This window comes from Schistocerca americana, chromosome 3 (genome assembly GCF_021461395.2).
Source record: "Schistocerca americana isolate TAMUIC-IGC-003095 chromosome 3, iqSchAmer2.1, whole genome shotgun sequence".
Taxonomy (NCBI): domain Eukaryota; kingdom Metazoa; phylum Arthropoda; class Insecta; order Orthoptera; family Acrididae; genus Schistocerca; species Schistocerca americana.
Genome location: NC_060121.1, coordinates 257,890,748 through 258,179,105, shown reverse-complemented (window position 1 = coordinate 258,179,105; position 288,358 = coordinate 257,890,748). Strand labels below are relative to the sequence as shown.

The window sequence follows — 288,358 nt, the reverse complement described above, 5'->3', positions numbered from 1 at the left end:
ATGATGAACTAAACCCACTCTGCGAGTAAACTGACAGACGCCAAACTGGATAAGTGAGTGAGAGGATGAGGCCCTCTGGTCAGCAGCGACGGCCTAAATACATTCTGTCGAGAGGGCGTTGGCGGCATGTTGCTTGTAGGCATGTCTCTAGCCTCTCTCATGATAGGCACGCTTGATCCAGCGCCTACAAATCGATCTTCGTGCCTCATCTTTGCCGACCAGTGTGCTGGCGACAGCTTACACCAGCACACTTCCTTCTCCTGCATTATTAGACTCATTAACACATTGTGTTGGTTTTGGACACCTAGTTCACTGCTAGTCGCATCCTTCTTCTGTTGATTATTACGTGTCCTTGGACAAGACATACTGTTATATATAAGGTTTTGCCCCACTCCAATTACAGTACTGTCCAAAAATCCTGAATCCTTAAATTCATCCTCCTGTGCCATTTTGTTGTCATCCTGATTCTTATTTATACCACTAAATAGTTCTCATGTTACAGGCATGACGATAATTTGAAGCAGTAGTAGCTTAACAGTCATCACTCAACTTTACAAAAAATGTAATGTACAGTTAGCTCAAAATACAACTTAAAATTTTTTTGTAGCAATGGTAAGGAAAACTACAGTGTTGCTTCTTGCAACATGTGCATACTTCTTGTTGCATTGAACTTCTATGGCCACATAGCATAGAGTGCTCTGCAGTGTTGAAAACTGCTCCATGGTCTTCTTGTGATGTCTAGGTTGTTCAAAATGAAAATTTATTCCCTTTTCCGCTTCACCATTTGTTGAATACCTCAGATTGGTTGTTTTCTACTAGCCATTCAACAATGTATTGTCCCACCTATTGTAGTCTCCTTTATTGACACATAACACTAGGTTCTTAATTTTAACGTCAGAGTTTCAGTTTGTTCTTCACCATATTGTATTTCACTGCAGCTATTTCTGATCATTCATTGCCACTCGCAAAGGGTACCTCATGTGTTCAATATTAGCTGCACAACAATATTGTGTCAAATATACTATACGAAAGTGTACAGTATTATTGGACAATATTTATGACAGTGACAAATCAGTTGGAACTCTGTCTTTGTAGCAAACTTGTCGACAGCTGATGATGTGGAACGTGTATACAAGGTGACCCAAAAAGAATGACCTGATTTTAACTTGTAATAATACTGAGACAAGTGTCACTAGGTAACTGAAACAGCGCTAGATGTAATCGGCAATACCGATTACAATGGTACAAGCTCTTTAAGATACTGACAATGTGAAGTGAGTAGACTTTAGCAATGCTATTCTAGAGAACATGGAAGATGACACTTTTATATAACCGTTGATATTCAGCGATGAGGCAACTTTCCATATTAGTGGTAAGGTTCACCATCATAATGTGCGTATATGTGGGCTCGAAAATCCTCATAAAAGAATTGAACACGAACGTGATTCACCAAAAGTGAATGTTTTTTGTGGTCTTTCGCATAGCAAGGTTTATGGACCCTATTTTTTTAAGGAAGAAACCATAACAGGACAATCATGTTTTGCAATGCTATGGGACTGGTCATTCCCACAACTTGACTCTGACAATTTCCTCTATCAGCAAGATGGAGCACCACCACACTGGCACGACAAAGTGCACAGTTTCCTCAATGCCAACGTGCCTCAATGTTGGATAGGGTATACAGGATTGCGAGACCAGGCTTTACACCCTTGGCCTCCTAGGTCTCCTGACTTAACGCCATGTGATTTCTTCCTGTGGGGATATGTTAAACAATGTGTTTAAGTTCCTCCCTTACCTCGTGTCACTGATGAACTAAAAACAGAATATCAGCTGCTGTAGCTTCAATGACAGAAGATACCTTATGCTCAGTTTGGGATGAATTCGGCTATCGGCTAGATGTCGTCTGTGCAGCCAATGAAGGACATATTGAACATTTATGATGGATTTTTATAAACTTCTGTCTTTTCTGAGTAATTTAGTATGCAATTTGTTGGTGTTAAGCCATTCTTCTAATAAATAATTCTATTTAAATTCGGGTCATTCTTTTTGGGACACCCTGTATATTGTGAATAAGTTGCTTCCCTTGCAAAATACAAGCAGAAATTATGCAGAATGGACTAAATAAATCTGAGAAGCTTCCAGTACACATTTCAGTGGACCAGGAACTCATTCACTCAGCACAGATTTGTAAACCACAACAATAACTAATTACAAATTAAATAAATGCACTGTGTGTTTTATCATGCCATTGTGGTGTTTTCTGTGTATTTCTCTACTGTAACAACTGTTGCTAACGAAATGAAACAATTATTTATTGGTCACTGATTGAAAACTTTAACGATCTTGTGTCCATGGTGTGACAACTGTTGCAAGAAAATACGTACTGGTATATGCTCACTCGACAGCTGACCTATTTTTATTTTTCAGTTCTTAAAACTTCTGCACATAAAAGTGTAAGAACACAGAGAAAGCTGGTAATATGCACACAAACTCGCCACACTCTCGAGACTAGTTGTATGTGTTTTCTCCCTATGGGTGCACACAGGTTAGCTTAGTAGTCAAGGTGCAGCAGGGCCATTATGAACAGAATGTCACATGCTCTTCAACCTTTCTCACATTATTTTACAGAAATTATTTGGTAAAAAATATTAATTTTTGTGGTCCCTACAGCTTTAAACGTCAGTTTCATGATGAAGCCCATCATTTCATTAATGGTCTTAGCTATAATGATATTTTATATTTATGTGAGACACTGCAGGAAATTTGAAAAGTTCATGAAGAAAAATAAGGATCGCTATGATTTTGCATTAGGTGCATACAACATCACACATTCCTGAATTTGAAATTCAGCTAACATATTGAAATTTCTTTACATCTGGCAGGAGTACAGTAGCTGTCTTCAAAAAAATTAGGTTACACTTTTTCATGTAGTGCAGCATCACACATACCAGCAATAAAGACATCCCTTGTATCTCAGAAATGGTTTGACACATATAAACGTGATTTTGGCCCATTATATCGTGCAATAGCAGATATTTTTCCATTGGTTAATCTGCAGAATTTTCTTCTCTGCAGCAATATATGAGTAATTAGAGATATTCCATATTACTGAAGGGTCATCAATAATTTGCGGAATTAGCATTAGTGTGGCTTTTCAGCATCATAAGTGTAGAAATTACACATTTATTTTTATATTGAGGATGTGGTTTTTCATAACTCATTGATCAGTTTGTCCTCAGTTCCTCACTTAAAGAACCACTGACCACTGATTCAGGATGTTTTAGGGTAGAAAGAAAGTACTTTCGTAAGATTCAGTACCAGTTGTTCATTATTAAAATCACACTGGGTTACAGGATTCTGCTGAAACTGCAACAAAATGTAAGTAGATAATTGTATGTGCAACTAAAAGCTTCATCATTGACGACACGTCTCTGAAGAAAAAAAAAGTTAACAAGCCACATGAATATAATTCGCCATTTCTTTTACAGTTTCAATGGTATCCTGAACCCAGTGTATCTTTAATAATGAAAAACTGAAACCTAACAAAGTATTTTTTTCTACATTTCAGTTATCCTTAACATATTAAAATCTATATAAATAACGTACCATCTTTCCATTCCTACCCCTGTAGAGAGTGACGAAGCAAATCTTTAAACTACAAATATCTTTTACTTCATGTCATCAATGTGTCCACAGTTTCAAAGTTATGAAAGCATTTTGTTGCGTCTGTTCTACTCTACAGCATAAATGCAGTGTTGTTCTGTTAGAAATAACAAATTTGATACCTATCTCTTTGTAGATGATATGAATACAAAAACGTAATAGTACGTTATGAACTGATTGAGAATACTCATATGAGAAGATAATTAAGGTGAAGTTCACCACTTCACTCTGAATGGGGATATGAATATAAAGACGGTAGACGATTTGCTGTCATTTATTTTCATATTTCTCAGAACTTAGAAGTGCACAACGAAAATACTTTGGTAAGATTCCATTCCAGTCGTTCGCTGTTAAAATATGAAGGGTTTTGGGATTCCATCAAAACTGCAATAGAATTAACGATTTATTTTTTCCTGAATTGATAACCTTTTCTCATTTGATGAAGATCATCAATTATGAGAAACGTCTACACTCCTCTTGTTGATAGGTTTAATTTCATTTCTTTTGCCAAAACGCTCCATAATTTGTACAAATTCACCTTACGAAGAAAACATGCAGTAGCTATTGCGATAAAATCCTAAAAACAGAGTGTATTATTAAACAAGCAATTGACTGCCACGAGGTCAACAACTTGCAGAAAACCTCATAGCATTGGTTTGCAATACCAGAAAAGATGTAACTGTAATGTTTATTTTCATACTATCAAATTCTCTTTTCACTAGCTATTGATGACTTATAAAATTACAATACTGCACTGAAAAAAAATAAAAATAAAATCTATAAGTTCTACACTGACACCATAGATAAGAAACTTCCACATGTTAACCATATGGTAAAACACTGTGTTGTTGCATGGTGTCATTTGCCAAAATACCATTTCGACATCTCAAATGGTTTATGAGGTATGAGGGATGATATAAACATCTCATTCTGGCCTTATCACTGGCCCACACAATCAGTACTTAGTGCACTGCATAAAATCGATTTACTTGAGATTGCAGATAGATAGCCAAAGCCTCCCAAGTCTAAAGGAAAATTCAATATATTAGCTAAATTCCACAAGCAGCAATGCATGATGTAAAATGTTCCAAATGCAGAACTGTAGTGCTCCTATTTTTCTTTGCAAACTTTTCAAATTTCGTTCTTGGAAAAGTCTTGGTGACTCAAGAAGATACCAGCTAGAATACATCCTGATCGCACAGATTTTAAGATATACCTAGGAGCAGATATAGACATAATTTAGTAATAATGAAGAGTAGGCTGAAATTTAAGAGAGTTGACAGTGAGTATCAATATGTAACTAAAGTAGTGAGAAATGATGATAGGTGGTTTGAAATTTTTGAGGCTGTAGATGTTGTGATAACGAATACTTCAGTAGGTATTTCAGCTGAAAAAGGAATGGACAGTTAAAAAAAAGTAGTTATATAAATTGGACACACAGCTACATATACAAGGAAAAGACTTAGGATTACATAAGAAATACCATACTTCAGTTGATTGGCAAAAGCAGGAAATACAAAAACGTTCAGGAAAATAAAGAAATACAAAATTATAAATGACTTGGGAATCAATAGCATGGAATCTAAAGCCAAATATATGTAGAAATATGTGAAGAAATCTAAAAGGAATTGGTTGTAAGAAGGATGGACTCAGTATACAGAAAAATCAAATCAAATGACTTTCAGTAAAATTAAAAGCAAAGGTGTCCACAATAAAAATGCAAAAGAAATTTCACTGTTGAATGCTTTGTTGAATCACTTGATGACGGATCTGAACTGGCAGTTGATGTTACACAAAAAAAGAAAAAGAAAGAAAGAAATGATTGCAATTTGGAAGGCATAGGGGATGCTGTACTAGAATCTCACAAAGCTATGGAATAGTATTGATCAGACAAGGCAAAAGGGATAGCTAATATATTTTCAGAATTTCTAAAAATATTTGGGAAAGATGATTATTCAAGTTATTGTGTAGAATCTATGGAACTGCAAACAAACCACAGACTTTTAGAACAAAATCATCACAGAGATAGGATGGGCAAATAGATGTGATTGCTATTGCACAAACAGTTCAACTGTTAACACATCCAAACTGCTAATAAGGGTAGTATACAGAAGAATAGAACATGAAACTGAGGATTTGTTGGATGATGATCAGTTGGGCTCTAGAAAAGGTAAGGGTATGAGAGAGGCAGTTTTGACAGTACGCATGATAACAGAAGCAGGAGTCAACTTCAAATAGTTTAATATGATATGCTGATCTGTGAAAAGGATTTCACAACATGATATTGTGCAAGATGTTTGAAATTCTTAGTAAATGAGATATAATCTTTAGGGCAAGATTAGTAATATACAGAATGTCCAAGAACCAAGAAGCAACAATAAGAACAGAAGACCAAGGAAAATGTGCTTGTATTGAAATTGGTGTAAGCAGGGGCAGTGGCAAGGGGGGAGGCTATGGGGGCTATACCCCTCAAATGGAGTATCATATGACACTGGATAGACTTCAGAAATCAGTGAATATATTACTTTAACAGATTCAATCATTTTTTTATAATTATGTAGCAGTGTAGGTTACAACGTATTTCAAACACATTTTAACAAAAGAATACGAGTGGCAAATTGCTTACTATCTAAATCAATTAATGTCTTTAACTTAAAATTGGAGTCTTATTATTTATGAATATACACTGGATGTATAGTAATGTACAAGTACCACTTACAATAATCAGGAAAGCTAAATACGCCGGGTATGCCTACCAACACTTAAATTGCTGACCCCAGACCAAACCTTGGAAATCACTGGACATTTGAGTCAAATAGTATTATTTCCAGGGCACACACATTCTGTTGACACATTTTTACCCTGAACTCCAAAACAGTTACCACAAACTACTTTAAGCAACACCAAATTTTATCAATTTGTAGGTGGAGGACCCCCCACTCTCCTCCCCTTTTGTTAAGTGATATTCCATTGCCCTAACGCCCCCCCCCACGCCACTAGGTCCCCCCCCCCTTGACCAACTTCTAGAACCGCCCCTGGATGTAAGACAGGAATGCAATCTTTCTCCCCTGCTGCTCAACATATACACTGAAAAAGTAATAAATGAAACAAAACAAAGAGTCAATTGGGGTATTAGAGTTCACTGTGGAAATATATCCATAAAGAGATTTGCAAATGACATTGCTATCCTGTACAGAAGATAGGAGGAATTACAGGGCCAGTTGAATGGATTTAATAGTGACAACAAGACTGGAAATGGAGTAAACAAATAAAAAATGAAAGTGATGAGGAGAACTGAAAATGCAATTAGCGTTAAGGTTAATCTCAAAATTAAGGACCATGAAGCAGACAAAGTGTAGGAATTCTGGTACCTTGGAAGTACAAAGCAAAATGGACATAAAAAGCAGATTAGCAAAGGCAAATAGGGGATTCCTGGCAAAGACAAATATACTAATATAAAATGTTCGCCTAAATTTGAGGGAGGAATTTCTAAGAATGTACACCTGGAGCACAGCACCATATGGAAGTGATCATGGACTGTTGGAAAAGCAGGAATGAAGAGAACTGGAACATTTGATATTTTGTGCCAAAAACTGCAGAGAAAGGAAGAAATTTGAATATGACCAACAAATAATTGAGGAAATTGAAAGTAAGTGCTCCATATCCCGGAAGACCTGAAGTCATAGGGGAGTGAAAATATTTCAGTGTGGTTGGTTGTAAATGAGCACAAATACAAGGCACTCTTTCTCAGTCATGGAGTAGTTCTTCTTGGACTTGGAGAGTACTTTGGAGACGTGAGCAACCAATCACTCTTTCATGATTTCCTGGATTTACAATAGAAATGCACCTATACTGTAGTCACTAACATCAGTTTGTAAATCCATCTCAGCATTTTCATTAAGAAATGCAAGGATGGCAAAGATGTCAGCGACTTCTTAATGATATAGAAACTATCTTTCTTGCTCATCTCGCCAAGAAAATTTGGTGCCTCCCTGCAGAAGTTCTTGATGTGGTTATTACTTTTAATTGTAATCTTTTATGGAGCATCTGTAGTAGGAGGACTCCCAAGGAAGCCTCTCACATCATGAAGATGCCTGGAAAATCACTTATGGCTATTATTTTTTCTGGATCGGGATGGACTCCATATTCATTAACTGACTATTATACAGAAAAAAATTTTTCTTTACTTTCTTGCTTAAGTGATTTTTTATTTTTAGTGCATAAATAATTGTATGACTAGTGAATATGTAGTCAATAATAAGAAAAGAACTTAGGGGTTTAATAAGTACAATCACAAAAAAGCTTCAGTTAAACTTCAGAGGACTAGAGTGAGTGAAGGATGATCTTTGTAGAATTAATATTTGCCTTCGCCTTTTGTCTGATATCCTGTTAAGAGCACATATTAATTCAAGTTCCTTTAAGTGAAAATAACCACTCATTTTTTTGTCCAAACATTGTCTTACGGTACTTCAATTGCATTAATGTCACCCTTTATATTTTATTAACATGTTTTGTAGTGAAATGTGAGTGAGTTTTGCTGTATTAACGGTAATAGCGTGCTCGGACGAAGTTTGCTTAGCCATCTTTACGCCATCTTAATGAGATATCTGCTTGTTATTTAATTTACAAAGTCCGCTTTGCTAGTGCAAACAGTATTGATGCACTTGAGATATTCAAAGCTGATACGCTCATGAAAAAAAGACACCGAGTAAGTTATTCCAGAAATGTATAATATTTCGTATGAATTTAAAGATTTCCAGTTCCTCGTCAATTTAACTCACTTATAGTGTCAAAATGTTCTAAGATTTCTATTTTTTGGTCGGCAGCGAGGCACTTCCGTAGATTCAGGCGAAGACCTGTGTCAGGGACACACTTCAGAGCATTTGTCAAACAGCTTGTTTGCTCTTCAAATTTCTTTGTGAGAAGAACAATATTCTCCAGGAAGAAAAGACACATTGTCCATTTAAGATGTCAAAGCAGGTTATCCATCAAGCATTCTAGGGTGCGCAGATAATCAACTGGCGTAACTTTGAAATCATTGAGGCCATCAGGTGATATGAAAGCAATCTTTTCCGTATCAGTCTCGTCAGACTCGACTTTTCAGTAGCCAGTGTGTATAACTGTAACAAGGAAATAAGTATCCAGCGTCACAGAAAATGACGCCCCAGGATCGACTAGTACCTGGAAGGGTTGATAGTTGATGTAGAAATCGAAGAGATTATCTAACAAAATGGTTCAAATGGCTCTGAGCACTATGGGACTTAACATCTGTGGTCATCAGTCCCCTAGAACTTAGAACTACTTAAACCTAACTAACCTAAGGACATCACACACATCCATGCCCGAGGCAGGATTCGAACCTGCGACGGTAGAAGTCGCGTGGTTCCGGACTGAGCGCCTAGAACCGCTGGACCACCGAAGTCGGCTGATTACCTAACATCTTGGCAACTATCGACCATGGAAAATTTTTATCTGTAGCTGCCTTACTTTCATAGATCGACTTGTTTTGCGTTCCTGATGTAAGCATCTGGAACTCTATGTGGCGGCAAGGAAAGTCTGCAGTGTATCAGAAAGCCACGTCGATCATGATGAGCACATTAATCAAGTATGCTTTGGTCATCTGCTGTTGCCTGGCGCTCATAGAAATGCCCCGTTATTTGACATCTTGCGGCACAATAGTTGTCAAAGACTCTTTTTCTTTCTGTGTGTATGCGTTCATGGACTTCCCACCCCCCTCCACACACACGCACACACACACGTCATTGGTTGCTCCTCAACTGTGTTACTGTTTTTGCTCACATCAGCTATGGCCTCTCAGCTGAAACAATGAAATACAGAAACAAAACAATACGATATTTGCAACAATTACTTTTGTCAGTTTCAAAGAAGGATACCAATAAAACAACAATTTGTTTCCGCTATTGTGCAAAGTCAAGAGGGATGTGGGGCCTTCTTGGACTTCCTGCAGGTAACACTACAAAGCCATAATGTTGTTCATATAGTTAATGGAATCTCATATTATGATGCTCTACTGCTGATATTCATTACCATGGTACTCGGCTATTGGCATTTAATATCATGGTACATGACTTTTAAACCATAAGGGCTTTAAACGTAGAAACAGGGGAATCCAATAACTATTCACAAAACACACACTGGAAAATAGTGCATAATATATTTGGTAGTAACAAGAAATATAAAATACTCTATAACAAACTGATAAGACAGTTCGAAAACTATTCAGCCAAAATATGAACCCATCTCAGCAGATTAAATATTCCTAAACCTGGGCTGTAAAATGCACCAAAATACGAGGGTCAGTCAAAAAGTAATGCCTCCTTTTTTTTTTTCTACGTTTAATTGTCAGGAAATTTAAATGCAATTACATAGGTTGAAAACCACAACATTGAGGATCATTTTGTCATTTTTCAATGTAATCTCCGCCCATCTCTACAGTTTTGGTCCATCTTTGAACAAGGGCATGTATCCCAGCACGGTAAAAATCACAGCTCTGCTTCCTAAGCCATTGACGCACGGATGTTTTGACGGCCTCCTCATCTTCAAAATGAATCCCACGATGAGCTTCTTTTAGTGGCCCGAACAGATGGAAGTCTGATGGTGCCAGGTCAGGGCTGTATGGGGGATGAGGCAAAACTTCCCATCCAATTTTGACAATCTCGTCAGAGGTGTGACGACTGGTGTGTGGTCTTGCATTGTCATGCAAAAGAAGAACATCTGCCATTGATTTTGTTGGGCGAACTCGCTGAAGACGTGCTTTAAGTTTGTTGAGGGTTGTGACGTATTGAAAAGAATTTATTGTGCATCCCTGCTCCAAAAAATCAACCAGAATCACACCCTCTGTATCCCAGAAAACTGTTGCCATAACTTTCCCTGCCGATCGCACAGTTTTGAATTTTTTCTTCCTCGGCGAGCTTGTGTGACGCCACTCCATTGACTGCCTCTTTGATTCGGGTTCAAAAAAATGCACCCATGTTTCGTCCCCGGTCACAATTTTTTTGAGAAACTCATCTCCCTCCAAACGGAAGCGCTGCAAGTGTTGGGAGGCTATTGTTTTCCTTGCCTCTTTATTCTGATCGGTTAACATTCTTGGAACCCACCGTGCACAAACTTTTGAGTACCCCAATTGTTTAATAATCGTGATCACACTGCCTTTACTAAGAGAAATAATGCGACACACTTCATCTGCAGTCACCCGACGGTCACCACGAATGATGTCATCAACTTGCTGAATGTTGTGTGGAGTCACTGCACTCACCGGCCTGCCGCTCCGCTTTTCGTCAGTCAACGGTGTTTGCCCTTCAGCTTCCTTACAACGACGAACCCATCGTCTAACAGTGCTGACATCCACTGTCACAACACCATACACCTTCTTCAGTCTTTCATGAATGCGTATGGGCGTTTCACCTTCTGCATTCAAGAATTCAATCACACAACGCTGTCTCAAACGAACATCGATGTCGGCCATCTTACAAACTTCTGCTGTGCTGCCACCCGTTGACACAGAAAGTTACTACTGCAGTGGATTGCAGAAGAAGGTTTGAGAAATGGCGCCAAATTCAAATTTTTCACTTAACTTAATTTCTTTAAGTAGAAAAAAAATGGGAGGCATTACTTTTTGACCGACCCTCGTACAAGGTAAAGCAAAGAAAAGACTTAGAATCAAGGAACACTTTCGGTAATAGGGTCAAACCACATCAAACATTATGTTGTAAAACTAAACCGAAGTTATCACAATACCAGGAAGTGATTTATCTGTAGTCCTAAATACAGAAGTCAGTCTACTTTTGTACATCATCATTTGACTGATCTGTAGTTACAGTTTCTATAGCTCAATGGGAAGTACTGGACATTATCTGCTTAAGTATCAACAAAATTTAATCACAGTCGATTTATTTTGATCCGCCAGTTCATATTGTCAAATATTTTTGTACCTGACTTTTCAGTAAAAGGAATAATTCCCAGAAGGACTCCAAAGATAGAGTAATTAAAGCATCTACAGAGGTATTAAAGCTGTCATTTTTCCTGTGCTCCAGACATGATTTGAATGAAAGGGAACCCTAGCATGTGGTAGTATGCTAAGTATCATCCACCACACAATTCACAGTAGTTTACCAGTAACAAGAAACGATATAAAATACAACTCTATGGTGCATTATGCCACACTGCTTCACACTCAAAGTGCTACTACTTTGTGAAAAATATAGAACTGATACAATCTGCTTTCAGTCAAAAAGATAACATGCATAGACGTTCTGTATCTGCTATTCGGGTAGTAATTCCTCCTTGTATAAATATATTACACAATCAAAAGCCTTAAGTAAGTCAAGATACGTTTCTTATGCTAATAATGTCTGAGTAATTGACTCTAATGCGTTAACCGACAAGGCAATTATAGCTTGTCGAGTTGACAATGGTTTTTCAAATCCAAACATTTAATAACTGAAAATGTTTATCTGTACTAACTGTGCTATTGTGCATTAGCTTCTCGAAAACGTTGGAAAATGCTGACAGCAATGACATGGGTTAATAATTCTTCACTACTATCTTATCTTCATTTTGCTTGACAGCAGGAAATGCTTAAGTCCTTATGGGAAAACATGACTGCAAAGAAATTCGTTTCATAAGTAACATAGAGCAATACAAAATTCAAGTTAACAGTATTTCACTATTTCACTAGTGATTTCGTTTAAGGAATAAGATTTGTTTTTCAGAGAGATGATAGTATTTGCAATGTCTTTTGAAGATGTAATAAGTAGTTGACCTTTATAATACTCGTTTTCGAACACTTTACTTAACAAACTCTCTGCTAAAGAACAATTTAAATCTAAATTATCTGTTTGTGACAGAAAAAATTGTGAGTATCTGTAATCTGGGGGAGCTATCTTCAGAAAACTCACACCCTAGATACACTCCTGGAAATGGACAAAAGAACACATTGACACCGGTGTGTCAGACCCACCATACTTGCTCCGGACACTGCAAGAGCGCTGTACAAGCAATGATCACACGCACGGCACAGCGGACACACCAGGAACCGCGGTGTTGGCCGTCGAATGGCGCTAGCTGCGCAGCATTTGTGCACCGCCGCCGTCAGTGTCAGCCAGTTTGCCGTGGCATACGGAGCTCCATCGCAGTCTTTAACACTGGTAGCATGCCGCGACAGCGTGGACGTGAATCGTATGTGCAGTTGACGGACTTTGAGCGAGGGCGTACAGTGGGCATGCGGGAGGCCGGGTGGACGTACCGCCGAATTGCTCAACACGTGGGGCGTGAGGTCTCCACAGTACATCGATGTTGTCGCCAGTGGTCGGCGGAAGGTGCACGTGCCCGTCGACCTGGGACCGGACCGCAGCGACGCACGGATGCACGCCAAGACCGTAGGATCCTATGCAGTGCCGTAGGGGACCGCACCGCCACTTCCCAGCAAATTAGGGACACTGTTGCTCCTGGGGTATCGGCGAGGACCATTCGCAACCGTCTCCATGAAGCTGGGCTACGGTCCCGCACACCGTTAGGCCGTCTTCCGCTCACGCCCCAACATCGTGCAGCCCGCCTCCAGTGGTGTCGCGACAGGCGTGAATGGAGGGACGAATGGAGACGTGTCGTCTTCAGCGATGAGAGTCGCTTCTGCCTTGGTGCCAATGATGGTCGTATGCGTGTTTGGCGCCGTGCAGGGGAGCGCCACAATCAGGACTGCATACGACCGAGGCACACAGGGCCAACACCCGGCATCATGGTGTGGGGAGCGATCTCCTACACTGGCCGTACACCACTGGTGATCGTCGAGGGGACACTGAATAGTGCACGGTACATCCAAACCGTCATCGAACCCATCGTTCTACCATTCCTAGACCGGCAAGGGAACTTGCTGTTCCAACAGGACAATGCACGTCCGCATGTATCCCGTGCCACCCAACGTGCTCTAGAAGGTGTAAGTCAACTACCCTGGCCAGCAAGATCTCCGGATCTGTCCCCCATTGAGCATGTTTGGGACTGAATGAAGCGTCGTCTCACGCGGTCTGCACGTCCAGCACGAACGCTGGTCCAACTGAGGCGCCAGGTGGAAATGGCATGGCAAGCCGTTCCACAGGACTACATCCAGCATCTCTACGATCGTCTCCATGGGAGAATAGCAGCCTGCATTGCTGCGAAAGGTGGATATACACTGTACTAGTGCCGACATTGTGCATGCTCTGTTGCCTGTGTCTATGTGCCTGTGGTTCTGTCAGTGTGATCATGTGATGTATCTGACCTCAGGAATGTGTCAATAAAGTTTCCCCTTCCTGGGACAATGAATTCACGGTGTTCTTATTTCAATTTCCAGGAGTGTATTATGAAGTGTGTTAGTCAAACCTAATTTGGGGAACACTTGGTTACATCTATAAATAATTTAACAACAAAAAAATAGTTTATTCTTCATGTTTCCATTCACCAACGAACTACAGAATCACTTTTTACATGGAAGCACGACTCTTCGCTCATGTTGCCTCTAAACATTCATCTTGAATTCTTCGTCCAATTAAGATCTGATTGATGTCCTGGTCTGGCACTTACTAATGTCACAGCCATTTGAATTACTGAGTAAATCCAGGGAGGTAGCAGTGAGATGCTGGACTCACTTATGGGAGGAAGTTCAGATCCTGGTATGGCCACCAAGACAAATGTTTTCTGTTATTTTCTTAACCCACTTAATGCAAATCCTGAGATGGTTCCTCTGCAAAGGATATGGTTGATTTCGTTCCCCAACCTTCCCCAATGCAAGGTTGGGCTCTTTCTCTAAAACCTTATTGTTCCTTCCATTTTAGCTGTGGGCGCGAGCTGAGCTTAGTGAGGACAACCACATACTGTAGAAAAAGTAGTGCCAGAGCAGCCATTGTTTGCCCTTGAAGGTGTAGCTTCCTGTTAGTGCTTTGGAGTCGACAATTACCAAGAGGGGAGGCGTCTGTGAAATAAACAGTAAAGTAAAACACATTGAACATTATTTTTGCTATACAACAACGTTATCTTGCCGTCTCCTGGACATTAGACTGTGTACTAGCTACAGACATCACCGGGTATATTGGCCTTTGTCAATGCAGAAAATCGCTAAAGGGCTTTAGATAAACGTTTCCAATTAACATTAACTACAAACTGAAGGTATTGTTAACAATGAAAATGGCAGAGCTACAGAAGATATGTTTCCTTTAACATCTTTCTGGAATTGTATTTCGACGGGATATTATTCACTTCAGTGCATATCAAAGACGTCTTTACTCCAAAATGGTATAACATTTCGACTATTAAACATGTTACAATTCCACTGGACAAGAACAGTTATGTGAATGCCATTTTTCTTAGATTAGATCATAATATATTTTACTTTGAAGCCCTCCTATGATGTACAGAATGTCCATTTCAGTGTATAACACTTGAATCATACGGTATAAAGGCGTTTCTGACTGAAGCTCCATATATTAATTTTTATTTCAGTTTTGCATTGATGTAATGTGATATGGTTATGACAGAAATTATGTACGCTGATTTTTATTGCATTTTTTAAAAGTTTGTGATTAAGGACAAGTTAGTTCTACGTAAACCAGGTCTGTATCTCAGATTATGAAGCACGTAATTTTTTGTAGTTTCTGAAAACAAAAGTGATAAGGGCCATCGTCAGAGAAAGCTTACAGAAAACTACGTCGTTAGTAGACGTGCAGCATTTTAATAATGCTTCGCTCTTTTTGATCAATGGTGTGACACAACGAATAAAAAGAATTATTAAAAAACTTGGGTAGCTCTTAATCAATACCAGATAATTAAATCTATTTCAACTCGCAATTGTGCTAAAATGCCACTCTGCACATATTAGAGTAATAGTAATCGTAAGAAACTAATCTTAGTTCCTCAAAATAAGAACGTATTGTTTACCTCTTATAGTAGTGAAATTGGCATTATTCAGTCCGGAGTTCATTTTTCGTAGACATTTTCAAACCCAAAGCCATCACAATGCAGAAACATTATATTATTCTCGCTGTGCAGCTGATGATGTCTACAGAATATCTTTTCCAGTATGAAGAGAAAACTTTTATTGGTCACTGATTCAATTGAATCATGTCCGAGACCGAGACACAGAAATTTGTTATCGATCTGTGTATAACAAAACAAATGCTGAAAATAGAGATAACTTCAACTCTGTTTAAGAAAGACTCTGGAAATATATTGCAAGTGACTTTATATTCTAATGTGATGGTCACAAACTTCTATGTATAGCAGATATACAACTGAAATTGTTTGAAGCGCAAGATTAAGTTAATATTGTTATTCCTTCAGTTTTATTCGAAATAATGGAATGCTGAAAAATATGAGATTCTTAAATATACAGATCTTGTAATTTGCACAAAAGTACGGTTTTCTGACTAAAAAAATTTTCAGTGAATCGAATGTTTAATCGAATTCTCGATAAAATAGCGGTTGGTGTGGAATCGGTCTGTGAATGTGAATGAAGTCTGCTGAAGTCTGTTCTACTACAGCAAAATTTGCGTTGATGTCAGAAATAGAGCAACTACTTACAAAATAAACACTGTCACAAATTGTGTAACCGAAAAATGAAAATGTAGTCCTTTGGGTTAGTGTTATATTAAGGGCAAACACAATATATGATATAAAGACGTTTCGGATTTGTTACCAGAAACCAGCAGATATGATGACATAAGATAGGGAAAGAGTCAATGCTCTAGAATACATATAATACATGGAACTGAAACAACTAAAATTGCAGAATTTCAAACTGAAAATCATCAGATCACGAGATTTGTAATGTGTGATTCATTCACATTTTGCTGTAACGAAATGTCAATACAGTCCTTCAATGATAGTAATAATAACTCAACTGTGGTACAGAAAAGTTCCTATCAACAAAAAAATGACCGATCAGACACTTTGTTTCTGCGTAGCACTAGTAATATGTAGATGAGTTTCCTTTATCACATCATGTTTCTGTCAGTTCTGAAGGCTTTCACACACCGCATAGAAGCCTCGTTAATAGATATAATAAATCATTCTTATATAGGTTCCTTGTGCAAGGGATTCACAAAACAGGATCATGTGATGGTAGTGGGTGGAGTTTGAAACAGTATTGATAGGGATCAGGACTACAGCATTGAGTGTGACCTGGTGAAAATAGCCTCAGCAACGACCCATACCAATGTTGGGCTGGTGCCTGCTTTAGTGCGGCATGATCAGCCCCAGTTGAACCGCTCTGTCAGGAGGGTAAATATGGAGTTGGATCAGTTGTGTAGGGTGGCCACTCTGTCAGACATTGGATTGGTTCCTGTCAAGGCTATTGATAGGGGGGATTTCATAAGACATGGCCTTCATCTCAATAGGAAAGGGAAGGGTAAACTGGCAGGGTTGTTAGCGAAATCCATAAGAGGGGGCACTAGTACTCATGGATGTACCTCTTTTTTAGGATAGTATCAGTGTCCAATGAGAAGTTCAGGCAGGCAGGTGCTTAAGAGATCCAAAACTCACAAAATTCTCACAACAGGAAAGTAAATAATAATGTTACCATATTTAACCAAAATATTGGTGGATTAAAGAAAAAAGTAGATTCTCAGAAAAGTAAAATAAAAAATAATGTTACCATTTTTCACCAAAATATTCCGGGATTGAAGAGTAAAGTAGATGAGTTCCTGGTTTGTTTAGGTGACATTGAATCTAATAATGTAATAGATATACTATGCCTGTCTGAGCATCACATTGTGTCTGATATGGAAAACTAGCGGCACATATGAGTAGAGAGAATAAGGTGGGAGGAGGAGTTGCCACATATGTCAAAAGTTATCACTGTGTAGAAAGAGTAGATACAAAAAAGTTTTGTCTAGAGCAACATACAGAAGCATGTGTCTATCAACTTAAACTGAAGGATGGCTATTTATAACTGTAACAGTATATAGGCCCCTTCAGGAAACTTTCATTTATTCCTGGAAAACTTGGATGCCTTGTTGTGCTATCTGTCAAATAGGGGAAAGCAAACTATTATTTGTGGGGAATTCAATGTTGACTCATTGAAAGAGTGTAATAGGAAGAATGACCTGGAAGTCTTGCTCGGTTCTTTCAATTTGACATCTGTCATTAATTTTCCAACTCGGGTAGTAAAGGACAGCAGCACATTGATAGATAACACTTTTATAGACCAAGATAAGTTTAAAAACATAAATTCTTGTCCTGTTGAGAATGGTCTTTCTGATCATGTTGCTCAGCTAGTTACAGTATATGACATAGCTCCATTCAATAATTCAAAACTACCCTCCAAAGTTGTGCGTTCAATTAATGACTCAACAATTAGAAATTTCAGAGAAAATCTTCAGCAGTTAGACTGGGATGAGGTGTACAAGGAACCCGATGCTAATTTAAAATATAACTTATTTCATGATACACTTGTAAGAGAATTTGAAAACTGTTTCCCCAAGAAAGTAGCTAAATCTAATTATAAGAAACTATGAAAAAAACCTTCGCTTACTAAAGGAATAGAAATATCTTGTAACCACAAAAAGGAACTGTATCTAACAACAAGAAAGAGTAATGACCCAGAAACACCCAAATATTATAAAAACTACTGTGCTACATTAAGAAAGGTTATTAAAAAGTCCAGAAGCATGTGCATCATGTCTGAGATTAAAACCTCTGATAACAAAATCAAAACAATTTGGAATATTACTACAAGGGAGACAGGACAACCAAGAGTACAGGATGACGGCATCACCATCAAAGCGAATGGAAACTTGATAAACAACAAGCCGGAAGTGGAAAACATTTTGAATAATCATTTTTTAAATGTTGTAGAGAAAATAGGATCTAAATGTTCATTAGAAGAAGCAAGGCAGTTAATGGAAGAGGCCTTACCCACACCATTTGATACAATTGAAATTCCACCCACCTCTCCATCTGAAATTAGGAAGATAATAAACTCTCTCAAGAATAAAAGCTCACATGGGATTGTTAGCATTTCCAGCAGGATAATAAAAGCTTGTTCCCAAGAAATAAGTGGGATTCTTAGCCACATATGTAATAGCTTTCTGAAGCAGGGTATTTTCCCAGATAAACTGAAGTATGCCATTGTTATACCACTGCATAAAAAGGGGATATGTCTGATGTCAACAACTACCGCCCAATCTCTCTTCTGACTGCCTTATCCAAAATTCTTGAAAAAGTAATGCATTGTAGAGTAGCTTCACACCTTTGTAAAAATCAAGTTTTAACAAAATGTCAGTTTGGTTTCCAGAAGGGTTTTTCAACGGAAAATGCTATATATACTCTCACTAATGAAATATTAAATGCTCTGAGTCACCTGAAGTCACCCGTTGGGATTTTTTGTGATCTATCAAAGACTTTTGATTGTGTAAATCATGGAATACTTCTAGATAAGCTCAAGTACTGTGGTACGAATGGGACAGTGCTCAAATGGTTTAAATCATACCTAACTGGAAGAGTGCAGAAAGTTGAAATAAACAGCTCACATAATATGCAAAAAACTGGTGATTTCTCAAACTGGGGAACAATCAAGACTGGGGTGCCGCAAGGTTCGGTCTTGGGTCCTCTGCTGTTCTTAATATATAGTAATGACTTGCCATTCTATATTCACGAAGATGCAAAGCTGGTACTTTTTGCTGATGATACAAGTATAGCTATCACACCCGACAGACAAGAATTAACTGGTGAAATTGTAAACAATGTTGTTCAGAAAATCGTTAAGTGGTTCTCTGCAAATGGGCTTGCATTAAACTTTGACAAAACACAGTATAATCAGTTCCACACAGTAAATGGAATGACCCCATTAATAAATATAGACTTCGATCAGAAATCGGTAGCTAAGGTAGAATATTCAAAATTTCTAGGTGTATGCGTTGATGAGGGGTTGAACTGGAAAAAACACACTGAAGATCTGCTGAAACATTTGAGTTCAGCTACTTATGCTATTAGGGTCATTGCAAATTTTGGCGATATACATCTGAATAAATTAGCTTGCCACACCTATTTTCATTCTCTGCTTTCGTATGCCATCATATTCTGGGGTAACTCATCATTGAGGAAAAGCGTGTTCATTGCACAAAAGCGTGTAATCAGAATAATTGCTGGAGCTCATTCAAGATCATCCTGCAGACACTTATTTAAAGAGCTAGAAATCTTCACTGTAGACTCACAATTTACATATTCACTTATGTAATTTGTTATTAACAATCCGAACAAATTCAAAAGTAATAGCAGTGTACATGACTACAACACTAGGAGAAAGGATGATCTTCACTACTCAAGGTTAAATCTAACTTTGGCTCAGAAGGTGGTAAATTATGCTGCCACAAAAGTCTTTGGTCACTTACCTAATAGCATCAAAAGTCTGACAGATAGCCATATAACATTTAAAAGGAAATTAAAAGAATTTCTTAATGGCAACTTCTTCTACTCATTAGATGAATTTTTGGATATAGTAAGTGGGTAATTTCCCAACTCCCCCCCCCCCCCCCCCCCCAAAAAAAATAAAAAAATAAATATTGAGTGTCATGTAATATATTGTCTAATTTAATATCTTGTATAGACACCTTTTATTAACCTGACACGTTCCACATCATTACGAAGTGTCGTATTCATGATCTATGGAACAAGTACTAATCTAATCTAATCTCTAATCTAGTTTAGCTATTTTTCCAGAGTACCTAAAGCAAGCAGTAATTCTACCCTTGTTAAGAGTGGTAATTCAGAAAGTAATGAAAACAACAGGCCTTTTTCAGTACTGTCTTTATTCTAAAAAAATGATCAAATCAGTCAAGCTGGAGGTATAAATACAATCTTTTTAAAACGAAGCACAGTTTGGTTTCCAAAGCCAGCGAAGTACAATATCGGCCATTACAGTGTTCACTTGAATCTCTTGACATGGAAGAGTATTTATTTATTTAGCTGCTTATGATGTACATCAATGGAGTAAGTCCAAGTACATATTTGCATTTTCAGTTTTCCAATAAAATACATTACTTTTACTGATTCTAACTATAGTGTTGCTAAGATAACTAACAAATTTTAGCCACAACATTTCTGAAAATTAACATCATAGTTACAAAGTCTTAGATACTGTAAACTGAAGAGATTTTATGAGGCATACATAAGCTATGTACCTAAATTACAGAACATTTAATTACAATAATTCTATGCTATGGGTCCATCATTTTATATATACAGTATAATACAGTCACATAGCACATACATATGTTACAGGATAGGTCTTTTCTTAGATTTGTCCGTGGCTTTTGGCACTGTTCATCATGAAATACTACTAACTAAGCTAGAAGCACTAGACAGAAGAATAACAGTGAACAAGTGGTTCCAGTCTTATGTGAGAAATAGAGTGCAAAAGATAGAGATAGTTCACACATCTCCCAATGATAAATTTTTAGTAAAACAATTGTTAGACAAGAAACATACAAATATAATTATTCCTCAGGATAGCATATTGGGTCCAATTCAGTTCTTAACATATATCAGTAGTCTTCCAGAGAGAATAAGACATGAGGAAAAAGTTCTCTTTGCAGCTGACAGCAACATTATAGTCACTGATGAAATACAAGAACTCCTATTTGAGGAAACAAATGAAACCCTTAAGGATGTTTATGACTGGGAAGTATCTAATAAATTAACATTGAAGATTCAAAAAACACAGTTTGCACTTCAGCAAAAAGAGTGGAAACAGCTCTGTCACATTAAGCATAGTTGATAAATCTATAGATTGTGTAACAGACACAAAGATACTGGCAAAGAGAATGTCTTCACCATGTTATGTTCATAAGGTTTTAGCAGCAGTTTGTAACAGCCAGAGTCTTGAGCTCACATACTATGCATATGCGCACTCAGTTCTTAACTATGGGAATCTTTTCTGGGTTTGAGGGTGTTATAATCTTTAATCACTAATAAATTGCGTGGCTATACAAACGTAGAAACAATAGCTGGTTACATGCTACCAGTTCCGTATCGGTCATTCGACTGCCGTGCCGCGACATGCGGCCGGTGCCGTTCGTAGCTAGGTGGCGCTCCCGTGCTCAGCCGAGTTGCGGAGCGCCTCTATCGCCGTTTGCGCGTACTGACGTGGCGGCACTCTTAAATGTCGTGGCACTGTCACAACAGAGGGCATAAAATATGGACACAGTTTTTTAACTGCAGAGTATGGCCATAGGAAAATAGCTAATTGTGGTAGTTGGACTCATTGTTACGAGCTGTTTGAGACAACTCCACATCCTTACTATACCAGTTGAGTATAACTGCCAATATGCCATGCATATTATGGAAAACATTACTAGGTATTTCACTAACAGTTCTATGGATAAGTATGGAACAAAGTCAGTATGGATTTTTATCAAGGAAAAACAAACAAAAATCCAAACCAGCATTTTCCATCAGGGAATAAAATTGTATAATATACAATCACGAGCAAACGAAATCGGAACACCTACCCAATATTGTATAGGACCTCTGCAAGTATACAGAACTGCCGCAACACAACATGGCATGAACTCGAATAATGTCTGAAGTAGTGCTGAAGGGAATTGACACCATGAATCCTGCAGAGCTGTCCATAAATCCATAAGAGTACGAGGGAGTTGAGAACTCTTCTGAACAGCACGTTGCAAGGCATCTCAGATAAGCTCAACAATTTACATGTCTGGGGAGTTTGGTGGCCAGCAGAAGCGTTTAACTCAGAAGTGTGTTCCTGGAGCAACTCTGTAACAACTCTGGATATGTGGGGTGTCGCATTGTCCTGCTGGAATTGTCCAAATCTGCCGGAATGCACAGTGGACATGAATGGATGCAGGGCATCACACAGGATGCTTACGTACATGTCACCAGTCAGAGTCATATCTAGGCATATCAGGTGTCCCATATCACTCAGACTGCACATGCCCCACACCATTACAGAGCCTCCACCAGCTTGAATAGTCCCCCGCTGCCATGCAGGGTCCATGGATCCATGAGGTTGTCACCATACCCATACACGTCCATCTGCTCGATACAACTTGAAACGAGATTCGACTGACGAGGCAACATGTTTCCAGTCATTGACAGTCCTATGTTGGCACTGACGGACCCAGGAAAGGCATAATGCTTTGTGTTGTGCAGTCATCAAGGGTATATGAATGGGCCTTCAGCTCCGAAAGCTCATATCAAGATATTTCGTTGAATGGTTGATGTTGATGGCCCAGCATTGAAATCTGCAGCAATTTGCAGAAGAGTTGCATTTCTGTCACATTGAATGATTCTCTTCAGTCATCGTTGGTCCCGTTCTTGCAGGATCTTTTTCCGGTCACAGTGATGTCGGAGATTTGATGTTTTACCGGATTCCTGATATGCATAATACACTCGTGAAATGGTCGTATGGGTTAATCCCCACTTCACCATTGCTTTGGAGATGCTGTGTCCCATTGCTCATGTGCTGACTATAGAACCACATTGAAACTCACTTAAATCTTTATAAACTGCCGTTGTAGCAGCAGTATCCAATCTGACAACTACGCCAGACACTTGTTGTCTTATAAAGGCGTTGCCAACCGCAGCAATGTATTCTACCAGTTTGCATACCTCTGTATTTGAAGACGCCTACCTATACCAGTTTCTTTGGTGCGTCAGTGTATTTCCAAAGGAAATGAGATGTTGTCTTATCTGCCTGCTAGTCGTTTCCTCTGCACACCGGGCAGGACGTGCAGGCAGCCGCCTTGCCTGGAGGACATGGGTAATTGGCTGTCATAAACACCATGACACTTCCTTGTACAGCCCGGGCTGTTTACCATAGAGTTAAGCGTCGCCTCCATAGAGTTTGGGGACGCCAACAATAATAAATAAGGACACTACTTCCAAATTTAAAGCAACTTCCGCGAAAATCAAAAACACTAGACACCAATGGTAAAATTAGGCCCTCTTGGAGGGTATAGTGACTATCTTCAAATTGATAGCTCGTTGCCGTATGTCAGCTCGAGACATCATCGCAGCACTTTACAATGCTAACAGCATCAAGGGCGAAAAGATGGAAATATAACATTTTATTGTCATGATATTGTATTGACATCTTACTGGTCAGTGAAACACACCTGTGGGATGGTGAACACTTCTGTCTACGTAACATGGTCACTCAGATGAGGAGGTGGCACCACAGTCTTCATTCGCAACTCTTTTCCCACCATCACGATAATCTTTCTCAGCTAATCAGTATTGAAGCCACTGTGGTGACCACCTCGACCAATGTGGGCTCAATAAAGTTCATTGCAGTCTACCATTGGACACCACATTCATCAGCAGCAATGATTCAATATCAGACATCCTCTCTGGCATTCCCACAAGACGAAATCCAAAGTGTACATTCTACTGGATCTGGCTGATGAACTGTTTTTTGGAATTCACACCCCTTTCCAGAAATGTTTCAGTGTACTTTGATCTGACCACTGCCAATGGTTTAACCTTGGACAGTCACCCTGTCGTGGTCCAATTCCAAGAGTCGGCATCCCAATAATCACCAAAGTCACTAAAGTGATGGACTGGGATGAATACTTCAGAAACCTCACTAATACAGTTAATTGCATCTTGCACCTTCGAATAGCAGAAGACATCACCACTGCAATCGACTATCTGACATGGAAACTGCAATCAGCTAGAGAAAAGCAATTATTAAAACTATATTCCCCACCCACCTGAGGAAGGATCTGCTACCTCTCCTCCAGGAACTACAACACAAGAAAAATCGATACAGGGGATGATGGAAAATGCATCAAAGCCCGAACGACAGACGATGAATGCTTCACCTCAAGTGAGAACTGAGAACTCGACTCGCTGAACAGAAGAGGAAACAATGGGACGACAAGATGGATGTTTTCCACGTATGCAATAACTAGGAGTGGCTACTAGTCAAAGCTGTTAGGTCACACAGGCAACCTAAATGAGCTCTGACTTTGGTATACTGTCCACAGTATGATCCTTTGCAATTGGCAAAAATGTTTGTGGACATATTTGAGAGGCAGAATACACTGGCAGAGCATGACCTGGATATAGATGAGTGGCTCGTAGAAAGTGACATGGCACCGTAGGATTTCCAGCAATGACTAGTCATCAATCGGCTACCGCTCGCCATGCCAACGGAATTTAGAAAGATTATCAAAAACCTGAAAGGTTATCGGCTCCTGGTGTTTACAAAATAATGAATGACCATCTCAAGATCATAACTTCAGAAGCCACTAGTGCTTCTTGTGCTCATTACCAGAGGATACCTTCAACATCATTTCTTCCCATCACAATGGAAGAAGGTGAACCACAATTGGCCAGGAACAACCAATGTACAGAAAACTACAGGCCAATTAGTCTCTTAATTTACCATGAGCAAGACACTCAAAACAGTACTTCACCAAAGAATCTTAGAACCATTACTGTTGATGGAGCCATAAAGCAGGTGCAGTTAGGTTTCCAAAAGAAGCTTTCAGCTGAGACGCAGGTGCTCCATGTGGTTGAACACATCACCTTCCACTTCAACACCTCGAGATTGGCTGCTGCTGTCTTCCTTAATTGGGAGAAGGCATAGATAAGATCTGGCATACTAAACTCATCCAGAAGGTACCTAATTAGACTACAATACCAGATTATTACATCCATCTCATCAGTGTCTTCCTCCAAGATCGAACAATCTACATTACTATCAAAGAGAAACATTTGAGTCTTAAGATCTTATCCGGCAGCCTCCCACAAACATCAGTTTTGTGCCAAAGCTGTTTAATATTTACATCAGCGACCTTCACTTGCAGAGAGGAATGCGCCTCATATAATGTGTGGATGACCCCCCCCCCCCCCCCATTTTTCACAACCAACAGGCAACACTTTTTCCTTAACCAGAACTTGCACCTACGAGCAAAGCTACAACTCTAGGAGACAACAGTCGTCCTGGACCTCTTCTATGGCAGCATCACGTAGAGAATTGGCTCGGCCTCATAACTTAAAGCGTTGCAGATTATTCAGAACAGGCTTCTCCGCTGGATTCTAATAGTAATAGATGGCAAATCATCGAGTAAAACTGAAGTGATATCAGGTGTTCCCCAGGGAAGCGTCCTGGGACCTCTGCTGTTCCTGATCTATATAAATGACCTGGGTGACAATCTGAGCAGTTCTCTTAGGTTGTTCGCAGATGATGCTGTAATTTACCGTCTAATAAGGTCATCCGAAGACCAGTATCAGTTGCAAAGCGATTTAGAAAAGATCGCTGTATAGTGTGGCAGGTGGCAGTTGACACTAAATAACGAAAAGTGTGAGATGATCCACATGAGTTCCAAAAGAAATCCGTTGGAATTCAATTACTCGATAAATAGCACAATTCTCAATGCTGTCAATTCAACTAAGTACCTGGGTGTAAAAATTACGAACAACTTCAGTTGGAAAGACCACATCGATAATATTGTGGGGAAGGCGAGCCAAAGGTTGCGTTTCATTGGCAAGACACTTAGAAGATGCAACAAGTCCACTAAAGAGAAAGCTTACACTACACTTGTTCGTCCTCTGTTAGAATATTGCTGCGCGGTGTGGGATCCTTACCAGGTGGGATTGACAGAGGACATCGAAAGGGTGCAAAAAAGAGCAGCTCATTTTGTATTATCATGTAATAGTGGAGAGAGTGTGGCAGATATGATACGCGAGTTGGGATGGAAGTCATTAAAGCAAAGACGCTTTTCGTCGCACCGAGATCTATTTACGAAATTTCAGTCACCAACTTTCTCTTCCGAATGCGAAAATATTTTGTTGAGCCCAACCTACATAGGTAGGAATGATCATCAAAATAAAATAAGAGAAATCATAGCTCGAACAGAAAGGTTTAGGTGTTCGTATTTCCCGCGCGCTGTTCGGGAGTGGAATGGGAGGGAGATAGCACGATTGTGGTTCGATGAACCCTCTACTAAGCACTTAAATGTGAATTGCAGAGTAATCATGTAGATGTAGATGTAGATTCTCAGCCCCCCTTCCTCCCTGGCAGACCCCGGGAAAAGATATGAGGCATGCATGGATGCCATGAATACAGTGAAAGAACATGCCTGGAAAGAAGCAACAAGCTCTTTCTTAAAATCAATCACTTACACATCAGCCACAGTTGCACAATCTAGGGACTTCCCACACACAGACAAATCACATGTTTATATTTGCCAACAAACCTTAAACGTAAACGTCAGACTTTAATCGGGAAGATCAAGTGACGTGACACACATGAAGATTAGCTAAGGGCTCCAGTTCCCAGGCACATGTTTTCCTATTGCTAACTGTATTGTTGATCATTCCAATTCCCTGGACAGTCAGTACTGGAGATGGGTGGCCTCACCCCCTCCCCCTGTATGTCTCTGAGATAACAGACCATCTCTTTTTAAGGGGGGAGGGATGTTGTATCTGTCTGGTAGTCATTTTTTCCATCTACCAGAGAGTCTGTGTGGGCATCCAAACCACCAGGAAGACGTGTGAAAATGGCTATCATAAACATGGTGATATTTATGGAGATATTTTCTTGTATGGTCTGTGCTGTTTGTCACGGAGCTACACATGCCTTTGCGGCATCTGGGGGTGCAGACCTCACTGACAGGTGTGTACCTGTCACAGCAGAGAGTGCTATCAACAGGACACTATTTTTCTGTGCCACGTCACTTGCCTTCACAATACCATGTGGACATCCATCCACACTGACTTTTTAGGTCACTGGCAGATTATGCAAAATCAGTTACACCCCACACCTCAAGTCAGCAGTACCAGCGGTTCCGTCTGGCTGCATCAGCAGTCCAGTCCCAGTGTTATATGCTGACAGTACCACCATTTCCATCTCAGTGCTCCAAGTCTGCAGATCCAGCCCAGTTTGTACTGGTTTGCACCAGCAGCATGTCAACTGCCACAAATTGGCAGTATCGTCTCAGTAACATCCCAGGTTTTTATGCTGTCACCTACTACAACTCTGAGATTTGTCATGTAGCCATCGCAGACAATGTCACAGGAGAGATATTTCTGTTGTACATATTTTTGCAGATACTCATCTAAGGACATTATAATTGAGTTCCATTTTGTTAATAAAGTTATTCTTTTAAAGTGTCTTCAATCACTCCTCAGAACAAGGACATTTCATGTAGATTACTAAAATACATCTGTTTGAAAAGTCAGTTAAAATATTCTTCATAAGTAATGCATACTGCACAATTAAAGATTACTCACAGGGCTCAGACTAGTGAGTACTAATGAAAGGTGATTACTACAATATCCTGTCACATTTTGATTACTACAATATCCTGTCACATTTCAGTATATGATCACAGTTTACTGATTTCACAAGGAAATCATGTGTCGAGATGTAAAATTCACAATAGTGATGTCATGTCATTCTCCTGGGTTCAGAATCTCATTCATCATGGGGTGATACTGACTCAGTTTTTCAAGTAGACTGAGAAGCATAGCTATGTGTGGGCACAGAATCTGTTTCTGTACTGATTGGAATTGGTGCAATGGGCACAGCAACATCTGCACAGTCCAGGAGTCTCCAGCAGGTGTCCTCAGCATGTTTGGCAATGAAGAACAGAACTGTGTTTTATATTATGAGTTACCTGAAAGACTGTGTGTAAATTAATATCATTGCACAAAGGGGACCAACCAAATGGGGCACTGTAGCTGTTAAGTCACTGGCATCATATCTCATATCTCATTGGTCTATCAGGGTATTCAATGCCTTCTGTCATTAGAAAAGGTGTACTTGTGAGCTCACATTACATGCCTCCAATTAGTTACTGTTTAGGGTCTGTGTTGTTGAACCCACTGAAGAAATGCAGCTTTATGTGGCACAGTGAGCATTGGCCTTTTGTGAGGTACTGGAGTCCCAGTAACCATTGCATGCAGTTTCCTGCACAATGTTCTGTCAGCAGTGGTTGACAATGACCTGCCATCATTGACAGCAACAAGCCTGTTGGGCCTGAAGCCCATCGTCACTGACAAAGTGTTATAGTTGCCACCAACCCATGCTGATTAAGAACTTTTTATGAACACTGTTCTTACACCATGTTACATGGCTGCAAGTGGTACCCCATTCCTTGTAGACACACTCAACAGTCCATGCTGATACGCCAACAAATTGGCTAACTCCATTCATGGTGTGGCTATGGGCACTTCAAAACATGACAGCTTCTTTCTGACATTCAAACTATCATAATGTGCTGATTCTATACAAACAGCTGGCACATACAAACCATTTCATGACCGTAACTTGCATTTCATGACCACCTGGTATCAGTTCCATAACATTTACAGCAACCCAATGTGAGCAGTGTAGTGTGTTTGTGCTGACTAATGATCAGTCAGTGTCTGTATCAGAATTTTATTAAACTGTGACTCAAGATGAATTCACTGAAAAGATATTCATTGGAAGTTAAGTCTTCTTCATTTCCTTGCCTTTGTCCTGCATCAGTAAAGAGTCGACATTGCTATTAACGGATTTCGCATGGTCAGTTTAAGGTGGTGGCGAGATGTTCTTCCTGTCACCACCCCATAATCCCAACTGTCTGCATGTAGTGTTATTTGTGTTAAAGCAAGCAGAAGTTTTCAAAATGATTGTGATTAGTGTAAGTGGAGCAGGACTTGAGTACCAGCCTGGTATTCACCTAGTGGAATTTGGGAAACTGTCTAAAAACCAATCAAATTGTTCAAATGGCTCTAAGCACTATGGGACTTAACATCTGAGGTCATCTGTCCCCTAGACTTAGAACTACTTAAACCTAACTAACCTAAGAACATCACACACAACCATGCCTGAGGCAGGATTCGAACTTGCGACTGTAGCAGCAGCAGCACGGTTCTGGACTGAAGAGCCTAGAACCGTTCAGTCACAGCAGCCAGCCAAAAATCAATCCATCTAGGCCAGCACACCAACCCTTGTTGTTAATCCAGTGGCTGGATTTGATCTGGTGCCAGCATTCCTCCCCTCTGGAAGTGGCACTTTAACAACATGGCTATCTGAGTGGGTGTTCATTAGAAGTTGTGTGTTTTTACTTAAAGTGTGTGAGGACCTCACGATTGATAATGTAAGTGTGAGATAATAAGGCTCTTTGATAGAGGCTGAGCCCCTTGTGGAGAGGATATCTTTGATGTTTTCAGTCATCAGTTGTTTGCCCGAAGAGTCATAGAATAATTTTTGGGAGATTTTTAGTCTATTATAAGGTCTTATATTTTTATGCTGTAGTAGTAATATGAACCTGTTAAAAGAAAAAGAGAAGTAGTTTATGTTACCAAACAGTGTTAACAAATTTAATGTGGAACAGACATTCTGTTTTTCTTTGTTACGTATCTACGAACTCCAATGTGTTCGTGGTCATCGAGTCTTCTGATATTGGGTTACATGTAAGATTATAATCCAAAACAAAAGGAACAATATTAAATTCAAACTAAGGGAACAAAATGAGTTGTTTAGCTGGTGAAGGATTACACTAAAGAAAACTGAAGACAAAAATGGTATGCTAATCTTGATTGTAGAAAGAGATTGTCTAAGGAGAGATAAGAAAGTAAATATAGTAATGCATGAGGGGAAGACCAAGCAACACTGTTTACAGTTCATGTAACAAAAATATCATATTCATGTAAATTTTATTTTATTGTACAGGCACAAATTTGCCAATGAGCAACTAGAAGCTGCTGATCCAGATACTGCACCATCATTAGTATCAAGGAGAGTGTGCAACTACACACATCAAAAAAAGTTTTGCATCACCTCGGTTCCAAAAGTTCCAGAACCTGTACAGAAAATTGGAACAGAGATCAACATAAACATCATTTCCACTCTTTTTATTGCTCTTGAAAGCCACACATTGTGTGTTTTACCATCCCATATTGAGACCATCAGAGGTGGTGGTCCAGACTGCTGTACACACCGGTACCTCTAATACTGAGTAGCACGTCCTCTTGCATTGATGAATGCCTGTATTCATCATGGCATACTATCCACAAGTTCATCAAGGCACTGTTGGTCCAGATTATCCCACTCCTCAACAGGAATTCAGTGTAGATCTCTCAGAGTAGCTGGTGGGTCACATCATCCATAAACAGCCATTTTCAATCTATCCCAGACATGTTTGATAGGGTTCATGTCTGGAGAACATGCTGGCCCCTCTAGTTGAGCAATGTCATTATCCTGAAGGAAATCATTCACAAGATGTGCATGATGGGGGGCACAAATTGGCGTCTGTGAAGATGAATGCCTCGCCAATATGCAGCCGATATGGTTGCACTATCGGTCGGGGTATGGCATTCACGTATCATAAAGCCATTATGGCACTTTCCATGACCACCAGCAGTGTACATCAGCCCCACATAATGCCACCCCAAAACAGCAGCAAACCTCCACTTTGCTGCACTCACTGGACAGTGGGTCTAAGATGTTCAGCCTGACCAGATTGCCTCCAAACATTTCTCTGATGATTTTCTGGTTGAAGGCATATGCAACACTCATCAGTGAAGATAACATGATGCCAATCCTGAGCAGTCCATTAGGAATGTTGTTGGGCCCATCTGTACCAAGCTGCATGGTGTCGTGGTTGCAAAGATGGACCTCGCCATGGACGTAGGGAGTGAAGTTGCACATCACGCAGCCTGTTGCACACAGTTTGAGTCCTAACACGATGTCCTATGGCTGCACAAAAAACATTACTCAACATAGAGGCATTGCTATCAGGGTTCCTCCAAGCCATAGTCTGCAGGAAGTGGTCATCCACTGCAGTAGTAGCCCTTGAGCGGGGCATGTCATCGACAGTTCCTGTCTCTCTGTATCTCCTCCATGTCTGAACAACATCACTTTGGTTCCCTCCAAGACACCTGGGCAGTTCCATTGTTGAGAGCCCTTCCTGGCACAAAGTAACAATGCGGACATAATTGAACATTTGAAATTACAAATTATTTGCGCAATTAAAATTTCTGTTATTAATTACACAGTCCTGTACTGTTTATTATGTTTATTTCTGGATTCATTTATGAAATAATAATCGAAATTAATAATGTAATGAAAATGAGTAAGAAATCATTTGTTAAGAAAAATTGTAAATCCTTTGGAATATTGATATTTCTGCAGAGTGTGGGAGTTGTAAGCTTGCATCTGATGTGATATGTGATAGGACATATTTGCATATAGTAGGTGTGAACAATGTAATTTTGGCTTTGTTAATGTGAAAAATCAAAGTACTGTATGTTACACTAATATGTATCATGGAAATAACTGACCGGTGATCTCAGAAATTTCTCTATCCACTTCTTTTGATAATCCTCTGCCCATGCTAGCTATCTGTGGTTACAAATGGCTTGGGAAAATTACTTTTAATGGATAACTAAGTGAATTAAATTCATCATCTCTTCAACAAAAATGTGTGCAGCCCTGAGCCTACTACTATTGAACTCATAATTGTATAAGCAATCCCAATCGGTGATTGGAGCAGCAGTGTTAATTTTATTTTACTCTATCTCCTGGTAAAGGGGCTGGCTGGAAGCTATGGAGACTTTGACATGTGCTCTAAACATCTTCTGAAAGTCTGTTACACAGCCATTATGTCCCCACCTCTTTATATAACAATTTAAGGTTACTATTATTATGATAAGCTTCTCTTAGATTCATTCTGGTCTCTGTAGGACAATAACATAGTTGCTATATACCATTCCTTAGATTATCAGGAGTCAATAATTACCACTATTTTTACAAGGCAGTAATAGATGTAAAAACATATTGAGTGTCATGTAATATTTTGTCTAATGTAACATCTTGTATAGACACCTTTTATTAACCTGTCACGTTCCACATCATTACGAAGTGTCGTATTTATGATCTATGGAACAATTACTAATCTAATCTAATCTAATCTAATCTAACCTTCACCTGCAGGAGCTGTTCTCCAACAACTGGGATGATGAAGTCTGCTCAGAGGGTGTAGGCAATGACACACACACAGTCACAATGACTAGGGGTACCCAAAACAGAATTAAGCATGAGTTTGCACACAATTCAAGTTCCAATGGGATACAATAACGCAGTACTCAGGATAAATACAGATTAGCAGAGTCATTAATAGCTTGGAATGATGACATAATCACGTAGCACAAGGACGAAAATCAGTGTGTGAAATCAGAAATGTATACATCTTGTTATACAGTCTATACACAATTTATGATTACAAACATAAATGTCTTTCACACTATTTGCTGGTTGCTCATTTGCTAATTGTTCAAACTAACCTGTGTACATAGAAACCTAGAAGATTCATTTACAATTGATAAAAAAATGCATACTGAGTGTTGAGATATGAAAATTCATTGAAATGTATGACTACTAACCTAACAGTGCTTAACTTTATCAGACTCTGATATTTATTTACAACATGGTTTATAGGAAATACTCCTGAACTTTTTAAGATTTCACATTTCTGTGTTAAATGTAATAAACCATCAAACAAGATTTAAAGTTACATAATGTACAGGGAAGTTAATTCTTCTACTTGAGAAAACATACATTTATGTGGAATAACATTGTCCACAGCAATGACTTCTTTTATAAACAAATAGTTCCTTGAAATTTATATAAATACAATAATTTTGCATATAAGATAATTTCTTGGCTAACAATTTACAAATTTCAGTCATAAGACTGATGTAGTTGACAGTTTCTTGAGTACATTACCCAGCACCTATGATCTTTTGAAAGTTGACTGGACCAACAAGGGTGCAGCCATGCAGTAGTGTGGGAATGGATTCACCCACATCTTTCAGTTTCCTCCCTATATTTCTCATCACACACTCCAGTGGATAGGTAACTTCCTGCCTGGCCTTCACATCAAATATTGAAACATTGTTTTATCTACTAAGTATGCTGTTTGATACCTCCCTCACATCACATAGTATATGTTTTGCCTATCTGTATCGAAAAAAATAAGTATTCAGGGCTTACACCAGAACAGATTAAAAAGAGTTCACACATATGGTACATTAATAAGCAGCGCTAAATGCAATGAAAAAAGATGAACTAGTAAGGTAATATACGCATATATACTAAAGATCTCTCAAAGTAACATTCACTTGGAAATTAGAACATTAAAAGAAATTATGTACACAGACAAGATAAGTTGGACTGCACTGATGCAGCATCTATAAATGTCTACAAAATGAGGTGAGGACCATAGTCCACAGTGTACTGACGTAAGAATTCTGTGTTTAACATACACATATGTTTGGCCTGCACATATGAAATATCAAGATACTATTCCTAATGTTTACAGTACACATGAATAAAATGAGTCTTCACTCAATTTATCACAACATACATGACCTTACTCAAAAGAGTTCCTCACAATTAAATCAAATCACTTTCTGCAGAAAGCGGCATGTCACATTTCAATACTGTAAAAGGGTCTACCCATTTAGTCACATGGCATATATGTTTCAAAATCTAAAGCAAAAATCTATTACATAACTGAGTTATGTAGTTGTATGAACCTGCAAATATAGTGTGGCATAGACCTAGACTCAGTCAATAGATAAGACAGAACTTTAGAAATCACATCATCTTACATACTACATTCCTGAAAAAGGAGAAAGAAAAATAATTAAATCATGGAAAATGCAGGATGGAATGTAACAATATTACAAAAAAGAAAGCCACTCACCATATAGCGGAGATACTGAGTCGCAGGTAGACACAACAAAAAGACTGTCACAGATAAATCTTGTGGCCATTAAGGCCTTCGTCAACAATAGACGACAGACACACACACTTGTGTGAGTGGCATCTTTCCATTAAAAAAAAAAAATTAGATACTTATGGATAATGTCTATATGCTTTCAGTTCAGTGATATTGCATAATCCCAACAACTTCTTAGAGTTAGGACACACAAGTCTGTATGCATTAGGATGTGTATTTTCAAGAATTTCAAATGGTCCCATACAAATATTAAAGAATTTCTTTGTCTCACATGTCACCAATTTAGATTTCTCTTTGGCTTTCACAAACACTCTTGCAGTGATAGAATTTTACGTGGTGGAAACTCAACATTCTCAAAAATAAAATTGGCTGGTCTGCAATTAAATATGACTTCAAATCATGGAAAACCCATTGAAGAGTGTTGTATGCTGTTCATAATATCCTCAAAATCAGTGACATAATGTATCCAACTGGTATGATTCTTACTACAATGTGTTCTAAATAGTCTTCCAATTTCTCTCATATGTCTTTCTGCAGGATTACTTGACAGATGGTACACAGAAGGTAGAATATGCCTTATTTTTGAATATCAAATAAAGTCTTTTCAAGCTTGTGATGTAAACTGAGAACCACAGTCAGATAAAATTGTTTTAGGAATACCCACCTGATGAAAATATGTGTTTTCAAACTTAGAAATAGTTTGCTTACTGATGGCATTCTTAAGAGTAAACAGACTTATGAACTTCAAAAATACATCAACCACCACAAAAACATAACAAAATCCATCCTTAGACTTAGGCAAAGGTCCGTAGACGTGCACAGAAATGAGGTCTAGGTTACTATTAGGCAGTACATTTTGCATTTGAACTCTACTTGTTTGGTTGCTTACCTTCACTCTTTGACATCTTTCACATCTGGCATTCTTCCTCTTGGCTCTCCTTCCAGTTTTATAAAAATAGATGTTTCCCTGAATCTTCTGTGTATGTTTGATTGATCCACAAGGACCAAAACTCTCATGTGTAAAAGTAATTAAAGTATAAATATATTGTTCTGGACAACATAGTTTCCAATCATCTGAGTCAGTCTTATGTCTCCTGAATAAAATACCATTGTGTACCTTATAATATTGTTCAGTCTTTTCTCCTCCTTTCTTACCCAGCATGCTCTTAACCAATTTTCAATTTTGATACCCTTAATGTATCTGATTTCATAATTGAACTGTTGTAAAAACAAGGCCTGATGGGTAATTCTGTTATGGTACAGCTTTCACTCCTGGATATAACATAATGCTTTGTGATTAGTATAGATGATGACTTTGTGCACTAGTATATAATTTTTAAACTTGTTGAATGTCCAATGGACAGCCAAAAGTTCTTTCTCAGTTACTGTGTATGTCTTTTCATGCTTCTGCAATACTCTTCTAGCAAATGCAAGTGATATATGTTCAATAACACTTTCAGCTTCAACCTCCTGGAATAAATGAGCACCCAAACCAACATCATACTGTCTGTCATAACACAAAAAGGAAGAGTAAATCCAGTCTGAACAACAGCTGGCTTTGACACAAATCTCCTTTGATCCCATCAAAAGCACAGGACATTCCAGATTCCAATCCCAAACAGTATTCTTCTTCAAAAGTTCACACAAGTATGAAGCATTCAAAGCTTGGCTGCTACAAAATTTTCTATAGACTCCAGTTAAACCAAAAAATAATTTAAGCTGTTTTTTGTTGCAAAGAGCAGGAAAATTGGCAGTAGCATCAATTTTTTTTTTATCAGGTGCAATTCCTTTCTCGGATGTAACATGTCCTAAAAATTTTACTTCTTCCACACCAAATTTACACTTACCTATTTTCATACTCGTACCTCCTGATTCCAGTTTTGAAAACACATCTCTTAACAGATGCAAATGTTGTTCCCAAGTCTTTTCAGTAACCAAAAAATCATTGACATACATAATTAATTTTGAACTCACTTCACTTCCAGAGACAGAATCCAGAGCTCTCATGAATTCAGGTACACATACATTTAGCCAAAATGGCACCATACAGTACTGAAAACACTTACCTCCATACAAAAATGTAGTATACTTTCTAGAATTAATTTCAATTGGAATCTGGTGAAATCCAGGAGTCAAGTCCAAACTACTCATGAATTTTACATAATAAAATTTGTGTAACAGCTGTCCATGTTCTCAGGATGGTCATTCTGTCTGATAAGAAACTTATTAGTATGTCTAGAGTAAAAAAACAATTATAACTCCACCACTTCTTGTATTCGCCACAACCAAAGGATTATTGTAAGCACTCCTACTTCTCTGAGTTACTCCCCATGTTTCCATTTTCTGAATTTCTTTCTCTACATCTTTCCTTTTTGAAAATGGTATGCTATATGGCTTGAGAGAGAAAGGTTGTTGATTTCTAAGGTAAAGTATCCACTGATAGCCTTTCACTTTCCCTGGTTTTTCACTGAACACATTTTAAACTCCAATAACGAATTCCTAAGTTGTTCATTTTGTTGGTCATTAAGAGTTTTAGCTTTCTTCTCCTTAGAATCTACTACACTTCCAAAATCCTGATCCTCAGTCTCATAAAAAATTATATCATCATAAAACATCTCGTACTCATGTTGGTTCACAACGTTTTGCAAATAGTTTCAACTTTTCCCTCAGTTTAAAATATAGAAATTAGGTTTCACATAAGTATTACTTTTAGATTCCCAAATAAATAATTCTTTAGCATTCCACCCAAAACAAGCCTCAACTTTCACCATCCAGTCCATACTGAGAATTATATTTTCTCCCAGACTAGGGATCACTAAGCATCCATGTTCAAAGGTCGTGTCTTCTATACTAAAAGTACCTGTGATTTTACCAATTTGCCAATTTGCTCCTCTTATCTTTACACCTACAATGGGCATTTCCACAAAATTCTTACTATACTTGACCTTATGTCTAAATTGTTCAGGTATACCACAAATTTGGCTACCTGTATCAATCAAATAGTTGCCTTCCCACTGATAAATCTTAATTTTAATGTGAAGACACAAAAAATCTGAATCATTCTCTCTGTTGTCAGACACTTCATGCAAAAGATCACTTTCAATTTCATCAAATGCTCCGTCCTCACTGTCTTCACAAGGTTTTATTAACTAAACAGGTGTCATAATATTACTTTGATTACTCATGTTGTCAGGTAAAGGTTGAACACAGTGAATAGATTCCATGGCACAACTAACATCACTTGTTACAGAAGGAACACAAAGTTTTTGATCTAAAACGGTTACATTAGTTTGCATATTGTTTTCTAAATTTAAAATTTTTTTGTACAATTTGGCAACATTTTGTTGGGTGGTAGCTCCCAACTCACACAGTTTTTCTGCTACAGCCTTCTGTTCAACTCTGACATCATCAAAATTCTTTAATTGTTTCACTGACTCAGCTGCAAACTCGTCTTCTAAAACAATAAATTTATTTTCTAAAACATCAACTTTTTCATTCACACTTTTTAACCCCTCTGACAACCCATTTTTTAACTCTGAAACTTGATTACTAATTTGACTTATTTGATCTTCTATTCTGTCCATTTTACTATTGTTTTCAGTTTTCAAGTCATTTAATTGTTCTTGTAGCGAAGTAAATTTGCTTTCATTATCTATTCTTATTTCAGTCAACTGATCATTAACTGCACTAAATTTGATATTGTTATCTGTCTTAATTTCTTCTAGTTTTGCCAAAATTAACTGCAAAACATCAGTCTACAATTCTACTTGGCTCAAACACGTGATGACTGGATCGTGCAGCTTTCATTTCTACCTCACTTTTGATTTCGCTCCTATTCATTTTGTTAACAAGCATACGATCCTCAAACAAATTAACTCCACAAATAGTGTGTACTTATCTTTCCTTTTTGATGTCCCTGGTTGTAGTTGTAAAGTCCTCCTCACTTTCATTAGATCAAATCCATCACTATTGGTAGTGCATTGTTGCTGTTGGTATAAAGATCCTTTGCTGGGCAGCCCACAATTTTTCTTCATGTGATCAAATATTTATTCATACATAAATTTCAAAACTCAATGAAATAAAATAATTTCTGCAACAAAGAAAACTTCATTATGAGTCAATTAATCCCGGACGATGTACACACTTGTAATCTCCCTCCTCCTTCATTCTTCAATCTATTGTTCACATTAAGCAATGTGCAGTCCAAATAATTAATGAGCAAAGTCTTCTGTGAAGATTTGAGGGGAGCAAAGATTATAATGAACTTTCAAGTTTACTTAGCTTGTCATGTTGAGATGAATGCTGTTCTTCTTGCCTATGGGTCTGATTCTTGAAGCTGCAAATCTAACATCAGGTCCTCCCAGCTGATCTGAAATAAATAAATTTGAAGATTGTTGTTGCAGAATTTTTTTATGTAAATATATTTTCCACTGATTTTCTCACATTTTAGTACAAGGTGTAAACTTTGCTTCCACCGTTTTCCGATAGGTGACGACAACGGTAAGTAGTGATCAAAAGAAACAGATCACAGACATCAGGCAGTTAGCGTGGACCTGGTCAACATAACCTCATTCAAATATTAGTCGACTTGTGTCTGCATCATAAAGTTGTTCTTGATTGAAATTGTCAGTTCACGAGCCTAATTCTTGTCATTTGCGGGAGGTGTTACTGCTTTGTTTCAATATGAAGAAAGCAGCGGATGAGTCTCATTGAATGCTCTCAAGTACATGTGGTAAGAATGCTATTAATGAAAGAACATGTTGTGAGCGGTTTCAATGCTTCAAGAACGGTGATTTTAATGTCATAGACCAGCAAGAGAGAATGTTTTCGAAGATGCAGAATAGGAGACATTTCTGAGTGAAGACTCACGTCAAACTCAAGAATAATTTGCACAGTTAGTAGGAGTGACATGGCAAGCCATTTCAAAATGTCTCAAGGCTATGGGCATGATTCAGAAAGAAGGAACTTGGGTCCCATGTGAGCTGAAACCAAGAGATATTGAACAATGTTTGTGTGTTTGTGAACAGTTGCTTCAGAGGCAAAAATGGAAGGGATATCTGCATTACTTTGTGACCCAGGACGAAAAATGGGTTCATTATGATAACCCTAAATGCAAAAAATCTTGGGGATATCCTGGCCATGCTTCCATGTCAACAGCCAAACCAAATATTCATGTTTCCAAGATCATGCTCTGCATTTGGTGGGACCAGCTCGGCGTCGTGTACTATGAGGTGTTAAAACCAAGTGAAACAATCACAGGTGCTCATTATTGAATGCAATTAATGTGTTTGAGCAGAGCATTAAAAGACAAATGGCCGCAATATGGCAAGAGGCACAATAAAGTGATTTTGCAGCACAACAACGCTCGACCCCACGTTGCAAAAGAGGTCAAAACGTACTTGGAAATGTTAAAATGGGAAGTCCTACCCCACCCGCCATATTCTCCAGACATTGCTCCCTCTTACTATCACCTGTTTAGATCAATGGTGCATGGCCTGGCTGACCAGCACTTCCAGTCTCATGAAGGAGTCACAAATTGGATCGATTCGTGGATCGCTTCAAAAGATGAACAATGTTTTTGATGTGCGATTTGTACTGCCTGAAAGATGTGATAAAGGAGTGGCCAGTGCTGGAAAATAATTTGAATGATACATGTGTAACCAATTTGTTTCATTAAAGCCTCAAATGTTGGGTAAAAAATGGCGGAAGCAAAGTTGTACACCTTGTTTATCATACAGTACCGTATTTTGATTTTTCACATTAACAAAGCCAAAATTACATTGTTCACACCTATTATACACAAATATATCTGATCACATCAGAAGAAAGCTTACAACTCCCACACTCTGCAGAAATAACAATATTCCATAGGATTTACAATTTTTATTGACAAATGAATTCTTACTCATTTTCATTACATTATTAATGTCGATTTTTATTTCATAAATGAATTCAGAAATAAACATAGTAAACAGTGTAGGATTGTGTAATTAACAACAGAAATTTTAAGTGTGCAAATAATTTATAATTTCAAATGTTTCTAAAAAGAAATTTAACTGTACATTCAGAAATAGGACTTATTGATTATAGCATTGAAACTAAAGTATTTTATAAAGTAGTTCCTTTTCATAAATTTTCACTTGAAATATAACATACTATGTATGAAATTATACGAAAGTTTTCAGAAACGCAACTGTGATAATTCTGATCTGTCCAAAATTTGAAAAATAATGCTGCTATTGACAACCACTGTCGAGGAAAAGTAATGCTGGAGGAGAATGTCCCATTTAATCTTCCTACCTGTTTAAGGGATCTGGCATTCCGTGCTTCAATCCACAGAATGCCAGTTTTGTTTCTCCTGGTAACAATATCCTCCTGAGTAATCCCCACCTAGAGATCCGAATAAGAGACTATTTCACCTGTCGATTATTTTACCCTAGAGGATGCCATTATCATTTAACCATACAGTAGAGCTGCTTGCCCTCAGGAAAAATGATGGCTGTAGTTTCCCTTGCTTTCAACTATTTGCAGTACCAGCATAGCAAGGCCATTTTGGTTTATGTTAGAAGGCCAGATTGGTCAATCATCAAGACTGTTCCCCTTGTGACTACTGAAAAGGCTGCTGCCCCCCTTCAGGAACCATACATTTGTCTTCACTTATCAAAAGATGTGGATGATTTAAGTGTAAAATTGTGTACTGACTTAATGACAAAGACTGAGCAGAAATTGTAGGCAATTTGCAACTCACATTCTAATGCATTTCAAGCTCACCATGACAAAACCTCAACCCACATAGAAACTCAGGCTATAGATTCTATGCACTAAGGAGAGGCTGATTACAGGATTCATTCAGAGAATGATGAGGTCTTAACTAACCTTAATGCTAAATTGAGTATGGTGGATGAGCAGATAGTAACTCTCACCATTCAGCTTGATGGCCGGGAAACCATCCCACAATCACTGAACAAACATGCCAGGGAGACAAACAATGGAATTTCCGGCCCTACTGAGCTGTTGTGTGCTGTCAGAACAGTATAGGAATCTAGAGTGGGTATAGATAACAAGTTGGCCATGCATTGGTTAGGATTAGGTGAAAACCTAACAAGCATGTTAAGTTCTAAAATTTCAAATGTCATCGCTGACTGGTGAAGTATTGCCACTGTTACTGAAGCCACTTGCAGTTTCCATTGCTCAGGAAGGCTCTCCATTGGTGGGAGTGGCTTGTCTCAAGTAGTGGGTCCTCACTCACTCACTGTAGGAGCAACTGCTTTGTGGTCCAAGTCTCTGTGGCCTGTGCTGCCTGTGGTATTTTTGAACCTGGCCTCCCCTTATGTTGTAGTCTCAGAGGCATAGCAAAAACAGAGTATTTTGCACCAACAGGAGAGGTAAAGCAAAGGAAAGACTAAACATCGAAAGACTCAGAGGCATCAGATTTGGAAAACAGATTTATGGAAAAATGGGAAAAGAATGGATAACAGAAAACATGTTAAAAAAAAAAAAAAAAAACGGAAGAGCGGAGAAAGTGGAAAAATGTAGAAACTGAATAAGGGAAAAAGAGGTACAGGAAACTGAATAATGAATTAAGAAGAGAAACTGAAGAAGCAAGAGAAAAATGGGTGAAACAGAAATGTGACAAACTAGAAAAAAAGGAGAAAGAGGGAAAGTATGAAATGTTGTATAGTCTGGCTAGTGAGATAGTTTTTGAATGTAAAAGAGAGAGGAATAACGTGGCAATAGAAAGAATGGATGGTACTCTAGCAGAAGAACCACAGGAGGTTTTGAACAGATGGCAAGAATATATTGAATGTCTGTATAAGGGGGATGAAATACAAAACAAAATTAAGGTTGAAGAGGAGCAATATGTGCCGGGAGATCGAAAGGGATTCATCATCTTGGAAGCAGAAGTAGAAAAGGTGCTGAAGGAGATGAAGAATAGGAAGGCATGTGGAATTGATGATTTGCCAGCAGAGCTGTTGAAGAGACTGGGGAACAAGTCAAGAAAAGAAGTAATCTACCTCTGTAATGAGATATATGACAAAGGAGAATGGTCTGAGGACTTCCCTGCAACAGTTATGATACCAATAGAGAAAAAGAGGAACACTAGAAAACATGAAGAGCCTAGGACCATCAGTCTAATTTCTCATGCAGCTAAAGTGTTGCTGAGTGTTGAATAGCAGGCTATATGGCAAGCTGCATAGAGGTATTGCAGAGGATCAGTTCAGATTTAGAAGAGAAAAAGAAACAAGAGATGCTATTAGCCTGTTAAGAACTACAGGAGAAAGGTATATGGAAAAAGGTAGAGAAATCTTTGCTGTTTTTATAAATTTAGAAAAGGCTTTTGACAGAGTTCAGTGGAACAAGCTGATGGATATTTTGAAGAGGACAGGAGTAGATTGGAAAGAGAGACAACTGATGCAGAATGTATGTTTACACCAGAAAGTAAGGACAAGGATTGGAACTGAAATGTCACAAGGAATCAACATTGGACAAGGTTGTTGCCTTTCCCCACTGTTGTTTACCGAACGAGGTGGCACAGTTGTTAGCACACTGGACTCGCATTTGGGAGGACAACGGTTCAATCCCATGTCTGGCCATCCTGATTTAGGTTTTCTGTGATTTTCCTAAATCACTTCAGGCAAATACTGGGATGGTTCTTTTGAAAGGTCACAGCTGACTTCCTTCTCCATCCTTCCCTAATCTGATGAGACTGATGACCTTGCAGTTTGGTCTCCCCCCCCCCCCCCCCCCCCAAATCAACCACAACCCCACTGTTGTTTAATGCATACTTTGAAGAGATTATTGTGAAAGGCTTAGATGGGAAAAGAGGAATATGTATAGGTGGAAAGAGAATAGAATGTATCAGATTTGCTGATGACATGGTATTAGTGGCAGAAAGTGAGCGTACAGTGAATAACATGCTGAGGGATCTGAATGAAGCTTGTGTGGAATAAGGGATGCAAATAAACACAGCAAAAACAAAGAGTATGGTCATCTGTACAAGACACAGACTGTCCAATATTAAAATACGACCAGCTACCATTAGCCAAGTAAGTGCATTTAAATATCTTGGAAGCACAATAGCTGAAGACTTGAGATGTCACCAGGAGGTGAAAACTCGAATTGCCATAGTGAAGGAGGCATTCAACAGAAAGAATAGACTATTATGTGGCAAACTGGATAAAGGTCTAAGGTAAAGGATTGGCAAATGCTTTGTCTGGAGTGTGACACTATATCCCAGCTAGCACTCAAGCTTATTTCAAGGTGGATATTGAGTTTAGGTTCAGTTGAAAATTCAAGATTGAAAAATCAACCTGTTACACAGGGTGGATATTGAGTTTAGGTTCAGTTGAAAATTCAAGATTGAAAAATCAACCTGTTACACTGTTTACATCAAGCTGTAAAAATTTAGCTTGAATTAAAATAATTTTCCCAAGCTTGAAATAAACTGTAATTTCCCTGGAAGGCTGTACAGCAGATGCGCGTGCAGCATAGCTTCCATAGATGTCCACAGGAAGCGCCACAAGCGTTTATAAGCCTTGCACTGACTCTGCTAGGTTTACGGCCATTTTACCTTTGTGACACGCATTAATGATTGTTGACTGTTGTGAAGTTTGCTTTATACTGGAAAATAGTTCGGTAATTGTGTGGCGTCTTGTGCCTTACTGCTACACCGGGTCTGAATAGGATATATAGTGTATTACAGGTATGTTGGTGCATTTTTCTCTAGTGGTACGTTAATATTACAAATGTTAAATACTATTACGTAACATAAAGAAATATCATATTCTTTTACGTAGAAAAATTGAGCCTGGATGAAAGTGAAATGGATTACCAGCTAAGAATACATATTACAAGTTGTTCAGCAAAAAGAGATCATTTTAAATTAGCTCTCTAGTACGTGGCACCAATAAATTAAAACTTAATGTTATTTTTAAAATCTCGCCTTCTTATATATATCGCCCTATTACATTTGTTTACTTGTAAGTACTCGCGTGTGTCACACCATGAATGAATAATTGTGAAGTGCGAGAAGTTTCTTTGTGAATACAAATAGTAATGACATGGTGAACGGGAAAAAGTACATCAAGAACCAGTCACTACATAGGTGTCAGTCTTTTATATTTACATAGCTTTGACTGCTCTTCAATTGCGGTAATATGAAATTTCTTCCGTTAGTATGACACTCTTGCACAAAGTAAACATGCTCAAAAAATTCAAGTCAAAGAAGTCTTAAAGTTGGGGCAACAGTAAAATCAGAGTTGCAATCTGTTATTACGCCATCAGTCTTGAGAGATTTTGTTGAAGCTGTTAATTCTTTCTGTGGTGATGGACACAAAATTTCTTGTGACTCATGCTTGGCAAAAGTTAAGCATATTCATAATAAGCGTAACATTACTTTTCATATTTAGGTTGATCAGTTTCAACTTTTTACATTTGTTATGTGATTCTTGAGTTTCTCCCAGCGTATTTGATAATCAAAATATCCACGGGTGTACTGCCGGTCTACAGTGTTGCTGGACACTGTAGACCGGCAGTACACCCGTGGATATTTTGATTTTTACATTTGTTATGTTTAGGTGTGGCTAATATTTTCTTTTACCTGTTACAGGATCATTATACCAGCAGAAGTCAGCGATATTTGATCCTGCTCTGGTCTGTGTGCTGGGGCCGGAGGGGCGTCAGAATAATTAAATTTTGAAATAAAACAATTTTAAACACTTTGAAAATAAAAATTTTTAAACATAAATGTCTTGATAATTTTTTCACACCATTTCCATTCTGATATTTATTTAATTATTTAGGTTCAATAAATTCAGATTAATAATTATATAGCTTAAAACAAGCTGTAAATACCAGGCTGTATTCCACGTGTGTAGATACAGCTGGAGCCAAACTTGATAAGTCAAGCTTGAAATATAGCTTGAACTCTGCCAACTTTGATGTTTGTTTCAAGCTTGAATCCAACTAACAGGCCTGAATATTCCAGCTTTGATCAAGCTTATATACTTGAACTTTACATCTGGAAACAAGTTTGAAACCAGCTTACTATGCTATCTGGGATGGGGCAGAAACATGGATACTGAGACGAGAGGATGAAAAAAGGTTAGAAGCATTTGAGATGTGGGTGTGGAGGAGAATGGAGAGGATAAGTTGGATGGAAAGAGTGAGTAATGAAAGAGTATTAGAAAGGGATGGTGAGAGAAGATGTCTGCTGAAGATTATAAGAGAAAGGAAAAAGAACTGGTATGGACATTCATTCAGAAGGGAGTGCTTGCTAGCAGATGCTTTGGAAGTATCGGTTTCTGGGAGACGACTGAGAGGAAGATGGAGATACAAGATGACAGATGACATAAAAGGAAGAGGAAATTATGCAGACCTGAAGAGGATGGCAGAAGACCTGACAGCCTGGAGAACTACCATATGAAAACCTGCCTTTTGGCAGAACACTGATGATGATGATGGCACACCGGCAGAGCAGGTTGCAACTGTTCTGTTCAACATGAATAGTCAATATTCCATCAGTGTCATGAACAATTTTCTACTTTGGCCCCCAGTCTTGTCTGTTCTTCCCTTCCACTGGGAAAGATTCATCAATGAAAATTGACTGCCTGGCCATTACAAGGTAAGTGTTATGGTGACGCAAGTTGGGAATCCCAGGGGAGGGAAACAAAAGTGGTATGATTGGACACACACCTTGCCGTATAAACCAGAAGAGACTGAGTAGCCAGTGGCAAAGGATTTAGAAGACTAAGCAGCGGCAGATGAAAGATTTCTTAGAGAAACAGAGAAGCTGATCAGGAGTTCTGCCACATGAAACACTATAAAGGGGTAGAGTATATTCCACAGTTTGAAGAATCGTGAACATCCTTGTGATTCCCTGGCCAAGCTAAGACTAAACAAGTCCATAATCATGCCAGTAAGAAGCAGGTTGAGATTACACTCTTCCCCTACTACTTACTTGGAAACAAAACTAACAATACTAAGTGGCAGAGGTCTTAGGCGATCACTCATACATAGCTGTAGACTTCAATAATTGCATTGAGATGGGACACAAACCATTGGAAATTTCAAGCTGTTTAGTAGTTAAGTTCTTCCCATTGTGTACACTGAAATACTAGCCTTTCCCCATGGCTTTGCCTGTGTATGGATTCAACACATATATTGAACATACCTCCTCCAACCTCTCTTTGTGTCCACCTCTTCCTCCCTCTGTCTGTCCACCTAATTCTACCACATTTCTCTGTCTATATCCTCCTCCTCACTCTCCCTGTCTCTTCATCTCTTCCTCCCACTCTCCCTGTCCATTTCCTCCACCTCCTCTCTCTGACCATACCTTCTTTCCCCTCACTCTGAGCGTATCTTCCTTCCACTCTCCATTTCTACCTACCTCTCTTTCTTTTCCACTTGCCTACTACCCTTCCACACATTCCAACTGCCTTATGTATCTCCCCCTCCTCCCCTCTCTGTCTATCCATTTCCTCCTCCCCCTCACTTTCTCCATCCCCTCCCCTATCCACCTCAGTCTGTTCCCAGCAGTGCTCATCAGCACATGTAGCCCCTGCAATACAGTTCAGTAAAGCAGGCCAATCCTTCAACATTCCTGTCACACAGAGAAGCCTACATGTTGGGGCCTGGAGAACCGGTTGTTGCGCCTGATTTGTAGGCTGCCCTGCAAAGCGGGTTGATTTGACAAGCTGATACTGTTTCTGTACAACATACTTGTCATCCATATTCTTCCCATATCTCTGCTCCCATTGGAGCTAGGAAGTTACAAAACCCATAGTGCTGATACTTGTGAGGCCTGGTGTTTCTTTGCCAAGTTTGGTTGAAAGCAGTCCAGGGGTTTGGGAGGAGAGCCCAGACATACACATCTACATTCTGCTGTCTTTAAATAACAGATGTGCATAATTACAAGTTGTTGCAAGGTAACTAATAAGACCAGCTGATCCTGCACCATAGCATGATTACCAGTATAAGCTGTCAACTTAAGTTTTCTCATCATTGTAGTATGAATATTGTGTTTATTTAAGATGTAAGTCAGTAAACTGTTGTGCAGTCACTAGTTCACTGGTGGTTCCATTAGGTGAAGCAAGAGAGAAGAATTAAGAGAATACCTCTTAAACAATGAGGGGTCAAAAGAGATGAGTAGGACATGTGTCAGAGAAAAAGAGACTGTACCGGAAGAATCGATGTGTGTTTCTGAATGAAAGTGGCTACTGGCAGGGTGGAAATAACAAGAGAGAGCTGCTCCTCATGTGGCAGAACACACCCAACAGGTGGCTGCTGTATGTGACCTGGTGTAACCAGTGCACTGATGAACACCCCACCCCCCCCAGCTTAATTTCTTGCCAACAGTAGATGGGATCAAGATGAGATCTATGATTCTATCATCCTCTGTCAAGTACACTAACTCTGCTTGATTCAGTTAACCAGTGGACTGCAAACAGACAATTAAACACAGTTTTCTGACTCACACTGAGAGAACAACTGAGTAAGGAAGAGTTGTGCACCGAATAACATCAGTTACATACGAGGGTAATCCCAAGTTTATTTCTACAATGGTTTACATCAGTCTACAGCTTGAACATTTAGCTATTTTTTTGACATAATCACCATTTCTGTCAATGCATTTTTGTAGACGCTGTGGCAGTTTTTGTATGCCCATGTCATACCAGCTCGCCGCCATGCTGTTCAGAAAGTTATGAACCTCTTCTTTCATCTAATCATCAGAGCTGAATCGCTGGGACCACAATTAATGCTGACAGGTACTGTGAGACTCTGGAAAAACTCAAACGGGCAATTCAGAACCGGTGAAGAGGAATGTTGAGCAAGGGCATACACATTCTACATGACAACACTCGCCCACACATTTCTCGGCAAACTGGTGCTCTCCTGCAACAGTTTCAGTGGAACATAATCACCCACCCACCCTATAGTCCTGACTTGGTGCCCAGTGACTATCACCTGTTCCCTAGGTTAAAAGAACATTTGGCCGGAAAGCGATTCAGCTCCGCCGACGAAGTGAAAGAAGAGGTTCATAACTTTCTGAACAGCATGTCGACGAGCTAGTATGACTCGAGCATACAAAAACTACCTCAGCATCTACAAAAATGCATTGACAGAAATGGTGATTATGTTGAGAAATAGCTAAATGTTCAAGCTGTAAACTGATGCAAACCATTGTAGAAATAAACAGGTCTGTGTACTTATAAAAAAATAGGAGACCTTACTTTTGGGATTACCCTCATCCTTGGAACAGAGCAGAGAAGGCCAGTGAAACAACAAACTGAAGGAGGATGAACTACAGTCACTGGTAAGGGCATGAAAGTGAACCAGAATGAGTGAAGAAAAGGGTAGAAAGAAGAGGCTTAAGAGATGGTAATGGGGAAACCAGAAGCCATCATGGTTTGCAGAAAGATATGACCAGATGTTAAGAGGAGAAACAAGATTAAACATCAGTTATTAAAATGTAGTGATGATGATTTATGGTGGAGAGCGCTAAGCAGGTAGGTCATCAGTGTAAAATGTAGTAATGATTAAATCAGAGATCTACAACAGCCCTGTAGATGGTGTCCATTCCTCTCTTCCACTTCAGTCAGCAAACCTCAGACTTACAGGAGAGAATAATTTGGGGAGAAAGGAAAGGCAAACAATTATTCTCCAAAAGGCATTCTGTCTGCTTGCTAGCTACCACTTAAATAGCATAGTTTTAAAAAGTAACATTCATTTGTAAACATGAGGAAGACAGAATGGAGCAACAGTAGAAAGAAAACTGAATGTTGGTTTTCAAGAAGAAAAAAAACCCTGAAAAGTAGTATAAATACTGAAAGTATTAAATTTAAAGTGGTAGTCTCAGGAAGCTAAAATTATCTGTATATATGACACCAAATGGAAAGAGAGCAAGAAGTTTGAGTTTTTCTGAACAGCACCACTGAGGAAGAAAGGCAGCCATGAAATTTGGAATGCCAAGGAGAGTTTCTTAATTGTACTACAATTATTGTAATGTCAATTGTTTTGAATGTATGTAGATTAAAAACCTGAGTCGCAGATAGGCACAACCAAACAACTCTCACAATTCAAGCTTTCAGCCATTAAGTCCTTCGTCAACACCACACACACACACACACACACACACACACACACACACACACACAACTGCAGTCTCAGGTTTCAGTTGCCTGAGACTCCAGGTGTGTGTGTGAGATGCATTTGTGTGTGTGTGTGTGTGTGTGTGTGTGTGTGTGTGTGTGTGTGTGTGTGTTTGTGTGTTTAGTGTTGACGAAGGTCTTAATGACCAAAAGCTCTAATTGTGAGAGTCTTCTGGTTGTGTCTATTTGCGACTCAGCATCTCTGCTATATGGTGAGTAGTAACTTTCATTCTCATAATTGTTACATTCCATCCTGAATTTTCCATTGTTTGATAAATTAAAAACCTGGAGCTTGAGGTAATCTGCTTACAACTGAGCTGCCACAGCCTGTTTGCTGCTAGCAGTCTGCATCGAGGAGACTCAACTATAGTGATAGAGGTGGTGGACTGCTAACAACAGTTTAGAGTGGCAACAGCTGAGTATGAGGCAGATAGAGCCTGGTAGTCTCTAGACTGGTATCAGAGGTGCTGGAGCATTGTTGCAGTGTACAAGGGTCTGAACAAGACTGAAAGGCAAGGCCCACCGTAGCCAGCTGACTGTTGATGCAGCTACTGCCTGACATCCTTCCCAGCCCCCCCCCCCCCCCCCCCCCCACACACACACACATACACATGCCCCCACTCCCCCACTTACATAACCCTACGTCTCCCCTCCCCCCTTGCTCTAGCTGAGACTACAGGCTCCAATGTCTACCACTGACAAATGGAGTGAAAGGGAAACAGTGTTTACATCAGTGGTATAGGTGACTAATAAATCCTTTCCTGTTGCTAAAAAATTACAGAGATTTTGTCTCCATTTCTTTTATTTTTAAGTGTTATGTTACAAATCAATTTGTACTATGAAGCACATAAGGGTTGCACATGAACATACATTCTGTCTTATCAATGTTCAGTGGGAATAACACTTGGCCTTTTCTTGATGTTTTTTATTAAATTTTTGTCATATTATTTTCATGATAGAGTGAATTGCTTGTATTTTTTATTTTTTACTGAAAGAAATTCCAAGCAGTCAGCATTCCAAAGACATATTTGTCGTTTTTCCTTTTTATGTAAGAACCCTTTGCACTGAGGCAATATCAGACTCAAATTCTGTTCTAATATCATTAAAATGTTTCTGTATAATTGTTGTTTCTTGAGTGTGTATATTAAGTGTAGATATGTTCATTAGTTGTTTCCAAATTTGGTTGATGGGTACGAGGAAATTTTATTTCCCCCCAGGATAGCTGTCCATCTCCTTGGAACCTTTAGAGGGGGCAGGATGTAGCACAGAGATCTTCCCAACATTTTTGACACATGTGTCAAAGTCTCCATAGCTGTCCAGCCCTGTTCTTTTACAAAGACAGAGAGTAAAATAAAGTTAAAACTGCAGCTCCAATCATAGATTCGGATTGATTATATAACTGTGAGTTCAGTGGTAGTAGGTTTGGGGTTGCAAACACTATTCTTAAAAAGACAATGAATTTAATTCACTTAACTATACCTTGAAAGTAATTTTCTCAAGACTTTTGTAACAACAGATAGCTTTCCTCAGCAGAGGAGTATCAAATGAAGGGGATGGAGAAATTTCTGGTATCACCAATCAATTATTTTATAAATTCCTCAAAGTGGCGTACAACTGCCCAAGTTCCAGCACTTGTGTGTTTAAAAAATCCAAGAGAAGAAACAGTCACTAGTCTTCCCAGCATCCAGATGCCTGATGCCACCCCAGTAACACCAAGCTGTGCTTGGGCAGGCCTGACAGCCTGTCAGTTGAGAGCAGCCCAAGTGACTGTCAGAACTCCCGCCCCTATTCAATTTGGCAGCAGGGACCTTTTGCTGTCATAGGAAGCATACAGTGAGGACCTGAGGTTACAAAATTACTAAGAGATGCCCTCTTGGTCTCAGTTCATAGCACTATTTGATAGGCTTCACAGCAGTAACTGCTATTTTGCAATTCATGTGTTCGTTTCCACCAACGTAGAAGCACCCATGTACAGTTATGTTCAGATTTTATTAGTATGCAGTAGAACACTGATAAGAAAGCTGGTCATGTTTAAGATATAGATATTCAGTTTAAACCATAAGAGATCAGCCTCATGGTTTTATCAATGTTAAATCAGTAGTCATTGTTGTGCTTGCCCTATCTGTGTGTTTGCAACATGTTTCTACTCAGGTTCTTTCCTTAATTTCTGATTTGAAACCCAGAGTTCATCTTTATTAAACTGCACAAAGTCTTTCTGTAGCGGCTGGTATAATTATCATTATCTTTTTCGAATTTTATGTATTTTCATGTACTTGTGGCTTGGCCCACATCTAGCCTGCAGATCACATGTGTAATCCAGATTTATGAACTGGCTAATTACCATGTATTTGAATTGATACTGCTTCTCATTTCCATTTGTTTACAATAATATATCTACTTTTCCTTTGGCTGTCTTTTATTGGTCTATAGTCTCCCTCTGTACCCTTCACTACTAAATTAATCTCAATCAGCAACCAAAGTCCCTGCAGTACGAGAAGAAGAACCCAATGCCATCAACTGTCCAGAGAGCAGAGACCATCAGGTGAGGTCCTTCTACTGTGACAGTAGGAAAGACTCTGACAGTCAGAACTCATTTATTTCTTCCAATTCAAATCCTCAAAAACCAAGAATAAGCAAGCTACAGCTGTTTAGAGTTATGAGAGGTGTATGGAAGGAAACAACAGCTCCAGAAGATTGGAAGAAGGGAATAACTGTATCCATTTTCAAGAAAGGAAGCTGAAATGATTTTAAAACTATAGCACCAATAATTTGGATGCTACTGTGCAAAGATTTTTGAGAATATAAAGGTGAAATGAATCCAGAGAACAGTAGAAAAGCAGCTGAGATAAGAACATATGACGCTGCATACCTTGTCTCTTGGAGACATAAAAATTTAGAATAAAATATGTTATCAGTCACTTTGAGGGAGAATCAACCAAACTGAGTGTAATAAATCCCAGAAATGATAAAAACTGGTGTTTCAAGAGACCCATTGTTTTTGTTGTTGTTGAGGTCTCAGCCAAAAGACTGGTTCAATGTGGCCACCAAACTACTTTACATTGTACAAGGCTCTTTATCTCACATAGCTACTGATAAATGAACCAGTTTACTTTCACTGACCCTTGATACGTACAATTTTTGCCAGCACACACTTGTGCCCATTACTAATTTCATCTTTAGATGTGACAATTATCTGCAAGTAGTTTCATCATAAACTACAAATACTAGTTACATGCATTCTGATTACCATGAAAAATGGTATGAAATATGCCAAAACTGTCATTTGTTGAGACATTTTACATGAATTTTCTTTATGTGTAGTATGCATGTAACTTGTTACAGATTATGATGAAATTATTTATGAATAATTTTCACGTATGAAGATGGCAGTTAACATGCTGAAACCAGTAATATGAATGTTTATAGTAATGTGTGGTGATATTGACAAAACAAATCATTATCTGAACCTTAAATTTATATGCAGTGTTAACAAATTTCTCTTTTATATAAATGCTTTTGAGGCTATTGTCAGTCTCCATTTCATATCACCTTTACTTCTGTCACTATGATTTATTTACCTGCCAAATAGCAAATAGATGTAACCCTATCTCACTCTCCTCTCTCCTACTGCCTCCCATTCATGCCCTTTAACTCCTGTAACTGCAGTCTAGCTTCTAAGCAAGCTGTAAACAACAGTGATTTGTTCCACACATTTTCTCTCTGTTATCTTCAGAATTTCAAAAAGTATATCAGCATGGCTAAGGCAATATCTTTCTGAACAAGTTACATTTGCATGTTTTGGAGCAAGTGAGCCAAAATAGTACGTTAAATATAAACACTTGTGTATCATGAACATTAAACATTTATTAAAAAATCCAGAGCACAGAAGAAGTTACTCTGCAAGCCCTTAAGAGTAGTTAAGAGCTAGAATAGTGCTAATCAAGGTCTGTCTCCATTTTCAAGGAAGTTCTTACGTTGTTCTTTCACAGAAAGTAAAAAAAAAAGCAACAAGGAGAAAATAATCAATTACCAATGATGAACAAGAGTGCCTTTGGCAGCTGGAATGCAAACTCTTTGACAGTTGTTAGATGTGAACTCAGTAGCTGAGCATCATGATTGCTACATGAGCCATCTAATGAGAAGTGGAACATTGGCCAAAAATGCAGAAAAATGTGGAGCAAGTGTTTCATTCAGGTTGTAAGTCTGCTTCGGATGGTTGGTGTAGGTGGCTCTTCTGGAAACATGTATGCAGGTTTAACTCTGTGGACTGAGACAGTAGCAGCTTTACCATTTAATAGTATATTCAGAGTACATGCTCCTCTTTTTTACAACTTGATGTAGGCCTGTGTACAGAGATTGTAGTGATGATTGGACACTGCCTTTACATAATATGAAATGCACGCATGTTTGCAAATCATAATGCTTGTAGGTATGCGTCCTTCCATGTCTAAGCTACAAATTTAGCTACACAGTTAGAGAAAAGGAAACACACACATTCATCCACACAACCAAGAACAGCTCACAGACACATGACTGCTATCTCAGGCAGCTCATGTGTGCACGAGGTGTGCTTGCTTGTGTGAACGAATGTGCATGTCTCCTTTTCTGAAGAAAGTTTTGGTCAGAAAGTAAATGTGTAACTGTCTTTTCATTGTGCCTGTCTGCAACTCAGTGTGTCCTCTTTACAGTGAGATGCAATCTATTTTTTCCTTAGATTGTTGATATTCCAACATGGAGCTCTTGTTATTATAGTAGGGTAAATTATATAAATTTGATAATGTCAGGAAAAGTAATAACTGCCATACAAAAACAGATACCACACTTCACAGGTGACTCTGGGTAGCTCACTGCATTAGCTATGTGAAGACTTCAGGACTGTTTTTGTGCACATATTAATTTAGCTCACTTAAGAATTTAATCGCTTATTAATCATCAAAAATAACTATGCTATAGGATGACAGAATTAATTTAGTTATAGGTTTAGAAGTAGACAATCCTTAGGTAAGGCCCAATTAATTAACCTGGCTAGATTAGATGTGTAGTACATTTAATTAAAAGTAAACTATGTAGAACACCATAGTTTTAAGTACATTAGTGGCAAGAGCAGGAAACATCCTATAAGATACATACCGCACATGCCTGCTAACCATTAGAATTAGGAAATTTTCTTTGTGCTTACATGGATCACAAAGTCATTAAGATACTTCTCATAGTATTACACAAATAAGGTCAAAGCATGTTGTTAAGGTTTGCAGCATGATATATGAATGAATACTGTAAGCCAATAAAATTAGTTTGTAGCTATTTTACATAAAGTTTAGGTTGTTAAGAAGCAGTGTCTCAGAAGTGTGTAAGGGGTGGCATTATGTAATTCTGGGCTTGAAGTTCTTGATGTGGTTATGCCTTTTAATTGTAATCTTTTATGGAGCATCTGTAGTAGGAGGACTTTCCAAGGGAGCCTCTCACCTCATGAAGATGCCTGTAAAATTACTTACGGCTATTATTTTTTTCTGGATGGGCATGGACTCCATATTCGTGAACTGACTATTATAGAGACAAATTATTTTTTCTTTACTTTCTTGTTTAAATGATTTTTTATTTTTAAAGCATAAATAACATAACCTGTGATGGTTTGGGATGTGTCCCTGTGTGGTTGTTTTTAGACACTGTTTTTGGACAGCCCTGAGGCCATTTAATTTTTCAATTTTTGAGTGGATGTCAGTTCACTGTACAGTCAAACAGGAACTTGGAAATATTCTGCAAATATTTGAAACATTGAACTTTAACTTCATTAACTACTGGATATTATTATGATGGGGATTTGAGTTAACTTTGTAAATTATTCAGAAGTTGAGAACTTTAAGGCAAGATTGCTGAATTTCAATTAACATAATTCAAATTTAGAATTTTGAATACTTTTGAGTTATGGTGTAATGATTTAAATCATACTTGCTTATGTTTCCTTCAAACTTAGTGCCACATGACCCTTGTCCATAGAGTGAAAGATACTGAGAAATGGTAATCTGAACCTGCATTACAAATAAATAAACATCATTTAAAAATACAACTACATAGCCATATAGCCAGCATTTCAGATAACAAGAAGTAGTGTGTGGCAGAGGATATTCCCTTTATACCAGTTATTATGCCTCTTCCCATTTCAATCACATATAGAGGCCAGGAAAGATAACTGTTTGTGTGCCTCTGCGTGAACTGTAATTAATCATACATAGGAATAAAAAAATGCAGACAACAAACAAAGACACACTAACACACACAGTTCACACATAAATTCATGGCATACATCTCTCTCTCTCTCTCTCTCTCTCTCTCTCTCTCTCTCTCTTCTCCAACCCTCTCCCCCTAACATACAGACACAAAAATTTTGATTCATGCAAGGTTTCCACAAAGTTTCCCTTCATTGTGAGGCAATTCAAGAGCTGGTAGCCCTCTTCAATTTATTCCCAATTGGGAACCTCTCAGTCCCACTACCAGGTTGCCAGCGATTTGGCTGTAAAGAACCAAGAGAGTATAATGGTCCAGATCTCAAAGAGCTTGCTCCGCAGGCAGATAGTACTTTCAGAGACATACCACGGCAGTGTGTGCTCACCACCTCAGATGGATGATAAGCCACATTTGATCACAGATTGTCTCCCCACCTGGAGAACATTAGTACTGTAAAGACTGCGATAGCAAAGCTATCATGGGCTCATGTCTGAGATTCTCTCTAGTATACATGTAGATATGAAGCTGGGAACTCTAAGTTATGTGGGTTGTGCAGTGGACATGAATAGTATGTGCAGCAGTTGGTGCAATTATAACATCTGTGGACAGCAAACTTACAATGGCAGTCGTGCATTCTTCACTGCATTTCAGCCAACAGTGACGGAACAGCATGACTTCAGCTGCAGTGGGCAACTATGGATTTGTGAAGGATGGCAGTCATAACATGAAAGATAAGTACAAGTAGCGCTGCAATTGGTACAGTGTGTTGTATATTTGATGCACAAGATGTGGTGAGTAGGATGGTGATGTGTGTCAGTTAGTTTAACTAAGTGATTTTCTGTGGTGGAAGCTTGGTACGTTGTTGAATGGTTTCTATAGCCTGGTCCTCTTGCAAGACTGGGTGATGGCATCAATAGTCATTCAGGAGCAGTTTTCCTTTCTGTATTTGGTAGTGTTCAGAGCCTTGGCTTGTAGAAAGGATGACAGTACATAGCAGTATTGGCTGTGCTTGTTAAATTGCAGAAGAGTCATATGCAAGGAACAAGGTACAAGAGAAGAGAGTAACAACACAATGGAGTGTGAGTGTCTCTCTAGAAGAGAGAGATAGGTTCATAAGATAGAGATTTAGTGCAATAACAAATGAGTGCTACAATTTATTTATTTTCTTTTCTCGTCGAGGATATTTCATTTTCCAAAAGCAAACATATGCTGTGTGGAGGAAACCAGATAATAAGGCCAGAGGAGTTGGGGGATGGGAGGAAGGTTGTCAAATTGAGCAAAATTTTTAAAAAGACTATAGGTTGATAGTGCGCCATTGTGGAGCTATGGCCTTAAACAACGGATGAAAGTTTGTGAATTAAACTATCTTGCCCCAGCCAATAACTGTTACACTGAAGGTTGCAGTTAATGGTTACATTAGCTGAAGATAATAACTTCAGCTGAGCACTCACAGCTAGGCAAACTTTAAGTTCCTATCAACAGTTGCTTACACTGGACAAGGATTTGCTGTGATTTTCATGATTAAATCAGCTACATTAATGATGCTGTAATGCCATTATTTTGTGAAGATGATAAGCTATATTGGAGAAACAGCATTGTAGTAAGACAGCTGATGTGTGGTACTGCAAGGTGCAATATTGCTAATAGTGAAATCTAGAGAGCACATTTCCTAATTTTTGTTTATGAACAAAGAGCATGAATGAACTTTTATTCTAGCAAGTACAATAGACCAGTGAGTGTGAACAAAGGCAATGGTGAACACAGAAATTAAATGTTAAAAGCTCTATTTTTTCTCAAATCATTTGTTTACACACACACACACACACACACACACACACACAAAAAAAAAAAAAAAAAAAAAAAAAAAAAAAAAAAAAAAAAAAAAAAAAAAAACCTCAAAATTCCTGACCCCAACGTCTCCAGGAAGTTGACATTATTGGAGAAATTATTGGTGCACCTTCCTATAAATTCCAGGCATGTTGCAAATGATTGCTTTGTTGTTGTTGTGGTCTTCAGTCCTGAGACTGGGTTGATGCAGCTCTCCATGCTACTCTATCCTGTGCAAGCTGCTTCATCTCCCAGTACGTACTGCAGCCTACATCCTTCTGAATCTGCTTAGTGTATTCATCTCTTGGTCTCCCTCTATGATTTTGACCCTCCAATACAGAGTTGGTGATCCCTTGATGCCTCACAACATGTTCTACCAACCGATCCCTTCTTCTAGTCAAGTGTTCCTATGGCCTCAAAAATTCTTCCAACTGGTTCTTCACTGTTGATTGGTGTCTAATAGATATGGTACTCGATAGACCCCTATATAAAAAGACCAGTGGCGCTAAACTGGGCAATGCTGGAGACTACTCTTGGGAACCATTACATCCAATCCAACTGTGTCTGAACATTTTATTCAAATGTTTCATGACCGTGTGAGTGGAATGCATCAGAGCACCATCCTGCTGGAATGAAATCCTTCGGCATATGCAGAGAGGAACATCTTCCAACAGTATGGGCAATCCTCTTGCAAAAATTGTAAATAATTGTTTCCATTTAAATGGGTAGATAGTGTGAAAGATCCAGTCAAGTTGTCATTAACAATTCCTGCCCACATTTCATTGAAATCTTTCTTGATGTCCATATTCTTGAATGTAATGTAGAAAAAACATCCACCCAGTGTTGTCACTAGTTTTATTTGACAGAACTGTTGGCTCCACTTCTGAATTGTAATTATTTTGCAATATCCTGCCAATAAGGTGCAACTTCCTGGCTGGCGTAGAAGTGGGAGCCATACTTCCAGTGCAGATGCAGGGGTTTCAAGAGTGCTTATTGTGCAAGCTCATTCTGGCTTGAGCCTCCACACAGGCAATGGCATTGAATGGACACCAAACTGCATTATAGGAGGTGTCATTTACATTGTTCCAGGATAACTGTGAACAGGCCGAGCGAGGTGGCGCAGTGGTTAGCACACTGGACTCGCATTCGGGAGGACGACGGTTCAATCCCACGTCCGGGCATCCTGATTTACCTTTTCCGTGATTTCCCTACATCGCTCCAGGCAAATGCCGGGATGGTTCCTCTGAAAGGGCACGGCCGACTTCCTTCCCTAATCCGATGAGACCGATGACCTCGCTGTTTGGTCTCTTCCCCCCAAAAACCAACCAACCAACTGTGAACAAAGTAAGCAAAGATGTTGACTTGAAATGTGGAGTGATCAGTAGTTTGATCAAGGAGAAGTTAAAAGATGTAAAACGAACTTCCCAGATGGACATGATGTTGGGTCCCTTTATTTTTGTTGGCATTAAATTGAATTTCAGTATCAACAATGCTGGTTCATTCTTGCATGGCAGTGGTTAGATTACTGTTGCACTGGTGAGAACATCTGACCCGAAAAAGCCAAGCCTTGAGCCATTTGATGGGAGAGATGTTATAAGACAAGGCATATTGCTCAACTGGGCAACAACAGCTTTGGAAGACCTGCTTATTTATCAAATAAGGCAACATCTTTGCATACGAGAAGCAGAAGGAAGGTGTCTTCTTCAGAAGGCATTTATATTTGGATGAAAGGAGGAGTATGTGAAAGGTTTTGAATTAATTGAAAGAAAGTTGCTACTTACCATATAGTGGAGATGCTGAGTCACAGATAGGCACAACAAAAAGACTTTCACAAGTCTTTTTGTTGTGCCTATCTGTGACTCAGTATCTCCGCTATATGGTGAGTAGCAACTTTCCTTCTCATAATATTGTTACATTCCGTCCTGGATTTTCCAATGTTTAATTTTGAATTAATTGGTGATTTTGTTGCCGATGTGTGATAGTTGTGGACCTTAAATACCACTGGCTTAGTAAAAATAGCCTCATTCATAAACAGTAGGGGAAATTCACTTTGTTGAGGTGTGTGCAGTCTTAATCCCCAGGCACAAAAGTTTGCTCACCTTGGTAATGTTCTACATTCAAAGCTTGGATCTTTTTTGCATTGTAATGATGTAAACTGTTTTCCTCTGCAACATTCCAAACAAGTTGATGAGCGACATTGATTTTGTGAGCTATTGCTCTGGTGCTGTCTGAAGATATTGCTTCACAACACTGGAGTGTCTCTTCATAATGTTCCAGAATCCTGTGTCAGCCTTTTTGGGTGCAACAATGACCATTTCCATCAAGCCTTGTGTTGAAATGTTCAGCATACCATCTTGTTGCACTCACAATACTGCATACCACTGCTCTGTAAGATATGTGAATGTTAGCTAGGTCATTGTTTGGGTATCTGTTTGTGGTGACTCCAGCACTGTTTGGCACACAGCAACAGGTGCAGCAGAGGAACCACAATCACAGCAGCAGCTTAGTTGGACAAAATTGTACTGCTAGACACACCTTCGCTCACTGGACAAACTTCCACACAGCTGTCACTTTCGTTTTATGCCTGTAGCTCCACAATGCTGGATTTTTAACCTATGGGTATTGGGAAAATTTTGCTTGATGATGTCTGCTACCTTGAACTGACATTATTGCCTGATAGTTTATGTCCAGCCTGTATATTAAGGGTAATGTCTTTGATGAAAGAGCATGTGGACATCACTTAATGACACAGTCACATTTCTGTGAATGTTTTGGTATTATTCATGTTGATGCCTAATTTCAGGTTGGTCTCCACACATTCTAGATGTAGGAAATGAATAAAAGACAACTGACTATATCAAAATTGTTACTATGTATTTATTTATTTCTGTCTTGTTTGATTGTACACTATTTTGGTTGTTATTCGACTTGATGTTGGTGAACAATAAGTCTTAGTTGAAATAGCCAACTGAGGAAATGGGTAGAGGTAGTGTCAGGTGTCTGCTATTCTAGATGTTATTTCACGTAGATTTATGGTTGATGCAATAAGATTATAGTAGTTTGTATATACTATGAATATAGGAGACATGCAGTTGGTTTCTAATGCAGTTATAACACACACACTATAGAAATATTACAGAGTATAAGCCTGTATATGATGATTCTGATCTGATGTTAGCAGAGATTTAGTGGTGCTAATTTCCTTGCCATTTTACAGTGTTACAAGAGAAGAAAAGTGGGGTATTGTGAGTTTAAAAAATACTGGGTACACTTGGTGGTCCTGCATAAGAGTGCAAGCCCCACAGGAAGCTGGTGACAGAGTGGTCAGAGAGGCCAAGCAGCTAACTGCTGCAAAGAGGTGAGTAAGTCCTACAAGAAGCCTTTGGAATTGCCACCTAACTGCCATAGTGTGTGTCCATAATAGCTGATTTGGTTTAGCAGCCAAAGCTGGCGAGCCACATTTGACCATGCATTGTCCCATCAGCTGGAGGACTGTAAAAATCTGCGTAGAGTCACAGCATGTCCAAACAAGATAGCACCTTTCTACTATTCTGTCATATCTCCACATTGACCAATTTTACTGTGCTCTCTCTCTCTCTCTCTCTCTCTCTCTCTCTCTCTCTCTCTCTCTGTTGTGTGGCTAGGGTCTCCAGTCGGGTAGACCGTTCGCCGGGTGCAAGTCTTTCGATTTCATGCTATTTCAGTGACTTGCGCATTGATGGGGATGAAATGATGATGATTAGGACAACACAACACCCAGTCTCTGACCAGAGAAAATCTCTGACCCAGCCAGGAATCGAACCCGGACCCTTAGGATTCACGTTCTGATGCACTGACCACTCAGCTAGCGGGGGCAGACTCTTACTGTGCTGATGTAGTACAACCAACAGACACACACACAAATCAGTTCATTGTCATGACTTACACCAGATGTAGAGTGTCACATCACTGCCTTGGGGCACCATCTACAAGAATCAAAGCAGCCAGTGCACCCTTTTAAAATAGTGATAAGATTTTGACCATTGAGTTTATATTACAAAGAACAATATTAGTCCTTGTGCTCAAGTTTTTTCTGAAATAAAGACAGAATACTGTATCTGTTCATGATTGTCACTGATAAGCTAAACACCAACTCAAACATCAGTCTTTGAAATGGGAAGCAATTGCAGAATGGTGAAAGTATGTGTGTCTTCTAATTTTGTAATTGCAGAATGGTGAAAGTACGTGTGTCTTCTGATTTTTCCTGAAATGTTGCTATTTATGCAGGTCATTCACAATGCCTCTTTCCGTCACAGTCTATCACTCAGCATTTCCTCCCATTGCAGTCCTCTTCAATTTACATAATCCTTTGCCTGGTCCCTCTATCTTGTAACTGGTCTTCTTCCAGATTCTGCCCATTCTAGAGCTTCTCTTGATAGTCTTTCTCTTCCCATTCTTTTAACATGGCCAAATCATTTCAGCCTATTTCTCTCCATAGTTTCTTATAGTGAACTGATCTGAGCCCCATTTCATTTCTTATTCTGTCCCTTCTTGTCTTACCCAGGATCCCTCATAGGAAGTGCATCTATGTCACTTGTATTTTACTTGGATGTTCCTTTGTCCAGGTCAAAAATTATGGTCTGTAAATCAAAATTAGTAATAAATTTGTAATAATTCGTATATCACAATCTTTGCTTTGGCAGGAATTTTCCAATTCCTAATTGTGTCTGATACACAATAATAAAATTTTGAGAAATTTTCTATCTTTTCCGAAGTTTATTCCTTGATGTTTCCTTTCCTGTGTAAATCATGATATTTACAGACTTGACAAATAATGTGCATAGATTTGAATAATGTGTTATAAGGTAACTGTAAGTCAGATTCCTATTGTAATCATTAAGAGATTAAAAGAACTTAGCATATAAAGTAGGTACATTTGGATGACAAGGAGTAAAACGGCTGTGACTAGCATTTTTGTGCTAATTGTCAATAAGGTAAATAAAACTTGGCACATGAGATGAAAAAATTTGAATGATGTGTAGTAGTTTGCTGAAATTGGTATCTAAGAGAATTTGGAATAGTTATCTCAAATACCTGCTTTGCTCAGCTAGGGGAGTGATATGCAGTGTTTCAAATACTACTAACATTGCACAAGTAACAACAGGTGTGTGTGTGTTATTTCAATGTGTTTATGGTAATTTTACTTTGTCATGTTCACAGAAACATGTTTCTTTTTTTTTTGTTTCATGTGGAGCCAATGGTAATAGTGACAACATGGTATCAACTCCCCCATTATACATGGGCCATCACAGTGCCAGTCATCATGATTTATATACAGTCAGTGACCACAAAAAGATGGCAACCAGATTGTGAAGACGATCTCTGTTATTTAACATTAAAAAATAACTGAAACAACGGCCATTGAACTCAAACTATGTGAAAATATAAAGAAACAGCTTATATTTGTCTTATTTCAGAGTTCATTGTAGGATATTTTAATGAAGAAACAGTCACTCTCTGTATCAGAACTTCATTAACTACGGTCAAGAAGAATTAACTGAAAAGAACATAACTGGAAGTTGATCATTTTTATTTTAAGAGAATGTTGTTTACTAGCAATCCAAATCTGAAAGTAATTGTCAGTCAGCTGCAAGCAAGCTAAAGTGAACAGAAATTTGCATGAAAATTAGTGAAAATCATTGTACTCGTAGATTACAATCTGAGTTTATAATATAACTGTGAGCAGGAAACATTTACTTGGGGAGATGTAGAATAATGCTCTAGGAAATAATTTGTCTACTGGGAATATACTCTATCTTTGATATTTTGCTAGTAATGTGAAGCTACATAAAAAAGTATTTTATTTTACCAAGTAGTCTTAATGAATTTAGTGTAGAAGAGCTACATTATGGTGTTTCTTCATTCCATATGGACAAAAGCTAATGCAGGCAGTCAGGGAACTTTTGATATTGAATTGTGCTTCATGTACGAGTGCAAGAAAAAAGGGTTAATACTGAACTGAAATTAAGAAAACATGATAACCTTATGGAACACAGTATAAGTAATCATGGTAATTTTACTAACAACTGCTGCGCTCATTTAAAGAAACAATACAAGCTTTTTAAATTCTACATGACTGTGATACAATAACTTTGTAGGACTCCACAGTCTGCAATAGTGGTCCATGTTATCAAACAACTGGTGGTAGAGTTGTGTGCTTATTCAGTGTCTGAAATTCTTGGCTTGACAACTTGAAATGAGGAAACATCATATTTGGAAAACATCCTACAGATTACGCCCTCAGGCAGACATGCAAGGAATTTTCAAAAAATTCGTACAGGTTAGTAGGTATTAGTCAACAATCTCTGAGTACACAGTATCTACACTCCTGGAAATGGAAAAAAGAACACATTGACACTGGTGTGTCAGACCCACCATACTTGCTCCGGACACTGCGAGAGGGCTGTACAAGCAATGATCACACGCACGGCACAGCGGACACACCAGGAACCGCGGTGTTGGCCGTCGAATGGCGCTAGCTGCGCAGCATTTGTGCACCGCCGCCGTCAGTGTCAGCCAGTTTGCCGTGGCTTACGGAGCTCCATCGCAGTCTTTAACACTGGTAGCATGCCGCGACAGCGTGGACGTGAACCGTATGTGCAGTTGACGGACTTTGAGCGAGGGCGTATAGTGGGCATGCGGGAGGCCGGGTGTACGTACCGCCGAATTGCTCAGCACGTGGGGCGTGAGGTCTCCACAGTACATCGATGTTGTCGCCAGTGGTCGGCGGAAGGTGCACGTGCCCGTCGACCTGGGACCGGACCGCAGCGACGCACGGATGCACGCCAAGACCGTAGGATCCTACGCAGTGCCGTAGGGGACCGCACCGCCACTTCCCAGCAAATCAGGGACACTGTTGCTCCTGGGGTATCAGCGAGGACCATTCGCAACCATCTCCATGAAGCTGGGCTACGGTCCCGCACACCGTTAGGCCGTCTTCCGCTCACGCCCCAACATCGTGCAGCCCGCCTCCAGTGGTGTCGCGACAGGCGTGAATGGAGGGACGAATGGAGACGTGTCGTCTTCAGCGATGAGAGTCACTTCTGCCTTGGTGCCAATGATTGTCGTATGCGTGTTTGGCGCCGTGCAGGTGAGCGCCACAATCAGGACTGCATACGACCGAGGCACACAGGGCCAACACCCGGCATCATGGTGTGGGGAGCGATCTCCTACACTGGCCGTACACCACTGGTGATCGTCGAGGGGACACTGAATAGTGCACGGTACATCCAAACCGTCATCGAACCCATCGTTCTACCATTCCTAGACCGGCAAGGGAACTTGCTGTTCCAACAGGACAATGCACATTCGCATGTATCCCGTGCCACCCAACGTGCTCTAGAAGGTGTAAGTCAACTACCCTGGCCAGCAAGATCTCTGGATCTGTCCCCCATTGAGCATGTTTGGGACTGGATGGAGCGTCGTCTCACGCGGTCTGCACGTCCAGCACGAAAGCTGGTCCAACTGAGGCGCCAGGTGGAAATGGCATGGCAAGCCGTTCCACAGGACTACATCCAGCATCTCTACGATCGTCTCCATGGGAGAATAGCAGCCTGCATTGCTGCGAAAGGTGGATATACACTGTACTAGTGCCGACATTGTGCATGCTCTGTTGCCTGTGTCTATGTGCCTGTGGTTCTGTCAGTGTGATCACGTGATGTATCTGACCCCAGGAATGTGTCAATAAAGTTTCCCCTTCCTGGGACAATGAATTCACGGTGTTCTTATTTCAATTTCCAGGAGTGTATATGATAAAGAATCTTTGATTTGATGAATGAAAATAGCATAGGCCTATATTTCCAGTAATTGTATGGCCATATAACTGTCTTATATGTGGACTTAAGTAATGTACTGTGAAGGTCATTGAAAGTTTTTGAGACTTCCTGGTTTGCCAGACACTGTTTAATTTTTGAGGAAGGTAAGGGCACTCATTGTCACTAAGTTGTCCAGGTACCAGCTTGCTCAGCTTCTTTCTTATTTATTTGCCTTTCTTTCTTTTACAGGTTTATTTACGGTACTAGTTACACCTCTGTGCTAAGCAGATTCTGATGACAGTTACAAATGGGCATTAACTGGATGTATCTAGGCACCATGTGAGTGACACTTTTTTTTATTATTTTGCTTTTTAAATAATTTTACAAGATTTAAATTTCACTGTAGCTCATGTGATTTGTGTATTCAGTCTAAATGAGTTAATGTTTCTGGTAGATTCTGTACAGTAGGCTAAGTTGAGTTGGCTTCTTACACTAAATTCATATGAATGTTATTAAACCTCCCAATGGGGATTTCCTTAAACAGAATCCAATTTCATTACTCTCAGACTGTGTCACTGGCAGCTTGATACATACATATACTTCTGAACAAGATATACGTTTCCCCTGTCCAATACCCCATGATTAAAAAAAAATTAGGTCTTGATACATTAATATTGTGTGATTGTTGTTAACTGAATGAGACAGGTATTGTATCTGAATCACATACATTATTATGCATTTGGTAAAATTGAAACAAGAAAAATATGCACATATGAATTAGGTTTTATTTTGCATGTGACTAGAAAACAAGTACAAAAGACAAAATCAAACGACAATAACAGAATTTTCAAGAGTACTTTACATAAAAAGTAACATTATCAGCTTATTAACAAATATTAATTGTAAATCTTCATAGCAAAGAATGGAACTGAAGATTTTCATTGCTTTCCCCCTTAAAGGAGTTGTTTATTCTTTATATAATTCATTTTTTTAAAAAAGATTAAATTATACACTGTGAATATTTCTTCACACATAAAATAATTTTTTTCCTTATTAAAACCACAAAGTGACCACACATCAGGAATACATAATCACTCTAGAAGGCATGCATTTCATGTGACTGCCTACAAATAAAACATAAATAATATGACCATGCAGTCAGTTTTGATACCACACAATTCCAATCTACTGTTTTATTAGCTGTTTCCCATTCCCTCAATTCTGAAATAACAAGAATTTTTACATTTTCTAAAAGAGTTGTCAGGAAAGAATTTGAATCTTGATATTTACAGCATGATTCATCTAATTGAGATGTTTCTTTCACAGCAAGTTTCTGTGCAAGTAATGTAACAACACTGCAAACATTGACATGTACCAATTTTACTACATTATACAGTGTGTAAAAAATTCAGAATAAAATATTTTGAGACAATACAATAACAGTTATGGAAAAAGAGAAGATACAGTTTTGTACAGGAGAGGTGTGGTGATGGTGATGACAGCAGTGGCCATGTGATTGTGCGTGTGGGGGGGGGGAATGGAAATGTTGACAGACTTTACACTGTACATTGCAGACTGTAAGAATAATGTGACATTTTCTACATAATGCAAAATCCATAATGTTCCATCTACGATAGATTAATGAGTAATGGTGCCCTTCTATTGTTACCTCTGAATAATAAGATTACAACTGTTCTGTCTTAGAGACAATGTTGTAACAAAAGTACCTTGACAACACTGTTATATTATTAACAAGTGTTCTGTACTCCAGATGTGTGTTCAACGCATATAACAGTTAGTACAAAGAGTATTGAGAACAGAACATTATCAATAATGGATAGTGTTAAGCTCAATCCACAACTAAGTTTAAATTTATCCCCAACAGTAAACATTTTCTAATAAACACTTTAATGTGCAATACCATAAAGAAAAACTGTTCACAGTTGCTATCGCAAAGTGGTGATCCTTAATTGCCATTGAACAAGAATAGTACAAGTGACTGAACCAAATCACAAATGATAGATGGTATGAGACACAAAATACTGTGAACATTATATAAAAACAAATATAAAAATAAAATTCATATACCAGCTTTGCCACATTTTTTTAGTAAAAGTTTATCACATATAGCTTCTCCACTGTCAATTTCACTACTGTTTCCATCAAAATTAATATTCTGAAGCTCCTTCGATGTTGCTGAACAGAATAAATAGACTTAGTTCCTGTACCTGCATATCATTACTTCAGAAACACTTAAACAAGATTCTGTGATTGTCTCTCCCTCTCACACACCATATATACATCGAATAAACATACAGGAATGTACTTATTTGGTGTCAACAACAAACAGAGAAAAATATTTGAATCACATTTTCATATTCAGAGGTTGGAATAATTTCAAAATATATATGACACTGTAACTTTTATACTTATGTACACATTAACAGTATTACATGTGCTTACTGTTTTAATGAGAAACATGCCCATCAATGAAAAAAGAATACAAAAAGAAATTTTTAAAAAAGAGGTCAATAAGAAGCCACAACATTTCTAAAATGATGTAAAAGAAGAATCCTAATCATTTCACAAATGCATTAATTATACAACAGAACGATAATATTAGCTGCCACTATCTTAGCTTCACACAGAAACCAACTAAATCAACTAGGAAAACGAGAAACTAAGATGACACTGTAATCACTCTTGGATATTACAGCAACATGAAAACTTTCTGTTGTGGACTAGGTATTTTCCATGCTGGGCACCAGTATAAAAAAGTTTCAATAGTATTAGCAAAGCAGCAGACCTGACACTGGAAAGCACAGAAGGTAGACTAGCCACACAAAGCATGGAATAATGAAGAAACTATAATGTTTTAATGTGGGTATTTTTCTCTGTACAAATCAATATTACAATTTCCATTTTACATTTTTTGCAAATCAATATGATCTCTCTCCTTGTAAGGTTTCATTAGTTCTGGCAAGTCATTATGTTAAAAAAGTGACTTCATATTACATAAAAGAAAAAATTATTTACATGGAGAATGAAATCAAGCATGTAGGGTAAAAACAACAAAAAGTAGGAACATTTTAACAAGAAGTAGAGCAAATCTTCAGCTGTATAAACAGTGGTCATAAAGTTAGGACTGGAATAGCAATCAGTGGTCCAAATCATGTCATAAACTTGAAATTTTATTTTCATTTAATATAATAAGACAAGGAGTAGTAAATGTACAGTTTGAGATTTTAACATACATGGGACATTCAATAAGTACAACAACACATTTTTTCTTGGCCAGTTTTGGTTGAAAAAATGTGCAACTTGTGGTGCACTGTGGAAATTCCTGGTTAAGCCCCTATTGTTTCATGAATTTCTGACAGTTGGCAGAACTATATGCAGCCTTCAGAATGGCATCCGTATGGAGGTGTATTCCCAGCAGAGAGCTGTCATTGAATTTATTTTGGTGGGAAATCAGAGCATCACAGATAATCACAGGCACTTAGAGAATGTCTACTGAGACTCAGGAGTGAATGAAAGCATGGTAAGTTATTAGGTGAAGCATCTGTAATCATTGTAACAAGGTCACACAAATGTGTACGATCTCCTGCGCTGTCCGACAGCACACAGCTGTGACTGCTGCAATGTTGGAATGTGCGAACAGTCTCATTCGAGATTGTCAACAGATCACAATCAAATACCTCATCGCTCAAGTGGACATCTTTGCTGGTGATGCCGACTCACTCATCCACCAGCGGGGGTACTTGAAGGTGAGTGCGCCCACTGGGTTCATCATTGCCTAACAGAAAAGAGCAAAGGAGGACCAACTGTGGGGAATTGCTTGCATGTTATGAAACTGATCATGACATTTTTCACATGTGATGAAACATGGGTTCATCAATTCACACCAGAAATAAAATGGCATTCCACAGAATGGCACCACACCATTTTCCTCTGAAGAAGAAGTTCAAAACTTCACCCTCAGCTGGTAAAGCCACAGCAACAATCTACTGGGACTGTGCAAGGGTTATTCTGTTTGATTACCTCCATAACGGTGTAACAATCAGCTCTGAATTGTACTGTACTACCCTCAAAAAACTGAAGAAACAACTTTAGTGCGTTCATCAGCACAAAAATGCAAACCACCTCCTCCTTCTCTATAACAACACAAGGTCTCACATACGTCTGCACATCCAAGAAGAGCTCACGAAACTTCACTGGACTGCTCTTCCTAATCCACCCCACAGCTTGGATCTCGCACTTTCCGACTTCCATCTGTTTGGCCCAATGAAGGATGCACTCCATAGGAAGCAGTATGTGGATGATGGGGAGATGTCCACCAGTAGAGTGATGCCATGCAGGCATAAAAGGCATACAGGCCGTACTGGTAAGGTGGCATAATGATGTCACATTGAACAGAGATTATGTTGAAATATGGGGTTTTGTAGCTAAAGGAGTGGGTAATAATAGGATTTATTGGAATCCTGAATAAAACCAACCTGCTTTCAGAAAAAAAGGTGTTATTGAACTACTTATTGAATGAGCCTTATATTTTGTTTTGGGACAGATGTAATAAGCCGTCCAGGAATTATACCAACATGTGATATGCTAACTGAAAAAACACACATATCAATATTATATGTAGGTAGATGGGAACTATGATGTGAATTATAATTTTCAACACCAAGTGTGACTGAGAACAAACATAAATGTGGATGTCATGACAGTTCTCTGATAATAAATGTAGTGAGCGATCTGTCTGCTTCCAGTGTGTTGGGAAACATGATAAAAATCATAATGCTACTAGTGTGCTTCTTTACTGTTCATGTTTAGACAATTAGGACCACATATTCCTTTCTATCGTCACACATGTAGAGATTAACTGATTTGGTTGACTAAAATCTTTGAAACGAAGACCTAAGGAAACCATTCTAAACTATTTATGCCACTTAATATAACATGTTTCTTCTTTGAATGTCAGTAGCACAGTTGAAAATATATAGTCATTATATGATCTACACATTACACAAATTATGGGAAATATGGACACAACTCTGAGAATATCAGGCAACTTACTTTAAATATGCAGCCGAACAGAATGAGTACTACCATACCGAACAGAACTACAATACATTCCATTTCTCAATCAGCCGCTTCTTTCTCAAATTTTTTCTCAATATTTCATTTATCTCTTTGAAAATTAATAGTTCTCAGTAAGTAAGACAAAGATTGTATTTTTAAGGAAAAGAATAACACTATAATTTTTTTAAAAGAGTAGAGTAACACACAAAAATACTAAAGCAAGCACAGAAGTAACAGATATAAATATCAAATGAAACGTGTGTAAAATACGATAAATATACCAAAACAGGCATTAAATTTTGAGTTGTGTGTGTGTGTGTGTGTGTGTGTGAGTGTGAGTGAGTGAGAGAGTGAGAGAGAGAGAGAGAGAGAGAGAGAGAGAGAGAGAGAGAGAGAGAGAGAGAGAGAGGAGGCGAGGGGGGGGGGAGGGAGGGAGGGAGGAGGAGGGTGAGAGGGATTAAGCAGTCAACTATAAAGAATATTAATCAATAACAGATTTAAAATGCATCCAATGCCCACTACTAGATACCCAGTTAATACTAACACACAAATTAACTGGACCGAACAGTTCAGGGACGAACAAGAGCACAGTAGCTCTACAGAACTCACTACAGAATACAATTATAATCACAACTGTTATGATCACTATCACATTCATGGCCCCCTGTAGTCAACCTGCTCTTACACTACAAGTTGTATTGTTACAAGAGGACAGGTACATTGTTTCTGCTAAAAAAAATTCTGTGAAGTGGAAACTTGGTTCTAAATTATTTTTAGGTCAAAAATATGATTTAGAAGAGCCACTTGTAGCCATTGGGCTACAACTGAAGTCATGTAAAACCATACTCTAGCAGGCACTAGGTAAATTTCACTTAGGGTAAGATCATATGTGCACCTGTTTCTTCCATCTGGTTACAAGTAAGAGTAATTTTAAGAATTTAACAACAAATATTATATTTTAACATTAGCTTCATGACTTATGAAAATAACTTTCTTTCATATATTCACTATAAGGTACACAGCAGCACACTCCAAATGGCCATGAAATTTGGTTTTTTGTATTTATTATACTGAAAGTGGAATAATGGAGCACAGACATTTATCCCACTATCTATTTTATATGGAAAGAGGACACGAGTAATACAGGGACCAAACTCAATCATTTCATGGATAAAATGTTTTTGATGGTGCTGAGCCACAGTCATGCAGTATTTTTGGAAGGAATAAACCACCATTTGACTGTATAGCACTGTATTGTTCTTCTTTACTTTCTAGAGCTTGACTTCTTTTGCATTACTGAGTACAATACTAAAAGTTCTTAGACCATTAACATATCATACCTGATTAAGCCAATCCAAAGCATATAACACTACTAGCCTAGTCTTGTTTGCCTGTTATGGACTGACTTTACTGGATATGACATGTTACTCATCCAAGAATTTTTAGTATAGTACTCAATAACAGCACAAAAGACAAAATCTAGATAGTACAGAAGAAAAATACAGTGCTATACAGTCTAATGGCAGTTTGTTCTTTCAAAAAAAAGCATTTCATGGGACCTTTTACTGCAAATTTTCATTTAATATATGACATGAGAGACAGTGAAACTACTGAAAAATCAGTATTAGTGTAGAACATGACAAAAATAATTAAATGATAATGACAATTTTCAATACAGATTAAAGACATATTAGTAAAGTTTTCTGACAATTCATCAGTTTCAGAGTGGTCGAGGCATACATAATATGGAATTCAACTGTCACTTGATTGAGTAATGATTCTGACTGGACTGAAGTTAATTACCCTCATTACAGTCTATTCTGCAGTTTTCACTGGATGTATCTAAAGCAAAAAGTTGCAGTTAACTTCAGCATAGTAACCATGACATTTCCGACACTCAGTAGCTGTACCCTACATTATAAGAATTCTATAAAACTGTGTGCAGTAGTAATGTTAATAGAAGTTCACAAGGGAAATTCAGAAATGATATGATAGTTTATCAAGTTAATTACTTGGAATGTATAAGAGTATAACAAATATATTTTATTACATTTTCAAAGCAGAGGAATGTTTCCTGTGAAGTAGAATATAGAATATGTAGTAATCTTTGCTCATAGCAAAGAAGCGTAATATTTGGACTTGTTTTGAAGGGGACGGATGTTGTCACAAAACACATGACATTTAAATGTAATTTCACTTCATTTCTATCTCTTGTTCTTAAAAAAAATCAAAGGCACATATTTCCAAATGGTCCTGTATTTCTTAAATGTGCAATTCTTTGTAGCTTTGCTACAAATAAAATGTGTTTTATAAAATTAATAGCATTACCACACTTGGTGCATCTCCCAGAGTGTCATGAATAAATAAATAAATAAATAAATCAATAAATATTAAAAACATAAAAGGTACAACATAGTATTTCCAAATAAATGACTCACATTTCTTAAATATAAATAGTTCAGCACAGCCTCAATTGTAACATAAGACTTTGTACTTCTCAAATTCCCCAAATATAGAAATATATATGTATATATGTGTACTAGCCTTGCATTTTGTCACAACCACATACTTTCTTTTAAACCCTTACTGTACATATGCCATATAAATACAATTGAGGAGTAATATATTAAACTTTATTGTGCAAAGGGTTGTATAGATATAGAATATACATTTATGTAAATAATGCACTATAAATATTTCTACTATATGTGGAATGTTAAGCTCAGATGAATAAATTGGGAAATGAACTACAATTGAATTATTAAATGAATCTTAACAATAATGCACTGTGTTCCCAAAAAGCAACCAACAGTTTTAATATTAAACTGTGGGTATGAATATGTACTGTAGAGGGTGGCACATTTTTTTTATACAGACAATCAACAACTTCGGTGTAATGAAGTATGCAGAGTATATTTGCATAAGAGCTGAAGAATTAAACATTGCTTAGGGGTTATCTAACTGAATAACATGAATGAAGATTACACAGTACTAAACTGATGTATATGTATAAGCCTAAAACTTTTATTAAAAAATTAACTTGTAGATGAAAAAGCCACAGGAAGTAAGGCTTTGCAATGACTGGTAATCAGAAAAGGAATTTTTGAGAGGAGGGATTATGGGGGAGGGGGTAGAGAAATTCATTTAATAAAGGATGATAAGTTTATGGACGGTAAAAGATGTGGAATATTCAATCATCCTACCACTCAGTCATTACAATACCATATTCGTCATTTATTAAGAGTCAATGTTTGCCCTCTCCCTCTCCTGAAAATGTTAACAGCAGGACTTCAGAGTATGAGGAGCAAATGTATGATTCAAGTAAAATCAATAACAACTATAACTTTCACATTAACAACAAGACAAAATATGCCACTCTCTATGTATCAGATACATATGTGGTTGACCTCATTGATGTGTCTTACTGAGTAAATGAGAATTAAATTCATAAACATTTGAACACTGTTCCCCACAGATATTACATTTCCATGGATTGCTGTCAGAATGACAGCCTTTATGAAGGAAATATAATGTCTGATCAGGAAAAGCAATGCCACAAAATACACACTGAAGGGCCGATGACGGAGTGCCAATTCCTGTGCCGCGCCGAAGAGGTGCTGGGCGCCATACTGTTGATGCTGCAGAGTCTGGTGGTTGATCTGTACCAGTCGATGTAATTGTACCATTCACTGTTCCCAACCCAGACCCCTGTCGAAGCCCAAACGGCAATGAAGCTGTGCTCTCAGGATGTGGAGAAGGTGCAAGAGGCCGACTACAGCGAGGTTGGCTTCCTGGCCGTGCTGTTGTTACTGTTATTTTCCGCTTGAGATCATCTCGCAACAGTGATTTAAGTGGAGATACCTGTTATAAAAGAATTCAAAGAGAATAAGTAAATGATGGCCTACAAAAAATAAAAGTGAATTACTAATAATGAAACATTTTTAGATGAAACAGAGACCAAAGATGAAAAAAAATTTCTGAATGATAATAATCTGCTGCATTAGACATAATTAGCAAAATTAAAATATCCTTTTACTTTGCATTCATCACGGCAACACGCCCTCTGGCTGTATAGCCATTCTCAAACGATGTGTAACATAATACAGCAAATGGACAAAACCATAGTTAAGGCATTTTTCCCTCCTTTACTACAATTTTAGAATTTTTTTTCCCTCAATACTTAGGCACAAGAGTAACTAATCCTGGAAGTATTCCTGAGTATCCAATCAACCAAACACCTTTTATAGTCATTTTAAGTCGTCTACCTCTGCGCTATTATGAGAGCCAATTGAGTTAATCCTTTACCATGGAGCTTTCATTACACTTTCATTACACTTGGTGTATTGGCTGCAATAAGTAGAAGGTTAATTTATAAGACTGGTATTGTACCTGGATAATCCAAAGAAGCATGACATATGGTGCAGAACAGTGAGCAGTGGTGGCATGGTAATAGACTAGAATATTGTATAGGGTGAGTGAGTGACAGAATACCACTTTGAGGATGGGGGTAATATTTTGGGTAAGAATCCCTCATCTCACAGCATAAAAAATGCAGTCAAAGACCTGGTAGAGTCAAGAAAGGCGTATACAAGATTTGAGAGGTAAGTGAGAGGGACTAAGGAGGCCTGAAGTGGCAGGGGTATAATGAGGATAAATTATGAACTCAACACTGAGGATATGGAGGGTAAGAGAGAGAGAGAGAGAGAGAGAGAGAGAGAGAGAGAGAGAGAGAGAGAGAGAGAGAGAGAGACTAGGGAGAGGACAGTGCAACACCAGGACAGAGAGGAATGGAACAGAATATGGCAGGAGTGGAAAGTGTGAGGGCAATGGCTTGGAAAGGAGATAGCTAAGATGGGAATTAGTGGTATTGAAGACCAGGGGGATTGCCAGAATGAAGGATGTTCTGGAAGGAGACAGTTTCCACCTGCACATTTAAAAGGAGTTAATGCAGAAGGAGAAGGGATAAGGATACTGAACCAGTTGTTGAAGTGATTGAATTTCAACATGTACAGCATATTCCAGCCAGTTAATTATTACATTTGCTCAGATGTTTCCTGGTATTGCAGCAAAATTGGTATGTGACATAATTTCTTTCATAAATGTCCCTACTGCTACATATCTGTCATTCACCTAAAGGGATCGGCAACCCCTCAGACACTGATGCATCATGGGTTTGCATATGTACAAGGCATTGCCTCCCTGGACTGTGTTGATCACAAAAAGAACCACAGACAGTAGGACAAGTGACACCAGAGGTCCACTGTGCCATGGACCTAAGTTCTTTGCATACCAACTACATAGGACGACGCAAGACAACATGTTGACAGTTCACTTCACTGGAGCTCTGGGCCAATTCATGTGCTGGCTCTTAGTAGCCCATAAGTCAGAGCCTGATCAGAAACCACCACAGTGGGGCCTTGTTTTTCCAGTGATATCTTGAGATGTACCTGTCAGCCAACTATGCCGAATGCTAAACCACCATCATTAGCGGTTAGCCATGGCATAGTGTTCACACCCCACTATGTTTATTCACTGTGTGTTCCAGCCATATGCCTGTTAGTGTACAGGAAAATGTATTATTTTTTAATTGAGAAGGGTTTTCCTTTGTTATTAAATATCTCTACTGTGGTTTTAATAAACCCTTGTTCTTGTTTTCCTGTACCTTATTATTTCTTATTAAGCATCTCTTGATGGGAGACACAGCACCTACATCAACTGGAGAGGAAATACATATTCCTCGAATATAGTAGGAAGTAATGGAAAAGATATGTGTTGCACCTGCAGTTCCGTTTTTCAGGGCCCGGCTGGTACTGGGAGTAATGGTTGGTGAGTGATCGGCAATGATGACAGGTTTGTTGGTAAGCTGGATGGGCATAATATCATTTGTCTATAAAGACTCTGGCAAGGTTATCAGCATATCTGGATAACTGCTGCTTATGACTTTAGAAAATTGCTGAGACACAACCACATAATCACACAGTATTTCATGGTTATAGAGATTGAGACCTTTGTCAGTGGAAAGAGTAACAAAGACAGAATTGGGTTTTAGGTCATATTTAATTTTCTATTTCATGGATGTGATACTGGACTCATTGAGAAGGTATTTTGGAAAAGAAAATGAATGGGAGAGGAATTCCTGGAAGGTTACCGGATTTGTATGTGTGTCTTGTGAGAAGGGTTAGGGGGGTGGGTGGGGGTGCACAAGGACGAATGATGGAGGAGGGTCATGGCTGGAGGGAGAATTGATAAATACAAGTTTCAATGTGTCCTCTGGCTAGTGTAGTAAACTAGCAAACAAGTAAAGGTACGCAAGTCCGTGACAAGTTCAGCATAGACAGACCTGGGATCACAGCTGAGAGTTGGGCCTTTTGAGAGGAATGAGACTTCTGCAGGGGTCAAGCATTTAAAGGGAAGGTTGACAATGTTGCTGTGAGCCAGAAGCAGGTGTTCCAGAGCAGTGTGTTTATGGAGCAAGAAGGAAGTTCCTGTGGATGTGGGATAAGAGCAGATGGGTAAGGCAGGGTCTAGGAGCTAGGATTGGTGGAAGGCTTTGATGGGAGTGGTGGTTCTTCGGGAGCTACTGCTACTCAAAGATGGGGGTAAGATTTATATAACATTTGTTGTATTCCATGGATCTGGGGCATGAAAAGAAGTCATGTACATACATTTTATTTAAGTGCAATACAATACGGACAGATTTCTGAGATGCAGAAACAAGTTAAAATGTACATTTTATTTAAGTGTAATAAAATGAGATGATTTAAAATTATGAATTAGTGATAATATCAATAACCTAAACTAATAATTCTGGAAATTTCAGTGGAGATACTCTTCACTGAAGCAGGAGTAACTGCGCAACAGAAAGTATTTTGATTCCACCTTAACCACCATTACACTTACGAGATTTATTATCCCCCTGTAGGTTGTTGAATGTGTGTGTGTATCCTTATGTCTGACTCCTTTCTGTATTAACTTTAAAGTCTAGAAGTCTTTGTAGGTTGTTGTTATTGGTCCCAATATTATATTCATACTTCACTCTTCACACTATTTTTTGAGGAAAGAGGAACAGAATTTTACTCCCAAAGTATTTACATTCTACTAGAACTTTCATACAAAATTATATGTATTGTAGATGTTCTGCCAGATGTTCTATAACTAATACCAGACACAGATGAAGAATCTAATCACCACGTAGCGGCAGAACACACACATAAAAGGTTATAATTAGGCAAGCTTTCAGAGACAGTGGCTCCTCCTTCAGGCAGAAAGATTGAAAGGGAAAGAAGAGGGGTGAAGCAAAAGGAATTTCCTGGCAATTACCACTCATTTCTGGAAACTGCATTTTGTTTATTGCCAATCCTCACTCACATTGTACATTCTTCCTGCTGCACAGTCTCCAATATTCTCTGCTTCTTCAATAATTTTAAGTTTAGCTGTGTATGAGCAATAATGAGAGCTTGTAGCCATAACAACTACTTTACATACTGTTAATACTTTACTTCTAATGTGCTACTGACGCATCACAGAACTGGGGCCACGACATCACTATCGTATAATGGGATTTGTTGTTGGAGGTGGAGCAGTAACATCCTTATTATAATTAATCTGCACACCCCAGTTTTCATCCTTGAATTCGGCGGAAAAAAAGTGCAGATTATTCAAATTTATATGCTAGTCTAATCCTGTCTATGTGTTCTCTAAGGGAGTGATACTTATATATATTCCTAAATTCATCACTTAAAGTTTCTTCTAGAAACTTTCCAAGTAGGTTTTCGTGGGAAAGTTTGCATCTACCTACAACCATCAGCCAGTTCAGTTCTTTCAGCATCTTCTGGCACCCTCCCATGGGTTGAACAGACCTGTGACCATTCAGGCTGCCTTTCTTTGTATCCATTCTGTATCCCCTGTTAGTCCTATTTAATACAGATCCCACAATATTCCAGGTTTGGTTGTACAAGTGTTTGGTATGCAGTTTCCTTTGCAGTCTGACTGAACTTTCCTAGAACTCTACCAATGAAGTGCAGTTTCCATCTGCTTTATCCATGATTGACATTAAGTGATCATTCCATTCATATCCCTACAAATTGTTACACCCACGTACTTGTATAAGTTGACCAATTCCACCTCTGACTAACTGATATTATAGTCATAGGACAGCATGTGTTTTTTTATGAAGTGCAAATTTTTACATGTCCAAACATTTAAAGCAAGTTGAAAATATTTGCACCAATCAGAAACCTTATCAAAATCTTACTGAACATTTGTGCAGCTTGTTTCAGACTGTACTTCTTCACAGATAACTGCATCATTTGTGAAAAGTCTGAGGTTAATACCAATATTGTCCACAAGATAATTAATACACTACAGAATAGCAAGAGTTCCAACACATTTCCCTGGGGCACACCTGAAGTTGCTTCTTCATCATTTGATGACTCTCCACCCCAGATAACTTACTGCGCCCTCCCAACCAAAATATCTTCAATTCAGTCACAAATTTATCTACCCTATATAATCACACTGTTGATAATAAATGCTTTTCAGAAATTGAGAAATACTGCATCTACTTGACTGCCTTGATCCATGGCTTTCAGTATATCATGTGAGAAAAATATGACTTGGGTTTCCCACAGTTGAGATTTTTAAAATCCATGTTGGAAGGCATGAAGGAAGTCTCTCTGGTTAATATACTCCTTTACTGTATAGAGGTGGTTGACCACAAAATCCTTCATGGTTGATATGAAATTGCTTCTGTCAGTTATTATTTTTGTGGATTTGGGTAATGCATTATGGAGTTTGATGTCAGGATGGAGTATGCCTTTTTGTAATAGTGCTCTATTTGGCTGTTGTTCATGTACATCATTTACGTGACTTGTGTGTTAGCTATGTACAGATTAATTACATGTGGCATGTGGACTGTTACCGTTAAATTTTTCTTTCATAATAATTACATTTTCCAGTACATAATTACACAGAAGTGGTAGTATTTAATTTTTTGAAATAGCTGCCTGCATGATGATCTTTAGTCTACTCATTCCATTAATCTAATAATCATTTTCTATAATCTAAACGATTTCAGTCTTGGGTACTGAGTGTACCATTTATTTAATGTGTTACCTTTATGAGCTTTTTTATTTCCTGGAGGTATGAATTAATCCAGTTATGTGCTGCTCCCCTAATACCACAATTCAGAATCTTACTAAGAAATTTATCATTATTGCTAGTACTGAAGGATTTTGATTAAGTTTAGGAATGTGCTCAAGGGACGTTCCTGCCTATCTAGGCCCTGTAGCATTTCATTTAGAAAAGAAAAGATCTCTGTTTTGGTAAACTATTTTTTTTGTCCTAAAACCATATTGTGATTCTCTTTTATTTTATACTTTTTTAAAAACCAGAAAGTCTTTTATAAATTGTTCAAAATATAGACAGTAGCAGTATTCTAGCAAAAGCCTCCTTCTCTAATACTTTGGAAAAGACCGGAAAAACCAAAGTGGACCGGCAGCTAAAGTGATTTGTTTATCTTCAGTTTGACAGGTATTGTCAACACAGCGTATTTAAGTTTGTTTCAAATTATATCCTAAGACATTGGCCTTCAGGCAGTCCTATAAGTCAGCACAAGATCTTGGACCCTGCTAGAAATACCGCCACAACCAGCAGAGCTGTTTCTTTTCTCTGATCTGATGAATTTTGTGATGTCCTTAGTGGTTGCATTTTTGAAATGTATGTCTGTAGGTGGTGCATGCAGTGTCAACTGAAGTAAATCTACTGAATATGTATTTGAATATTTCTTAGTGGGGAGAATGTTTGCTGTATTGTATTTGGTAACCAAAGGTTTTACTGTGTCATCGGTTCTGTCACAGCTGTTTTCTGAGGACTCAGTTTCATTTGCATCACTATTTTGGTTTAATAATATCCCAAATTACTTTTTGTTTTATTTTTGGAGTGTCTCATTTTTTGAGTATAGTGCATGTATGTCAATTTTTCAATAACACACTGGAGGATTTGGCAATACCTGTGGTAGTTGTGTATTTCAATTCTTGACTACAGCTTGTCCTTTGTATTAGGAACAGCTCCCTTTTCTCAACACATGATACTTTAATCCCAGGAGGTGTTCATATCCTGTCCTCATTTCTGGGGTTAGTTTTAGAATTAAATTAAGTTTTAGAGTTAAATTTTCCATCTATAATGTCTGTTTTATAAACCCCTTCCAAATGTTCTTCCCATATTTTCTGTCTAAATATTGTGATTGAGTTATCATTTGTGATTCTATGATCAGGATGTAACAGATCAGTATATTTTACTGTCAACATTTGACCAACATGGTCAGATAAACCATGGACTACTGCTTTTATATCCAAATTGTGGTGCAGTACATAAAAAGAAAATGACAATGGCTGCTGCACTACATCCTTAAGTCATTGTAGGGAACTTTGTTGTGGTACATAATCCATAGCTGGATCTCAATAAGTCCAGTCAGCCTTGCTCAGAACTATCTGACAAGATCAATATTAAAGTCTCCCCAACAATGATTCTCCAGCTCAGTCTGCCTGAGCTCATTTTAACAGTCTCTAGCTGCTTTACAAACAAAGTATTTCCTGTTGGCAGCTATTAAAATTTGAGTATTACTATTGTGACAGCATTTAGGGAGCTGTTGAAAATAATACTCATTAACATGCTGATTTAGAGTGACCTCCATGGCTTCCATAGTAGGCACCTCAGTTATTTAGAGGATTCTTTAATGCCTTCCCCAGAGCTACATCAGTGTGGCCATTCCATTTTAAATTGATCCTGACAGTTACTGCTAGATGATTGACAGTTGTGGCTGATTCTAGTAACTCATTGCTGACTGTGTATTCAAATGACATTGGGTCTTTCTGCCTACAGATATGAATGATAGGGGAAATATTTAACAAAGATACTGCAAACAGCAAAGAACAAAAAAATAGAAAATTTAAACTGGGACAAGACAGTTATTAGAAAGGAAGAAGGTGACAGTTTCAGGCAAAGGGTAAAGGGATCATACTAGAATATGCTGAATTAAAGATACCTTGTTATCAATGAAAATTAGTCTATCAAAACAACTAAAAACTGTAACAAAGCTGGTAGCTTCCTTCCAGTTGTTACGTCTTTCTTCCCCCCCTCCCCGCCGAAGTAAATATTATTTTTTTTTAAATTTCATGATATTTTCAATTCTGTCATTTATATGGCATGTTCCCAGTATCTAAAGATTTTGAAGATTGTCTCAGGGTTTGTCCAACATAACTTTATTGTTTATTACATTCTTTTGATTTTCAGAAGTTAATGAGCTAGTTAGTCTGCCACAACAACTGTGTTATTTACAAAATGTCAGTAATTTCAAATCTCATTGTCACTGTTTTTCTGCAAACATGTACACAATTACTAACTTCTTGATAAAATATATGAAAAAGCTATATAAATAACTAAAGCATTCATACAATCAGTCATGAAAATATGTTAGCAACATATTTCACAGTAAGTGTGATCCCTAGTTAACACATCGTTAGTGAAATAGAATCCCATATTTAGGCAAACTAACCAATGTAATTCAACAGATATTATTGTATTATCCAAAAGTCCTTCTGAAAAAGAATCGCCCTCTACTATTCAGTTACTCAGAAATGCAAATCTTTAATTGTAGCATACAAAAATCCTGTAAACAACAGCAGCTAACTCCAGTTTTAATTATTGTAAATTTATAAAAAGCATATGTTGGAAGCCATTTTTAGTCAATCTGTGTTGAGTTTAGAAGCAGTAATACCTGTGTTTGCTGACATTTCAAATGATTAATTGATCAGTGAATGTGTAATTAATTTCATGGACTATGTTAATCATCCAAAAATACTTAATACAAACTGTGACAATAGGACCAGGCTATGACCAGCATTAATTACTGTCCACATCGTGTTCATACCTATTTGAAGGTTGGATCTAAGGGCAGTGATGTAAGAATTTTGATTAGTGATTTGTTCACCGCACTTGAACTTTTGTGAATAGTTACTTCAGTATTACATTACTGCATGCGAACAACCACATTATAGAGCACCAACCAAGTGTAATCAGTGGCTATCTGTTTATCCATGCATAATTTAAATAGAAGAAACTCAATTAGGCCATAAACAATAGGTTATCCAACATCTAAGTGCAAGTAAAGTGTTTGAACTGTAGACTACATCACTAACAACAGCCTACTTTCAACATCCATTTTTCAGTCAGATTCAATGGAGGTGGAACTAACAATGGCATATTTGTACAGAGGATAAAACAGGAACTTATGTTGATTAAACGCCACATTTTTCCAATTCATGGGAAACAACACAATAATTAACAATGAAAAGTATTCAATGATTCAGATCATCGGCGGCTACACCTCACAAAACCCTAGACTTCTTGTGCGGTTCAGTTTTATTGATATCTTCATGAAGTGGCCTCAAGGCCAAGTCACCCTATCCTCATTCCTCCATAGCCTCAGCATCTTCTTCCCCATCCATTTCACCTGGCTTCAGCCCAGCATACCATCTTCCTGGCATTGACCTTCACCTCTTTGACGGCTCCATCTGTACCTCTGTCCATATTAAGTCCATTAACTGTCATCTGCATTTTGACAGCTGTCCCCTTTCTCCACCACAAAATGCTACCCCTGAGCACCTGTGGAGTGATGAGAATTGCTTGCCCAACAGGCTGAATGTCTCACAAAAACTTTCACAGACAGGCACTACCCCACAAGCCTAATCAGCAAACTTTTCTGATGCCATATCCTTATACACCCCTAACGCTCCCACAACCCTCAAGAACCAGCTGCAAGGGAGTACCTCCCTCATCATCCCAGACTGAAGCAACTGAACAAGTCCTTCTCCAGGGTTTCGACTATCTACTATCATGCCCAGAAATCAAGAACATCCTGTCCATGACCCTTACCACTCCTCGTAAACTGGTATTCTACGACCCAAACAACATCCCTATCCCACTCTCACTCCCAATGCATTGCCAAAGGAGTAAAGTACATGTGGAAGAACCAGGTGCAAGAATTCCCCAGTTCATCCCCCCCCCCCCCCCCCCCCCATCCTACTTCAGTTCTGCCCCCCACATCCTACTTCAGTTCTGCCACAAGTTTATCCTGTCCGATCATAGGCAAGGAAGTCTGTGGGAGCAGCCATGTCATATACCAGCTCTCCTACAATTTCTGTACAGCATTTTGTGTGAGCATGACCACCGACTAGCTGTCCACCACTACACTGTGGCCAAGAGCAGAGTTGACCAACCAGTGGTGAAACACACTGCTGAGCACAACATGCTAGAACTCAATGGCTGCTTCACAACCTGAGCCATCTGTTTCCTACTCCTCGGCACCAGGTTTCTGAACTCCGCAGATGGGAGTTATCCTTGAAACATATTCCTTGCTCCCGTAATCCTTCTGTCTTCAATCTCCACTAACCCCCTGGACCCGCACCCTCTACCCAACAGTTTCTGACTCCTCTGTTGTGTCATCACCTCCAAATTTACATCATCATTTTCGTGGAGTGCACAAAAATCATCAGCCTCGGTGTACATGCACCTGCTGCCTCTCCCTGCCACATTGCTATCCTGCACACTTGCTGCCTCCTTCTGAACCACTAGCTTCCCCTGCCTAAACCCTCTTCCCGCTGCCTTCTCTCTCTCTGTCTGCCCTGTTTGACATAACCCCTTACTCCAGTCCACCAGCCAAACTGCAGTCCCAGCAAAATCAGCGCAATGTAGCTGCACAGGTGTGTGTGTGTGTGTGTGTGTGTGTGTGTGTGTGTGTGTGTGTGTGAGAGAGAGAGAGGGGGCGCATGCGCGCACTCAAATCACACTATAGGATTCGTCCAAAAGCTAGCAAAGTTTGCATTCTTCTTTGTGTGCCCGTCAACTACTCAATGCTCCCACTATTTGGAGAATTAGTTACAACAGCATGATAAAAGAAACTACCTACAAGCTAAGTATTTTAGAAACATTCAATTAAGGTTGAATATTCAAATGAATGAAATGTATGAATTATCAGCTAATGCTTGGCCTGAGGAAACACCAAATTAACAATTATGCAACAAATTGTTTAACATGAATTTTCAATCTCTTCATGGCACCAGAAAAGTATTCTTTTGGAACTGTCTCGGGTTTGTAAGTCATAGTCATGTGAGTGTACCCGATCAAATCAAGTCTTGAACACTTTGGCTTGCATCATTTTTGGCAACAGGAAATAGTCCATATGTGACAAAAAGTAGTGGAGAAGGTGAATGGTGTAATGTTGATTTTCAGCAAGGAATTACCTACTGATTCAACAAAAGAACCAGGCATGAAACCTTTCCCTCAGTGGAATCAAATTAACAAGTATTTTACAGAAAGGATAGATTGCTACTCATCACATAGAGGAGGCACTGAGCCGCAGATTGGTACAATAAGAAATAGTGCTAGAAATGCTCAGCTTTCAGACTATGTCCTTTATCAGATGTAGAAATAAAAACACACACTGCCAGTGTTGTACCCAGGCTGTAAAGCGTCTCTGCAACCGTGTCTGTGGTGAGCATCAATCTAGCTGGGGTTGGTAGTAAAGGTATGGATGAGGTGTGGGACAGGGAGTGGGATGGATAGCAGGGAAGAGGCATGTGAGAGTGTGCAGGAATATGGTGAGGACAAGATAGGGCTGCTAGATGCAGTATCAGGAGGCTGTGCCATGGACATTGGGAGGCTGGGAGAGTGGAGCAGTAGATGGTTGTTGGAGGTGTAGGGGACCAAACAGCGAGGTCATCAGTCCCTTGTTTCAAATATACTCCATTCTGCTAACGAGACATCTCAGAAAAGTCAGAACAATAAAACGGAAAAAGGGAAAAACGTAAAAGGGCAGTCACGTTGTCATTGGTAAAAACAAATGAGGGAAGTTGGCAAGAGAAACGAACCCACCACTATGCTGATGCAGCATAAGCAAGACCACCTGTGACTTAAAAGGTACAACTGCTATAATGCAGAAAGTACGTATGGGAATAGAAAGACTAGCCAAGCCTTAAAAAGAAGGGGTAAAAACAGAGTAAAAGGGGAAGAAAAGAGGATTCCAGTCAGGGAGGTGAACCGGGAATCTCTGAACACTGCCTACAGTGGGAGAAACCCAAACACGCACCGCCCTGCCCCAACACCAGAGAGAGATTAAAAACTTTAAAACTGAGAATAAAAACCACTCTCCCGGAGGAAACCGAGAACCAGAGAGACCATCCGCGAATCGTCAGCCAACATCAAAGGTAAAGTGTGGGGGAGTCTGTACTTAACACGCAGAGCTAAAAGAAGGGGGCATTCAACCAAAATGTGGGCCACTGACTGGAAGGCTCCACAACCACAAAGCGGGGGTGGCTCATCACGCAAAAGAAAACCATGGGTCAGCCTGGTATGGCCAATGCGGAGACGACACAGTGTAGTCGAGTCCTTTCGGGAGAGGCGAAAGGAAGAACGCCATGGGCCCGGTGTCACCTTAATTGCACGAAGTTTATTAGACAGTGGAGTAGCCTCCCAAGAATTGGCCCATGACTGTACGAAGTGGGATTTGATGTGAAGCCGTAAATCCACTGCAGGAGGGGTTACGGAAAACGGGGGGTAAGTAACTGCTCCCCCAGCCAAACGATCAGCGAGCTCATTACCCGGGATACCCACATGGCCAGGGACCCAAAGGAAGGCAATAGAACAAGCAGCACGGTGAATATCAGCGAGATGGTCATGGATGGCAGAGACCAATGGATGGCGCGAAAAACACCGGTCAATAGCAAGAAGGCCACTCATCGAGTCCGTACATAACAGAACGCGATTGTGTTGGGATTGTTTAATAAAGGTAAGGGCCCGGGAAATTGCCATCAATTCCGCAGTAAACACCCCACATGTAGGTGGCAGCAGATGATTTTCCGTTCCAACAGAGGACGTGAAGGCATACCCAGCATGATCAACAGATTTAGAGCCATCAGTGTAAAAAACAACAGCATCCCGATACTCCCATAAAATTTGGCGGAAAAAGGTACGGAACACCACCGGGGCGATGGAATCTTTCGGTCCGCGGCGGAGATCCATCCGAAGTCGAGGCCGAGGAACTAACCAAGGAGGGGTGGAGGGGAGGGAGCGAGGAAGACAGGACAAAGAAGGAAGCTGAAAATGACGGTAAAGAGACGCAAGGCGCAGTCCAACCGGTAAACCCGCCCGAGGGCGGGAGTCGGGTGGGCGACGTCCATGGTCTGGGAACAGGATAGAATAGGAAGGGTGAGTGGGAGAAGAACGGATAGTGAGGGCATAAGACACCAGAAGCTGGGACCGCCGAACAGAAAGGGGGGGGATCCCAGCTTCAACCAGGAGACTATCAACAGGGCTAGTAGGGAAGGCACCGGTGGCCAAACGGATACCACGATGGTGGACTGGATCCAGCACGTGCAGTGTGGAAGGAGCAGCTGAACCATAAACTTGACAACCATAGTCCAAACGAGACAGAACGAGAGCACGATAAAGACGGAGGAGGAGGGAATGGTCCGCACCCCAAGAGGAGTGGGCAAGGAAGCGAAGGACATTGAGTTTACGGAAACATCCTACCTTCAGGAGTCTGATATGGGGCAGCCAAGTGAGCTTGTTGTCGAAAAGAAGACCCAGGAAACGAAACTGTGGGACCACAGGCAATCGTTGTGCGTCGAGATAGAGCTCTGGATCAGGGTGGACCGTAGTACGGCGACAGAAGTGGACCACCCGCGATTTTAAAGGAGAGAATTGAAACCCGTGTGAGTGGGTCCATGCAGAGGCACGCCGTATAGCCACCTGGAGCTGCCGTTCTGTAGATGCCATCGAGGAGGAACTAACCCAAATGCAGAAATCATCCACATACAGGGCAGGAGCGACCAAGGGACCGACAGAGGCCACAAGTCCATCGATAGCAATGAGGAAAAGAAGGACACTCAAGACAGAACCCTGTGGGATGCCCGTCTCCTGGGTCCGTGGAGAACTAAAAGCAGTACCAACTCGAACTCTAAATGACCGATGGAGCAGGAACTGGCGGATAAAAATCGGGAGTGGGCCCCGAAGACCCCACTGATGAAGGGTTAGTAAGATGTGATGGCGCCAGGCCGTGTCATAGGCCTTGCGAAGGTCAAAAAACACTGCAACCAAATGGCGGCGCTGGGAAAAAGCCTGCCGAACTGCGGATTCCAAGTGAAGTAAATGATCGATTGGAGATCGTCCCTCTCGAAAGCCACACTGGTAAGGGGACAATAGATCCCGAGATTCGAGGACCCAAGTGAGCCGACGGGCTACCATCCGTTCAAGTAACTTACAAACAACATTGGTCAAACTAATTGGCCGATAGCTGTCAACAGATAGGGGGTTCTTACCAGGCTTAAGGACAGGAACCACAATGCTATCCCTCCACTGAGAAGGGAAGTCACCCTGGAGCCAGATACGGTTAAACACCTGAAGAAGATGTTGCCGTTGTGGAGCACTGAGATGTTGAAGCAGTTGGTTATGAATGGAATCTGGGCCAGGGGCCGTATCATGAGAAGAAGATAGAGCAGAAAGAAATTCCCATTCAGTAAAAGGTTCGTTGTAAGATTCTGGCTCACAAGTGGTGAAACATAAGATGAGAGCTTCAGCCTGCTGTTTTTGATGAAGGAAAGCAGCTGGATAGGAGGCTGACGCTGATGCCACTGCAAAATGGGTCGCAAGATGTTCTGCGAGAACTAATGGGTCCGTACAAATGCCATCTGGGAGGTGAAGGCTTGGGAGGGTGGACTGCCGATGGCAACCTTGGAGAGAGCGAAGTGTAGCCCATACCCGTGACAGAGGGACAGTGGAACCAAGGGAAGAAACGAATCGTTCCCAACATATCCGCTTGCTCTGTTTGATTAAATAACGGGCTTTAGCGCGAAGGCGTTTAAAGGTAGTAAGGCTGGCTACGGATGGGTGCCTCTTGAAGTGTTGCAAAGCTCGACGGCGATCACGGATGGCAATGGCAATGGCCGTACTCCACCACGGGACTTGCCGGCGACGAAATCGTCCAGGTGAGCGCGGGACAGCAAGGTTAGCAGCGCGAACAATCGCGTCAGACACGTCACGTAGGACGTCATCAATACAACCCGACAAAGAGGGAGAAAACTCGACCTGTGCAGTGTATAGAGGCCAATCGGCGCGGTGGAAAGACCAACGAGGTAACCTGTCCATCGGGGAGCGGGAAGGGAGCGTGATAATCAACGGGAAATGGTCACCATCACAAAGGTCGTCGTGTGGCGACCATTGTAATGAAGGGAGGAGAGAGGGAGAAGAAAGAGAAAGATCAATGGCAGAAAAGGTACCATGACCAGCACTAAAATGAGTAGGGGAGCCATCATTAAGAAGGCAACAGGTCGTGGTCTGCAATAAATTGGTCTATAAGAAGACCTCGTCGAGATGGAAGAGCACTGCCCCACAAAGGATGATGAGCATTAAAATCCCCAAGGAGGAGGAAGGGAGGAGGAAGTTGCTGAAGAAGGGTGGTTAAGGCAGCAGGTGTGAGTGTCCTGTCAGGAGGGAGATAAAGATTGCAAACTGTGACTGCAGGGTCTAAGTGGACCCTAACAGCAACCGCTTCCAATGTACTTTGGAGAGGAATCCACGTGCTAGCAATGTCTGTACGGACCAACGTACAAACGCCACCAGAAGCCCGCAAGGGTCCGACCCGATTTCGACAGAAAACACGGAACCCACGGAGGGTCGGTGAGTGAGCATCAGTAAAATGAGATTCCTGGAGAACCACACAAGCTGCAGAGTAGGACGAAAGAAGGGATTTCAATTCCGGAAGGTGACGATAGTAGCCATTACAATTCCATTGGAGAACCACAGAATGATGGGTTAAATGAGGGCGGAACACGCTAAAACCAGTCATACCGCCGGGTCCCCACCCATCACCGACAAGGAGGGGGCGACATCCACGAACGACAGGTCAGAATCCGGTTGTGAAGTCGGGGAAGGGACCTCCGGTGACACCAGAGGCTCTTTGTCCCGGGACTTATGTTTCTTCTTCTTTTCAGGCTGAGAACGAGGAGGGCTGTGTGGCATAAAGGAGCCAGCTGCAGCAATATCAGGAACAGAGAGAGACCGGGTGACCTGCGGGCCCACAGCCCGCGGCTCTCGCGGTCGCCGCGCGGCAGCAGACCTTTGACCTGGAAGGTGCCGGGAAGGGGCATCTCTGGAGAGGCGCCCTTGACCGGCAGACGCCCAAGGAGTGGGACACTTCTCCGGCTGGGGAGGGGGAGCAGTGCCCAGAGGAGAAGGTGTGGGAGCCGCAGGGGAGGGGGGGAGGAGAGGGGTCCGGGATGGGGGTAAGGAAGGGGGAGGAAGGGGTGAAGATGTAACCAAGGCGTAACTAGATGTCATGGACACAGGGTGCAGTCGTGCATATTTCTTACGGGCCTCTGTGTAGCTTAAACGATCGAGGGACTTATACTCCTGTATCTTTTTTTCTTTCTTATATACTGGGGAATCTGGTGAACGTGGAGAATGACTACCATGACAATTTACACATACAGGAGGGGGAACACAGGGACTCCCCTCATGGAGTGGACGTCCACAGTCACCACAGAGAGGGTCCTGAGAACAGCGAGAAGACATGTGGCCAAAACGCAAGCACTTAAAACACCTCATAGGAGGTGGGATGTACGGCTTCACATCGCAACGATACACCATAATCTTAACTTTCTCAGGAAGGGTATCCCCTTCAAAGGCCAGGATAAAGGCACCAGTATCAATACGATTATCTTTAGGACCCTTCTGAACACGGCGAACAAAGTGAACACCCCGCCGTCCGAGATTGTCCCGAAGTTCCTCATCAGTTTGAAGGATGAGGTCCCTGTGAAAAATCACACCTTGTACCATATTTAGAGACTGGTGAGGGGTAATGGACACAGGAATTGTGCCAAGATGGGTACAGGCACAAAGGGCCGCAGATTGGGCAGCTGAAGCGGTTTTTATCAGCAACGAACCCGACCGCATCTTGCTCAGGGAGTCCACTTCGCCGAACTTGTCTTCAATGTGTTCCACAAAGAATAAAGGCTTGACACTGGTGAAAGTATCCCCATCAGTCCTGGTGCAAACTAGATAACGGGGGAAAGGTTTTGCGCCTAGACGACGGGCCTGACCCTCTTCCCAGGGGGTAGCCATGGAAGGGAAGGCCGAAGGGGCAAGAGAAGCAGCACTTGAGGAATCAGTACCACGCAGAGAGACGGCCGCAGAAGAACGGCCAGAGTTTTGGACCCGTATGCGTTTCATCTGCATAGCGTCCGCCCTGATACCACCCACTCCGATCAGGGGCTCTCCTCACGGGTGCCACCCAGCCACAGCAAGGGCCGTCTGGCACGGCGGCCATTGCCGGGAGTTCCGATGCTCCAGGATGACAAGCAACCACTCCAAGGCATGCATGAGGAGGTCACAGCTCAGGTATCAGAAGTGTGATCCCTGTGTGTTCAGGGGGCTCAACCAAAAGGGTACATAGCGACCCCACCACACGGGCTGGCTACCGTGCTGGCTATGCACCCTAGCATCAAACAACGACGTGAAAGAAAAGGTCGAATGTACTAGGAGGGCGCACGTCGGAGACACTAGGTAAGGTGCTCTTCCCCAAATGGCTCACACTACGGAGGAGAAATTTTGTAATGGAGGTCAAACCCCAGAGGGGGACCAAGGAATGCCAAAAGGAGGAGACGATTACGCAACAAAGCCGGAGTGTAAAACCAACAGAACCAAGAGGATAGCGGGGCCAACGTAAACAAGGACACCAATAGAGGGAGAGGAGAGGGCGAGGGGAAAGGAGCATGGAGGGGAAAGGAGGGGAAGAGAAAGGAAATGCAGCCCGGGAGAGAAAGAAGGCTGCAATGGCTCGGGGCCCCGTGCTCGCCACGCACGTATCCAAAAAAGAGTTGTGGACCCCCTGGGGGATGGAGCAGTAGAGAGGGGGAAATGACTAAGCACATGTGTTGAGATAGAAGATATGTGTAGTGTATGTATAGTGCTAGAGTAGGAACATGGAAGAGGATAGGCAAGCAGAGGACAGGGACTAGTAAAGTTTGAGGCCAGGGCTATGGGAATGAAGGATATGTTGCAGGGACAGTTGCCACTGCACAATTCACAAAAGCTGGATACAATGCAGTTGGCATGGGAGGTGAAGTAGTTGTTAAAATGAAGCTCGTCGTGTTGGGTGGCATGCTCAGCAATTGGAAGGACGAGATGTCCTTTGGCCATAGTTTGGCAGTGTAAATTTTTGTGGACAGACAGCTTGTTAACAGTCATGCGCTCATAGGCTGTGGCACATTGTACATCACACTGCTGCTTTCACACGTGGCCCTGCCATTTCCGTAGAAGGAGATGCCTGTTACAGTAGTGGAGTACATGGTAGTGGGAGGATGTAAAGGACGGGCCTTGCATCTACGTTTATTGCAGGGATGTAAGCCAAGAGGCACGGGCTTGGAAGAAGGGGTGGAGTAGAGTTGGACAAGGATAATGCATAGGTTGAGGGGGCAGTGGAACACGACTCAGAGAGGGGTGGGTAGGATAGTGGGGAAGATATTTTTCAATGCAGGGAAAGATGACAGGGAGTCGAAACCCCGGAGGAGAAAGTGATACAGTTCCTCCATTCCCTGGTGGTACTAGGTTGCAAGAGGAGTGCTGCTTTGTGGCTAGAGAGTGGTATGTGCAGGATGGTAGGTGACTTTGACTTGGAAGACAAGGCACAGGAGATCAGCTTCTGGGCAAGGCTGGGAGGATAATTTCAATCTATGAAGGCCCAGTGAGACCCTTGGCATATTTGGAGAGGGGCTACTCACAACAGCTGGTGGAATGACCTTGGGTGGCAAGGCTGTGTGGAAGGGGCTACTTGGTGTGAAATGGGTGGCAGCTGTCAAAGTGGAGATATTGTTGGTGGTTGGAGGTTTTATGTGGATGGGCGTACCGATGTAGCCATCCTTAAGGTGTAGGTTGACATTGAGGAAGCAGCTTGTATGGACTGAGGAGGGCTTGGTGAAGTAAACAGGGAAGACAGTGTTTAGGCTCTGTGGGAATGTGGATAGGGTGTCATCACCCTTAGTACAGATCATGAAGGTGTCATCAATGAATCTGAACTAGGTGAGAGGTTTAGCATTCTGGATGGTTAGGAAGGATTCCTCTAGATGGCTCATGAATAAGTTATTATAGGCTGGTGCAATGTAGGCCCCCACTGCTGTACCATGGATTTTTTTGTAGGTGAGACTTCAAAGGAGAATTAATTGTGTGTGGGGATATAGTTGGTCAAGGTGACCAAGAAAGAGGTTGTATGTTTGTGGTCAATCAGGCAATGAAAAAGGTAGTTTTCAGTAACAACAAGACTATGGGCGCAGGGGATGTTAGTGTAGAGGGAGGTGCTATCAACAAAGGTGAGCAGGGTGCTGGATGGTGAAGGAACATGAATTGTGAAGAGTTGGTGAAGGAAATGGTTGGTGTCCTTTACATAGGAGGGTAGGTTACAGGCAAGAGGATGAAGGTGATGGTCTGCCAGGGCAGAGATTCTCTCTATGCGAGCACTGTAATTAGCCACAATAGGGCGTCCAGGGTGGTTGGGTTTATGTATTTTGAGAAGCATGTAGAAGATGGGAGTGCGGTGAGTGGTGGGGGGTGATGAGGGAGGTTCTGGGATGAGGTCTTGAGATGAGTCTAAGGACTTGAGGAGGGAATGCAGATTGTGCTGGATTCCTGAGATGGGGTCACTATGGTAGGGCTTGTATATGGACAAATCTGACAGGAGTCCCTTTGCTAGGTAATCCTTGTGGTTCATAACCACAGTTGTGGAGCCTTTGTCGACAGACAGGATTATAAGTTCAGGATCAGTTTTTAGGTGGTGGGTTACAGTTATTTCTATGGATGTTGGGTTGGATTCCATACTGAGGGATTTGGGGGATGACGAGGAGTTCAGTGTTGAGGTTAGGAAATTGTGGCAAGTTAACAGGGGATGGTATAGGGGCAGTGGGGGCAGGGAGGTGGATCACAGTTAAATTGAAGACTAAATTGAGTCAGGCAGGGCAAAACATTGATTTTGGATTGAGTATAATGGGTAGGGCTCGTGGTGAGAAAGCATTTCCACTGTGGGGACCACAATAAGGAGAGAAGGTCTTTAACAAGCCCAGCATGAGGACTGATTTTTCTGTGGTAGGCCTACTCAGGGTTTTGGCGCCAGGTTCATGACTGCTGCAAGTCTGCTTAGGTTCTGGATTCTGCAGGGTAGTGGGAGGGAGTTTCTGAGTGTGTGGTAGATGTAATATGTCTGCAAGGCAGGGTTTGTCAGCTATGAAGGGTTGTGGGAGAGGTCTGATGGGTTCTTGTAGTGGCAGTGGATAGTAGTAAAAGGTGTGAGTATGAGATGAACAGATTGGATAGTTCTATGAGGTAGCATTGTGCATGTTGCTCTAGTTCTTGGAATGCAAGGGTTTCAATCGGGGAGACAGGATGCAGGAATTTGGGATTACAGAGTATGAGAATTTTATGAACAGAAAGGTTGGTTGGTTTGGGGAAGGAGACCAGACAGCATGGTCATCGGTCTCATCGGATTAGGGAAGGATTGGGAAGGAAGTCGGCTGTGCCCTTTCAGAGGAACCGTCCCGGCATTTGCCTGGAGTGATTTAGGGAAAGCACGGAAAACCTAAATCAGGATGGCCGGATGCGGGATTGAACCGTCGCCTCCCGAATGCGAGTCCAGTGTCTAACCACTGCACCACCCCGCTCGGTATGAACAGAAAGGAGGTAGTGTAGGACTGATATGGTTTTGCAAGACTAGTTTAATGAGGACTATGGGCTGATGAAATTCAAATAGAGGTCACTTGTAGAGGGAGGGGACGCAGCTAGTGGTAAGGCCATTTGAAGGCATTCCATGAGCTACAAAATGCCGGAACAATATATGGGACTGGGTTCTGGTTAGGGGTAGGAAGACATTTCTGTATTGGTGCAGATGGAAGGTGCAAGGACACATAATGGGAAAAAAAGTAAAAAATACATAACATCACCTCAAACACATGGGAAAGTCACAAAAAGGACAAAATGGATGAACTATAGTGAAAGAAGATGAAACCTGATTAAGTAGGACCTTTAGTGAAAACCAAAAGTGAAACAATAAATAAAAAGTTGGTAATTTAATGGGGTGCAGGTTAGTGGGTGGATATATGTGAAGACAGGGGGCAGCTGGTATAATTGGATAACTGGATTAGGCAGTACAGGAAAAAACATGAAAATACCTGAGGGTGAATGGAGGTAGTGGGATTAATTTGTAGGGCCAAGGATAATTACACTGGCAGGAAGAATGTGGAACACAATGGGTAGTACCTACAATCTATGGGGCATGTAGCCCTGTGTTGTGCATCCTCAAGACAGTTGACACAGGATGACTTGAAAGTCAGAGCTTCACAGGCAGCGTTTTAAGCAGTGGATAGCATGTTCAGTTTGAAAGATGGCAGCAAAGCACAGGAAAATAGGGAGAGAAAAGGACAGGTACAGAGTAACGTAATGTGATACAGAACAGTAACAAAGAGAACAGCACTGGGTTCAGGATAGAAGGCAAACTGTTAGGCAAAATCAAACAATGGGAAGTTTAGAATGAACTTTCCATTGTTTAACAAGTATTTTCATACTTCCTGATAGAATTTATTATTACTGTTCTACCTGGACACCCGTTCAGCTCCATTTTTGAAATTGCAGCTTTTCCAGTCATGGAGTTGCTACATTAGCCTATTCATAACTCTAACATTTTACATGAGGACCATAGATAAAATACGAAGTCTAGTCACAAGTAATAATTGTGTCTAAGAATTTCTCCTCATAGTCAATCACGAATAACAAGTACTGATTATGAGACTGAACTGTTCATTTGCTCCTGTATTAGGGCATTTGGAACATGGCTTGCACTCAGTTTCTTACTGTCTTCTTATAAGATCCACAAAACCACTGGGTTGGGGATGTTTAGCATTTCTCTTACCTCTGATTTTTCTGATCCAAGTTCTCATTGGCTGACCACTTTGTTCATCATCCCTCACTGTCTTCTGACTGTCACAAAACATTTGTGCCATTTAGTAACAGTTACCCTATGTAGTACCAACACACTGAACACTGTCTGAATCAGTTCAACTCTTTTTTTGTTGAAAGCTCAACTTTGCAGCAACAGTCTATTGCTAAATCTAATGTTTGTCTTCCTTATCCATCTCAAAGTCACACACATACACAAACCAGGTTATACAAGACATCCACATGTCTATCAATATGGCTGTTCGAAATGGTGCAAGCTACAAAGTTCAAAAGTTGTGTGATAAATAAGGTTAACAGGAAGGCTACAAAGAAATCAGTGGTGGGAAATTATCGAGAGCACTGTGTACAGTCATCAGGAGTAGTGCAAGAAACTACCCAAAGTATGATTTCCACTTCACGACAGTGCACATACAATCGGTTTTCCTGAACATTGTGAAAAAAAAAAGTATATATATATTTTAAACTTTGAATGAGGAATCATTGTGCAAACCAATTGAGTGATTTACATAACATATAGCATGCATGTGACTGAAATGTTTAAATGCTAGAACTGAAAGCATTGGAGTTTACCTTTACAAGACTTGGAATGCCAGTTGAAGATGCAGACTGGAAGTGCACCTGCCCATCAGGTGTTGTTGTGCTTAGATTGACAGGCAGTGGCCCAGGATCAGCAGCTGACACTGGCTCTTGCTTGATGGGAATAAGTGAAATGGAAGGTGCCACAGCCACACTTTCTGCATCTTTTCCATTATGACTACTGGATGGTGCATTGGAGTTGGAGTCTGCTGAATGTGGTGATCCAGGACATGGGCAGTCTCCATTAAGATGCTGGGATGATGATTGACTTTCAGAGACAGACTGGGACAAAGGCTGCTCACACTGCAAGAATAAATTCAGTTTTTGATATGTCATTATTGTTTGAGGTGGAAATAGGACAGAAAGTCATATACTCTCACAACATAAAAAGCACTGAACAAATCAGACAAAGAAATCATAAATCACATTAATATCTTTTGAATTTATTATTGCCACAACAAAAATAACTAAGGCCATCTTTTCCATTATAGCTATATTATCAAAAAGGGGAACACATTCTGAAAATAATTACAATCAACACACTTAAGCAAATAATTCTGCACTTGATGTATAATTAGAATTGCTTTCCAGGTTAAGCAATAAAAATATTATGTAGACTTGTCACAAAATATCCTGGAATGCTCACATTTACAAATCAGCACATGTTCTATTTCAACGTCAGTTATGGCTAATGATAAATGTTAGTTTCCAGTAAAATGTGATATACATGATTTCCATCTGATCTCTGAATCACAGTCTATGTTACAAAACAAATTCCTTAACTTGGCACATAAATTTTCAATAAGCTGCCCACATGCGTACACCAGGAATTATGAAACTGCAAAAACTCCAAAATAAAATATAACTGTATACTTATTAGACACCTCTTCTACACATTACGAATATCTGCAAAACCACATTAACATTTCAGGAAACAATATTCATTGGGGACTAACCTCCACTCACACAATAGACAATAAATGATACATTTCAGCAGTATATGATGCAGATCTATTCACAAAGTAATTGTTAAGATTGTAATACATCTACATCTGCATCTACATACATACTCTTCAAGCCACTATATGGTGCCTGGCACAACTATTCATTTTCTTTTCTGTCCCAGCCATAAACAAAGCAAAGGAAATATGACCATCTATATGCCTCCATACTAGCCCTAGTCTCTCTAATCTTATCTTCACTGTCTTTATGTGGAATGTACACTGGTGGCAGTAAAACTGTTCTGCAGTTAGCCTCAAATGCCAGCTCTCTAAATTTTCTCAATAGTGCTCCTTGAAAAGAACATCGCCTTCCCTCCAGATATTTCCATCTGTGTTCCCGAAACATCTCTGTGATACTTACTGTTGTTCAAACCTACTGGTAAAAAAATCTAGCAGCCTGCCTCTGAATTACTTCAATGTCTTCCTTTAATCCTACCCGATGCAGCTCCCAAACACTTGAACAGTACTCAATGTGAGATGCTAATTTGCAGCTATTTCAGATATAAATAAATGTGAAGACTGCAAGATAATTACATATTATTAAACAAATACAGAATAATATATTTTTGTCCAATAATCAATATAAGTTGCCAATTTTGCCAAGACACGATAAGAAAAACTTGCAATTTCACCCTTGGCATTTGTTTTCAAATTTCACCTGAAAATGTTAATGATGATGTTGAATGTGCCAGCATCACTGACCAACTGTAGTTGGTTTGTGTTTCCATGTGTGTGAAGAAACAGTAGTGTTGTGATTGTACATACTTTTAAACAGCGATCAGTCTTGTTCCTTTAGTAGAAGTAACTTCTGGAGTGCCACTGGAAAGTGTGATGGACCCTCACTGTTCATGTTGTAAATCAGCATGGCAGACAATATTAACACTATACTTAGACTTGTTGCAGATAATGCAGTTATCCATAAAGAAGTACAAAATATTACACAGATTGGCAACATGCTTTAAATATTCAGAAATGTAAAAGTGGACACTTCACAAAACAGAAAAACATAGTATAACAACAGTATCACTGAGTCACAACTGGAATCAGTCAACTCATGAAATGTCTGGGAATAACAATTTGTGCTGATATAAAACGGAATGTTCACATAGGCTCAATAGCAAGTGAAGTATGTGGCAAATTTTGGTTCATTGGTAGGATACTGGAAAACTGTAGTTATTCTACAAAGCAGATTGCTTACAAAACACATGTGCAACCCACCTTAGAATATTGCTCAAATGTGAGAGGGACCATAACAAATATGACAAACACAGGATACTGAATGTATACAAAGAAGAGTATAATGGAATTGATAAAAAACTGAACTAGGAAACACTAGAAGACAGATGTTGACTATCCTCCAAAACTCTACTTACAAAGTTTCAAGAACGAATATTCATTAAGGAATCTAGACATATACTACAGTCCCCTACATATCCCTCTGAAAGATACTACAAAGACAAGACTAGACTAAGTACAGAGCACACAGAGGCATTTAAACACTTATTCTTCCTGCACTCCATGTGTAAATGGAACAGGAAGAAACCTTTATATGTGGAGCAATTGTTAGTACCCTCTGCCATGCACTTCACAGTGGGACGTGGATGTAAATTTGCACACAGTTCAAAGGCAGGCCATTAAATTTTATACCACAAGATGCATTTGACATCAAGGAAAATAGCACACCTGGATACTGATAATTAAATGTGTTTAACTTTTGAATGAAGCCTGGTAAATCAGACCCACGAATCTGACACAATAATCGTGGTCACTACTTCCAACGTTGATGACAATTCTATAGGTTCAGTTCCACAAAAAATGCAGCCTAATAATCCCATACAGAAAGAGGCAGCTACTGACATTTTACAAGCATGTCACATCAAATCTTATGAATGGTGATCTGAAAAAAAAGTAGCTACAATGGTCTGAGAAAAGTGATTGTTAATGAGATTGTGACTGCTTTTTCCAAAAGTCAGGTATATGACCCAATTTTCTTCAAAGAAAGAACTATTATGGAACACATGTACTTGGATACTGGTTAAATCCACAACCAATGCTAGAGTAGGACAAGAGTTCATTTTCCAAAAAAAAAAGGTGACCCATTACACTGATATAAGAATGTCCAGGAACATTTAAACATACTGCTGTAAGCACAATCGATTAGTTACACATCTGCCACAGACACCTTCTGCACATGACCTTTCCAGCCACTAATTTATTTAAGGTGTGGTTTATTCCCCTGGAGTTACATCCCTTCACATCTAGTCAGGAAGTCAGGTGCATTACTACAACCACTGACAACAACACACTAAAACACTGTAAGAGAAATTCCTATTCTGATGGATATCAGCATTGTTATTGCATGATATTTCAAAAACTTGACTCATTATCTTCAACAGGTGCTACCTAAGACTGCTAGTTGAGCGGAATAGATCCAGTGTTTGTACCTACGCTCTTCCTCCTTCCATCATTTGTTCCCGGTATTCCCTCTTTGGTCCAGAGTGCCTGTCTGTGGGCTAGCACTCTCGTTTTCAGTTTGCAGCTAGTTCCAGATGTTCTCTCTGCAGTCTGCTACCACTAGAAACATTTTTAGGCATTCCCTCTGTAGTTTGATGTGCAAGGCCAAGCGCTGGTATTTCATCTTCAGTCCCATGCACACATCTGTACAATGGCTTTCCATTTTTGATCTGGTGTAATTCTATGTATTCCCTTTGCAATCCACTTCTACTAGAAGCATCCTGCAACATTCCATCTTTGGTCCAATATGCCTGCTGCTTATCTGGAGTTTCCTTCCCATGTCCACATCCTCATTCTCCATTTTGTGGAGTTCTGCTGCTGCTACTGGTGTCCCATTGCATTTTCAGAAACTCCAGTGCAGGATTCCAGGCTCTACTGAGTCGATACCCAGTGCCCTGATTCAGAAATTTTCCATCACCTTTATCTCTATAGTGTCTCATACAACAATGTCTCAGTATCTGGTGGCCTGTGCCAGAACCCTCATTTAATTATCGTTCATGGAATGGTTGAACAGACAATGCTCAGCAATGATTGGTTGGTTGGTTGGTTTAAAAGAGGGGGAAGGGACCAAACTGCTAGGTCATCAGTCCCTTGTTCCAAATAAAACAATGCCACAAGGGTGAGAATAAAACAAGCGAGACTGACAAAACAAAATGGAGAGAATGGAAAAACCACAAGAACGACGGAATGGCAACAAATACTTAAATGGACAAAAGGGGAGAAGAAAACCACAGAAACACAAGAAACAGGTAGAAGAGATTAAAATGAGAAAACAGATTACCATGGCTGGCTGACCGCGAGAATAAAAAGGAGAAGCCAGCCCACTCTGTAACACATTAAAACCTCCACACTAAAAGCACTATGATGAAGGACACAGAGGGAGAAAGGACATGTGCTAAAACTTAGATCAAATGATAAACCAACCCTCATGAATAAAACATAAAACTAAATCAGCCGTTGAGGTGTTGTCAGATAAAATTAGCGGCAACGAGTCCAGTAACCGAAGATTCCGTTGCAGGGCAGTCAAAGTTGGATAGTGCACCAGAATATGGGACACTGTCAACTGGGCGCAGAATCGACACTGAGGTGGGTCTTCACGGCACAGGAGGTAGCCATGGGTCACCAAAGTGTGGCCGACAGAGAATCACAGAGTCACTGCGAGAGGTACGCATGGAGGACTGCCACACATTCATAGTCTCCCTAATGGCACACAGTTTGTTGTGCGTACTGAGACTATGCCATTCCGTCTCCCAAAGTTGAAAAGCCTGGCGGCATAAAAACGAATGCAGGTCAGTTATTGGAATGCCGATCTCTATAAGTGGTTTCTGTGTAGCCTGTTTGGCAAGCCTGTCAGCAAGTTAGTTGCCTGGGATTCCGACATGTTCTGGGGTCCACACAAACACCACTGAATGACTGGACCATTCCAGGGCATAGAAGGATTCCATGAACGGATGTGCTCAAGAGCACGAGATATAGCCACCATCTGTGCAATGAAAACACTGCAGCCATTGGGCAAGGAATGCTGTTCACTATGTTCTCCAAGGACATACGCGAAGCTGACATGACCACCAGCCATCGAGCCATCGGTGTAAACCACTTCATGGCCTCGGTACATGTCAAGAATTGAGAGGAAGTGACAGCGAAGAGCCGCGGGGTAAACTCAGCTCTTTGGGCCATGTGAAAGGTCCAGGCAAAGCTGCGGCCTAGGTGTACATTATGGAGGTGTATGTGAATGGACCTTGAGTACAGGTGGTAAAGGCAAGGACTCCAGTTCAGATAGAAGGGATTGGACGCAAACTGCAATTGGAAGCCCTGACCTGGATTGCCGATGCGGGAGATGAACCGTCATGGGTGGGAAAAGGAGATGGTAATTTGGAAGCACAGGAGAACTATGAAAGAATGAAATGTAACTGGCGAGCAGTTGCACACGCCTGACCTGCAATGGAGGGACTCCAGCCTCTGTCAGGATGCTGGTCACTGGACTCGTGCTAAAAGCTCCCGTCCCTAGTCAAATGCCACAGTGGTGCACTGGGTTTAATAAACGCAATGCTGGGGGCACTGCTGAACCATAAACCAGACTCCCATAGTCAAGATAGGATTCAACAAGGGCTCTGAAGAGCTGCAGCAGCGTAGAGCAATATGCACCCCAGTTGGTGTTGCTCAGGCAGCGGAGGGCATTGAGGTGCTGCCAGCACTTCCGCTTAAGCTGACGAAGGTGAGAAAGCCAAGTCAATCGGACATCAAAAACCAGTCCTAAAAATTGATATGTCTCCACTATAGTGAGGGGATCGTCAGTAAGGTAAAGTTCTGGTTCTGGATGAACGGTAAGATGCCGACAGAAGTGCATAACACACGACTCTGGGGCCGAAAACTGGAAGCCGTGGGCTAGAGCCCATGACTGCACCTTGTGGATGGTTCCCTGTAGGCACCGCTCAGCAACACCAGTACTGGTGGAGCAGTACAAAATGCAGAAGTCATCTGCATACATAGAAGATGAGACAGAGGGCCCTACAGCTGCTGCTAGACCATTAATGGCCACTAAAAAAAGAGATACACTCAATACAGAGCCCTGCGGGACCCCATTCTCCTGAATATGAGAGGAACTATGGGAGGCACCAACTTGGACATGGAAAGTATGAAGCAACAGGAAATTCTGGATAAAAATTGGGAGTGGGCCTCTGAGACCCCACTCATATAATGTGGTAAGGATATGATGTCGCCAGGTGGAGTCATATGCTTTTCATAAATCAAAAAGATGGCAACAAGGTGTTGGCATCTGGAAAAGGCTGTTTGGTTGGCAGACTCGAGGGACACAAGATTATCAGTGGTAGAGTGACCCACATGGAAACTGCCCTGGCATGGAGCCAGTAGGCCACATGACTCCAGGACCCAACCCAACCGCCGGTACACTATATGTTCCAGCAGCTTACAAAGCTATCCACATCAAGCGGGTTTCTGACAGGTTTGCGCACTGGTATGATAGTGCTCTCCCACCTGTGTGATGGAAAGATGCCATCGCACCAGATCCAGTTGAAGATCACGAGGACATTTCGCATATAGTCAGACGAGAGATGTTTAATCATCTGATTGTGGATATGATCTGGCCCAGGAGCTGTGTCGTGGCAATGTGAAAGAGCACTGAGGAACTCCCAATCTGTAAATGGGGCATTGTAGGGTGCACTGTGGCATCTACCGAACGAGAGAACTTTCCTTTCCACACGCTGCTTGAGAGTGCGAAAGGTGGGGTAATACTCCGACGCAGAGGCGCAAGCATGGTGCTCAGCAAAGTGCTCAGCAATCACCTTTGTGTCGGTAGATAACACGTCATTTATGTTAACTCCGGGAACACCTGTTGGGGTCTGGTACCCAAAAACTCATTTGATCTTTGCCCAGATTTGGAAGGTGACGTATGGCACCCAATGGTCGAGACATATCTCTCCCAACACTCCTGTTTCCATCTTTTGATAAGCTGGTGAATGCGGGCACAGAGCCATATAAGGCTATGAGGCACTCCAGGGAAGAGTGCCGCTTATGCTGCTGTAGAGCTCGCTGACGCTCCTTAACTGCCTCAGCGACTTCTGGCGACCACCAAGGCACTGTCTTTTGCCAGAGCACCCTAAAGAACAATAGATCGCGTTTTCTGCCACCAAAATGATTGTTGTAGTTACCTGCACAACCACCACATCGATGTTATCATGTGGTGGAGATTCAACGGTGGCAGCAGAGGTGAAAGCGTCCCGGTCTGCCTTGTTTAAAGCCCATCTGCATACTGAGGTGTCTGTGGGCCTGACGCCGGGGCAGTGACAGGAAGATGGGGAAGTAGTCACTACTACACAGGTCTTCATGTGCTCTCCAGTGGATAGGTAGGAGAAGGCCAGGACTGCAAACCAAGAGATCAATGGCCAACAATGTGCCATGTGCGACACTGAAATGTGTGTGGGCACCTGTATTTAAGAGGCAGAGGTCGACTTGCGACAGTAAATTGCTGACATCTCTGCCTCAGCCAGTAAGCACGGTGCCACCCCACAAGGAGTTATGAGCGTTAAAATCTCCCAAAAGTAGGAAAGGTTTAGGGAGTTGATCAATCAGTGCAGCCATTGCGTTCAGGGGTACTGCACCATCTGGAGGAAGATATACTTTGCAGACAATTATTTCCTGCGTCATCCTTATCCTGACAGCCACAGCTCCCAGAGGGGTTTGAATGGGTACCGGTTCACTGCATACTGAGTTCAGGACATAGACACAAACTCCACCTGACACTCCATTATAGTCACTACGGTTCTTGTAGTATCCCCTACAGCCACGAAGGGCAGCAGTCTGCATTTCTGGGAACCGGTTTCCTGAAGAGCAATGCAGAAAGCAGGTATAAAGCTTAAGAGTCGCCATAGCTCAGCCAGGTGGTGGAAAAAACCGCTACAGTTCCACTGGAGGATGACGTTATCGTGATGATGGGAAGGCATGAAGTGCGCAAGGAGGCAGGTTAGGCCTCAGGGTCACCTGGTGCCTCCGACTGAGTATTTGTAGCCATTTCTATGGTGGATGAGGCATCAGTGAGATCCAGGTCCGCAGGGGACACTTAACATCTCCATCACATCCTCAGATGCAGAACTGATAGGGAGTGGTGGTGTTAGGGCAACCAGAGGGTCCTGTTTCTTAGCAGACTTCTCCTTAGTTTGCTTGCTCTCTCACTTCTCTTTAGGGGCTTGCTCGGAAGATTTCCCTGAAGCAGCTTCAGGCACAGAGGAAGACCGTGAAGCTCTTCGTCCAGCAGCTTTTGGCTCCTTGAGCCATAGGCGAGTGTCCGCCGTGGCATTAGTGGAGACCTTGGGAGAGAGGGCCCCAGGGGACCCCTTCCACACGAGAGGAGCCAGAGGAAGCTGTTGCTCCACCGGCAGGGGGGAGGGGACCAATGTCCCCTGTGTTTGGGGAGGGCCTTGCTCCAAAAGTAGGTGCTTTGGGAACAACGGAGGAAGATTTGCTCCCTACCATCAAGGTGGTGTACGTATTCTGGTGGCATGGAGGGCCCACTGTTCATGGCACAGAGTGAGGAACCACTGGCACTTGGGACAGTGATGGTGACGTAGCTGCAGCATATGTCGATGTCAACCAAATGGGGTGTGATCTTTCAAATTTACGTTCAGCCTCTGTGTAAGTCAACCAGTCCAGGGTCTTGTACTCCATGATTTTCTGCTCCTTTTGGAATACTAGGCAGTCTGGCAAGCAGGGGGAGTGGTGCTCTCCACAGTTGATGCAAGTGGGAGGAGGTGCACATGGAGTATCTGGATGCAGTGAATGTCCGCAGTCTCAAAATGTGGTGCTGGAAGTGCAGCGGGTAGTCATGTGCCCAAACTTCCAGCACTTGAAGCACAGCATAGGGGGAGGGACATATGGTTTAATGCCACAGTGGTAAACCATCACCTTGAACTTTTCAGGCAATGAATCACCCTCAAAGGCCAAGATGAAGGCACTGGTAGCAACCCTGTTGTCTTTCGGTCCCCTGTAAAAGCACCAAATGAAATGAACACCCCGCCATTCTAAAGTGGCACGGGGCTTGTCGTCAGACTGCAAGAGGAGATCGTGATGGAAAATAATCCCTTGGATCATGTTGAGGCTTTTATGGGGATTGATGGAAACAGGAATATCACCTAGCTTGTCACAGATAAGTAATTCTCAGGATTGGGCTGGGAATGCTGTCTGAATCAAGACGGCACTGTTTCGCATTTTGGACAGCGCTGTCACTTCTCCAAACTTATCCTCAAGGTGTTCAGAGAGGCTTCATAGGTAGAAAGGAGTCCCCATCAGTTCTGCTACAGACTAAAAACAGAGGCGAATATGGCTCTCTCCATTCTGTAGCCCTACGTTTCTCTCATGCCGTAGCGAGGAAGGGAAACGATTTAGGGTCACACCTGTTGGCATTGTATTCGGTCTTGCCCTTCTTAGAGACTTGCTGGTGACTGTATGACACCAGCAAGAGACGACTTAGTTCGCTTCATTGTGGGTCATCTGCCCTGATGCCACCCACTCCGATCAGGGGCTCTCCCCATGGGTGCTACCCAGCCACAGCAAAGGCCGACTGACATGATGGCCATTGATGGGAGTCTTGATGCCCCAGGAAGACAGGCATCTACTCCTTGGCATACACGGGGAGTTTACAGCTCAGGCATCAGCAGTGTGATCCCTGTGTTGTCCGGGGGCAACCACCAAATGGGTACATGATGGCCCCACCACAACGGACTGGCTGCCGTGATGGATATTGGGTGCAGAGAAATCCAATACTGTCATGGGGGTGAAAGAGGACAGGAGACAATGGAAGAAGATGACATATCCCGAACAGTGTCCTCGCCCAAATAGTTGAATCGCAGGTGGAAATGCAAAGCCATGACAAGAGATTCAGGAGATCAAATCTAACAGCACTATGGATAATTTGTGCACGATGTAAGGCGTCCTTCTCCATATGGCCCACACTTCTCTAGAATTTTGAAAGTGGCAGGTCAAACCATAGAATAGGACCTGAACTCATAGGTCTGAAAAGTGAGAGACTCCTTTTAGTGGTCTCTTACGACAGGCAGGAATACCTCGGGCCTATTCTAACACCCGGACCTGCAGGCGGTGCTCAGCAATGGCTGATTTAGTTACCTGTCTTAGTCGGGTGTGCCTCTGAAGTTCTTTGCATCTGATGTCCACTGTCCTAGTTGTTTGGTCAATGTACAACATGCTACACTGGCAAGGTATATTACAAATTCCTGGTTTTCATTGTCACAGGTCATTTTTCATGGTTCCCATTAGTCCTCTTTTGGTAGGTAAACAGAATATACACTTGATGATGTACTTCCAGAGAATCCTGCTGATTTTGGGAGAAACAGATTCCACATATGGCAGGCACACCACAGTCTTTGTCACATCTTGCTATTCTTCTAGGTCGTGCGGCAGAGTGGCTGTGTATCCATTCTTACGGAACACTGATCACAGATGCTCTTTTTCTACTGCCAAACTATCTGAGTCTGACAAGGTGTGTGCCCTGTGGACCAATGTCTTCATGAACATGAACTTCCGCACTGGGTGATGACAGCTGCTGGCTTGCAGGCATAAATCAGTGTGTGTAGGTTTGCAATACACACTGTGGTCATCTGAGCATTTGCCCCCCTTTTAACAAGTGTATACATAAATGGCAACTGCCCATCCTTTTCCAGTTATGTGCTGAACTTAATAATTGGTTGACATGAATGCACATGTTCCAGGAAGTCACTGATCTTATCTCCACCATGAGGAGCACCCAGCAGATCTCCGGTGAGTTTCTTCTGCCACATTTGGTGGAAGGGCATTGACTACTTGCTCCACCGCACTGAATGAAACCTGAAATGGGCACATTTCTAGGGGCCACTAAGAAGCTGAGACCCCTGCTGTGTACCTTTAGAGTAGTGTCAGCAAACTTATTGCCACTTATGTTAATCACAGAGTGAGTGTTCTTCATCTGCTGTGTTTTTCCATTCATGCAGTCAAACATTGCAGACTGGCATGCTGTGACATTCTTCTTGGTATACACCAATAGAGACCAGGAGGCACTGTCTACCCAGTCTCAATCTTGAGCTGCTAAGGTGGCTGCCATATAAAGGTGAAGGTGTAAAAACTCCCTAGCTACCACGTCTACCCTGTGGTGCATACCTCGCAAGTGCCATGTTTGCCTGACATTTTATCTCGTTCACCATTCTGGAGTAAATGAGATGCTTAATTCTGGTGAAAACTGGTGCTACATCACCATCTTGACATCTCAGCAGTAAAGTGAGAGAACTCAGCATCCTCCCTTTCCTCTGTTAAAGCTTGTCCAGCTTCTCGGTATTTTGGTACATCTTGTGCCTGTAGAACCTCTTGATGTAATTCATCAGACTTTCCCAGTGATCAATGACATCTCAAGTCTCAGGTATGCTCTCGGATTTCAGCATCATTCCTCTATATTTTAACACCATGACTAGTCACATCTTCATCAGATGCTACCCTAGACTGCTCGTCGATTGGAACAGCTCCAGCATTTAGACCCATGCTCTTCCACATTCTCCATTATCGGTTCCAGGCTTTCCATCTGCGGTCCATTTCTGCTACCATCACATCAACTCAAGAGCAACAAACAAGATAAAATGTCAGGCGAGTACGGCACTTGTGAGAGAGGGGATCTGGGATTCGTGCCACAACCTAGACCAAAGTGAGCTTTTATACCTTCACCTGTACGTGGAGACCTCCTAAGTTGAAGACTGGGACTGGGTAGAGAGTGTCCTCCTGGTCTCTAGTGGAGTAAGTGAAGTAAGAAAACATAGCATCTACATCTAGATCTGCAAGATACTCTGCAAGCCACCGTAGTGTGTGCGGCAGAAGGTACCCTATACCACTACTAGTCATTTTCTTTCCTGTTCCACTCGCAAATAGTGGGAGGGAAAAATTAATGCCCATATGCTTCAGAATGAGCTCTAATTTCTCATATCTTACTTTCATGGTCCTTATACACAATGTATGTTGGCAGCAGTAGAATTGTTCGGGAGTCAGCCTCAAATACTGGTTCTCTAAATTTTCCCAATAGTGTTTCTCAAAAAGAACCTCGCCTTCCCTCCACGGATTTGCATTTGAGTTCCTGAAGCATTCCATAACACTTACACGTGTTGTTCGAACCTACCAGTAACAAATATGGCAGCCCGCCTCTCAAGCTGTTCAAAGTCTTCCTTCAATCTGACCTGGTACGGATCCCAAACACTTGAGCAGTACTCAAGAGCAGGTCACACCAGTGCCCTATATGCCATCTCCTTTAAAGGTGAACCACTCTTTCCTAAAATTCTCCCAATAAACCAAAGTCAACCATTCACCTCCCCTACCACAGTTCTCACATGCTTGTTTCATCTCATATCGCTCTGCAACATTATATTTAAAAGACTTGACTGTGTCAAGCAGGACACTAGTAATACCATATCCGAACATTACAGGTTTGATCTTCCTACTCATGTTTACACATTTAGGGCTAGCTGCCATTCATCACACCAATTAGAAATTTTGTCTAAGCTGTCTTGTATCTTCCTACAGTCACTCTTTCCTGTTCCACTCACAAATAGTGGGAGGGAAAAATTAATGCCCATATGCCTCAGAATGAGCCCTAATTTCTCATATCTTACTTTCATGTACATCTTACTGTACGCCACACATCATCAGCAAACAGCCACAGACAGATTGCTGCCTATCCTGTCCGCCAAATCATTTATGTGTATAGAGAACAGCAGCAATCCTATTACGCTCCCCTGGGGCACGCATGATGATACCCTTGCCTCTGATGAACACTTGCCTTCAAGGACAACATACTGGGTTCTATTATTTAAGAAGTCATTGAGCCACTCACATATCTGTGAACTTCTCGGTAAGTCCACCTTTTTAGAGATGGTTGCATGACTTGGCTGTTCAATAGAGGATGTCAAACTGAGCACCTTTCAGCCATCAAATTTCCAACCTTATTGTATTTGGCAACCAGTTTCAGTGTTTTACTATGCCATTTTAAGGCCCCTGACCAATGTTTAGGAAGAATCTACCTCAGTTGCGATCAAAACAGGCACCAGCGATACTGGTATTAGTAGATACTTGCTAAAGTGATTGCCTTAACTATCACCTGCTGACTTAGGCAATGTGTCAAATGCTTTCCAAAAATCTAGAAATAAAGAGTCTGCCTGTTGCCCTTCATCCATAGTGTGCAATATATCACGCGAGGAAAGGGCAAGCTGAGTTTTGCATGAGTGATGCTTTCTAAAACCGGGCTGATTCGTGAGCATAAGATTCTCCGTCTCAAGAAAATTTATTATATTTGAATTGAGAATATGTTCAAGGATTCTGCAGCAAGCAGAAGCTAGGGATATTGGTCTGTAATTATGTGGGTCCGTTCTTTTACTCTTCTCATATACTGGAGTCACCTGTGTCTTTTTCCAGTTGCTTGGGACATTGTAGTGGGTGAGAGATTCACAATAAATGCAAGTTAGGTAAGGGCCAATGCCATAAAGTACTCTTTGTAAAATTGAATTGGGATTTCATTCAGACCTGGTAATTTATTTACTTTCAAATCTTTCAGTTGTTTCTTATTACTATGCCATCCACATGGGAGTTTGTCCTATGGTCAAGTGATGGTATGTTTGTACGATTCTCCAGTGTGAACAATTTCTTGAATGTAAAATTTAAAACTTTGGTTTTCATTTTGCTATCTTCTACTGCCACACCAGACTGGTCAACAAGGGACTGAATGGAAACCTTAGATCTGCTTAGCGATTTTACATAATACCACAATTTCCTTGGATTCTCTGCCAGATCTTTTGCTAAGGTGTGACAGTGGTAGATATTGTATGTTTTGGGCACAGCTCTGTTCATAGATGTCTGAATTTCTGCTACCCTTTACTTGTTGTCATTTCTGCATTCCCTTTTGAACCAAGAGTGCAATAGCCTCTGCTTACTCAGGATCCTCCAAATTTTGTTATTAAACCATGGTGGGTCTTTTCCAACCTTTATCCACTTACTAGGCTCATAATTCTTCAGACCACAATTTCCTTTATCCACTTACTAGGCTCATAACTCTTCAGACTAAGATTTACAATCTGCTTAAACTTTGTCCATCTTACTGTAACTAAGTGATGCCAGTTCCCTGTCTAAGTGAGATACTAATAACTGCTTATCTGCTCTATCTAGCAAAACACTCTGCTAGCCTTCTTGACTGATTTATTAACTTTGCAATGACTCCAAATGTACCCATTTCGGGTTACATCAGTTCATTGGAGCAAGTAGCCAACATATTTCCACCAAATATGGCAGAAAAAAATTTGCTGGGAAACCTGCAGGTACTTACTAGAACAAAGCCCCCAGAAAATACATCTCAAGTGAAGAGTGATGGCACTCAAGAGGCTCTGGGAAGACAGCGGCATCATAATGTTGCCAGCACACAAAGGGAACTCTACAGTCATTTTGCAGCAGGCTCATTATGATGAGAAAATGCATCAACTTCTGGATGACCCTGCTTACAGACTTTTGTCATGTGACCCAATGGACAAAGTGGACAAGAAGACCAGAGCTCTCTTGAAGGAAATCTGTGTGCCTGACAAGGTGACTAAACAATTATGAATGGGATTCTCAGTTCCATCTAGACTATAATGGCAGCTGAAAGTACACAAAGAAAGCATGCCAACACACCCAAATGCCAGCAACATTGGTGCATCAATGTATCCAACAGCCAAGTTTTTGAAGAAACTGTATTCCCGCATGTAGAGAAGAGTATTCACCACATCCACAACTTGGCAGACTCCTTGGAATATCTCAAGCAACTACATATCACAAAATCTGATATAGTAGTCAGCACTGATGTGGTATCCCTGTTCACTAGGATGCCACAGAAAGACTCATTTTAAGTGACTGCAGAGAAATTTGGTGATGCTTTGTTGGATCTCTTCAGACGTACAGTGAAATCAATTTATTTTCTTATGGGAGGCAAATATTACGAGCAAACAGAAGGTGTAGCCATGGGCATCTCTCTGTTTCCAGTGGTTGCCAGTATGTCCATGGAGAGATCTAAAAAGGCAGCATTAGAAATAGCTAGATAAAACCCATACGCTCCTTTGGGTATGTGGATGATATCTTTGTGATCTGACCTCATGGTGGGCATAGGATCAATGAGTTTCTGGAACATCAGAACTCGTGCCAACCAAATGTTAAGTTCACCATATGCGAATGGATGGCCTGTTGCCATTCCTGAACATATTTGTCAGAAGGAAGGCAGATGGCTCAGCTGACCACATTGTGAATGACAAACCTACATACACTGATTTATGCCTGCAAACCAGCAGCTGTCATCACCAAGTGCAGAAGTTCAGGTTTCTGAAGACATTGGTCCACAGAGCACACACCTTGTCAGACCCTGACAGTTTGGCAGTGATTAGTGTTCTGTAAGAATGGATACACAGCCAAACAAATTCAGAAGACCTTCCAACCAGCCCCTCTGCCACATGATCTGGAACAATAGCAAGATGTGAAAAAGACCGTGATGTACCTGCCCTATGCAGAATCTATTTCTGCCAAAATCAGCAGGATTCTCAGACATCACAACATCAAGTGTCTGTTCTGTTCACCTACCAAAATAAGAGGACTACTGAGTGATGTGAAAAATGACCTGCAACAATGAAAACCAGGCATTTATAATATACCTTACCAGTAGCATGTGATACATTGGCCAAACAACTAGGACAGTGGACATCAGATGAAAGAAAATCAGACTAACACAGACAAAAAAACCAGCCATTGCCATCGCTGTCTAGAACTCAATTATTCCATGAATTGTGATGAAATGAGCATTCTGGCAGATACTGGGTCAGTGTTATAACAGAGCCTATAGAGATAAAGTCGACAGAAAACCTATTGAATTGGGACACTGGATCCCAAATCAGTAGAGCATGGGATCCTGCACTGGAGTTGCTGAAAATAAAATGGCACAGCAGTAGCAGAACTCTACCAAAAGAAGAACTGAAGATGTGGCCTTGGGAAATGAGCCCAGATAGAGAACCAGGAAAATCAGACCAAAGATGGAACGTTGCACGGTGCTACTAGTGAGAGCAGACTGCAAAGGAAACACTTAGAACTGCACTGAACCAAAAATAGAACGCCATTGTGCAGACAGAAGCACAGGATCGAAGATGAAACACCAGCGCTCAGTGTGGCACACCAAACCAAAGAGGAAAAACCTTAGAACATTTCTAGCAGGAGTGGACAGCAGTGGGAACAGCTAGAACTGTAGCGGACTGAAAATGGAGCACCAGTCCACAGACAGGCACTTTGGTCTGAAGAGTAAACACCTGAGAATGCTGCTACTGGGAACAGACTGCAGACAGAACACCTGGAACTGACAATGGAAGGGGAAGAGTGAAGGTACAACTACTGTTTCACTTGATGAACAATCTGAAGCAGCACCTGATGAAGGTAAGGAATCATGTTATCGAAATATCACGCAAGAATTACGCTGATATCCAGCAGAATACCCAACACCTCAAGATGTTAACAGATTGCCCAGAAAGTCTCCAGAATTACAGAGTCAGAGAGAGGGATGAGAATGAGATAATTATATGGACATATGGCGTACTACACAAAAGTAAAAAGAAGTCAATGGAGATGAAAATGTAGTTGTAATCATATTTTCTAACCACTACTAAAAATTCTGAAGTTTTATTGCAGAATATTAACTGAAACTGCCTTGTTGTTGTTGTTGTGGTCTTCAGTCCAGAGACTGGTTTGATGCAGCTCTCCATGCTACTTTATCCTGTGCAAGCTTCTTTATCTCCCAGTACCTACCGCAACCTACATCCTTCTCAATCTGCTTAGTGTATTCATCTCTTGGTCTCCCTCTACAATTTTTACCCTCCATGATGCCCTCCAATACTAAATTGGTGATCCCTTGATGCCTCAGAACATGTCCTACCAATCGATCCCTTCTTCTAATCAAGTTGTGCCACAAATTCTTCTTTTCCCCAATTCTATTCAGTACTTCCTCATTAATTACAGGATCCACCCATCTAATCTTCAGCATTTTTCTGTAGCACCACATTTCAAAAGCTTCTATTCTCTTCTTGTCTAAACTATTCATTGTACATGTTTCACTTCCATACATGGCTACATTCCATACAAATACTTTCAGAAAAGACTTCCTGACACTTAAATCTCTTCTCGATGTTAACAAACTTCTCTTCGTCAGAAAAGCATTCCTTGCCATTACCAGTCTACATTTTATATCCTCTCTACTTTGACCATCATCAGTTATTTTGCTCCCCAAACAACAAAACTCATTTACTACTTTAAGTGTCTCATTTACTAATCTAATTCCCTCAGTATCACCTAATTTAATTCAACTACATTCCATTATCCTTGTTTTGCTTTTGTTGATTTTCATCTTATATCCTCCTTTCAAGACACTGTCCATTCCATTCAACTACTCTTCCAGATCCTTTGCTGTCTCTGACAGAATTACAATGTCATCGGCAAACCTCCAAGTTTTTATTTCTTCTCCATGGATTTTAATTCCTACTCCAAACTTTTCTTTTATTTCCTTTCCTGCTTGCTCAATATATAGATTGAATAAAATCGGGGACAGGCTACAACCCTGTCTCACTCCCTTCCCAACCACTGGTTCCCTTTCATGCCTCTTCACTCTTACAACTGCCATCTGGTTTCTGTACAAATTGTAAATGCTTGCCAGAAGTCATCTGAAAGGGTATATAACATTTTAACTGAAGAGAATATAATAGAGGGAAACATTCAATGATATGAATATAATAGAGGGAAACATTCCCGCTCCTGGGATTGGAATGACTCCTTACCCTCTCCCTTAAAACCCCTCTCCTTCCCTCTTTCCTGATGAAGCAACCGTTGGTTGCGAAAGCTTGAATTTTCTGTGTATGTTTGTGTTTGTTTGTGTGTCTATCAACCTCCCAGCGCTTTCGTTTGGTAAGTCACATCATCTTTGTTTTTAGATATATTTTAACTGAAGAATTAGAAATGAAAAAATTATCTGCAAGATGGGTACCACGACTCTTGATGCTGAATCAAAAATGCATGAGAATGGACATATCAGAACAATGTTTGGCCCATTTTAGGAGAAACGAACAAGATTTTCTGTGCCAGTTTGTGACCACAGACGAAGCCTGGGTGCACTACTATACCCAAGAGACAAAATAAGAGTCAAAGCAGTGAAAACATGCTGATTCTCCGACACAAAATAAAGCAAAGACAATTCCTTCAGCGGGAAAGGCAAGGCATCAGCGTTCTGGAATGTGAAGAGGATTCTGTTTGTAGATTATCTCCCCACTCAGCAAACAATTACTGGAGATACTATGCTAACCTGCTGGACAAATTGCAATAAAAGATATATGAAAAAAGGCCTGGTTTAGCAAGGAAGAAAGTAATCTTCCATAAAGACAATGTGCATCCACACACATGTGCCATCGCCATGGCAAAATTACATGAACTAAGGTATGAACTGTTGTCAAATTCACCTTATTCACCTGATATGGCTCTGTCAGACTTCCATCTCTTTCCAAAACTGAAAATGTTTCTTGGTGGACAAAGATGCACTTAAAACGAAGAACTGATAGCTGGAGTTAGCACCTATTTTGCAGGCCTGGAGGAAATTCATTTTTGAGATGGGATCAAGGCACTGGAACATCGTTGGACCAAGTGCATTAATCTACAAGGAGTCTCATTGAAAAATAAAAAAGGTTTCAGTGATGTAGGTACTTTCTTTCTATTTCATTCCAAGAACTTTTCAAACCACCCTCGTACAACATAATTGTGGAAATATGAATATGTCACAAGATAACTGAAATGTTTTAAATCACAAAATTTAAGTGTTTGATAGTGCATCCATTTTCAAAATGTCATGAAATATCAATAGCAATGTCCAGACTGTATAAATGTAAGTGAAGATGCATAAAAAATTCTTCATTCTGTCTCACAGCTTCATCATTCACAGTTATTCCTCCTCATGGTTTCAAAAACATTTTTATTTGTTTGAAGATAATACACAGTTGGAAGGAATAAGATTTCAGGTTACTTCCAGACTCTGAGAAGTTCTGTTTTTCCCTCTAGAAATAATAACACGTGTTACAAAGTGGGAATAAAAATTTTAAAGATTTGTGAAACTCAGGCAGTAAATATAAATATCTTACCATTAGATACTGTGGTGTCTATTCCATGAAACACAAATTGAAAAAAAGAAAGAAGTTAAAATTGTTGAAGAAGGACACACTGCTTGCAGTCAAATGTTACTTTAAAGAATATATTAAAAAAAAGAAAAAAAATCAAAGAAAGCTGCAGCTACACTACTTACATCAGCTATATATTTTGCCTAATATGGCAACATTGCAAAAGTTTGATAATAATGATTCTCCCAGTAAAGTGGTGCAGAAAATAGAAGAAAACAACACCAAAACAGCATAAATAAGCAATTTCACATCAAAGTGCTACGAAAAGTTATATTTCATAGTATTTCTGATTGAGCTTAATAATTTGCATTGAAATTTTTCATACGTACTTGGCTAGGTGAAAATGGAGTTGGTGCATCAGCCATTGATATCTCAACATGTGGTGTCAGAAAATGCATTGGTGGAGTAGCATTGTCAATGGATCTGGCACCAACTGAATCTCCACTGTCACTGTAAGTAGCAGCCACACTAACACCACATGTCATCTCCATAGGAGAGCAGTGGCCAGCTTGCATGACAGATGAAGCACCTGCCGTTCCTGGCCCTGGGTTGTCGAGATCTATACCATGCCTGAAACAAAATTATTCCAAGAAATTGAAAAGTAGAAAATCTACTGAAAGAGCAGTACATGTGTTCCATGATGTACACAGAATTAAGGATGCACTGGGCCCAAAAAACACAGTTTCTTACTGCTTATTCATCTTAAACATGAAATATAGGATCCCATGGACAAAAACAGGATAATAATTGAAAGAAAAGTTTAAACTTTGCAAATCTTAGGTTTCTGTTCCTGAAATGTGAGCGACCTGTGTTAATATTATGTTAATATTTTCAGACATAAAGCATGCAACTAAAAACTGTGAAAGATAGTGGTAATATAGAGTTCAGCTAATTTAAAATTAGTTTCCTTCCATTGTAACATCTTAAATTCTTCAGCAACAAAAAAAATTTTTTTTGAAAATATAAGTAATTGGATAGTCAGAAAATCTACTCACCACACAGTGGCACGGAAACCCACAAATAAAATTTATCACAGTTTGCTAGCTTTTGGAGCCAGTGGCTCCTTCTTCTGGCAGAAGGATTGAAGAGGAAAGAATAGAGGAAATAGGGCAGAGTTAGGAAAAGTCGCCCAGAACCTCTTGTCAGGGGAGACTTGCTGGAAGGGATGAGAAGGAAAGACTTATTGTTTGGTACTGCACCAGAAGAGATTTGAAAACCTGAGACCTTAAAGGAGGAAAACAGAGTAATATGCAATACAGACATTGCTGCTAAAACATTGTGCACGAGCTAATAAGAACAAAAAGCTATGTATGTATGTGATAGAAGTGGGAGGGGAACAGTGAAAAATTGAAAATGAATTATATAGGAAACTAAAATGGAGTGAAGAAAGGAATAATTGCTGTGAAGAAATTCTGAGAGCACAGAAATTAACGCAAATTAATGGCAGGTGGGTGGCGAGAACCAAGGACATGTTGTAGTGCCAGTTCTCATCTACAGAGCTCTGAGGAACTGGTGCCTGGGGGAAGAATCCAGATGGCATGTGTAGTGAAACAGGCACTGAGGTCTTGACTGTCATGTTGTAGAGCGTGCTCTGCAATAGGATATTGTGTGTTGCCAGTATTGACTCTCTGCCTATGCCTGTTCATCCTAACTGACAACTTGAGGCAGTCATGCCAACGTAAAAAGCTGAACAGTGTTTACATAAAAGGTGGTATATAACATGTGTCGTTTATATACTATCAAAGGGAGAGCCACCTGTGAAACGACACGTCATATACCATCTGTTATGTAAACAATGTTTGGCCCTTTATATCGGCATGACTACCACCAAGTTATCAGTTGGGATGAACAGGCACAGGCAGAGAGTGTATACTGGCAACATACAATACGCTGTGACAGAAGACCATGCTCTACAACATAACAGTCTTGACCACAGTGCCTTCCCCCCCCCCCCCCCCCCCTCCCGACATCAGTTTCACAGAACTCCACAGGTGGGAACTGGCACTGGCACTACAACATGTTCTTGGTTCTCACCATCCATCTGGCCTTAATTATGTTAATTTCTTTGGTCTCAGCATTTCTTCACAGCAGTTATTCCTTTCTTCATTCCATTTTAGTTTTTTATGTCTTTCATTTTCTGACCTGTCTATTTTTTGCTGTCCCCCTCCAACCTCTATCACATACAATGCACTTCACTTTTCTTTGTTATTAACTCTTGCACAAGGTTTTGGCAGTAATCTCCGTCTTGCAAATTACCCTACCTTCCACCTTTAAGCTCTCAGGTTCTCAAATCTCATCTGGTGTGGTCCTCAACAATGAGCCTTTTCTTCTCATCCCAACTGGTAAGTCCCCCCTGGGGGTTCTGGGTGATTTTTCCGAACTTTACCCGTCATTTTCCTTCATCCCTCTTCCTTCCCCTTCAACCCATCTGCAGACAGCCATTGGCTCTGAAAGCTAGCAAACTGTAATACCTTTTATTTGTGTGTTGTCCTGCGATCTTAAATTGTTTGTGTGATTTGTGGTGTTGTTAATGTATCTGTTGTAGGAAACACAAAGAGATGGTACTTTGTGAATACGTTGATACTATAAACAACAAAGACACAAACCACTTTCTCTATCATCTTTCCACAGTTCTTATCACATTACTACCTATTTCCTTGTTTGCCTTTGTCAACAGAACTTCTAATATACACTATGCATGTGCTCATGTCACAGTCAAACAGTACCTTTTCCACTGTCAATGTCACTCCAAACTTGTTGTCTCATTATTATTACATGTGACTGACAACATTTTCATTTACTACTACTACTACTACTACTACTACTACTTGTGAGTGTAAGATATACAAACAAATAATATGGCAGTCACAGTCCTGCCATTCACTACTACTACTTCTGAGTGTAAGATATACAAACAAATAATATGGCAGTCACAGTCCTGCCATAACATGCCTCACTATGCACCTTCAGCCAGCCTGTTCAAGGAACACTCATTTCCACTCATCCACAATCTCAGGCCCTGATCTGGTTGAGATTCATTGATGACACTTTCATAATATGGATTCAGGGTCAAAATCCATTTCCCCACAGCCCCGAAGCCTATTCTGCTATCCATTTTACTTGATACTCTTTGAATCAGTGAACAGTCTTTCACTTGATGTTGAGCTGAACATCTCTGATGGCCCCACAAAAACTTCCATTCATATATTTCTCACCAACAATAAAGAGTGCACTGCCAAGGGCACATTTTTGTGTGTGTTCAGGGTAAGCTTCATATGCTCTGAAGAATGTAACTTCAAAAAGTGCTACAAAGTCCAATTTTATGAGCCTATTTGCTGCTCAACACCATCATATATAAAATCAGATATGTAAAAGCTGTGGATTACTCAGAAAATATCCAACCCGACATGGGAAAAAAGAAAATACAGAAATGCACAGAATAATAAATGAAACAGCACAATAAATTATAACAACTTCTGCATTGAGGTCTGTGTAAATTGGAGGATGTCGGTTGGTAGCCACTCAGCATACAATGGTAGAAGGAAGAAGAAAGGAAGATTGTGGCTTGACTTCCTGCTGACAATGATGTCACTAGACAAGGAGCACAATCTTTGACAGTTTCATTGTTTGTGAAGGAAAACGGCTGTGCCCTTTCAAAGGAACCATTGTGGGATTTGCCTTGAGCAAGTTAGAAAAATCATAGAAAACCTAAATCAGAATGGTCACATGTTGATTAGAACCATCATCCTCCTGAAAACGAGTCCAGTGTGCTAATCACCGTGTCACCTTGGTCAGTATGCAAAGCCAAACAAAGTGTATTAATGCTTTATTGTACTATTATATGATATTCAGAATTTTGATTTGTTTTTCAGTGTGTCTGCCAATAAAGAAATCTTGCAAACTTATTGTAAGAATGAATATTAATAAAAGATGGGAAAACTTTGGGCACTGACAGTATTTCCATTAGCTATTTTAATGACTTTGGAATTCTGGTAGCTTCATTTTAGTTCTGTTCCTCAGCAGTCTGAGGAAAGACAGTTCAATCAGCATATTTTTCCAGAAAATAAACCTTGATTCTGAAATGTACCCATCTACTTCTACATTTTTTAAACCTTTATCTCTAGATTTTTTTTGCATATTTTTTAACTTCATATACAAATACAGAAATAGGCACCTTCTTTCGAGTGAACACAAAGATAAGTATAAACCTGCATATAATTTTGAACCAAAATTTGTGAGAGAAGTTACTTCTGTTCACTTGACACAAGGCGAAACTATTTCAGGATTGTACTTGTATAAAGTCAGTAATTCTCATTTTTTAAGAAAAAGGAACACTATTTTCCAATGCCTTTTGAAAAATAAAAATATTTTTCTCTAAGATCTTCACCAGCCTTTTAGCATACACTGCTGGACAGGGACATCTCTGAAGCTTTCTCATGGATTGAAATCTTGTTTACATGCATCCGTGTTGTATCTTCGTGTTTTCTAACGTCATTTAAACCTTTGATTAGATCACCATCTTGCTCTTCCTATCGCTTGAAATCAAGCAAAGAACTATTTTAGCCCACCTATCATTCATTCTGCTATCTACATATGCCACCCACATCTGTTTCATTTTCATCAGTGATAATTACATGTTCTACTCCACTGTGCTCCTTGGTTATACTACTGGAGTTCCTGTCTCTTCTGACAACTATCATGCATGTCTTCACTGCTTGGTGAGAAATCCTCAGTTTTTGAGTGGTTTTGCCATTCAAAATCTATGTCTCATGACCTTAAATCAAAACTGGTTATATAAACTGACAAAATTTTCATTTCAGGCATTCCACAACCTTATTTATGAAAACTATCGAATTTATCAAAAGCACTTCCAGTCTATTTTTATTCATCTGTTGAAATTCTTTTTCTGTCTTTCCAGTCACTCTTTTTAACTGCGCTAAAAATTAAAACTCATGGATTATTTCTACAACTTTGCTGTTAATCTGTACTATTTTCTTTTCACTATGTTAATTACACATTATTTCAGTCTTATTATAACTGATTTACAAATCTATTTTCAAACTTTCTCTATTAAGTTATGACAATACTTGTTGAAGGATATATACACTGGAATAAAACAAAACAAGTCATCAGAATACTGAAGCTGACTCAGGTAAGTATGTCTTCTTTTCCACACTTCATGTTCTGAAAACTTCCTCCATGGCTGTTAAGAATAGTTTTCGTGATATTGAATCTCTCTGTCTGAGTAATATTTTGCAAGCTTTTCTCATGCGTTTCATCTAAATACTGGTTGATAGCACTAGTTACAAACATCTGGCACAATTTGGCAGTATGTGGAAGAACCATTTTACTAAATCTTTATGTAGATAATAAATAAGTGTCTTTACAGGTACTATCCTCTTACTAAACTATGGAAAATCCAAGATGGAATACTGACAACATTATGGAAAGGATAGATTGTTACTCAGTATATTGTAGAGATGTTGATTTGCAGTTAGGCTCAACAAGAACACTGTCAAATAAGTAAGCTTTTGGCAATTTGACTGTGTTTTTCATGTGCCTATCTGCAACTCAACATCTCCGCTGTGTGATGAATAGCAATTTGTCCTTTACATAATACTGTTAGTCCCCTTACTAAGTGATTTATGTGAAGAACAGTTAGTATCACATTAAAACTGATATCTCTTTGAAGGGTGAGCATCATTGTAACCTACCACATAAGTAGACACTTTGAAAGGACTATGGTCACTGTTTTACCACTCAAGGGTGGTAGTTCTCTCAACTAACCACTTAATTGATGACTATGTTTCACTAGACAGCAAGAGAACCACAGTGCAGTATTTCTGCCATGTATTTATGACATGAACTGACACTTCATGCATTGTTGGTGTTTGTAATGGAAGTGTTGTGCATTTCTCTCTGTCTCTCTTCTTTATCAGGCTATTTTTGGTAAGTAATTGTTTATATTCATGTGATGACTTTCCATAAATCTACAAGTATATTACTTTTTATTCAAATCAAGTTTTCTACACTTCAAAGGTGGATTTCTGTGTGGTTAGTTGCTTAACCACTGCCCTTCACCATCCAGTTTGACTTGCCAAAAAGAATAATGGAGGAAGGATGTTACCGAATATTATTTGATGAAATTCCTGCTGGTGACGACAGTGATGAAAGTGATGACAATGTTCTGACATTCATTACAGATTGTGTAAGTTCTAGTCTTGTTTACAGCCATGTGTTGAGCAGCAGTGATTTTGAGGATAACAGTGAAAGTGATGAGAAAACTGAAAACAATGCGGTGCTGCTCACTATTCCATCAACAGTCATGATAAACTGGAGCCAAGAAACCAGTGTTGACAAAGTGTCTTTATGTATTGGACAAGCTGGTGTGGTTGCAGAAATAAAGAACAAACTGAACATAAAGCCAGTTGACTTATATTGTGAGTTTTTTGATGAAACACTAGTATTTCAAACCAATTTTGCATGCAACGCAGACAAGCATATCTTTTATCCCCACCAATGAACATGAAATAACTTTTATCGGAACAAATCTTTACATGGGACTCACTAAGAAACAGAGCTACAGAGATTACTGGAGCACTGATTCACACTTTCATGAAAGTCATACGTTGAACCTAATGCCAGCAAAAGGATTTAATTGCTTACTGAGTACCTCAATGATAATTCTGTGGCTCCCGACAGAAACAGTTAGAATCACGACAAACTATATCTGTTGCTAGATAATTTGAACAGAAATTTCAACACTGCTATACCACTTGATGATACAATGGCTAAATTCAAAGGCAGATCATCTCTCAAACAGTACATCAGACACAACCCTATAAACAGAGGATGCAGAGTGTGGAAGTTATGGGACGAATCATCATACATTTGATATTTGATATTTATACAGGCAAAGTTTCACAGTGTCCAGTAGAAGGCTTAGGATTGAAAGGGGTTAACCTAACCAGTGATCTTCAAGAAAAGAATCATATTATTTTTACGGACAATTATTTTACATCATATGATCTGTTCAAGAATCTAAAGTACAATGGTCTGTACACTTGTGGAACAATAAATCCCAGAAGGAAATTGAAAGAGGGGAATTCAATTACAGAATATGCAATGATGGAGTAGTTATCTTCTATAGGTGGAAAGACAAAAGAGCAGTCAACATGACTTCTACGTCATGCACCATCAGACATGTCCACAGTAACTCATAGGCTGAAAGATGGAACAATAACCAATATCATTTGCCCTTTTATATTGAAAGATTACAATTCCAGTATGAACTAGGTGGATAATTTTGATTGACAGAAGTGAGACCATTGTACAGACAGAAAAAGCAAGAAATGATGGATGAGATTTTTCCTTCACTGTTTAGATGGCTTTGTGACAAATGCATTTATTATACACAAGGAGACTGAAATGGAGCAGTACTGCAATAAAGGGTTTTGTCGAGAGGTGCAGAAAAGTTTGTTGGCTAAAAATATAGTTTCAGTGTTGCTGCTTCATTCTCTATTTATAAAAGTAATGTATCATCTCAGATCAAGGCACACAACCCATACGTCCACAAAAGTATTCACCAAAAAATCAGTAAACATCAGCCCATTAACTCATTATATAGAAGACATGAAGTTTTCAGTTGAAGAAAAATCATGGTTAGAATCCTAAGGATGTGTTCAGTGCACAAAGTACCTTGCACCTGAGAGCAGGCAAGAATTGTTTCAAGAGACATTACGAAAATTAAAATAAAGCTACGCCAATATTGAACCGCCAAGTATCAAACTTGTATCTGTAGTGGCATCATGATTAGCTGCTGTGACTACATTTGATGTTAATATTTTGTTGTAGTTAAGGTGAATTTTTCGAAACCTACTATAGAAAACATATCACAATAATAAAACTAAAGTGTTACAAGTTGATAAAATTTGAAACGTGTAAATTACTGCATGCTTCTCTAGAGTAAATTTTTATGGCATTTACCTGCCTGTCAAAGAGATATGTGATTCATGTTTGCTACTGTATAATGTTATATGGGAGACCAGGAACAAGCTTTTGAAAAGGGTAATCATAAAATCTATAGCCCAATGAACATTGTACTTCTATATACACTACGGCATTAACGGGGTACTAGCAGTGAAACACTGAGAATGGAACATTTATATTAAGTGCAACTCGATCATCTTGTGGTTAAGCGAAAATCTACGGACCCAAATCTCTGGGCTCGAATCATGATCAGTCCTACGATTTTTGTCTGTGACTTCTTTCACATCTGACAGTGTTTGTTAATCTGAAACATGACAAGTTGTAATGTAGTTTGGAGACCACCTGTAGGTTGCCTTATAACTGGGTGGGTCAGTCAGTTTCAGGTCGGAGAAAGGCAATGGCATATTACCTCTAACAGGATCATATCTAAATGAAAACTTCTTGATTTTCAAGCCACATCGTTTTGAATAAAACTTTCAAGCTTCCAATGGCTATCTCTACCATCGTCATCAGGAGTAAAATATCACTGACTGCTGGGGCTGGCACCATTTTCTGCTTATATAGGCACAACTGCAGCAGCTGGCACCAATCAGAGAGGGCCAAAATGATGCATGTACGAAAGGCAAGCAGTGCAACACACAGCAAAACCTGTCTGCTGTGGTACCAGTGATGTTATGTGGCAGAAGGGGCTGGCTCCACATCTGAAACTGCTGCTCTCGCCTCCGTACAAGCACCAAGCATCTATATCTAGCAAAGCACTAAGATCTTTGAACTGTTCTTTGGGTTGGTGACAGTTGTGCCTTTATTGTTATGGTCTGCAGCCCAAAGACTGGTTTGATGCAGCTCTCCTCGCACCTCTATCTCTTCATCTCCAAATAACTACTGCAAACTACCTCCTGATTTGTTTACTGTCTTCATCTCTTGGTCTTCTCCAAAACTTTTTACCCTCCAATACTAAGCAGGTGATCCCTTGATGTCTCAAATGTGTCCTATCAACTGATCCCTTCTTTTAGTCAAGTTGTGACACAAATATCTTTTCTCCCCAATTCTATTAAGTAGCTCATCATTAGTTACGTGATTTGCCCATCTAATCTTCAGCATTCTGCAGCATCACGTTTCAAGAGCTTCCATTCTCTTCTTGTCTAAACTGTTTAATGTCCATGTTCACTTCCATACATGGCTACACTCCAGACAAATACCTTCAGAAAAACTTTCCTAACACTTAAATCTATATTCAACGTAAATTAAATTTCTCTTCTTCAGAAAAGCTTTTCACACCATTGCCAGTCTACATTTTATATCCTCTCTACTTCAACCACCATTAGTTATTTTACCTTTATACACTTCTTCGCCACAAATACGAAGGGACCTAGGAAAATAAGCTACACATTATTATGGCAGGCCAAATAGCTCTTATTGAATGCTGCCCTATATTTCAAAGAGTCACAGATACATGACACTATTTTTAACATAGTTGTCAAGTCTCTGTAAACAACAGTGAGAACATTCTATCAATCATTCAGTTCATTGGCAATAGAAATCCACTCCTTGGTCATGAAGCCATTCAAGAACCACTGTGGATGTTCTTACAGATGCCGAAATATGAAAACTGCAGGGAACACGATCTGGACTGCATGCAGATTAGTGTCACCCACGTCCCTACAGCATCAGTGAAATTCTTGGCACAATTTCACTACAGCTGGATACAGCACTGCATTTGATCTATATACAGTCAGAATTTCACTGTGACTCTGTGTGCAATTTAGATGTTTTGCCCAAAAGTATCATACTGTCTCACAAATTTTAACTTTGGAGTATGTTTTCAATTGCCACACCATTTCGCTCCAACACTGTGATGCACCTATTATCTGTATTGCTGCAGAACTGTGTCAGCAGGAACTCCACAACAAAGCAGCACTCTTCTTCCACAAAGGGTCTCAGTGTGGGATGGTATGTGTGATTTACTTCCTGAAGTCCCTATGTATTAAAAAAATTACATGTGCAATATGGCATTCGTTGAGATACATGTAGTTATTATTATTATTATTATTATTATTATTATTTATTATTATCAATAATTCCTGCTTAAGGAGAGTGCTAAAATATAATGAATTTTCATGACCTTTTTTTCCGGCTCTCTCTTCTTTTTCCCCAAAAACTTCTCATATATTAACTGCTATTCATCTCTTCAGTCCACTTCTTTCCTGTTTCTTTGTAGCTTCTTTTCCTCCCCCTCATTGGTCACCGGGTCAAATTTTTGGTTTCTGATTTTTTTTCTCTGTATTTTTTCCTGTCCAACATGTCTTACGTGAAGATGTTTAGTTTCCCAAAGTCTATCATGGTTTCATTTACCCAGTTGGTTTTCAGTGTATTAGTCATCACTACGTTAAAATTTTTTTGGTCAGTCTTCTTCAGTCATCCTATGTATGTGTCTGCAGAACTTTGCTGATGTTGCTTGTAATCATCTCTGTCTGTTTGTACTGTTCTGTTGTTGATCCCTTTATTCAGATCCCCTGTTTCTGAACTAGCACATGGATCTTTCTCAGTATTTTCCTCTTTTGTTTTTCTATCTTCTTGATTTTCATTCTTCTCTTGATTGCTGTTATTTCTCAGGCATACATAGCCTTTGAAAGACTACTTTATTATAATGTCTTAATTTGGCATTGACAGAGATACTTAATTTGCCTTCTGTAGCTTTGTGATTCTGTCTTCATTGGATGTTGACTTCAGTCCTGTTTTTTGTATAATCTCTGCCAGGCATTTGAAACTTCCAACTTGCATTATCTTTCTGTGCTTAATTTGCAGTGGGTGTCTCAAGAGCTTATTTGGTTTCTTTTCTGTTATTTGTTATGACAACTATATCATCAGTGAAGTTGATGGTTCTTTCCTTGTGTCTCCCAGTTTTTACCTCATTGACTCTTTCACCCCATGTCTTCATTATTTTCTCTAAAACTGAGTTACACAGAATGGGTGACAGGCCATTGCCCTGTCTCACTCCTGTCTTGATTCAGAATGACTCCGAGATCTGTTCTATGAATTTCACTTTGGATGTTGAATACATTAAGGTTTCTTGGATTAGCTTTCTGTCTTGGTTTCCAACTTCATTTGTTCCTGTGTGTTGAAGAGCTATGGAGCTATGGGCCTTTTTGAAGTCAACGACTATTACTGTGGTGTTAATACTGTTCTCGGGCATCACATCTGTTCACTGCATTATCTTCCCTTTCTGAACCCTTCTTGGTATTCTCCTATCTGTGGATCCACCTCATGCGATAGCCAATTTAACGGATCTTAACATAATTTTGTATATAAAATTTAGTTGTGGAATTCCTCTGTAGTTACTGTGGTCCATTTTGTCTTCTTTCTTGTGGAAGGTGTGTACGAGGGCTGTCTTCCATTTTCTAGTACTTTTCCTGTTCCCTACATGTTTTCAATGGTTCTGTGTATTTTGGGTGTAATGTTTTCATGGTCTAATTTTCAGATTTCTGGAATATATCTATCGGCTCCAGGTGTTCTATTATTTTGCAATAATTTTATTATGTGCACAGTTCCTTCATACATTGGAGATTTGGAAAATAGGTTAGATTCTTGCTTTTTGAACGTTAGTCTCTGTGTTAGTTCATCACAGTTGAGTAGTGTTTCAAAGTACTGAGCCAATATCACACAGTTCTTTTCAAGTTTATCCCCATTGTTCCATCTTGTCTCTTGATGCATAAACTCAATGATTGATATCCCATCATATTTTCTCTGAATGTTCTGTAAAAAATGTGTGTGTTGCTTCTGTTTCAGTCATCATCTATTTTCTTATTTTTGTAACCTCTATTTTTCCTCTATGGCTTATTTTTGAAGAGGTCTTTGATATCTTGTTAATTTTTTCCCGTTTTTTGGTTGTTTTTATGGTTGTAAATTTTTTCTAGATTTGTATTCTGTCTTCTATGGCTCTACAGCATGTCATATTCCACGATCTGTGTTCATTTGTCCCAGTTTTATCAATTATTTCTTTTTTCTGGAAGTTCTGTCCAGTCATTACTATTGATATTTTAATGTTTCTGTTATTTCTTTCTTGTTAATTGTCAATATTCTGAGTCTGTTCTGAAAACTCTGTTGGTTCTCTTTATTTGTCTGCTGAGTATAAGTCTTGCTTTAATGTGAAATAGGTTCTTTCGTTTTATTCAATAAATGATGTATATGACTATCCCACGTGCAGTAGCAAACCTGGCATGTCTGGTTGTATGCATGCTTGTCATTGCTGTACCTCAGTCCGTAACATAATATTGTACGATTGTAATGTGTCTCCAGTTATACTGGGTCGTATGTGGAAGTCTGCTTTTATCACAAAACAGTGTAGCCTTTTAGGCTTATTTCTATATTTGAACTGTAATATACTCTTATATATTATTCCGACGTGTTAACACTCTTTCTTTTACTCACATATGACAGTTTCACTTACATACTTTATTCATTTCATCCATTTGTTCCATAGGTAACAACAAGAAGAAGAACCTTCAGAGGTACGGAATGAGTCAAGGTAGACATTAACAAGGGACAGCAATATTATGGAAACTTAATGCTATTCAAATACACATCATCTAAAATTAACCGACTAAATTAGTAAGAACACTGCTACTTTGAAAAAAGCTGCTGCCTCCCCAGTTTTACTATAAAGCTGCTGACATTTGCCATTAGTACCTTCATATTTACTTAACTGGCTTAGCACTTACTGCTTCACGTGTGTAGACTGTATAGTCTGCACACATTTTTCTTTTTAGTTTTCCTTCATTCGAAGGTTTACATTGTTCACAAATTGGAACACCAACTAACCTCTTTACACTAATAAAGGGCATGGAAGCATGGTCTTTTCCAAATGTACTTCTGACCAAAAAGCAATTCTGGTAGCTGGAGTTCAAGGCTTTTGCTAATTACGTCTTTTGCATTCTTTTGGTAATATTTCGATAGAAACTTTCATCCCCTAACATACATTTCTTTATAGCTGACCAAGAGATGAAGTAAAACAATAGAAACTCAAGGTTGGAATAACAACAATGTAGGAAAAAACAGATTGTTCTTGTTGTAAAGATGACACATTAAGCTGTATACAGGCACAATTACAAAGACCTTACACAAAAGCTTTTGGCAACAGCCTTCTTCAGAAAAAGAAACACACACCACTCACTCACACAAGGAAGCACACTTCACATACACATGACTGCCACTCTGCCAATTCTGGTCCAAGCCGCCGAGTTGGCGATCCTGTGTGAATGAAAAGTGCTTGCTTGTGTAAATGAATGGTGTGTGTGTGTCTTTTTCTGATGAAGGCTGTGGCTGAAAGCTTATGTGTATGTGTCTTTTAATTGTGACTTTCTGCAATTTAACATGTCATCTTTACAGTAAGTAGAAATCTACCTTTACCTATACTGTCGAGAAGTCGAATGCCAATTTTCATAGCTTTAAAAATTTTTTAATATAATAAAAAATTTTCTTAAAAATTTTCATCCCCTATTTCACCCCCTTAGGGGCCAAATTCCCAAAAACAGTGAAACATGTATTATTTTATTTCTAACAGAGAGGTGAAATATAAATTTTCATAGCTTTAGCTTTCAAAATGCTTTTATAATGAAATCCATACCAATATTATAAATGTGAATGTAACTGTCTGTTACATTTTCACAATTACACTGCTAAACCGATTTTGATAAAATTTGGTATGGAGGTAGTTTGAATGCTGAGGAATAACAGTGTAACACAAAGTATTTATTGATTTGAAAAATATAACACAAAATATGGAACAACAATTACTCTTTGGCTTTTGAAAACGTTTTTATTGTTTGATATATTCTACATGATAGGACTCAACGTAATGAATACAATGTGCAAAACCTCTATGTGTTTAGTCCATATCTCCTTACTAATATCAGTGACAAACCCATCACATTTTAGCTGCTGAGTGATACGCATTTCTTATAACTTCTTTGTTGCATTCAAATTTGTATGACTAGCTCACGGTCATGTAGTTAGTGTTGCTGTTTCTCAATCAAGTGTTCCCAGGTTCAATTACCACATGCATCCCCCCCCCCTGCTCACATCTCAATGTGGGCATTGTCGTCATTTTAGCATCATCAATGTGTGAGTCTCTGAAGTAGCGTCAAATAAAAAGACTTGCACCTAGCTCCTGAACATCTCTACTGGGATCTCTTTCCAATAAAGCCGTATGCACATTTCATTTCATTTTAATAATGCACAACAGCAGCCATGGGTAACAACTGGAACACAATGCTTGTATAATCCTCAACATTTTTAATCCATGTCAATCTGTACTTCCACACAAATATTATAAATTCAAAACTAACTCTGCTATGTTCCCACAACTAAACCACCGAACCGATATCCATGAAATATTGCGTGAGACAGCATGAACAATGATGAAGAAGATAGGCTAGTTTAAAAAATGTGCAGTACAAGATCTTTATAGATTTGAAAAATATTACACGAATTAAGGAAAAATATTTACTCTTTGAAAAAGCTACGTACTCTTGTGCTACGTAGTATGATTCAGTGTAATCAATACAATGTTTATTCAATTCTCAACATGTTTAATCCATACTTGGAAACTAATACCAGTGTTATTAATTTTGAAAGTAACTCATTTCATGACACTACTGCCGAACCGAGTCTGATGGTATTTGGTATGGAGATAGCCTAAGCCCTGAGGAAGAGCACAGGCTACTTTAGAGGTTGTATCTTTTTCAGTATTACTAATATTTTTCAATGTGGTGTAGGAGAATGGCATGCAAATGGTGCTGACGCAATGGACGACGACTCTTTGTGTCTATAGCTTATTCCATGACAGTGCAAATCCAATGTTATTGTGCACGTGGTTTATGGTACTGACTTTCTACACCACCTGGCATAGGTTGAGAATTTTTGTGGAGATATGAGAATAAAGTCAGATGGTAAGCCCAGGAACCATATTTAAAACTATTACTACAAGCATTGTAAATGTAAGTCGGATTTAGTACATAGTTTTAAGAGAGTGCAAGCTGCGAAAGTTACTCAAATCCAACAAACATCAAAGCATTCTCATGTCCACCGGAACTTCAATGCAGAGCGTCAGGTGACCTTAAGTGCTACAGAGACATTACAACACTTACAAGCCCACTGCATTTTAGATGCTGAACATCATCGGTCTCTTAAGGTTCCAAGATGCTCGAAGACTCACATGATGGATCATTTAAAGTTTGTACGACAAACAGAGAGTCGTACCTTTACATGTGGTATGTGGGAGGCTTTTGTTGAGGCAGCACGTGATTATGATTTATTAACTGACTATATTAATCATACATTAGTCATCGTAGTGGGTGGATAAAAGATGTAGGCACCATAATGCATTAAAATGGAAGGGAGATAAGGCTGGTATGTGTTGCTCTGGTGGCGAACTCTCACATCTACTACAAGGCGAGCCAGAGAAACCCCTAAAAGCTTTACTTCTGCACAGACGTAATAAATAAAGGGATTTTTAAAATATAATTAGAAAATATAATGCATGCTTTCAGATCCACCACGCAGCAAAATAATAGAAACACACTCAGTATGAATCTACACACCAGCACTGCATACATTTTTTAAAAAAATATGTCTCCAAACCACTATATACACAGACATCTTGTAAAATGACTAGCTTACTTTCTCATCATCACTCATCATAACAAAGCTAGTGATATGGGAACAAAGCAGCAGATGACAGCTAGTAATTTCATAAAATTTTAATCCCCTATTTAACTCCCTTAGGTGTTGAATTCCCAAAAACATTGAAAAAAGTATTTTTCCAATTTCTAACTGAGAAGTCAAATACTAATTTCCATAGAAGTAGCTTTAAAAATGCTTTGGTAGTTCTTTATTAATGATTTATTTTCAAAAAAATCTTATACCCTTTAGGGATAGAATTTCCAAAAATGCTGAAACACATTTTTTTTTTAAATTTCTGACTGAGAAAGCAAACACCAATTTTCATAGTTCTAGCTTCAAAACTGCCTTAACAGCGAATCAGTCAGTCAGTCGGTCGGAACACTGCCTTTTATACATACAGATTACAATGGTATTTTTCAAAGAAAATGTTTTTCCACATCTACATATAGTGAGTGCTATTTACAGAATATTACTGCTTGTCATGCAGCTTTATAACAAACATAACTACTTGCCATGCAGCTAACAGAACTTTCCAATCCCTGATCTATATATTCAGATAACTTGTAGAAAGATCAGCTAATAAGGTATGTTTTAACCTTGTTTTTAATTGGTAAGAACTCCCAATTTCATGCTTTGTGTTAGATGGGAGCTTGTTGAATATTTCTCCAACAGAGTACATAACTCCACTCTGAATCTTGGACAATGAGGCAAAGTCTATATCAAAATTATTTTTGTCCTGTATTGTGAATGCGTAAATCACAGTTCAGGTTAGACTGATTTTTATCATCAAGGGGGAAAAAAATTTGGAAGTGAGTGTAAAAGGCTTCTGCAAGAGAATACGTTTATCTATTGTACACAATATTAATAGTGCTTGCTTCTTCTGAATAAACACTTCACTTGCTTTAGGTGTATTGCCTGAGAAGATAATTCAGTGCTACAACGGAAAGTGAAAAGATGCAAAATAAGCAACACTCTTGTCTTAACATCAACACAATTAGAGATGCTTCTGAGAACACAATACTCTGAAAACAGCTTCTTGATTAGTTTATATACGTGTTGACTCCATTGTAACTTGTTATCTAACTGGATGCTAAGCTTTTGCACGTTGTGTTTCACTTTACCCTACAGTAATCACAAGAATTACATGTCTTGTGATAACTTCAAGTTGAACAAATATATTTCAAGGAAGACGCAATACATGAAAGTCACAGATCAAGTAAACAGAGTAAGATGTGTGTACACTTTAAAAGTCAAATCATAACCGAGTCCAAGTCTAGCTTCCGCTGGCTGGCTGGCCGCTTAGGTGGTGCAGCTGCTGCATGGCTGACAGACAGCACCCCACGTAGAGGACGCGCGTAACTGCGCGGCGGCACTTTGAAAGATCGGTGAGTCACAACATATCTAATCCACTTATATAAATTTAAAACAATGAAAATCAGGTGATGCTGACGTTTTGAGCCTTAGTGCAGTTTAAGATGAGTAGCTGGCGAATGCCCTCAGATTAGTACAAGCACCCTTCATGTGATTGTGTCGTGTGAGTTCAGTGAAGTCAATGATCTACCACTATAACCCACATAACCTTTTATGTATTTCTGACACACAGCATTTCTTCTGTGTGCCTTATTACACTATCTTTGGTAGAAATATATGTATATATGATATTGACTTATTATTGTTCTAGAATGTATATAAATGTAAAATAATCATATCATTTCTTAAAATTTTTTAAAAAATGAGGATGTAAGAGAACAAGTTCCAATCCTAGCATGACTGGAGGAAACTGCTCCAAGTTCTAAAGATGAAGAGGATGTTCTTGAAGATCAGAACCATCATTGCAAGTCTGAACAATAAAAAGAAGTCCCAGGGTGGCATCTGAAAACAGTGAACAAAAACTACATTGCTGTTGAATGCCGAGGCCAGCTTATCGACCTGTCTCTGGTGGGGTGAAAACACTTGCCCATGGAAGATTGGAATATAAAATGTTGGCAAGATTTATCTTTTATCTTTGGGGACAAAACACTTACTGTTGTCAAAAATAAGTTTTTCTTTCCATTTCTCTGGTAGGAAGCCAGCCATTGACTTCTAGAATGAGACAGAAGATCTCTGTGGAATGTTGCTATGTCTGTGAAACAGCACGCATAGAAGTACTTGAAAGATGTGCAATTCGTGTCAGAAAACCATTTGCCCCAATATTTTAAATTCCTCCATATGTCTTGTACAGGGAATCATGATTAGATTAATATATTTCACACTATCTTTCTTTTTATCTCAGTCACAGAAAAAGGTGTGAGTTTAGTTAAAATTAGAACTATAATAATTTTGCTGATTTTTCAAAAATGTGACTCAGAGAAAAACTTTTTCAAAAAGTGATTATGTAATGTTTTAGATGAGAAAGTGGCATACTCACGTAGCCCATGTGATCACTGACGTTTCTTTTTAGAGCATGACCACTGCAGGGTTAATGTATTATCATTAATGGCTACTCTGTCAAAAAATTAGTGCGGGTCTGAAGATGCACAGTACAAGTCTTTGTGAGAATAAGACTTGAACTATTAGCTGTGGACCAATTATATGCATGTTCAGCTATCATTTGAGTTTCTCTGCCAATGTTAAGTTTCTTATTTCGCCATGTGATGCACAATATAAAAGATTGTGTTCTTTTCTATTATGTCTCTCTATATTATTTTAGGTTTGGATGGTCATTATGGGCCAAAGAAATTGCCTTTTTTATGAGTAACTGCAAATAAAAAGACAATATGATTTATATTCCTAGATCACTGTGTCTACTCCATGACTATGTTGCAACTTTTGATACCAGGAGATACTGCTGCCCTGCCAAAATTGTCAAAATGGCACTACAACACTGCATTTTGCTGTTATGATGTTCTGTAACTTTGGGGACCAAACTACTATAAAATCTGCTGGTTGCAGCCTGCTGTCAATGAAGACATAGAAAATGGAAAACTAAATAAAAATGAGTGCTTAAATATTATATATAGCATTAAGTAAATGAGGTGGGGTCATACAAATTGATGCTTGCACTTGCTTTTAGATTATGCAGTTTCTTTTTATACTAAGCTCTGGGAACACATAAATTGATTTTTACAGTTTTATTAGCGCTATAATGTGGAAGATATGTCCACAAATGGAATGCAGGGGAATTAGCTGATTATCCCTCTGCATTCCACACAAAGTACAATAAACATGCTGCTGAGGAGACTCATCATATTTCAAATTTTATTTTCATGTTCAATACATCTTTCTCCAAAAGAAACTTTCCAAATCATCTGACATATTAGGCTGGTGCATAAGTTCATTGTGTTTTTGTTCAACATGTTGGTATTCCTATTACTATGAATTTATTTATCGTTTGTAATTTTTTTATTTCTAGTTTACTGTTGCTGTTTCACTTTACATATTGTCATTTTGTCATTTGGAGGTAAGTGAATGGAGTTGTGGAAACTAGAAAATGAAGTGCCAAGTGGAGATATCAGAACATTTCCGACATATTCTTCTGTTTCAGTTCAATAGAGGGGTGACAGCAATGGAGGCAGTCAGAAACATTTGTGCCAAGTATGACGATAATGCCAATGGATAGAGCACAGCAAGAAAATGGTTTTCTGTTTTAAGGAGGACCTTTTTGACCTTCGTGACTCTCCACATTCAGAAAGACCTTTGGGGTTTGATAAAGATGGTTTAAACACATTAATTCACAATGCTCCACATTAGTGTACTTGAATTCACAAATGTGATGAACTATGATCATTCCACCATAGGGTGCATGGATACAGCACGCTACATGACAAAATCACAAAAATCAGCGGATGACCATATAGGCTATATGCATCTGTGCTTGCTTGTCATTAATTGGTTCATGAACAGCACCCACCATTTCCATCCTGTATTTTTAGTGGTGATGAAAAACAGTGTCTTTATGCTAATGTAAGGCAAAAAAAAGGAACAGTTAAGCTCAAACAAAGCAGCAACTCCCCATATAAAGACCACTGCACATCCACAATAGATAATGGTATGTATCTGGTGGAAGACCTAATGCATCCACAAAAGACAACATTATGTATCTGGTGGGACAGAAATTGTATGGTGTAGTACTACAAATTGCTTCCCAATGTGCAACCATCACTTGCTTCCCAATGTGTAACCATCACTGCTGACATTTACTGTCAACAACTGAGAAGTCTTGCAGCTGCAATCCAAGAACAAAGACCAGGAAGACAGCACGAAGTGATGCTACTCCACAAAAACGCTCGCCTGCATTCAGCTAGACTGACAAAAAACACCAAACAGTTGGGATGGGAAGTCATTCTGCACCCTCCTTATTCACCTGATCTTGCACCCTCAGATTTTCAACTTTTCTGCTCCCTATTGAACAACCTTCAAGGAATTTCCACTCCAGATGAAAATGCACTCCGAACATGAGTTCTTTACCTCAAAACTAAATGATTTCTACAGTTGCGGAATCGAAAAGTTACCCCAGTGTCGGCAGACTGTGTGAGTAGTGAAGGAGACTACACTATTGATGAGTAAATTCTCTGTTATGTGTATCTGTTGTGTTTATTAAACTTATGGAAAAATACTACGTACTTATGCAGCAACCTAATATTTATTAGAGTACAGTTTCTAGAATATGTTTGTACTGGGGGGGGGGGGGGGGGGGGGGAATTACTACATAATATATACAACATTATTACAAAACCTATGGTGAATATAAATTCAGACTGGGCAGACAGATTATAGCTCACATTTAAGATTAAAGACTCCACATTAAAGGCAAATGGTTTTATTTCATTTAAATGACAATATAACATAGTTAACTGTGATAAGAATCTATATTCTATCACTCAAATAGAGTGCATTAGATCAACATATCCAAAAATTACATGCCACATGCAAAGCATAACACCTTAACTGTATATATATTTTTTTCATTGTTCAAACCGGGACAAACCTGAGATAAGACTCAACTTTTCGAAGATAATCACCTTCTTGTACACCAGAAGAAGACTGACTGACTCTTTTATACTGGTGTTCAAGACTGCCATTGGTTGGTTGACATCCGCTTGCTTTTCTAACTTCTGTTGGCAAAGTGATGTCACCTGGATGGCGAGATTCGCATGCGCAAATATGGGAATCGCCAATGAGGCAGTTAAGTGCCACCAAGCAATGATTAATTTCTACCACTTCTTTAATTGTAACATCCTAATATGTCTATGCATGAGAGAGGATCTTCATATTCTCCAAGTTAACCTTACACACTTCCATAAGGCTGTGTTTCATTATTGCTGATTTTTCAGGATTTCTATACTTGATGTACCATCTATGTTCAGTGCAATGCAGAGCAATGATACACACTGTCTGCCCCACATTCACATAGCTTATTGTAGACACCAAATAATCTCAGATCGGGCTGTCTTTCACTGGGTGCAACAAGACTATAAATTTCCCAAGTAGATTGGAATAATGGTCTAATACCATATTTACCTACCATGCACCCAGTCTTGCTAGAGCTCACTCCACAGAATGGAATGAGTATTACAGGTTTGTCTTCTGAATGTGTTTGCACCAACATTTACCAGGGAATGCACCAATAATTTGATGTGCTTTTTATAGGTTTTCCTGAACACATTCTTAAGATCATAAAACTCTTATGATGTTTTAATTCAGATCCCGGGTGATCATGATCTGGAAATAGCTGTGGTCTGTGTAATAAGACGCTCAGAACAGAATTTTTGAGCTGGATGATGAAAAGTCTGCTTATTTAAATAAATATCTGTATATGTCAAATTTCTGTACAGGGACTGACCTAATTGTCCACCCAATTTCCACTGAACAAACATGACCAAGCACTTGCTTTTCATTCACATCTCCATAGTAAACCTAATTTTTGAATGTGTGGAATTCATGTGGTCAGATTAATCTGCACGAATCACAGACAGAACACCAAATACACAAATTTTGAAAAACCAGTGATAATGGAAGACAGCCTTACAGACAATTCTCTTCCATGCTTTGACTTACAGAGACTCTGCAACACAGAAGAGGTAGAAATTCACGTGTGCACCAATAATTTTAAAACAAGCAGAGGTTGCAATCTGAGTGGTGCCTGGAAATGAACACTTGAGACAGAATCTCTTCAAAGAAATAAAGCCAAAAAAATTAATTCTTACGGATATAGGTGATGCTGGGGATGATTTCCATTCCCCTTCCACCCCTCTGTCACAAACCAGTTGGAGAAAGGGTCCATTACTGCCTCACAGCTGAGTTACCTCATTTGTGCATGTGAATCCCGTCCTCCAGGTGACATGCCTCCATCAATAGTAGTCAAAACACCTAATGATGTCAAGTGACCAACATCAAGCTTGAACACCCATAAAAAGGAGGCAGACTTACTGCTGGCAGTCAGTCATCTCCTGATGTACAAGATGGTGATTACCTTCAGAAGGTCATGTTTTAACTTAAATATGATGGGGTCTGAACACTGCAAAAATTTTATACATGGATGCTGCCATGAAAAACTTCAATGTCATATCACCTTAACACTACCTGATGTCTAAAATGAATGTCCACTTTGCAGTACAGAGTTCACTATATAGAAAATTTCTGAGAGACTAAAACTGTATGTCTGACTGCAGATCAAATCCAAACCCAGGCATTAAAGAATAACTCTCTTACTAACTTAGCTATCTACACACACATGAAAGCTACAATATGTCAATACCTCCCTCCTGTCTTGTAGGATAAGTACTTTAAGATAATATATATGATGGAGAACTGTTTATCACAACCAGTGGAATGTCCTCACAATAAATGTCTCATTCTACAGCAGAGCATATTCTGTACCGAAGCACACTGACAGAGTTGAACTGTGCATTGGGCTCAGCTGGAAAATGCATTGCTGATGAAATGTTAGGGTCTAGGTCTAAGTCCTGGTTTGGCACACAAATTTAGTCTTCCAGAAAGTTTTGAGAATGGTGAACAACAAAATTGTAATTAATAGCTGGGCCATTTTCTACACTTATATGCTATATCTAAAGAATTTAAAAAGAGTAAACATAACAACTCACTGGATAGTTGAGATAACGAGTTGTCAATAGGCACATAAACAATACTGAGAACACCGCTAGCTTTAAGATGAACTCTCTTTTGGAGCTAAAGAGTACACATACATGTGCACACGTACACCTGCTCAGCTGCCACTGCAGTTTGATTGGGTTGATGGGTTGTGCTCGGTTGGTGTGGATGAGGAGAATTAATAAGTTTGGTTGGGAAAGGGTGGCTGACGGTTATAAAGGAGAGGCAGCAGATGCACAGGATAGGAATGTGACACCTGGAATCACATTCTTATCACAGGCAGGGGAAGCTGTGCCCAGTACACAATGATGTAGAGGGGTGGATTAAGAGGGGGAGATAGAACAGAGACAGAGAGACATGGTGGGGAAGAGATATGAGTGCAGGAAGAGAGAAGTTAGTGCTACGGGGAAGGAGCTCAGGAGTGTGGGGGATGTGTCGGTTCAGGGGCTAGTGGAGACTGAGGTCAGGGAAACTATGGGACTGAAGAATGCATTACAAAGACAGCTCTCTTGTAAATAAGATAAGCTGGTTTTGGGAAGAAGGATCCAGATGAAACAGGTTTGGAAGCAGCCATTGAAATCAAGCAAGTTATGCTCAGCAGCATGTTCAGCTGCTAACTCTGCTCTTGGCCAAAGTTCAGTAGTGGCCATACATTTAAGTGGACAGCTGGTTGGTGGTCATGCTCACATACAATTTTGTGCAGAAATACAGCATAGCTGGTATGTAATACAACTGCCTGTCTCCAATAGGATAGGGAAGCCTGTGGAGGTGCTGCAGTATGATGTGCTGGTTGGGTGATCGAACAGGTCTTGCACCTGTGTTTCCGCAGGTCTATAACCCTTGTGGCAATGGGTTGGGAGTATGTGTGACATATGGATGGACTAGGATTTTGTGCAGATGGGTGGAAGGCAGGATACCTGCTGGTAGGGTGAGAATGATTATAGGGAGGACGTTCCTCATTCCCAGGCACGATAGTCAGAGGTGGCAGCACAAGGCATGCTTATATTTAACCACAGAATTTCCATTTCATATCCTGTATTGATAGACATACTTTGTAAACCACTGTGAAGGGTGTGCAAGAGAGTACTTCCTCCGGAATCACATATTACGGCCTCTTCCTCTTCGATTTGCATATGGAATCCAGGAAGAATTAGTACTTACATGTCTCCTTGCATACTGTAATTAGTCTAATCTCATCTTTGCAGCGCCCAAGAGAGTTATTTGTTTTGAGCTATATTATATTCCTAGGTTCTTCACATAATATGGGTTCTTGAAACTTTTCCAGCATTTCTGTGACACTCTCCTGTGACTATTTGTGATGTCTTTCTTTGTATACATTCATCATCCTCTAGTCCTGTTTGGTACAGGTCTCACACACTTGAGCAATATCCTAAGACGACACATACAAGTGATTTGTAAGCTGTCTCCTTTTTACACCAACAGAATTTTCCCACTATCTTGGCAATGAATCTAAGTCTGTTGCAGTCATCCCCCCCCCCCCCCCCCCCCCCAAGAAAACATCATTAAATCATAATGCAGTACTGCCAAATGCTGTAGTTGCTTGTTCTAATCCTGGTGATGGACGATATTTTTGTCACCAAAATTTTGCCAATAAGGGGAGAAAGTATTGAGTTATCAATCACTTCACTGTATGGCACCATTGTGAGTCAAATAGTAAGCTTCCCGTAAGTGCCTTATGAAAAGCTATACAGTGGTTCCTGTAAAAATGCATAAGATATTTCAGATTTTAAACTACATATTGCATTAATTTAAGCAAACTCCTTGTCACTTTTCAAGCACAGTAAGCTAGGAGACAACGCAACATGTTTCATTTCACACACAACCACAAAAACATAAGTACTCATCACGGCCATCCATGTAGCATGTTACAGAGTTAGCACATAATACACAACAATGAAACATGTTTCATTTCACACACAACCATAAAAAACGCATGTACGCATCACAGCAGTTCATGCAGCATGTTACAGAGCAGGCACATCATACACACAAAAGCCTAACCAACAAATGAACATAAGAATCCTGCATTACTAAGAGTTAAAAAATGAGTACAGCAGAGTATTTCTTTTCTCTTCACACAGAGTAAGATCATAAAGAAATGATTGTACATTATGAAGCACACCTTTAATTACTATTTCTGTGGTCCTTGTGTGAATAGAACTCCTTAGTACCTCCTATTCTAAAGTTCTCAAGCCAAAAAGTGCAATTTCTGAATGCTTGTGAAATTCTGATCCATTTGTGTCTTCTGCAAGAAGTATGTGTGAAAATGACTGTATCAGGGAAAACAAATAGGGTGGATTTCCTTATTTGGCTGTGTTCTTTTTGTGTTATTTGGATTGTTTAATGATGTTTTCTTTTTTTAAATCTTTTTATTTGGCATTTTTTTCGTAAGTACGTTGTTAAAACATTTTTTTTTTTTTTAATTATGATCATAGTGACATATGTTTAATGGAATTGTAGTTTTATTTTTGTTGTTTAGGTTGACTGAAATTAATGATACAAGACAACATAAATAAAATTATATTATTTGGTTTGTTTGTGAATACTGTCTATTCCTAGTTATTCAGCACTGTGGAGTCGATTTTATCAGTGTAGGTAATGTGTAGCTAATTATATCTGCCCTATTTTGTAAACAAATTGTTACTTCTCGGGCATCAATCATGTGTCTTTGGTCGTTATGGCAGACTTCATTTCAGCTATGTAGGTCAAGCAAACTGACTGATACCACAAGTATTATATACTTACTTTTTTGTTTTGCTGTCAGAGATCTGTTAGCTGTATAGGTTAAGTGAAATTATTGGTACTAGCATTTGCAGTGTTCTCTCTGCAAATATCACTGTGATTTTCACTGGTAAGTAGCATGGAGTTTGTTTTAGCTATATAGGTCAAGTGAATTTATTAGTACCAACAGTTATGTTGCTGTTTCATCATTAGCTGGTATCGCGAAATTCAGTTTACCTATAGACATTAAGTGAAGACGATCATACCAATTTTTTGATCTTTCTGTATTGAGACGATCATGGAATTTTGTTTGGTTTTTGACTTCAGTTCCTATGTGAGGGGAGTGGCAACATTTGTATGGTATGTCCCTACGCAAAACCCCCAGTTTCCCATGAGTATCCTGTTAGTTGGATATTTGTTTTAAGATTATTTTGAATACATTTTCTATTATGCTTCTCTTATGGTTGTTTGAATGACATAATGATCGCCATACTGCATGTAAATAAGATGTTTGTATGTGGCAATTGGTAATGTCACAAGTCAAACACAAAGGCCACTATTGAATGTTTCCATATTTCATTTGTACTGGTATATGTAAAGTAGTTGTTAATGTTTCTGGAGGAATATTACACCTGCAATTTAATTTGCTATCAAGGAAGCAAGTAACAAAGTTCTAGGACATTTTATGACACTTATGTAGAAAAATTACAAAAATGTAAACTGTGGTGACCAAAGTCTAAAACAGCTGCATCATTTTTCACACATCAGTACAGTAAACTAGCTTAGAATACTCTCATTTGACACAAGCAAAACAGAAATTAATTCTAAGTTGAGGACAGGGCTAAAATTATGTTGAACCCCCTCACCCCCCCCCCCCCCCATCCACGACACGACCCGAAAGCTTGGTTGTTGTAACAGAGTGACAGATTGATCTATAGTACAGCCTGAGGTCTAGATTGGGTAGGAAGGTGACAATTTGGTTGCGAGTTGGCGAAGTCAACAAACGTCAAAGCAGAAAATCTGATTGTGATAAAAAAATTGACTGAGAGCAAAACTAATGTTTACATCCATGCCATAATGAAAAATGCAAGGGGAGTCCAATAGATAACTTTTACCGAGAATTGACCACGAAGAATTACATGTATTGTATTGACTAACGAATACCAGCTGTTTAAAATATCATTGCACCTTCAGTAAGCCTTTTTAATAAAAATGAATGAGTATATTTATCTGTAACTGAGACCACTTAAATTGTAACCATTATTAAGATCTAAGACACACATATATTTCCACTAACATAACATATACCAAAATACTCATTGAAGACATATAGCCTCTATTATGTATTTCAGGTAGGTTTTTGAATTTACCACACTTTTATTATTTATAATGAAAAGCACATTAAATTTTGGAAAGAGTGTTAAATTTGGCACAAAATAGACCTTACGCTATGCTACAGATCAATATGTTACTACATCATTTATTTTGCATTCACTTGCATTGGATTTACCTACTCAAATCCAGGTTGTCACTTTTAAATCCAACTTATGAGACTGTGGGCTAAATTACAGATCAATACAGGTCAACCTGTCAGCACAAGCAAGATTTCAGTGGAACATTGTCAGCAAAACATAACCAGTCAAAAATGAAAAAAAAAAACATTTAATGCTTCCATTGCATAGTGAGTTATGGTTCATCTCCACACTTTTTCTCTATCTCCCATTCATGGCTTCTTATCATCAAACTAATATCTAAGGTCAATATATAATCTTCTTACTCATTAGTAGCACCATGTAAAAAAAAGTGAGCTATTGTTGCATTTATAATAAACCTGACACACTGGAAGCAAAATAATAATTGACAGTAAAATCACTACCTGTTGAAGAAATGAACACGTAAACTCTTCATTGAGCCAGCTCGATAACTGCACAGTGGACAGGACTTGATCATGTCATGCTGTCCAACATGTTCATTTTGAAAATGTGCTCGCATTGCAATCTGACGCTGGAAACCTCTGTTGCAAATGGGGCAATGATAAGGTAATGTTTTTGTATGGGTTGTAAAATGCTCTGCCAGGTGGTCCTTGCGGAAAAATCTCTTTTGGCAGACACGACATTCATAAGGCTTTACTCCTGTGTGTCGCATTTTATGCCGTCTCATGTTTGCACCATTAGAAAACTTCATATTGCACACATCACATTGAAACAATTTTCGGTCATGACTCCTGTCTGCTGCTGATGACTCACCCTCATTTACAGAGCAGCTGGACAAATGAGTTAAAAATGCAGAGCGACTAAGTGTTTCATAGTTATCACAACGGTCACACCTGTGTATTGGAATGGCTCCATCACTAGAGTCATAGTTGGTGTTAAGGGCTCCTTCATTGCCACCTGATGCTACAGGGCTTCCTTGACCTCCAGACTGATCTGCTTCATTCTCTTGATCACATCCATCTTCATTGCTGTGTGCACTTTCAGGCTGTGTACCTGAATCTACTTCATTTTCAGGAGTGCCATCGGTTGAGCTGCGATCTGGCTCTGCCATCCTCCAACTCCTCACCGCACCCTGTGAATTGAATTTCTACAATTAGTTACCTATGACAACAAATTTTCACTAATATAAAAAAACAGGAAACCACATATGACAAAAAATATTCGAAAATGTTACATGTTCTTAATCATAAGAGTAATCTAAACAGAACTGTACCTGAATAATAACCTAATTTCATCACTGTGCACTTTAAAATATATAGCACATCTAGTTCAATTGTCATTTGACTCAAGGGCTATTTTCACAATCTGAATTGTTAGTTACAGCATGTCAAATACGAATTTCGCGAGATTTCAATTCTGAATTCGTTCTTTTCGGAGAAATAAGGTCACATAAGGTACGGATTCCCCTTCCAGATTACAAACAGGTGGGGAATTGGTTGCCTCAACTACAAGTCAATGTACTCACAACAAGGTTATGCAATGCCACTCGAAACGACATTTAGCAATCGGTGTTGAATTGTAATACTTACATATCCGCTCAAGATTGGAAGTCTTCAGCCCAGTCATTTATTTCGACGTATGTCTCCTTAGAATCCAGCAGCTTTGCTGTCCAAATAAATACATTGACCTACCGGAATTAGGAAGAGTTATTGGTCGTGCATTTCCGCTCCACATTTTAAGTCACTGTGTTTCTAATGATGCTGTTCACTTCCAATGTTTGCAAACAACATCATTTTGCACGAAGTGGCGAAGTTACTAATTTCGGTCATAGTCTCATCTTAAAATGACAGTTGAACGTCAGGATAAGAATTTCATGCGTGACAGGTTAGGCGCGCATCGCGTGAGGTGCGGTAAAATGAGAAATAATTTGTCGAATTCCGAACTGCTAACTTATTATGAGGAAGAATCGGAAAAGCTACGAGTGTTTGCAAGAAACCGCGGATTAGATGACGGGAACATAAATAAAATCGTCCATAAATCACTACATGGTTATGTTTACAAGAACGTCGATTGTAGTGAAAAACAGTCCTTGTTAAATACTTTTATTAGAAAGTATTCTGCTCTTCTGTCATTATTAAAACTTTTATTTGTACTAGTGTTTATAGTAACTGGTGTATTTATCGCCCAGCTTTATCAAAAATCTGCTGTCAATTTCATTATCCGAAATGTTCAAGAGCTTATATATCCTGCAATGAAAGTTCTTCGTTTCGTTAGCCTTCCTTTGGTGACAAACTTCCCATCAATATCCGGTAAGAACATCAGAATGAAAACTGTTACTTTATTCGACGCTTAAGCACTGGGTGTTATTACAACCATCCTCTGGTTTTTGACACCTATTTTTGGCAGTCTTCTCTAGACTTCTCCTTGCATTAGCCATTTTGAGGGTTTTTCGTGCAATTATTCATCCAGAAATTGACTATATCTCTATTGTGATACATTACGAATTTGCTACCCAAATCGTTTTCCGTTTTGTGGAGCATTGGTTGAACCAGTCCTCTGACATCTTAATGTAGAATTTTCTGCGATCTACTTTATAATAATTTAAATGGAATAACAGGTTGCATTGTTCAAAAACTTCATGTCTGATTTCCTGCTTCAGTGGTGTGTATTAGGGGGAGTCAACCTCTTTTTACCTACTGCCCACTTTTGTATCGCTGTTACTAGTAAAATTTTCTAATCACCCACCAGTTCCACAGTAATGATTTATGAAATAGGGAAGTAACATAAAATTATAAAATGTATGAAGCAGATTACAGCAGGTTAAGCATATAATAATAATTACTTACCAAATGCTTTAAGTAAAAATTTTATGAAAATCTAATGAAAATGTTTTTAAAACCTGTTCCACCCACCATGCAAGCTGTAATACCCACTAGTGGGTGGTAGGGATGAGGTTGACTACCACTGGTCTAAATGAAACCTAGTTTTGGAGTGATGTATAGCCATTCCACTTCAGAGGTTGCAATGGAACACTCACTCCCTGTCGTCTGAATTCTGCATCACAGCACGAAGTAGACGTCGGTGCCCATTTAAATTCATCTCTCATCTGAGAAAGTTGGGATTTTGCTTAGAAATTAGTGCTTTATTATTTTTATTCATTAAAAACTAAGTATAATTATTTTGACTTTAGCTCAACAATTTTGTGATGAAAGGGTATTATATAATTTTTTTCATAAGTCATAATTTGGCATAATAGCTGTACACTACTTCTGTAATGAATAATTAAGTTACATGTTTCGGTCAAACAACAGATCGTTCCCAGGCATTAAGAATGACATTAATCACAGGCCACATGTCTGTGTGTCTAAAATGATAATTTGCTTTGAAATCATGATTATCCACATGCTGTATCCGAATTATAAAATGTAGCAAAACAACAGAATATTCATGAGGCAACGTGTTTCCAAGGTGAGGCACCTCACCACCATTCCCCAAATCCATCAATATGGGAGCCAACCTCACACCTATAGGAAGAACCACAATCCACCTCCTGAAAGTTAATGCCAATCTTATAATCCTACCTGCCAACAAAGGCTCCACAACTGTGGTTATGACCCACAGGGACTGCCTGGTGGAAAGACTCTGCCAGATGTTAGAAAAGTTCACATACAAGCCCTGCCTAGTGATCCATTCTACAAAAACAGCAGGATCTCCAGTTCCTCTTCAAATCCTTAGGCCCATCCCAGAACCTCTCTCTCTCTCTCTCTCTCTCTCTCTCTCTCCCCCCCCCCCCCCCCTCTCCCCCACCCCTGCCCTCTCCATCTCCCTCTCCCTCATCACTCTCTGCACCCCTACCTTTTACATGCTTCCTAAAGTTTATAAACCCAACCACCCAAGATGCCCATTGTAGATGGTGATTGTGCTCCTCACAGAGAGAACCTCCGCCCTTGTGAACCAACACCTTCGGGCTATTACTCATGACATAATCTCCTATACAGGGTGTCTCAGGTGCAATGGTCAATATTCAGGAATATGCCAGCAACAATCATCTGAAGCAAGATACTTCATTTTTCCCTATTCTGACTGGTTTTTGAGGTAGAACACATTTAATGCACATTGTTATTTATTTTCTATATTATTCAATACAGAGAAATGATTTTAAAGCGTAATTATACATGCCCATTTCATAGAGAAATCCCAAATGAGTGTAATGCAATATTTTTTATCTATATGTTGGGACAGTAAAACACAGAGAATAACCATCTGCTGCACAGTAGTAGTAGTAGTAGTAGTCAGCACAGGGCAGGGTGTTACTGCTGCTGCTGGAGTACTGGTTATTCTTTATGTTTTACTGTCCCTGCTAATACATACTGATAAAACAAATGTCACACTACACTAATGTGGGACTACTCTTTCAAATGGGCAAGTAAAATTCTACTTCAAAAATGTTTTTTGTGTATTAAGTAATACAGGAAATAAATAAGGATGTACAGTAAATGTGTTCTTTCTCGGAAACTGTTTGAAATAGGGCATATGCCCACATTAAAGTTTTTTTGCTTCAAAGGATTGTTCCAGTCAAAAAAGAAATAAACCATATCTTCCACCAGCTCTCCACTATTTCTGTTCCTGCGCCACTCCTGGCCTATACATCACTGCTGCTGCCCCTTGTCTCTACATTAACATCCCCAATGCCCATTGCCTTGCCACTATTGAACACCCAACAGATTTCACACTTGTGACCTCCTTCCTGGTCACCATGATCAACTATATGCTCACCTATTTATTACTTCTTGTTTGAAGGTATCACCTACAAACCAATCCATGGTAGATCAATGGGCATCACAAGTCATCATCATCCTCTGCTAACCTATTGATGGGCCATTTAGAGGAACCCTTCCAGCCAACCAGAATCCCAAACCCCTCACCTACTTCAGATTCATTGTCGGTATCTTCATTACTTGGTCTGAGGGTGAGGATGCCCTATCCACATTGCTCCAGAACCTCAATATCTTCTCCCCCATTCATTCCACCTGGTCCTTTTCAGCCCAACAAGCCACCTTCAACAATGTCGAGCATCACCTCAAGGATTGCTATACCAGTACCTCCATTCACATCAAACCTATTAATCACCAACAGTACCTCCACTTTGACAGCCGCCACAGATTCCACACCAAGAAGCTTCTTCCATAGAGCCGTACACCCTTGGTCATTGCATCAGTAGTGATGAGGAGCCCCTCTCAAAATATGCCAAGCATCTTACTGAGGCCTTCATAGACCGAAATTAGCATTGTCCAGAATCATACCTTTCACCTTGTTTACCAGTCACTTACCATGCCCCGCCCGACTGCAAAGAAGCACTCTTCTCGTAATTCAGTATCACCTAGGGCTGGAGCAACTGAATCACATGCTCTCCAAAGGCTTCAGCTCCCTCTCATCCTGCCCTGAAATGAGAAATATCCTCCCCACCCCTCCTACATTGGTTTTCATCGCTCACCCAAAACTTCTCCCAAACAGGCCTCAGAAGGCCTAGCGATATCAACTACCATATTGTCGTCCTTTGCCCAAAAGGTGTCATCAGATGCTGGTTTGGCGGGGCACGAGGGTAGCATACTGCTGTCTTGCCCGTTATCAGTTTTCAGGACCTGGAGCCACTACTTCTTAATCAAGTAGTTCCTCAGTTGGCATCACAAGGGCTAGTGCATTCCACTTGCCAACAGAGCATGGCAGACCCAGATGGTCACCCATTGAAGTGCTAGCCACATCCGATGGTGCTTAACTTCAGTCAGTTGAAGAGAACAGGTGGATCCACCATGGCAAGGCCATTTGTTCCTTTCCATCCACACTATGCAACGTCCTTGCCCATCCCTACTCCATCCCTTCTCCCAACCCATTGCCTCGTGGCTCATATGCCTACAATAGACCCAGATGTAAGACCTGCCCTATACATTGTCCCGCTACCATCTACTCCAGACCTGTCAATGGCATCTCGTATGCTGTTAAAGACAGGGCCACCTGTGAAAGCAGCCATATGATCTACCAACTTAGCTGCAACCTTTGTGCCAAATTCTATGTGGGCATGACAACTAATAAGTTGTCTGTACGCATAAGTGGACCATCCACTTGCTGAACATGCCATCACTTTAATGATTGATTCACAGCCTGAGGCATCTGATTTCTTCCCCCTGACACCAGCTGTTCTAAACTGCACAAGTTAGAACTCTCCTTGCAAAGTATCCTTTATTCCTGTGACCCCCCTCCCTCTCCTCCCCTCTCCTCAAACTTTTCACTAGTCCCTGACCTCCACCTGCCTGTCCCCTTCCATGATCCCACTCCAATACTACACGTGCCTTCTATCCTTCCAGTCCACCTACATAATCCTTTACCATTCTCTACTTCTCTCCTATCCCTCCCACCACCACCCCCACCTACACCACTGCCTTCAGATGCTGCACTTTGCAGCCCTTCCATGACCCCATCATGTGCCACTTGCATGCTCTTACAGGCAACACAGCATCTTCCCTCACTTGTACCAGGCTATCCCCTTCCCCCTCCATGCTCTATGCCTCTTCTGTATCCCGGCTACCCAACTCAGCTAGATTGCATCTCACATCAGACACAGTCGCAGTCAGTCCTTAGCACACGGAGACTGTATCCATGGTTGTGCGAGTTGTTGTTGTGTGAATGTAAGTAAGTTTTCTGCTTCAGAAAAAGGATTTTGTTTGAAAACTGAAATATTGTAGCATTCTTTTTTATTGTGGCTGTCTGCGACTCGACTCCCTCCTCTGTGCAGGGAGCAGCAATCTGTCGTTTCCATATTGTTGTCTGTTGTTTTCCTGCTTTTTCAAATTTTGATATAGCAGTAACAGTGAATTCGATGCAAATGATCAAATTGGGATCCATAACCTGTAATTAATGGTTCAAGAAGAATATTCTGTAGTAACTGTCAGCTTTGACTAGTGATGTAATGTCAATGGTTGCTGTGACATTGCCTTTTGGTGCATATTTTCAGTTTGGTGGTTAGCTGGCGAAGCTAACTAATGTGAAAGTAATAAAAATGTTTCTTGTGAGTGATTGATCTGTGCTTAGTGCAAGGTCTAGGTTAGGTTAGAAGGTGGCAATTTGGTTGTGAGTTGGCAATGCCCATAAATTTGAAGGAGGGGGGGGGGGGGGACTACTGGATGTGGTGATAGGCATACCTGCACCTTAGCTCGAGGTCTGTGTTAGTGTGTGGGATGACTCTGTGGTTGTGAGTTTGCAAAGCCTACAAATGTGAAAGCAAAAACTTGTAGGTTAACCCATTCGAAAAAAGTTGCCACAGATATGACAGTGTAGTGTTAACAATGTTTGCCACATGTTTCCTATGTCACCGGTGTAAACTGGCAAATATTATTGAATATTCCTCATTATTGTAATTAATGTCGTTCTTAATTCCTGAGGGCTGTCTGTTGTTGATAGTGTTTCCAGGAAGAAGTGGCATAAATCTTTTGTGCTGAAACATGACATTTGAAAATTATTTGAAAGCTGTAAATCATTTTTCCCTCAAACTAATGTAAAAATGCATTAATGACTTATTGATTCATTCATATTTACATTGTATTTGTACATTCCATTACTGAAAAAGAACCTTCAGGATTTTGGAGTGGGTCACAGTGTAAATTAACACATCAGACACTAGTTTAGTCAGTCATATTATCAACAAGGCATTAATCCCTGTGATTTTCCTACATAGCTTAAGGCAAATGGCCCCTTTTGAAGGGGCACAGTTGATTTCCATCCATATGCATTTTAAATTCTCCGATGATGGTAATCAGAAAATTTGTAAGAGGAGTAATCCTTATACATGCTTTTAAGTTTCTTTAATTTGTTGGAGTTCTCAGTTTCGTGCCTTATATTTTAAAGGTAGGTTGCTTACTCCTTAATGATTTCTGTTGCTGATAGAACACATCATGTTTCAATTATTCTGTGATTTGAACAATAATAATAAAAGCCTCCTAAATAATTTTCATGTGTGCTCTTCATTAGTTTTCTCATAGGAGTTATGTACTTTGCTGCAAACATACACACAAAAGCTCTCCTCTTATGTAAAGCAAGAAACTGGGACTCGCAGCCATTCCAAAAGAAAATTAAAAATAAATACCTCACACCCATATCATCTGCAAATTATCTGATTATCTAGATTCAGGGTTTGAAAATTCCTGTTAGCTATGGGACAAGTTACAGTGTTCTTCGTAAAGGTACATAATATGATTTAGTGTATCATAAATGGACCTTTGCTGTTAAAGGAATAGGCAACTATTTTCTTAGTATACTTCCAGCGTAATGAAGTAAATACTAAGCTGCAAATAGAAGATAAACAGAAACTATTTAATGTAACAGAGGAAGCAGCAGTGTTTTTCAAAGTAGTGGCAGTTTTCCTAATTTCCTAGGTTACATTTTGCTGCCATAAGGACAAATAGTATTAAGAAGTCTAGTGATTGTTTATAGTTGATGCAGTGTACAGATTAAATTCTTACAAATTTCTTATTATTTTTTTAAATGTATACCGTAACTCGTTCAGCATCCCTAGTGAGGGTAGTTGTAGTTATTTATTTGCCCAAGGGTCATTTTGCAGCGCTACAGGGTTTATCAACTTAATACAAGTAAATATATGTTGTAACTTGGACACACAACCCAACCAAGAATGTTAGTTCAACTTTATTAGAATGTGGCATGCACACCAATCACCATAACATACACTGAACACAATAAGATAACGGAAATATACACAAGCAGTAATAACATGACAACAGAGTGCGAGTGTACTGCAGCAGGGTTTAAATGGGCACTCGTCCATGGCGGGCAATATCGGATATTGACAGTACTGCTCTTTCGCAGTGCACTCTTGCAGATGACAACACATTGCTAATGCACATAGCTTTCAAGTCTGTGCACATTACTTCATTCCTCTTTCCTTGCGGAACAGCTCAGATTCGTGAGACGTCCATGGCATCTTCCTCCATGAGGCTGTGACTGAGATGACGTGCTGATACTGGGGCATGGGGCATATGGGCGGAAGTGCTTGGGGCATGGCCCGCGTCGTAGTCCATCTTCTCGTGTCAACCCATATGGTAGGATGGGTGACGTCAGTGTGAGCTCCATGTCCACATCAGGTCCAGGGCCTGATGGTGGTGGTGGTGCCCCTGCAATTGGTGGGTGAGGTGGAGGAGACAGCTCTGGTGTGAACGGCAGCTGCATCGGTATTGGTACCATTATTGGAGAAACTGCACCAAGTTCATCCACTGGTGATGGGGACTCCTCATAAGTCATGGCAGGAACACAGCCACATCAGGTGATCTGTCAAGTGACACAGATGGGCGTGGTAATGTCAGTGTCTCAGCCGGGGTTGTCTGGTCATCCACACACGTGTAACTGTTCGTAATGACAAGATCCCAAATGGAGAGCCAAGGAAACCACTACCTGGGAGCTGAATAGTCCATGTCAAGGAGTAGAATACCATCAATGACAGAGAAACAATGCTGAAACATATTTATGGAGGGGTTGAATGCCTGTGATGGAGGTGCCTCAGGCCAGCCATTTTGTACGCAGTGTATCACTTTCTGTAAAATCATATTGATAGCACAAGCCTGCACGATCCGAGCACTAGTGATTGGAAAACCATCGACAGTTTGTTGAACGCATTCATTAACATGGAAATGGAGTAACTGCTCCTGATAAAAAACTGGGTCCATACTGACTGGAAGATGGGAGAGCGCTTCAGCATTCACATGTTTAGCCATGGGGTGGAAGTGAATCTCATAGTTGTACCAAGAGAGGAATAGTGCCCAACTTTGAAGGTGATGTGTTTCTATGTCTGGAAATGACACTGAGGGGTTAAACAGTGAAACTAACAGCTTGTGATTCGTGAGGAGAAGTAATTTTACATGATAAAGAAAAACATGTAACTTCTTTATGGCATAAACAATAGCGAGGGCTTTTTTCTGTATTTGTGAATATCTAGGCTGAACCAAATTAAGTTTTTTTGATGCACATGCAGTATGCCGTTCAGAGCCATCAGAATATTTGTGAGCTAACACCGCCCCCAGCCCATGCTGGATGCATCTGTTGCTAACACTAAATGGTGACCCTGTCGGTACGTTATGAGGCAAGGTGTAGATTGAGCATTGACAGAAACTTTCAAATCACCACAAAAGCGTAACTGTTCTGATGGCTTGTTGACAATAACTAAGGGAGTAAGCCATTCATTGGATACAATTGGTTGGACAAACCCGGAAGCTGTGAGGCGGTCATGCTCCACCTTAACTAGTTCACAAAGTGCCATAGGTACCGGGCAGGCTTGAAAGAAAGGGGGTCTAGCTAACTGAATTTCAGTTGAGAGAACACCATTTCACATCCCTGTGACCAGTGGAAAGATGTCCCCTTATGCAGCAAGGCATATAATGGTTGTGCAAGTGATGCCGCTCCCGGAAAAGAAACATGATAATAAGCAATCTTACCTAAAAAGAACCTGCAGTTCCTTGACTGACTTAGAACATGGAAGAGCCACAATGGCAGAGACAGTCTGATGAAGGGGTTTGATACCAGCACTAGAGATCTTGAAACCAAGATAAACAATAATAGGCCGAAAGAAGAAGCACTTTTCCAAATTGTATTTTAACCCGGCGAACTGTAACAATGAAAAGAGCATATGAAAGTTGTTGAGATGTTCAGCAGTGGAGGAAGTAGAGGCCACAATATCATCAGGATAGTTGGCACAGCCAGTTACAGACTTCGTGAGTTGTTCGAGAAACCATTGAAAAACCGCCAGGGCACTGGCCACGCCAAATGGTATTGATGCAGGCCAAAAGGCATGTTAACGACCAAGAGTCATTGAGAGTCAGAATCAACAGCAAGCTGCAAATATGCATGGGAAAGGTCACTCTTGTAAAAATACTGACCACCAGTGAGTTTAACAAAACATTCACCAGGGCATGGCAAGGGATACGTGTCAATGATAGACTGAGCTTTGACAGAAACTTGAAATCACCGCAAAAGTTAGACCAAATGGCTTCTTGACAATGACTTAGGGGGTAGCCCATTCACTGGATACGATTGGTTGGACAAACCTGGAGGCCATGAGGCGGTTGAGCTCTGCCTTAACTTGTTCACAGAGTGCCATAGGCACTGGACAAGCCCAAAAAAAAGGGGGTCTTGCTGAAGGTTTCATGGTGATGTGGGCTTGGAAATTATAAGCACAACCCAAATCTGCAGAAAACAGGGCAGAAAATTCAGAGCATAAAGAGTCGAGTTGTGGATAAGGCACTTGATCTGAGACATGATTAACTTCATCAGAAATAGTAACCCCGAAAAGGTTAATGGTATCCAAACCAAACAAATTTTCAGTGGGTGCTTTGTTCACCACCAGAAAAGTCAGCAGATGAACCACAGATTTATATGTGACTGAGGCTGAGCAGTTACCTAATATCAGAATGCTTTGTTTATTGTAGGTGACTAATGTACGTGACACTGGTGCTTAAGGGGGAGAACTCAAGTCTGTGTACGTTTGCAAGTTGACTAATTACATGGCAGCACAAGTGTCGACTTGCATGTGCAAAACCTTCTGATAAACCTTGACACCAACAAAAAGCTTATTGGGTGCAACAGAGATTGCTGATACACAATTGATATCCATGTCAGCATCTGCAATAGGCTGTTGGAAATAGGATGATCCATCCTATCGTGAGTGACAAAACACGAAAGATTAGTGGGAAATGTGGAGCACTTATGTTGTCATTCATTACCAGGCTAGCTGTTCTGCTGCTGCAACTGTGACTTCCTCAGTGAGGTGGGCCAGATGCCGTGAAGTTTACCTCATGCATGGACTGCCACCACCATATCATCCCCCTGTGAACCATCCGCCAAACGGCGGGGGAAAGCGTGTTGAACTTCTGCAACCTCATGCCATGATTCAGTTAGAGTACCTGCAGCCCTCAAAACCTGAAACGATTGGGCTATAGTCATATAGTCAGAACATTGAAGAGGGGGGGAGGTTTCACATTGAAGAGCCTGCTCACGGACCTTACATTTGGGGCCAACGAAATGATTGCACCACAAACCATTTGACCAGCATACAACTCCTTATGTACATAATTGACGAAGTGACAATGACAGCTTAACCCATAAAGCTCTGCTGCCTAAGTCTATAGAAATGTTCTGGTTTCTTGCAGCACCAATAGAACTCAACTCGAGTGGCAATGATGTGTGTCCATTTAAAGTCGTATTTTGAAAGAAGGTTGCACATGGTATCAAAAGAGAGTGAAGATGGATCCTTTAGGGAGGGCCAGTTGGTAAAGAAGTTGATGCATGCGAGGTGATAACGAAGACAAAAAGAAAACACAGCATATGGTAACGTCAGTCAATCCAAACACATGAAAATGCTGCTGCAACTGTTTTTTGTAGGTTTCCCATTCTCCAACAGACTCATCGTAAGCTGGAAATGGCTGGGGTAAATGACTGAGGTAGCGACAGACAAAACAGGAGGTACTAGGGGTGACATAGCAGGCGATGTAGATTGAGATGGACTTGAAAAGCCAAAACTGAGGCAAGCATTTGCAATACTTGTGTTTGATTGTGTTGCGCTGTGGCAAATGCTTCCTGCTGTTGACTGAGATGCTGCAGCGCCACCATAAGAACCCCTTGTTGATTAACCAGCTGATGTAAAAACTCACTGGTAGCACCATCAGACATTGTAGACACAACAGAGGACAAACCCTAGACTGAGAACCATGTGAAGAACAATTCCACACTCGTTGTCACTTGTGTTGTAATATGGACACCCAATACAACCAAGACTGTTAGTACAACTTTGTTAGACTATGGCATATATGCCAACCACCATAACATACACTGACATACAATAAGTTAGGGCAAATGTATGCAAGCAGTTATAACATGATAACTGAGCACAAGCAAAGTGCAGCAGGGTTTAAATAGGCACTCAAGCATTGCTCTTTCATGGCGCACTATTGCAGATGTACATAATAACCTGTTTGTCCAGCTTTGGAATGAAATACATGACTCATTCTGCAAATCAGGGAACGCAAAGGTGATGTAAATCATGTAAATACAGTAGAACCCCTATTTAACATTTTTCTAGGGACCAGAATTTTTTAACCTTAAATGGGGGTTTACCTTAAATCGAGGTTTTGATCAAAAGCAAACATTTTCCAGATCTCTTTGCTTGTATTGACACTAATTGTAACAACACACATAATTTACTCAATAACAACAATAAAACGAGGAGATACCTATCCTACACACTATACTGTAATTACAACTTTTTTGTAACACTAATACAGTAGTCAAAGATAGTAGTTTCCCAGCACACTACAAAATTAAAACATCCACAAAATACATACACAATTACAGTAATACAATAAATCAAGTTACTTTTCCTATATACAACACATATTTACACAACTCTCACTGTGCCTACTTGTAAACAAAAATGGTAGTCTGACTTTCCCTATATACAACACATATTTACACGACTTTCACTGTGCCTACTAGTAATAAAAAATGGTACTCTGCTTTTTCGCGCTGTTGGATTTTAAGTTCATAATGTCCATCTCCAATTGATTTGACTATAACAGGGTTGCCCACTTTAAATGCTGTGACAAATCTCTGGACAATGTCTATGCTGGCAATAGCTTGACTGAATGATGGTGTTTGCATTTCTTCATCCCTAACATCATCATCTTCTTTGATATCTTCATCATTCTGCTTTACTTCATTTTTGCAGATTTACTCAACATCTCGGATGCATGTAGTGATGGCATCATCATCACAAGCTACAAATTCATCAAATGTAATGGGTAAATTTTTAGATACCTGCACCCAATCATGCATGTCCACTACTGCTTCGACACCATCTTTGTCATGAGTGCTCATTTCGTTAAATCCAGCCTTATGAAAGCAATTTGAGATGGTTTCCTTAGTTACCATTTTCCAAGCTCCTGTGAGCATATGCATTGCTTGCAGGATGTTCAATTTAAGCACTTCATTCCTATCAATAAAGGCAAGTGCCTTAAGGACAAGAGCTTTCCGATACTTGCTTTTCAGGCTATGAATAATCCCTAGATCCATGGGCTGGAGTATGCTAGTGCAATTTGCAGGAAAGAAATGCACTTTCACATTCCTAAGTCTGTTGGCTGATCAGGACACTTGTCCATAAAGAGAACAACCTTCCTGTTTCTAGCATCCATTCGTGCATCAAAAGCTTGCAAGAACTTTTTGAACAAGTCCGCAGTCATCCTAGCACTTTTGTTGCTATAATACTCACATGGCAGTGTAGCACTGTTCTTAAAGCAACGTGGTTTATGGAACTTTCCAATCACTATGGGATCCAGCATGTTGCTGCCATCTGCGATGCTGCATAAGAGAATAGTAATTCTCTGCTTGCCCATTCTTCCTCCATGACATGATTTTCCCGTAACACTTAAGGTTTTAGAGAGCATGAGTTGGTAAAACAGGCCTGTTTCATCCACATTGTACACATCCCAAATTCCGAAACCTTCCAAGAGGGCTGGCAGCACCTCTTCTTTCCAGTGTTCAACACTTTAATCACTAACTGCAGCACTCTCTCCACATACTACCCTGCAAGTTATCCCATAGCGTTTTTTGAACCTATCCAGCCAACCATTTGAAGCTTCGAATTCTGTTAGCCCAAGTTTCCCAGATATCATAGATGCTTTCATTTTTGTCAATGCCCCATCGATTGGTAAATTTTCAGCATGTGCTCCATTGAACCACTCCATTAGCTCCAATTCCATTTCTTCTAACGGCCACTTTTTAACATTTTTTCCCTGCTTTGCTTTTGAACTGCACTGTTTCTTGATCCAGAATCTTCCCCTTATTCTTCTATATTCCTGACAATGAAAACTGGTTAAGTCCCAGGCATCGAGCCATTTCACTTACGGGCGCATTTGCGTTTCTCTCCACTTCCCGAATCAAGTTCACTTCCTCCGCAGCAAATAGAGTTTTTCTTCTTGCTGCCGTAGTCAACTTCACTACAACAACGAATGTGGGTGAGCAAACTGATATACAGCTGGATTCTCCACGCAACACACAACAATACATGAACTGATGCAAACTTGTGTAAACTGACGCTATACTCTAATGCTACTACGAACGTACGAACTCGGACAGAGCTCGGAAGCGTGCAAGCATGCAAAGCGGTTTGTGTGTTAGCACGCTGTACATTGTTGGTCTTCGGCCGCGGTCGGCTAAGTTTGAGCTTCCTCATGCATGTAGCGAGGAATCGACATGGAAGATGATTGATTGTATCCAATATAAATGCTGGAGTTCATAGGTTCTTAAAGCCCGTATTACATGATGCTTGCATTTGGAGGCAAACCCTATGGAAGTTCTGAAAAATCCCACTAGAAGCTGCCGCAAGTACTGTAGTTACTGTATTTACCCGATTGCAAACTGACCTCGAATGCAAGCCGCACCCCGGAAATGAGACTCGGAAAAAAAGAAAAAAAAGTAAATAAATTTTACCTCGCTCGAACAGTCCACAGGTATACTGCCGGTTCATAGTGTCCAACGGGCAAAATATTTTGGCGATCAGACATGTTGCCATCGTCAGGTGCACTGACAAACTGAGCTCCTGAGGGTGGGCGGCCAAATTAAATCCCCTCCCCCCACCGTCTACGCCCCCGCGCCGGTGCCGCCCGCCCTCAGGAACTCAGCGCACCTGACGATGGCGACATGTCTGATCACCGAAATATTGTGCCCGTTGGACACTATGAACCGGCAGTATACACGTGGACTGTTAGAGCAACAAATACGCCGGGAGAAACTGAAGAATCACAAATTTTACCTCGATTTCAAGCCACACTTAAAAGTGAAAGGTATGGCTCATCATTGCAAATCACTGACAACAGTGAAAATTCACGATATCTATTGAAATACAGTATTCCGGATCTACATGCACGTGAGCAGTGACGTTGCAGGTGAGCTCACTGCACTACATACCGGACACAGTTGTGATTTTTCATGTTTCATTATTAACACTAGCGACTCCTTGTCGCTACTTTCGTTCAAAGCATCATCCTTTGTGCCATCAAACACATTAGAAATACAGTATTTTTTAAATGCGTGACAAACAGTTTCACTTGGGAGACATTTCCAAGATTGACTAATGCACACGCACACTTGAGACAAGCTTGCACACTTAACATGTCCTGTAGGCGTTAATTGCCTATCTTCATTCATTAGGCACTGTGCATACATATTTTTTTGCTTGTCCATAAAAGGTTTGTTTAAACAAACATCTAATGGATGCAGAATGGACATCATCCATTCTGGAATTACAACTAAGTCCGTTTTACCCTCTAATTTTTTTTCACAGGTGGTGTACAGTGACCTGCGTACGAATCTAACACAAGCATACGTGTCAAACCTAGCAAGGTACCAGGACGAAATTGCCAGACAGGTCTGATCCACTCTAAAACCATGTCCTCTGTGAACCAGCCAATTTCATTAACACATACAATAAAATCTTTAGGAAACACTTCGGACTTTGGTTAAGTCTTCCATGTGAAATGAATGGTGTCAGTTTATGGCCATTGGCTGTACAAGCCAGCATGAATTTCCGGTGCGCAGTTTGATGATGTAGCACTGAATGCGACAATTTTTTCCCCATATTTTTCAGACCCAATTGTGGCTCCCTTTAAAATCTTGGATTTTCTGACATGCTTTTACTTGAATTATTTCTGCAGTTACAGGTTAGCACTGTCACTGCTTCCTCACAAAATCATTCACTGTGACTTCCAGCTCATAATGGCGGCCACATTTTGGTCCATAAAATGCTTTTCTGTTACTGGAACAAGCTGAAAGTTGTTACTTTTGCTGTCTCCATGTCTTACTGAAGTTCAAAAGCAGACTGAAACAAACGTTTTTGTAAGCACTGCTCTCCTTAGCTGGTGTTGTCAAAATGTAAAGCCATGCTTGTCAAGTTTCTTCAAAACGTCCATTTTGATGGTGTATATGTAAAGAGTTTTCTTAATTGCTATGAATATTTGAAAAATTGCTAAATTCGCCCATGATAAAAAATACATTAACATTCATTACTCGAAAGTAACACAACAGCTTCTGTGGCGACTTCTAGTGGCAGAAAGTAGCAATAAAGGCTGCAAGCGCGTATGGTGGCAACTAGCGGCATTTTTTGGAACTTCTTAGGCTTTGCACCTGAAACTGCAGGCGGTTTTTTGGATTCCAAAAACCGGAAAAAAAGTGGGGCTTGCTTTTGGGCTACAAAAGCCACTATTGTATTGTTTTCAATATTTAATATTCCTAATGCTAAATGCGGGTTTTGTCGTAATGTGAGTTATGTTAAATCGAATATACAATTGCCTTGCAGTTATGGAATAATTTTCGAGACCTGAAATTTCTTCCATTAAATGCGGGTTTACGTTAAAATGTGGTCATGCAAAATCAGGGTTATACTGTAATGGGCTACTGATTAGCGCACATGGTGATGGCGTCTGATAGCGACCCAGATGAGTTCCATAGGATGTACATCAGGTGAATTTGGTCTCTGAGACATCAGCATGAGTACACTATAATGCTCTTCAAACCACTGTAGCATGGTTGTGGCTCTGAGAATCAGACAATTATACTGCTGAAAGATGACATTGCCATCGGGGAAGACATCAAGCATGAAGGGATGCAAGGCGTTTGCAGCAGTCAGCGTGTCTTCGACTGCTACCACACGTCCCATGCAAGTGCAGGAGAATGTCTCCCACAGCATAATACTGCTCCCACCAGCCTGTGTTCATGGCACACTGCCTGTTTTGAGCCAGCATTCATCTAGGTGATGATGTTTGTGTAGACAACCATCAACTTAGTATAGCAAAAATGTGATTCACCTGAAGAGCCGACATGTGTGTGTGAATGTACTACACCCATGTTATTAATGATATGAGGAAAGGACAGACCACGAGCTATGCCCTTGGTGAAGAGCCCATTCTAGAATTGGTCCAAAGTGGATTAGGAAATCCAGAGAAAACCTAAATCAGAATGGGTGGACAAGAGCATAAACCTCCATCCTCCTTAATCAAGTACCTTAACAAGTGCACTACTCCATTTGGTTATTCCCAATGTGCAATGCTCTTATGTTTGTACATACTTGAATCAAGTTATATAACAATAACGATACACTGTTCATTTAGTCTCTGACACTTATCACTGTACACAGTTTACATCTGTGTGATTGCAGTCTTTCTCGGCATATTCCACTGATGAATTCTTCATGGGTTATCAGCCGAGTGGTGGCGTTGTCTTATCGCAACGTTTCAATGAGTTTCATACCCATCATCTTCTGGCGAAGTGTCGGGATGCTGTGTTCATCTCGCCAGAAGATGGTGGGTACGAAACTCATTGAAACATTGTGACAAGACAACGCCACCACTCGGCTTATAACCCAAGAAGAATTCATCAGTATACATCTGTGCAAGTGGTTTTATGCCCACAATGATGTTTACATGGCTATTTTACATCTTTGTCTTTTCTTGTTTGCTTATCTGAAAAACTGAATCAGCATCCCCCTATGGTGACTCAAATATTGAGCAGAGAAACATAATGAAGCATCAGTACATGTAAAAACATTACACCGTGGATGCATTTCATAATATGACAGAAGAATTTTACTTGTCATCCTACTCTGCGTTTCCTAAGTAATACTCTGTGGTATGCATTAGCCAAGATGTAAGCCTTGACTGCCTTTTGAAGTGAATGTATTTTGGTTATCTCTTTCAACTCCTTGTGCGAGTTATTACATAACTTTATTGCCTGATAGAAAATGCTTTTACAAGTTTTTCACATGTTTTTCCTTGGTAAATGTAAGTCCAACTAACTTTTGTTTCATGATACTGTATATAATTATTTGTGACATACTTGCTAATGTTCTTCCTGATATGTAAATAGACTGGCAGCTGAACTCTCTTGCCAAATCATTGGTGTCCAGCTTTTTTTAAATATTTCCTTACAGTGAGCCTGACTGGTACTTTTAATTTTTATTATTATTATTATTATTATTATCATTACCTGCATTTTGAAAATCATGCCTATGCGTTGTGCATTTGATTCTCAGAAAAGACTCCCATATCTAAGAACTGCGAACCTGTAAGTGGAAAACCCTCGACCACACGACGTTCTGCCTCATCAATGTGGAAACAGAGTAGTTCATCTCGATCAAAAACTGGGTCAGGGCCCATCGGCAAACGCGACAACGCGTCAGTGTTGGCATGCTGGGCCGTGGGGTGATAGTGAATCTCATAGTGAAAACGAGACAAGTATAAGGCCCAACATTGCAGGCGGTGAGCTGCCTTATCCGGAAGCGACGCCGATGGGCTGAACAGAGAGATCAGCGGCTTGTGGTCGGTGATGAGGTGAAACGTAGAACCATACAAAAAAACGCTGAACTTTTTTAGAGCATAAATGATAGCGAGCGCCTCCTTTTCGATTTGAGAATAACGCCGTTGCGCATCGTTGAGGGTCTTGGAAGCATAGGCGATGGGTCGTTCCGACCCATCCTCATACCGATGGGCGAGAACAGCCCCTAGGCCATACTGGGACACGTCAGTCGCCAGAACCAAGTGCTGACCCAGACGGAATGTGGCAAGACAAGACGCCGACTGCAAATAAGCCTTCAGGCGGACAAAAGCCTGCTCACACTCGTGCGACCAACAGAAAGGAACGTTTTTGCGTAACAGCTGATGCAGAGGATGAGCTACCGCCGCCGCGGATGGAATGAATTTGTGATAATAAGCAATCTTGCCTAGAAACGCCTGAAGTTCTTTTACTGTAGACGGCCAGGGTAAAGCGGTAATGGCCGCAACATGCTGACGTAGAGGACGGGACAAGTGGAAACCAAGATACACGATGGAGGGTTGGAAGAACTGTGACTTGTCCAGATTGCACTTCAACCCAGCCAAACGCAGAACCCGAAACAGTGAATGCAAATTGCGAAGGTGCTCCTCAGTGGAGGCCCCCGTGACAACAATGTCATCCAGATAGTTTATGCAGCCGGGAACGGAAGCCGTGAGCTGTTCCAAAAACCGCTGAAAAATGGCCGGCGCGCTAGCGACGCCAAACGGTAACCGCTGGTACTGATACAACCCACAAGGAGTGTTGATGAGCGAGCTTGGTAAATAACTCCTCAGGACGGGGAAGAGGATAAGTGTCAATGAGGCTCTGAGCGTCGCAGACTCCCGTTTGGTTTAGAAACCACCACGATTGGCGATGCCCATTCGCTGGAGGTAACAGGAAGGAGAATCCCAGAAGCTGTTAATCTGTCTATCTCAGCCTTGACAGGTACACACAACGCCACCGGAATAGGGCGTGCCTGGAAAAACTTAGAGCGAGCTGTAGGTTTAGGAGTAATGTGGGCTTCAAAATCCTTGGCACGACCCAGACCAGCAGAGAACACGGATGAGAATTCAGAACACAATCCATCCAGCTGTTGATATGGAATATCCTCAGATATGAGGTGCGCATCATCATCAATGGAGAACCCGAACAACTGGAAAGCATCATAACCGAACAGGTTTTCAGTCCCCGCATGATCCACCACATAAAACGTGAGGGGCCGAACAACAGACTTGTAGGCAGTGGAAGCATCAAACTGCCCAACGATAGGAATTTTCTGTTTATTATAAGTTCTCAGATTTCGCGTAACTGGAGACAAGGGAGGGGAGCCCAACGCCAAATACGTGCGAGAATTAATGAGAGTTACTGCAGAGCCAGTGTCCACTTGCATGCGAATGTTGTTATCCAGAACACGAACAGTAACAAACAACTTATTTGTTTGAGAAAGCACACAGTTAACATCCATGTCCGATGCCTCGTCCTCGTCGACAGGAACTTTAGGAGACTGACACACAGAAGCAATGTGGCCTTTTTTCCTACATGAATTACACGTGGCCCAACGTTTTGGACATGCGGCCCTGTCATGCTGTACGAAACAACGTGGACAAGAAGGAAATGCAGAACGAACCTGCTTCTGTGGTTGCTGTTTTCGCTGCGAGCGTGGCGGCCCAACGCGACGTTGTTGACACAAGTGAACCGCCGCCACATCGTTGGTCCCCTGGGAAACAGGCAAATTGTCCATGTCGAAAGTGGTCTGTATAGTGCCTACATCACACCACGCTTCTATTTGCACACCAGCAGCGTGAGACACTTCAAAAAATTGAGCGATGCTTAGAACTTCCGACAACGACGGGTTTGGCAGTTGTAAGGCACATTGCCAAACTTCTTTATCAGGAGCTAGCCGTAGAATAGCATCCCTAACCATTGAATCAGCATAAGACTCATGATGAGTGTCCATGACAAACTGACATTTCCTACTCAGGCCGTGTAGTTCCGCCGCCCAAGCCCGGTAAGATTGATGGGGCTGTTTACGACACCGGTAGAACGCCACGCGGGCGGCAATGACGTGGGTGTTTTTTTGGTAATAGTTAGACAATAAGTCACACATTTCTTGGAAGGATAGAGAGGCAGGTTCCCGCAGCGGGGCTAACTTAGATAGCAGCTGATAGATCCGTGGGGAAATCCAAGATAGAAATAACGACTTACACATAGGAGCGTCGACAACGCCGAAAGCCAAGAAGTGTTGCCGCAAACGCTTCTCATAATCCTCCCAGTCTTCAGCGGCCTCGTCGTAAGGAGGGAACAGAGGCGGAAAAGAGGAAGACAGACGATGAGTAAGCGACGTCGACAATGCCTGAATAGCAGCTGTCAGCTGTATTTGCTGTTCAATGAGCGCTTGCATAAGCTGTTCCATGTCTGCCCTGACACGAACACACAAATCCACAACGCAGGAACAAAAATATCCCATCCTCATCGCCAAAAAGTGCTATAACCTTTAATCACTAATAAATTGCGTGGGTATACAAACGTGGAAACAATAGCTGGTTACATGCTACCAATTCCGTATCGGTCATTCGACTGCTGTGCTCTGACATGCGGCCGGCGCCGTTCGTAGCTAGGTGGCGCTCCCGCGCTCAGCCGAGTTGCGGAGTGCCTCTATCGCCGTTTGCACGTACTGACGTGGCGGCACTCTTAAATGTCGTGGCACTGTCACAACAAAAACATGTTTCAAAATTCTGCAACTGACCGACATCAGAGATATAAGCCTATAGCTTTGTTGGTCTGTTTGATGATCCTTCTTGAAAATGGGAATGACCTTTGCTTTTTTCCAATCATCAGGAACACTCAGCTCCTCCAGAGACCTACGGCACACTGCTGGTAGAAGAGGGGCAAGTTCTTTCACATACTCTATGCAGAATCATACTGTATCTTGTCAGATTCAATGGCCCTCTGTTGAGTGATTTCAGTTGCTTTTCTATCTCATGGTCACTTATTTCCATATTGGCCATTTTGTTTCTTATGATTAAAAGGAGTCACTACAGTGTGATCTTCCTCTGTGAAACAGTTTTGGAAAATGCATTTAGTATTTTTGGCCTTTTCTGTGTCATTCTCCATTTCAGTGCCATCACAGTTCACAGAGTGTCCGGCAAGACAGCTTCGATCTGTTTGTGGATTTAACATAAAACAAAAATTTCTTAGGATTTTCTGTCAAGTTTGTAGAAAGAACAAAACTTTTAAATACATTGAACACTACACACATGGCTAATTTTGGCTTTGTTTGATTTTTGTTTGTCTGTGAGGCTTCGGCTAATTTAAATTTGCAATGAAGCACTCTTTGCTTTCGTAGCAGTTTTCTAACACAGCTGTTGAACCACAGCTGGTCTTTTCCATCAGTCACACCTTTTCCCCACACATACCTGTCTAAAGTGTATTGTACATTGCTCTTGCACTTTGTTCATTGATACTCAACATTGTTAGTAGTGGAAATGTTATTTTCATGCTGACTGCTCACGTACTCTGAAATTTGTTTCTTGTCACTTTTGCTAAGCAAAAAGAGCTTCCTGCATTTCTTTGTATTCTTATTCACAGCTGTATTCAGTGATGCTGTAACAACCTTATGATCAATGATTCTCTGTTCTATGCAGAGTTGAATAGTTTATGTTTTTTGCTTGTCTCCAGCGGGTCTCAGGTGTTATCTTCATGAATTGGGTCTTTGATTAATTACTGAAGATAAAATACTTAGAACAATTTTACATGCTTCCCTATTCCTACTACCCATTTTAATCAGTTGAGTCTCCCAGTCTATAGCTGGTAAGTTAAAATCTCTGCCTAAAACTATAACAGAACCAGTAAATTTATGCAAAATATTCTCCAAGTTCCCCCTCAACTGTTTCACCGCTACTGCTGCTGATGCAGGGGGTATATAAAAGCATTCAGTGAACATGTTTGGTCCACCTTTAACACTTGTCTTCACCCATATTATTTTACATTCAGAATCTGTACTAATCTTACTAGATATTATTGTATTTCTTATGGCTGTAGAAACGCGTCCACCAACAACGTTCAACCTTTCTTTGCAAGGTACATTCCAGTCAGAATTTAGATTTTCGTTGCTGTTCATTTATGATTTGAGCCAGCTTTCTGTCCCTAGTACTATGTGGGCATTGTTGCCATTTATAAGCAATGCCCCTTGTATAATTGTGTAATTTACAGTTCATTTTAAATTTATTTGTGCATTAGCAAAATGTCAGCAATTTTTGAAACTGATGACAAGAGTTCATAACAATATGACCAGTGTCACATCCTTTGTAGTTTTGAATGGTATTGTGGTAAAATTATAACATTTTCTGTCTTATGCATCTAATTTAAAGAAGACCCACCAAGTGTGAAAGAGAATCATTAGAAGCTTGTGTAAGACTGATTCAGTAATGTTCAGGAAAGTAAGAAAAAGAGTATAAGCTAATCTATCTGTATCTTCATACTGTATTGAGTACTAAGAACTAAAAGGAACTACAGGTTATCAGATATTTATGAGGGATTATATACAGCAAAATACATAAAACCAAGTAGGTACAGGTATTTTCGCAAAAGAAACTGAAATTTCACCTTAAGTAGTCTGCTATATGAGACTACTAATGAATGCAGACTGAAAACTAATAGCAGATCTAGACTTAACATCTTAAATTCATTTACTACGGGTTGACAGTAATTGTCATCTGTACTATAATTCTTGGACAAGCCAACTCCACAAGCTGTCCCTTTTAATGAAATTACCATGATAGTGGGTCAGTTACTACTCAGCATCCCCATGTGGTCTTTCAGTGTCTTCTTGTAAATGTGATGATCTTGTATAAGATAGAAGCTGGATTCAGATCCATGTCTGGTCATACAAATATAGGCTTTTGCATGGTTTCATTAAATTATTTGTGTTAATGCTTGGATAGTAACATAAATCCAAAGACTATATTTTCCCCATCTTTGTCAAAGATGGTGAGACATTGTCCTTAGTAGCAGTGCCAGACTCCAGTGCCTGCAATATTGAGCAATACATAAAAAAAATACAGTTGTGACTCATTCTTCTGTGACAGCAGTTGTTTATTATGCTTGGTATAAGTACACTGCAACATGATATGTGATGTAACATATAACTTTGGTAAAGTGATGTGTTACCCATCGTCTTATGATCGCATCAGTGAAAGGTTTTCTTATTAGTTAATTTGTTTAGAATTGTAAATTGTTCGGAAGTTGTGTCATTTGTGCACATACATGGCTCCTGATGAGCGCCACATCTTTTCCCAAGGTGGGACGACAATGGCAGTTATGCTACATGTTTGCAGCACCTGTTGGGCAGTTATTCAGTGAAGCAATGTCCCAACTCAGAGAAGTGAGACACCACCATGACAGTGATATGTCACGGAAGGGAGATGAAGCTTAGCTAGTAAATGGCTCAGAGCTGTAATTTGTGTATGTCATATGGGTTTATTGCAGTGGCAGATTGTTGTATACGCTGTGTTAATAAACAGAATAAGGGAAAGCGACCCACTCACATATAGTGGATCAATGCTCGGAGCGCAGAAACACATAACAGATAACAGCATTCACACTAGCTTTTGAGTACCAGCTCTATTTTTAGCAAAAACACAAACACTCAGACACAAATGCAACCACACAGATACCCAAATGCACATTTTGTGGCCTTTACCTCATTCCAGTTAATTTTTCTCTTCAACTGTCAGAGGCTGGGGCTAATATATACAGGATGTGACAGCTGTTAATTCTACATTTGAAGTACTATGGGAAGGCACACAGTATGTGATTGAAATAAATAATTTGATTAATCATTGTTTCAAATAGGCAGACTGTGTTTCTGTTTTTTAACTTCTTCCATTGTACTGCTCGAAAATGATCAAAACAGTATGTTGTGTCAATTACTTCCAGTCAGTTGGCTGGCTGACAGGGATTCAGAGGCAGTAACGATGGAAAAATTATCAAGAGCCACATTGAGAAAGTAGTTGGTCAATACGTTATATGAAGAACTATTGTGGTATTCATATGGAGTAAAGCAGAAAGATAACTGAAGACTTAAACTAATTTGAAAATCTTAGCACTCTGTTTTTATTCAGGAATTAATAGATTTCCACATGTATATGCTGTAATTTTCTTTTGCTGTCTGACATTAACTTGTATTATTGACTATAATACTTTCTCATTTTGTCTATTTGTCTGCATATATTTTTCCATCTTGTCTTCAGCTCTTACTCAGTGAAACACTATTTTCAAAGCTCTGTTAATGTTTCCATTTAAGTCTGGTCTTTTCTATGTGCATAATTTGTGTTTGTATTGTGCTTGTTACCATAACTTATGAGAATCTGTCTATAATATGTTAACCTCACAAAAAATGGGCCCCTCTTATTCTGGAAGCTGAGTGACCTGTGCTTTCTGTTTACCCTTCTGCCACCTATCCCTCTTGCTTCCCCGAGGAAGGGGGTAATACTTCCACAAGCTAGGATAGTGTTGTGTATTTTTATAGTTTTATCAGCAGTACCATAAATTGTGGCTACTTGAGCCACTTTTCAACTTTTAAACAAAAAGTATTTACTTTAGAGAGCAACTGATTGAGTCAAAATTTGGATCTATTGCTCTGTATTTACATGTAATAAAAACGTTCTGAAACATGTTCATCAGAAACTGTAATCTGAAAACATGACAGCTATAGTTACCTTGTGATGTGGGGTAACAAAGGCCATTAGTTAGAAATCAATCTTCAATTCAAGTTAGTTGGGATTATGGTGACAAAGTCCATTCACTATGCTAAATTAGACATACCAATTGCTTGAAATACACATTATGGTAAAAAATTTAAAACAATTACAGTTTTATACTTTTCATATCAGGTTTATTATAAAGAAATCACAAGACTTTCATTGCAATGTTGGCTTTTCAAACTTCATTCTTTAGGTGCAGAAGGGAATGTATAACACCCCGTATGAACTTTTTATAGACTGCACAACATTTACAATATTTGAGATGTGGACATCCATCTCAGTATCCACAATTGGGAACACACAATTGTTTTCCAATGATTTGGTGCTTTTCCACAAAGAAATTCATGCCTGTACTGTCTTCCCAAGGTTTATTTATGTTATTGCAATAGCCTATTACATTTTTGATACTTCTGTCTTTTCATCAAAGGTAATTGTGAACCATGACACAGTCACAAGACTTAAGATCATTTGTTTGCACTTTTGTTTCCTTTGGCACAACAGGAATTTCTTTTCACTTAGTTTGTGCATTAAAGTCAGCAATAGGAGAATCACTCACAATTAGAATTGAATCAGAATCTTGCTGTGAGAACTCCCCATTGTTGTCACTTGATACGGAAGTACTGGCATTTTTCATGCTCATTCTCGTGAAGTGACTGTTTTAGGCACAATGTCCTTTCAAAGTGTCTAGACCTTCAGTGGCTCTTTCAGCTAGTATATCCCATAGCTTCCTTTTGTTCTGTATTCTTACAGACTGGATATCTTACTTTTAAAAATATTTTTATTAGGTTGCTTTCTTGTCTGTTCAGAACAAATTTTGCGATTGATTTTAAAACTAATTTCCTGATGAGCTATAAACTTGAAACTTTCAACATATATCAGAACTGGATGACAATGAAATATTAACTTGCTTTTGTGTCTGATATGTAGCAGAGCGTACTTCATTTTTCTGTCTGTGTGTCTGTCTGTCTGTTCGTTTGGTACAAAATTAGGAACTGAGTTTAAAATCACTTCTTGATGAGCTAGAGACTTGAAACTCAGAAATGGTTGACAATGCAATGTTAACTCACTTTGTTGACTGATGTGTGGCAGAGAGTACACTATTTTTCTGTCTGTCTGGTACAGATTTTGCAATTGATTTCACACTAACTTCCTCATGAGCTACGGAACTGGATGGCAATGGTATATTAACTTGCTTTATTGCCTGATGTGTTGTGCAGGGTACTTCTTGTAGCACTGCTGTTTCCCCCTTTTCCTGTTCCATTCGTGAATGTTCCACAGTAATAAAGATTGCTGGTAAGCCTCTGTGTAAGATTAAATCTCTCTGACTTTTACTTTCAAGGTCTTTTTGTGAAATATATAAGGGACGTTCAAAAAGAAATGAGCCGGAGTCAAAGTTGCAGAAACCAGTACCTGTATTGACCCTGGTTGTTGAGACACTTGTCCCACTGTGACACAAGGTGGCTGTCTCATAAAATTCCTGGGGCTGCGATGTTAACCAGTTCTGCATGTACAGCTGGACGTCGTTGTCTGAGGTGAATTGTTTGCCCCTATGCTGACATTCTTCTTTGACCAAGGTGGCCCCCTTCTGATTTACTTCCTGCAGCACGGGACAACAGTGAATGCCGAGCATTACTCACAAACCTCGATCACCCTTTTCCAAGCGAATCAAAATGACTAGGCAATCTCACCTGTGGGGTCATTCTGCTCCACGACAATGAAAAGCCTCATATGGCCAACATTGTCACGGCACTCCTGCAGAAATTCAAATGGGAGGTTCTCGGCCACCCTCCATACAGTCTGGACCTCACCTGTGATTACGCCATTTTTGGTCCCCTTAAAAAGGCTCTGAGGGGCAAAAAATTCATCTCGGACGATGTCCAGCTATACGTGCGAAACTGGTTAACATCGCAGCCTGGGAATTGTACGAGACAGCCATTCACCGCCTTGTGTCACAGTGGGACAAGTGTCTCAACAGCCATGGTCAATACTTCTAAGATACTGGTACTGGTTTTTGTAATTATGCCTCTGGCTCATTTCTTTTTTAATGCCCCTTATACATAGGAGGAAGCAATATATTGATTGACTCAGATGAAGAGAAATTGAAATAAGCCTGAAATTTACCACAAGTCTTTGTTCTAATCTCATTAAAAATTTTGAAGTTGATTGAAAAATATCACATACGCAAAACTAAAAAGCAGGAAATAATTATTTAAATAAAAACTTTTTACTATAACATTTTTCAAGCAGACTAAAATGTATAACATAATTTTTCCTAGCCCCCATACAGATTCCTAACTCCATATATGTAGTCCTGAAAATTTGTGCTTGTGAATATTTAATAGCTATAGCAATACTTGTAAAATTTAAAATGGGAAATGTGAAGTGCATGCAGTAGATAACAGTAAAGAGTACAGAGAATAGCTGTCATTAACAAAAAATTTAGTACCTTAGGTGAACTATGAACTTTTCATCTAATCAATATCCATCATATTTATCCCATGTTTTTCATTTTAAATTTTACAAGTATTGTCATAGCTATTAAAAATTCACAAACACAAATTTTAAGGACTATCTTAATGGGTTAGAAATCTGCATGAGGCTAGGAAAAATTATTTTATACTTTTGAGTCAGTTTTCAAAATGTGTTCTAGCAAAAAGCTTTTTATTTAAATTGTTATCTGTCCTCATGAAGAAAATCTTTAAATGAGGGACTAGAATAATTGATGATCACAGGATAGATATGTACCCAGTAGAATAGTTCATAATGGGAAGGACCCTCCATGGTATACAGTCACTGTAAATAAACTTCTAAAGAAACAGATATTACTGCATCATAGGTGTAAAACAAAGAGTATGGCTATTAGATAGAGAAATGTTGAAGATAACACATTTGGCTGTCAAGAGAACAATGTGTGAAGTCTTCAGTGACTACCATAGCAGACTACTGTCGAATGATTTTTCACAAAACCCAAATAAATTCTGGTCATATGTGAAGGCTGTTAATGGTGCCAAAGTTAGTGTCCAGTACCTAGTGAAAGAGACAGGAACTGAAATTGAGGGTAGAGAAGCAAAAGCTGAAATGCTTAACTCCATTTTCAAATGTTCCTTTACAAAGGAAAACCCAGGAGAAGTGCCAAATTTTAATCCTCGTACCACTGAAAAGATGAGTGAAATAAGTATTAGCGTCAGAGATATTGAGAAACAGCCAAAATTGTTAAAATTGAACAAAGTTCCAGGGCCCGATGGAGTTCCTATCAGATTCTATACTGAATTTGTGACAGAGTTAGCATTTCTACTAACTATAATCTGTTCTAGATAATCGTGCCCTGTTCTTGGAAAAAAGCACAAGTCACGCCCGTCTACAAGAAGGATAATAGAAGTGACCCACAAAACTACTGTTCGATATCCATGAAATTGATTTGTTGTAGAATCTTAGAACATATTCTTAGCTCAAACATAATGAGTTACCTTAAATACAATGAACTCCTTCGTGCCAACCAGCATATATCCTAAAAACATCAATCATGTGAAACCTAACTTGCACTTTTCTCACATGACGTATTGAAAGTTTTCGATCAAAGCAGTCAGGTAGATGCAGTATTTCTTGATTTCCAAAAAGCATTTGACTCAGTACCACACCTATGCTTATTGTCAAAAGTACGATTATATGGGCTACCAAACAAAATTTGTGACTGGACTGAGAACTTTTTGATAGGGAGGGCACAGCATGTTACCTCAGATGGGAAGTCATCATCAGACATGGAAATAACTTTGCGTGTGCCCGAGGGAAGTGTGTCGGGACCCTTACTGTTCATGCTGTATATTAATGACATTGCAGGCAATATTAACAGCAACCTCAGACTTTTGAAGATGATGCAGTTATCTGTAATGAAGTACTGTGTGAAAGGAGCTGCATAAATATTCAGTCAGATTTTGATAAGACTTCAAAGTGTTGCAAAGATTGGCAGTTTGTTTTAAATGTTCAAAAATGTAAAAGTGTGCATTTCACAAAATGAAAAAATGGAGTATCCTGTGACTGTAACATCCATGAGTCATTGTTGGAATCGGCCAACTCATACAAATACCTGGTACTGTGTAGGGATATGAAATGGAATGATCACATAGGCTCAGTTATGAGTTAAGCAGGTGGTAGACTTTGGTTTATTGGTGGAATACTGGGGAAATGCAATCAGTCTACAAAGGAGATTGCTTACAAATCACTCATGTGCTCATTTCTAGAATATTGCTCAAATGTGTGGGACCTGTACCAAATATGAGTAACAAGAGATACTGAATGTATACAGAGAAAGTCAGTACAAATGGTGACGTTTGTGTGATCCATGGAAGAGTGTCACAGAGATACTGAAGAAACTGAATGGGCAGATTCTTGAAGATAAATGTAAACTATCTTGAGATAGTCTACTAACGAAGTTTCAAGAACTGGCTTTAAATTAGGACTCTAGGAATATACTGCAACCCCCTATGTGTCGCTGACATAGGGATCATGAGGATAAGTTTAGAATAATTACAGTATGCGCAGAGCCATTCAAACAGTCGTTCTTCCCGTGCACCATATGTGAATGGAACAGGGAAAAACCCTAATAACTGGTACAATGGGACATACTGTCTGCCATGCACTTCATTGTAGTTTGCAGAGTATAGATGTACTGTAGATGTAGAAACTGTAAATTAGGACGTTACTGCTCTTTCTTCACTTTCTTTGCAAGCAGAAAAGAATGTGTTCGTACATTCTATTATTTCATCACTACAGCAAAGTAGTTTCATGTTCTTTTGAAAATAAGATGAATCTGTAGTCCTTATTAAACTTTTGTTCAGATTACTACCAGTTTGAGATCATTAAGTTTATTTGTCAAAGACTGCATTTTTCTCAAGGAAAGAAGTGTGTATATACATTTTGATAGTAAGCAATGAAAACCTTGTAACTCCATTTTGTTTAATTTTGCAATTGAAGCAAAAACGGTTTCTTAAAAAGTAATATAAAGTGATACAGGAAGTTGCTATATGTGTAACTGTATAACAGAAGTGTAATTATTGATAGATTAGAGAAATCCGTGCACTTTGAAATCTTTTATCCATGCACTTTCAAAGATTTCTTTGATCATAGCGTTACTGGTTACTGGAATTACAAGTTTTAGTTTTCACAGATAGGTGGAGTTATGAGATATTCATTTCCTACCATCAACATATTATTAATTTACACCATTCAACACTTTTTTTCAGCTTGGTATGATGAAATTTGCTTGATTGAAAATCCATATTTCCAAGCATCAGACATGTACTGTTGGCCATGTGAAGAAGTTAGAAGTGTTCTGGATCTTTCAGAAACAGCTGAGCCAGTGAAACAACTTCCACATGCAGGATTTCCATTTATTGTTAAGGTATTAAACACATTATGTTAGGTATATGTGTGAAATTAGCAATGATTTGAAATGTGTAATGCAGGTTCACCATATTTCTTCACAGGGAAAGTCACCAAAAGTAACCCTTTCAGATGTCCAGATAATGTATTTTTTCAACAAGCATATTTTTGATAGAGACGCTTCAAGGGTTATGAGCAACAACAAGTCATGGAATACAATAGAAGAACTAGTATATCACAATCTCTCAGAAAATCCAACATATTTAAGAGATGGACATATTACATGGTAACAGCACTAGATTATTTAGTGAGTGGTTCTCTAATTCATTATCATTGCAATTATCCAAACAGTTTTGTTTTGAGAATTGAAAGTTCCTAACAAAATATGTAAAGAGCATAGGGACAGATCATTTACACAAAAAAAAGAAAAAAAATGTGTAGTATGTATAGTAAACGACAGCTCTAAAGTGCATACTTTAAAAGATATGAGAACTTGTTTGTCTTTGATACTATGAAACACATCTCTTCTACTGCAAGCTCTTTGCTTTTCATATTTTTGAAGGAGGCAGTACAGACCAAAACAAGAGAAAAGTCTGGTAATTACTGGCTCTTAAATACATATCTTAACCCTTTAACTGCTCTGGATGTGTTAACGCCCACACCTTTGTACCTGTCCCTGTGTGGTCTGAACGAGTTTACGCGTGCCACCAGTCCTTCTACCTGGTACTCTGAATGTGTCTACTGGTGGCACGCCTAAGCACATTCAGACCACACAGGGACAGGTACAAAGGCACGCGCGTTAACACGTCCAGAGCAGTTACAGGGTTAAGAGCTGTGAGCACTTGTTCAGTAGAAGAGATGTGTTTCACACTAGTGAAGATGAACAAGTGCTAATAGCCCTTAAAGGATGCATCTAAGAGCCCATGTTTACTAGACATTTTGTACTTTTATTTTTTATTTTATTTATCTACAAATTCTATAGATCCTGTTATGTGTATGAAGCTTGGATGTAGAACGATACTTATTCCTCTCTCTCTCTCTCTCTCTCTCTCTCTCTCTCTCTCTCTCTCTCTCTGTGTGTGTGTGTGTGTGTGTGTGTGTGTGTGTGTGTGTGTGTGTTGAAAGGACCATTTACTAGTCATGTTTAAGATAGATTCAAGTGACAAATAGGCATCTTAATTGTGAAGATGATGGTTTATTAGTTCTCCATTTCTTCATACAAATAGATATAAAAAATTAGCACATAATTTTTGAATGTTTCTAGACTGACAGTATATGATGTTTGTATTTTAGAGCTACATCAAGTGTAATTTGTTAATTTTTCAAAGTAGCTAAACTTTTAAAAATTAATTTAGCATTTTTCCAAAATATCTGCTGTTTTTCTTGATCATCATATTCATCTACATGCTGGTGACGTATACACTTCTGTTTAAATTAACTGCACCAAATAAGCAACAATACCTTCACTTCAAAATCAACATTATCCTTTGACTTCCTGTACCATCAGTCTGTTCTGACACACACCGTTTCAGTAATTATAGTCTTTGGTCTTATAAATGATTTTGCATCTCAAGGCTACACCTACGATCTTGTATATAAGCATATCTCTTGACTTGTTGTGGTTCACACTGGTGAATCACATAATGCCTGCCTGTCATGGAATATCTTCCAAGATCAGACAGTCTATTAACAGCTGCCATGCTGGAGCTTCGTGTGTTATGAGTATGATTAAATTACGTAAATTCGTTGATACTTCCTTAAATCATTCCCAGAATAGAGATCGACACTAAAATCCTCCCTGTAACTTTTCACACCCTTTTCACCCATGCAACCTGTGACACCCATATTTGTGTCACCTTGAATCCTTCCATCCCTTTTTTTTCCTTTCCCTGGATTTTATTCATGTAAATGAGCATTTTTCACAGCTATGTACACACTGCTAGAAATACCTATCCCAACATCAGTACTGGCAAATAATCCATTATCAATGATAGGGCAAGCTGTAACCACATATATGATCTCCCTGTGCATATATGTTGTGCAATAAGTTTTATTTTTAGGTATGTCAGTTAGTCAGTCAGAAAGAATGGCCCCAGAATGACTTTATATGCTGGAAGTAACCAGTATTATGTTGCAAATCATGTTGTCGGATGTAATGGCAGGAACATGGTCAACCAGATCCCCCCACATGCCTGGTTTTAATTTACGACAGTCTCCCTATTCCTGATTTCCTTTCAGATGTGCTCTTCTCCTTTCCTTAGCATTCTGCACTACCATTTTTGTTGTAATGGCAACTGGATCGGTCGGGGGGTAGTAGTGATGGAAACGCGGCGGCACCTGCGGAGTGGCCCGCGAACAAAAACACAACAGGAGAGGACGGACACAACCAACGGAGGACCTTACAACAGAACAAGAACAGACAACAGAGTAACGAACCAAACAAGACAACCACGTCCACTGGAATAGAAACATGAAGTCAATATGCTTTCTGAGACTATATGTCCTGAGATGAAACACAATGTCAGACTGCTGGCTGAGCGCGAGGCAAGCGCTTAAGTATGCTGTCGGGGGCACCGCTATTCGCCACTGGGACCACGTGTTCCACTGTGGCGCCCTCACACTAAAAGCGGGCCAGGAGGCACACGCCGCCACAGCTTACGGCGCGATGCTGCAGAGACCTCTATGGGTCTTCGACGTCCATGACGTCTGGCGCGGATTCAAATTCCGCGGAGCGCAGTACCAGAATTTTCTTTCTACCGTTTTCTGTGTGCACATGGCAGTGACACTTTATGGAATAGACTCTATGAGACTTAGAATTGGAAAGCTACCCTGATTAATAATTTCTCAACCAATTCTCCAAAGTGTGCATATCTTGATGGTATCCTAGATGTGCTCATTTGGATTGATGTTAGACGACTTGGGAGACAACAGAAGCACCATCATGTATGTGGAATGTTCCTCAAACCATTCCAACTCTATTAAGGAATGAAAGGGCGATGCAATGTCTTGCTGTAGCAACAGGTAGCATGTGGGCTGCTGGAGGCAAACAGATGGATCTCCAAGGCATGTTTGGAAAGTAAGTACCATTTTACTGCCACTGGAGCACTATTGTCGCAGTTCTGCACATTCACATTTGTCTCTGTTTCATTGTCTTTTCACTGATGCCATTAAAGCCAGATTGTAGTGTATTTACAGTTGTTAGTGATCATTCAAAATGTTGAAGACAATCTCTGAGCCTCCCTACTGTGAATAGCATTCTGTAATACAGTTTCTGAACACAAAGGAAATCAAGCCAGCTGAAAGTCATCATTAACTTATAGAGATTTATGGTGAAACTGGCAAAAAAGTGGGTGAGACAGTTCAGTGCTGGATGGACCAGTGGTCACGATTAAGCATGGAGTGGGCAGCCTTCTGTTGCCAATGATGGTTTATTGAGAAAGTGAATGAGAAAATTGGTGAAAACATATGGTTCACAATAATAATACTCTGTGATGAGTTTTTGCCAATGTCAAAAACTGTTTTGGATGAGATTGTCACAAATCACTTAAATTTTCACAAATTCCTGTTGGATTCCGAAAATGGTTTCAGATGTCCACAAAATGAAGAGGCTTGGCAGTGCTTTGACATTATTGCCCTATACAATGATGAGAAAGATGAATTCTTGAACAGAATTGTGACCAGTGATGAAACTTGGATTTGTCACATCACTCCAGAACCAAAACAACTGTTGATGGAGTGATGGCACTCATGAGGCCCCAAGAAACAAAAATTCAAAACAATGTTCACAGCACAAAAAGTCATGTGCACTGTGTTCTTGGACAGCCGGGAGATTCTGCTTGTTGAGGTCCTTTCCAGAGGTGAAACTGTCAGTGCAGTATGATACTGTGAAATATTGAGAAAACTTTGGTGTGCAATTTAAAACAAAAGGTGTGAAATGCCCAGTGAAGGCATTGTGTTGTTTCATGACAACACACATCCCCATCCTGTGGTGTTATTCAAAACCTTATTCAGCAACTCATTTGGGAGCAGTTTGATTACCCACGATACAGTGCTGATCTTGCACCATGTGACAACCACTTGTTCTTGAACTTTAAGCATGATTTTGGAGGAAGGTGCTTTGGCAGTGATGATGACACAAAAAACAGTGTTCAGCAGTGGCTGTCTTCACTAGCAGCATCTTTCTATGAAGAGGGAAGAGAAAAGCTGGTGTCCTGCTATGACAAATATCTGAACATTGGTGGCAACTATGTAGAAAAATACACTCCTGGAAATTGAAATAAGAACACCGTGAATTCATTGTCCCAGGAAGGGGAAACTTTATTGACACATTCCTGGGGTCAGATACATCACATGATCACACTACCAGAACCACAGGCACATAGACACAGGCAACAGAGCATGCACAATGTCGGCACTAGTACAGTGTATATCCACCTTTCGCAGCAATGCAGGCTGCTATTCTCCCATGGAGACGATCGTAGAGATGCTGGATGTAGTCCTGTGGAACGGCTTGCCATGCCATTTCCACCTGGCGCCTCAGTTGGACCAGCGTTCGTGCTGGACGTGCAGACCGCGTGAGACGACGCTTCATCCAGTGCCAAACATGCTCAATGGGGGACAGATCCGGAGATCTTGCTGGCCAGGGTAGTTGACTTACACCTTCTAGAGCACGTTGGGTGGCACGGAGTACATGCGGACGTGCATTGTCCTGTTGCAACAGCAAGTTCCCTTGCCGGTCTAGGAATGGTAGAACGATGGGTTCGATGACGGTTTGGATGTACCGTGCACTATTCAGTGTCCCCTCGACGATCACCAGTGGTGTACGGCCAGTGTAGGAGATCGCTCCCCACACCATGATGCCGGGTGTTGGCCCTGTGTGCCTCGGTCATATGCAGTCCTGATTGTGGCGCTCACCTGCACGGCGCCAAACACGCATACGACCATCATTGGCACCAAGGCAGAAGCGACTCTCATCGCTGAAGACGACACGTCTCCATTCGTCCCTCCATTCACGCCTGTCGCGACACCACTGGAGGCGGGCTGTACGATGTTGGGGCGTGAGCGGAAGACGGCCTAACGGTGTGCGGGACCATAGCCCAGCTTCATGGAGACGGTTGCGAATGGTCCTCGCCGATACCCCAGGAGCAACAGTGTCCCTAATTTGCTGGGAAGTGGCGGTGCGGTCCCCTACGGCACTGCGTAGGATCCTACGGTCTTGGCGTGCATCCGTGCGTCGCTGCGGTCCGGTCCCAGGTCGACGGGCACGTGCACCTTCCGCCGACCACTGGCGACAACATCGATGTACTGTGGAGACCTCACGCCCCACATGTTGAGCAATTCGGCGGTACGTCCACCCGGCCTCCCGCATGCCCACTATACGCCCTCGCTCAAAGTCCGTCAACTGCACATACGGTTCACGTCCACGCTGTCGCGGCATGCTACCAGTGTTAAAGACTGCGATGGAGCTCCATATGCCACGGCAAACTGGCTGACACTGACGGCGGCGGTGCACAAATGCTGCGCAGCTAGCGCCATTCGACGGCCAACACCGCGGTTCCTGGTGTGTCCGCTGTGCCGTGCGTGTGATCATTGCTTGTACAGCCCTCTCGCAGTGTCCGGAGCAAGTATGGTGGGTCTGACACACCGGTGTCAATGTGTTCTTTTTTCCATTTCCAGGAGTGTAGTTTAAGGAATGCTCTTTCTTGTAAAAATAAATATTGGTGTGAAAAAAAATGTTTTTGTGTGTTTTGTTTCTGAAACATTACTTGCTTGTTGGAACTGTCACGTACATGATTGTTCAGTAGGTTTCTCTACTGTTTGCCAGTTAGAGATGACAGGAGAAATACCAGGAGGCATGTTTGATCAAACGAAAATATCACCTAAACAAAATGCTTCCACCATCTGCCTGAAAGGTGTCAGTTTCCAAGCAAGTTGCAGTTACTCAATTGGTTTTTCACATACTTCTGCCTTCCGTTGATGTGAACCTATGAGTGCCATAACTCATTAGTCCAGATGTCCTTTCTCCATACTTCAAACTTCCAATGGCTGTGTCCTGCTCTCATGCTAATTCTGTGCCCCGTTACATGCAATGAACAGAGCTACCCACATGGGCCAGAAGCTTGTATACCTCATAGCGAGGAGATAGTTCAGATGGTACAGTTAATAATCAAGTGTTGTCATCCAGCATTGAATTGTTGACTGATTTGTTGTACTGTGGCCCTGGTATCTGTTGACAGTGGCTACTATCATCAACATATTTTTAGCCATGACAGTTGACTCTGGTGTTGGCAGTTTCCCCACAGCAATATATTTACAGTGCACACTTGACACAATGGCATCAGGAATTTCCAATGCCTGCACAACCTTTGATATAGGGTGTCCTTAGTATCATGCCCATGGTGAAACTTTTTAATACCAGTTGAAAAATGCCCCTGTAGGAGCACAAAAAAAGAATCTGTCCCTCTTTAAAAGATTTTGACAGAAAAGTGGGAGGCGTGTGATTTAGACTCTTTGGACTGTGTGTCAGTTCCATGTTTACATTATATTACCGTTGTGTCCAAGAAATGTAACTGTTAAGATCTGATAGCAGTAACGTACACTATAACCCACGTACTGTAAGGTAGGACAGATTTCATAAACTATCATATTGACATACACATAGTTATAATCAGATTTTAAATATCCACATGATTGTGTGCTTCATAGATGAACATTGATTTGAATGTTATGAACAATTTACGATTAATGCTCATCATTGATGTTGAGATACATAATATGTAAGCAAACTAATGTTTTTACCATTATGTGTGGAGTTGTTTGGTTTAGACATTGATGTGAATACAGTTGTTTGTTGTCCTCTGTATCGGATGCCACTGTCGGGGGCATCTACATTAAATACTGGTTTTGCTACTAGTCGCTTTAAATGCCACTCAGGTGTTTACAAGACATTCTTTAACAAACATTTCAGGAATGTTATTGTCCACAAAGTATTGCCTCACAAATGCTGCTTTATGATAGGTTGCATTGCCATACTGATACAATCATTATCTCTGAACTGTCCTCTACTGTATGCTGTACACAGTGTTGTAAAATGTGTTCACATCCTTCTGTATTTAGCATTTTCTTAAGTGTAATAAGTGGACCACACCCTAACCACAAAAGCACCCCCATGCCGTAACACCACCTCATCCGTACTTCACTGTCGATCCTACACATGATGGCAGGTAACATTTTCCAGGCATCCACATCACCCAAACCCTTAAATTGGGTCACCACTGGGTGTAGTGTGACCTGTCACTCTCACTTCTTTCCAGTCATCCACTGTCCTGTGGTGTCACTCTTTACATCACCTCAAGTATTACTTAGCATTGACTATAGAAATGCAAGCACATACAAGGAACTGCTTGGCCATTGTAGTTGTCTGCATTGCTGACAGCATTTTGGAACTCAGTGGTGATTCCCTTTTTCCTGATTTCATGAAATTTTCTTAGAACTACTCACCACAATGTTCTCCTGTCCCTGTCTGTCAGTGAATGAGGTCTGCATAGTCGTGGTTTAGCTCTGATTGTTCCTTCGCATTTCCACTTCACGTTCAGATTACCAACAGTTGACTTAGGCAACTTTAGAAGGCTTGAAATGTCCTTGATGGACTTATTCAGGTGACATCCAATGATTAGTCCATTTTCAAAATAATTATGTTCTCCTAACCAACCCATTTTGTTGATACTGGTTTTCTACTGTCAACACAATACTCTGCAGCTTCTTTTGCACTGGCAGGTCTGCCTCTGGTGACACCTAGTGCTCAATACCACATTATCTAGGAGTGTCGGGGTACTTTTGATAGGTCAATGTATTGTCATTACTTGTGCTGTGTGACAGTGACATATCTATTTGGTAGGTGTCTTTTATTTTACTCTTAATTAGTTACCGAAATATACACATACCACTCTCTGCTTGGAGCACTATCAAATGAATAATGTTTGTGCATTCTCAGTTTCTGTAGCTTGTTGGAATGCTAATCCACTACTTCATTTTAACCACTTGAAAACTTATACTTTACTTAAAAGTTTGGTTTAAATGTTTCAGGCTGGTATATCGAAACTCATGGTTGTAATTTATTTCACATAGCTTAAAAAAAATCATTTCAGGAGAATCAACCGTCTTGAACCTGCCAGAATAATTAGAAGCCTGTTCAAGAGACCACATTTCTTTCCAAATACTGTCAATGTTGAAAGGTTCATTCTGATTGATGAAGCTAATTCTCCACCATATTATCAGGTACAATAAAAATATTTTAAGCCAAAACATGGTTTTGGTTCATTAACACATAGGTTTGAAATATTATCATTCAAGTTATTCTCTGCACATTTAGCCACTGCCCGAAGGTTACAGAGTGTTTCTCATGCAAACCTGTGGAGAAAGATTAATCATTCTGGAGCCAGTTCCAGGCTGCAACAACAACTGTTCTCGTGTCTCAGTCTTACTGCAATCATCTGACATTTGTAAGTACTTTCATGAATTTATTTGTAGGGCATTCTTATTGATTCATGTTTACATTGCCACTCTTTATGGAAAACCGTTATTTTATTTTGTGTCACAGCATTTTTAAAATACTGTTGTTAGTATACTGGCCAGCTCTTGGACTTTCAGAACTCAAAAAAGGTATAGAGAAACTGTTTGTTGTAGAAAGCTACTACTGGTATTTCTTTTTTGGTTATATAAAATCCAAGTACAAGAGTCATGCCAAAAATTTCGATCCTAATTAATTATCATGAATCTATTCAACAGTTAGGTGCATCATATTTTTTTGCAACATACTAGCTACTAAACTGTTAATTTTTAATTTTTTTATTCTCTGTAACATTTTTCCATGAGCATTAATTAGTAAAGTTCATTATAATATAACCAGAATGAAAAATGCTACTATCATAGCACAAAAAAAGGGCAAATCTGTCCTGAGAAGATCTAGGGATATAAAGAATGGAACTAGCTTTTTGACTTATGTGGCAGCTTCAAAGACATTTACGTCAAAACATCTTGACATGTTCACAAGTTTTTACTTGTTACTATTAGTACCCATGTCATATCATAAAATACATCGTGTGAGGTAAAGTAATATGATACATGATGTCATGTCATATAACATGACATGTGTGGCATCATGTCATCCAACATGGCATTTGTCATGTCATGAAATATGATACAGTGGGTCATTTAAGTTCAGAATGCATGCATCCCGACTCTGGGATACATTCTATTGAAGACACATCCATCTCTCTAGAAGCACATAAATTTGTGTCAATATGTTCTTATACGTCTCACCATACATGTAAAAGTGGATGGATCCAAGAGAGCTCTTGGTGCTGGGGAAGTGGGGTTAACTCATAAAAAAAGTGTGAAATTGTCAAGATGTTTTAGCTTAAATGTCTCTGAAGCTGCCACATAAGTCGAAAAGCAAGTTCCCTTATTGTATGTTCCTAACTCTATTCAGGACACATTTGTCTTTTTTCTGCTACAATAGGAGCATTTTTCACTCTGGTTTCCACTTTTATTGTATCATAATTTTGACATTAGGTGACTGTTGTCTTTTGAACTACATTGTTTCTATTGTGACAACAGATGAAGTTTTCACAAAACAATATGACCATTAATTACTTGCATTTGTTCACCTTCTCAAAAAATTTGAACTGATTCACACAATTTTGAAAAAAGAAGTGGCATGCATTGAAAATCCATAAAAGCTATGTTTTTTGCTTGTAAATTCTGAATGAGTCTAAATTTTTGAAAGTGAGTTTTCAATTTTACATGAGAATTCGTTTTTTATTTATTTTATTGGACTCTTTCCATCTATTCATTTGACCTAAGAATGACTTTTACGTATTACATTTAGCTTGAGTTTAAACCATTGTAGCTCAGCAATAGATAAAGATTATTGTATAAAAATAAAATTCATGTTAACTCTCTCCATTTATCTATCTTTTTGCAAGGTTTGAACTGAGTTGTAAAGTTTAAAGTATAGAAATGCAGGCTTCAAAAACTATCCAGAAGAGCATGCTTGTTTGTTTGTCTTTCTTTCTTTCTTTCTTTCTTTTCCTTTCCTTCCTTCCTTCCTTTAAATCTTGGTTAATGTACTGTAAGATAGATGTTCAAAGAGTAGTGGCAGCTGCCGAGTCGAGAGGAAGCGCAGCAGCAGCAGCACTTGTCTGATAAGCAGTAAATTAAATTAGTCTTTTGGTTTTTTTTTTTTTTTTTTTTTTTTTTCTTTTTTTTCATGTGCTTCTGCAAAGAAGTAAACTATACGTGTGTAAGACAAGTGGTTAGAAAATTGATCATAGTTTTTGTTTTTGCGTAAGTCTTGTGAATATCCTGGTGCAGGGTGGCTTCCTATTGTTAATTTTCCCATCCCCAGAAACTCCGTCATGCCACAAAGTCATAATTTTGTGCTAGTAGACAGCATATAGTTTAGATCAGTACATTTAAATTTGAATATTTATCTTGTGCAGTAACTTTTCAGTAAACAGGATTTCTAATAATAGGTATCTGTAAATACATCAGCTCCAGTAGAGAAATTCGTTTCTGTTTAATAGGTTGCGGTGAGAAATCTACACAGCAACTCCAAGTGTTACTTTATTCTCCTTTTAATGTTACTTTATTCTCCTTGGGTATATTCTGTATACATTTCAAATTCAGTGGCACCATTTGAGACCTTATATCTATTTTATACACAGTACAATATTGCTAGGGACTGTGCTTGTTGTGAGCAGACACAAAGGAGAGTTGGCTGCTGTACATAAACAGCTGGAAGCTGCATTGGCTACTGTCGACAAGCTTCTAGCTAGTGCTCAAAGTTGCAGTGACGTCAGGGCACCAGTGATGAGATCTGCGACACCTTTGGTGCCACTGGAGTCCCCTGGTGATCCAGATGTTGCTGTGGCTTCTGGTATGCAACATCTGACCAGTCCATCCTCACTCCAGAGTGGGTGGCAAACAGTGGTGGGTTCACGTGTCACTGAGAGGAAAGCGAAAGAGGGAGCAGACTGTGCGGCTGGCTCCCTACATCTTTGCAACAGGTAAAAGATGCTACCCAGTGTTGATGATAACTCTGAGCCAGCGTGGGATGCCTCTCCTGTTAGGCCAGTGGTCAGTTTTCCTGCCCACTCCAGACAAGTTCAGAGGGTGGGCATGCTTGTCATTGGGAGCTCCAATGTTAGGCGGGTGATGGAGCCCCTCAGGGAGATAGCAGGCAAGGTGGGAGAGAATTCCAGTGTGCAGTCAGTATGTTTGCTGGGAGGTCTCATCCATGAAGTGGAGGAGGCCCTGCCAGTGGCTATCGAGCACACTAAATGCAACTAGCTGCGTGTAGTGGCACATGTCAACACAAATGATGCCTACTGCTTGGGTTCTGAGACCATCCTCAGCTCCTTTTGGCGGCTGGCTGATTTAGTGAAGGCAACTAGAATGCACGTAGGGTGCAGGCTAAGCTGTCTAGTTGTAGCATCATAACCCAGGCTTGATAGCAGTCCACTGGTTTGGAGCAGAGTGGAAGATCTAAACCAGAAGCTCAGACAACTCTGCGAAGATATCGGATGTGAATTTCTCGACTTCTGCTATCAGGTGCAGAATTGCAGGGTTCCCCTTAATAGGTTAGGCATGTACTACATGGAGGAAGCAGCTACTGCGGTAATGGAGTACGTGTAGCATGCACATGGGGCTTTTGTAGGTAGGAGAACCCGTCCCTTGGGATCAAAGAAAATTTGCCTGTCAAATCAGCCACAGTGACCTCAGAGAAACTTGGTGTTCACCAATCAGAGATAGCAAAGATTAATATGCTTTTAGATGGTCCCAGAATTAGTATTGCTTGCTGAAGGTTATGATGCACAGATAGTATTGGGAACAGAAAGCTGTTTGAAACCAGATGTCAATGACAATGAAATCCTAAGTTCAGGTTGGAATGTTTATCGTACGGATAGGTTAGTCGCCAATGGTGGCAGCATGTTTATTACAGTAAAAAAAGTCAATAAAATCTAGTGAGGTTATCATGCATTCTGAATGTGAATTAATCTGGGTGAAATTGAGTGTCAAAGAACAGTCAAAAATGGTGATCATCGGATGCTTTTATAGCCCACCTGGGTCAGTATCAGTAGTTGTAGAGTGCTTCAGACAGAACTTGCGGAATATCATCAATAATTCTCCTGATCATGGCGTTGTAATAGGGGTGACTTCTAGACGTCTACTTACCAGGTATACATTGGGAGTGTTACGCCATCAAAACTGGTGCCAGAGATAGGGATTCGTGTGGCATTGTTCTGGATGTCTTGTCCGAAAATTACCTTGAGCAGATAGGTAGAGAACAAACTCATGAGGGTAATGTCTTAGACATCCTGGCAACAAACAGACCTGAACTTTTCAAATCAGTTAATGTAGAGGAAGGTATCAGTGATCATAAGACTGTGACAGCTTCTGTGACGATGGGTCCTATAAGGGTGACAGGATACAAATTTCAGAATGTCCCAGCAGTCAGCATGAAATATTCAGTGATGAGGACGAAGATGTGGAAAACAAATGGAAAAAAATTCAAAGGTATCAGTCAATGTGCCCTAGACAAGTATGTTCCAAGTAATATCTTAAGGGTTGGGAATGATCCACCTTGGTTTAATAGCTGTGTTAGAAAAGCGCTATGTAAAAAAAAGAGGACTTCATCTCTGATTCAAGAGAAATAAAAACATAGCTGACAAACAAAAGCTGAACAAAGCAAAAATGAGCACAAGGAGAGCAATGAGAGAAGTGTTCAATGATTTTGAAAGTAAGATGATGTTAACTGACCTGAGTAAAAACCCTAACAGATTTTAGTCATATGTAAAATCAGCAAGTGGGTCAAAATCATCTATTGATTCTCTCAGTGACCACATTGGCACTGAAATGGAAAGTAACTGAGAGAAGGCCAAAATACTGAATTTGGTCCTCCAATGCTGTTTCACCGTGGAAGATCGTGACACTGTCCCTCCTTTCAATCATTTTATGAATGTTGAAATGGCAGATATTGAGATAACTGATCACAGAATTGAAAAGCAGCTACAATTGCCTTGTAGTGGAAAGATGTCAGGACCAGATGAAATACCTATATGATTCTATAAAGATTATGCGAAAGAACTTACTCCTCTTCTAGAAGTAATTTATCGTATATCGCTTGAGCAGTGAAAGGTACCTAATGACTGGAATGAGTATACAAATGGCCACTGGTTGAGACTAAACCAGATACTTTTTACCTGATGTTCCTAGCTCAAATACAAAAATGCATTACGCCCCCCCCCTCCCCCCCCTTCCACTTCTGTGCGTGACCTTTCAGACGTATTTGTTATGGCACTTCCATCCTGTAAGGGTAACTGAACAACATTATTATTAATAACAATATATTTGCAGAATACATTAGTTTCAAAATGGTAATAATCGGCAGGAAATGGAATTAGCCAACTGATCTTGAAGAATGCTGCCCAACACACTGAAATGGGATGTAGCAACCCTTTCATTTGACAACAGAAGCCACGGAAAAGTATTTTTGTTCTTAGGGAACAAGAAAGAATTCTCAGAATGGGAGGTCTGTTTAATGGGGTGGCATGGATACTTAGCAGTTATGCAAAGGAAAAGCCAGCGCGTGCACATCCAAAGAGCAGAGATCTCTCCTCTCTCTCTCCCTCTCTTTCTCTCTCTCTCTCTCTCTCTCTCTCTCTCTCTCTCTCTCTCTCTCTCTCTCTCTCTCTCCATCTTTTTCTGTAGTTTGGTTCAAATACCCATCTTCTGGTCATCTAGGTATAGTTTTCTCTCAGTTAATGAAGATAAATGCTGGAATAGATCCTTCAGAAAGGACACATCTTATTTCCTTCCCCATCCTTTCCTATTCTAGCTTCAGTGACATCCAGTGATTTCATTGTTAGTGAGATTTTATACAGTAATATTAATTTATTTCCTAAGCTGTGCACACAATATTTTAAACTGTGGTCTAGAAGGAAAACCCAAGAACTGGAGGATGACAACAATATAGCTAATTAGATGTTTCATAAATTACATACACAAGAAACATTATAATGCAGAATGTGTTATTGTAATTATAGTTGTCTGTTACAAACATTCTATTATGATTGTAACACAGGTACATGCTAGCTGTAAATTGGCAAGTACTTGACCACTCAGTTATATTCAGAACTTGATTGTGGTAACAGAAGCAACTACACTCACCTTTGTAACCAGGGGTAACATGCAGGCACTCAGACCAGAGGTAGCCAGTTAGAATCCTAGTAATGAAATAAATTTTCATCACTAGTCTTTGGCCAAGAAGGGGCAAGGGAGGTCGTGATGTAAAGTTTTTAATTACTCAGCAAATTTTGAATGTCTAGGTTTAATTTGCGAACCTCTCTGAAGTGGCTGGATTGAAGGCATTTAACATCGTTGATGCTGTTCTGACAAGTAGACTGAAATGTTAAGCTAAGTGCCCCCACCTCACCCCACCATAACTCTTCTTTGGTGCTCTTTGTGGAGAAGAGTGTTATGTGCCATTTCTGAGATTCACCCCCTTCCCCTTTTAATTCCATGCCCAATTTGAACACACAAGTCAATGCTGCACTGCACCTAGCACAGTAATCTGCACTAAACAGTTGCTTTTTGTATTGTAGTTGGGAAGGCTATGAAATCAATAAAATATTAACCATAGGCTTGGGATTTGCAGTTAAGACACTTGCTGCAGGCTTGGGAATTAGAACAAAGTGACCCACCCATACCTCCACTTATATGACCATCAGATATGGCTCCTTGGTGATGGGGATGTCAAGTTTCAAAACCTAGCGGTGGCAAATCCCCTGTGGAGCAACACAGATTTATTTTCCATCCATACAATGACTTAAATCTCGACTCTTGAAAGCACTGTGGTAGGCATTATTCTTTGTTGTTTAAAGACTACCCCCAGCATCCTCATGAAACAAACTACCAATCCTTGTAGAAAAAAATGAGCTCTTTGAGATGGTTCTACATCTACATGTATACCTTTGTACATACCCTGCAAACCACTGTGAAGTGTATAGTAGAGTGTACTAAGCATGGTACCACATCTTACGGTTTCTTACCTTTCCAAATATGTATGAAGTACAGGCAGGTTGACTGCTTAAATGCCTCTGTGCACATTGTAATTAAACTAATTTTGTATTCATGGTCCATGCAGGAGCGATGCATAGGGGAATGAAGACTTTCTCTAGGTACTTCAATTAATATTGGCCTCAAAAATTTTTAAGTTGGCTTTCATGGTATAATTGGCATCTATCTTCAAGCATCTGCCAATTCAGGTGTATCAAGATTGCCATTACACTCTCTTGTGAGTCAAATAAATCTCTCGTCATTTGTGTCGCCCTGCTTTGTATAAGTTCAGTGTCAACTGTTAGTCAGATTTGGCATGGGTCCCACACACTTGATGTTCTAAGATGGAATGCACAAGTTTTTTTTTAAGCAGTCTCTTTTGTAGACTGATTGCACTTTTTCAGTATCCTGCAAGTGAACCAAACAGCCATCTGCCTTTACCAACAACAGAGCATACAAATTATTACATACAGGCATTTGTATGAATCAACTGATTCCGGTTGTGGTTCACTGATGTCACAGCCAAGGATATTTCTATTCTGCATTTTGTGAAATACACAATTTTACATTTCTAAACATTTAAAATGAGTTGCCACTTTGAAATCTTAATAAGATCTGATTGGATATTAATCTGCAAAAAGTCTGAGATTACCATTAATATTGTCTTCATAGGTCATTAATATAACTGGCATGACAAAAGTCATGGGACACTTCCTAATATCATATCAGACCTCCTTTTGCCAGGCATAGTGCAACAACTCAATGTGGCATGGACACAACATGTCATTGGAAGTGCCTGCAGAAATATTGAGCACTGCAGCCTCTATAGCTGTCCATAATTTTGAAAGCATTATCAATACAGGATTTTGTGCATGAACTGACCTCTTGATTATGTCACATAAATGTTTTATGGTATTCATGTCGGGCAACCTGGGTGGCCAAATCTTTTGCTTGAACTGTCCAGAATGTTCTTCAAACCAATTGCAAACAATTGTAGCCCAGTGACATGGTGCAATGTCAGCCACAAAAATTCCATCGTTGTTTGGGAACATGAAGTCCATGAATGAATGGCTGCAAATGATATCTAAGTAGCTGAACATCCAGAGTACCCAGCCCATTCCATGCAAACACAGCCCACACCATTATGGAGCCACCACCAGCTTGCACAGTGCCTCATTGACAACTTGGATCCATGGCTTCGTGGGGTCTATGCCACACTCGAACCCTAACATCAGCTCTCACCAACAGAAATCGAGAGTCGTCTGGCCAGGCCATCATTTACCAGTCATCTAGGGTCTAATCGATATATAGTCACGAGCACAGGAGAGGTGCTGCAGACAATGACATGCTGTTAGCAAAGGCACTCATGACAATCATCTGGTGCCATAGTCCATTAATGTAAAACTGTCCTAATGGATGTGTTACTCATACATTCCACATTGATTTCTATGGTTATTTCATGCAGTGTTCCTTGTCTTTTATCACTGACAACTCTATGCAAACGCCATTGCTCTCAGTCATTAAGTGAAGTCCATTGACCACTGTGTTGTCTATGGTGAGAGGTAATGTGTGAAATGTGGTAGTCTCACCATGCTCTTGACACTGTGATTGCAGAATATTGAATCCCATAATGATCTCTAAAGAGGAATGCCCTATGTGTCTAGCTCCAACTACCATTCCATGTTCAGAGTCTGTTAATTCCCCTCGTGTGGCCATAATCACACCGGAAACCTTTTCACATAAATCACCTGATTACAAATGACAGCTTCGCCAATTTGTAACGAAGCATGCTGGGATAATTTTTACTCTCCCCCTTGTTTTGCCATCTGCCTCCTTAAAATTTGTTTTTTTCTTTTAACTAATTACCATTAACATATGTGAATAGAATCTGTATTTTCATAAAGAGAAAGGTTGGCCCTTAGTTTTAAAGAATATAACACCAGATCTAATTTTGTGCTTAGTTTATGTATGTAATTGATTCTATAATTTATTTCGACTATTACTATTTAGTATCTTTCATTAAGGGTGAAATCAGTAATTGTTTCATAACTTAAATTCTATTGTTGATGTATAAACAAATATAAATTCTGTACTAATTATAAACATTTGGAGGAACAACTACTAGTAATCTTAAAGTATCTATTTGTCTCTATTCGAAAACATGTTAGCAAAGCCAGCACTTAATTAATTCCAAAGTAATTAACAGTTTTGTCAAAAGTATTGTTTACATAATGATATTTGTTAATTTCACAATTTAAACAAATAATTCGCCTTAACTCTCATACCTACTATTGTGAAGATATATAAGGGACTGATTTTTGGTCCCGAGACAGTCAGTCCACGACCAAGTTTCAGATGAGAAACCTGTGTCAGTTAGAACAATAACAATGCTTTAACTTAACTGTGAAATAAGTGTTACACAATTAGGCCATGTGTTAAAACAATGACGGTGTCTGCTCCATACATACGTTTCTATTCTTCAAGAACTGTGAACTTTGTGGGTAGGTTTTTACTGCTCGTAGATGTTCAACAGGAAACTATTGTAGCACTATGTAGATGTTCACCTGCAGACTATTAATGAGGCTTATCGAAAGTTAAACAATAGTGCCCTGGCCATATTAAATGTGTATATGGGGTGGTGTAAACAGTGAAATTAAAGTACTGTGAAATTCAACTGTGCACCACATTATTTACAGTATTCAGTGTCGGAATTAAAAACCCCATTTTTCAGCAAGCATAGTAACGCAGTACGTCGACACCAAGGACAACAAGTGAAGTTAAACAAAGCAGGCAAGCACCATTACAAATTCACTGCCCTTTTCACACCTTGTGCACACAACATTACTGTCATCTGTACACTGATCAGCCAGAATATTTGACCACTGCCCTACGGTCAATATAAACCCATTCAGGTGATTGCAGTGTCACCTGGCGAAGAATGACTGCTAGTTAGACACATACATGGTGCATGTAGCATCAGCAAGCGTGCTGTCCATGTGTAGAGTGGCGAAGGTGCACGATCTATCCTAGTTTGATTGAGGGCAGATTGTGATGGCCCAGAGACTTGGCACAAGCATTCCTGAAACTGTACGACTTTGTGGGTGTTTGAGGATTGCTGTAGTGAGTGTCTTCAATGTGTGACGAAACCAAGGTAAAATCACCTCCAGATGCCATGAGGTTGGGCAGCCACCCCTCATTACAGATGTCGGACACTGTAGGCTGGGCAGACTGGTAAAACAGAACAGATAGTGAACTGTGGTGGAACTAACATCGGACTTTAATGCTAGATAGAGTACAAGTCTGTTTGAATATACAGTGCACACGAAACACTCCTCATGTTGGGCCTCCGCAGCCAATGACTCATGCATGTGCCAATGTTAATGCTATGACACTGTCAACGATAACTGAAATGAGTACATGATCATTGGCACCGAATGTTGGCATAGTGGCAGAGCATTGCATTGTCTAATGAATCCTGATACCTTCTTCACCCTGCCAATGGGATGGCATGAACCTTGTCTCACAGGGGAACAGCTCCTTGACACCTGTACTGTGGGATGAAGACAAGCTGGTGGCAGTTCCATCATGCTCTATGGAACATTTATGTGGGCATCCATTGGTCCACTGGTGTTCATGCAAGGCACCATGATGGCCAAGGAGTATTATACACTGGTTTCAGACCATGTACACCCTTTCATAATGATCACATTTCCTGACTGCAGTGACATTTTTCAGCAACATAATGCACCATGTCACAAGAGCAGGAGTGTGATGGAGTGGTTTGAGAAACACTGTGGCAAGTTCCTATTGATGTGCTGCCACCCCCCCCCCCCCCCCCCCCCCTCTCCAACTCTCCATAGCTGAACCCGATTGAACAGATATGGGATGTGATTGAATGTGGCATCAGAGCTCGTCACCCCCTTCCCGAAATTTACGGGAATTAGGTGACTTGTCTGTGCAGATATGGTGCCAACTCTGACCAGCATCCTACAAAGGCCTCATTGCTTTCATGTCATGATGCGTTGCCACTGTTATCTGTGCCCAAGGCAAACACAGCGGGTATTAGGTAGGTGGTCATCAGTGCATATGTGCACGGCACCCTCCTATGACTTTTGTCACCTTAGTGTACAATAAGAACAATAAGGCTCCCAACATACATCCCTGGAGCACACCTGAACTTACTTCTAATTCTGTTGGTGACTCTTCAGCCAAGATAAAATCCTCATTCCAGTCACAAATTTTGTTTTGTGTGCCAGACAATCATACTTTTATTAATAATTGTTGGTACAGTACTGAGTCAAATGCTTCTTGAAAGTCAAGAAGTCCATCAGATTTTTTTTGATCAACAGCTTTCAGGGTGTCACGTAAGGAAAATGCGGGCTGGGTTTCACATGATCAATGCTTTTGGGATCTGTGCTGATTAGCATAGAGGAGGTCATTCTGTTTGCTGACTACATCATTATGTGTTACGACGAGTAAATGTAATGCATATATTTTCAGGTTTTTTTCAGCTGTACTACTGTGCTTTACAAGCACAACTGTTTTTAAAGCCAGCTACATTATACATCTTAAAATCAACATAGCCACATTTATGTGAGAGTTGATACCGTAATCAATAATGTAAGAGCAAACAACCACCATATGCCCTCTTGAGGCAGTTTGTTAACATTTTCAGGAAAAATTCACTTGTTACTTCTAGATAAAACAAATAGTCCATAAATCCCTAATACTATTGTAATTGTTTTTAAGTACATGAAGTAATTCTTGTCCATGGGTTTCCAAAGTGGACCAAGCATAATCAAATGTCAGACAAATCATAATGTGCAGTCAGTAACAGCATTAAATACATAGTGTTAAATACAAATATTAACAATAAGAAACATAATTCACCATTGATGCAACTTGCCATGGTAGAAACGTAAACCTTAGTATCAGACGTAAAATGAATTAAACTTGTAACTAACCACATCTAATGATACACAAACCTAGGTAATATCAGATACAAGCTGACAAAAAATGTAAAAATAGGACCTTGTATTCATCACGTAAATATCTCATTAATAGTTATTTGCAAAACACACATCAGTCAAATTCTTTTAATTAAATAATTTGTCTATTTGTAATTGTTGTGGCTTAGTATAAGAACAGTTGGTACATTGTGGTAACAAAATAGTTTGCCAAGAATGACAGTCCATTTCACCTGAATGAAAAAGAAAGTGCAGTACTTCATAATAATATGAACAAGTGGAAACGCAGAACTGGTACACTGCCCGAAGAGAGAAATAAAGGACAACCAAGGGAACTGGATGATAGAGTAAAATGAAAGACCCCCAGAGAAAATAAACTAGTGTATTGTTTCATAGTCGGCCAATGGAATAAGCACTAGAATTTTGAGAGACTGTCACACACAGCTATCATAGCATGAAGAACCAAGCTCACTATAATAGACTGCAAAGACCACTAATGTCCATTTTCTGGACACATACGAGTGATATCCAGAAAGTAGGTTTACAAGATTTTTTACACGAGCACAAATACATAGCTTTCAGTGGAGCATACAGGAACAGTAGCATAGGTATTACATCATTTTTCCACGTGATGAGTATTTACTTGAATGTGTTTTGTCAACCATGGGATGAGTTTTCTAATAACTGTGTCGTATATGTCTCCTGTCAACTCTGTAACCACATCTCCACTTTGATTTTCACCTCCTTGTGACCAGAGAAGGGTGTTCCACCCACATATTCCTTCCATGTAGGAAATAAGTGATGCTTGATAGGCACGAGATCGGGACTGTGAGAATAGTGATAAAAGATTCCAATGAATAAGGTTAGCAACACTTGTGTTGCTCATGTTACGTGTGGCCCAGAATGCAGACTCCCTTCTTCAGCATTCCAGGGTGTTCTTTCTGTATGGCTCTGCACAGCTTCTTGCAGTTCTAACAATATCATGCAGAGAAGAGCGTTTCCTTTCTTGGCATGAATTTGACAAGCAGAACCCCTTTTGTGTCCCAGAAAATGATTGCATTGACTTTTTGAGCTGATTTCTAAGTTTTGAATTTTGTTGTTGAAGGGGAATGAGTGTGGTGTCACTGCATTTATTGTCACTTGTTCTTTGAGGTATGGTGGTAAACCCACATTTCATCCCCTGTCACAGTGGAGTCAAGGAAAGTCTCTCTGTCACTCACAAAATGATCAAGAAACTATTGTGCAACCTTGACCCTGTTGAGTTTGTGTTCTGCAGTAAGCATCTTTGGAACCTGTCATGTACACAACTTGCTACTTCATCCTAGTCGATCACTCACAGTTTCATGAACAATGTTTTGAGAAATTTCAGGACACAGTTTGTGCAGCTCATCAATGATCATACAGCAATCAGAACAAATATATTCTTTTAGTTTTTGCACTGGTTCATCAGTAACCATGGAAGGGCAGCCACTTATCTCTTCATCACAAATTTCTTACACAAGTGAAATTCTGTACCCATTCTGTCACACATTGTTATGACATAATTTCCTTCCCATACACTGACACGATTTTGCAATGAATTGCGGTGCCACTCATGCTCTTGCCATTCAGGTAGCATATCACAGTGCACACTTTGCACTTGGCAGAAGATGGAATGAGAACACTCATCTTCAACCATTTCCACATCAAGAGTCAGGATGCTACTGATGACCATTACAACTCATTCACTTGTTGTGCTAAAATACACAATAGTGGTACCAACTGTGAAAAACTCAATTCCCTGGCATAGCTACAGGCTTCATAACCTTAGTTTCCAGATATTCCCCATAGAAAACAAGTTGATTGTATTTGTACATATATTCTCATAGAAACATATTGGTATATATTTATAAGAAAAGTATTCATACGAAAAGATCTTGATGAAAACTCAAACCAAGCAGTAGATGTAGAAATCGAGATACGGTGATTCATAGGGAACAAAACACAATATTCATGTTTAAAGTACAGTACAATTCAATGATATGCTTGACATTAATAAAGATTTTAACTAATATTAACAGTGAAGAATCAAAAATGGTAACAACTGCATTCTATAGTAAGTGAGATACAGAGATGCACATCTTTACAAACAACTACTATTAAATATTTTGCACAGCGTGACATATATGTGTAAATTTCTATAATGAGAATCTTCTTCTCTGTAGTGGCATAAAAATATGTGTATATTGTAGCATAAACTTTGAATTGCAGAATATAGTAATATGCAAATGAAATAATAATTAACTTTGACTGGCTATAGTGACAGTTTTGTTCTGTGGATGATAATGTAACACCATTTCACTCACATAATAAGATGAAAAGAAGGATGGCATTAGTAGAATAAGAAAATTGTAACAGATGGATAGGGTAGATAATAGAAAATCTGAGAAAAGGAAAATAGAACTACCCAACTTGGGGTTCTGAGCTTGCCAGGCACATAACACTGAGGGTTTCATGTAAATTTTCATTAACATTTACTATATTCCAGACAAAACACTGTTACATTTCAGTGATAAAGCCAACTCATCTTAATGCATATGCGATTTCCTGTTGGAAAGACTACAGTTCGTAGTAATTGATGGAACCTCATTGAGTAAAACAGTGATAATATCTAGCATTTGCCAAGGAAGTATTATAGGCTCTCTGCTGTTTCTAATATATGTAAATGATTTAGGAGTCAATCTGAGTAGGCTTCTTAGATTGGTTTGCAGATGGTGCTGTTATGTACTGTCTAGTAAAGTCATCAGAAGAGCAAACCCAATTCAAATGATTTAGACAGGATATCTATATAGTGCAAAATGTCACAATTGACTCTAAATAGCGAAAAGTGTGAGGTCGTCCGTATGAATACTAAAAGGAATTATTTAGATTTTGTTTATGCAATACGTCACATATATTTAAAGACTGTAAATTCAACCAAATACCTAGGAATCACAATTATGAACAATTTAAACTGTAACAGTCATGTAGATAATGTTGTGGGGAAGGCAAACCAAAGACTGCATTTTAATGGTAGAACACTTAAAAGATGCAACAGGTCTACTATTAAAGAGACTACTTGCACTATGTTTGTCCATCCTCTGCTAGAGTATTATTTTCCAATATGGATTCATACCAGATTGGATTGATGGAGGACAGCAGAAAAGTACAAAGAACAGGAGCTCATTATGTATTATCACAAAATAGGGAAGAGGGTATCATGGATACAATATATGAGTTGGGATGGCAATCATTAAAACAAAGGCTTGTTTTTGTTGCAGCAAGTACTTTTCAAAAAATTTCAATCTCCGATGTTCTTCTCCAAATGCAAAAATATTTTGTTGACACCCACCTACATATGGAGAAATGATCATTGTAATAAAAAAAAAGAGAAATAAGATCTCACACAAAAAGATTTAAGTGTTCACTTTTCCTGTGCACTGTTAGTGTGTGGAATGGTAGAGAAATAGTGTGAAAGTGGTTCAAGGAACACACTGCCAGGCACTTAGATGTGAATTGCAGAGGAGTCACGTAGTTGTAGATGCAATAGGATTTACATTTTTCTGTTTTTTATTATTTTGTGAATAGCTAACATTTTCCAGTAAAGAACTTTTTCCTTGACTCAGGGCTTAATGAATTATTTTTATTTTTCTGCTTGTATGAAGTGATATTTACAAGCCCAAAAAGTTTTCTGAATTTTGGATAAATTAACCAGTATGCATTGGGATGTGGATTTTATAGAATTTCAAAACGACCAACACATATGTCCAAAATGTTCAGTTCAACAATTAAAAGTTTAAAACTACTATATAAATCGCCAGTTTTCAATTGTATCATTTGATTTTACTATGATATCTTCTTTTTTGTTTTTCCCTTGTTTTCTCATGGTTTCTTTTACAATTGCCTCACTTCTTGTGGAGACATAGTTTTGCATGGCAGAAACTCTGTTAGTTCAGAAATAATAGTTGCTGTTTTTTTTATGGAAAACAATTTCAGCAGGTGAAAGTCTGATAGAAGTATGCTGTAGACTATTCGTAATGTTTTTGGAATCTTTCACACGTTCATGCGAGGTGTGTCCAGAAAGTAAGTATCATTTCAACTGTGTGCCCAACCGAGACTCGAACTCGGGACCTTTGCCTTTCGCGGGCAAGTGCTCTACCATCTGAGCTACCGAAGCACGAATCACGCCCGGTCCTCACAGCTTCACTTCTGCCAGTATCTCGTCTCCTACCTTCCAAACTTTACAGAAGCTCTCCAGCTTTACAGAAGCCCCAGGCTGTGGCTAAGCCATGTCTCCGCAGTATCCTTTCTTTCAGGAGTGCTAGTTCTGCAAGGTTCGCAGGAGAGCTTCTGTAAAGTTTGAAAGGTAGGAGACGAGATACTGGCAGGAGTGAAACTGTGAGGACCGGGCGTGAGTCGTGCTTCGGTAGCTCAGATGGTAGAGCACTTGCCCGCGAAAGGCAAAGGTCCCGAGTTCGAGTCTCGGTCGGGCACACAGTTTTAATCTGCCAGGAAGTTTCATATCAGCGCACACTCCGCTGCAGAGTGAAAATCTCATTCTGGAAGTAACATTTTGTTTTACCGCCACCACAGTAGTAGTGTCGCAGTTCCACTTTCGGCTCTCTGGTTCATTGTCTTTCCACTGATGCCATTACATCTGGATTGTGTTGTGTTTAGATTTATTAGTGATTGTTCAAGATGTTTAAGACAATCTCTGAGCCCACCCACTGTGAAGTGCGTTCTGTAATACAGTTTTTGAATGCAATGACTGTTAAGCCAGTTCAACAACAACTTGTACAGATTTATGGTGAAAATGTAATGCCTAATGGGATGGTGGGAAAGTGGGTGAGATGGACGAACCATTGTTCATGATGAAGCATGAATAGGGTGGCCTTCTATTGTCAATGATGGTTTGGTTAAGAAAGTGATGATAAACTTCATGAAAACATTTGGCTCACAATAAGAATGGTTTGTGATGAGTTTCCGCAAATTTAAAAAACTGTTTTGCTTGAGATTTCTATGAAGAGGGCATAGGAAAGTTGGTTTCCCTCTATGACAAATGTCGGAACACTTGTAGAAAAATTGTTTAAGAAATGCTCTTTCTTGTTTAATAAAATTTTGGTTTGAAAAAATGTTTATATGGGCTTTTTCCAAAATGATCCTTACTTTGCAGATATGCCTCATACCATATGGGATGCTCATTGTTATAGTAAGTATGACACTAGTGACCAATCTCACACATATACGTCTCTGCTGGATTGGATAATGAGTATTAGAAATTAGAAAATATCTAATACCTGACTTTTCTACAAGAGATTTCCAATTCTTAGACAAAAAGTGTGACTGATTGTCTGTTAAGATAACTTTTAGCTTGTAGGCATGTTTAAAAGAATCCTCTTCAGTTTCTGAGAGTACATTTTTGCTCGTAGCTTTTCTAATGATATAAATTAATAAATTTAGAGAATACATCTACTGTAGCAAAAATATAACACTGGCCTCCTTTGCTTTTCAGAAATGTTCCATAGAAAACAGTGGCAACTGAATCTAATGGTTTATAAGGAATAATGTTTTGTATTTGTCATTCGCATGTCATATTATTTACTTTAACCCACTGATACTTGTTGCGGGTTGATAACTCTTTCCTTATTTTGTTAGCAACATTATAAAAATTATTGTTTTCTTATAACTTTAATATGTCATTGTAAACATCACACTGAGTGAACTCTCATGTACATATTTAATCAATATTTCTCCTCCATCCTCTGGTAATAAACTTTCCAGTTGTTTGAATCTGTGTCAGTTCTTTCAGTGTGAATAATGATTTGAGCTACTCCTAATTTTGTTGCACATACATCAAAAATTTATTTAATTTTGTACATTTTAATATACCCCATTTTAAGCTCCTTTTCTTCATCTTTGTTGAAAGTTTCCAGAATTCCTCCTCATAGTAGCCCAGATAAGCATTTGCAACAATGTTGTCAGGTCCCTTAATATATTTGATTTCATATTCAAACCATTGCAAGTACTTCATCCATCTAGTTATCTTTTATGATAACTGAACGCTTGAAGATAACTTAAAGCCTTATGGTCTGAGTAGACTATTACCTTATATCTAACGATTTAGTTTTTGAATTGGATGAATGCTTCACCAACAATTCTTTTTCAGTACCTGTGTAAGATTTTTCATGTCTTAAAAGCGTCTTGCCTGCAAATGTAGTTGTACAAAGTATAATTTTTCCATCTACTTGCTTTTCCTGATCCCACCCCACAATTACTGTGGTCACTGTGTAAACAAAATGGTAAAGTAAAATCAAGTCCATGTAATAAATTCTGGTCATTTAAATCGTTCTTTTTTTTTTTCTCTTTTTTTTCTTCCCCCCCCCCCCCCCCCCCCCCCCCTCTCCAAAAGCTTCTTGACACACCTTATTCTGTAGCAAAACAGTGTTCTTTTTTAATAGATTACTGAGACATGGTGCATCTAAACTTTGTCCATTTATAAAATTTCTATGAGGAACGCATAATCCAAAGAAAGGTGTTTTAACTGCTTTCCATTTCTGGGGGCTGTAAACTATTTAGTAGATTTTATTCTTTCTGAATCCACCAAAATTCCTTCTTTTTTAGTAATTAAATGCCATAAAATTTTTGTGAGGTTGCTGCATTTTCCACTTCTCCAGCTTCAGTGTAATTCTACCTTGTCTACGTTTTCCACATACCTGTGTCAAAAGTTCAATATGTTCTTCCCAAATTTGTCTGTTAATCAGAATATCATTTACGTACACTGTCATTCAGATATGAGTTCCTGTCCAAGAACATGATCTAATGCTCTAATAAATTCTGCTGTTGATGAGTTCAAACCAGATGGTACCACACAATATTAATAATGCCTACTTCCTTAAAGAAAGGCAGTGTATTTACTGGACTCAGGTGCAGCTGGAAACTGATCGAAACCTGATGTTAAATCTAAATTTGACTGAGAATTAATGCTTTAATATTTGTCTAATAATTCAGTCTTTTATAGTTGTCAGTTCAGTCAGGTGGCATGATTCAAATAAACCACTTAGCAGAATGTATATTAAAGACATTCGTGCAGAATTGTTGGGAGCAAAATAGGTTTGGACATGGTGAGCAAGGTAGCTGCTATCATCTTTTGTGAAACGCAGAAACTTTTACAATATTTTTAGAGGCAAGGTATTCAGAATGTAAATGTGTTCAGCAGAACTGAAGTTTTCAACAACTTCTAAATTTGTTATAATACCAGAGAAGGAAAGTTGCTACTCACCATATAGCGGAGATACTGAGTCATGATGGGCACAATAAAAACATTCACACAATTAAAGCTTTTGGCCATTAAGGGCTTTGTCAGCAGTAGACACACACACACACACACACACACACAGATATATATATATATATATATATATATATATATATATATATATATATATATATATATAAAAAACAAAGATGAGGTGACTTACCGAACAAAAGCGCTGGCAGGTCGATAGACACACAAACAAACACAAACATACACACAAAATTCAAGCTTTCGCAACAAACTGTTGCCTCATCAGGAAAGAGGGAAGGAGAGGGGAAGACGAAAGGAAGTGGGTTTTAAAGGAGAGGGTAAGGAGTCATTCCAATCCCGGGAGCGGAAAGACTTACCTTAGGGGGAAAAAAGGACAGGTATACACTCGCACACACGCACATATCCATCCACACATACAGACACAAGCAGACATATTTAAAGACAAAGAGTTTGGCCCAAACTCTTTGTCTTTAAATATGTCTGCTTGTGTCTGTATGTGTGGATGGATATGTGCGTGTGTGCGAGTGTATACCTGTCCTTTTTTCCCCCTAAGGTAAGTCTTTCCGCTCCCGGGATTGGAATGACTCCTTACCCTCTCCTTTAAAACCCACTTCCTTTCGTCTTCCCCTCTCCTTCCCTCTTTCCTGAAGAGGCAACAGTTTGTTGCGAAAGCTTGAATTTTGTGTGTATGTTTGTGTTTGTTTGTGTGTCTATCGACCTGCCAGCGCTTTTGTTCGGTAAGTCCCCTCATCTTTGTTTTTATATATAATTTTTCCCACGTGGAATGTTTCCTTCCATTATATAAAAAAAACGCAACTTGCACACATGTCTGCAGTCTCAGAGAGCTGAAAGCTTAAAGCTTTAATTGTGTGAATCTTTTTATTGTGACTATCATGACTCAGCATCTCCACTATATGGTGAGTAGCAACTTTCCTTCTCTGGTATTGTTACATTACATCCTGGATTTTCTAAATTTGTTATCCATTTCTAACATCTTCCAACTGATGCATATTGTACAGCCATTTTGATAAGATCAGTCTGTATATAAAAAGAGAACAGTAACTGGAGGTAACAGAAATGACAGTAGTGTGCTTTCATCACAGTAGACCTTTGTGAGGTGTACTGTGTTCTGACTGTATTCTGTTCTCTCATTATAGTATTTCATATCAGAGCAGCATGCTTCTTGTACCAATTCCCACTTACAAAAATTGTGAAAAGTGATTGAGTGCTAATAATCTGTTAATAGTAATGGATGCAAGTTTTCTTTATATTAGTGTGTGTCTGAAACACTTTCATCTGATTTTTATATGTGCTTCTTTTTACAGTGTATTACAACAGTTGGTTTTACAGAGCCAAGAGCATGCCGGTCACCAACACCTCTAGCATCAGTATAACGTATGTTGGTTCCTACTAATATTATGTGGTGAACTTTACTTAGCATAAAGGAAAATGTCATGTTTAGTATGATGGATCTGCACCAACGAATACCAAAGAAACTATTTTTATAGCAGCTAATAGTTTGTGAAGTAAGGAATATTTATATGATTTTTGTCATTTTTTAACTTTTTATAATAAATATGACTGATTTCATTGTGTTACAAATAAAAAAAACAGGATTTAAAAAATAAATTGTAATGATTTATATACAATATATTTGATTATTATTTGCATCAGCTGCAATAAATTCAGCTGCACAAAACAAGAACTCAGTAAACAATTAAAAACTGAGTGCTATATGGGGAATACTCAAGTTTCAGTTTTTACCCACTTATCATCTGATATGCAATAAAGATGCTATTGTGATAAATACTTTTTGATGCTGAACATAATAAGACAAACAAAACACAATGTATTTGAAATGGAACATAAGGTAAATGCTATTGAGATACAGAGGGGAAACTGAACACAGCATCACCAAATAGTTTGTCGAGAGCTACAGCACCGTACAAGTTCTGCACATGACATGGTATAGTTATGTGTTGGTTCAGAGTGAGAAACTCTGTGAAGCGAAGTTGTGATGCATGCTGTCACAGTGCCCTGATAGATCAGGGTAAGCTATAAAATTGTTGTTTTAGTTTACTGATATTGTACGATGTTGGATCATTTTTGTTTGGAGGTCACAGCTAACATTAACTGCAAGTTCAGTTTTGCTGCTGTTCTGCTCTATTTACATGCATGATTTTTTTAATTTTCATATCACTGCTTGCCAAAAATCTTCTCTAATTAAAATTCTTGAAAGTTTTACTGGCACTTTTGGTTCCACTTCCAGTGTCTAACTAACTAAATAACTAGACAACATACTGACACAAAATAAGCAAAGTATTGACCTGAGAATTTTTCTTTATGTGATTAGCCCACCATATGGGGGTAGTGAAGAGTCAGACGAAAAATCATTTTTACTGCACAGACCATGACAAGGTGCCCTAGACTGCACAGCTACCCCGTGTGGCACAGATTTGTTAATTCATATACTGGCCACCAGAGGCTCTGTCTTGGCTCGTTTATCATAGGAAAAAAAACTTTCATTTACTTATTAAGCTTTCACCTGTACACAGGATACAGGTTCCTAGTAGGTATTTTTTCCAAATTTCATATCCTTGAAAACTTTATCCATAGTGAATTTAATGTTTCTTTATAAAGTAAACCATATAAGCAGGCTGATTTAAAAATTTGTCAACATAATCTGTAAAAGTGGGCTACTTGAGCCCATTGTTTTTCTCATATAAGTTGGGCTCAATGCAAAACTACATTGCTATCTGCAAAATATAGTTTATTAAAGGCTTCTATATTAATTACAACAAAGTATATGTGTGTTTTCTTCGGATATGAAAAGAAGGTGCCTACCAATTACAAAAGACTACCTGGCAGCAGGAAGTATGCTAACTGCTCTGATGAAAAACTGCAAATTTGTCAGCGTAAAAACTAAACAGATGAGCCAATGATCCAAGAACAAGCTAAGATTCATTACAAGATTAGATGAGGTACAATCAAAAGATAGCTTAAGAATAAAAAGATGAAGTGTAAAAAGTGCTTTTCATTGGAAGAAGAACCATGTTTTGAAAGTCATCTTATAAAAATATATGATCGTGGGTTTCCATGTAGTGAACTGGACTTAGGGTTCACAATAAAATCTTATTTAGGAAGGCAAGGAAGAACTGTGAGGTGTTTCAAAAACAATCTGCCAGGAAGAAATTTGATGAAATCTTTTTTGAAAGGATATCCACAGTTGTCTGTTAGCCTCTCAAGCAATATGAAAACAGCTGCTTGTTGTAATTCACAATATAAGAAAAACATAAGATAGCACTTCCAGAATAAGTACAGATACAATGAATGGCATAGCCTCATGGCAAGACTGATGCAGTACAGCTCCATCTAGCATAGTAGATAGCACAATGAGTGAGAGCAGACTAAGGACGATGGCCGTGCAGTGATTTCACATGTTGACAATGTGTCAAGGTGATGTTGGGAGATGTCTGCACAGACATCATGAGCACCCACTCGGCCATGGTGTCTCCCGCTGGTGGCCATGCTTTGCAGTTATGGACATGGAGCGACTGTCATATCATGTGTGCTAGTCATGCAACAGCTGATGATGGAAACATTGGCTGGTGCTTGATATCTAGGTGGTAATTCAGTGGGCTATCACACCCCTTCTTCCAAGGGGAGTGGCAAACTGCATCTTGGTAAGTTGACCCCAACTTGGCTGGGCACCTGGACACTGCTTTGAACCAGGCTGACATCGTCAGAGGCATCAGATGGCACTCCGGTTCTACCAGCTCCCAATTGGCATGGACAGGAGCATATGACCAGAATGTCCACACCAAGCGGCACTGTCAGAGTCTTGGTGCCCCCACCACTGGTAGTGGAGGTCCTCCCCCCCACTCCTTCACCCTCCCCCCTCTCCCTCACCCCAATGTCAATGTCCGCATTGGGTCCTGACATGGAAGTTGGGGACGGGGATGGGTACTGCAGCCTCATCTTCTTCTATCTCAGGCAGCCTATAATCAAAGGGAGATGAGGGCATGACCAGGATTGTCGAACAGTGCTGAGAACCAAAGGGCAAGAACAGCTAAGGAGGGGAGATATTGGGAGGTCTGGCAGAAGAGAAACAAAAGGTGGAGATCAGTAGCTTTTGATCCATAATATGGTGAAACTTTGTCCTGTATAAGAATACATACATAGAATTTCTTCAGCATGTGGCCTCTCCTTTTTATTCGTGGATACCTGTTCTGTGTGGCATTGAACAAATGCAATTGGATATTCAGAGCCCTCTGTATCTCTGTGTGCCAAGATGACACCAAGGCCCAGTTTAGAGACATTTGATTCCACCACTAGGTTTTGCGCAGTTGATATGTGGTGAGACTTGGTGGCAATAGGACGGTCTGCTTCAGGCTGTTGAATGCCAGTTTGTGTGCTTTCAACAGCACAAAAGGAACACCCTTGTTCTGCAGGTTGTTGAACAGGTGCGCAATCAGTGCCAGGTTATGAATAAATATTCCATAATACTTTATTTTTTCCAAGAAGGACTGGAGCTCCTTTAAACCTGTGGGGCGAGGAAGCATGATGACACCTTCAACCAGCTTCTGCGTGGGCTTAATACCTTTGCGAGAGATGATATGTCCTAGATACTCCACCAACAGTTGAAAAATAGAGATTTTTTTGACATTGCATTTGATACGTGGAGACTGGAGGGTATGGAACAGCTGCCACAAGTTTCCTCAGTGTTCTTTCACTTTGGCCTTGTCACCAGCCCACAACATCATGCAGTAGCTGCTTGAGAAACCTTTGAAAGATCACTGGGACACTGGCCACCCCAAAAACTAAGCATTTGAAATGATATAATTCATGCAGTGAGTCTACTACCAGGACATTCCTTATCCAGGGGTTGTTGTAAGCAAGCTTCAGAGAAGGCCTTCAAAAAATACTGGCCTCCCGTGAGTGCAGAGAAAAGCTCGTTTGGTTTTGAATGGCATATGTATTGATTTCTTACTGGTAATTGACCATAATCTTAAAGTCTCCATAAAGGACAGTTTCCCTGATGGTTTTTTTTTACAGTAATCAAAGGTGTTGGCCACTCACTTGCAGGCACAGGTTCAATGATGTCCCAGGCTGTCTATCTAGCTCATTCTTAATGGCATCCCACGGTGCGAGCGACACAGCTCTTGCATAGAAGAAGCGAGGGTGCGCTGATTTCTTTAATGTAACGTGCACCATAAAGTTCTTTGCTTGTCCTGAAGCCCAGAGAAAATGTCAGGGTACTCATAAGGATTTCCAATTCCTTAAACAGTATTTCTTCTGAGACCAGGTGGACTGAGTCATGGATGACAAATCCAAAAGTGGAAAAAGCATCAAGGCTGAATAGAGCCTTTGTATCCATGCTGTGAACCACAAGGAAGGTGAGGTGATTGACAACTTTTTGTGTGTTGTCCTCTGAGTGGAAAGTGTTGTCTGTTTGTACATAACCAAGGGGCAAGTGATTGAAGGGCTGGCACTCCCAGCTGGAGATGCATTTGAGAGTTTAACAGAGCTGCAGAGGCACTGGTGTCAACTTGTAACTCAATTTGTTTATTGCGCAAAGTGAGCATGATGAACAGTTTCTTAGGTGACACCACTGTGGAATGAGACTCCGATGAAATTACATTAATATCCATTAGTTCCTGTCAAGGCAAGTGTTTTTTTTTCTTTTTCTTTTTTTCTTCCTTTGTTCAGAGCATAACATACAGACACGAGGTATCCTTCTTTCTGGTGTGAATCGCACTGTGGCCACCTGTTGGGATAGCCTTCTCTGACATGTTCAAAAACAGTCAAGATATGATGGAAACAAGCTCCTGTTGGTGAAGGGGGAAGGGGGGCTCCAAGACTTCTCACCTTGTTTGCAAGATGGAGCCAGAGTGTGGTGGTATTTGTGCTTTACTGTTGCCACATTTGCTATGTTTCCCAGGTCTCACACAAAGGCTACCACCTTGCCCTCAAATTCTAATTGACGGCCCACAGCCTGGGAAACTTCAGAGGATTTGATCCATTTTAAAATGCCCCCCAAAGCAGGGTCCTTGAATTGTAGAGCTTTCTAATGCACCTTATCCAGAGCCATCCAAATGATTGCATCCTAATCACCACCCCTGTATACAATACCATATTTACTAGAGTCACAAAATGAGGTTTTCTGCTGTGTCCCTGCAATTCAGCCACTTGTGTGCAGTGTGACTGATTTGGCTGTCTACAACACTGATAAAATTCCACATGGGATGAAATGACATGGCAGTGTTGATAGAAGTAGGTAGTTAATTTTGTCAAAGGACAGGTGTGCCAGTTCCATGAAGGGGCTGAGTTTGCATAAAAGTTGGTACATACTGGGTGAGCTCTGCGACAGGAACAGTGATTTTACCACGACTAGGCCCGTTATGAGGAATGCGGCAAAGTGCAGTTGGAGGCGCTTCTCGTATGCTTTCTACTATTCCACCATCTAGTTATAATGTGGGAATGATGGCACATTTGTAGCTGATGGCCAGGAGAATGATGCGTACAAAGAGGCTTCTTGATGTTTATGTCCCTCTAACTGCTGTTGCAGAAATTGCTGTAGCACAACTTCCATCGACATACCTGATAAAGCAGTCTGTTGCACAAGGTCCATGGATAAGTAACAAACATGAAAAATTCCCACCATTGTCTCCAATTACGTTGCAGCTAACAACATAAGAGTGAGAGCAGGCTAAGAACAGTCAGCGGATGGTAATCACGTATGTAGATGGTGTGTCACAGTTGGCACTGGGAATTGCCTGTGCAGCCATTGTGCACAGTTGCTTGGCTGCGGTTTCTTATCCCTGGTGACCATGCTTTGCAATAGTGGATGTGGAGTGACTGTCTCATCATGTGTGCCAGTTGTGTGCCGACGGCTGACATCAGAGAAGTCGGCTAGTGCTCTATGTTGTGCTGGTAGCCCAATGGGTTATCATACTGCTGTAGATTAAAAACTCATAATTGTCTCTACCAAAAACCTTAAAATGTACTTGAAGACATTCTGCACAAAACATCTTTAATTACTATGGAATGAATCTGTGTAATGACCCTGGGAAGGAAACAATCACATGGAGAGAGGCTGTAAATATCCAGAAAGGGTCATAAATTTCACAAAATGTAGCATAAGTATCATGTTTTGCTGAAATACTGCCAGAACTGCACTTCCCCATTTATTATGTATAAGGCTGGAAACATCTGTAACACCTGGACAGAAAGTGGAGCAAAATACAATTATGAGTGGGTTAGCCTAGTTGCTTTTGAGGAGTGGTTTATGTGTCAACTGCTATTTTTCACAATAAAAAGAGATGAGAAGAAGTTTGTGATACATAATCTTGGTGCTCATTTATATCTCAGTGTAATAAAATTTTGTCTGCTTAGTTCCAAGCTCGATCCACTTGACCCAGCCCGACATCACTTACTTCAGGTATATAAAAATGAAATGGTGAGATGTTATTAGTGGATGGAAAGTGTTGTGGATTGGCAAGACAGCCAACCCACTATGAGAGGAAGTCGAAAGGCACGCATTTTAGCTCATGCAGGCTGGCGTGAGGTCTGGAACAAGTCAAGGAAATGAGACTAGCAAAAAACGTACGTAGCTGCTGGAATACTTAACTTTAATCCATAATTGGTGAACATCGCTCTTGACGGTACATGTTTTACAGTATCAATAGTAACTGGTAATGGCGCCTTGCTAGGTCGTAGCAAATGACGTAGCTGAAGGCTATGCTAACTATCGTCTCGGCAAATGAGAGCGTAATTTGTCAGTGAACCATCGCTAGCAAAGTCGGCTGTACAACTGGGGCGAGTGCTAGGAAGTCTCTCTAGACCTGCCGTGTGGCGGCGCTCGGTCTGCAATCACTGATAGTGGCGACACGCGGGTCCGACGTATACTAACGGACCGCGGCCGATTTAAAGGCTACCACCTAGCAAGTGTGGTGTCTGGCGGTGACACCACAGAAAGAGTGTGATGAAGACAAACAACAAATTTTGCTATCAAAAAATCAGTTCCTGATCATGTTAAACATTGTTTTAGAAGGAATGGATCCAAATGTTGCTAGACTTTGAAATCTGGTTTCAATAAAGCATGCATATGCCCTGTTGACACAATTGAAATTCTCAAGAGGTTAACTAAATAAGATAGACGTTTGAACTTAGACACAATAGTAGAAGCTTTCTTGGAGAAATTACAGTGAGTTTGTCAAGTCTCACTCCACCAGAAGCAAAAAATTGCAAGTTCCTGGTGGGAAGAGTATTTGTGTGGCAAATCTACAGGGTCTGAGAGTAATACTGAAGATTCTTCTGACTCTTGCCCCGGGCCTAAGCCATCAAGATCTGAAAATAAGAACCAAAATAAATGTTCTGAAGTTCAAAAACCAGATGGAAAGGCTGAACTAGGATGCAAATAATGCTATCTCTGTACATAAAAGGCAGTACCCCAACTGATTGACTTAGTCACTGACTCGTCATCACCCAGCCCAAGCCACTAAAGGTAGAAACTTGAAATTTGCAGAGGATGTTAATCTTATAGTTTTTAAGCATTGTTTAAGGAGGGATTTACTGAAATTCCATCCCTAAGGGAGTGACATAGAGGATGAAAGATTTTTTAAAAATTATGTCACTATTAAGGTAATTTTGAGGCTAGATCTATGAAAATTGATATTTCTTTTCTTGGTCAAAAATAAAGAAATAAGTGTTTCAACACTTTTGGAAATTCAATCCCTATGTGGTGAAATAGTGTTTGAAATTTCTTTTTGAAAATAAAGAACTACTAAAGTATTTTTAAAGCTGCATCTATGAAATTGGTATTTGACTTCTCAGTTCCATATAAAAAATATGCACTTCAATACGTTTGGAAATTCAATTTGTAAGTGAGTGAAATAAGGTATGGAATGTTTTATGAAAGCATTTTTAAAGCTAAATCTATTAAAATTTGAATTGATTTCTTAGTTAGAAATAACAAAAAAAAAAAAAAAATTCATTTCACTGTTTTTTGGAAATTCAACCCTTAAGGAGAGTGGGTGAAATGTTTTATGAAAATACTTATTATGAAAGCGTTTTTAAACCTAAATCTGTCAAAATCTGGATTTTGGATTCTCAGTTAAAAATAAAAAAAAGGTATTTTCACTGGTTTTGGAAATTCAACCACAAACGGGATGAAAGATTTTTATGGAAATATTTCATTAAACAAGCATTTTTAAGCTAAGTCTATGAAAATTAGTATTGGTTTCCAGGGTAGAAATTAAAAAAAAAAAATGCGTTTCACTGTTTTTAGAAATTCAACCCCGAAGGGGATAAAATAGGGCCATCATCACCCATCCAAAATACTAAGGATAGAAAGTTGAAAAATTTGAGGATGATGTTGATCTCATAGTGTATGCATTATTTAAGAAGGCATTGTTTGAAGTTCCACTCCTAAAGGGGGAAATAGGGGATGAAAAGTTTTATGAAATTATTTCATTATGAAAGCATTGTCATAGGTATAGCTATAAAAATTTGTATTTGGCTTCTCTGTTAGAGTTTAAAAAAAGAAAATTTTCACTGTTTTGGAAATTTAACACTCAAGAGGGTGAAATAGGGGATGGAAATTTTTAAGAAAATATTTCGCTACGTTAAAAGAAGCTAAATATATGAAAACTGGTATTTCACTCCTCTGTTAGATATAAACAAATATATGTTAGGGGATGAAAGTTTCTATCAAACTATGATTAACAGAGGCCTTGGACTCCAACTACCAAAATTGCTTTCTGGTGAGAAGTACATTTGGAAAAGACAGTGCTCCTATGGCCTTAATTAGCATGAAAAGTTTAGAAGGTGCTGCACTTTGTTAAAAAGGTAAAAATTCAATTAAATAAAAACAAAAAAAAAAATACAAAAAAACAAAAAATCTGTGCAGACCATGCAGTCTACGCAAGTGAAGCAGGGGGCGCTAAGCTACTCACCTTATACAGCCCTGATAAAGAATGTAACAGCCATGGAGAGTGATCACTGTTTCTTGAAAATCCACCAGAAATAAAAATCTGTAGCAAGAAGACTTCATCAGCTCCACATAAAAGCCACATCAACTAAAAAGACAACCATCTAGACCATGCGAGACTAGCTGTAGGAACCTGCGTGTAAAAAGGAATGACAACATTTACCCATGACACGTCTTCCAAAGCTTCCTAATAGAAGATGATGGTGCTCTAATCAAATACATGGAGTGTACCAGTAAAACCTGGAAATGGCCAACATCGAAAGATATTTTGTTCTATAAATGGAAAGACAGTGTTGCCAGAATAAAATTTCTAATACTTGTGAATAGAGGTATTTTCACAATCAGTTTGAAGCACAAGATATATATGCTTAAAATTTGTTTCATTCTTGAAAATTTGTTCCATGTTTCTGTGACAATATTTGTTGTGTATGATATGGTAACCTAAAATCTTGACATAAAAACCTGTGTTAACAATGCTTTGTAAAATATTTTCTCAATCATTTTCCATCAATATTGTTTTACTTATGTTTTAATCAGATGTATTGCACCTTTGACCCTTTCAACATTGTCTTACAGCATGTGAGTGTGATTTTGTGGGACAATATGAGTTTGGTGGTTGATACTGGAGTGACTGTCGTTTTGTAGCTTTACTCCTCACTGTCTGATAACATCTTAAGCCATTTTATCCACATTCATATTTTTAAATATTTGTAAGGAAAAACTAGTCACTCACTGGAATGAAATAATTCTTTTTCATGACTCTCCATTCACTCAGAAAATAAGTAAAGGGAAGGAGCATTGCCTTTTTAATTCAGGTCACTAAACCTGTATTTTTATCTGATTTGGTCCTATGTTGAAAGAACATAGAAAGAGGGGTAATAATTTTGTGTTATGTCCCTAGTAATTTTGAGATATAAAAGTTTTAAATACAAAATTACAAATAGCACAACAAAATCGTACATATTTTTTATCTAGTGGAAAAATTTTAAGACAGAGACTGATTCCTTTTATATTTTGATATTTTCATCGGAAAAAGTACGATATGAGAATTATAGCATAACAGTAATTAGAGTGTTTCTGCAGTCATCATTTACACTCAGTATTACCATATATGAACCCAAAAAGGAAAAATTAATCAACATTGTGATTTATAAATAAAATGTGATCCATTTTAGTCAATGTGAGTCTGTTTCTCTTCTCATTGCATATTTGTCCTGTTTTTTTGTAAATATTCATTCATAGGGCACTAATGTTGCTTTGATACGTAACACTTTTAGAACCAATTGATACAGCATTGGCCACAGCAGTTTTCTTGTTTCCCACCAGTTTAAGGGATCACTGCTTCTTAACAAATATCCCTCCACTAAATGTTTGTCCAAGTCGACAACTGACGCACTTTCCGGGTCATGACTTGCTTGAAGCTGACCAATAGATCCATCAGACTCCTCCCAGGTTGAAGAAGTCTTGCGCATGACAGTGGTGACTGGTTGAGAAATGAGCTGTGTTTTTTCTTATTGAACAACCAACGCTTTAATTTCTGCATCAGCCTTCATATAGCAATCCTGAAATGTTTTGTCTGCTGAGAATCCTTGCCTTTTAAACCAGGGATCCAGTAACATTGCCTGACCAATCAATTCATTCCTGGAGATAAACTGAAAGCACTCTGATAACTGTTGATGGAAATTACAAAGCAATGACTCTATTTCTTGAGCACAGTTTTTATTTTTGTCTTTAAAAGATTTCAATTGGTGTTCCATTAATTTAGGCAAGATTTTCATTTCTGAATGTGAGACTGTTTTCGCTGAGGACTCCTGTTTCGTTACCTCATCGAAAACTTATAAAATCTGTAAAGCCTGTTGTATTACCTCCCAGTCTGTGTCTTTTACATTGAAGGTGATCAATTTTCCACCTAAAATAGCGAAACAAGAAGTTATGGGATCCTTATTTAAAGTAAACCTTTGCAACATTTCATAAGTAGAGTTCCATGTGGTTAGGACCTCTTGTTTCAGTTTCAGTCGGTCATTTTTTAAATTTTCTGTATATCAGTAAGTTTGCTTGAAACAAAGGGTCTCCCCTTAAAAAATATAACTCTTTTCACCTTGTAAGTGGTTTTATGTATGGATTTCTGAAATGTGTGTTGCAAAGTGAGATTTAAAGAATGTACAAAGCACAAGTTATGTGGAAGTTTGAGAAGCATGGCAATTAATTTAATATTTGAGACATTGTTGGTTATTGTGGAAGTGATTTTAAAACTGATATTGTATTTGGCAATAACAGATTTTACCCAGTTTGAGATGTTTTCTGCAGTGTGTCTGTCTTCGAATTGTGAGCATTGTAAAATGTATACCTTCAGTTCAGTCTTCTCATCTACGAAACGTGCAGCGAGAGCTTAGGAATTAATGTTATTAATACACTCGTCAATGCATCAGCCTTAAGGTGAAATGCCTTTGAGGTGGCCTAATCATTTTTAATTTTATCGAATAACTCTTGATGCAAACTAGGAATTAGTTAATTGGATAGATAAAAAATCTACTTGCCAAGCGGTGGCAGTACGCACACCTAAAAGACTGTTGTAATTAGCAAGCTTTCAGAGCCAATGGGTTCTTCTTCAGCCAGAAGGGTTGAAGGGGAAGGAAGAAGGGTGAAGGAAAAGGCCTGGAGAGGTATAGAAAAAGGGGTAGATCTTGGGAAAGTCACTCAGAACTGCGGGTCAGGGGAGACTTACTGTATGGGATGAGAAGGAAATAGGAATTAGAGTGTTTAACAACATTTTTCGACTGGGTAAATCAAGACTTGGGCATATAGAATGATTGTATTCTCTGCAAGTCATTTTTAAAAGCTGTACATCCAATGCCATACTTTTATTTAATGTGAGTGGCATTATAGTATTAAATCATTTACGTATTAATTGTTGTAAATTACAAGCAATTGGGATAAGGGTGTCACAAAAGGAAATAAATCAGGACTTGGTCGAGAACCTGATGACACTTATGGCCTGAATACAGCCTTTAATTTGCCTTTCTGAGAGGATACCTTCACCCAAGGTGGAAGCAGACATCAGTGAGAACAGTTCAGGAGAATTGATTTCTCACAATTCTGCATTGATTGATGGCAATCTTGATCAGCTTCCTGCCCCACATTGTTCCAGAGGTATTGTAGGATGTTTCAGTTTTAGTTGTCCCTTCAGGTTTGATAATGAGCCAGAAGCCATGGAAATTATCTCCTGACAGTAGCAGCATTTTCATTTTGTTTCCATTTTGGTAAAATTGTACTGTACATCGCTTGTAATTCTTCTAGTTGTAGGCAGTGTGGTTGACATATTGCTGTGCAGTACTGAAAAGTACGCAGGAAAAATTAAAATATTTAGTATTAAGATAGACATTTTAAATTGTATTAACTTAAAGTGAAAACAAATATACATGCAGCACACTCTATAATCAGAAGTTTTAGAGTGGGATGTAGGACATTATGGTCTACGAAACCTGGACCTACAATCGTGAAGTTTGTATCATATACAAAAAGGTCTGAAACAGTAATAATGATTAAGAAACTCACGAAGACAGACTGACAATATGTGAGGATTTCGCTGCTGAAAGATAAAAATTTTGAATAATGTTATGTCCGAACTTGGGCTACATAGCATGTGAACAAGAGATGGCAGCTTAATGGTATGGATAAAGGCTGGAAGAAAGCTGTGCAAATGAACTATAAAGCATGTTGTGCTTTATGAGCTACGACCCTATCTACTATGCAGCCACAGGTTCTACCAGTGTGTCTGTATCGTTATTTTAGAACATAGCTGGCCATCACTTTCAACTCACTTCAATGAATTCCACCACATATTGCAGAATGTCGAAATCTAAGTCTTTCTTCTAATGAACGTGGTCACTTGGGTCAGCCAAGCATGCTCTCCAGTTCTGTAAATATAGACTCCATTGTCCTAAGACACCATAGAAATAACAGATGAGTAGCGACATACAAACATTTTGACTTATTACAACCCGTGCTACTCACATCCAATAGTAATGAAGAAAAAGAAGTCAAATATATGTTCGTAAATATCAAATCCCGTAACAAAATTTGCCTAATCTGTGCCCTCTGCAGACCTGAGAAAGTAGACAGGATAGCCTGTTTCAAAACGGACATTTCAAAATTCGATTACACTTAGGAGCATACAAGTAATGCTAGTAACACACAAATATTCTGCCCCTTCACTTTGATACTCTCATGTGTAGTTTCTTCTTCAAATGTAACAGTATTTCAGCTAAGACCTAACCGTAATGCAGCCTGTAGTCACACTCTCATACTCATTAGCAACAAAAACCTCAAGCAAAGAAATTCATGCCTGGAATCATATACATGATTTACACTCTAAAATATTCAAGGAATAAATTGTAGCTGATAAAATACAGAGACTTTAAGCCTATCAGTGTACCTGAATTTCCATTGGAGGTGCAAGAGATAATTTGGGAGACAACTTCCATTCCATTTCTGGACTTGAAAGACAAACTCCATGGATTTGCTACCAAACTAATTTAATTACACAATAAATATGCTCCCCCCAAGACCAGAAACCTGAAGAGAGAACCTTGGCTAACGGAAGAGCAAAAGTAGTTCACGAATCTTGGAGACACTGCACATTGGACTTACAAAAGACCTCCTACCATTGAAAGAAAAGTTAATTACAAGCAAAAAGCAAACAGAGTTGATGAATCTGAAGAGAAACAATAACTAAGGCAAATACATTAAAACATAAAGACCAGATGCCCTGTGGAAAAGCTTGTGTGATCTAGATAAGTAGAGGCAAAGTAGAAGCTGCAGCTGATCCCTTTGTCCCAACCACAGAAATAAACCAGTACTTAACTGTGGTGTGGCTACAGTCGCCCGAGACCGCAGTCATATGTATGAGTTGCGTTTGCATGTGTGTGTGTGTGTGTGTGTGTGTGTGTGTGTGTGTGTGTGTGTGATCTATTTTTGACGAAGGCCTTACAGGCCGAAAGCTTTGTGTGCCTATCTGCGACTCAGCATCTCCACTATATGGTGAGTGGAAACTTTCCTTTTGGTAATATTGTTATATTCCATCCTGAATTTTCCATTGTTTGATTTAAATGTGTTCCGTGTCAGAAACACTTTGGAACTGGGCATATGTCCACATTTAGTTTTTTTGCTTCCAATGATCATTCTTGTCATATCTTTGAATGTTGACCATTTCTTCTGAGACAACCTGTATACATGGACTATCATGTGTGTTACAATAATTATACGTTACACATACAAATATTTTTAGAAAAAGCTGAACATGGATGAAGAGGTGCTCATTCAGGAAAGTGAGTTGCAAGCTGTATCATTGTGCCAAGAGTGCAGAGAAAAAAGTAAAGCCTCAAGTCGCTGTGTGATCTGCACTGTGCGATCTCATCTGTGAGACTGGTGGTGAGCAGCGAGCTATCTTGCAATCCGATCTGTAGAAGTGGAGGGTAGAAGTGAGCTAGTGACCTACCTTATGATCCAGTTCCTGTGAATGGTGGGGAGCAGTGAGCTACCTTGTGACCCAATCCCAGAGAGTGGTGGGGAGCAGTGAGCTAGTGGACAGCCTACAATCCAACTGCTGAGAGTGGTGGGAGTGCTGAGCTATTGGGAGGCGAGTGAAGCCTGGCTTGCCTTGCAATATGCTTGTACTGCACGGTGGCTGAAGACTGCAGCTTATATGATTACTGACAACACATTCTGAATGTGATGATAGGGCAAAAGAGAAGAAATAATAACTCACTCAATAATGTTTAAACACTCATTGAGCTTCTGAAATTTGAGGTTTTCTTTTCAAATGAAGCTTGGAAACATGATGCTGGAAGTGTTCTCACCATTAATGTATAATTCTAAAGCGGCAGTTAAACATAAGCTTCGGTAGCTGCATGGTCAATGTGGCAGCTTGTCAAGTGAAGGGAGCTGGGTTTCTTAGCCAGGTCAAAGATTTTTTTTCCACACAGTTACTGGGTCTTCTGCTTATCTTCGTACCATCGTGATTAGGATTACAATTGAGAAAGTTGAATGAGTACAGCCTGGCAGCCAATAAATTGGAAAAAAATAATGGAGCTTTATTTTCTGTTGTTTTCACGGATGAGAAAAGCTTTACATATTAACAAGGTAGCAAATCCACATGTGCACAGTATAACACATTTTTTGTAGCTTGGGAAACGTTTTCTTAAGGAAGTGGCATTGGGTGCCATTGCAGCAGCCTACCGCAGAATTTTCATTCTGCTTTTACAGCCCACCAGAAACACATTTTGAAATCATATGAGCTACCATTCATTTTTTCTGAATCACTCATTACCCACTCCTTAGAAGGATCTGGATGTTTGAATCAATTCAGGGGTAGACTGCCCATCTCTAAAAAAAAAAAAAAAACACACACACACACACACACACACACATTATTTAAAACAGTCATGGTTGTCTTATTTTGTAACCTTAAGATGTGTCTTGATACAAAACTTCAATTCCACTTCTGCAAAACTCTAGTAATGACATCATATAACACCTTAAGCTATTCCTGAATTTGTTCTTTACTGTGCAACTGGTGTCAACCAAGGACCATTATGCAGCACAGATTCTTGTTAAGATTAAGAGTTACACACAGTGTTAAAAATATTAATTATAAATGATGTTTAATCATGCAGAGATACACTGAAGAGCCAAAGAAACTGGTACACCTGCCTAATAATGTGTAGGCTCCCCTCTAGCATGCAGAATTGCCGCAACATGACATGGCATGGACTCGACTAATGTCTGAAGTAGTGCTGGAGGGAACTGACACCATGAATCCTGCAAGACTGTCCATAAATCCGTAAGAGTTCGAGGGGGTGGATATCTCTTCTGAACTGCGTGTTGCAAGGCATCCCAGATATGCTCAATAATGTTAATGTATGGGGAGTTTGGTGGCCAGTGGAAGTGTTTAAACTGAAAAGTGTGTTCCTGGAGTCAGTCTGTATCAATTCTAGACGTGGGGTGTCGCATTGTCTTGCTGGAATTGCCCAAGTCCGTCAGAATGCACAATGGATATAAATGGATGCAGATGATCAGCCAGGATGCTTATGTATGTGCCACCTGCCAGAGTCCTATTTAGACATGTCAGGGGGCCCTTATAGCTACAGCTACACATGCCCGACACCATTACAGAGTCTCCACCACCTTGAACAGTCCCCTCCTGACATGCAGAGTCCATGGAGTCATGAGGTTGTCTCCATACCCATACACTCCACATCCATTTGCTCAGTACAATTTGAAATGAGACTCGTCCGACCAGGCAACATGTTTCCTGTCATCAACAGTTCAATGTCGGTGTTGACAGACCCAGGCAAGGCGTAAAGCTTTGTGTTGTGCAGTCATAGGGTACACAAGTGGGCCTGCGGCACTGAAAGCCCATATTGATGACGTTTCATTGAGTGGTTTGCATGCTGACTCTTGTTGATGGCCCAGCAATCTGCAGAAGGCTTGCAATTCTGTCATGTTGGAACGATTCTCTTCAGTCATCATTGGTCCCGTTCGTGTAGGATTTTTTTCTGGCCACTGCGACATCAGCAATTTGGTGTTTTACTGGATTCTTGATATTCACGGTACACTCGTGAAATGGTCGTACAGGAAAATCCTCACTTCATTGCTACCTCAGAGATACTGTGTCCCATCGCTCGTGTGCTGACTATAACTCCACTTTCAAACTCACTTAAATCTTGATAACCTGTCATTTTAGCAGCAGTAACTGATCTAACAACTGCACCAGACACTTGTCTTATATAAGCATTATGGAATGCAGTGCCATCTTCTGCCTGTTTACATATTTCTGTATTTGAATACACGTGCCTATACCAGTTTCTTTGGTGCTTCAGTGTAGATGCTTAGGGTGTCAATTTTTTGATGTATGTATGTAACTCTTGGTGTTAACTAAGGTCTATATTTGACTGAAACTAGTTGCACAATAAAGAATAAATTGAACAGCAGCTTAAGGTGTCATTTCTACAATTCATAATAATTGTGGAACACAATCAACAAAAATTATTTTGTTCAAAACTATGAAATCATTAGGATGAAAAAGTGGGCTGAAGTGACCCAAAATAAGTGTAACATGAACCCAAAGTAAATTAATTTCATATGTGAAAATAGTAAGTAATAAGAATTGTTTCCTGGGAAATGTTGTGTAACTTTGGCCATATACAGGGTGTTTCAAAAATGACCGGTATATTTGAAACGGCAATAAAAACTAAACGAGCAGCGATAGAAATACACCGTTTGTTGCAATATGCTTGGGACAACAGTACATTTTCAGGCGGACAAACTTTCGAAATTACAGTAGTTACAATTTTCAACAACAGATGGCGCTGCATGTGATGTGAAAGATATAGAAGACAACGCAGTCTGTGGGTGCGCCATTCTGTACGTTGTCTTTCTGCTGTAAGCGTGTGCTGTTCACAACGTGCAAGTGTGCTGTAGACAACATGGTTTATTCCTTAGAACAGAGGATTTTTCTGGTGTTGGAATTCCACCGCTTAGAACACAGTGTTGTTGCAACAAGACGAAGTTTTCAACGGAGGTTTAATGTAACCAAAGGACCGAAAAGCGATACAATAAAGGATCTGTTTGAAAAATTTCAACGGACTGGGAACATGACGGATGAACGTGCTGGAAAGGTAGGGCGACCGCGTACGGCAACCACAGAGGGCAATGCGCAGCTAGTGCAGCAGGTGATCCAACAGCGGCCTCGGGTTTCCGTTCGCCGTGTTGCAGCTGCGGTCCAAATGACGCCAACGTCCACGTATCGTCTCATGCGCCAGAGTTTACACCTCTATCCATACAAAATTCAAACGCGGCAACCCCTCAGTGCCGCTACCATTGCTGCACGAGAGACATTCGCTAACGATATAGTGCACAGGATTGATGACGGCGATATGCATGTGGGCAGCATTTGGTTTACTGACGAAGCTTATTTTTACCTGGACGGCTTCGTCAATAAACAGAACTGGCGCATATGGGTAACCGAAAAGCCCCATGTTGCAGTCCCATCGTCCCTGCATCCTCAAAAAGTACTGGTCTGGGCCGCCATTTCTTCCAAAGGAATCATTGGCCCATTTTTCAGATCTAAAACGATTACTGCATCACGCTATCTGGACATTCTTTGTGAATTTGTGGTGGTACAAACTGCCTTAGACGACACTGCGAACACCTCGTGGTTTATGCAAGATGGTGCCCGGCCACATCGCACGGCCGACGTCTGTAATTTCCTGAATGAATATTTCGATGATCGTGTGATTGCTTTGGGCTATCCGAAACATACAGGAGGCGGCGTGGATTGGCCTCCCTATTCGCCAGACATGAACCCCTGTGACTTCTTTCTGTGGGGACACTTGAAAGACCAGGTGTACCGCCAGAATCCAGAAACAATTGAACAGCTGAAGCAGTACATCTCATCTGCATGTGAAGCCATTCTGCCAGACACGTTGTCAAAGGTTTCGGGTAATTTCATTCAGAGACTACGCCATATTATTGCTACACATGGTGGATATGTGGAAAATATCGTACTATAGAGTTTCCCAGACCGCAGCGCCATCTGTTGTTGAAAATTGTAACTACTGTAATTTCGAAAGTTTGTCCGCCTGAAAATGTACTGTTGTCCCAAGCATATTGCAACAAACGGTGTATTTCTATCGCTGCTCGTTTAGTTTTTATTGCTGTTTCAAATATACCGGTCATTTTTGAAACACCCTGTAAAAAGAACAGTGAAAATAAAGTTTTGGGCTTGAGTGGGTTTATTTTAGGGTTGCACATTTTTTTGTTACATTGCAACATATAATTTGTGTTGTTAGTCATTCGTAACATGCTATTTATGTCAGTATAAAGGAAAGAAACTCAAATATGTGAAAGGAGCTCTGGTTTACAGTCACACAAGAACTGTAGCCCTAATGAACTGCAAGGGCCCCTACTCAACAGTATGTACATCTTTTAAAAAAAAAAAAAAAAAAAAAAAAAAAAAAAAAAAAAAAAAAAAAAAAAAAAAAAACAACCAATTCCAGTAATTTAGACACTAGCTTGGAAGTAGAACTGACTGTTGCCCATTGGTCCAAGTGTTGACTTGTACAGACAGTCTCAAAATTGTTTAAAAATTATTGGCGACCCACATTAAAAAGTGAAATGTGTTATATTCTATATTTTTAAAGAGAGAATGCCACACACTCATTATGACTACGCCACGTAGTAAAAGAAAGCCTCATCTATGTTGTGCTAACCAGTGGAAATTGGAAACTTAACACTGTGACATTTGGTGGCAGAGAATGAGCACATTGCTGTATTTGAATGGTTTAAACATTAGAATATTCAAAAATACTTTACAGAAATGCACTGGAACAGCTCAGGCAAATCTATTCTAAAATGAGAAAGGCTGAACTTAAAGATTAATGCAAAGAATGTAAAAAAAGATCTCAAAAACAGCTTTGATATAGATTATCTCTAACTTTAGAACAAACAAGTCTGATTGTTTGGCTGTTTCACTTAGCAGCTCACACCTCTGGAGTGTGGTTATATCACCGAACAATTACTGTGAGAGCTTGTTAACAAAATAAGCAAGCAATATTGGTCACTATTTTGTGACACACTTTCCATTGCATATATTACTTATGTAAGGCTATTGGGTTACCAGGCAGGAGGTGGCATACCATGGTATTTCAACACTGTCACTTGGTTGGAAATCTGAAAATTTACATAATGTAATCTGTGATATAATAAAAAAGAACTAAGGAAAAACCAGAATCAGAAACACTAGAAATAAACTTTTTCAAGAACAAAATACCTAATTTATAAGGCTTTCAAGACTGGGAAAGTAATAAATCAGGAACAACATGGTCAGAAGATAGAAAGAGACAATATGGGGAGAAGATGAATATCTACTGGAAATACAGGAAACAAAAAAGTAAGAAGAATAACTGAAGTTGTTACCTGATCCTAGTCGATCAGTACATAATAAAAAGAAGAAGCTGAATTATGACAACTGCATTCTTCAAGCATTAAAAAGTACACTGTTTCATTATAATGATCTATTATTTCAAGTTTTGCAAAATCATGTGTATAATTCTAAACAATAATATTGTGTTCACTTCAAAAACTTCTAATATTTAATGTTCCCCATAAAAACTGGGCAGTGCAGCTGCAAGACCTCTCTCAGCAGTGTGTGCTACACGCATGAACTACTGATTGATGGGAAGTACCTGCTGCTATGCTCTTCACAATGATTTTCAGAGTATATTTGTAGACAGACGTTAATATTTGCAAAATGTGTCACACATTGGCAAATGTAAATAGCTTGCCTGACTGATTTTCTGCTGTACATGGTCGAGAAAACTGAATTAACTTGTATAGCATTGCCTTACAGCAGCTGAATATAAGCTTCTGATAGTGGTATGTAGTAAATGTCTTTTGAGAAATAGTTTCTATATACAGCATGCACCAATTTCATTAGAAATTTTGGGTTCAAGTGAGGACATTGCGGTGTAGCTGTTGCTTCAAATGTGGGTTGTTATGTGTAACAGTAGTTTGACTATGTACTTCCCACACTGATCTTCTGGACTTCTGTAACCATAGCTGTATTTAGTACTTTCAATTCAAAAAAATGCTATTTCTTCTATAGCACATTTCAGGAATTAACTTTACACATAAATTGTAAATTAACATTTGATATATTTTCCTATCCTTCAATACACTGACAACTCTTAATTTTTGTGTGTTAATGCTTCAGATTACGAGATCATTCTCCTTCTTGATAGTCCATTTAGCTTCTTTTACAACAAATTTATTGTTATAACATTTCTTGGGAAGTCTGCACATCTTGTGGGCAGGATGATGAGCCACGGAACGCTTATTGCCATATCCAAGCAGGTATTTCCTCTTGCAAAGTCGCTGCAACGATCTTCACCTACTGAAGGTGCATGTCATCCCTCAAATAAAACCTACACACAGTATCTGAATATTTATATTAAACACAATATTTTACATTGTTATTTTCTTACTATATAAATTACTCTTGCTGCAAGTGTCAGAGGCTTGTGGTCTTGTTAATGTCACTGACTCTCAACCACAGGGCCCCAGGTTAGATTCCTGGCCAGTTCAAGGATTTTCTCTGCTCAAGATGGGTGTTGTGCTGTACTCATCATCATTGGCATACAAATAACCAAAGTGGCACCAATGCCATACACATATTTTATTTTCCTTGTTGCAAGTATCACAGGTAAGAAGACGTAAGGATATATAGTGCACGCAAAATGCCATGGCCGCTAGATGCGCAGTCGGCTGGTGAAGTGCAGGGAGAGGAGCAGTGGTGGGTATCGTTCAGAGCACTGTAGGGGAAATGCCGAGTACTGGAGGGGGAGTGCCATCTAATCTGAAGCCTATGCCATTTTTTTGTACGCCCACACTTGCATACTGACCACTGAAAATGATCTACTGTCACCTCGATAGTATCTAAAAGGAATTCTGCCAAAAATGGATTTATTTTTGCCTGGCTTGTTAACCATTTGCAACTTTCACATAAGTATCATGAGTGGTGAATTTTGAGTAAAAACTACACCTTTGTCTGGTTGCCATGTCAAAATTTGCTTCTTTTGCCACAACACAGATGAGTTTACACTGTCTCGCCTCACTAACATGTTTTGCAGACACAATTGCGAGAGAATTCTGAAACAGTGGTTTATTAAGTTCATTAAGTAAGGAACTGAAGAAAAGTAAAGTCAGTAGCTTATGGAAAAGCACATCCTCAGTACAAAAAAAGTATAATGTCTTCACACATCTTGTTCCAAAACCCATAGCATTTCTCTTTTTAACAGCTATCAGTGGCCTTCAAAATTAAATCCTTTCACTAACAAATCTGTAGTTATTGGAATAACACAGTTGATAATGAAGTTTTACATAATAATGATGTGGTAAAATACTCTGTGTGCTATCATTTGCCAAAATCTCATTTGGATATCTGAAACTGTTATTGAAACATGAAAAATGTTGTAGATATTTCATTCTGGCTTTAGCACTGGCACAACACGATCGCAAGTGAGTGCGCTACGTCAGATCAATTTTTTTGAGATTGGTGACAGATACACCTCCACTTAAGACTAAAGAAAAATTCAGAATGTTAGCTAAATTTCATGTGCAAAACATATTATGTAACATGCACCAAACGCAAAATCAAAGCAAGCTCTATTTTTCATTGGACACTTCTCCGAATCTCGCGAAATGTCATACTTTCATGTAAATACAACAATAACTACGACCATTAACGAAATGATGGGCACATCATCATGAAGCTGGCATATAAAGCCATAAGCACAGCAAAAATTAAATTTTTTACCGAATAGTTTCTGTAAAATCGTCTGAGAAAGATTGCAGGGAGTGCATCTCGGTTGTCATCGCTGACTGGCCAAAAGATGAGAAACACTTACCGGCTTCTGCTTCTGAACAAACAAATGAACTCATGCAGCACTTTGGATGAAAACTGGTCATTGTGCATCGGCCATGGTATCCTGTATGAGCTATATATCATTCTCTTGTGATTGTATAGAGTGTGTAACTAAATTGTGGAACTGAACACAGCTTTGTGTCATCCACTTGTTACTACATCTGCATGTAACACAACTCTTTGGCTCAAAACATTGTTTCCCTTGCAAAGATTCCTTGGAAGAATCTCTCCAGCTTGGTGCTGAGCTCACTTCTTCAGACACTCTCTGTGTTGTAAATGTTCTGACTAGCAACACAAGAAAATACACAGCTATCGAAGAGGTACAATTTATTGGGTTATGAAGTGATATCTACAAGAATACAGTGAAAGTAGTTTACATGCCTGAAACAAATTTAACAACTAAGGAGCTGGAAAGATGCTATCCATGTTGTGTTACTGGTGTAGTGCTCTGCACGCATAGTGGACTTGGCGACTGAGCTGTTGCATCGGTTAGCTGCAGGCATCCCATCACAATGTTGGTGTGCAGTATGCTCATTGTAGTGGCCTGACTTACATCCGTTGTGGACAGTAGATGTAGTAAAAAGTGGGTACTGAACTACTACTTCCTTGCAAGGAGAAAGAGAGGCGTTGCTGTTCATGACACTGTGACTGAAGAGACATCCATGACGGTACAGGCTCAGCAGCTAAAGGCACAATAAGTTCTCGACCTGCCCGGACCGGTGCGTACAGACTAAAGTGGGTGAGACGAGGTCACCCCAGCTGCGTCCGGACCCCAGGGCGACTGGTGGGTAGGACTGGCAATAGGGGGATGGGAGCCATTTGGATGTCTTGAGTCCACAATGAGGAGCACTGGTACAGGCAGTGACAATGGTGGACCGGAGAGGAGAGGCTCTGGCGATGGAGCCCCATATTCTGTTCCTGCTGATGACAGGTAGCAAATCCGCCATTGGTGCTGATGAAGCCCCAACCTCTGGGGAAGGCAGGCACAAGGTGGACTGCTTGACCCTTGGAACCAGGGCCAAGAAAGAATGAGGCTGCAGGCCCATGATCTGAAGAGGGGCCCTGAAAGCCATCCTGGAATGCAACTGGTTGCAGAGGCATGCCACAAGCTGATCTTTGGTGCTAGTCATGAAGAGGCAGCAACCACACTGGCAATGGACGATGACAGGAATCCATGAGGGTATCGAGCAAATGCCTTAGTCTAGTCTGGTGTGCTGTGTTTGAATGTCACCTGGCACTGCTGGTGAGGGGGCTGCTTGGAAGCAAGAGGCTGAGAAGCGTCTGTGGCTGATGGCCATGCAGAAGCTCACCAGGAACCTGTTCAGAAGAGATCTGCATCCCCTCATACTCTTATGGATTTATGGACAGCCCTGCAGGATTCATGGTGTCAATTCTCTTCAGCAGTACTTCAGACATTAGTTGAGTCCATGCCATGCCATGTTGTGGCATTTCTGCATGCTCACAGGGGCCCAACACGATATTAGGCAGGTGTACCAGTTTCTTTTGCTCTTCAGTATATAATCAAAGAACTGTATTTCATGTGTAAATTTCCATTGCTTTTTAGATCAATAGTGCACTTATATTTTGATGTAGTCTCTATTCATATCAATGAATGTTGTTCACTGTTTTTCCAGTTATTAGATTCCAGCACTGAAGTACGATCCTGAAAGGTCTGCGGAATATCCACCTACAGTATCTATAATCTCTTCAATGGGTTGAATATATTTCCCAGTCAAAAGTTTCTTTAGCTCTTCCAAATGAGATAGATACTACTTGTATATCAGATGTTCCGTTTCCCCATTGCCAATGCACTTCAGTCAAGGTCAGCCATGACATGCAAGTGAGCGCGATATGCTGCAAGTGTGTAAGCCGAAGCTTGGCCTGCCTCACCACTACTTGGCTTCCTTAGGTCCGTCTCAACTTTGATCGGAACAATTTGACAGTTCATGTAGCAATTTCTTTTTTTCCCAAGCATATGTTGCAGTATTTTTCAAAGGTCCAGCTCTATTTATTCCTTGCTATTTTAAAGGAAATTTAAAAGTAAAGTGTTTGTTGTAATGGAATGTTTACTCAAAAAGAGCCATGTTAGCGACCTGTCATCATAAGCCTTCAAAAATGAGTGGAAATTACAATTCTTTTCGAAAGAGAAGAACAGTGTTTGTTATGCATCTGCATAACCACTGGATACTGCAAATTTGCCACACAATTCACAAGGAATTTAAAGATATTACAGGTGATGAAAGAACAAACAAGTTGGCAGACCAAAAAAGATAAAGTGTTGCTTAGTGGGCTAATCCCAAAATAAGTAACCCAAGAAAATTACTGTGTTTATGCCATTTGTATACAGGTATGAATATGCTTGTAGAAAACCAATCTGTTTACAATTCCATTGTTTCTTATTTTTAGCTGGCAACCAACAGTAGTCGTCCATCATAAAAAGCAAGCTACAAAACAGCACTCAGAATTGACAGCTCAATAAGCCTTCCAGCAATGGTGAGTTCATTAAAGAGGGCATTGTTGGGGCAGCTGAACTTCTGGTATCCTGGCCCGACAAGCTTGAAAGCCTGGCAGAACGCATGGACCTACATGATAGCCACTAGGCGACACTTCTAAAATTTGCGAGTGCTGCTGTCATTGCCTTAATATAGGCAGGGCACACCCCACGCCCCAGCCTATTGGCACTTGCGAAGGGTCCCAGATCTCAGTCATGTTCAAACCGCATTCTTGTATTGTTCATTGTACTCATTATTGTTTCATTCCTAATATTGCTACATCTAGGCTCTCGAGTTGGTTTACTTTCGGGACTTGTCATTCTGCCCTGTTGCCTTCATTATTCGTCCCTCATTGTTGTTGTCTTTCCATGTTTATCTGTGACTCATCACCGATGCACTCAGCTGGTTGGTCAGTGTCTCCTGGTTGTGTCCAATTGCAGTTACTATAATTGGCGATGAGGATTAACAGTGTCATGGATGTGAAACTCATGTAATTGGGAACAGAAACTCCTGCAGCAGTTCAAACAGCAGCTGCAGCAGCAAACCAGCTTGTTATGTCAGGAAATTCAGCTTTTGTCAAAATGCTTGTAGGTTCAGGTTTCACACCTTGTCCAGGCTGTTGTCATTTTCCGGGTGGGGGGCCACCCTTGCTTTCCTGCATTCAACAACACCATAGAAGATTGGTCATGTATCTGTAGCAGCTGACTGGCACGTTGCTGTTTTTCGGATTTCTCATGTCACTCTCCGGTGGTTGCTCGTCCTTTCTCGGACCCCCTTAGGAGACATTTTTCTTACTGAAGAAGTTTGCTCCCCTCTCAGATCTGGTTCCACTAACATTCAAGGAGATGTGTTCATTGTTGTCGAACTATAATTCACAATGATTCCATGTGGTCATGTCACGTTTTGAATTCCATCAATACTACAAGCAACTGGGTCAGTCATATCATTTGCAAGGACTGTGTAGACATTGATTTCACTTGTGCAAATCTGTCTTGCAAAATGTCAAATGTGGTTTCCTGGATTTGAGATTTGGTGGTCCAATTGGCCCCCAATCCTGAAGTGTGCATTGCAGCCTTCAGACTGGACAATCCTTTTTTGGGTCATATTTTGAAAATTGTGCACTCTTTTGAGATCACACAGGCAGCAAATGGAAGCCTCCAGGTAGCAGCGGTTCAACCACCAGCAAGGTGTTGGAGTTCTCCAAAATTCTTTTGCTACTGGTGGTGTCATGATACATCTCTTTTGGACATCCGCGGTTTCTGAGCAGCCAGTCACACCATGTCAGTACAAGCAGTGTGGTCTTCCAGCTTGTCCTGAATGTTTCATTATGCACCAATGTGCAGATTGCTGGACACACTGCAACTGTTGTGGGAAGGATGGGCATCTTCGAACAGTCTGCCATTGAGCATTGGGACACTCAAACCCCACTCCACACTCGCATCAAGGGATGGTGCTTGAACCCCAGGCCATTCTTCCCTGGGACAATCTTCCACCACCAAGTTGTTTATTGATCTCACAATTACACATCAGTGTGTTCATTTCCATGTTGACAGAGGGGCAATGGTTCCCCTGGTGAACTTCCAACATATGCTTTTCTGGGTTATCCAGCACCAGCCTGCTGTCCCAGTGGAGGTTGCACATGGTTTCCCCCTCTGAGATCATTTTACAGCTAGCAGCATACAAGAAGGTTACAGAGTCGATAACACATTTTGTTGGCGATAGTCACTTGGCTGGCAACATTATTGGCCTGGATGCCTTCTTGCCATTTGATTTCTCTATCATGGATGAAGTCCAGGTGGTCTCGGACACAGTTCCCTTCCAGAAACTTGACGACTTTAGTGCCTCTTTCATGTCTCTGTTCGAACCTGGCCTGGGGTGTGCGACCAATCCCTCGAGGCATCCAGATGCAGTACCCTGTTTTTATTGGGCATGTGCACTTTGGGTCTCTCTGTAGATGGCCTTTAAGCAGGAACTGGGGTAATTGAACCTGTCAGAACAAGTGCTTGGGCCCCTGGTAATGGTTAAGAAACCAAATGGCTCCTTCCGATTCTATGGAGATTTTAGGTTAACAGTCTTTGCCCAGGCACACGTGAAAACCTACCCCATACCACGTCCGGAGGACCTCCTCATAAATTTTTTCAGTGGTGAGTATTTTTGTAAGACAGAGCCTACTGATGCTTATTTTCAGATCCAGTACATGAGGAATTGCAGTGCATTAGGGTCATCAGTACACCCTTTGGCTTGTATAAATACAAATGTTTGCCCTTCAGGATCTCTACTGCTCCAGCAATCTTCCAGAGATACCTGGAACACTTAATTATGTCTATCGCAGCTTGTACCAATTAGCTGGATGACTTAATAGTTATAGGTGCTATATGCCAGGACCACCTGCACAACCTCTGCACACTCTTCGCTACATTGTGTGATGCAGGGCTCAAGTGCTGGCTACACAAATGTCAGTTTTCTCAACAATGATGGGGTTAATCTCACTGAGCACAAAGTTTTAGCTGTTGGCACTCTCCCATATCCCCAAAACCTACAGGAGCTGCAGGCTTTTTTGGGAAATGGAAGAAGGGCATTTAGTTGCAGTGGTCAACTGCCTGTGTGCATGCTTTCACACAGCTGAAGCACAAATTACACTCGGCACCCTGCCTTACGCCCTTTCCTCCATCTCGTCCCCTTGTTTTGTCTGCTGATGCTTCCCTCCATGGCACTGGTGCACTGTAATGATGATGTACTGCAACCATCGTCTGCATATCCAAGACACTGATGTCCACTCAAAGAAAATACATACATATCATCTGATCCAATAAGAAAGTCCCACACACTCAGCTTCCAGAATTAATGGCTCAAAGGATCCAGGGTTGGGCTCTTTCCCTTAGTTCCTACAAGTACACAATTAAATACAAGCCTACTGTGCAACACACAAATGCAGATGTGTGACACATCTACCCTCAAGTCCAGACTCAGCATTTGACCAACAGGATATCTCCTGTTTCCACACTGACCCAATGCACCTTAGATGGGTTTTCCCATTACTGCTGCTCGCATTGGTGCAGACAAGCACCGCGACACTATATTAAGGGTGTCACACATAATGTGCTACATGGGTGGCCCACTTACTTTTCAAAATCTGTTGAGCCAGAACTCTGGGTCCAGGCTCTGGGGTTGCCTCTCTCATCATGTCTCTGATGTTTTCTTGCTGAATGCAGAGGCATATCCCCACTATGTTGTCATCCCGACTACCTTACGCCATCATGCCTTGGAACTACTCCACTGTGGGCATTGTATGTCACAGATGAAAGCCAGGTGATATGCCTGCTGACTAAGACTAAACAAAGATGTGGAGGCCATGGTGCACACCTGTTCTGCTTGTGCCCAACATCAGGCTGCTCCACTTCAGTCTTTCACTCCCTGGCCCACTCCTCGTCACCCCTGGGAATGCAATCATTTGGACTTTGCTGGTTCCTTTCTGTGCTCTATGTGGCTCATTATTGTGGATGCTTATTCCAACTACACATATGTGGTTTGGATGGCATCCACCACTACAGCAACAACACTTACCCAGATTCTTGTCATTGAAGGAGATTCCATGTACCCTCATGTCAGGCAAGAGGCCCCAGTTCGTGGTGATGGTCTTTGAACAGCTCCGTAATGCCAGTGGCCTCAAACCCCCCCATTCACCCATCTTCCAATGGCAAAGCGGAGTTGATGATGTGAACATTTAAACAACAAATACTGAAAACAGTGGGTACATCCGCCACTGCAGCAGTACTCACAATGTTCCTGAGCACTTATAGGACCAGTCTATGACCACAGCCCTGGAGAGCTCCTCCATAGGCAATAGCTGAGTGCTCCCCTCCATCTACTGGCACCACACCCCTCAGAACACCCGACTGCTGAGGAAACAAAGACCGTTGTACTCTTGGTTCAAGAGAAAATACACAAATGATGACTGGCAAAAGTTAATAGAAATTCATGCATCTGTAGAAAGATCGATGTTCAAAGCTTACAACAACTACCACCGTCACAAAATTAGCGATAGATCTTGCCGAGGACCCAAGAAAATTCTGGTCCTATGTAAAATTGCTAACTGGGTCTAAGGTCTCTATCCAATCCCTCGTTGACCAGTCTGGTGTGGCAGCGGAAGATAGCAAAGCAAATCCGAAGTTTTAAGTTTTTAATTTAAGAAATCATTCAGTCAGGAGAATCTTACAAACATATCATTGTTTCACCATCACACAAACTCCCATATGGATGGCAGTAATAAGCATCACTGGTGTACTGAAACAGATGAAATAGTCGAAAGCTTATAAGTCACCAGGTCGTGATGCAATACCAATTCAGTTTTGGACCCTTACTAAGCTTGCATTTATCACAAATCTATCACCCAGTGTAAAGCCCCAAGTGACTGGGCAAAAGCACAGGTGACTCCTGTATATAAGAAGGATAAAAGAATGGACCCACAATTTGCAGACCAATATCTTTAACATTGGTTTCCTGCACAACCTCTCAATGTATTCTCAGTTTGAATATAATAAATTTCCTTGAGAGAGAAGAGCTTCTGTCCACAAATTAGCATGGTTTTAGAGAGTATGTGAAACTCAGCTGACCCTGTTTTGACGAGATTCTGTGAACCATGGATTATGGGTAACAAACCAATTCCATATTCCTAGATTTCTGTAAAGCTTTGACATGGTGCCATATTGCCACCTCTCAATGAGGGTATAAGCATACAGAATTGGTGCCCAGGTATGTGAGTGGCTTGAAGACTTCCTAAGTAACACAGCCCCGTATGTTGTCCCCAGTGGCGAGTGTTCTTCGGAGACAAGGGTATCATCAGGAGTGCCCCAGGCAAGTGTGATAGGACTGCTGTTATTTTCTATATACATAAATGATCTGGCAGACAGGGTAAGCAGAAGTCTGCAGATGTTTGCTGATGATGCTGTGGTGTATGGGAAGGTGTCCTTGTTGAGTTACTGTAGGGGGATACAAGATGACATAGACAAAATTTCTTGTTGTACAATGAGTGACAGCTAACTCAAAATGTAGAAAAATGTAAGTTAATGCAGATGAGTAGGAAAAATAAACCAATACTATTCAAATACAATGTTAGTAGTATGCTGCTTGACACAGTCATGTTGATTAAATATCAAAGCAGAATGTTGCAAAGCAATATTAAATGGAATGAGCATGTATGGACTATGGTATGGAAGGCAAATGATCGACTTCAGTTTATTTGGAGAATTTTAGGAAAATGTGATCCATCTGTAATGGAGATCGCTTATAGGATAATAATGCAACCCATTCTTGAATACTGCTCAGGTGTTTCAATGGCCACCATGTTGAATTAAACAATGACATTTAAGCAATTCAGAAGCAGGCTGCTAGATTTGTACCTGGTAGGGTCAATCAATGTGTGAATATTACAGAGATGCTCCATGAACCCAAATGTGAATACCTAGAGGGAAAGTGAAGTTCTTTTCAAGGAGCACTATTGAGAAAATTTAGAGAACCAACATTTGAGGCCGACTGCAAAATGATTCTACTGCCGCCAATGTACATTTCGCATAAAGATCGTGAAGATAAGATGAAAGAGATTAAGGCTTGTATAGAGGCATACAGATAGTTGTTTTTCCCTTGTTCTGTTTGTGTGTGGAACAGAAAATGAAATGACTAGTAGTGGGACAGGGTACCCTTCACTGTGCATCCTATGCTGGCTTGTGGAGTGTGTATGTAGATGTTGATCCAGCATACTGGATAACACTCCCCAGGTTCAGCAGTCTAGGCACGTCCATCTTCATGGATGCAAGCTATCATGGTGGCCATCTGTGGATGGCTCCTTATCACAGTTGATCAGTTGATACTCCGAGAGGTTTGGTGTGTCAGCACACCATCCCAGCTCCGTTCCTACCAACTGACTGCACCACCAATGGTGAGTCATTTGGAGTTGTCATTTGACAACTTGTTACTACTATGAAGATATGAAATCCAGTTGAATTTTGGCCCCATTGCAACTCAGTTTGTTGGTTGCACATGCTTAACACCATGTACTTTTTCCATTTGAAGACTCCATTTGTCTTTGTCATTGCAGTTGGTATGTTGACAGCAGATTACACTTTGGGTCTGAAGATGATAATTTTTGGTATCAAACTGGTAGCATATTCTGAATAAACAACGGATTACAATACAACTGTTGGTTTTAATTATCATTATTCAGGTACTCCCAAAATATCATCCGTGGCACTTCAGAGCCTAAGCATCCATTTGCACAGGGACTCAGACCTCAGTATTGTTCTCACTGTTCTCGTATTGTTCGTTGCACTCATTGTTGTTTCCTCACACTGCTACATCTAGGCTCCCGATTTGGTTCTCTCTCTGGACTTTTCATGTGACAGTGTCATCTTCATTATCATTCCCTCGCTGTTATTGTCTTTCTGTGTTTACGGGTGACTCATCTTTGATGTCCTCGGCCAGTATCTCCTATTCGTGTCAGATTCCTGTTACTATAAAACTCGTGATGCCACTGAAGGCAGAGAAGTTTAGCAAAATTAGTTTTTCATAACAAATAATAGTTCACCACATAACTGTCATGGCAGAGGATGTCTACAGGCAGTTTGTGGCACTACTTGCAATTTATGTTTGTGAAGTCAACACCAATTTGCACATGAAACAAAAACTGCTAGATCTGATGCTGATGAAACACAGAATGAGAGAGATCAACTTTCTGAAAACTGTTGAAGAGGCAACTGAAGCCATTTGCCTGAATTAGAAACATGTTGGTTATCAATGGAGCTATGAGAGGCACAAAATGGGCTTATAGCATCATTACACAAAATACTACAATTACCAACATGCAATTTGTACAGGATTAATTGTTTTGTGCATGAAGAAACACCTTAAGCCAAATTTGCAGGTGTGGCGGACATCACAAAACTTGTTATCCGAACAGTAGATTTTCTGAATTCACGTTTGTTATGGAATTGAACAAATAGTATGGAGACATTATTTACTACTTCAAAGTATTTGAGGAGTACGCCTGGAATGGTTTGTCAATTTATGAGTCACTACTGTTCAGTTTTTTAAGGAAAAAGAAAACCAGGAATCAACATTAGAAGGCCAGGAATGGAAGGCAGACGTCACATTTGAACGACCTCAATAAGATGTTGCAAGGTTAGAAGCAACTTGTATCCGATACAATGGGAAACATGGATGCATTTAAAAAGAAAATTACATTGTGGAAAGGCAACTTCTGACAAAGAACACTGCCCATTTCACTAACCGCTCTGGTGTTGAAGAAAATACAAATTTTGAGGAATTTGTTTTGGTGTTGCAAGATGATACAGGAACAGTTTTTAAATAATTTCCAGGACATTGCCAACCTCACATCTGTTTTTTAGACCATTTCCTATATCAGATGAAAGCAACCCTGTCCATTTGTAGATGGAACTGATCAATCTGCAGTGTAATTTCTGTTATGTTAAAACTGTCCAGGAGTTCTTGAAATGTTTTCCTGTGTGTGGTTTTTAGGAAAAAGCAATGCCATAGCTTAAAAACTAGTACAATTTTCTGATGTGTCCTGTGTATCTATGTGGCACATACCAGTCATCTACAGGCAAGTGTTTGGTTTGTCTAATGTTCCGTATTTCTGTTTATTTTACTCCTAACAGTTACAATATGCATGAATGTTGTGTTTTATTTCGAAATAGGGTGACTTTTTAAAGCTAGTTTTGCTCAACTTCATGTTAGATGTAAAAAAATTTCAGTCATTTAAAAAAAAGAATTTCTGTGCATGTGACCACTGATAACCAAAGCAAAGAGGGTTCCAGCTGTCATACAACTAAATAACGTATTACAAAACAATAAGAGCTTTTATACTTACCCAGTATAGCTGTGATTAACTATTAGAATGGTTAGACACTAACAGTGCAGTTTATACTAGAACAGAAGTAATAACAACCTTCCAACTTTTTCGCAACCTAATATCACTTTGTGGTGTTTTTCTTCAACCAACAAAATTTTAATTTTTCCTCATTCCATGAGCAAGGGGTATAATGCATAATTAAAAGAAATAATGTGTTGTGTTTGTAGAGGACCTGCCACGATAGTAAAATAGAACAACAAACAGGGAGCACTCAAGAATCTACACAATGTACATATACGTGTACTGATGTACTTCTTTTCAAGTATAACATTAAATTTCAATATGTAACAGAAAAAATTGTGATGAGATAAATGGGTAGCATTCTTTTTTGTAACAAGGTGAAGGCATGAACAGTTTTTATTTTGTATATTTAGCTAGTCTGTCAATATAATAGTCAACATAACTGAAGTAAGAGAGATGAACAGCAGAACACACAATGTTGTATTGTTTCATTAGGTCATTTAAAAGAAGTGTCTGATGATTATAGCTGATAAAATATAATTGTATCAAACAGATAATTAGCTTCACAAAATTACAAGGTAAAGGAATGGTTTGACAATACACACCTTCTGGAGATGAAATTCCAGAACTGCTGGTACCTACATTTAAAAGTTCAGGAATCTATTTCCAACTTCTGGGCTGAATAGGTGGGACACTTAATTTGGGTCCCAGCGAAGGGCCTGCCAACACTCCCCCTCCTACTGCTGCTATGGCAAAAAAAATGCTGCTTTCTACCTGCAGTCAGGCCAATACCCTCGTCACGGGCTTTTGTAGCACAGACTTTACCTTTATGTTAGCCACTTAGAAACAATAATTAACATTTTGGACAGCAAATTTAAGAGTACAAAAATTGTCTTTTGGGTAGTTAAGCAGCAAAATAGAAGCAATCCTAACAACACTATCTGGCAGAAACTGAATGCTAATGCAGGATTCCAGGGCTTATTCATAGAAACAAATAATGCATTTTACAAGCCCAAAAAGTTGGGTACGGGCATGACTGCTTTCTGAACAGTACACAGAAGTAGATGTGAGAAGAAGCTATGTTTCAAACAAAGAGAAACTTCATGCGATTAAGTGACCATTCCGAACACTATTGCACTTAGCTGGTGAAAAATTAAATGCTTAAGGAATTTGTTTACAAGGAAAATCATGGTGATTAATTTCTTTGATGCAAGAGACAAAGATTATATAGTATCTGAAAGCCCATAAGAATATGAGGGACAACTGTCCACAACAGTAGCTGAACATGATGCTACAAGAAGTTTTGCAAAACCTAACCAATTACTTTACACCTTTACACTATATCGCAGTTAGTTGCTCCAGGCATTCTGCTCATGCTGAGATGCATGAGCAGAATGCCCTCCCTCCCACCTGATGCTACAAGAAGTTTTGCAAAACCTAACCAATTACTTTACACCTTTACACTATATCGCAGTTAGTTGCTCCAGGCATTCTGCTCATGCTGAGATGCATGAGCAGAATGCCCTCCCTCCCACCCCCCCCCCCCCTCTCTCCCTCCACCAGATACACACACTTCTATTCATTTGTTCTGTTAAACTGCACTAAGCTTATGCTAGGTAAGATGAGGATATGAACAGGTGTAGATGTTCCAGACTTTTTTTAGAACATGAATTAGTCACACTCATTAATCTTTTTTTTTATTTTGACAAAAGTAAGGCCTTTTCATGGAGATCACTGATAACAGTATTTCAAGTTGTACATACAAAATTCTGATGTAACAGAAGAAAAGTAAATGAAAAGTTACTTTGTTTTGTACTCAAATACAAATTTCATCATAATACTGTCTTCAATATAATACAGGTACTGAGTCAGTGATCACTGACAAAGTGTTCTCAAATGAAAACACAAAAGTGTGCAACTAACAGACTACTGCAAACTGAATTATGTCAACAGAAATGTAACCTGCATCTTACTAAAACACTGCTGTGTATGTAAGCAAGAACTGAAAGTTGAGAAACGGCTAGTAGAATAAGAAAATTAAGATGACATATAACTGCCATCATCTGCAAAAATAGAGTGCTGGTATCACCCAGAATACAGTATAGAAGTGTGTCATCATATGTAAAAAATGTTGACTTTTCTTACTGCATATGTAATATTAAGGCACTTAAAATTCTTTAAATAAAAACATAACAATAATATCACATTTTAAACACAACAACAACAATACACAAGAAAAATAAATAATGTTGAAACTAATTTATATTTGGAGACAAACATATGCATAGATCGAATTCGAAATTCCTGCACCAGTGCACTTTAAATGTTTCACCAAGTACAGGTTGTCCACAAGACAACCTAGCACAATCATAAATTGTCCATTTGGAATGTGTTTTAATTATTCAAGCTTCTCTCTTAATCGCTGCTTCAGGATGACAGGCACCAGTGAGAGAACAGCGAAAGCTGCTAATAGGATAACCGAAGTCCATGACCAGGCATCACTTGAGGCAGATAACTTGTATAAAGTCTGGCCAGCCTGAATAGCCACAAAAGAAGGTGGTGCCACACCTGAAAACACATTTAACACATTTTAATCTGCTAGAAAATTTGAAACAAGAAATTTTCCAAATACTTATCATAGACAAGATTAATGCATCACCAAAAACATCTGAGGCTGTGCTCATACCAATTGGGGCTGCTCACATCATGGGGGGGGGGGGGGGGGGGGGGGAAGAGAGAGAGAGAGAGAGAGAGAGAGAGAGAGAGAGAGAGAGAGAGAGAGAGAGAGAGAGAGCATGAGCTGTCCACAGCTCAGCACATTGGCTTAAATATTGCGTGTTCTCACAATCACTATTTTATACTCAGGACTCCTCATTATTTCATGACAAGTGAAATACTTTATCTACCAGAGTATAAGACAATCCTGAACATAAGATGACATTTTATTTTAAGAGGCTCCTTGAGAAAACTATTTTAAATTTATTCCGACTAATCAAAACTACCAACTATTTTACTGATATAAAGTATCTACCTAAAACAGTTAACATTATACTTACTCTCAACTTATGCCATTTATTGATTGTATACATTCTGATAATACAAGGAGAAATGGAATAAACAAAAAGAAATAGTTTACTTTAGTTTTATCTTCACTAACTATTTTGTTTCACAATGAATGAAGCCAATTTGTAGTATAACTACAGGGTGTCCCACTCAAATCTCCCTGATTTCAAAGACCCAGGAGGAGGGGGGGGGGGGGGGGGGGGGGGGGGGGGAACCACCACCACAACCACTGTAGATATGACAATGAAAAATGCACCACTTTGTAGAGCACCTCAAAGAATTTATTTATTTATCATCAATACACCTCTACATGTCAACAATTTGTAGCACCAAGAATATCGAGTCTATATTCAATTTCTTGCTAAGTTCTTTGTAACATTTCCTGCGTTATTGTTGCAATCGCATTCGTGATATGAGATGTCGCAATGTAGGAATATCGTCCACTTTGGTTGCATACGCGCGGTCCTTCACGAATCTCCACATGAAGAAATCAAGCGGTGTAATGTCAGGTGAATCAGGTGGTCAGGCAATGGGTTCTCCATGTCTGTTCCAACGATTGGGAAATTTCCTATCCGAACTTGCAAACAGCCGTTGACCAATGCAGCGGAGCTCCATCTTGTTGAAAAATGATGTTGGGTTGCAAGTCTTGTATGTGAGGGTACATAAACTGCTCCAACGTGTCCAAATACACTGGCCCACTCACTGTTTGTTCAGCAAAGAAGAACAGTCCAACAATTCTGTCATGCATTAGCCTGCACCAGACGTTTAGTTTAGGGCTATCATGAACATGTTCAATGACAACGTGCGGATTTTGCAAATCCCAAATCTGAACATTATGCCTATTAACCCTTCCTGATAGATGAAAGGTTGCCTCATCTGAGAATAAACATCTTTCCAGGAAGCTGGCATCCATATCAACACGCTGCAGCATATCTGCAGAAAATTGTCGTTGGCGTGGTTTGTCATTCAGCGTGAGATGTTGCAAAACTTGCAAATTGTAAGCACACACACGAAGACGCTGGTGAAGTTGCCTAGATGCTTGACGAATTGACTTACATGGGCTTCTGAGAAACATTTGTCTGATGTCGTCCACTGTCTCTTCTCAAACTCCGTAAAGTGCGTTGCCAGAATGTTTCAGAACACTTCCTGTTGCCAGAAACTTCCTATACCATTCCTTAATTGTTTTCACATCAAGTGGCTCACATTCATATACATGACTATACTTTCTTTGCACAGTAATCAGTGATACTGTTTCTGCAAACCACACTACTGCATGCATGCGCTGCTGTAGAGTCACCATTTTCACTTCATGCAACCATGCCGCACTCTGGTGATGATATTTGGCACTTCTGAGATGGGAATATAAATTCTTTGAGATGCTCTACAATGTGGTGCATTTTTCATTGTCATATCTACTGTGGTTTTTCTCTCCTGGGTCCTTGAAATCAGGAAAGTTTGAGTGGGACACACTGTACTTTTACCACCACCACCACCACCATTATCTGGAATGACCAATTTACCTAACCAATGAGAGGTGAGGAAAGAGGCAATGTATTTCTATATGCAAGCAGCAACATTGAAATTTATAATCTTGGTTGGCGTGAATATCTGGTTGTTTCTTCTGAATACATTGTGACTTCTGAGAGGGCGATTAGGGAAGGACCTAACAACACAGCTTAAATTGCTTTGAGTGAAATGGGTGTCAATAAAATTTATAATTCTAGTTGTCACAAATATTTGGTTGTTTCTTTCAAATATGTTGCAATTTCTGTGGTTGTAGCTACAGTGGGACCTGAAAACATAACCCTTTTTTCTCAAATACATAGCAAATATCACATCCAACAATGGAAATTCCATGTTGGAATATCCTGTCTGCAAACAAATGCACCATCTTTACAGTTAGTAGCAATCTAGTCTTTTCCTAATATTGTTGAAGTTTCACATCTATACTGACATTAAAATATGATAATATTCCTTCATCTCTTGCCTCCAAACATGTCTGCCTGCTGCTCTCTCACTGGTTGCATAGAACCAGCCGCTGACACATCCCCTTTTATTCCTGTCATACCTCTTGGCTAGCATTAACAACACTGCTATATGACATGAACATACGCCACAAAATTCGATTCCAACTACAAATGGGTTCAGGTAAACTACAGTTTAAACATGGGTAGATGTTCATAAAAAGCCAGGTATGTGGTACATATTCCCATGATAGGCAGCACAACGAAATTTGCTACAGCCTGTTTTACAATGTCAAAGTTCTTTGACAGATTTTTTAAAATAAAAGCTGGGATCATGCTTTAACTTTTATTAAAGATCTGAGAAAAGAACCACAGTACACCATCAAAGATTTTGTAAAACATCTTTTATAAAAATGATAATTTAACAAAGATATTTTACAGTCTAATATGGGTCTACCTAATCACTACTCTCTTCTCCCTCTCCACATTTGGCCTACCGTATTTACTCGAATCTAAGCCGCACTTTTTTTCCGGTTTTTGTAATCCAAAAAACCGCCTGCGGCTTAGAATCGAGTGCAAAGCGGAAGTTCTGAAAAATGTTGGTAGGTGCCGCCACAACTAACTTCTGTCGTCGAATATATGTAGCGCTTCGCAGGCACAAAGATAAATACTGGCACCAAAACCTCTGCGTCAGTAAATAAATTTAAAAAAAGATGGAAAACGAGCTTTCTTTCTCCGCCCTGAGTTTCGACCACTGCCTTTTCACACATTATCCAACGAAGTAAATACAAATTCCGTATTGTTCATCTTCGAATGTAGCAGCATTTCAATGTACTACGAAAATCCGACTGGCAAGACTGTTTGGGATGTTTGTCAGTATGGCCAACTATGCGTTCCGAATTTATTCCTACTTGTGAGAAGAGATGCTTGCTAATAGGAACTTTTATGAATTGTGAATCACATGCAGTATTCTCTTCACCATAATAATAATAATACGAATATAAACATTTTGCCATGTATTCTTTTGTGTTTGCTGCTATCTCATTTAAATCCTGTCTGCCTAATAAACTACAAAACTAGAGTAAGAGAACAGCAAACACGGAAGAATATACATATCATGTCATGTTTACATTCGTATTATTCTTATGCTGAATAGTGATACAGTCAGAAATGAAGCACGGCAATTGATTAGGTTTTTAAATCTAAGATGACTAATCTCTGTGCAGAATGTAGTGTACTAAAGAGACATCTGCAAAGATTTTCAAACGGAGAAAAATTTTCGCTAAACTCTCATTCTCTATCATACGCAGTCTATTATTTGGTTCTTGTTGATCATTATCAAAGAAAGCAGCAGTGTAAGTAACAACAAATAGCAGTCTCTTGTCATTGTTTCGCTAATGAGCCGATTCCTCCCCCCCCCCCCCCCCCCCCCCCCCTCTCTCTCTCTCTCTCTCTCTCTCTCTCTCTCTCTCTCTCTCTCTCTCTCTCTCTCTCTCTCTCAAAAAAAAAAAAAAAAAAAAAAAAAAAAAAAAAAAAAAAAAAAAAAAAAAAAAAAAAAAAAAAAAAATTTGTAAGCAGCAGTAGTGCGCACAAAAGCAAGCCATGCCGCGAGCGGCGACAGGTCGTAAACACTCATTATCAGAATGCAACAAACAATGCATGACACACTACAGTAATGCATTTTCAGCTTTGAGTGACGTAAACACCTATAACAAAGAAAACGACACTTATCAGATCAAAGAAAAATAAGCAATCAATTCAAACCAGACGAACCACATGAAAAAGGAAGGGTGCCCGTATAAATACGGACGGAGCGCCTGACGCATAGCAACGGCTACCTGGTAAAGCTTAACTGCTAAGCCTACGACTCGAACCAAACTACTATAGCTGTATCGTCATTCATTCGACCTAAACTGTGTCTCATATTACAATGGACCAACTTTGTTTCGATTTGGAGGTGCGGCCTAAACTTTTCTCTCCCCTTGAATTTCGAGTCTCAGATTTCAGGTGCGGCTTAGATCCGGGAAAATTTTTTTTCCTCGATTTCGAGTCTCACTTTTCAGGTGCGGCTTAGATTCGAGTGCGGCTTAAATTCGAGTAAATACGGTAGTCCTCAGCCAAGCTGGTGTCACTAACACCTGTCCAGTCTCTTCAAAATAAATCTGCATGTGACCTCGATTGAAAAAGCTAAATCAGTAAAAGTGAGACAATCCTTACATTAATTTACTACACAACGTAAAAATGTTGACCTCAATGGCAATAGTCGAGAATGAATAGTCGAAGTCCGATGAAGGGTTTGAGGGATAAACTTCATCTTATAATCAGGTAAATATGGTAGTATTTATTGAGTTTGCTAACAGTCCTTGGGCCTGAGCAATTACAATAGGAAACTGTAGGGAACTCTCCACTCTTTCGTAAACTTAAATACAATGTCAAATACAGAATACAAAGCAGAAACAATGCCATATTAACAGAAACTGACTTTAGACATATAGCAATTGTATAAGTCCAGATAAAAATTCTTAAATTATGTACATATTTATTATTATTAATTAAATCTATATTAAATGAAATAGTCTACAGAAAGAAGGAAGGAGTTAAAGAAGATTAGGGTTCAAATCCCGTTGACATTGACATCCTCAGAGATGGAGATAAGCTCAGAATGATAAAAGGATGGGGAAGGAAATCAACCTTACCATTTTGAAGGTCCCATTCTGGAATTTGCCTGGAGTTATTTAGGAAAATCACAGAAAACCTAAATCAGGATTGTCGGCCGCAGATTTGAACCATTGTCCTCCACAATATCAGTCCAGTGTGCTAACCACTGCGCCACATGAGTTGGTTACAGAATGGAACCAATTGTATTGCAAGATTGGTTAGCAGTGTAGTGACTAAGTGCAGCCGCACCTCTATGACCCATCTTGGAAACGTGTGATGTCATTTTCCAATAAAATTCTTCTCGGTGTATGACTGCTTCATATTTAATAAAAATACTGTAATTTTTGCTATTACTGCACGTAGCCTTTGTTAGTGTATCCTGATAAAGACTGTCTGCAATAGTGGCCAAACATCAATAGTTTTATCACATAGACATTATCAACATGGACTCCAATCACAGAAGCCTACACTCATATGTGCCATATACTGCTGTGAATAGGGCAATCAAAACTGTTCATATAACAATATGCAGTTACAATTTTAACACCTGATTGTTGTCTCTAGTACCCTCCAGCAAACTGCTCATAATGATGCTCCCCATCAGATCTGTACTGTCAGTATTCTTTTAACATAAAATGCATAACTTAGTTAGATCAGTTAATTTTGCACATTCTGTCTATGTACAACATTATTTCATTTTTAAGAAAATGATCATTATACATAAATACTGTGTGGCTACATTTCCATTACAGTAGTATTTCTGCTATCTACACAAACACTGAATTGAATTAAACACGTTTTTAATCTGTCACTTCGAATTATGGTTAGTCACCTTGATTACAACTTTCTAAGCTATTTCATAAAGATGGCAATACTTACCCAAAAATGTCCCCAGCCAGAAAGGAACTATGGGGACCCCTATCACAGGTGAAACTATGTTGATAAACCAGTTTGGCAAAAAAGGCGTTATTCGCAGAAATAATATGTAATTCAGCAAATTTTCACGATGCTTATTCACCTAAAAAGAAAAATTATATCATCAATACACAAGTTAACTACAAATGATCAAGTGGAATATACATTAAAAATATATTAGGAATAGGCAGTGTAGTGCTACCACTATTTTTTGGATGTTACTTTGGAAACAGCAGAGTAGGCAATGCAGCATTTGAAGAACCCATAGGCACCCAGTGCAGTGTGTCAGCATGCCAATTACAGCAACAGGGCAGTTTATGCATTGTGTGACTGACCAAGCCCGGCACCACAATCCTGCCAGTACGGCAGTAAAACAGGGTTCTTACAGAATGAGGCAAGCAGTTAAACTGTTGTCAGGAACGTGATCAAAAGCAATACATTAGCACAACAAGTGAATCACTATTCTGTGTAGATAACCATCCCTTTTTAATAGCCTGGTTGACTAAGACAAGTGGGCTATGCCAAGCACCACCTCATCATGGGTAAGCAAACAGTCACCCCAAGTCCACTCTGCCACCATTCCTCATTCCAGCACCACTTTGTAGTACCTCAGCCTCCTCCTTGGACTTGGTGCCCCTCCACTGGTGAGCTGTTTCCCAATTCACTCCTGCAGCATGTAAACTCCTGCCCATGGGGTAGTGAGTCATGACCAGGATGGTACAACTGCTCTCCTTTCTACACTGGTGTGGGCGCTGTGGCATCTCGTGCCACCACTTCTAGTGCTGCTAGTTGACCAGTTGGGTATCAGCATTCTGGGCCACATACATGGTATTTGAAGAAAAGTAATGAGACTGACAACACTATGAGCGATGTGGCAACACTGTGTTGCTCTACTTGTGTAAACCAGTGTGTTCATTCCTTCCAGGTGCTCTGTCTGAGTTTTAGCTCTGTACAGCTGTCATGTGATTTTTGAGAGACCCTTAAGTGAAGTTGTGTTTTCACTGTGCATTTCGTAACTGGAACAATGGTATTTAGAGCAACTTTCTGACATCAAGTTTTGTGTTAAACTTGAGGAATCCATGAATGTGATCTTCGAAAAGTTGAAACAGTCCTATGGAGGACATTCCTTATCAAAAGCACAAGTTTTATGCTGTCTCAAATCATTTTTGGAAGGCCGAGAACACATTACAAGTGAACCTCACTCATAGGATCACCACAAGTTTCCCCAAGTGAAATTCCCTGATTTTCAGACAAGTTTTAGCATTTTTCCCTAACAAATTTTGAGAGCTTAAGTGTAAGTTAAGACATAAGTTGACAATCAGTCTTTGCAGCTATGGTACAAGAAACAATAGTGCAAACGAGGAGATATCTAAAAAACAAACTTGCAAGCAGATGGCATTTCCTGTTGTGAGCCAAAAACTTAAAAACTAACGTCAACATCTTTTGTAATGAACGGTTTTTAGATGGAGAAAGCAACTCAAATGGTATAAGTGTTTCTTTAAAACCACTGATGTTATTTTATTTCAATACAAAGAAACGCATTCGGTGACAAAAATATGCATTTCCTTGGAGTCACAACACAGATTTAAAATACCTTCACTGATTTCAGAAATAACCTTGGAAAAAAATATGCCTCTTGAAAGAAGTGTATAAGATGGGGAAGAATTGTGTAAACCAACACAGTAGGCGACCGCCAATAAAATGTTGGTTCTACTATGTTCACTACTGTCAGTTATTACCCACTGTGTTATATCTATTATTTTACACGTATTGTGTGATATTTCTTTCTAGAAATATATAAGTACATAGCGTACAAATCACCAGTGACTGAATTTTCTTCTTATTGTCCATACTTTCTAAGGTATGAACTACTTTTGAAGTGCCATAATGCACTAAAACAAATAAAATGTCAATAAAATGCCGCACTGCATAGTGTACTTGTGGTGAGAAAGTCGCAATTCCTGATATCCATTGCCCGTGGCCTCTGGCCCGCGGAGGAACACCACAGTCCTGGATCCATGGATAAACCATGAAAATCCGCATCATTATGCCACACACAGACACAGACTGCGGGCAGATTGGTGAAATTAGATCCGATGGGCAGGGCTTGCACATTGGTGGGCCTGCGGCTCTGGCCTGTCGCAGAAATCCACTCGTGTGGGCAGCTATTCATGGGCCACAGACAGTGTGTTGATGAAATGAGGCCATGGTGATCAATCCATGCAACAGGTAACTTGTTCAAATAATCTGAGAACCAATAATATGAGGATAGGTAGCAACCCATTGTAAAGATGATTGCTGAGCCACAGACAGGCATGTAGAAAAGACAATCACACTCTCACAGTTAAATTTTCAGCCACGCCTTTTGTCAGAAAACCAGAGCGCGCGCGCGTGCGCGCACACACACACGCACACACAAAATCACTCAGACACAACTCATGCGCACATGACCTCTGTCGGCTGCTGCATCTAGAGTCTCTGAGAATCAGATCCGAACAAACCACTCCTCATGCCTCGCTGCCTCTTGTTGGCAGCTGCTAGGCTAGTGGCAAGAAGTGGTGGCAGCACTGACTGCAATCTGAGGGGAAGGAGAGAAGTAATAGTAATGAGGGAGTAGGGAAGCAGCGAATGTACTCAGCTGCACCCACCCAGTGACAATGCATGACACCTCAGTAAACAAACCATTTCATCTACTGAGACAGAGGTGAGATTTTTCCAGTGTGTTTCTTCTTCTTCTTCAAATTTCCCTGACGTCTTTGAAATTCCCTGATATTCCCCCAATTTCCAGAACCTGTGGCAACCCTGCACTCAGAAAGATCTTCAGCTTCAGAAGCTGATGAAATATTGAATGTATCCCGTTCTTGAGAGACTTGTTCCTCCACAACAAACTGTCAACAAAGTATTTTATGAATATGTCCTTGTAAGGGTCAGGAAAAGAGTGAATCGAGTGAGACTGGACATTGCCGGCAAGTGGATGGCAATGCCCCATGTCACATGGTCACTTTCACCACAGAATTTTTGATCTCAAAAGGCATTCTTGTTGTTCCACAGCCCCCTATTTGCCTGATCCGAGTCCCCATAATTTCCTTCATTTCCGGAAATTGAAAAATGTCTTCAAGGATGCCAGTTTTGGACTCGAGAGAAGATTCAAAAGAATGTGACGGGCACGGTAAAGGCTCTACCAGATGAAGCCTTTCAGCACTGCTACCACGACCGGGAACAACTACTCTGCCGGTGTATAGCTGCCAAAAGGGACAATATTATTGTTTGAAAAAAATAAAAACGTTGTTAGATAAAAAATCAGCCTCATTACTTTTCTCACACAGCATACTGGCTGGGCCCTAGCTGATACCACGTGGCATGCCCCTACCTTGCCACATGATGAGAAGAGAGTGGTCAGCCCACTGTGGTGTACGAGTGTAGTTGCACGATTTATAATAAAGTGATTGACTTTAAATGTTATTTTACTAAGCTACCATTGGCCAGATCCTTGCCACGATTCTCCACTATCACCTAGTCTTTTGCAATAGTGGCCCGTCAGCCCCGGGTCCACTTCAGTCGGTGAAACTAAAAACTACTTCCATGCTGCACAACCACAACCACAGCCACCAGTGTCATTACACAGTGGGGTGAGTGAACAAACTGATTCTACTTTTGTATGCTGAAGAAATGGTATCTAGGCAAGAAACACATTGGAACTTAAAAAGTTACAATAGTCAAACCATTGGAACCTGCTAACATGTCTCTTCTAGTGCACCATCTGCAGAGTGAGTGTCAGAAGAACAGTTTAAATGTCACTGTTATGGCATACTCCTAGGCAGTGTAATGAACCTAAGTAGTTGATGATGAGGTGTAGAGTATAAATTGATTGTGATTCCGAGTGTTAAAAATTGTTGTCAACTAATACTGTGTGGCATTTGTGTCTGGGAGATAAAGGTTTCACAATGGTAGAGTCCTGGGCACAGGGTGTTTCCAAGTGAGAGTCATTGCAGGTATTACTAGATGAAGTAGCACAGGTGACAGCGTGTAAAACATAATTAATAGGGCAAACTGCAATTGAAGATAAACAGTCAGCATCAGTCCAACAGCCCTAGATCCAGCCTCCATCAGTTTAATCACACCCTTTTCTGTTAGGTCAACTGAGGAGGTGGTCTCTCTCCTGGAGAACCTAAAATTGTTGGCAGATAGGGGAGGTTGGTCAGATATTCAAGCTGTTACAAGTGATGATGTTACAGTTGGTAGGGATATCAAAAACTTTTGTTAGGTGTACAGAGGAGTTGACAAACACACAGACATTTGAGCAATTGAGTCAAGGCCTCCTACAGGGGTATAAAAACAACAGCATGAGGTTTTTCTGTAAGCTATTAAGTAAAGTCACAAAAAGACATAAAACAGTGGAAGTTTTTGCATATACTATACATAAAATTAATGTGCAAAAGTGAGAGTTAAGGGAGAGTAACGAGGCAAATAAGATTATACTTCAAGAAGCCCAGCATAAGGCACTTGATGCCTTCCTGAGAGGCCTGTCACTTGACATATGGAGAAGGGTTTGGACAGGTACCTCAAAAGACCTCTACCCTGCTGTCTGGTGGGCAACAAAATTCACAGAAATTGATATGTTATAAGTGTGAAGTGTTCACCATTAATGTGAATCGCTATAGATGTGGATGAACTGGGCATGTCCAAAGGTAGTACCGGCAGCCTCAATGACATAAAAAGGGTGGATTCCAGCAAGGGGATAGCAGAAGCAGTAAGAGAGGTAGAAACAGTAAATGGAAAAGCGTTGAACACAAGAAGGAACCTTGAGTCTTCCAAGCTGCATTTCTGTTAAATTTTGATGTAGCAAATACGAATGCCAGGGATTGTAAGCGGCAGGGGCACGTGTCAGTGGCAAAACAGACCTCATCAGTCAGAAGAAAGTGAACTCACCACACTATAGGTTGCTTGGGATGGGAGATAGTGATGCAAGGACATTGGGTTCAGTTGTATTAAATTTTCAGGTTGGGAAACTTGGGTTTGAACAATGTGTGGAGCTAGTGTCTCATGTAAGCAAAGGTTACTCTATGATCCTGGACTTTTTGTATCAACATCGTATCAAAATTGACATTCAGCGACCCGAGGCGGAACTGTGACAACATTCCAGCTAGCGGACGCTGTCACCAGTGAGGTACTGTTGCAATGTTCATCTAACATAAGGATCAAATCGATAAAACTGCGTACGAAAACTGTAACAAGGAGATGTCCCCAGCAGTGGGACTGACTTTTTGAAATGATCTATATGGTGATTAGGTTAAGAACCCGTCTGAGAGTAATTGACAAAAAAGAAATTGGAATTTCATGTAAGGCTCTATAAGATGAAAACAGTAACAATTTACAGGCTGGTTGCATAGTGTAATGGTTAAGACACTGACCTTACATGCAAGAGGTTGTCAGTTTGAACCTTGCCAGGTACATCGAACATTTTTTTATTTTAAAACCTTTATCAGAATGACTGATTACAATTTTTATTCAATTTATTGGCTGACACACAATTTCTTTTATTTGTATTCCCTTGTCACACCATTTTAATCAGTTTTAACTTCAATTGCTCTTGTGTTTTCTTCCTATCTTTCTTTTTCCACTTATAATCTTCTAGCACGTGGATATAATTATTTTTATTAATCTGTCATAATATTTAAACTTAATTTAAACTCTGGATTTTTTTGTTTATTACTCCCAAATGAGGGGCCACCAGAGTGAATGGGTGCAGTGTGTGATACCTTGGACCTTAACATACATCACTGTATAGACTGTTCCAAAAAGTCGATCCCACCCCTGGGAACCTCTCCTTTTAAGACTTGATTTGCATGATACAATGCCAGAGTGTCCTGGAAAATTGCTTTGGGTGTTGATATGTTGTATGTAGCAGAGTTACAAGAGGAGAATGACATACTGGATGCACCACGTTGTTTTGTTAAGAGAAGGATTGTACATGTACAATAGAGAGATGACTGGAAAGTGGTACCTGTGAATTTGGATAATTTTGGTGCCGACAAAGTAGGGTTAATTCAGGGGCTGTTAGTACCAAATTTGATCATCCTGGTGGAGGATGACGAATGGGACACACTGACCATGGTCAGCCACAGGTTGTCGCTACAACTGCATTATGTAACAACATGGAGCATCTACAGGGACAGAAAGGATAGAGGTGGGAGAAGTTATTACTGGAGCTTCAGGATTGTTTTATCCTCAGGGTCCATTGCCAGTGTCATCCATAATGCAATACTGAATTCCAATGGGAAATGAAGCACTGGTGTACCAGAAACCATGTCGTGTATCTTGGCATTTACAGCTAATTACGGAGGGTTTTGTTAACCAACAATTAGCTAATGGAATAATAATAGAGGAGAGCACTACTTACTTAAAAAGTCAACAGACACTACCAAGAAATATTAGGTTCTGCTGGGACTATCATCATCTTCACAATAACATGGTAACTGAAGTGTACCCCATACCCGATACCATGGACACAGTGCTGGTACTTCTCTACCATGGATTTAAGAAGCAGGTACCATCAGTTAAGAGATGGTTCTGGAGTACCAATTGAAGAGTGTTCTCAGCTCCTTGGTGTCATTGTCAATACCAAAGGATGCGATTCGGATTAAAGAATGCCCCAGCAACATTTCAGTGATTGTTGGACAGGGTACTAAAGGGGGTTAAAACATTGGTAATATTTTGTGTACCTCGATGATATAATTGTGTTTTTGAGAGATACTGATGAACATATGCAACACTTGAGACAGGTTTTTTTTAAAAAAAAGAAGTGGGCTGCTCAACTTACACTGAGCATGGACAAGTGTCATTTTGCCTTGGGGAAAGTGGGTTACTTGGGCCATACAAATAGCAGGGAAGGAGTAAAGACGTATCCACAGAATTTTCTAGTTCCTAAGATGAGTAAGGAGCTACAGAGACACTCAAATTATTATAGAAAATTTGTGAAGGAGTTTGCAGATGTGGCACGACCACTCGTGCACTTATGAGGGCTGATCAATACAGATTAAAACCTCCCCCCCCCCCCCCCCCCCCCCCCCTCAGTACAGTTTCTTACTCCATTGTAACGTTTACATGATCTTTTTCAAAATACTCCTGGCTACTTGAATGCATTTTTATAGCATCTCTGCCAGTCTCTGAATGCTTTGTGCATGCCATCATTTGTCAGGTCCTTGAGAACCATCTCACTTTTCTTCAGCACTGTTTCAGAGTTCTCACATCAAATGCATCAAAGATTTGTCGTTAGTAATGAGGGAAAAAAAATCACAGGGTGCAAGATCAGGGCTATAAGACAGATGTGGTACACATGTAATGCTGAACTGAGCCAAAACTTGTGCGACTTGATTTGTGATGTGATGGCATGCACTGTCATGATGAAGTCATCGCCATTTCGAGAAAGTTCTGTCGTTGACTTGCAACACGCTTCCTCATTTTATCCAATGCTGATACATAGTATCCTGCTGTAACAGTATCATGCATAATCATAAAGACACTGGCACATGAAACTCTCAACACTTCACTGAGGTTACTTAGTGTTATCTGTCGATCCTTGTGGACAATCACAGCAGCTGTGTTGATGTTGACTTCGGTCACAGCGGAATCCAAAAACAGCAGGCTCACCCTGCTTACAAGTATCAGAAACGGGTTGGACTTCTGTGAAGTCCTTGAACCACCTAAATACTTTGCGTGAGGAAGTGCATCTTCACCATATGCTTGCGGCAGCATTTCGTAAGTTTCAGTGGCTGTATGGTTTAAACGAACACAGAATTTTATTGAGCTGTACTGCTTCTCTCATGTCACATCCACTGTTTGGTATGTGAAATGCAAAGAGCATCTAGAAAATAGAGCATTACTACCAAACTACTGATAAGAGTGTGCTGCTACCTATGGACATTACATGGAAAATCGCAATTTTCAAATATTCTGGATACTATCACGGGAGCTATAGGAAAAAACTGGTCTCAGTCTTTGTTGCTCATCCCTACATTAAAAAAGGGCATAAAATTTGAGTGGACAGGATTCCAAGCCACATTTGAGGGACTGAGGAAAGTCGAGCCCAGTTTTGATTTTCCCCGACTATCAGAAGGAATTTGTACTGTATTGTGACACTTCCAGTCAGGTATTAGAGCGTGTTTTGAGTCAGGTGGTGAATGGCAAAGAATATCATGTGGCTTACACTTCAAGGCAACTCAATACAGAAGGAAAGGACTATTTGACAACAGAGAAGGAAATGTTCAGCTTGATATGCAGAATTACACACTTTCACTTCTACTTGTATGGGAAAAAATTCAAGCCAGCGACCGATCATGCAGCTCTGAAATGATTGTTAGGGTCGAAGGAGCCTTCTAGCGAGCTGACAAGAGTGGGCAATGAGGCTGAACGAGTTTGATTATGAAGTGATACATAAGCCAAGAACAAAGTGCTGAAACACAGGTGGTTTAAGCAGGAAGGTTGAGCAGTATAGCCACTGGGCACATCCTTGTTGAGTGACTGGCAGTGCAAGCTGCTGACACCAACTGTAAGCTATACATGACACAGACACAGTTCAGCATGTGTGACTGTTATGGATGCTAACTAGGTTAGAGGCATGTGAAGGGAGTGCCAGCTAAGCTCATGGGTGAAGTACTGATGGATGCACATGATCACATGCCTTCAGCAGAAAGGTACTGGTGGAATGGGAGGAAAGAATCGTGTACAGTATGCGTAATGAATGGACACGAATTATAGGCAAGTACCACTGCAACGGTTACCAGAAGCAATGAAACCATTTGAAATTATAGGATGCCCGAGTGGTAATGACAAGTGTGCAGGAAGCCATTCACCACGCAGAACACGGACAACTGAGTCCAGCAATACATCAACAGAATAATACGTGATTCGGTCATGGAAAATACAAGACCAGCTGCTGCCTTTATTGGGATTCGTCTTGGAGCCTGGTAAACAGAATTTATCACTATACTGTCATGTAGCATCAATGGAGGTCAGGACAGACCAGGCAAACAAGGTTCAGCTGTTTGTAATCAAAACGGATGGCTAGAGTTCCCCATGGGACACCCTAGAACCTAAACCCTACACAGGCTACACTCAATCTACTTCATGCTTGGCACCACAGTGGTGGTCACCACAGTGGTGGTAGCAAACTGCTATGAGCAGGGCAGATTCGCAGGGGTGAAGTGACTGGAACTGTGCAGTAGTGGGCTATTAGATAATGAAATAGAATGCGAGGTAATGGGACTGACATTCCACCATCAGCCACTGTTATGAGGATTACCAGGTTAAATAACACAGCCACTGTTGTACAGGCCAGACAACCACTAGTGGTACTTTCATTGAACCAGCTCACAGCAATGCAAGAAGGGCATATTTTGGCAGAACAGATGCTACAGCATATGCATCAGTGTCGGGAGGAACAGCATTGTATGGCAGTGATTCTAAGTGCCATGATACCTGACACCATAGTAGTCCTGACTCTGCTCTGTTCATTCTGCTTCATTCTACCTCAGGTGGAAAGCTGCCCACCCATCCGACCACCTGGCACTGCAGATCCCAGTAGACTAGATCATGAATTGTGCATATGATACCCACGATGGAGAGTGAAAGTGATTGTATGTATGGCATTGTTATGCGGATAGAGGTAAGAAATGTGGCATTGTAATGTTTGTAGTAGTAATACCGGTAAATGTATTTAATAGTGTGTAAGAGGTTATAGGACCAATGACCAGGCCCTCAGTACCCTGAAAGGTGTGATGTGTTAAGCAGTATATGGGGAGTTGCCAGGATAGTGTGGTTAGTGGGAGGTTGGTAGTTGTACTTTTGTATGGGGTGGGGATGGTGAACAGTCGATGAAGGAAGTGGTTGGTCTCTCTGAGGTGGGAGGCTAAATTACAGGCAATTGATTGGAGGTGTTGGCCAATGAGGGCTGAAATTCTTTCAGTGGGGGCACAATAACCAGTCACAGGCATCCAGGATTGTTGGGGTTGTGGATTTTGGGGATCATGTAGAAGGTGGGTGTGCGGGGTGTCATAGGGATGAGGAGGGAACTGTATTCAGAGGAGATGCTCTAGGAATGGCCTAAGGCACTTTGGCAGAGTTTATATGTGAAGGAGTCAGATAACTGGTGGAGGCCTTCTGTCAGGTAGTCACTGTGACTCACAACAATAGTGGTGGAACCTCATTAGGTCAGGATTTGTTTTGAGGTTGTGTATGGCTGTCCTTTCTTCTACTGAAAGGTTGGTGTCCTGAGGAAGGGACCTGGGGAAAGGACATGAGACTAAGTTGGAGGTAAGGAATTCCTGGATGGTAACCAATGGGTAGTTTGGTGGGTGAAGGGGAGGATCAGGGTTGGATGGTGGTATGAACTGGAAGAGGCAAGGTTCAAGGTTGCAATTAGGGCAGTTTTTGTTGGAGGGACCGGTGGAAAAGAAGTGCTTCCCTTGCAGGGATTGCTACCTTTCAGTGGGAGAAGTAGGAGAAAGAACAGCCATACACAACTTCAAAACAAATCCTGACCTAACCATGCTACCTGCAGACAAAGGTTCCACCGCTGTTGTTATGAGTTGCACTTACTAGCTGGTAGAAGGCCTCCAACAATTATCTGATTACTCCACCTATAATTTATACAAGTCATCTCATCCTGGAAGTCCAATACAAACTCCAACTCTGCTTAAAGCCTTAGGCCCTTCCCAAAATATCACCCCTGAATACATTTCCCTCTTCACCCTATGGCACCTCACACACCCACTTTCTACATGCTCCCCAAAATCCATAATCCCAACAATCCTGGATGCCCCATTGTGGTTGATTATTGTGTCCTCACTGAAAGAATTTCAACTCCCATCAGCCAATGCCTCCAACCATTTGCCTGTAATATATCCTCACATGTCAAAGACATTAACCACTTCGTTCACTGACTCTTCACCACCCCCACCCCTTTACCTCCTGGATCCCTACTAGTCACACTCGATGTGACCGCTACAGAACACTACCTTTCCCAATGTCCTTCATAGTCCAAACCCACAACCTCATACGCCTTACTAACTTTATTCTAACCCACAACTACTTCTAATTTGAAGGTAAGGTACATGACTTGACAACACAGCGATGGGCACCAGCATACCATCCTCCTACGCCAATCTTTTTAATGGCCATCAAGAGGAGACCTTCCTAGCCTTCAAAAACATCAAACATCTAGTCTGGTTCAGATTCACTGATGATATCTTCATGATATGGACTCTGGGACAAGACACCATACCTTCGTTCCTTCACAACCTCAACATCAACTCTCCCATTCACTTCATGTGGTCTTCCTCAACCCAGCGTGCCACCTTCCTAGATGTTGACCGCCATCTCTCCGACGGCTTCATCTGAACCTCTGTCCACATTAAACCCACCAACCACTAACAGTAACTGCATTTTGATAGTTGTCATCCCTTTCACACCAAAAAATCCCTCCTATATAGCCTGGCTACCTACGGTCAGTGTACCTGCAATGACAGACACTCCCTTGCTCAGTATGCTGAGGGTCTCACCAAGGCCTTCACAGACAGGCACTATCCCCTGACCTAATGTGCCAACAGACATCCCAAGCCATTTTCCCTCACAACCCCAATCCTCCCACCATCCCCAAAAACCACCCACACAGGAGTGTTCCCTTTGTCATCCAGTATCATCGCAGACTGGAACAACTGAACCTAATCCTTCGCCAGAGCTTTGATTACTTATCATAGTACCCTGAAATGAGGGACATACTATGGGAGATACTTCCCACCCCTGCTAAAGTGGCCCACCCAACTTCCTAGTCTATCCCTATGTCATTCCCAATCCCAACCCTTGCCACAAGGATCATATCCCTGTGGAAGACCCAGGTGCAATACCTGCCCAATCCACCCAGTCCTGTCACAGGTTTGTCCTACCCAATCAGGGGCCAGGCCACCTATGAAAGCAGCCATGTCATTTACCAGCTATGCTGGAATCATTGCACAGCTTTTCATATTGGTATGAACGGTCACTGACAAACTGTGGCTAAGAGCAAAGTAGACCACCCTGTGGCACAATATGCAGCTGATTTGATTTCAATGGCTGCTTCACTATCCATCTGGATCTTTCCATCCACCACCAGCTTTTCTAAACTGTGCAGATGGGAGTTATCCTTACAACACATTCACCGCTCCCATAATTATACCAGCCTCAAGCTGCAGCAACATACTGCCTCCACCCAACAGTTTCCACCCCCTCTGTCCTATAACCTTCTCCCCATTCTCATCTCCCACCCTGTTTATTTGTAGCCCTGTGCCAACGCAACACCCCCATCCACCTGCCTGTAATCTAGCCTTCCGTATTAAAGACACCAACCACTTCATTAATCGACTCTCCACCATCCAAATCCCTTTACCTCCTGGATCCCTACTTTACTTTTACTTTTCCGTGTCCAGATCAAATTTTATTTTTCCAATAGTTAGCCACCACAACGGCTTTGTCGTTGGCTTGTAGCAGGTCACTAAAACTGCAGGGCTCCGGCAGTAGTCGGCACATGAGCAGATGTGCCTCGTCTTGTACCTCTCCGCATTCGCAAAGAACGTCGTCATCGTTAGTCAGCAGTCCCCACTTACACAGATTAGTTTTGCATCTGGGTACACCAGCCCTCAGCCTATTTAGTGTTCTCCACACTGTATAAGGAAGTTTGTTTCCAGGTGCCATTTGCTCTTTTGGTATTATCTGCAGTGCGGTTTGTTCATTCTCCCATCTACGGACTCTATTATCTTCCTGTGAACTGTCAAGGATCTTGGTTCTTGCAATAAAGCTAATTCTAGACTTAAGCCTCTGAGCCTGAGTGACGTGCCCATTCAGTGGGTGTCGAGAATCTGTTTCTTTCTTTGTTCTCTCAGCGTCTGCTGCCACCTGCCTTCTGATCTTGGATGGGGCAATTCCAGCAAGTAGGTACAAATTACCCGTTGGTGTGGGTCTGAGACAGCCTGTAACAATTCGCATTGTCTCATTTACACTTACATCAACCTGTTTAGCATGTGCAGATGCTTCCCACACTGGCGCTGCATAGTCTGCTGCAGAAACACACAGAGCAAGTGCTGATGATCTCAGTACTGATGGTTGAGCTCCCCATTCATAGTTTGTCAGCCTGTGGATGATGTTATTCGTGGAGCAGACTTTAGCCTTGGTGTTTTGGCAATGCTGCTTGAAGGAAAGCGTTCTGTCAAGTACAACCCCAAGGTCTTTAGGTGTTGGACAGTGCTTTAGCTTCTTACCTTGCCATGTAACGTCGAGCTCAACTCCAGCATCCCTACTCATCACTGTTGACACCACCTCCCTACACACCAACATCCCTCATGTCTGTGGTCTTACCACTATTGAACACTACCTTTCCCAATGTCCTTCAGACGCCAAACCCACTACCCCATTCCTCATACACCTCACTAACTTTATTCTAACTCAAAACTACTTCTCATTTGAAGGGAAGGTACATAAACAAATCCACAACACAGCCATAGGCACCTGCATACCACCCTCCTGTGCCAACCTTTTTATGGGCCATCTAGAGGAGATCTTCCTAGCCCCCCCAAAACACCAAACCCCTAGTCTGGTTTGATTCTCCTCTCATTTTGTCCCCTCCTCCCCGCCTCGCAACTTCCTGACTCTGACACACACACACACACACACACACACACACACACACACACGTGTGTGTGTTAGTGATGATATGAGCAGGGCCTGCTTGAGGGATTAGTACATTTACATTTGGCAAAGGTGCTGTTACTCAAGAGATGCACACATGCTGTAGCCTGTTGCGCTCCACTTTCTATGGAGAATAGTGTTCAATTGTTAACATTGCTTTAAGCTGTTTAACTTTGATTTTAAGAACGAGGATAACAAGATGATTATTTTTCTCTATTTTACTATATATATTAAACAACCTAAAATAAAATTCAGTTCACCTCTGCTTCTTAAAAATATACCAGTCAGTTTAAATTAGTTGTACTGACTCCAGTTAATGCAAATTTACTTCACAGCTGTGGAGTTGGTTGCTAATCTCAATGTCTCTTAACAGTTTTAAAGGAGACACCGAGTCACAGACAGCACATTGAAAAGATAGCTATACATTCAAGTTTTTGGCCAAAAGGTCTTCTTCTGGAATATAAAACACACACAAACACAACTTGCACACAAACAACTGCTGCCTCTGACCACTGTGGCTGGATTGCAGACAGCAAATGCCAGCAGTCCTGCAACAGTGGCCAGAGACAGTGATTTTGTGTGTTTTTAAAGAAGTTCAATGCTGATCAGCAATGCTGAATTCTTAGAAATATTTAAATCAACAACAGTTGCCTCCCCCTTTTACAGTAAATATTGTATCACAGCCAAGAAAGCACTCCAGTAGACAATACAATCCTAAAGCACAAGAGATCAAATTTGATGCTTTAATAAATCATGAGAGGTGAAAAGCAGATTATAAGATGGCAAATGAACTGAAAGAAGTGACAGGACAGAAGAAAAAGAAACAAAAACTGTATCATAAATATGCATAAACCATAATTTAGAGAAAGAAGGGAGCTATGAAGAGTTGTGAAAGCACTGGTGATGGAACGATAGTGTCAGAAATATGAGGGGCACCAAAGATCCAGGAAAGTAAAGGTATATGAAATATAAAGGTTGGGAACACACCATTTCATGAATGAGAAACAAGAGTCTGCTGTTTTCTGAGAAATTATTTTCTCATAAAGATATTGAACTGGATGCATTTACAGACCTGTTACTTTTAATACATCACATTTAAAGAATTACAATTTAGAGTGAGAGTAATGCATGATGTACTATGGAAACATTTTACAAGAAAATTAATAGCACAAATTCTAAACTAGGAAATCAACTTCACTGTTCAAGTAAGAAATAACTATGAACAACATCAGACAATTTCCTCAACAGTAAAAGTGAGAGACTAAAATTAAAGAACACCACAGTACCTCAACAATATTTAGACTTTATCTTATCTCAGCTGATAGTTTTGAATGACTTTTCCCTCTGACATTTTCTCCCAATGAAGAAACTATTAGACAGTATCACAAGGTATGTAGAGGTTGTGGGCACACACTAGTAGAGGATGGCGTGTTGAGGTGAGTCGGAAACTATTCTAAGGCAGTATAGTCCCTTTCTTACTCCAGCAGTTCATATGACAAGCTCAAGCACACATCTGAAGGTGGAACTTAACCCATGGATCCAGCAGTGAAACATTGTAGTAGGTGACCAGCAGCTGCTAAGATCAACATGGTCCAGCCATGACACGATCTTGCATAGTCAATACCCCCAGCCATTGGTCATGCTACATCAGGGCTGATGCGGCAGGCTAACTTGGCCCATCACTTACAAGATGAGTGGCTAGTGGCAACTGGTGCTGGCAGGTATCCTAGTGGCTCAACTACCAGGAAGACCTCAGTTTGACCTTTGGCCTATCAGGATGCAGGTGAACCCTCTAGCATGCAGTCCTGTGAAGCATATGGTGGAGCAGAGTGGCCTTACAGAGAAAGCTAACACTATTACATATGCCAACTCTGTAACTCACCAATTCAATTACCTGCCAGGCCGGATGGCCAGTATTTATACAGGCCACAGCTGGTTTGCTGTGGTGTTGCTACAACAAATATCACATGTCGCATGCCAAAGTGTTCCCGGTTTCGTAAATAGCTGGGCACTGACTGGTAGGTGGACAGGAGCACACAGCGGGTAAAGCATCGAGCCCTCTTCCCTAAGCAGGTGCCGTTACAGCTAGAATTCAATTTTCTTTTTCAGTTTTTATGACCATCATTCCTGCTACATTGGTTCCTGTTTAAGCAGTTGATTTGGAGAAACTCCATTTCTACGTCGTATTAGTTCTACAGTATGCCTAAACTGACAGTAGCAATAGGGAAATAATTAAAATAGCAGAAAGATGCAACTTTATAAAATGTGTCTCAAATCTCCAATATGCATATTTAAACAATTTTGATTAACATGTAAGCACCCAAAAAAAAAAAAAAAAAATAAATTGTGTAGTGATGAGGCAACAAACCTAAAAAGCTTTCCATGTCATATCTTAGAAGTTCCAATAGTATGGAAGACTAAATGCACACCAATTTTGCATTCCATGTTGCAACTGAGTTGATATATTTGTACCAACTGGTAAACCAGACTAAACTCAAGATGGCTTTAGAATCAACTTACGAGTACAGGAAATCCTCCCTGGAACTGTATAATTACTACTGTAATGAGGTATTATTGCGGTAAGCAGGAACTGTAACATGCTTGAATTTTGCCTCAGTTTTAAAGCTAATAACAAAGCAGCCCTTGATATTTAAGAGTTCAAATGAAATTTTTCTTTTCTATTTTGCAAGCCTTATCACAGTGTTCAGTTGTATCCATCTATTGTGGTTATTGCAGGTTAACTTGCAGTCTTTTGTTCTCTTTTTGGTCTGCATTTAGTAAAATGTTGCCTTTCTGTTCTGAAGTTACTACAGCTTCAACTGATTGACACACTTGGGTATATTTCTTAACTTCTCTTTCCCTACATCTCTAAATACATAATCTTTTTTTGATAAATCACATTTCGGTTTTTGTATTCACATTAGCTTCCATCAAATATTCACCTTTTTTCTCTTCAAGTCACTGTGCACTACCTTAGCTTCATATTCTTTTTCGTATTTCACTGGTCCAGTGATTCGCTTTACTTCATTTGCTGTAAGACACAATTTTTGTATTCTTGCCCTTTGAAAGGGAAAGGGTGACATTAAAAGTTGAAGTGCCTAGCTTCAGGTAGCATACTGTGTTCAACTGTTACACACTTGTCTCTTAAGGTGAACTGTGTCTTGCCACTAAAACAGCAGGTAACCCACTGGGTATTTTCTAAATCATAATATAGTAGCAACTATGAATAGGAACATGCATTTTTCATTCAACTTACCGTAGCAGACCATTTTGCAGCTCGTTCTGGCATGTATTTATGAATTAAAGGACGACCCAAAAAATGGGATAAAATGTAGCACAAAGTAGCACCAGTAGCAGAGCAGAAGCACACCAGTAGGAGTGCTGCAGGAAATGGAAACAGAAATCCAGACAGTATTGAGAGAGATATTGACCCTGGAATTGCAAATGTTTGGAGGCTGTAGGAAAGTAAAGGAATTTATGGTGAAATTTGCACCGTATCCAGCTTGCATAAATATAATTCATACAGGAAACTGCATTAGATTTTATTTACTTTTCTTCCTGTATATTGCATTAATCTGAGTGTCATTCCCCACATTTTGAAAACTTTGTGATAATTCCCACATTTTTCAAAACAATAAATTCACATTTCACACACTAATCTTAAAATTGTATTTTTATGCGTATTCTCCTAACTCATTTCGTGAAAACTCACAATAAATCTCCTTGAGAATATCATTTAGAAACACTATAAACAAGAACATCTACTTCTAGGCATTAAAAATTATTCAAGTTGTCTTTTCCTTTTTTTGGAGGGGGGTGGGAGGGAGATATAACAAACACTTGGTGACAGATCTGTTGAGCAAGGAGAATTTGGGAGTCTCTCACACTGTGATTTTGATTATAAATTTTAACATGGCACAGTTAAATCTATCAAACATATACATGGTACAGCAACAAATCAGATAATTTTAACAGTGTTATCAAGAGTGAATGATTAGCTTTACTTAACTGAAATACAAAAGTCCCACAGTAAACATAAAAGCATTTAGTTTCCAAACTGATGAACTAAAAAAATCCTTTTTCCAAAAAATAACACCCTAGATGCCCACCATCCCTCTGTATGCACTGGTCAAATCTTCTGCAGATGTCACCCATTACCTATTGCACCATCTCCACAGGAATTCGACGTATTTTTATCCGAATTTGACATTTGAAATTGCATTTGTGCTGGGGAACTAAACATTTACGTTTTTAAGTCGCCCCACAGAAAGAAAGCTCAGAGGCTGGCAGATCAGGCCATCTGGCTGGCTACCTACCTGACACCCCCCAACTGTGGAGATAACCTGATTGGTAAAGAGGTTCCTTACAGTAGTCATGGACTTTCGTGCAGTGTTACTGGTAGCTCCATCTGTTCACAGGAACATGAGCAATTGCATGAGCTAAGAAGTTCTTCAAGATGTGAACACAGCATTCTCCTGTTATATTTACAGCCGTTTCCCTCTCATCTTTTAGTGGTATGGACCAATAATTGCAAAAGAAGATTTAGCACACCAAACAGTAACTTTCAAGCTGTGGAGTGGTTTCTCATAGAATTTTTGTGGGTTTGTGTTAGACCAATAACAGAAATTTTGCTTGTTAACATATCCTGACAAATGACAATTGGCTTAGTCACTCATCAGTAAGCTGTTAATATGATTCTGGTTTCCATTAATCTACTGTAGAAGTGTCTGGCAAAACTGAAGTTAGTTTACTCCTCCTGTGGTGGAATTGAATCTTGTAGTCATGGAAAAGATCTTTCTGTAAAATTTGTCTAACACTGCAGTCTGAAAGCCTGAGTGCCAGAGAATCACGATGCGCAGAGCAGCGTGGACTTCTTTCAAGGGCCTCTCTCTCCGCCGCTATGTTCTCAGTTGAAGACACTGTTTTTCCACTGCCATCTCTCTTGTTTACAGTCAAATCAATGGACTCAAAGTTTCATACCCAGGTCTTGATGGCATGGGTTGATGGAACAGCATAATTACAATGAATCTCTAACTCTATTCAAATTTCATGCTGAGCGATCACATTACCGTTGCCGTTTTTATATAATATCTCCACAGCATGAACAGGCTGCTATCTTGTCCAGCGCTTCATTGTGACTAACATACTTAAAAGTTCTCTACAAGGTGGCGATAGCATCGTTCTTCTCACTCCTGCCAAGATGTGGGCCTGCCCTTCATATCAAAAATTAAAAAAAATCAAAGCAAAAAATGGGAGTCAGCATCAATAAAGGCAAAGTACAGTTTCATTTTATAGTGGTTATGGACTGTATTCTATGAGATGGAAAGGGTGTTGTTCTCAAAGATTACCTAACAAAAGATAAAAAAACAACTTGTGAACGACATACAAGACTTCTAGGTCAACTGGAGGAAAAAGAGTGTGTGTGTGTGTGTGTGTGTGTGTGTGTGAGAGAGAGAGAGAGAGAGAGAGAGAGAGAGAGAGAGAGAGAGAGAGAGAGAGAGAGAGAGAGGGGGGGGGGGGGGGGGGGGGAGGGGGGGGAGGGGGGGGGGGGAGGGAGAGGGAGAGTTAAAATTGATAGAAAAATGCTTTTGTTTATGAAATATTTATTGACTGTCTCTTTGGTTAAGAAACAGAGATTATGTTGAGTTTATATACATTAGGTTTGTGCACAAGTTCATAGTGTTTTTCCATAAGTTTAATTAACACAGCAGATACACTTAATATAGACTTTAGTCATCAATAATATATTCTCCTTCACTATTTGCAACAATCTGCCAATCCTGGGGTAACTTTTCGATTCCACGACTGTAGAAATCATGTCATTTTGAGACCGTCTCGTCAAACCATGTTCGGAGAGAATTTTCATCTGAGAAGGAATTTCCTCATAGGCTGTTCGATAAAGAGAAGATAATGCAAACGTCTGAAGGCATAAGATCAGATGAATAACGTGTGTGCGGAATGACTTCCCAACCCAACACCCATATAGCGTTTTTGCCAGCCTAGCAGAATTTGGGCAGGCATTATTGTGGAGTAGCATCACTTCACAAAATATCCCTGTCACTGTTCTTCGATTGTCTCTGCATGATGTCTCAGTTGTTGACAATAAGTCAGCCATGATGGTTACATCTCAGAGAAGCAATTCATAGTACACCACACCGTTGCTGTTCCACCAGATGTGTAACAGTATCTTTTTTGGATGCACAAAGATCTTTGTACAGGGAGTTGTTGCTTTGTTTGGGCTCAACCATTCCTTTCCTTATGTTAACACAAAAGGACCATTTCTTGTCACCAATAATGATTCAAGATAGTAATTGATAATGTGTATGCAGAGATGCACATATGGCTGATTTTCGCTTAGAGTATTTGGTACCCACATACATCTGATTTTTTAACTTTCCCCATTGCTTGCAAATGGCACATGATAGTAAAATGATCACAGTTAATCACATCTGCGAGTTCTTAAGTACACTGATGTGGAACACTGTGGATTAATGCAGTTAAATGAAGGTCTTCCTGGATGTGGAGAGTCACTAATGTCAAAACGATCCTCTTTAAAACAAGAAAATGATTTTCTCACTGTGCTCTGTCCAGTGGCATTATCACCACAAATAGCATAAATGTTTCTGACTGCCTACACTTCTGTCACACCTCTACTAAACTCAAACAGAACAACATGTCTGAGATATTCTGATTCTTCCACTTGGCACTTCATTTTCTAATGTTCATAGTTTCACTCACTATCTCCGAATGACAAAATGATTATATATAAACTCAAATAACAACAGTAAACTATAGACAAAAAATGACAATTGATAAATAAACCAATTGCAACCGGAGTAGGAACATAAAAAAAAAAAAACTATGAACTTATATCTTTGTAGGTATGTAAACTTTGTGTCTCTCTGTAACTGTCAATAAGTAGTTACAGTCAGATCGTGCAATGATTGAGTAAGTCTGTCTGTTGTGGTTCTATGGAGCAAGAACATTTAGTCTGTGAACTGAAACTTTTGTAAAGCAACGTGCGTGTTTCCTGGTGTAAAGACAGGTTTGATGTTCACTGAAAAGTTGATGTGAAGAAAGAAATCTGCATCATAACATTATTTCAATGTACATATTTCTAAGTTACAGGTCAACTATGTCTCACAGGAAGGAGAGGCTACTATCTAGAAAAACAGCAAAATAACAATTATGATGACTGTGATCTTAAGTACAAATAATAAACTTTGATTATTCTACCTGCACTTGGTCATACTAACATGTATTTATTATGCAAAAGCATGCGAGATCTGTAGTTTGCAAAGTTTGCTCATTTCTTTATTACTACAATTATTGTAGTTAACAGAGCAAGGCTTGGTTTAGAAAGCTGGATGATAACAAATAATAAGTGTATTTTCAAAATAAAAATTCAATCTTTCAGTGAGAGACCAAGAGTTTTTGACCTTATCCTCAAACATCTGTCAATACTAAGACAATACTACTTGAAACTAATTTCCATAAAACAAAAGCATTATTGAAAAGGATACAATAGGTAAGTCACAAAAACAGCACCTAGCACTTCAATAAAGTATCGGTCCTTGTATTTATCTAGCACCCGACCTAATTGTTTCGCATCTTCTATATCCCTTGGTAATTTAATATGAGGTTTCTCGTGCCTGAAAAAGAAGAAAATACAAATCCAAAATATTACATAAGTAACTTCAACACTCAATTCAAACATTATTGTTTGTGTAAATTACTTAGAAAGAGTACTGAAAATATGACAAGGAATATCAACTGTTTACAGACATAAGACCAGTCAAAATAAACTATATTTTTACTAGAGTTTCACTGAGCACATTGTGATACAGTATTTATGAAACCAAACTGGACGGATAACACATAATTGAAAAGTAGATGTAAAAGGCCAATTTAGCTCAGTATAATTACCTGAACACATCAGGTAGTTTATCTGATGATAGTGAAAGAAGGAGATGAGGAGGGAGGGGGGGGGGGGGAGAGAGAGAGAGAGAGAGAGAGAGAGAGAGAGAGAGAGAATTAGCAGTGAATGGAGGGCAGAGAAAATAGGAAACCAAGTACATGCTGTAAAGAACAAGAATCATTAACATGGCTGAAGTTGCTACAGAGAAAGAAATCGTCTCTACTAACACTGTTTAATGTTCTTTATATCTCGTATACTACCTATCTGAGCCAACTCATTTTTACAGAGTACACTGAAAATTGCACGAGGAAATGAATCTCAGTTGCCAACAGTGCAGGTATTCTCGGATGGAGGACTTCACACATAATGAAATGGAGTCCTTGATACATCTATCATTTTTCATTGGTGAACAATAGAGGAACCTACTGTGCAATCATGCGGATCTGTTTGCCCACCTACAGAAGCCTAAAGGCAATCAGTACAAATTCAGCAAGATAACTGCTCTTGAATTGCATCAAAATTGTTTAATGAACATTTAATGGACATGAGTGTGCATGTCTGCCACTCTCCCCCACACCTCTTTCCTAGTTTACCTGAGCTCATTCCCACTGAGAACATCAGGGATGTCAGAGTGAAATGAGTGCACCTCGAACACAGCTCCATCCAGTCTTTGCAAGTCAAAGATCAACTTGACTTCCCTAAACTTTCAGTGTTCCATGAACTCCGTGCCATGATGTGCTGGTGATGCCATCCAAATGAAAAGATGTGGGGGGAGGGTGGAGGATTGCCATGTGATGATAGATAGGTGAATATACTAATTGTCCATGACTGTATAAGGTACTCCAGGCAATTCATAATACTAATTTCCAGTGGGGAAAGGAAGAGCATTACTGCACACTGTGTTCTAATCTGTCTCTTTGAATACACCCGCCTTCATAGCTGAGTGGTCAACGTGCCAGACCCTCATGTGGTTCCCAGAACGGCCAGGGATTTTTCTTGGTGGGAAGACTGGGGTGCTCATGAGATCAACTGAGGAGCTACCTGACAGAGAGATAGCAGCTCTAAGGTTGGAATGTCAACAATGGCTAGGAGTGGTCTTCCACACTGTATCTGATGACGAATGACTGAGCATGTCATAGCAGTTTATCAACTACCATGTTGTCTTCAGGGTGTGATCACCGGGTTTCCTTTTCTTTTGTCTTCAAATAGATTCCCAGAATTCTAATAAAGTTGTCCCATGTGTGGTAAATGATATTTTTTGTACAATATATTTTTTGTGTTCTTGTGCTGTGCAAACACATCCACCACAAAACTCGCAACTCCTCTTTCAATGTCTGCAGTAATTTAGAATTCATATAAATATCAGACAAAGTAGACTACCCGGCTGACATGCAACAGAATGATACAGTGTTTACTACACTGCAAAATCTTTAGAACTTTTGAGATTATGGCCAATATTTTATCAAATACATTGTGCACTGATTGAGTACTTTCCCATCAGGATTTGAAACAACTGCTTCAACTCACAATTACACAACACATTTTCTGACTGGTGCTCCCTAAGTGACTAGCCCAGGAGCTCAAAAAGATTTAAGACTTCATTAATGAAGAAACAGAGAAAAGTTAAGAAGGTCATTTTAAGGCTTCAGTCATTCTGCAAAATCTGCCCCCACTTGATTACAACACACACATCATTCATAAAACCATGTAAAGCTGTCAGAAAAGCCCTCCTTTGGGATGTTCTTCAACTGGTGCATCACAATTGCACCATCTTCTGTCTTGGTGAATCATCAGAGACCCTTTTTGCAGTGTTGTTTAGTGGTAGGTTTGGATTTATAACACCAAGTATACCAGACAAGAACCATCCATGGTTACATTTAAGTCCTGTCACAGAAGGCATACAAATGTAATTATTTTAGTTTGGGACTCAGAGTGTGTGGGACAACTTTGCACACACTCTTCTCTTCTCCAAAACATTCTGGAAAATGTCTTGACCACTCCATTTAGAGATCTGCAGTTGGGGATGACAGTTCTGTTCAAGATAAGATGGTGACCGCAGTAACTTTGCGAGAGGAAGTAGCTGTGTGGACACAATTTTGGAAGCTCCTAGCACTGATGGTCTACCTTGGAGAAGCACGAAGTCCTCAGACAATATATAACTCTGACAATAATTTCGACTCGATTGACACAAATCAAATGCCAATCCGATTCATTTGTTCTTTGGATAGACCTGTATGTAGAGATTTCATGTTGGACATTCTAATTTAAAGTTTGGTGTTACCTACTGAGCACTGTATATGTCTGTGGACAATATACAGATCATACACATACAAAAGGTGAATATATATTATTCAATAGAAACAGAAGTTGCAGTATTACATTTCCTTACATTGCCAATCAAGCTAAGCAACAGTTTAGCAAATAAGAGGTAAAGAAGAACAAAATTAAATCTTCACTAAATAACTCGACTCCAACCCAACCAGAAACTCACACCTTTGGCTTTCCATTACTAAGGTAGGACTCCATCAATATTGCCAAAACATTTTACTGTAATTGTAAGGTACAATTTTGTCATACACAGAATCAATGTCTTTGGCAAGATGACAGAGGATAATTTTTCTTGTCAGTCTTGACCAGTACTTGATTTGGTAGGTATTGTCTGGCCTTTTCTGTGGAGACTCCTTTGCAAAAGGCAAACTGAGAGGCAGTTAACAAGTACTGTCCAGAAAAATGGGTCAGTATTCTGCCATAGATAACTTTCTAAAAAAAAAAAAAAAAAAAAAAAAAAAAAAAAAAAAAAAAAAAAAAAAAAAAAACAACTTTATAAAAGCCTAAGAGGATCTGATATTAAGGGGTGCTTGGCTCAACCCCAATTTTATACAGATTTCGTTACAGCATACTTCCATCTGGTAGAAAATACGCTGAGTCAATGACTGATTGGCACAGTTTCAATCAAACACCTTTGTGACTGACAGATAGGAGTTGTACGAGTGTGGAAGAGGGATGAGGATTTTTTTTGGGGGGGGGGGGGCAGTGTTATCAGCATGCAGTCAGCTATACTTGAAAAGGCCCTGCAAAGGCCTAAAACAGGCAACACAGTGAGCATGTGGCACTGTAAAAAGAATTATAATTGTCAGCCGACTCTCCCTTACCACTCGGCCTGCTGGAACGTCGGTCACAATATTTTTTTACTGAAATGATGTGATAACATTGAGTAGTCTTATCAAAGAAGTCCAATATTTTAATATTCCACGAAAACAATGTAGGCACCAGAATTTTCTCTTTTCAGTCAACATGATACATTTTCTAATCTGAGAGGTTGTGTATTTTTGAAACTGATGTCTGCTGGATTTGCATGTAATGACTCCTGAGGTAAACCTATGTCTGTATTTAGTTGTTTGTTAGTGGGTAAAAGGACTGCTGCAATAGTTGAGGAAGTAATCACAGAATTTGATGGCCAATGAATTCAATATTTCTCTGACAATTATTTTCTGAGAACTAAATTTCATTCACATCACTATTTTTGTTTGTTTCTTGTTTAATCATATTCCATATTGGTTTTGGTTTTTGTTCCTGCAATTTTTCCTGCACAGTACACATGTTTTGATTTTTTATCTTTCATTGATAACATTTGACCATCATTATCAGATAAAGCACTGACTATTTCTTTTACATCTACATCAATCAAAGCAGTTGGGTCCAAAAATAAATTGTCATTGTTGTACTATGTACTTCAATCCTCACAGGCAATTTTACAGAGGTAAATAATCCAGTGATTTAGTTGTTCCCAAACAGTACTATCTGGCAGAAAATCAAACCCCACAAATCCTAAATAAGTCTGTGTAACCTAATTAAAACTTTTCTAGCTGTTTTATGAAGTTTATATTTCCTGCCAGCAACCTGTAAACTGCTAGTACTAAACATTTGTGTGTGTCTCCTGATCCACTGCTGTGGTAGAGCATCAAAGAGCTTTCCAACACAATATGTATTAACCAGAAGGGCCTGAGACGTAACTCAACTGTTTGTATATTTGCCCACTTCCTGTCTGCTACTGGTTATACAGTAGCACATGACCTTGTATCCACCAAGACGTACATTTGATTTCCACGATTTATATTCTGATAAAAACAATACACCCGCTGACATTCCAACTGCCCTTTCATTTTCCTGTATGGATATGAGGATTCTGACGTTTTTATGGAAGATACTAAATAAGTGGTCTTTAATAGTCATGGTTCCGTTCGAGCTGCAGCACTGGTTTGCTAGTGGCTCTTTAAAGTGTTACTATACTTATTCTGCAGCTCTATCTTTGGATGCAACACATTTGATTACTGGGATAGGATAAATATGGCTTTGATCAGACTGTCTGCTTCCAGTAATTAGTCATAGAAGCAGTCTCTTATCAAATTTAGATTCAAGTCACATCATTTATGATCCAATTGAGTGAGAGACAATGTATCAATGAACCGTATGTGTGAAGGGCAAGCTTCCCTGTGTGATTCTACAAGTTCTGCATTATCATATCCCAAAGAACACTTTAGCTAGGGCTTACCACAACAGTGAAAGAGTAGTATCTTTAGAACAGTGTGAGCACCATTTTCAGTGAAGTTCTTGTCGTTACCCTCAATTATATTACTGAGATTGCGATCCAGATGCTGCTTGCAACCCTACTATTATTAATGATCTTCTTCACCAAGCTCCTTCCACAAAATGACTAACTCACAGCTGACATTACAGGGTCCTGCACTATGCTTCGAAATACTAGTTACCTAGTTATCCTCTTCTAAAGAGATATGTAACAATTCTACATTTCTTTCAATGAATACTACTTAACATTTAAACTTTCCTTTACACATGAAGCTTACGCCTCATGCCCTGAAATATCAGGCTGCTTCTGAACTCTTTTGAGTTGTCTGTCTGCTGTTTTCCACAGCCTCTAAAGCACTGAAACTGCTGGAGATGTCTAGACTTTAAGTGATCACACTTGAATGTCTCCAGGATCTTTTCACTGATTTTAAGGGCTTCATTGCAATCCAATCTACTGAACTAGCTGAAATTATGATCACTCCTTTCTTATTTCCTTAATTTCACTTTCTTAGCTGGATTTGGTGCCTTTTCATTATTTTGTAGCACAGATGTGTGCTCAAATTTTTTCTTTGATACATGAATTTATGTAATTGTACAACATTGATGATACAAGTTAAGTTTTGTATTTGGATTTTATCTTCCTTACTGTACGTAATACGCAGTTGTTGGCATTCCTGCTACTAGGCGTGTCTGGTTATCACTTTTTCACCATTGTCATGTATAATGTACTTCGAAAATGAAGCATATGATTATCCCCATTTCTTAACTTGTGAACAAAGGACTATGTTTAATGCATTCCAGCTGTGAGGTATACATTATCAGCATAAACTTGTAATGTAATACAGCCCTTAATAATGTCTTTGCTATACATTCGAACAGCTGTTTTGTACTTCAGTCTGGATGTAAACATACCCAAAGAATATGTCTGATGCCAGTGCATTAAATAATGTGGATTCTTGGTGATTTGTTGTTCAATGCATACTTAAGTTATATTGTAAATGGTTCTCCCACACCCATTATAAGTATTCTATCCCTAGTTGGTACAGATTATGTTTGTGGTTGTAAGTGGCGCCACAGGTGGACTGGTGGATTGATCTGCATGTTCATCCGTTGTGACATGTTACACAGAGGTTATCCAAATTTAAGTACTAGTCTCTTTAACATTCATTACATTTTTATTCTACCTGTGTTTTGGTATGTTTACAGGTTGCATGACGATGACAAGAAAGTCTAAACTAGCAAATAAATTTGAAAATTATGCAACCCATAATTGACAATGTTTTAATTTAAAATAACAAAATTAGCTGCTCTTTTTTCAGTGCTGTGTTGCAATAACTACAGTAGCGGCCAGCATTAGTTGTAACGAAGATTGTGTTAAAAAAATTCCAATCATGTAACCAAGATCATGTTCACATGACTGGAAAGGGCAGTTCATTAGCTGTAAAGAGTAGATTACTGAAGATTATTCAACAGGTGAAGATGTTTACTGACAGATAGTTTTGTCTATAACCCCGACACAGCCATGATGCACTATTATATAGTACCAATAGCTACGTGCAAAGCAAGTGACAGAAGTAGTAATTACATAAAAAATACTAATGTTTTCACAAATACAGAAACAAGTTAGCCTTTGTTAGACTATATGGCTGTGATGTATTTCTTTATAGTAATACATGTTATTTCTTACATGTGAGTACACTAACAGTGTTATAGCTGCAAATGCAATTTGAAAATTGACACAATGAAACTGACAACTGCAGCATCTAAACTATTAACCTATTATCTGAGCAGCAATTAAGTAATAAAACTCATTTTCTATCAATGAGAATCAGACCTAAGAACCACAATCAATTGCTGCTTTCAAACTTCATGGCATGCAGAACCTCCTTAAATATGGCACTCCCTTGCACTAGCTATCAAACATGGGCACCACTGCTGCTTGAATTAGATACAGCAAAAAACAATTTGAAGTACAGTCAGTTCAACTGTCTACTCAGTACATAAGCTAACAAGAAAATATCTCAGTCCAAATGCCTGGCTTAGGCTATGTTAAAAAATTTTTTTTCCCTTTCCGCTCTTAGAAACAGTTTTTTCTATGGCATCTGTCATCACAAGATGAGAGTGGTCATCAGACACAGACACAACAAATAAATTGATAAATAAATGAAATTCATAGAACGAAACTTTCATTCTGCAGCAGAGTTTGCATTGTTACGAAACTTTCTGGTGGACTATAATTGTGAGCCCGACTAGTATTCGAACTTGGATCGTTGCCTATCACGGGCAATGCTCTTACTAACTGACTTATCCAATCGTGATGCACCTATTTCTCCACCATATACTTTCTCCCTGGAATGCTAGTGAGAAACGTGATTTATTCATCTTTCACATACAATTTTGAAATCATTTGATTTGATGTATGGGAGACATGACAAGTTTTACAATAAGAAAATTTTAGGGGAAATACATTTATGAGATTCAGCTACATAAGTACTTGTAACTATTTTCAGTGTGACCCCTTTGTTCAAACTGTGAAAGTGTCCTCCAAAAATTCTTCAACAGAATAACAGAAGCATTGAAGGGGAAGGAAGAGGGATGAAGGAAAAGAACTGGATCGGTTTACGGAAAGGGGTAAAGTTCAGGAAAGTCACCCAAAACCCCGGGTCAGGTGAGACTTACTGGACAGGATAAGAAGGAAAGCTTGTACAAGTTAAATCCTTTTGTGTGTTTGTTTCCCTGCTGCCGCTTGGTGAGTAGGTTTTTTTATCAATCCATTTATATTATAAATAATTGATTATTTTCATTTCAATAGAATAATAGCAACTTTCCACAACAAGAAAAAGGCATGGGAAGAGTTTACAAAAAAACTTGAAGATGTGAAGAGTAATAAGAAAATGTTCTATAAAATGAAAAATGAAAGGAAGGCTTCTGAAGTACCAGTAAAGATGGAAACAAATGATGGTACTGTGATAGAAAATCCACAGAATATAAAATATCTCTCGAAAGAACATTTTAAGAAACTGTTAACACTTTGGGTCCTGAGCCATTGCGCGTGGGTGTCTACCATAAAGACGGGCTGATTTTAATGTATTTTCAACTAAAACAACTCGTGAAAGGTTATAGCAATAAAATTACTCTTATTGAAAAACCTAGACTTTCTTGTTTAAAACCATATATAATACCTTTCTCTTGAATCAATACATACTTTTGACAAGCGTTATTATTATAACATTGTTTTTGAAAAAAGGAAAAATTGGTCAAAGGTATATTCATTCACTGTATTTTCTAGAAGGAATTTTTTTTTTATTTTACATAAAAATTGTAATTATGATGGATACAGTATGTCTTATCTACAGTAACCTCCTGTAACTATTTTAGGATGCAATTTTGCTCTTTGTGTGGTAAATTTTGAAGCACGGCATTTTGCACAATGCTACTTTACATTCACTACACTGGTAGCTTGTGTCTTTTCGCCACACTTTTCCAGTCAGTTTTTTCCCTCTCAGAGAACACACTACACACTGTTCTTGTTTCTGTTTCTTACCTACTTCTGTCTCAATCTTTTCCAGGAAATGATTTCCAGTTGATAGTCTTGAGTGTCCAGATGGACCAGGTCGGGGTTCAAGATCTTTGCTTTGTGCAAGATCTGCACAGATATCTGTCATGAAGTGAGATGTTCTGAGGTGTTTTCCAGTAACCTTATTGTATAATATGCAAGAATTTACAAACGCCATTAGTATAACATGGAAATAACATGGAATGCCAACTTTCTCCACCACTTCACAGTTCGATGTTCAAATGCGCCGTATGACAATCGCTGATCTGATAAGTCAACACCAAACTTTTATTTTTATTGTAGTCCACTACACAGGCTGGCTTTGACTTATCTCTTCCTCTCTGATCAGTGAAAGTGACCATCTCAGCAGTGTGCCTTGTACTTATCATATGCACATTTCTTTTGTCCTTCCAACACAGTGCTAACATATTTCCTTTACGCCTGAAAATAAGTTCCCCTCGCTGAAGGTTCGGATCTTTTATAGCATGAGGCAATCCCTGCCGAGATTTTCTTGTTGTTCCCACAAGAGCAGTTTTTGCAGCTTCCAGTTCTGAAGCAAGTATTGGACTTGTGCAGAATCTGTCCGTAAACAAAGTGTAGCCTTTTCCTAACAGATTTGCAAGCAATGTCTTTACCAGAGTCACTGTCTCAGACCTTTCACCCGCGTAAACAGAGAAATTCCAGATGTAACCTGTGTCAGATTTGGATAACATGTACAGTTTCATACTGTATTTATTTAGTTTTTGGGGCATGTAGTGTTTGAAATACTCATGACCTTGAAATTTACACATGCCTTCATCTATTGTAATTTTTTGAGATGGTGTATATGCACGCTGGAAATTAGCACACACATTATCTAGGATGGGTCTCACCTTGTGCAGTGGGTCATAGCCAGTTTCTCCTTTCCTCTTAGCTAAGGAATTATCACTAATGTGGAAGTTTCTCAAAATAGAAAGAAATCTGTCACGGCTCAAGATGTTTGGACAGAAATTACACGACACAACAGGGTTCTTGGACCAGTGCTCTCGTATATGTGGCTTCACACTTACACACATATGGACTACAATTGCCAGAAACTTCCTTATTTCCATAAGTGTAACTCCTTTCCACTTTGATAATGAGCAGGTGGGTGAAAGGGAATTTGTGCTCCGTAATTTCCTGATGCATTGTTGAGCATATAGATTAGTTTGTTCCTTTATATGTTTCATCATACTGTCTGTCAGGAAGAAAAACATTCTAGAGGTGCACTGTTCGTGTCTAAACTGACAACATTTCGTATTGCGGATTGTTCTGAGAATAGATCGATATCTGGTGCACGATCAGTAGTCGTCCAACCTTCCTCAGAATCGGTGCGGTGCGCAGGTCTCAGCTTCCCCCTCGCCGTAAGCCTCGCGCATTCTTCAGGCACAATATCGATGGGATTACTTGCTGCTGAAGTGCTTGGACACCTCCTCTCCTCTTCTCAATCTATCAGAAGAGTAGTATTTGCAAATAAAATCATAATTACGTACTGAGAGATTTTTCAGTGAAAATCTGAACAAAAATTATTCATGTTTTGTTGTCAGAAATCTTTACCTGAACTGCCAGAAACTACTTCTTGAACATAGTCCACATCATTATCAGAGTCATCTACAATATCTTCCTCTGAAATCACGATATAACTCGCAAGCAATTTCTTCGTCCCTCAAGCCACGCTTCGCCATGTCGATGCTACTGAGACCATGTGGAAAAAAAATCGCAGCTCACAAAACCCGACAAATAAAAAGGGAAGCACACGCTTCCACAACATGCCCGCACCATCTAGTGACCAATACTCTAAATATAATCCATGCAGCGACTCCCAGACAAGCGGGAGCCGTAAGAACACACAAAGGAAGGAAGGGGAAGAACGAGAACACGTGCCCGTAAAATTACGGGTGCCGGACTTTCGGGCAGGCCGCACACGCCCGTATTTTTACGGGCGTCAGTGCCTAAGTGTTATAGGCTGAGGAACAGGTACACGAGGAAACAACAAATAATGGAGAAATTGAGAGAAGTTGGGAAGCAGAATTAGGACAAATTACACAGGAAGAAATGGAAATGGCTTGAAAAAGATGAATGGGGGGAAAGCCTCAGGACCTGATGAAGTATCAGTGGACATAAGAGCAGCAGGTTCAGTGGGAATGCAATGGCTGTATAAGGTACTATCAAGTGTGTGGAGAAATAGTACAATACCTGACGATTGGAAAAGAGGAGATATTGTTCCCATCTTCAAAAAAGGCAATAAAAGACTTTGTAAAAACTACAGAGGAATAACCCTTATGAGTCATACAGCCAAGATTTTTGAAAGAATTTTACTAAATCAAATAAGTGAAAATATAGAAAAGGCGCTGAGTGAAGAACAGCATGGGTTTAGGAAAGGAAGCAGCATGATCGACCTGATATTTTCTATCCATCAACTGATGGAAAAAAAGTTGGGAGTATAACAAAACGGTGAGAATGGTTTTTATAAACATAGAAAAGGCATATGACTCAGTTAACAGGGAAAGACTCTGGAAAGAAATGAAGTAGATAGATGTAGAAGAGGGATACATTAACGTAATAAAGGCAATGTACAGAGGACACAATTGTAGAATCAGAACACCATTGGGGAACTCTGAATACTTCGAAATAAGACGACGACTTAAACAAGGAAGTATTCTATCTCCTGCACTTTTCAATGTTGTGATGGAGGGAATGAATAGGGCAGTTAAAGATATAAGAAAAGAAAAAGACAAAGATGATTTTTGCAGATGATATGGTAGTATGGGGCGATAATAAAGAGGTAGATGTACAGTTACAACTTGATGCGTCGAAGGAAATAATGAAAAGGTACGAATTAAAAATAAATAGATAATGGTGAAGTAATGGTATTTGGAGGAGATGAAGGGATCAATAGAAATATTACTTTGAATGGAGAACCCCTAAAAGTTGTAGACAGTTTCTCTTATTTAGGGAGTGAAATGTCTAGTGATGGAAGAATAACCAACAAAATTATAGGTTACAGAAGGCAGGCAATTTTTACCAAACAATAAAACACCTGATTTGGAATAAGAAGTTTCAGAAAAAGCAAAACTCCTTATGTGTAAGAGTTATTACTTCCATATTGTCACCTATGGAGGAGAAACATGGGCAATGACAGAAAGGGACTGGAGCAGACTGCAAGCAGGGGAAATGAAATTTCACAGAGCAGTTATGGGAAAAACAAGAATGAACAGAGTAAGGAATGTAGATATTAGAAAGGACCTTAAACAAGTACGTTTGAGAGAAGAAATTGAAAAAAAGAGATTAAGATGGTACGGACATGTTAACAGGATGCGTGGGCAGAGACACCCCAAAATTATGGAGGAACTAAAGATGGATGGAAAAAGACCTATAGGGCACCCAAGAACACAGTGGAAAATGGGAGTGAGAATATCTGTGGAAAAGAGAGGTGTGACTTGGCAGCAAGTGGAGGAAGAAAAGTGGTGGGAAGACTGAGCCAAATGGGGAGGACTCGTCAGCACCCAGACCTGGCAGTAGCTGGAGCAGGATCCAGATATAGATAGTTTAGCCCACTTTCATGAAACAGTGTATGCAGGAGAATGTGTGTGAAATTTGGAAAAATTGGGGAGAGGTACTGGAGGAAGTAGCATTGTGAGGCAGGATTATGATTAGTACCTGGATAATTCATTCGGTAAGAATATTGCTCACAAAAGGAAAGGTTCTGGTTTGAGTCCTGGTCCCACACAAAGTGTTTAAGAAAAATCCATAATTTGAGGCCATTTCACTGTTATTCAGCCATTCGATCAGCAACCTACCTAATAGGTTCAATACATTAAACAAGTGTACGCAATAAATAACCCTTTTTTATATTGTTCAGCAATCCTAATGAAAGAAATTCTGCCGATACTAAGCTAATGGAAAAACTATTATTTTTTACATTATTCCCTTGTACGTAACTATTTCTAAATCTCCATAAGAACTCCTTAAGCCACTGCGCTGTCCATGGTGGATGGGACATTGTATCAATACAATCAGTTTTCTGTCCTGTTCTATTCACATATGGAGTGAGGGAAAGTGATTACATTTCTCTGTATGCATCATAAGCTCTCTCATCTTTGTCTGGTGACTTCTACACAATATATAATTGGCAACAGTATAGTTCTCTAAATTTACCAACAGGGTTTTGTGAGAACTAAAATGTATTTCTTCCAAGGATCAATATTCAAATTCTGTAAGCATTTATTATCCCAGCGGCATGTCTCTCAATTCATTTGATGTCTGCTACACTGCCTACTTGATAAGAACGTAAAACACTGAATCTACATCCTAGAATTGGCCACACTCATTTCTTGTATACAATTCCCTTTACAGATGCATTTCACTTTCCCAGAAGGCTTTCAACAAAGCTCTGACTACCACTCACTGCACTGAACACTGATATTACATGATCATTCCATTTCATATCATTTCTTAGTGTTACCCCTAAATACTCTTATGATATGACATGCTCAAGATGTTCATCACAAAACCTGTAACCACATACTTATACAGTTCTTTCTCTTTGTTTTCCAAATCTTTCTGCAATTCCTTAGAATTGTCCAACAACAACTGTTTCGTTTATTCAACAGCACTGTCAAAACACTCTTTTTGTGCTGCTGTGACAAATCGCTTACGTATACTGAAAAATTATAGGTTCTTTTACACTTCCTTCGGGAACACATGATGTTACTATTTTTTCTATGGAACACTCACCAACTAGTCTAACGTATTGATTATGTTAGTCAAATAATGCTCAAGCCAATCAAGTTATGGTAAGATACTCCAGCATGATTACACCTTGGTTAGCAGTCAACATGTAAGAGAAATCTAAAACAACAGAAACTGTGTGTTCACTTGCAGCTACTGTTTGCAAGACAGTAACCAAAGTCACGTATCATGAAGTATTATCTGAAAAAAGCTGCACAAATATTCAGTCACCTGTTCACAGACTTTCAAAGTGGTGCAAAGATTGGCAACTTGCTTTAAATGTAAAAAAGAAAGTAATATCCAATTACTACAAAAACATACAAATAGAACTGGTCAACTCATAACAATACCTGGGTGAAACAACTTTAGAGATATGAAATAGAATGATAATCCAGGCTGTCATATGTAAGGTAGATGTAGACTTCAGTTCACTGGCTGGATATGGCAGAAATGCAGCCAATCTACAAAGATGTCTGCTTATAAATTACTTGCGCATCCCATCTTAGAATACTGTCCACGTATGTTGGGCCCATATCAAACAGCACCAACAATAGATACTGAATGAATACAAAGAGGGGTGGGGTAAATAGTCACAGGTTTGTTTGCTTCACTGTACTGCATTACAGTAATGCTGTCTTTAAGACACACGGAAATGATCTACCGAAAGCTTGCTTATAAAATTTCGAGAACAAGTCTTCACTGCAGAATCTAGATACATTATGTAGCCTCTTACATATCACTGCCACAACGATTGTGATGACAAAATCAGACTAATTACTGTATGCATGGAGGGATTTAAGCAGTCATTCTAGCTATGCTCCACACTCAAGTGGAACGATATGAAACCTTATGGGTCATTCCATGTCAAGTGTCCCAGTTTAGAAGATGCTCCCAACTCAGTCATCTTCAGTTTTGATGAAATTTGTACGTACCTGGGGGCCCTACATGAACTGATGCAAAGTTTCAGGCTCACCTGTAACTTGGTTGAGCTGCTAGAGCCACTTTTGTGAACACCACCTTTACGGAGAACGGAAAGTCATGAAGAAATCTTCAAGTTTGGCATTCCACTGTTCCTAATGCAAAAGAGTTAGACTCTTTTTGTCCTCTACACACAAATGATGGAAGCAGAGTTCAGAAAGCAATGCATTTGGCTTAATCTCAGTTCTAAGTGGGCAACACATCATGTTGTGAGAAATTTGTCCCATACTTTAACGAAGTGTAATTAGTGGAGAAAGTGTGCTATGGAAAACTACAGTCATCTGGGTGTTTAGTATATCACAAAATTGGACCTGGCTTGTGTGTATACTTACTGTGCTATCATCCTGTAAATTTGCTAAAAAACATAAATGTCTCAAAATATATCCATGTTCAAGGTCATGTCTCAGAATGGACACCTACCAAAATTATACTCATTAACACCATTCAACAGAGCATATTTCATTCTATTAGAAAAACTTATTTCCATTTTGGTCTCTCTTTGGGTATGGTGCAAAAGCTGCGCCTTAAATTTGAAATTTTGTTGATTATGTCTGCAGTGTTTAAATATTCATTTTGCTGTTTATTTGGTGATTTTAAAACTGTTTGTAACAGGTTTATTGCTACATTTAAACATTTAACTGTACTAGAGGTTGCTACATAATTTTTGTTAAGCTGAATGCTTATTAATTTTATTTCTTTTCTTTATTTAGGACTCGGCAATTGGTTCTTTGTGCCTGAAGCATATCAAGTTCTAGCTGAAATGGAAAAACAAGATCAAGTTTTGGAAATACTGATTCCCCATGCCATTTAATGACATACAGTGCCTTAAAAGGGCTAAAAGCTGTAAAGGAACTTTCCTTAGAAAAGCAAGAATTACTTACTAGATGGAGTGGTTTACACGCTACTGAAACTGCTAAACTATGCTTCCACCATGAAGATTTACTCCTACAAAGATTTGAATTTTTGCAAACATCATGCTCCAACCTTCTTGGTAAGAAGAACTATACTGCACAAAAAAGTTTGCACTCAACCAACATAGAAACAGCTGATGTACTAAAAAGGATAACCGTGTCTAATATTAAACCAGGCCAAAAAATGTGCCCTTCCTGTAGAAAAGAATTTGATACACTGAAATATTCAAAAATGGAAGTTACATCTCGGTCAGATGAAGATGAGAATAATGTTGCTCACAGTTTGTATACAAGCTTAACAGCTGTTGGAATATCACCATTAAAATTTCAACAAATTCGTGCAAGGGATACAAAAGGATATGCAAAGCACACAATACATCAAGTTGAAGGTGCAATTATTAAGATAATTGCAGAAGTGGGAGGACTTGATCTCTGTGAACTGGAGGAACTATCCACAAGCAAGCAATTCTTGACTTGTTCAGATTACAGTCAGCTGGTCCAAGAATTGAAAGACTAATTACATATATCAAACCATAATGAGAAAATTCAAATTTTGAACTTAGTTCCCCAAAGCTGGTCTATCAGAAAGAAAGAATGGTAAGGAAGGCTAGAAAGTTGAACAGGGAATATTGGTACAGCCCAAAGGGGATTGCCTCCGACATGACACAACTGCAGTCCATGTGTTTTTAACGTGCTTGATGAAATCCCTGAAGCGCATGTTTAAAGAAATTAAGTATATTCATTATTTAAGTGACGGTTCTGCCACACAGCACAAAAATTTTAAGAGCTTCCTAAATCTTAGCCATCACAAAAAAGATTTAGGCATTACTGCTGAATGGATCTATTTCGGAACAAGCCACAGGAAATCACCATGTGACGGAGTTGGGGACACAGTTAAGTGCTTAGCAGCAAGAGCTAGCCTTCAGTGCCCACCTGACCTCCAAGTCTTAACATCAAATGATCTGTTCGAATATTGCCAAAAAAATGTGCATGGCATTGAATTTATCTACACTAAAAAAGAAATTATTGAAGATGCAAAAACCGATCAAGAAAAATGTTTTGAGGGTGCATGTACAGTGTCTGGTACAAGAGACCATCACCATTTTGTGTCAATTGATGAAAGGAGACTTCAGATTCTTAAAGTATCAAGTGATACATTGTCCTTTATGGCAAATGTTAACCGATTTGCTAAAGTTGCTACTAAACATGTTGCCATTACTGAACTATGGCCTGGCCAGTATGTTGCTTGCATTTATAATGGAAAATGGTGGATAGGAAACATCTGTGAACTTTCATGTGAAGAAAAAGATGCCTTGATTAATTTCATGCATCCTCACGGAGCTGATCAATCACGTCACTGGCCAGCTAGAAGAGACATAGCCAGGATTGCAGAACAACATATAATTGCAGTCATACCAGTTCCAGCTGCTACAGTGATAGGGTGGCAATACAGTTTGCCAGAAGCAAATCAGCAACAAATTTAAAGCATTTAATAACTGAAGAATTATACATTCTGGCTTGGGAACCACAAAGATACCCAAACAAGGGTTGGGAAATAAGATACCCGAACAAGGTTTGGGAACCTGTTGGATAGCCACATTCAGGCTTAGGAACCTGCTAGATTCACACTTTCAGGCTTGGGAACCTGCAGTAAGGAAATCCACCCATGGCTGACCTTGCATGGCTATCAGGCATGGCCCCTTGGCGATGGGGTACCAGTCACTGAAACTGGTAGCGGCATAGCCACCATGGACTAATCCAAGGATTTTTCTTTAATTACAAAAAGTTCAATAGTTTAGGTTAAATTTTTGTACCTTAGCCAAAGAGACACCACACTGAAAATAAGTTTTTCTAATAGAATGAAATTGCGCTCCGTTGAATGGTGTTAATGAATGTAATGTGGCAGGTGTCCATTTTGAGTCACAGGACATTGAACATGGGTATATTATGAGACATTTATGTTTTTAGCAAATTTACAGGATGATAGCACAGTAAGTATACACACAAGCCAGGTCCAAATTTGTGATATACTAAACACCCAGACGACAGTAGTTTGGCAAAAGACCAGGTCCATAACGCATTTTCTCCACTACTTACAACTCGTTAAAGTATGGGACAAATTTCTCACAACATGATTTGTTGCCCACTTTGAACTGAGATTAAGCCAAATGCATTTCTTTCTCAACCCTATTTCCATCATTTGTGTGTAGAGCACAAAAAGTTGTACCAGTATTCCCAGAAGCAAGAGTCCAACTCTTTTACATTAGGAACAGTGGAATGCCAAACTTGAAGGTTTCTTTGCATCTTTTCAGTCTCTGTAAAGGTGGTGTTCACAGAAGTGGCTCTCGCACTTAAACCAAGTTACAGGTGAGCCTGAAATTTTGCATCAGTTCATGTAGGGCCCTCAGGTACAAACTGTACAAAATTCAACAAAATTGAAGATGGTTCATGTAGAATGACCCTTTGCTAACTACCCTCTGGCATGCAATTCACAGTGGTTCATCAAATACGTATGTTGATTTAGATATACCATGAACTGTTGCACATGCTTTATGGTTTCAAATTCTGTTTTGGTGTGGTTGAAACATAATTATTTTGTAAAACTAGGGACCAAATATGAAGGGGAGAGGGGGTTAAAGAAACCACTAGCATATAAAATGTGTTTTATTCATTCAGGTCTGAAGTGCACTGCCTTTACAGATACAGAAATAAATTCTTCCATTAATTATCCTTCATTAGAAACATTACAGTAGGCTAATCATTCTCCTTTTTTCAAAAGGAAATAGTCAATTAACAGAACTAGTGATGAGAGTTACAAATTGGTTTGTACTTACACTTCAAGTTCTGGGAAGTTTGCATACAAATAAATTAATGCAAAACATGAAATAATAAATATTCCACCAACAGCAAACGCTGCTTGTTTCGGATTGCCAGGATCTGTTAATTTAGGAGCCACGGAATTCTGGTTTGAATAAGTAACTGTGAATGGAAAAACAATCTTCTAGTTTCGTGTCATACACAAACATACATTAGCCTACTGATGTAAACACAGTAAGGAAAGTTCTGGCAGCATGTAAATATTTAATAGTAAAAGAGATTATTCACCAAATAGCAGAGGTATTGAGTCATCAAAAGGCACAAATTCTCTCTCTTTTGTGAGTGCCTCTTAACAACTCAATACCTCTGCCACTTGATGAATTACATGTAATATACCTCTATACAACAGTCAGTTAAGTGTCTTAAAATACTTTAATAATTTAATAAGGTACACAGAATAGGTCTTAAAACAGAACTATTTAAATGATGTGGAAGGTGAAAACAATATGCCCAAAAACTGAAGACACAGACACTGACTTGAATTGGATGGAAGAAGTAAACATGAACATCATGAGAAATAATGTCAAACATAAAAATTGCCCTGTCAGCTCTATGTTATGACAAAACGCCGGTACACACGAAAGTGCTACAAACATCTGACAGAAAGGAAACATATAATACTGCAGCTAACAGTTACTGATGAATAAAAATGTTTCAAAATCTGTTTTTGGCGCCGCCCATGATCTGTTGATGGCTTAGCTAACGATAAAAGTATATAATACATCACCCGTTCTTTGCACAAGAACTGTTGAACAAATAAATTCAAAGTTTCAATGCAAACTACAGCTCTGTATCCAGGAAGATCAAGCAGACTTCTACACAGGGGTAGGCTAAAAAAGGGCGTCTTCCTATACTCCCCAGTTTTGTCGAGGCAACATAATCTAAATGCATCGTTAGCTCAAAGATGAACAACGCTATGTATCAACAGAGCAACAAGAAATAACTAGCACCCCAGATACAAGGAAACTGATCATTCTCATGTATTTACGATACAATTCAGGCATTTTTGTACAACTAAATTAACAACGATTCAAACATACATTTTCTTAGCCGTTTACCAGTCCAAAACGCTGTATTTCTTTCATGACATCAATGTTTTATATTTCTTCGATATCTTTATTAACCTACAATATTGCCAGTTTATTTCTCAAGTCCGATACGAGATGCTAGGTGCCGCTTTACTCTGCTTATTTTCATGTCTTTTGATTGCCTACGTAACTATCGCACGGATTGCGCACAGGAGCTATGGTCGATGTAATAATTTAGAAAAAGACTGGGTAAAAGACATTACCATTTACATTACGACGTAAAGGAAATCTCACACCCCAATGTGTTTCACTAGGATAATGAGGATGTTGTCTCTGGATATGACAGGAAATGTGAATAGGATACGTGCGTCTCCGCAATGATTCAACAGTGTAACCATTTACAAATCTTCTAGGATTTGGTTCAAAATAAGTTGATGTAATCTCTGCGCACTGTACTTGTAATTCACCTTCATCGGAACTACTTGATGTCATGGTTCTTCTTCCTTATACAGCGCCAATCTTATGTTTAACCGTCATCCGTTACACTCATATCACTACCCAAACAAAAACTTCTGTTCCTAGCACGTGACACAACACTTCATTCCACGGCCCACGCATTCTGCCAAAGATGCTGCACGCAAAAATATCCACCCAGCTGTAGCATCGCTCTAGTAGGAACTGCCCCCCAGAAATATTAGTGAGTCACGAAGGTTAGAAAACTATATAAAATTAGAAAAACACTAAAAGAAAAGTTTGAGGATAATAATTAGGCCATGGAATATAGGTTTAACATTTAAACAAGAAGCTACACGTTTTGTTAACAGCAATAAATTTAATATTGAAAGAGTCATGGATCTATACGTGAAAGATGGGATAATTTGAATTTTAACGTAGTACTGCTTTAGTTAATAACAACCTGAAAACTGTTGCAATCTTCAGCGATATGTTTTTGCATGTGAGATAAATCGCATTAACTGTACGTATCGTACTATACCGGTATTAGCATAGCCAGCTGCATTTACACTGAACTTGTCCAAAGTAGTCATTTGTAGTAATATACCGTAGACTGGGGCTACTTCGGCATAGGCCACTGCCGGCCTGCCTTTATTGTAAAGGTATTAAAATAGCAATAAAGAAAAAAAGCTACTTCGGGACTGATATACAGTTGGGGAACATTAGGACTGCGACACTTCAATGCAGTTTTAATCAATTTATGCAAAGGCACAGCACTGTTTTGACACACAGGGCAGTGAAAAACATCACGTACGCAAGAGCAGCAAACGACAAAGAAATCGTGAGTGCATTCTTTGACAGTTTAGAGATAGAGATAGAAGGTGTTCCACCTGAAAATGTGTGAAATTACGTCAAAAACAACTTAGTTGATGATCTGGAGCGTTTAAAAATAATTACCAAAGGGGGAACAATCACCCCGTTACGTAGATTACAAAGCCGAAAACTTGTGAGACACATGGACAGAAAATTGGCCACAGGGAGCTAGGCAAAACAGAACCAAGAGTGGGTGGTCTGACAGTGAGTGCTTTGAGAATTGGTTTATCCAATTACTCCTGCCTATCTTGAGATGACAAGATGGTGTTGAAGCTTATTATAGGCCACAACCTTAGCTCACATATAAATCTTGAAGTGGTCCAGTTGTGTGAAGAGTACAACATAAAATTCATTGCACTGCCACCAAATGCAACACACCTTCAAGGACCACTTGATATTGCATGCTTTTGACCTTTGAAAGTACAGTGCTGGAACATCCTTGGGGATCGGAAATTGACAGCAGTGGGCAGCAGATGAAGCTCTGTGCTCAAAAACCAAATCCTCACCTTGCTCAAGAAGCTGTGGGAATTTTGACGTCAAGAGGAGATAACTTGAAAACAGGCTTTCAGGAAACTGGCATCTACCCCTTGAATCATCAAAATGTGCTGGAAAAGCTTCCATCATTCATGATAGCCTAGAAAACAAATGTCACTGCAATTATTGGTGACACATTCATGGATCAATTCATGCAGAAGAGAAATGAAGCAACTCAGAAGTGTCAAACAGTGAGGCATAAAAAGGTAAACGTTCCCAAAAAAAAGAGCATTTCTGCAGAAGATGTTCTTCCTCCCAAGCTGAATGAGCCATCCACTTCAAGAGTAAGAACTAAAATAGCACAGAGAGCTCATCATCTAGCAAAGACGATGCTAAATAAAGAGGACACAGACAGCAACACTGACAAGAGCTCATCTTCTGTACTTATGCACAATCAGATGACAGAGTAACCATGGATGTTGAGGATGAAGGACATGGATCCAAAGAGACTGATGAGTCTTCACCAGTCCAGTTGGTTACATCCCATGGGTTGGTTGATTTGAGGGAGGGAACCGAACAGTGAGGCCATTGGTTCCATTGGATTAGAGAAGGATGGGAAAGGTTGTCGAGCACACCCTTTCAAAGGAACCAACCCAGTATTTGCCTGAAGCAATTTAGGGAAACCACGGAAAATCTAAATCAGGATGGCCAGTTGCAGGTTTGAACCGTCATCCTCCCAAATGCTAGGAACCAAAAAGAGAAACTGTTTGAGGGGATGATCGTACTTGCCACATATGAAGGTAAACTATATTCAGGACAAGTCAGAAAAAGAGAAACGAAGGGTTACATGGTGTCCACCATGGAAAAATGTGGAAACAAGTGGAAGTGGCCTGAGAAAGAAGATCTTCTAGAATATGCTACAAATCATTAGCCCACTGGAGTCAGTTGGTTGTCAAGATATTTTTTATGTTAAGCAGATGGGACTATATGCACTCAACTGAATTTTACCAGATGCCTTTTTTATTTTTTGGTGATCTACATTTTTTCATGATTTTGTGGCTGTTCACAGTTACTCATTAATTTCTCTAATTCTTCAATGTGTTTAATTTATTAACTTTTTCAGAATTTCTGTGTTCCAATTACTTTTATGTCATTAGTGTGGAGCCAATACTGGTCCAAATAAAGAGATATCATTGTAGTGGAACCAACCCAAGTAAAGAGTTGGTAGTCTAACATTTGGACAGTTTTCTTTCTTTATTGGTTTTAGCCTGGAAAGTTACTTGACCCACTTGGCAAGGAATGGTTAGAGAATAAAATGAGTTTCATATCTAAAAAGAGGAAGGTTAAACCTATCAAACTCATTTACATTTAGTCATTTAATATGCTAAAACGTTTCATAAATCCAGGAAAATACTAAAACCCATCCCAAAGTAGTCCCAGTTTACGATATATGTAGAACCGAAACTGAGTAAATAAATATAAAATGAAAGAATTGTGACACTAAATGGAACACACTTATGTGAAGTAGTCTCTTGTATACAGCCAGAAAAACGTAACTAGAAGTTCGAATATAGCATATGTGAAAACAAATGCAAGGAGACACACATTTCTGCCACATAAGGCTGAGTTATTGCTAATGCAAACAACGATTGTAAATGATTATGTGGGGTTAAAGTGAATGGTTACATACCAGTAGTCATTCCTAGGTGATGATGTGAAATGAAATTGAAAGAAAATGATGAATTAAATAGTACTGACAAAAAATGTTTAATTCATCTATGAATACGAAATGAACAAAACTTTTTGAACAAAGCATAATAAATATATTAATTTCCCTTCTATTGTTTATCAATAGCATACTAAAAACACTGTACACATAATTAGTTTTATATTCATAAAATGGCACTGAAACTGGTTTCTTTACCTGTGTACAATTCAGAATTTTACTAAATAACTTTCTTTCAGACCAGGTGCTATGTTGCAATGGCTAAGACACTAGAACTGTACACAGCTGGACAAAGATTGAAATCTCGATCCAGATTTTGATTAACTGAGATGGCTCTAAGTTGCCTGAAATAAATGAAGAGCGGCTCCTTTGAAAAACACTTGTCTGATTTCTTTCCATAACCTTATCCTATCTGAGCATTGCATTATAAAATATTGAAAAATGGAATAAAATCATTTGATTTGAGATTTTGTTCTGACCTTAATACCTCATCGTTGATGGGATGTTAAACGAAAAACATCCCATCTTTTTTGTAAGTCTTGACAAACTTGTGATGCTTCTGGCTTTTCAGGCAGATGTATTGAGTGTATGGTTCTCACCAAAACTCCTTGACGAAAATCTTTAAAGATCTTTGAGAGCAAGTCAATTGAGCTTGTGCCCATCAACAACAGGGGTGTAGACAACTTTTTCTGGAGGGAATGGGGGCTCAGTTCTAGTCAAGTACAAGACGTTCATTCAGGTCAGTATCCCAAAACAACAGCAACTGACCTTTCATCAACTGTTTCAATGTTT

At 39.7% G+C, this 288,358-nt stretch overlaps 3 protein-coding genes across 4 annotated transcripts; 1 reads left to right on the top strand and 2 right to left on the bottom strand.

Moving 5' to 3' along the window:
• Positions 1-73,420: 73,420 nt before the first annotated feature.
• On the bottom strand, positions 73,421-144,134 carry LOC124607181 (zinc finger protein sdz-12). The gene is made up of 5 exons (XM_047139398.1): positions 143,895-144,134; positions 142,749-143,437; positions 115,702-115,942; positions 96,106-96,414; positions 73,421-74,346 (listed from the first exon to the last, which is right to left on the bottom strand). The coding sequence occupies exons 2-5, from the start codon at positions 143,414-143,416 to the stop codon at positions 73,894-73,896; spliced, it is 1,671 nt and encodes a 556-aa protein (XP_046995354.1). The 5' UTR covers positions 143,417-143,437; positions 143,895-144,134; the 3' UTR covers positions 73,421-73,893.
• Positions 144,003-202,878, top strand: LOC124607182. Of its 2 annotated transcripts, none has more exons than XM_047139401.1 (6): positions 144,003-144,614; positions 173,720-173,877; positions 173,963-174,144; positions 182,006-182,135; positions 182,211-182,359; positions 202,595-202,878. In XM_047139401.1, the coding sequence occupies exons 1-5, from the start codon at positions 144,149-144,151 to the stop codon at positions 182,352-182,354; spliced, it is 1,080 nt and encodes a 359-aa protein (XP_046995357.1). In that variant the 5' UTR covers positions 144,003-144,148; the 3' UTR covers positions 182,355-182,359; positions 202,595-202,878. The 2 variants fall into 2 exon arrangements, with proteins under 2 accessions (XP_046995357.1, XP_046995356.1); XM_047139400.1 differs by having other exon boundaries at positions 144,016-144,614; positions 182,230-182,359.
• Positions 202,879-237,314: 34,436 nt separating this feature from the next.
• On the bottom strand, positions 237,315-284,654 carry LOC124606797 (transmembrane protein 41B-like). The gene is made up of 6 exons (XM_047138865.1): positions 284,508-284,654; positions 282,970-283,114; positions 264,960-265,088; positions 260,693-260,891; positions 243,685-243,823; positions 237,315-237,688 (listed from the first exon to the last, which is right to left on the bottom strand). The coding sequence occupies exons 1-6, from the start codon at positions 284,530-284,532 to the stop codon at positions 237,519-237,521; spliced, it is 807 nt and encodes a 268-aa protein (XP_046994821.1). The 5' UTR covers positions 284,533-284,654; the 3' UTR covers positions 237,315-237,518.
• Between the last annotated feature and the right edge of the window lie 3,704 nt (positions 284,655-288,358).

Coding starts and splice junctions, on each gene's coding strand:
- LOC124607181 (XM_047139398.1), bottom strand. CDS start 143,416: ATGGCAGAGCCAGATCGCAGCTCAACCGATGGCACTCCTGAAAATGAA. Junction 115,943..142,748: donor CGTGTTCATTTCTTCAACAG/GTAGTGATTTTA, acceptor ATTTTGTTTCAG/GCATGGTATAGATCTCGACA. Junction 74,347..96,105: donor GCATTCCAAGTCTTGTAAAG/GTAAACTCCAAT, acceptor CTTTTATAACAG/GTATCTCCACTTAAATCACT.
- LOC124607182 (XM_047139400.1), top strand. CDS start 144,149: ATGACAGTTGAACGTCAGGATAAGAATTTCATGCGTGACAGGTTAGGC. Junction 144,615..173,719: donor AAACTTCCCATCAATATCCG/GTAAGAACATCA, acceptor ACTTTTTTTCAG/CTTGGTATGATGAAATTTGC. Junction 174,145..182,005: donor AGAGATGGACATATTACATG/GTAACAGCACTA, acceptor AAATCATTTCAG/GAGAATCAACCGTCTTGAAC.
- LOC124606797 (XM_047138865.1), bottom strand. CDS start 284,532: ATGACATCAAGTAGTTCCGATGAAG. Junction 283,115..284,507: donor ATCAAGTAGTTCCGATGAAG/GTGAATTACAAG, acceptor TTCCATTCACAG/TTACTTATTCAAACCAGAAT. Junction 265,089..282,969: donor AACTTCCCAGAACTTGAAGT/GTAAGTACAAAC, acceptor CTTCTTTTTCAG/GCACGAGAAACCTCATATTA.